The sequence below is a fragment of the Punica granatum genome, chromosome 7 (assembly GCF_007655135.1).
Source record: "Punica granatum isolate Tunisia-2019 chromosome 7, ASM765513v2, whole genome shotgun sequence".
NCBI classification, from domain to species: domain Eukaryota; kingdom Viridiplantae; phylum Streptophyta; class Magnoliopsida; order Myrtales; family Lythraceae; genus Punica; species Punica granatum.
Genome location: NC_045133.1, coordinates 4,868,783 through 5,136,863, shown reverse-complemented (window position 1 = coordinate 5,136,863; position 268,081 = coordinate 4,868,783). Strand labels below are relative to the sequence as shown.

Here is a 268,081-nt window from a genome sequence, read left to right as displayed (position 1 = left end):
ATTTTTTAATATTTTTAAATTTTTATTTAATAATACTTTCTCACTTATATTTTTTCTAATCATTTTTTAAATTAATTTTTTAATAATAAATTCTCTATTCACTTTCAAATCTATATATACATACATATATATTTTCATATGTTAATATATTTGTCAACACTTACAATTATTGCACAAAATCAAGTTGAGTTGGATAACTCGAAAACCAAACGCAAGCTAAGTTTTTTGCAGAATTCTACAGCACCAAATGATATAAAGAAGCATAGATTATCATGAATTGATTCGAGCGACTGTGTGTTTGTTTTCTTCAAAATTTGGGATTCGAGTTTTATGAATAAGAAAATTCATATTGAGAGAGTACACTAATCCCGTTCGAACTAAATTAGTCGAAATCCGTTAGTCTTCTAGATAAATTAAAAAAAAACATAAATAGAATTTGTTTCTCTTCTTAGTGGTTTTATTTTATCAATTGTATGTGGGTCCTTCGGGATGAAAACCGTCATTCCCACAACCTTAGCCATCTAGCTTTCGTATTGAGTTTTGATTGCCTGTTGAATCTTTGATTGCCTCTTCGTGTACGATGGATATCCTCGTAACGATGGCGTTACCACTTAATGAATAAAGTCTCATATTAACCATTATGAAAAAAAAAAAAACATAGATAGAATTACACTAATATAGCTACAAATTTAGATAACATAAAAACTATATTGATTCCTCTTGACGTGTCAATACAATATTATATAAGATTTTTTTTTCGGACACAATAGTATTGTAGCCACACGTCATATAAGATTATTTAAGATTTTTTTCCGGACACAATAATATCGCAGTATGCCGACAGTGAGTTGGTCCTATCCCACGACTGGAACATAATGGAAGGGAGAAGAACAATGAGGGAATCCTATTTAGTATAGCCCTAGACATTATTGTCCCTCATGAACCGATCCGTGACCTTGAACGGAGAACTTCCCATAAAATGGAGGGAAAACGTGGAAGAAATGTTCAAATACCGAAGCATGAAAGGACAGCATTCGTACGTGGATGATTGCTTGAACTTCAAGGAAGAAAATCATAGCGTGATTCAGTGGACAATTTATTAAACTTAGGCGGCATATTTGGTTTTGAAGTTTTTTTTTTAATTCTACTCAATTTAATTTCATTTATCTACAATTCAATAATGCAATTATTATTTTTTTAATTATTTTTCTTCAATTTTTAATATTAAATTTTCTCAACTATTCATTACATTTTTTCAACAATACGATTATTATTTTTTTCTCAACTATTCATTATTTTTTTTATTTTTTTCAATAATTCACCAACACAATCATTACAATCCAAAATAATATTTATAATATAACCCCAATCCATTTCCAAACAAAATCAGATATTACAAACTTTGGGTACCAAGAAAAAGAAATCCATAGCTGATACTAGTAGGTGTCATCCCAAAACAAGCCCGCCAATTCAAGGAAATGCTCTTTCTTCCAATTCTCTCAGAATAGTTTGGCAGATTGGATGAGAAGATTCCGTGTCATTCAAGGAAATGCTCTTTCTTCCAATTCGGAGGTTGCTCGTCGATGAAAACTCTCGCGAGTCACAATATCGCTACTCTGAGAGAATTTTCATCATCCAAGGAGGAGGATATAGCATTTTCCTGACTGCTAAATGACTTCTTCCGGTTTTGTCTCGAAAATCTTTGTAGTTGTACATCGAAACAGCAAAATCAAAAAGCCAATATATTACTAGAGCATACAATAAAAAGTTCCAGCATTTTCCATGAATATTGACAGCAATAGAACCTGTTTATTCTCTTAAGATAATTGTATTACCTCTACATGTCTTTGTACAACAACTGATATCTCGGTATTCTCTCCGGGGGCAAGGGGCAGTTCACGATCAGCTTGCCTTTCATCGCTCCCCTGTAGTTTGCCTGCACAAAAGAACATGATTTATCCATACATTAAGCACATGGAACAATTCAAGAAAACTATCCATACCGCCAGATAAAGGTTCTATTTGGTACAACTGAAAGGGAAAAGAATGGATTGGAATAGCCAATCAAAATCGTTGGTTTCACAGGACAATTCCAAATATATAAGATTTCCATTCCCTTCTACCAAGTGGTGAAAAGAGATAAATAAGTTAGCAATGCAAAGCTTTCTCAAAGTCGGGAACCAGTCAAAATCTTGGCCCTTCAAATTGACAACATATTATGCCTCATTCCTCCAGGAGTAACAAGTCAGTTTTTTTTTTTTTTGCTAACCCGGGGTGTCCAGGCTTCGCCCGACTAATCCCCTGGGCCCCGTGAACCCCGGCGGCGCACGGAGCGAGTAATTACGCCAAAGACGCTCCGGTGGCCCCAAGGGGATTTGAACCCGGAATCAGGTGCAAATTTAGACGCACCTTAAACACTAAGCCAAACCCCTTGGGTTGAGTAACAAGTCATTTCTAACAACAGAAGTATTGCACAAACCATGCCCTACGAAAGCTATATATAAAGAAGATCTATTTCAACGGATGGACTATTTCTACAGCTTTCATTGCAGAAGTCATCGCAATAAAAATCCTCGAGTTATTTCAATCAAAATATGTATCTAGCTCTCCGTATTTTACGCCCATCCTATCAATCTCCAGAATATGAGCACTCTTCTGCGTGTACAGGAATCAGCAAGACTGCACCTTAACTCTCACCGAGGACAAGACCAAGGGCATGCAAAACTCGAACCAGAGCCATGAGCCCTTTTCCATTTCCAAAAGGGTTCATGCCTCAGATGATCAATTAGCCAATTAGGAATGCAAGGCAAGCACAAAGAAGTCGAGAATGTGTACTAGTAAGCTGCAACGAGAGTTTGTTCAAACACCAAAGATCCTAGGTTGATTCTCCCTCAGAATGGTTAATCCAAAACACTTGGTCATAAACAGTACTAGGAGAACCACCTCCTGCGTTGAAAGGAGACCACAGCAATGCTCTAAGAGCTTCTAGCATGATCAAAGCGTGATTTATTATTTCTTATCTGAACTATCCCCTCTAGCATGAAGTAAGACTATGATGTCGGTCCAGCTCCAGGACTTAATTAATATAGAAGATTGAATGCACAAGCATGGAGATTGAACCTCAAGGTGATGTGAAATTTTGTAGGAGGCCATTGCCAAAAGATCTAAAAGCTTAAGGCGATGCATAAACTGAAATGCTTTTCACAGGTATACACATTGCAATCTCAAGCATAGTATAATTTGCTTCTGCAAAGGCAGAGCAGAGACAGAAAAAAAAGTGACCTTAGCATCTCCTCAAAGGAATCCATGTCACTTACCTCAACAACATCAATGAAGTCCTGTTTCCTGCGAAATGCCCCGATCCATTTGGTGTGATCTGCAGTTCTGTAATCACGAGCAAATAATTCTAAAATGTAAAACACTAAAACAGCAAGAACAATGTAGGAATATCGACTAAACAAGGAAGGCGTGTAGATCATCGAAAGATGACCCAGACCTTTGAATGCACAGTAAGTCCGAGTTAAACTTAACAATTCCTTATCCATTCGGGAATTCGACTATGGGAAGTAAAAACATTTTAAACACCTGATGCAACTCTTATCAAAACATCCACCAGTAGATTCCTCAATCACAATTGCAGATTCGTAATCCTCAATGAGCAAGAAATTACAGAAAATGGCAACTATTAAGGGCATAAATAACACTTTTTTTTTCTCAGGGAAAGCAAAATACGATACATTTATCGGATTTCATCTGTCTAAGTAGAATGGCATACCCGCAGTCCATCTTCATGTGATGAGCGTTAAAGAAGAAGACGGAGGAAGGAGTCAACGTGATGTCGAAATACTTGACGTAGACTTGCACGTCCTCGGAATCAATGTCCACGAGAGCTACGGTGGCAAACTTTGAAACTTCCCTCGCAGATTTCGCGAGCTGCACGGCAATCCGAGGACATTAATAAAGCTAATCCGGCGAAGTGGAAGTTAAGAATCGGAGATGAAATTGAGAAAGGAACTCACGATGTCATCCAGCTGCATGCACTCGGCGTCGGAGGCGCGGCCGAAGCGGAGAACGAGGACCTTATCGATGGTGTCTCTGATGACGGAGTCGACCTCCCTCTTCTTCGTCAGCGTCGTTAGCACGTAACTCATAGGCGATCGGTTGACCGATGCTCTCCTCCTCAAACCTCGGATAGCGGCGATGGTGGATCACCGTCCGACGGAGCTCCACCGGCGTCAGGCCCAGACTCGGAGTTCAGTCGGTCGTTGCAGCAGCTCCAAAAATTCAGAGAGAGAGAGGGAGGGGTGAATTAGAAGCTGATAATGGGCCGGACCAGCCCAAACTTGTGGGCCGAATATTTTGGGTCTTTGCTCGAGGATCCACCAAATGAGGGTCAGCCACGTGTAACAGTTGTACAAGGACTTCCTGCGGTCGTGACTCATGCCGCGGCACCTCCCCAATTTCAAGAAAATGACTTTTGGTCCCAAAACTTTGACTACTTTTTCACTTGCACATTACATTTTTATTTTTAATCATTGTTCTCAATGGTACACGATTTTTTCACTTAAGACCTACCGTCCACTTTTATAAAAACTAGACATATGCTTGCGATACGCTCGAGATTTACTTTTAAAAAAGTTTTAGAAAAATCTTGTCATTGTTATTTACCGTCGTCTGCCTTTATTTCATTTGTATAATTCTCAGTAATATTTTATGGGCCTATTTAATAATACAAAATTAATAAATTTGTAAATTATGTTAAGCGTTTGTAAAAAAAATTTCTTGGATTCAACCAGAAAAAAGAAGTCTTGGATATACATTGAATAGGAAACGGAGAGGAGAAAGAGAGAGAAGAAAAAAAAAAAGGAGGGAGAGAGAGAAATGTAGGAGGTGGAAGTAGAAGTTACTTAACAAAATCACTACTTTGACGAATAATTTAATGGTCATGATTGAGTAGAGTTAATGGACGATATGCATTTAAGGAAATAGAAGTGAGATCAAAAAGTGAATTTTTGATTATATATAATACAAGACGCATATCCGTGTTATGCACGACGTAACGTAGTTTTTTTCTTAGTCTATTATAATCTCTAAAAGCATAATTATTTTTCATAATTTTAATATGTGTATAGATATTTTATAACAATTAAAAAGGATATTTACAAATTAAAATATTGATTATTCTTTTATGAAACCTAGTTTAAGAAAAATGGAAATGATGTGATGAAATGGCGCGTGAGATTTGGAACATGAGGGGAGAGAGAGAAGAAAGAAAGAGAGATTAATGGGAGAGTGTAGAGAGCGAGGAGTTACCGACAAAAGATACGGTAGCTATTTATACATATATATATATATATACACTATTTTAGCTTTAATCCAATAGTTAATATTAATAAAGAAAAATATCGTAAGGGTATTTTAGAAAATTTAAAAGTTACACCGAAAGGTTACTTCTCCCATTAGGATGGTATAAATATAGATATTAATTTTACATTTTTCTTAAACAAAAAATAATTTTCAAAAATAAAAAAGAAAGACAAAGAATAAACTGGGCAAATAAAAAAAAAGATAAGAAATATGAGTTTGGTCGATTAGGTCGTCTTAGAAAATACTATCGATCTCGAAGGATTTAGCAATTGTTGATGACCCGTGTCGGCCCCAACCTCTCAGCTCCGATCTAGCCTTGCCTCCCACTTTGTAAAAGATCTTTCAATTTTGAGGAGATATTTTTCTTTTCTTAATTATAAGAAGCACCACTTGCGCGAGTGCTTTGGGGACGGAAAACTGGAAAAGGACTAAAGTGAACAAATATGCAACATTGAGGATAACAGTGAACGAAAAAGCGTTTAAGGATTAAAGTGAAAAAGTGGTAAAGTGGAGTACGGAAAGCGTATTTCTCCCAATTGTCTATAGCGGCGGTTGATTAAATTCTATTCTTTCCTACGCCGGGTGCATCAAAGCCCAACTACTATGATCAGGGGGCCTCATTATCATCTTCTTCTCGTCCGTTTCTCCATACGTAGTTTCGTATCAATTTCCTCCCAATCTCCAGCCGAGTCCATCACGGCAGCTACGGGAGATCGGATATTTGAAGATCGTTCCGATTCTCTCTGTAAATCCACTTTTCCCCTTTTCGATTTCAATAAGCGTTGATTTTTACGTGCGTTGTTGTGACACCCGATCTGTGGCGATGATGATGATCATCATGTTCGATGTTTCCTATGCCGAATTTCCTTTTTGGCTTCTAAGATGATGGTGGGTTGGTTTATCGGTGACAACGTTGGGAATTTTTGTTGGCGTTAGGGTTTGGTCACATGCGATTGCCACGATGATGATAGATCGGTAAATAATTCCTGGAATGGGATGATCGGGTTCATTTGGACAAAATCGCGTCGTACCCTCGCGATAATCGATGGATTAGATGAGGAAAAAAGTCTGCTTGATTACCTTCTATGTGGTTGTAATTCGATGTGATTTATCCATCGGTGCTAAAATGAATTTTCGATTTGATCAATCGATGGGAAGAGTGGTGGAAGCCTGAATGACCGTTAATGGGTACAATCTGCAGTTTACTGAAGTATAGTGGTTTATGGAAGATGGGTTTTGGCATCATATTCGCCGGAACTATATTCACTGCTGCAAAAAATACTTTTATCGATTTTTCAGGATCAAAAAGGAATTTTTGTGGTTAATAATCTCTCTCTCTCTCTCGTGAATCCATGGTGAAGAACTTTTAGGGTGCATAGTGTCTTCCTCCATCATTAGAACATGTTGATTACGGGTACATGGATTGTATCACATCCCTTCTTATTGTCTCTGCTGTGGTTTGTTGTTCTTTTGTAATCTTAATCACTGGTGAAGTATTACATTAAGTTATGCTGTATAAAATAGTCTGTGCTTCCGTATTCCAGTATTTCTGTTGTGGATGTCTCAAAGCTCAGCAGACTCTTGTAGATGTTAGTTCTTTAATTAGCAACGACAATATCCTCTATCCTAAACAGAGAGTTTATTTGTCTGTGTATGCAGGCTGGAGAAATAGTTGGTGATATTCTGGTTCGTGATAAATTGCTAGGATTATTATCAAGGGTGTACTCTGGCAATTCGCGGAGATACGCATTGCCACTTATTTATCCTGTGATTTTGAAATTCTGTGATTGCTTTGCTCTCTAAACTCAGTGAAGGATCTCTGTTCAATACCTAAAACTGAGCAGCCTTAGAGATTCAAAAGGACTCGGTAGTGCTGAATATAGAGTGCTCGCTGCTTGTTGCTTGCTCTCTTGGTAAGCAACTGTCTATGGCTATTCTATGTAATCTTACTGATCCTTTTTGTTCATGATAATTTATCTATCTTACTGGACTCGGTCTGGTGTCTTGTTTGACCCTGTTTCTTCCCATTAAGATTTACAAACGAGTAATGCTCTCAATGACGGCAAAGTTCAAGAAGATTAATATAGTAATCCTCGTATTTGTTAATCTTAAAATATCTTTTCTTAGTTTCTTACTAAGTTTTTTAGCCTTAGGTAATATTTAGGATGCCTATTCTCTCTTGTAGACACATGAAGGGCGTGGTCATGCCCTTTCAGATGGCTGTCTCCTGCTTGTTATTTTCAATCTGGGTCTTTTATATCACTTAACCTTAACTTACTTTATTCGAGAAAACCTTCCATTTATGTTGTTCTTCTCTAGAAGAACATCTATGAGTTTGCCTTGTTCTGCGGACTGTTCTTGGAAAAATCAATGGAAAGGCTACTCAGTAAGATAACAATGCGAAAGGTCTCAATGGAATTCCAACACGCATAAAATGGATGTATGAATGCAATCGATTGGTTTAAGACTAATAAATATAAAGCATATACTTGCTATTAACAAGTTAGAAAATTGTGAATGGTCCAGTTTTGTCGGTGTATTTCATTCTCTGAAAAATATCATGATTGTTTTATTTGGGCTGCTGTTAATCTTTTATGTTGATATTCTAGTGGACATTCTAATAAGTTGCATTTGTTTAGTATACGGGACAGTGCATGCAAGATGGCTGGTGTAAAACGAAGATTGCATAATGATTCAGATATTCGTGCGCTTCACAAAGAGTTGGACGAGGTGTCCTGTGCCATCTGCATGGATTACCCACATAATGCTGTTTTACTCATGTGTAGCTCTCATGACAAGGGTTGCAGATCTTATATATGCGATACAAGTTACAGACATTCTAATTGCCTAGACAGATTTAAGAAACTGAAGTTGAATTCTACAAGCAGTCCATCCAGTTCCTTCTCTAGAAACTCAGAAACTTCTAACAACGCCACTGATAATAACAACACTGCTTTATCTAATGGATCACTTGAAGCTTTAAGGGAAGACAGCAGTAGAGACAACAACAGTCGAAACAATACTGAAAATGTAGGAGCTCAGGTGGGAGGTACTCTAGAGCGAAGTGGTTCTTTGCTTGTTGAAGATTCTTCAGAGTTGAAACTGAGTATGAAATGCCCTTTGTGCCGAGGAGATGTGCTGGGATGGGAGGTTGTAGAGGAGGCCAGGAACTATCTCAACCTGAAAAGCAGAAGCTGTTCCAGGGAGTCTTGCTCTTTTTCCGGCAACTACCAGGAGCTGCGGAGGCACGCTAGGCGGGTCCACCCAATGAGCCGGCCATCTGATATTGACCCATCAAGGGAACGGGCTTGGAGGCGCCTTGAGCATCAGAGAGATTATGGAGATATTGTCAGTGCTATCCGATCGGCGATTCCTGGTGCTGTTGTAGTTGGAGACTATGTAATCGAGAATGGGGATGGTGGTAGGTTTCCGAGTGAGAGGGAAAATGGACCATGGTGGACCACCTTCTTCTTGTTTCAAATGATCGGGTCCATGGACTCTGGCAGTGGGTCGAGGCCTAGGCCTCGTCCCTGGAGGAGGCATCAGAGCAGGCGGTTTGGTGGTGGGCATTCTCAGAGGCGAATGCTCTGGGGCGAGAACTTGTTGGGCCTGCAAGATGAAGATGACGATGAGGATGCTGAAGATACCGATGGTGGCACCCGCCAATACAGTGATGGTGGCGAAGACGGGTCTCCTGTCCCGAGGCGTCGGAGGCGTTTGGTGCGATCGAGGTCGGATGAGGAACAGTAACGACGGATCCCTTCACGCATGTGGCGGTGGACGTGAGACTTACCCTAGGCACTATAATCTTCTTCTCGAGAGAGGGTCAACCTCAGATGTTTTCATTGTTGTGGGTCCGACGGCAGTAAACATCCGATCGTTCTTCAGCAACTAGCTGTTGTGATTGACCTGGCTCAATGGTGGTGCTCTCATTGACTCGGTTTCTACTCTACCTGGGATTGGCAACTTGAAATGACCTATCCTGACGTGCCCATCTCTGGTATTTCAGTCCTCAAGTTCTCTCCAATGGGGGAAATGCGGAAGCTCCGGGTCTGGGCCCCGGAGAGATTGCAACGTTACTGGTCTGGTTCGGTTTGAAATTTGTCTTTCAACCTAAAGAAGATTGATGTTGAAGGCTGATTGCTTTGCAGCCTCAACAAAGCTGTGTGGCTCAATATGTATTTGCTTGGACAAAGATGTGTTTTGGCTTTAATTAATTGTTGTTTGTCATGCTATATAGAATGCGATCTAAATTTAGTTAGCAAAGTTGGCAGTTTGTACTTTGGGTATGAAATTGCTCAGAATTATTGAATCCTTCCTTAAATTAAACACAGTACGTCCTTGTGAGTCGGTGGGAGTTCCTTATTTAAAGAAGGGTATATTGCATCATATAGTCTAATATTGGCAGATATTCTTAAATCTATCTCAACGTCGAATTTTTGTCTAAAGTATTTTAACGTTATTAATTTGATATCACCATCTAATTTCAAGCAAAAAAACGATGTTGGAATAAATCTAAAAATATTGATCAACGTTAGGCTATATGATGCAATAAATCTTTTAAAGAAAGACTTTTACGGTGCGTTTAGATTCAGAGTTAAAATAATTTTAATTTTGATTGTAAAAAATGACAAATGAATTGGGATTATAAATTTGATTTGGAAAACGTGTGTTTTTATTGTGTAGGGTGTTGAGTTAAAGTTAAAGTTAAAATTTTTAACTTGAGAAATGTGTATTTTTATTGTGTAGTGTGTTGAGTTAAAGTTAAAATTAAAATCAAAGTGATTTTAACTCCCAAAACAAACATGCCTAATTTTTTGGCAAAAGATTTTAGAAGTATAATTGGTTTTTTTTAAAAAAAATTCTCTCACATCTTGCCCGATGACCAAAAGGTCCGAAATTTGATATTCAGTGGGCTGTCATTGCCATTTTATTAGATATCCTATTTTAATGTACTATATCTATAAGTTTTCATTGTAACTGAAAAAAGAAAAAGTCATTTATTATTTCTTAGATAGATTTCGTACTTAAAGAAAGATTTTAAGATATAAAATTTTGAATAATTTTGATTGCAAAAGTGATTTTTCTTAATTCATGACGATGAAAATTACTTCTATCCCATTTGTTTCGCATAAATGATTTTTCTGGCGGAAATCTATTTGCATAAATGATTTTTCATGGGAAAATCAATTTCGAGGAAAGTGATTTCCAGGAAGTGTTCACCGAAGTGTTCTCTGTCTCCAGATATTGGAAAATGTGGAAATCACTTTCATGTAAAACCATTGCCATTCAAGTAGTTGGATTTTCTTTATATATAAAAGTTATTGTAAACTAATCATTTAACTCATGTGTTGCGCGAACTTTTTTGGATTCTTATTTTATGTTGATATTATTTTATTTACGAATTTTATAATACAAAAAATTTGAAATAAATAATTTCCTCAAAAATATTTAATATATAAATACATTGTGGAAATTCAAAAAATAAATAATTATGAAGATGTGAAAAATCTAATCTAGGTATATATTCATATATAGGGGTTGTGAATGGTCAATCATCCAAGAACTAAGGATTACAAATAAAAACTCATCATTAATCGAATGGAAAGCTCTCGTAAGTATTCATGGAATGAGTAAATTATATAATATATATGATTATAAAAGTATCAAATGTAAAGCATACAATAAAAGATAATTTCATTTTAACTTAAGTAGTTATAAATGTATGTTTTCAAATGAATATTAGGCTATTTCCGTGGGCTCATGGCAAAGACTCCATGGGTTTCTGAAAGTGGGCTAGGTTTTTGTCACGTAAGCGTCGCGTAGACGAGAGATATTCTAAAGAAAAAGAGAAATTTGGAACTCCAATGGTCGATCTCTGATTAGGTCACCCTTGTGATTTCGTAACCTTTTTTTTGTAGTTTTAAAAGCCCCGTACTTTTTTTAACAAAAAAAGTAATTATGTAAATCGCTGCATGTCACGTGAATAGAGTAGAAGGCCCTACAAGACAAAAGATACAATAGATCTTTTGTCAAATCTCTCTTTTTTTTAAAGAAAATGATAAAAGATGTTGCATGCATCAGCTTCTGATATGAGCCGTCATATGATCATTTTAGGTCTCTTTGTAGAGAGATGGGCGCAGCGATGTGCACTTCGCTCTAGCGGAGCCATGCATCTCTCTTAGCTGCGTGGCCAAGAGAGATGAAATAAAATCCCACAATGGGATAGTCTTAATTTTTCGCAAAATCAAATGATCAAGAATTTGTTTAGTCAAATCTCTTGAATCGCACAGTACCTTCATAACGACAGAGAAAATATTAAATTTCTCTTAAAAATATTATATTATCCAAAAGATATTGATGCAATCATTTTGTTTAGAAATGATTTTTCTTATTTTATTTCATTTCATCTTAGAATCAAAGACTGCCTTTTTCATTGACAAAAATGTCCGGATAAAATATACAAAATGGCTTGACTCAGCTAATTTATTTATTTATTTATTTTCGGTGAATAAGTATTTATTTATTCTTAACATGCAAATTCAATCATTACGTAGAGGAAAAGCAACAAAAAAAAAAGCTAGAAAATGCATACACATGCATAAATCTGAGCCTGTCCACTGATTAAGCCAGATATAATAAACAAATGAAGAAATAAATAATTATGGCAAAAAAATAACTAAACATATGAGAAAGAGGGTGCGGTCAATAGCGCCTCCTGATAATTAAGAAGTCTCACATTCAATTCTCACTGTGAAATTACTCTTGTCTTTTTATTAATTATTATGATTTTTATTCATTGTATTAGGCTTATAGATTTTTCTCGTAATAACAAAAATTAAAAATAATAAAATAAAATAAATAATAATAATAAGTATTAAATTAAGAAATACTCGATGAAACGCGAAAGCGCATGCACATGTTCTATACATGTGAAAAAGTGTAATAAAAACTACCGAAAAAAAAAGTGTAATAAAAATATATGGCCCGCCTCAATCCCGCCACGTCACCATTTCGAGAACGATGGACGAGAGGCTGCCACGTCACCTGCACTGCCTCCATAAAAAATAGGAGAAAAAAAAGGAGAGAGAACGAGAAGGGTTAGTGTAGAGGAAAGCTCAAGAACAAATCCGAAAAATATATAACTGAGAAAGATAATTAAATATACCACATTAGCTAATGTTCTCACTTGACAATGTGCGTTTGGTTTTACAGATAAGTAGAATTGAGTTTCGATTTTAATTGGATTGTATTGATTGTATTATTGATTATGAAAAAAAGTGTGAAAAATTAATTAATAGTTGAGAGAAAATAATGATTGTGTAGTTGAATTTTGAAAAAAAGTAATGAATAGTTCAGAGAAAGTGATGATTAGTTGAGAGAAAATAATGATTGTGTAGTTGAATTTTGAAAAAAGTAATGAATAGTTCAGAAAAAGTAATGATTAGTTGATAGAAAATAATGATTGTGTAGTTGAATTTTGAAAAAGTAATGAATAGTTCAGAGAAAGTAATTATTAGTTGAGAGAAAATAATGATTATGTTATTGAATTGTGAAAAAAGTAATAAATAATTGATAAAAAGTAATGATTATGTTGTTGAATTAAAAATAAGTGGAGTAGAGTTAAAACTAAAATTAAAATCGATTTGTGAAACCAAACAATGCAAAATATATTCAATTTTTGTTAATGGCACTTTACGTAGTTTTTCCTTTTCCTTTTTCACGTGATTTCGAAAAAATTTATTAGTGATTTGGGCTTTCAGCGGACTTGGATTCGAGAAAGATTTCGAATGGTGGCACGCGGATAGGCTGTCAACAATGGCCATATTAGAATTCCAAGGAGTTTGACTTATTGGTAAGGAGACACTTAGGGCCTGTTTGGTTTCCCAATATTATTTTAGAATCACAATTCTAACTTAACTCTACCCACTACAAAACAAAATAACTCATACAAAGTCAAAGAGTAGGCCCCATTTATACTACTTTTTTCCACAACAAAACAACATAACTCATACAAAGTCAAAGGGTGTGCCCCATTTATACCTCTCAAAATCAAAATCAAAATCTGATTTTAAAATCCTATTATGAAACCAAACGCAACCTTAAGGCTTGTTTGGTTTTAGGATAGTATTTTAGAATTACAATTCTAACTTAACTATACCAACTACAAAACAAAATAATTCATACAAAGTCAAAGAGTGGGCCCCATTTATACCACTTTTTTTCACAACAAAACAACATAACTCATACAAAGTCAAATGGTGAGTCTCATTTATTCCACTCAAAATCAAAATCAAAATCAAAATCTGATTTTAAAATCATACTATGAAACCAAACGCAACCTTAAGTATTTATTCAATACCGGATTCAAAACACCTTAGAGTCGCCGGAACGCCTTTGGTGTAATTACCCGTTCCATGCGTCGTCGGGAGTTCACGGAGTATCGGAGATTAGTCGGGCGAAACTCGAACACTCCAAGTTAACAAAAAAAAAAAAAACAATGGCCTTATTGGCAACCTCATTCTCTGGTGGTGGGGATATTTTAAATGTTAAATGAGTTTCTAAAATAATTTCTGTAAGATGCAAGTATTCTAGAGATTTGTATTATCGCCTATTAATTTATGGTCTTGGAAATTTAATAGAATAATCATGTGACTCATGTGCATTTTTTGCACTTTATGATTTTAACGATTGACTGATAAGATAAAACTTAAAAATAACTTCTCTATCTCGTGTTGAGTGTATTATCTATTATATAATGAATTAGTCTCGGCAATCATACAATGCACTAATATACGTACGATATGTGAACAGATGTTTTCGATCATGAGCTGCGGAAAGGTTTATGGAAACTCTCTCTAAATAAATAGACAATTCTCGTCCCATGAGTTTAAATTAATAATATATAATAGATTGTAAAAAATTTAGACATTCATGTATAATATAGCAAAAAAAATAATTTGAATCTCTAGTATGTAGAAGTCCTATGGGGTTTGACAAATCTAAATTTGAGTTAGATTGGTCTACTAACTTGTAAAATTTTCTCAATCGTGAATTTTCTTTAATAATAAGATTCAAACATGACATATTACTAAGCGCCAAATCACTTGAACATTATCGTGTTAGTACAATATATTTTTTTTATAATATAAAATCCGATAATCTCCTTACACTATAGATGTAGTTTAAGATATATTATTATTAAAGATAGTCAAATGGCAAGAAATATCGGATATAATTCATTAATTAGCGAATATTGAATTTGAAAGCTCATTCATCTTCTCTTGCATATTGAGATATATGATAGGGAAAACTATACATTTGGACCTTTAGGTTTAAATACTTTTCTATTTTAGTATTTTATTCGATTTTTTTATTAAATCCTATACCTTTGTATACTTTTATGTTCCAATCCTTTTTCTTTTTCTTGGTTCATTTTCATCCAATACCTTCTCTGGTTTACAACTTTTATCCAAGTTCTTTTTTAGTTCAATTTTTTTTCTTAATATTAAACGTTTGCTTCCTATACTTCTACCCTCAAATTCCCATAAAAATATCCACACTGTATTTTGGAAATTTATAAAAGATTTATTATTTAATTTCAAAAATAAAACAAAATCCATCAAAATAATAAAAGAAAAATCATGAAGCTACTCGAGAAAATAAGCAGGGGCGGGCATTTACAAAATCTATTGCCCCTGCCAAGATTTTTACATTATTTTACTCTCAAATTTGAGTATTGATTATCCCAACGCAAACTGTCAAGATTGCATGCGGCCTAAAGGCTCGCTCTTGCTCAGTCTCTTGAGTAGGTTCACGATGTTTTGATGTATTTTGGTTTTTTTAATTAAAAATAATAAATCTTTTTAATTTTTAAAAATAAATGTATAATATTAACAAAAGTCGAAAAAAAAAGAATTAGGATAAAAAATTACTTTAAGAAGTTAGGGACCAAAGTTAAAATCTTCTCTAATAAAAAATTTGATAAAAGGGTGAAAATAGAAAAGTAATCAAAGGCATTGAATGAAAACGAACCAAGAAAAAGAAAATGATTGAAACAAAAAATATTCAAAGGTATAGAATTTAAACGATTAAAAAAATTAGAAAAAAATGATTAAAATAGAAAAGTATCCAAACCTAAAGGACTAAATGTATAGTTTTTCCTATATAATAAGTATAGATGGCGAGAAATATTGGATATAAATAATCAATTATGATAAAAAAAAAATTCATTCATGCGGTTCGGCGCCTATTCTCCCTAAATAAAATATCGGGATCAAGTCTTGTGGATATATAAAATCTTTAGTTGAGAGAGCTTTACTCATTTAGTAGGCCTAACTTGCCTCTAACTGGATTGGTCGATGGGCATTGGATTTCTAAATATGAAGGTATATGTCAAAAAAGAAAAAAAAAATCAATTAGGGAATATGGGATTTGAGAGTACATTCATCTCCTCTTGCCTTCTCCCTCATCCTCACCCATGTGAGGTCCACCCCACCACACCAAAATGTGCATCTTCGTGACCACTTGGGAATCAAAGAACACAGCGATGGGTGAATGAATTAATGACCTAAACTATCTCCTCCTCACATGGCTCTACCACCACTAGCACCTCATTTGAGTGCCATTGTTACGCATTCGGCTATAGCTAGAGAAGGTCGTATGTGTTAGGACTCGACGATAATACGAGGCAGCCGTGACATCCGAGCATGAAATACTCGAAAACCAAGTCAAACGTATTATCATACCATAACGAGGACGAAATATTGGACCAGTGGCGATTCAGGCTTTTGATTTCATGTCGGTCGAATATATCCTGGTTTTGGATAAGCATTCATCATTCATGTCACCTCATGACAACTCGGTACGACTGACTTTTATCTGCTCGGAGTTATTGATATTCTTCTTTACAAGCTTCTATATGTTATAGAGCATATGGAATGTTAAGTTTGTGCAAGATCAATTGAAATTCTCAAGTTTCCATTAAGTTCTCAAGTTTTCGTGAACGAACAAGAAGGGAAATAAATGTACAATACAATAAGGGGAAGGGAAAAAAATGAAAAGAAGAAAAAAAAAACATTCTCATAGTGTGTAGTTATCGGAGCATTAAATTTGTGACTTTGATGCCTCAAATTTGTGGAAGAGAATGTGGTGAAGGCGATGAGAATGAGAGAATGAGCTCATCCTCCCACAAACAACTTCAGTACAGTCGGTAGTTTGAATAAGTGAATTAGTCGGTCTCCAAACTTGTATCGACCGTATAAGAATCAAGACGCAGCTCATGATATTATCATCGGATCGGATATATGTATGGTGAAGATCTCTAGTACTCGTGAATCAACAAAAAAATGCCTGTCTTTTCTTGATTCAGGTCCTTACTATATCTATGATTTCGAGTGATGGATATGACATATCCAAGGTTTTCTCCCAATATTTTGGACCCATTTGATCCACAAGTTGCATATTTTATGGGTGATGATAGTTATTCCTATCATCATTCATGTCCCTCCATCAAAGGAAAATATACTATTTTTCTGAAAAAAAATCTCGAACTAATAATTATTTTCTCCGAGCAAAACAGTTTCAGATTTGGTACTTATCTTGTTGACGGGCCGATATACATTAAGTTGAACTTAGGGGCTCTTTGAAGATCATCTTCCTCCGTAAAATTACACTACTTCCACGTACATGGCCCCCACACGCGATACGCGGGGGACCGACCCGGGAACCAGACGTGCCTATGTGTACTCACAAGTGTATGGCCAGCATAAGTGCCACCAAGGTATTGAAAAGTAATCTCCCCAACTTCCCACCTCAATTTAACTAAAAAAACAGATCTGAAAATCACACAAAACATTAAAAATTTCCTCAATGAACCTAAACCCACCACATGAACATGCAAGCTCATATGCTCATATAAACAAGATCCTCTCCTTCCCATGTTACTGGGAATCAAAAGCCAACACACAAACACACCTTCTCTCTCACTTCACTGCCTGGCTTGTCTCCTCCATCTTCATCTTCCTTAGATTCACTTGACAGCCTTCTTCCATTTTTGTCGTCGTCTTCTCTTCTTCTTCTAGAATAAGCCAAATTTTTTGTTCTGTTCTGCTCACACAGACAGGGAATAAGGAATCTTTCTGTCCCATTTCAACCCCCAAAAATAGCCCCCCCCCCCCCCCCAAAAAAAGGAAAAATCCGTACTAATCTTCAACAGATCGACAGCTCATACATATAAGTTGGAAGATACCAAAGAACATGCAGGTACACTCTTCTTGAGATGCATGCATATACATACACGCATTTACATACATCGCATTGACTTGAAGGGTTGAGAGGAACTTCTCGTGGAAGTCCATATATACAGACACATTTCACATATACGTATGTGTTCATGCATGTGCATTTAGCAGATTCTTCAGCGGCTCTTTAAGGCTGCCCAGGAACAAGCAGCAGCAGGAGAGAACGAGACTGCCTCCGGTAAGAGCATGTTTTGATATATGATCTGTTCGGATACGGAAAATATAAGCTGTCCTGTTTTCGGTTTTCGGTTTTCACTCATGAAAGATTTTTCGGGGATTCGCAATGGAGGTATGAATTTGGTGTTGTATGTTGAGACGAATTATGAGATGAACATGCCTGATGCCTTATTAATGATTTCTCCAACGTTCGTGGTCTTGAGACGAGATATGAAAAGATGTTACGGAAGACAGTTTTTCATGAAAACAAAAGGTTACGAAAAGAACATTTTTAGGAAACATAGCAATGTGGTGCGATTTGAATGGTGGCTTGGAATTACAATCATTTTCATAAACTGATTTCGGCCTTTTAATTTCTGTATTCGCAGGTCAAGAGCTCGAATTGAAGGATATAGTCCCCCACGAGCAGCAAGGGAAATCGAAAAATACCAGAAGGGGCGAGCAAGGTTCCCGAAAGTTCAAGCCGTTCAAAATCTTATGCAGAAAAGATGTCGCGAAAGCCTGTTTCTATAGCTTGATCGACTTGAGGAGACTCAGGAGCTTTAATACGAGACGGCATTGGAAGGTTCTCAGATCGAGGATGAAGGAAGACATCGCACGAGGACTCGGGATGATAAGCCAGAAGGCCACGGAAACTTCAGGTTCTCACGTGGGAAACAAAGTTTTGCCCATAAACGATTTGAACACGACAATTTCTTCTTCTTCTTGTGATGAGCCCGGGAAGAAGGACAAGGATCAGAAGGCTAAGGGAGACAAAATGAAAGCCATGTCGAGAATGAAGGAGCTCTTGAGGTGGGCTGCCGCAGCAAAAACCAAGAAAGGAGGGAAGTTCATTAGCCGGAAGGTAAGTCTTAGCGGTACATCGAGCTTAATTATCGTGTAAGTCAGAATCCGATCACAAAGTTGGCTCATATAATGATCATTTTTGGGCAGGTTCTTCACTTCCGGAATCGATCGGTCGCCCTAAAAGCTGTCCCGGACGACGATCAACTAAGCAACGACTCCCCAAAGATAAGTTTCCAATGGGACGTAGAGAGCTGCTCTACCGCGTCTTCTGCTTACTCCGCAATCTCGATCGCTTCCTCTTCGAGAATCGACCGAATCGGAGGCCTCCTTGAATCAGCCCCTAGGAAAGGGAATTGGATCACTACAGACTCTGAATGTAAGTCATTTTCTCCATAATACTAGAAATTTTGGGTTTTTATAAATTGATAACTTCTCACTATAATGAAGTAATACTTCCATTTGAAAAGTGTGGTACCTTATTAATAGAGAAAATTTCGACGACGCCCTATTATTTAGTAAATAGCCAATAACACCTACTCTTTTCAAAATTAGCCACGCACCACCACTCCCTCCGCAAATGTGGCACCAAGAATGTTTAATCATCGTCACGTGAATGTTGTGTCACTGTGCTCCATAGACTGACCCGATATATCCGACTCTATGGAGCACAGTGACATAGCATCCACGTGACAACAATTAAGCACTCATGGTGCCACATTAGCGGAAGGAAGGACGGTTTATGATTAATTATGAAAATAGGAAATGTTATTCGCTATTTACTAAATTATGGGGAGTGTGGTCGAAATTTACCGTTATTAATATGTACAGTACTTCTTTCTGCAATACAAGGATGAATTTTTAAAGTATGCACTGCGTATTTGAATTGAAGTATCCTACCAGTGACAAATTTTCACCGTATAAAATTCCTATATAAGCATATAAACGTACATGTATTTGCATTGATATACTTCTTGTTTTATCGACAGTTGTGGTGTTAGAGCTATGAAGGACAAGGGAGAAGAGCTCATGGACAAAAATCAATGGGACTACAGCCATTATTATTGGATGGGGATTGTTTATCGTTTGATTTTTGTGAAGTGTTTGATTAAGAGGAAAAATGATTGAATGGAATGTCCATGAAAAGATCCGAACATGCCCAGCTGGAAAGAAGATATGGCCCACTGTGAAATCTCTCCCATTTAATATATGTGAACTTGAGCGAAAGATAATTCTCGACTCATAATTTTTCTCGTCATGTTGTTAATTTTGTGGCACTTCAATGCAGGTTGAGTTCGTACACTGAAAATGGTTCAACACACCGATATCGTAATCGAGCAGTACTACGCCATGCTATTAGCCGTACAGGAAGCGCGAAATTATAGACCGGCTTTCCGACTGTGTGGATCTCGCGATGTTAATTAATTATTATTGTTATTATATAATAAAGAGATATGTATAAATACACGAAGAACAGGTAAAACAAAAAGATCTACCAAAAAAAAAACAAGAAGAAGAAGAAGAAAAAAAGATAAAGGAAATGAAAGGAAGATCCCTCCAATTTCTTTGCTTGTTATATTATTGGTTTGCACCAAAAAAAAATTATTTCTGGGCTTCTTTTGGGCCGGGACTTGTTTTGGGCCTCTAAACTTTGTGTTCTATTGGACCTCTTTGGGCCCAAAGCCTGACCAATGCGTTTCGGAATTAGTTTTTCTAATCAATAACGTTGGAGATAGAACCTTAAGAAAATTAATGATCGACGCAATATGTTATCTTCATCAAGCCATTTATCGTAAAAACTAAACAAGATTGATGTGTTTGGAAGAAATCATCCCCCGTGCCGGATCAAAATGGTTAATCATTGGTTAGCTCGACCGGCGAATAATGGCACAGTGGGAAACAAAGATCAATCCGAATCTGGTTTTTATGATGAAATGAATGGCTTGTTTAGTTTCAAAGTGTGATTTTAAAATCACACTTTAATTTAATTCTATTCACAACAAAACAAAATAATTCATACAAAGTCAAATGGCCATTTATACCACTCTTTTTTTACAACAAAATAAAATAACTCATACAAAGTCAAATGTTGGATCACATACATAACCATTTATACCATTATTTTCAAAATCAAAATTTAATTTTAAAATCCTACTTTGAAACCAAATGTATCAGAAGAGTTTGTGATATTACCTCTCTTGGTATGAGAGAGAATTACAATACTTTTATACCCGACTTTGATGTTGGACTGGACTTATCGTTGTTCAACTAGTTCAATCCATTCAAACACCAAATTTAACTTTTGTTATCTTTACTTTCAAATAAATTGCATAGTATTCGAGAATCTCGAAGAGAAAAATACTATATTAATGACATATTCACATGAATTAAATGCAAATAAAGACAAACATAATTGTAAATATATATACAACCAATTCACATATATATCCAAAAAAGAAAAAAAATATTTTTTTATACATTATTCTCAAAACTTAAATAATTGTATAAGATTTGATTCAAATAAATATACTTTGATCTCTCATGAAAATAATTGAGTCATTTTAGCTTAATTTACCTAAATTTCAGCTAACTTTATTATATAGGGTAAATAACACTACACATCCCAACCGTCGCATTTTTTTTATCAATTTTATCACACCCTACGAAAATGACACGAGACATCCCAACGTATAGGGTGACGTCTTAATCTATCACACAGTTAACATTCCATCCATTTTAGACGGAAAATCTAAAGTGACACGTAACGATGCTGACGTAGCAGTGCAAGGGCTTTCTCCTATGTTTGCTGACTAAGAGTTCATCGAACCAACTTCGAGCAGACCATTCTCATTGCTCGGGCCACCAATTTGTGAGTTCTTGAATGCTATGAAAAGCTCATATATAAGACTAAGGCTACGTTTAGTTCGCAGGATTAGAATAGATAGAGAATAGAATAGACAGGGAATAGAATAGAAACAGAGATGAAATTTTTTTGTTTGGTTGGAGGGAATAGCAAAACTGAAAATTATAATTTTGATGTTTGGATGGGTGGAATAAGGAATGGAATAGAACAGAAATAGGGTGAAAAGACAGAAATGCCCTCTATGGTAAATCTAATGGGTTTTATAATATAAATATATAACTTTAATGGCAATTTTTATAATTAATGAAAAATAAAGATTTTAAATAATTTAAAAGTAATTAATTTAATTAAATTAATTATTTTAATTAAATTACTGAAAATTTTTTATTATTAATAAAATTAATTACTTTAATAATTTAATAAGCATAATTATCTAAAGAATTAATAAAAAAATTTCCTTAATAAAAAGGTGTTCTCTTACAATTATAAATCATCGTACATTATAATTTAATTACTAATTAAATAAGTAACAAAGAATAACCATTTAATATAAATATTTCAAATATTAAATAAAATTTAAAAAATTATTTGTTAAAATATTATAAAAAAACCTGTAACGAAACTAAAACTTCTACTTTATACCATAATGATGAGGACTGTTACGCTCAAGGCAAAATGTGATAAGAACAAAGATGAGGAATGTTATATTTTGCTTGACAATTAACGGATATAGTACCACATTCATCCCGCCTTCAAAAGGACATACGCAGTACGTATTGAACAATAGAAGGAGGAAAACATAGACAGAAACATTTTAGTACATCCAAACACAATATAGCTACACATCAACCTCCCATAAGATTTGCAGCCGAATCACTATGTTCAAACAACAATCGAGGATTGATAACTCCAGCACTTACAAGAAAACAGCAATAGAAGCCGCTAATCCCCAAGCCTTTAGTCCTGAGGCTAGTTCTACTCGGTGCTTGGAGATTCTAATTGTCTAACGTTCTTAAGCTACAATTTCAAATTTACAAGGGGAATTATTACCAGGCACATTGACCACTTGTTGCCGTACAAACGAATCCTCTAGAAAGAACAAAATTCACAAACTCTGTCAACTTCAAAGTTGCCTTGCCATCCTCCTCTCACAGCCCTTCTAAGTTCTGATAGAGTTTGCCACTATTTGATGCCGAATTCTACTCTGCTCAGTTCCTCTTCATTCTCCTGCAGAAGGAAACAAGAAAAGGGAATGTAACAGCACGGAGCTTGAAAGAATACTTCATTTCCTATGCAATAATGAATCTGTTAATTTGAATTGCATGCCATAAAAGTGCAAGTCTATGCTAATTCCATTCAACATCTCAACCAAAAGAGAGATCAACTAATTCAACTAAAAGAAAAATCAATTCCATTCACCATCTCTCGGTTCAACCATCTGTCAGAGGAAGCCAAAATTCCTATCCACGAGCTAACAGATCAACCATATTCAACCAATTTCATTTGCCATCAACTAATATAGAAATCACTTCCACAAAATTGCCTCAATCATCCAACAGATAACCAATAATCAAACCTCAAAAATACCCACAAAATTGACATTCACAAATCTCAGAAATCAAAATGGAAGGAACTAGCTGTGGTGGACAAAATACCTACGATGACGCTGAGGATGAAGCTGCCAACTTGAAGAGGGATGCTCGGAGGTCCTGTCTGTAGGTCAGGAGTCAGGAACTGGGACGGGGATGGAAATGGCTTGGCTTGCAGAGGCTTCTCCTACAAAAATAAACATCGGAAATCACTCAAATGGGTGGAATTAAACAAGGAGCAATCAACACTGAAAAAGCAAGTGAAGAAATCCCTGGAGATTTGAACCCTACCTTCTTCGAATCAAGGGAGGTGCGCGAGCTTCCGTCTCTTCTCCGACTTTCCTACCGGCAGTGGAGTGGTGGAGATCAACACCGCAACCCTTTTCCTCTACGAGACGACCGAATCGACTGCCAAAACGCGTTTCCTGGATGAGAAATTGCCTGCTTCTGCTCTGCTAGGGTTTCGAATGTTTAGACGAAAGGGAGAAATGTCGACCTCTTAAGCTGTTTTATGGGATGGCATGAGATTGTAATTACTTGAAGAAGAGGAGGGTATTTTTGTCTTTTCGCGTCCATTTCCGGATCCGGCACAGCTAATCCGGACCATGCTGGGGGGCTTACCTAATCCTCATATAAACCGGGTAAGTCAACCCGGTCGGAATACTTATTCCGCAATCCTGCGAACCAAACGCCAGATTAGCTATTACGTACGGAATAGCTAATCCCTGTCCGACCTAATCCTGTGAACCTAACATGCCCTAAAGCTTAGAAGCAAGTTTCAAGTTAAAAGCGAAGATTTGAGATAAAAAAACTGTTGTTGAAATTCGATTTTCGTCGCACAAGGTACAAACTTCTCAGAACTATATCTTTCAAGCCGTACAACAAAATTACGATGCGTCAATTGTTGTAGCTTTCTTGCGAAATGAGTAATATGACCATGTAAATTTATCCGACCAAGAATGATGCTAATGGAATTCGCTATTAGAGAGAGAAAACTCGAAATGTCATCGATTGCAAATTTCATCAAAATCATTTTTAGTCCAAAATATACCTGATGAGATTCCTCACATAACAAACAAAACTATAGCAATTGACAGCTCATAATTTTGTTGTACGGTTAAGAGATATAACTCTCCATAGGTTCTGCCTTGTTTGATAAAAATTGGATTTTAATAGCAATTTTCTAGCTTGTTTCTTCATTTTTTGACTCGAAACATGCTTCTAAGCTATAGTCTTATATATGAGCTTTTTGTAGCATCCAAGAACTCGCAAATTGGTGACATGAGCGATGAGAACAGTCAGTTTGAAGTTTGCTCGATGAACTCTTCATTAATGGTGAATTACATTAGAATCATTTTTTGTCTGAAAAATTTACATTGTTTGATTTCTCGTATCACAAGAAAGCTACAACAATTAACAACTTATAATTTTAGTTTAATGTTTGACAGATATAGCTCTGCGAATTTTCTGCCTTGTGTAATCAAAATTTCAACAATAATTTCTAACTCGAATTTTCGCTTTTTGACTGGAAATTTGCTTCTAAATTGTAGTCTTGTATATGAGCTTCCCGCAGTATCCAAAAATTCGCAAATTGTTGGCCTGAGCAAAGAGAATGATTAGCTCGAAGTTGGCCCAACGAACTCTTCAAGTCGGTCAGCATAGGAGGGGCTCACACATTACCACGTCAGCACCGCTACCTGCCACATTAGATTTTCTATCCAAAATGAACGAAATGTTGAGAGTGGGATAGATTTGAGACGCCGCCCTATACGTTGGGATGTCTCATGTCATTTTCGTAAGCTAAGATAAAATTAAGCAAAAGTTTAAAGGTTGGGAAATATAATGCTATTTACCCTATTATATATCGATATATGAACTTGACTATAATTAATGAATTAGAATATATATTCCTTACGGTCAATATATCTCAATGGAGAGATTATATATATATATATAGAGAAACAACTTACGATTAATAATTTAAATTGTTAAATTTGATATTAAGAATATTAATTTTCACCTCCCAACACTAATAAATTGGCTATAAAAGATAAAGTCTATTAATTTTTTTATATTAAATGGCCTCATAATGATATTTTTACCATCGATGCCAATGCCAATTCAATGTAAATTTTGAGCCAATATTGTATAATAAATGGGGTATAATAGTAACTGTATTATAGTTCCTAAATTAATATGTTAAGTAAAAATTAATTAATAATACATATTATTATAAGTAGGAGTAGCAAATATGAAAATGAAGAATACATTAACTCGAATCATCATTATTATTTCAAAAGTAAATAAATATTCATAATCTTAGGAAAATAAAGAAAATTTACAATGATATGACTTTAAACTTTATTGAATAATGTTTTAAAACTATTGCAAATCTTAAAAACCTCAATTAAGTAAATCTCTCATGAAAATTATTGATTCATTTTAGCTAAAATTATTCAAATTCACGAAATTTAGTATATGAAATTTGAGTAAGAATAGCACAACAAATAGTGAAATTTGATTTTCTTGAAAAATAAAAAATCATCCTCAAAACTATTTTTGATAACTCATCAAAAATCTCAATTAAAAAAACATTGTAGAGTACAATGAAAAGATCAAGATCTCAAGAAGTTACCAATGACAATAAATGATAATGGGAAAATAAGTGTAATAAAAAAGTTATAGTCGCTAAATTTTTATTGGATTGAAAAAAATTATAATTTTGAAAACGTTACACCATTACATTTCTTATGCTTTTCCAATATATTTGTAATATATGAATTGATCAAAATTCCTAAAGATATTTGGATATAATTAGTAGATATTATATACTCTAGAAAAAGAAATATTTTTTCTTGAATTTTTTTAAAAATTTAACTAAAGTAGTTAAGTTTGAATGATGTAAATAAAAATATATTTGTAGTAAAAGTCCCATGCAGTGCACAAGCAAAAAACCTATCTATATTTATGGCAAAAAAACTGCAATAAATAATAAATGCGAACACTAAATAAATATAATAAAAATAAATATTATAATGAATAAAATATAAATAAATATATCTATAAAATAAAGTTCTCATGTTATATATATAGTTCCACATTAGAAATAAAGTATAAATTACTAAAAGTTATTCTTAATAAAAAAATTTAAATTAAGTAATTTAAATGAGAAAGTCACAAATACTATTATAAAAAGCGTCATTATACCATTTAGAATCAAAATAAAGTCTAAGGTATTAGAAGTTATTGTTCAAAATTAGAAATTAATTAAAAAATTTAACCATTCATAAGAAGTAAATTTATCTTTAAAATTTGTGAATAAGTAAACCACTGTAACGTACGAGATTGAAAACTAGTACATAAGTAAAAGAGAATTGCTGCATTTAATAAGGTCCATAAATATAAATATAAACTAATTTGAATATATGAATAAATATATACAAGTTTTACTGTTGTAGAATTTTATACCTATAAGTTATAATAATAATAATGATAATGGTAATAATAATATCAATGTAGAAGATTACTGAATAAAATGTTATAATTAATATTGGTGACTTAAAAAATATTTAATAATTTTCAAGATTATTTTTATAAATTATATATGAAAATTTATTCTTTCCCAAAAAATAACACGTTCTTTGGGGTTTTTGTTTATATAGCAATTTATTATAAAATATAAGGAATAAAAGGAGGTAATAAAAATTTACAAGATAGTAGATCAACTCAAAGCTTACCACTACATAATGAAGTAGAAATTGCATGAATGGACTAACATTTTCATTGGGATTAAAGTACAAGATATTCCTATAATTAATATTACGTAGTTATATGTTTTATATTATAGAAGTTAACATGATAATGAAAAATAAAAGATCAATATATTGCTTGAAAAATATCATTACATTTAGTATGAAAAAAGTAAAATTCATGCCACGCACGAGCCACTAAATTAGTATATTCTAATCCACAAATCTAACATTTACTAAACGGATTTTATTTCGGTTTTACTAGCAAAAATTTATTAAAAAAATGTACTTTTGAAAAGCTAGTCCAATCGTATAACAAAGTAAGTCTTTCGTACACCTAGCCTGAGGTAGGATGTAGCGCTAGTTGCTTCAATCGGTCGAAACCAGACTGTCTAGGTCATGATCGAAAATGAAGAAATTACATATTATATGAGAAGGAGACAAAATCAATATTAGAACGTGGTGAACAAAGGCCAAAATCACGGAAATTTATTTTGATTGACTCGGAGAATTAAACAGATAACTTTCCTATTTGTAAGCTAAGCAAACAACCGAAGTGGAAAATAAATAATTTTAAAGTATCGGTATAATATTTAAATGAGATGTTAAAAAATCCTAATACATACCAATTGATCGATAATCTTATTTTCAAAAATTCTATTTCCTAATCGACAAAATAATATCTAATATATAATAGAAAACATGAGTGCATTCTCATAATTTAATCGAAGATTTCTTTAATGACATCTAAAAGATTAAATTAAGATCTGCTTACCCTTTTGGCCCTTGCAAATAATATGATTATTATTATGGACGTGAGGGCCGGGAGGGTTAATGCTAATGACTGCATAGTTTAGGGAATTATACGCAATTAATCTCAAAATAAGGATCAGATTACAAATTAAATATTTCCCCATTTGGGCCGTTGAGAGAGGGAAGGAAGGGCTGAGGTTTTAGGAGACTTCCTCCTTCTTCCCCACTCTTCTCCGTTTCTGCTCCTATTTAGGGTTTTAGGGTTCTCTCTCTCTCTCTCTCTCTCTCTTTCTCTCTCTCTCTCTCTGCGCGAGCGGAGCTAGGGCAAGAGCAATGGACCGGTACCAGAGAGTGGAGAAGCCGAAGCCGGAGTCGCCGATAAACGAAAACGAGATCCGAATCACCACTCAGGGCCTCATCCGGAACTATGTCAGCTACGCCACCACTCTCCTCCAGGTATCGTCTCCGGAGCTCCTTTTTGCAGTTGTCCGGACGGGGAGGATTCGGCCCGTTGTGGCTGTTCAGTGTGATGGTTGAGCCGCTGCTGTTGTGTTCTGATTGTCATTGTGTCCGGGTTCCGGAATGCTGGGACGGTCGATGAGTTTGTTGACCGAGTTGTTGTGGTTAATTGGTCGCTTCTGCACGTATTGGGAGGTGCTACGGTGCTACGTTTCCGGTGGTTTAGCAGCTTCCTAGATGGCTGTTTTTTTAACTCAAATCTTGCCTGTTGCCTGGATGCATGCTTAAGGATTCGTTGATTTAAGGATTGTTGATGGCTGTGCTGTTAAGGGTGAAGTTAATGGCTTATCAGAAGAGTTTTGTGTTGTTGTTTGATTCTATGAATGCCGTACTTCTGATGGGTTCCGACTAAGTGTCAGCTCATAGTGTCATTGTCAGGGCTCCGAAGTTTTCTTCCTCGGATTTGTTATGGGAATGTGTTTTTGGAATGAAATATAATAGGTCAAGTCTTCCACTGGATGTGCTAGTGATTGTTCTGCTTGAATTGCTTGTTGATATTTGGTTGCTGAAGCAACTTTTGTGGGTTTAAGATTAAAGATTTTCGTCGATATTTTCTGCGTGGTTTGTGATTGATTTTTGGAGCATTTTGCTCTTCCTGTTGTGGAAAAATTATGGTTTAGTTTCCTTAATACCTCAACTGAAATTGGTTGAGTGTCTTGTGATTCATTGAAATTATTTGTCTCAGTTCTTATAATGAAAACGACGTGTTATATTCTTGTTATGAAGGAAAAACACGTGAGAGAGATTGTCTTGAAAGCAATGGGTCAAGCAATCAGTAAAACAGTGGCAATTGCAGAGATCATAAAGGTTGTTGTCCACTTTTCTTTCCATTCTTACGTTCTATGATTCTGAGGTCTCTATTGCATATGCATTTTTTGACAATCATTGCTTTCCCTTTTGAGCAGAAGAGAATTCCGTTGCATCAGGATACTGCCATCAGTTCAGTCAGCATAACTGATGTTTGGGAACCTATAGAAGAGGGACTTGTACCGTAAGTTAAATCAGTCATCCCCTAAATTTAGTAGCATCTCTATGTTAATTTCCACATTGTATGGGACAGCTATTTGACCATAATGCTTGATGCAGTGTGGAAATGACCAGGCATGTTTCAATGATCTCAGTCACCTTGTCCACGAGGGATATTGACAAAGACTCTCCAGGGTAAGTGGTGTATGTTGTCTCACAAAATCAGAAAGAGAAATCTTGCTCTCAGAAATTTCAGATGTGGGACAACTACAGGACGGCTTAAACAGAGCTAGCCTGTTAAGTTCTCTTTTATATGTCAGTGCCTATAATATTTGACCAATCATTTTATTCTTGCAAAGTTATGAAACCTTTGGTCTTGATTGGTTTTATGTAAAGCTATGAATATATGTATGTATACATAAATATGTGATGTGTTAATGAGATTCGCCTGTCTTTAGGTACCAAGCTCCTGTTAATGTGGAACAACCCAAGCAGCAATATTACCAGCAGCAGCAGCAGCAGCAACCTCGACAGGCACGTGCCCCCTACAACTCGTATAACGAAGGTAGGTGAACAGATAGATACCCTTCATTATGCATTTAGACCCAAACAGAAAGATAGATGGCAACTAATTTTGAGTTCTCAAATTTCTTAAGAATCGTACGGTCGAGGGAGAGGGGGGCGTGGGAGAGGGAGAGGACGGAGCTGGAGGGGAGGATATGGGAACTATCAAGGTGGTGGGAACTACGAAGATGGAAACTACCGTGGGGGGAACTACGAAGGTGTAAACTACCATGGCGGGAACTACGAAGGTGGAAACTACCGTGGCGGGAACTACGAAGGTGGAAACTACCGTGGCAGGAACTACGAAGGTGGGAGCTATCGTGGCAGGAACTATGAAGGCGGTGGTGGGAACTATGAAAGTGGAAACTACCGAGGCAGAAATTATGAAGGTGGAAACTATCGGGGTGGAAATTACCAGGGAGGAAACTACCAAGGTGGAAATTATCAAGATACAAATTGTAAGCATTTAAGAATATTGCTGAAGCAGCATCACTTGTTATGTAGATGAAACAACACTTAAATTTCTGTTGGGAACTGCTCTGCTTATTTGATTGTTCTCACCTGCTATAGATAATGGTGGGTATTCCAACCGGGGCCGAGGAGGAGGGAGAGGCAGAGGATGGGGCTATGGTGGTAAGTATGCGTTTTTCCATTACTTTATGTGTGGGCAATTTCCTATGAAATTCGAAGAGTAAGATGTCTCTGTAGCCTCGGAATACAATTTCACCTCCCATCAATTTGTGATATAGTTCTTAGATATTGAATAGCTCCACTGAGATGCCATACTTGACATGTTTGTTGGACAAACTGTTTTTCTTCTTTGCCTTATAAAAGAGCAAATTCTCAGCCAACAATCTGTCTCTTAAACAGGAGCTGGATATGAGAGGGGGAGAGGAGGTGGCAGAGGCTACGGCCGCGGTCGTGGAAGGATGGGTGGCCGCTCAAGGGGTGGCGGCCGTGGTGGTGATCAGGCTTAGTCGGGTACCACCTTCTGTCTCCGCCATTCTGTTTCGAGCTGAGCACTTGCCTTGGGTCTCAACGAATTAAGAGAACTATCATCTTTTACTGCAAAAAAAAATAGTCATCTACTACTGTTGGGAGGGGAATGAATGCACGATGGAAGTGGTTTTGTTATGGTGATGGTCTTATCTGTTGGTTTTTCCTTAGCAGTTAGGTTTTCTCTCTTGTAGGCCTAAAGTTCGATTATATTGAGGTTGTGGGCAGAACGGCTTGGTACTGTGTCGTTCTCTTTGGTTCTTATTATGGTCGTAAAGCCAAGTGCAAGTGGTCAGGTCAGGTCGGGTCAGGTCAGTTTGATGTTTATTCCATCTGGTCCCCCAAAGTTTGAAATACTCTCTTGTATCTAATTTTTTTTTTTTTCCAATAGGCTCTATTTCTTATATTTCTTTATTACTTTGTGTCTCTCTACGAATCTTTTATCTTCTGTTGAAGGTTGAAGGCATATTTAAAGTTAAGAGAGGGGAGGAAAAAGAGAGAGAGAGAGAAAAAAAGGGGGAGAAATCGTTGGTTTATGGGTAACAAATAGTTATAATCCATCGTTCTGGTACAACTGCACGAAGATTCGACCAGAGGGAACTTTTTAGGGTCTCAGTCGGGGCCAGGTCGTGGGTGTCCTGTGACTGACCGTTGAATGGGGGAACAACCCCTGCTAAATGGGCCTTTTCTCTCCATTGGTTCTAGGCTTTGTAGACAAACCGGCCCCGAGACCATGGGAGCTATCGATTTGAGATGGCCCCAGGACCATCGGGGTCCTAGGCTTCATGGACTACCCTGCCTTTTTTAATGTGCATTGGGATTTTGTTTCAGTTATGTATGTCTACTGAATGTACTGAGTTCGGTTTTTGATCTTCGACTCTCATCTTGACCTCCTCGAATAGAACTAGCTGGCGAGTCCCACCCGTGAAATGGGAAATGGAAGATCTGTTCGGGCTAGATTCACCTACTGGGCCAACCCATTTCTATGAAAATCATAAGTTATAAAGAAACGAAAACAAGGGACTTATCCCAAGCGGAAGCACTGGCTTCATTCAACGTGTATTCATGTTTACGCACGTCTGTTGAGAAAAGCAGCTGGGTTATCGTCATGGTGAAAGTTCTTCGCATTGATTCATGGGGGAAAAGAAGCAGAAGAAGAAGAAAGTTCTTCGTATCGGCTGAGAAAAGTACTTCTCGGAACCGTTGGATCGGAGAAGTTGATCTTCTACTAAATGAGGGAAATCTCGTATCGGTGACGGTGATATCGGGCACTGTATACAACATAGGATAGTAGGAATAACGAAAGGTCTATGACTCTATGGTCTATTGGTTTCTTAAAAGGGATAATTCCTTACTACTAAACTGTAAATTTGTTTGGCCAACAATTTGATCCTTGGATTTTTGAAAGTCTACAAATCAATCCTTGAATTTTAATTCTGTTACTCAATTCAGCCTCTGATGTGGCTGCTTACGTGACTATGTGGTTGCTAGAATAAGAAACAGTTTTTTTTTTTCTAATAATAGTAAAGAAAAGAGGTCCAGATCGATCGATCGTGGGAGCTCCTCCTATCGGGGTAAAAATTCAAGGATTGATTTGTCGACTTTTAAACATTGACGGCCAACTTGGGGGCCTCCGCAAATATTTAGGACGAAATTGACTAAAAAATAGAAGAAAGAAGAAGGACATTTCATCTTAGGTTAGGTTAATGGTAAGAACCATCATCTCGACTGATGTCATGTATTAAAAGATGTCTTTTTAGGGAATTGACCTAATGGTAAGAAAAAAATCTATGTGTTTGGATTGAGAGTTGAGTTGAGTTGAGTTTTGATTTTAATTGGTTTGTAATGGTTGTATTGTTGAATTATGAAAAAAAGTGTGAAAAAATAATAAATAATTGAGAGAAAATAATGATTGTATTGTTGAATTGTGAAAAAGTAATGAATAGTTGAGAGAATTTAATATTAAAAATTGAATTGAATGGTTAAAAATATTTAAAAAAATAAAAAAAGTAATAATTGTGATGTTGAATTGAAGATAAGTGGAGTTGAGTTGAGTTGAAAATTGTTGCGAATCCAAACACACTCGTCACGTGATCTCGCGTTCAATTTCCCTCGAGGCCAGCAGTCAGAGTCAGCCCATTTTATGGGGAGTTCATCCAATTCGGATGTCATTGCGGGTTCTGAAATTCCGAGGAATTAATCGGGTGAGAACTGGACATTTCAGTTAGCGAAAAAAAAAAAAAAAAATTTAGAACCTCTTTGGATCGTCTAGGAAATGGAAAAAATGGCAGACGACGTTTTTGTCGTGTCGTCGCTTGTGGCGGCTCGCGCCCGCAACCAAAACATGACCATCCTCCTCCTCCTCCACCTTCCCCCCCCCCCCCCCCCCCCCCCCCCCCCCCCCTCTTTTTCACCATTCCTCTTCTTCTTCTCCCCCTCTCTCCGCCTCCCTCCATTTCCACACCGGAGGAACAAAATTCCCCCACCAACGACCCTCCGCAGCAGAGGTGAGGAGGAGCAATGGCGGCGAACGACCCGCGGGTGATCACCGACAAGGAGGAGATGAGGCGGTGGTCGAGGGCCATGAGGTGCCAGGGGAAGCTCATTGGGTTTGTGCCCACCATGGGCTACCTCCACCGGGGCCACCTCGCCCTCGTCGAAGAGGCCCGGAAGCACTCCGACGTCGTTGTCGTCTCCATTTACGTTAACCCAGGTCGCCTCCTCCACACAATTTCCAGAATTTTTTCCATTCCTTTTCCGCATTTGTATGTCGGGCATTATGATTGATTAGTACTGAACTAAAAAGATTATTTACAGAAATAAGTCCTTGTTCGACGAGCTCGTCGCAGCTCGTGTTGTCTTCGTATGTTTCAGAGGAAAAATGGAAGAAGCTTTTATATTCTTGTCCAAAAAAAATGAAAGGAGACGGCTTTCGAATGCATGAATATGGGAAATTGAAGTCGTTTTCGACAAGCGAAGAGGTTTTCCTAATGACAATTTTGTTAGGAAAAAGCTGATGTTACTGTTCTATTGCAGCTTTGAGTGGATAATCCTTACTTTAGCATCGCGCAGAACTCGAACATGTCGTGGCTTCTAGGCTTTTAAATCGGTTTAGGTAGCAGTCTCCTTTTCATCTTATTAATGCAAGTATTATGTGAAACCACAGGTCAGTTCTCTCCCACGGAAGATCTCGCTACATACCCGTCCGATTTTCAGGGTGACATCCTTAAGCTCAAGTCTGTTCCCGGGGGAGTTGATGTTGTTTTCCACCCGCAGAATCTCTATGATTACGGGATTAAAGCTAAATGTGGGAGAGGGGTGAACGGGAATGGTTCTGGGGCCGGGAGTGCAGTGTCCTGTTTGGAGGCCAAGGGGTTCGGGCATGAAACGTGGGTGAGAGTGGAGAGGTTGGAGAAGGGAATGTGCGGGAAGAGCAGGCCGGTCTTCTTCAGAGGGGTTGCCACTATTGTATCGAAGTTGTTTAATATCGTGGAGCCTGATGTTGCTTTGTTCGGAAAGAAGGATTACCAGCAATGGAGAATCATCCAACAGATGGTGAGTCTACTTTTGAGGTCTCAGTTTAAACCTTAAGAAGCTTTAAAACGAACAGACCATAAGGGAGAGTATCATCGATCCGATGCTTCGGTTGGCAATTGCAGGTTCGAGATCTGGACTTCCCCATACGGATAATCGGTTCTGAGATCGTACGAGATAGTGATGGCCTTGCCATGAGCTCCCGCAATGTGCACCTCTCACCCGAAGATAGACAAAAGGTCTCTTCAACAGTTTTTGAAACCGTTCCAGTTTATTGCGTTTACATCAGTAAGCCATCCATATTATTTCTTATGGTTTGATTTGCTGTACAACAACAGGCCTTGTCCATAAGCCAGTCACTGTCAAAAGCTAAAATTGCTGCAGAGACGGGTCAAGTTGATAGCAAAAGCTTAAGAGATGCGGTGATTCAAGAAATAACTGAATCTGGTGGAAAGGTCGACTATGCCGAGGTACGGCATGATGTTGCTATTCTTTCCACTTAATTACATGATCGTCCTTCGCATAATACAGTATCGTGAGTGCATACAGACGTATACAAAAATATTCAAAAGAACAGCTTACATACGCCTATTTTCCTTAGCTCTTGGAGTATGATGATGAGATGTGCCTGGTAAAGGACTCTGTTCTGTTGTGCTATCCGTATTATTTTCTCCATCCTATAGGATCGTAGATTCAGTTCGAGAGAGATTCGTATGATTTACGATTTAGGAACCTTCTGCAGATACATTTCGAGAATCATTCCTATAATTTACATATGAACCTTTTGCAGATAGTGGACCAGGAGAGCTTGGAAGCAGTGGAAGAAGACATCACGAGTCCTGTCGTATTCTGTGTTGCAGCCTGGTTCGGGAAGGTCAGGCTCATCGACAATGCTGAAATCAGTCATTGAAGAGGCAATCAGTCTTTCCATTAGATTTTTGGTTTTTCCATTGTTGTCGAGATTGTAAACCCGGGACATGTCCTGAGGCAATTTATCAAGATTCTTTCATTCTATCACAGTGACAATACAGAAAACTGTATTACATTCGTTCCTGATGGAATATCAAGTCAAGATAAGTTCATAGAGTGAGTTCCAGTCGTCGTACTAAAAGGTAAGATGCAATTCTTTCAGCAATATATTCAGCTTCTGGACCAAGAGAATGGAGTATCAAAAGTTCTTTCTTGAAACAAATATCAACAAGAACGGTTCACTCTAGTACAATGACGCAGCAATTTTCGATTTCCACACATCAAAAGACACTAAAATCTATACACACTGGCGGTTCAAGAGTATTCTTTGGCTATAGGATAAATACCGAAGAGAAGATCATGTGATGTGATTTAGCACCGTATAGTAAGACCTGTGAGCAGCAGCAAAATTTAGTGACACTTGTGATTGCTGCAGATGGAGAGTACAATGATGAGGATCAGAGCGATCAATATTCCCAGCACAATCAGCTTTATCTTCATGTTCTGCAACCACATCTTCCTCCTCATCTTCGTACCCTGCTGCCTGAAATCTTGTGCCTGAAAAGTGAATCGGGAAATCAGTCTCGAAGTTCCAGAGACAAATGGAGAGGGGATTTTGGGAGAATATGGGATGAGAACTATGGGATGAAACATCAACAGTCAGGTGGATCCTTACTGCCTGAAGTTGATTGTTAAAGGATAAGGAAGGAAGGGCATTGATGACGCATCTCAGACTAATGGAAGGAAAAAAAAAATTTGTTTCTATCACAACGGAACTGCAAGACATTATTGTTTTCCTCTGCTATGTATTTTCTCAAAGAGCAGTGCCCGAGACGATCAGTAAAATACTGACCCGATGTACACATGCTTGTTTTTAGCTGGAAGAAAGAAATTAAGATATGCAGACCTGAGAGCGGAGGTTCTCTGTTTTATCCACCAGAAGTTCAATCTTCTCTCCCCGATCGAGCACCTGAGAGATTGATCATCGCAATATAAAAGACGCATTAATATACTCAACATTTTTTAGTTTTGAAACACTCAAGCAATTCCATGAGATGGTGATATTGACTCACTTTCTCGATGTTTTCCATCATAACTCCTTTAACCTCTGAAACCTGGGCTTTCACTTTAGAGATCTTGCTGATCTCCTCAGGATGGTCCACACAGTACTGCATCTGCTCCTTCAGTTTGGGCCTTGATTCATTTGCAAACTTATCAGTGGCTGAGTAATCAATGGAACTGAGAAAACAAACCTCTGATGAGATTGGATTTAGATAGCTATGGTGATTACCCAAAATCCTTGTTCAGGCTATAAGCAACTGCAGTAGTAGCTTTTCCTCCGGCATATCTCTTGGTGAATTCCTCCTTGATCCGCTCGAGAAAGGCAATTGGGACTTGCCGACCAACGGACTCAACAGCAACTACACAGTAAACTGCATTTGCAGAAGCGTGAAAATCAATTTAGCAGACAGAAATGTAAAGGAAAAGGAATAAACTTCAGGCTGCTTATAAATCACATCAAGCTCAGAGTAAATGCACAACAGGTAACATGAAGAAGAACCAATTTGTTCAAAGTATTCGATGGCACGGCGCTAACACGTACCCCAAACCGATGTAAATCGTTGTATTGTTCTACAGGCTAAACAAGTTACTAATGATCGATGGACTGGTTGTCTTCTCACCTTCAAAGCATCTAAAATCTACAGAAATATCCATCTGTAAGAATTTGACTGACGATCAATTTGAAAGTCGAAGCTATTTTAAACAAGAACTAGATCTGTCCAGCAAAGAATATCAGATTGCCCTGCTAAATATATTTGTCGTATATATCAATATGCTTAGGCCATAACTACAAGGATATGGCCTCTGAGCTCTTCATTCCATGAGTAGCTTCTTCTTGCACAATGATCGGCTGCAATTTTTGCATATTCTACCGTTACCGAATTTTCAGTTCTGAACCGTTACATGACATCGATCGAACCTAAGCTCTCGGAAATGAATAGTTGAAAGAAAGAGAAATGCCCTGTAACCGAATCGTTTCACAGGGCCGTTCATGATTAAGCCATGAATCGATATCACCGGCCACTATTTGGACACGAAACGACGGTCGAACTCAAAACTCGTGCTCGAGGTGACGCGGAGAGTAGATCGAGAGCGAGATCAACGCAGAGTCCACTGAGACAGGGAAGGAAAAAGCGGGCGGGCAACTTACTGAAGCCGTCATCGACGAGGTAGTTGAAGGTGTGGCCGTCGCAGTTGTAGGTGAACCTGTTGCTCGTGGCGGGGAGCTTCTGCAGGCACTGCGACGCCACGGCGGTGAAGTTCCCGGTGAACTCCGTGTACTCCGCCAGCACCACCGTGCCCCGCGCCACGCAGCTGTAGATCAGCGACTGCTGCCCCATCGCCGGCACCGGAAAACCTAGAGAGAGAGAGAGAGAGAGAGAGAGATTCCGTTGCAGAGCGAGAAGGTGGCGGAGGAATTTGAATTGCTTTTCAGAGAGCGAGAGAGAGAGAGAGAGAGAGAGAGAGAGAGCGAGAGGGAGGACGTTCTTAGCGAGGTGGGGTGCTGCTTTTCTTCTTGTTGGGGAAAGCGGGGGAACGAGCTCACCCCTCCGTGCTCCCGGCGCCTGCTCCTCCGCATTTAAGGGCGTGGGTCCCGCAACCAGACTAATCGTGCGCCGGGTGCACGGGGGAGGGAGCTGTTGGAGTGAGCGATGGGGGATGAGCTGTCAAGCTAACCCTCCATTTACCTTGGGATTAACGGGAATGCCACGCTGCCTCTGATTGAGCGCTGCTTCGTACTTTTGCTCCTCTTCTCCACTGAAAGGTCATTTTTGTCTTTTTTCCTTACATTTTCTTTAGTTATTTTTTATTTATTGTTTATTTATTACGGCGCGTTTGATCTGTACTAATTGGCGCCTTCTTTGTTACTTCTCCGCAAAGTAAATCCTCCGTCCGGAAAAAACGTTTTCCATTTTTCTGCTTGCCCTATTTGTTTTCGATTATAAGAAAAATCCATGAGCTCTAACACAATTAAATAAAAATTTTAATAATTAATTCACTCAAAAAATTCTACTAAAGCGACACGGATAGTCTCACAACGATATCGAATTTGAAATTTTTTAAGGTAAACATGTGCAACACTGCGCTATATCATCTTTGATTCTGATTGCACGATTATTTCGTACATCAAAAATGAAAAACAAAACTAAATCAAATGAAAACATATTGAAAAAAGTATATTTATTTGGCTAAATCAACCAACTTCCCTCATAAAAAATTTATATATATATATATATATATATATATATATATTGGATGAACAAGAATCCTAATTATTTGTTCTCTACATAGCTTTTGGGTGGGACAATTTCAGTGGACAGATAGTAATACATATAAAGGTAAAGAGAATCTTGTTTGTGGAATAATATCTGAATCGCAACAAATATTTGAATCGCAAAAGCTTGATGCATATCTGTTTCTTTCACTATTTTCCTCTTTTTTTTATATAGAGGTGATTGCTCACGTACTTTTATCTAATTTCGATTTTGATTTTTATGAAAAATTTATTAGATTTAGGGAATTATGATTTATTTTTGTGGATATTTTTCAGTATGCACCTTAGTATCAATAAGTCTAATAGACCATGACTAATCCAGTCGGGAGATTGAGCATTAAAAATTACTATTTCTCCCAACAAGTATGATTCCCGAGTTTGAACTTGCGTTATCATTCTTACAGAGTTGAGCTGTTTACTACTCAACCAAAAGTTGGTGGTGTTTTTTATGAGAAGAAAGTGGTCAAATTTATAGGAATTTTATTTCTTTTTTTTTTGTGAAAATAAGAGTGATGATTTACAATAAAATCAAATTACTGAAAAAAAATAAAAGCGGTTAGGTTACAACATGAGACTTTCCTTTAAATCAATAATTGTATAATTAAGTTATAAGATTAATATCAATCGATTTATCCCCCATAATTTGCATGACGCCGATTAAGTTGAGGATAAATAAGTCATCTCATTCATATAGGTCGTCTAGACGGGAAATAGAAAGTATTCACCTGCTATTTCGATTTTACAGTTGTGGTAAATTCTTTAACAGTTATATGATAAACCTATCGGCACATTAAGGGGAAATGAAATGCTGAATTTCGGTAATTGAATGTTTTATACTATAATTTGCAATTCCATTGGCAGGTCCACCAATAAGATAATTATGGGTTAACTAATTTGGGTGATTAGCCATTCTGAATCCGAGCTAAAGTGGTTAGTACGTCTAACCCTATATGATATTCCACCAAACACGGCTGACGCATCATTCGGTTGGAGCTTGAGATATCTCTGTGTTTTACATTTTGTTCCTTCTAAACCCAACACTAATTACTTTTCTTGTTCGATAAGACGTAATATTTTTATTTTTATTTCGGCAGATGTAATTTTTTTGCTTTAGTTCATCCTAAGAGACAGATGAGATTCACGATACGTAAGCGTATCATTTTTTGAGTAATTAGTAAGTTGATCATCGTAGTCTTGCCAACCCCATCCGCGAGTATCTGTCCAACATATCATTCGTCTTGCAGCACAGTGTGTATTACAGGAGCCTCGTCTCAGACTCTCGAGTGCAGATTGGCTGTCGAAAAACCGATTTGGATCACTAGAACCAGCTGTAAAGAACTAATGTGGAGGATAATAATCGAGCTGATCAGGTGTGAACTTATCGCTGTCGATATTTTCCTTATTTTTGTAACCGTGCTTAGTGCTTGAGAAGTATTTGACTATGGATAGTGGGATAAGGAAGTGCATAACGATGGACTTTGATGCGGAGAATTTATTGGACATTGGTTTGAACTCTCTTCTGGGGTTTGTTCATCCACATGTCTTTATCAATCATCTTAATTTTAATTAATTAATTAATTAATCAATCAATTAGCAATAAGTTAATGGCCCAGGATATTGAAAAAAATAATGCGATGGAGACATAATAGGAATTTAAAAGATTGACATTTCTCTGGTATCTCTCGGTCTTTCTGGTTTTTGTCATGCTTCCTAATCCTACGCGTATTTCTTTAGTTATTCTCGCACGCGAAGAAGCAAAACTATGGCATAGGACTTGGGTCATCTTTGACAGTCGGGATTTGGTAGAATCTATTTATAGAGCGATTACGATATCATAGCGACTTCAAGTCATTCGTCCGAATCATGCATAGTCCTAAATACGGGTGTTGAACCAAACTATCATTAGTTTCACAAATGTTCCTAAAAGGCATGTTTCCCCGATCGACCTCGCTACATTGGCCAAATATGTACCATTTTCTGGCGAGATGATGACTACCACTGCACCAAACCAATCCAGGATGGGCCCACAATTGGCTAGCTTCGGGGATTTAAACGCTTCTTAAAATGCGACGCTGAAATTATGTTTTCCTTATTAAGTTCGCTTTTTATAATATATTATAAAACAGCATTGAGAGGTCATCGGATGAATATTAAAAATTACAAATGCATATCTAGTCGGATGCCTATCCAACTGTTGGCTCGGACTCTCTAACTGAACCGATCAGCATTACGAAACGATTCGGCATCGATTCAGAACGGAATCCCGATCCCCCGAGCCTAACATGGATGTAACGAGTACGTTTGATTAAAAGATAGAGCACGTCATTACTTTCGTTCGTCCCGCGTCCACGTCAGCAGCTGCAACTCACGAGGTGTTCGTTTCTGCATGAACCAGCCGGAAATAAACTAATCGATGTTTAATTGAACTCCAAAACATTTGACCCTAAAACCCAAACCCATAAGCCCCCCTCTGAAACAACGGCTTTTCTTTATATATATATATATATATGTATGTATGTATGTATCTATAATATTAATCTTTGGATTTTTTTTATTCCGAAATTCCAGGGCTTCCATCATTTTCACCCGAACCTAGGTCCGAACCAGAGGCTGACGTGGAGCCGAACGGAATTGGCCCCAACCATGAGCGTGACAGCTGGCTAGCATGCTCTAGTGCCGGTGCTGCCTGCCCTTCCAAATTTCACCTTTCCACTTTTATTACTTTTTCCATTTTAAGGGAAATCTAGAGTGGCACGGTGCTGCCGGTTGGAAAAATTTCCATCAATTTCTTTTTTGCTTGTCGTAGTCATTTGTATAATAATTAATTTATAGTTGAAACTAATGATAAAATTACTTATGTGTAAAACTTATGAGCTCTCGCTTGATAATAACATAATCCAAATTTTTTGAAAATGAGTAATAATTAATATTTCATACGCTGTAAAAGGTAAGCTTGCCTTTGGTTTTCGAGTTGAATTAATGATTCAACTCAACTTGATCTGTGAAATGATTGCAAACATTGATAAAATATATTAAAGTGTGATAATATGTATGTATGTATATATAAATGTGAAAGTATATATGAAATTTATTATTAAAAAATTGATTATAAAATATTTAAAAAGTATGAGTAATAAATTATTATTAAATGAAAGAAAAAAATAGTAACAATTATATTGTTGAATGTGTGGAAAAATATAGTTGAATTGGTTACAATTAGATTATTACTTAAAAAACAAACGAAGTGTAATATTTCTTCCCACAAATCTTCATTTGGATTTTCAGCGTGCGTTTGGTTTGTAAGTAAAATTTTAAAATCATAACTTTAACTTAACTCTACCCACAAAAAAAAACACATTCAAAGTAAAAAAAAATGTGAGTCACATACATAAACATTTATATCACTTCATTATAATAAATTCTCAACATCATCCATTCATTTCCATGCTAAGAGGTTCCTCCTCTTTCAGCGTGCCATATTTGATTTGCAATACGGTCTCGTACTGCATCTGTCTTCCTACTGCTCATGTCAACATCATTTCAGATTCCATTTTGTTGAGGCGGATTGCGAAATTTATCGTAATATTGCCATGCATCACCATACTCCTCAAATAATCGATCGTGATAACTATTGATCCGAATAAAATTGTGCAACATAAAGCAGGCAAACGAGCGAACAACAGCTTGATTCACAAGAAAATCGTACAACGGTATCAAGCATAAAAGGAAGAATGCGGGGCAGGGAGGGGGTCAGGTTTCCAAAGTTGCAGAGGAATACTGCTTCGAAGGAAGTAGGGGAGGGGGGGGTAGATTTTTATAACAATCAAACGGTCAACCAGGGAGGAGGTGTGGGGTCCACCAGTGACTTCAAATGGTCAATTGACTGTGACATTTTCAAAATCAAAATCTGATTTTAAAATGTCACTAACAAACCAAACGAATCGTTTAATATTTCTAATTAAAAAAGAATGAGCTCAATATAATAAAATTTAAGTAGCCCTCCAACTTTAAACGATTGAACTTTACTTGCAGGAGGATTTTGATATTCACTAAAGAATTTTGTAGCCACGATCAAGTCAATACCAAAGAAAAACTTACTCTCGGTCATCAAGGTGGCGCAACTTTTCGTTTCTATCCAAAAAAATAATATTTTTATCATCATAAATAATAAAAGACTATATAAATTGATGATAAGTTGAAATAGACTCTTTTTTTCCCGAATGTGGACTGGTTTTAGGTGATTCACGTTCATTCCCCTAAAGTAAGGTCTCAAATGTATTTAGAAAAAAAATATACAATCGAGATAGTTTTATCTTTTAATGGGCTGACAAAACTCGAACTTAGATTAATTAGATCCGTTGAATTCTCGAATACCAAGTGATGCACATTGAACTTATTGGGGCCTATATCGCTCGAACCTAAATTTTTCGGGTCAGAACTTCTGACTGCTGGGTGTACATGCTGGGAAAAAAAGGACTTGTATAGTTAAATGAAATTAAAATTTGGAAAATATATATAAAAAAAGAAGAGAACGATACAAAAAATAAATAAGAGAAGGGTGGGTTTCTACGGGAGTGAAAACCCACCTTACTTGCTTGAAGGAGAAGATGGGCAAGGTTTAATATATTAAGATATTTCTATACTACGCGTCCGCTATTACAACAAGTAAGTGTATAGTCAAATCAAATCAAATAATCTTCTAAAACTCATAAAAGAAAAAGAAAAACTAATACTATTTTAGTTAAGTGATAAACTGTATCAATTTTTGTAAGGAATAGAATATAGGTTCGAGTACTACAAAACACACATATTGAGAGTGAAATCTTAAATGCTCTATCTTATGAAATTGCGATATTAATTTCTCATGTAATTTTTTCACTTAAAAATGATTTATTAAAACATTTAAGTAAAACGGTATAAAATATGTTTAATCTACTAAAAAATTTAAGTAAATTATATAGAAATATGGATAATTTACTTCATTTCTAAACAATTATTAGAAATTGAAATAGTTTATTCTCAAATGCTTATTTCAAATATAGATAATATTGAAATAAAAATAATTTACTTTTTTTTTGTGTGTACCTTGGTATCCATAAATCTAATGGGCCTTGAATCTAGTTCAAGTTAGGTCACCTTTGCTAAGCGTAATTTACTTAATATTAAGGTACATTGCACATCAACGGAAAAAAGGCATATTGCAAAAAATCTTAGCAATTGATCGATCCTATAATAAATAGGTGAAACTATGTACTTATCTTTGACATGGCGATGTTAAAGATTAAGTCCAGATCGGCGGACAATATTAATAGATACTAATCGCAAAGAATTATGAACATCATCTCCATCCATCGGTAGTCGAAATAAAGAAAAAGTGTGACCTTAATGTAAGTAAAGTTATTCTCTGCTCATATATATTAACGTTTCATCTATCTTTCAAATAGAGTCGTCGGAAAATACTCATTTATTTCTTATATATCATCTTTTTTCCATCTCCACCCAGTTTCGTTAAAATATGCTTGAGTCTTAGTATTGTTTTAACGAATGTCAGACGTGAATTCTAAGCTTTTTTTTGACTGATTTCCGAAACTCCGCCCTCAATTATGCCCGAGTCCTGGAGTTATTCCAACAAAAGTTACCCATGCATCTTGATTTTTTTTAAAAAAATTATAGTGAAGGTTTTCGAGTCCGCGACTTACATTGTTATACCAATGTTATAAGAATGACGTATTGAGCCATTTTGTGTATGTGTATATATACATGTGTATTGACACTCGAAAATCTGATAAATCTCTACTATTGAAATTGAATCAGCTCATTAATAAATAAAATTTTCTAAGGTCAATTTTTTTTAATCATAAAAGTCAAACTGAAATTTTATTTAAAACGAATAAATACCAAATTTTTTGGGTACCAAAACAGGGTCGCCATTCTCAGGTGTGGATAAATGAAATCTTTCTCCTGTACGGAAAGTTAATGAAGTGACACGGCGGAGGTGTTAACTGGAGCTCCGAGCCTGAGGTTCGGAGGCATACGAAGCAAAATATCTTCGTCCTCTTCCTTCAACCGATCCCCTCTGTACTTTTTCGTTTTTTCGCTTTCACTGTTTAAAGCTCGAGCTCTTCCTACTTCACTAACACTCCAACGAAAAGATCCTCTCTCTCTCTCTCTCTCTCTCTCTCTCTCTAGGCCCCTACAAATTCCCTAAACCCTCGGGTGCCCTGCTCGCACTCCCGGCTCTGCTGATGCATGATCCTCTGCCGAACCGACTCCAATTCCGGTGATTGCGGCCGCGAGATTCGCGGCTTGCCTGCCGCTGAATTCATTCTTTGGTTTGCTGTTCAGTGAGCTGAATTTGGTTCTGTTTGATGGACTGTGTGCAGATTTCAGCTGGAGTGTTTTGATTCTCGGTCCAGATCTCCTGCGATGTTCTGGTGAGTGAGTTTGAGCTCAATTTTCCAAAAAGGCTCTGCACTTATTGCGTTTCCATGTTTGGTCGCACGTGGAGCGAGTTGAATTTGGAAAATCTGTGCTTCAATTCAGTAGCAGCGGATTACTTCTGTTTAATTTGGTAAATTTTTCTGGCTGCTGAATCAGTCGAGTTCGTTGCATTGATGGAAGCTCTAATGCTGCAGAATTGATTGCTGAGATAAAACTTAACTAGCCTTTGTTTCCTCCTCCTCGGAGCTTCTGCTGAAACAATGGCGCAGAGTAATTGGGAAGCTGATAAAATGTACGTTGTCCGAGCGTCATCTCTTCTCGAGGATGCAATTTTTTTGTAGTTCGTTTGTGTGTTGCTTTAGTCTGTTGATTGACATTGCGAGGGTGAACTAAACTTTCGATCTTCAGGCTTGATGTGTATATTTACGATTACTTGCTGAAGAAAAAGTTGCATGTGTCGGCGAAAGCTTTTATGACGGAGGGGAAGGTTGCGACTGACCCTGTAGGTAATAATTTACAATTTCCAACATAATGCTCGTGTTGTTTACCATTCACGGTGTGCATTCTGGGCAAAATGTATGCTTTTCAAGTCATTGTCACTGATAATCAGTAACTGCAGTGAGGTTTGTTTATCTTATATGGCAGTAGTTTGTCATTTTTGCTTATTCTGCTAAAGTTGGAATATCATGTGCATTATTCTTGAATGTAGCTATTGATGCTCCTGGTGGTTTTCTCTTCGAATGGTGGTCTGTGTTCTGGGACATATTCATTGCGAGGACAAATGCAAAGCATTCTGAGCCTGCTGCCGCTTATATAGAGGTTTTATTAATATATTTCAAAATTTGGTTGATGGTACATTTTCTATATCCGCAAGAATGCTTATTCTCTGTTTCACTTAATTGCCGTGATTGTAAAAATAGGCTCAGAAATTGAAGCGGAGGGAGCAACAACAGATAAATATGCAGCAGTTACAACTTCTGCAGCAGAGAAATGCACAGTTACAGCGAAGGGATCCCAACCACCAAAATATTGGTGGTTCCATCAATAACGTGAACTCCGAAGGACTGATGGGCCAGCCATCAGCTAGTTTGTTGGCTATGAAGATGTATGAAGAAGGCATGAAGCATCCGCAGGGAATGGATATGGAGACCTCCCAAGCTCTTATTGATGCCAACAGAATGGCAGTCCTTAAATCCGCAGCTGATCACCAAGGGTGTGCTAGAATTCATCACTGCGTGCTTAATTATCTTTCACTTCCTTTGCCTGAATGAGCTGGATTTATGATATTCCTTGTCCTTGCGATGATTCAGCCAGATGGTTCAAGGCAACTCTGTGAACATCTCTGCAGCATTGCAGCAGATTCCATCTAGAACACCTTTAACCACAGTAAGCCCCCAGTCTCAGTTTCCCTTGCTTATATCTGGCATCCACATTTTCTAGCATTTCCTTTCTTTTATACATTTTTTGTTAAGTGAGTTTTGTTCCTAGGAATATCTGCCTTTTCTCAGCTATATAATGCATGACTTTGCAGGACGTGAAAAGTGAAGTTAACGTAGGTGCAACTCAGAAAGCATTGCCTGTGGATCCTTCATCAATATATGGACAAGCTATTTTGCAATCAAAGTCTGGAATAAGTGCTGCAGGTATATGCTCTGGTCAACTAAGATATTGTCATTTTTTTAAAACTTTTGGCTCCACAATCATTATCTGCATTTCTGCAATAAACTAAGTTTCCTAAAAGAATTGCCATATTGATTTAAATAATTGGTTCCATATTCATTATCTCCACTTTGCTTGTAGGATTGAACCAAGGAGTCACTAGCCTTCCACTAAAGGGTTGGCCTCTAACTGTAAGTTGTACTTTTCCTCGTTGGAGCACTATTTATCCAAGACTATATTCTATTCTAAGCGTTGTTCCACTTTTTCTTGTATTAGGGAATACAGGGCATTGACCATCTCCGGCCTGGTTTAGGACTGCAGAAGCCTAATATGCAGAACCAAAATCACCTTCTCTTATCATCACAGCAGCAACAGGCCCTGGCACAGGCTCAGGCACAAAGTAGTATTGGAAATTCAAATAATTACAATGATATGGATGCTCGAAGATTTGGTGGGCTGCCCAGAGGCACCACAAATGCAAAAGATGTTCAATCCACAAAGAATGATGGATCCATATGCTCTCCAGTGCAATCAAATTCACCAAGGGTAAGTGTAGTGCTTAGGACTTCTACTTTTGTTAAAACAATAAGTAAATAAGTATATAACTGTGAAGCCAGGTTATATTTTCCTAGCTGTGGAAATTATAGAATTCTTGGGAAGAAGGACAAGGAAAAATGATAAGCTCTGTCCTTTATATACTTATGGTGTGCAAAAAGCAGCAAATACCTTGAGGCATGACTCAGGAATATTCTTGCTATATATTAGATCACATGACGCATGGCCGAAGTGGCATATCTCTCGAGGCATGATTCATAAGTGGTCTTGATGGCCTTTTCAGAGCCTTTCTGCTATTCTTGTGTTGAAAGATGTCAGTGTTAGAAGCATGACTTGTTTCTTTTGGTATCTCACGTGCATTTGAACAGATGAAGATGGGCCAGGTGCAGCAGTCTTCCTCTCAACAGCAGGACCAGTTGCAGCAGCAAGTGCCACAGGTTATACTTTTGAACTTTGGATTGAAACTTTTATGGAGTTCTGATTTTGATATCCTGTAAGACTGTTTTGCAGTATATGCTTGGTAGCTAGTATAAATCTTTAATGTGTACTTATCACATCCTAGTTATTTTGTTGTGGCAGAATGGGAGAAAAAGGAAGCAGCACTCTTCTTCAGGACCTGCTAATAGCACTGGAACAGGAAATACAGTGGGGCCATCCCCTAACTCACCTCCATCAACTCATACCCCTGGTGATGGAATAACTACTGCTAGCAGCATGCAGCTCACTAATAGTGCTCAGAAGAGCATGATAATGTATGGTTCAGAGGGGAATGGGGGTCTTGCATCATCGTCAAATCTGTTGGTATGCCTCTAAGGATCTTTCTTGAAGATATGACTTCTTCAATGGAGTGACAGATATCTGACATTTCCAAATCATTGATCCTGCAATTTGTGGTTGATGTGCTTTAATTTGTTTGTGTTCTATGTTCTATAATTTGAGCTGCAGTGCCTTTATCGTGTTGAAGCTCCAATTAGCAATAATAGAGGTGCAATACATAGTCTAGCATGTATAATTAAATTTTAGGACCCCCCATAGACCAAAATAATGTTGTGATTCTACTCCATTTTTTGGTGCAGGAAGACCTTGAGCGCTTGGGAGATCTTGGTTCTCTTGATGATAACGTGGAATCATTTCTGTCACAAGATGGAGGAGATGCTGCTACTTTGTATGGAGCAGCCAAACAGCGTCCTGCTGAGCAGCAAAAGGAGTCTTCCAAAGGTATTGTAATGATAAGTATTTTTTCCTTTTCCTGTTCTACGTAGGAACATTTCTTTTGTTGTTTTTTCTAACCGCGACATTTGGTTTCAGGTTTTACTTTTGGTGAAGTCGGTTGTATAAGGAAAGGATATAGCAAAGTTACGTGCTGTCATTTCTCTTCAGACGGGAAGTTGCTAGCTAGTGCTGGACATGACAAAAAGGTATTGATGGTGCTACATTAAATAGTTGATCTCTGAGATTACTTATCTATGTCCATTCCTTGATCGTCTTTGTGGTATGTTACCCAATTAAGTGCTCTTGTTTCAACAAGTGGAAACAATGAGTTAGAACTGTCATTTAGTTGTTGCCTGGATATTTGATTTCTTATTTAGTATTTACTCTGTGGATTAGGTCATCCTGTGGAACATGGATACACTGCAAAGGGAAAGCACCCCTGAAGAACACAAATATGTCATAACAGATGTTCGCTTCAGACCAAATTCATCTCACTTGGCAACATCTTCAGTTGATAAATCCGTGCGACTATGGGATGCAGCCAATGTAACAACCTTCTGCCTGAAGACATAATAACATAATTTTCCTCGCACTATTTACTCACTTCACTTATTGCCGCAGCCAAGCTTTTGTTTGCATGCATATACTGGACATACGTCACCAGTCATGTCCCTAGATTTCCATCCAAGGAAGACGGAACTTTTCTGTTTCTGTGACAATGACAATGAAATCCGCTATTGGAATATTAATACATTTTCGTGCTCTCGCATCTCCAAGGTAGGGATTCAGCTGAATGTCCTTTCCCGCCTTGAAATTTTATGGCATCACCATTCATGATGCTAATTATATGGTTGGCAAAAATGGTACAGGGAGGTACTGCACAAGTGAGATTCCAACCGCGAATTGGGCAGTTGCTGGCAGCGGCATCGGACAAAGTTGTGTCCATCTTCGATGTTGAAACTGACAAGCAAATTCACTCATTAGAGGTATGATGTGATATAGTCAGAACATGTTGCCAATTGGGGAGGGACCCCAGGAGGGCCCACAGAGGTCACCCACTTAGGGTGCTCAAAAAATTCTGATGAGCATACAAGACTCGATTCTTCTCATTTTTGTGGAAGTCATCTGACTTCACCTCCTGACCCCATCAGTAATTGAAAGGTCTCACTGAATTTCACCTGCTGCATCTCTGCAGGGGCATCCGGACTTGGTGAACTACATCTGCTGGGATGCGACTGGAGATTGTTTGGCATCTGTCAGTGAGAACTTGGTAAAGATTTGGTCACTAACTTCAGGAGAATGCATCCAGGAGCTGAATTCCAATGGGAACCAATTCCATTCATGCGTCTTTCACCCAACCCATCCAACTCTCTTGGTGATTGGCGGATTCTCGGTAAATTCTTGCTTCTTTCTTGAATTATTATCTACTTTACGAAATTGATGAAAAATGATGGAGGGCCTTTAACTTGGACAAGGGACCAATAGTTCATTATAATTCTATGAAAAAAAAATTGAATCCAAGGACACAGTTGTAGCTCTGGAAGGCAGAGTCTGGGTTCCTCGAGGGATGAGGCACATTTGTTCACGTTTTAGCTGTCATCTCTCCTCTCAGCAGTAGCCATATTTCGTTTCTGGGCAAATCTAGTAAGAAGTATGTACGAGCTAAGAGCGGCTGTCTCAAAGCTGAGTCTAGGCCTCTTAGTTGCACTTACACGGGGTTTTAAACTACACCGGACCAACCGGGAACTCCAGCCTTGGTTGGTCTGGTTTCCGGAAATCTGGATGTGTCAGTGATACCCGCTGCCATAATTCCCATTAGAAAATTATTAATCAGATGAATCTTTCATCCGTTGAACGTATTGAAATCATTTAAGTGAAAAAAACCCAATCAGATGCAATGAAACTCTATAGCTGGGCAGGTTCCTCTTCCAGTCCTTTTCTGAAAACTGGCTTTCACATTGTCGACGTAACTGATTATTTTCAATGATCCTTTATCTGCTGCTCTTTGGAGTTTGAGTCCTACATTACTCTTTGAGGTTGCTGCTGACTCTTTGCCGGATTCTGAAATTGCAGTCTCTGGAGCTGTGGAACGTGGCAGAGAACAAGAGAATGACAGTCCCGGCCCATGAAAACATCATCTCGGCTCTGGCGCAGACTCCGGTGACTTGTCTGGTTGCATCCGCTAGTCATGACAGCTCGGTCAAGATATGGAAGTGAACTTCGAATAACGAGGAAATTGTCTATCGAGGAAGGTGTTAAATATCGAGCGGATTTTTATTCAGAAATTATTGGCGTCTAAATAATAATTTAGCATATATATATGTTGTTATATTAGTTGCTGTCTGTTAGTATTATATAAGGGAAGGGAAGGTCAAAGAGCCTATATAGTGCTGCTTAAGCAAAGCAGCAAGTCTTGAGATGAAATTGATTGGAGCAATTAGGGTTAGAGGAGGATTGTGTCTATATACTGTAATGTCCTTCCTACTGGAAATTAACGAAATTGTTTGGGTCTTAATGTACATTGTACAAATATATATCAGATGATTCCGACTTTATTTATGTGACTGCTTGAGCAGACGCGATCTCTCTTCTTAATGTGATGGATTTTTTCTCCGGTGAAGCCACATTGGCGAAGACTTTGTAGGGGTTTATTACGTTGCATTTGATTTTAAAATAAGATTTTAAAATTAGATTTTGATTTTGAAAAAGAGTGGTATAGATGAGGTTCACTTTTTGACTTTGTATGAGTGATTTTGTTTTGTTGTGAAAAAAGAATAATATAAATGAGATTCACTCTTTGACTTTGTATAAGTTATTTTATTTTGTTGTGGGTAAAATTAAATTAAAGTAGAATTTTAAAATCTTACTTTAAAACCAAACAAGCTATTAATATGTGAGATCTTGCTAGAATATGCTTTGGTCGAAAGTATTCAAGTCTCTCGACTCACTCGTATCCGATGATGCACCTATGGGGCATTTCCTACGCCTTGTCCAGAATGTCATTCATAATCAGAGGCGTCGGAGTTGAATGGGACTTGTTCGAGTTGAATGCTTCATACCCTCGTATGTCGAAGATTGGGTCCATTCGGGAACTCATGGCCTAGTTGAATTCAACTATACGATGAATGAGGGAGCCGATGAGATCGACTCTAGCTATACGATTAAGTAGTAGAACGAATCGATACTTATGACGGACTGAGCAACGGAGTTCGTATATATATAGCTAGCGGTTGTAGTATCGTAAATAACTTGCGGTTGTAGTACTGTAGACGTCACGTTGTGCACGCAAATGAAATGAGTGAATGGCCCCCGTGACACTCCACGAGGGGGGGAAGACATTTGAGGGATAAAATCTCCTGACTCAACTAACTCGCAAGTAAACTCCACCCCCCCACGCCCCCGTCCGTGCGCTGCACGTGATCATTTATCCCAACCCAAGTAAGTAATCGCAAAAAAAAAAAAAAAAAAAAATAAAATAAAAACTGTCAAAACCCTAATTCCCCCGCCCTTCCCATTTCTCTCCCCTCTTCCCTCCTTTTCTTCCGCAATACAAACTCCTCTCTGAGGACTTCTGCCTCTTCTGCCACTGCCTCCTCTGCTCTGCTAATGTGAAGGCTCGAAGCAGAGCAGCCCGCAAACAGAGCTTCTGGAACCTGACGCAGGGGACACTCTGTCCGAGACGCAGAGAGAATGGGGAAGTACATGAAGAAATCGCGGGTCTCCGAGGTCTCTCCGCAGCAGGCCCTTGCCTCCGGCGTCCGTACCAGGGCCAAGACCCTCGCCCTCCAGCGGCAGCTTCAGGCCGAGCCTGACGCCTCCTCCCTCTGCTACCTCCAGCTCAGGAACCGCCGCCTCCACAAGCTCCCTCCTCCCCCTCCCCCTCCTCCTACCCTCCCCAGCCGGCCTTCCGCCCGCAGGCAGCAGCCACCCCGGGTCAGGGCGAGCCCGGAGGGGGACGTGGCGTGCTTGGTCGAAAATGGGGGAGGAGGCGAGCCAGAGGATTGCAGCGATGGCCGTGTCGAGGCTTCTTTCGGGGAGAACAATCTCGAGTCTGAAGAGATGGTGGACAGGTAATAATGGGTTTCTTCAATCACCTCCAGTTGACGTTTTAGAGTGCTGGAGTGTGTGAATCTTTTCTCCTTCCGCGTCTTCCCCGTTAAGCTTTTGATTACACCTTTCACTCCTTCGGCTTCGTCTCTGTTCGTGGAGTTTCAGCATGTGGGTTGCCTGCGATCTCATATTCTCCATATTCAATAATGGAAAAGTTCAGATTTTTCTGCTAGTCCTTCCGTAGTCAGAGCCTTTAGACGATTTGTGAGTCCTTTCAGCATTTGGGTTGCATATGATTTCATATTCCTGTGCATGCTTGTGATGTTGAGTACATTAGATGAGTGTATTTTGTGCTTGGAGTCGACATCTTTCGGCATCTCGCTCTGTTTCTGTGACATGCACCTAACAAGATGACAGTAACACCGTCATGTTCTGATTCCCTGCATGGAGTTGGAATGGGTAATTTTTGTCTCCTTTTCTGCTTGCATTACGATTGCACAGGAATGCAGAGTTAAAGTCCATACTTCAGGTTTTGCATGTTCCCATTAGGCTAGATTTTCTCTCCTGCTTGGTCATTTGATGTTACCCTTGCGCTTATTTTGGTGCCCTTTTGTCTATGGATGTCGTCGGTATATTACATCTCCTTGTACTCATGTCTGTGTTCGAATTGCTTCCATGAGGAGTTTTCTAGTTGCAGTCTATATTGCAGTTAAATGGTTCATTCATGAATCTGTTATGTGACAATGTTATGGGTTTGTTTCGCTCTCTGAGCAAGTTTGGGGCCAATCATGTCTATCAGACATTTCATGTTCGTATGTTAACATTGTTTCTACCTTCCATTGATCCATTAACCAGTGTGATGTTCTCTTGCGAAAACATGTGCAAATTCATTACCGATTTGTCTGACGTCAGTCACATGGGGTAGGGTTGCTTTTGTGAACCGTGGGGAGGAGCTGCTACTGAGCTTTGTGTGTCCCCATCAGAAATTTACTTTAGCCTAACAAGCGGTTGTATGTTTCCTTGTAAAGGAAATGAGTTAAAACGATCATATATATGTAGCAAAAATTAGAGGAAGCTTGACTGGTTGATTTTTTTTTTTTTCTCATTTCATCTTGCTGGAGTTTGTAATTAGATGCCTGAAAGTACAATGCTAGTTTTATTTTGCTTGATTGTACTATGAAGAAATGTTGCACAACTTGGTTGATGAATTTGTGCATGAGACCTCTGAAAGTTTTTGCCCGTGTTGGCCTTTTCGTTATAACAAACATCAATAAATCTAGCGAGGAGCTGAAATAGGCAATAAAAATAATGTGTTGTCACATTTATTGCTTTCCTGTTTCCATGTTAACAATGATATATCGTATTCGTAGGACCTACTTTTTGGCTGGAAGATATGTGGGGTTCCATAACTTTGGCATCACATCATGATAAAAAACTGCATATATAGATAGTATCTTGCTTTTGTTGTGTTGCTTCTCTGCGACTTTGGACATTTTATCCCGTATTCCCATTATTCTCTGCTATTTCAATGCTCAACTTCATCATCAAGCTACTGAATGTTAATCCGCTACTTACTCTCGCTTGTCCTGAGAAAAGCTACTGCTTAACCCAGCACGTAATCTTTTGTATTTCTTTTACAGGAATACTAGGGAAAGCACGCCATGTAGCTCAATACGGGATCCCAGTTCCATTGGGACACCCGGGTCCACCACAAGGAGAACCCCATGTACAACTTCTCGGAGGGTTCGAAGCGAGCTGCTTAGGGACATTCCTACGATGCAGGAGTTGGAGGAGTTCTTTGCCTTAGCAGAACAGCAGCAACAGAGATTGTTTCTTAGCAAGTAAATCAAATTCGGCCTCTGTTTCTCCTTTTATTCAATATAAAGCATTCCTGATGTTTGAAGCTAACCATTTCTCTGGTTGTGCTCTCACAGGTACAACTTCGACATCGCAAATGATGCCCCTATCCCGGGACGCTTTGAGTGGGTTCGAGTAGTTTAAGGGTGGCCCTCGTCCAGACAATTCTCTAGCTGTATCCACCTCCTCGTTGATCAGTGGGCCCGACGTAAACTTTGTAATGCATTGCACTAACCATAGGAATTAGCTTCTCTACTGTAATCTGCTTTAGAGAGAGAGAGAGAGAGAGAGAGAGTAAAGGCAATGGAATCTGTAGTAGATTCTGTTCCTGTTCCTAGATTAAAAATGCCTGGAATTTCACCTATTATATTATCTATTTGCAGCTTAGCAGTAACAAGTAGAAACAAGACTTGTCTCATAAGAAAGGTAAAAGCAGCCTCATTGTTGTGTCCTTGTGATTTGTCTCTTTCACTTTGTACCCTTTCTCCTTTTCAATGTCTTCAAGCAAAGGAAACACTAATGCTGCCCTCCTGCATTCAATTCACGGCGTGGGAACAATGATGGTGATGCTTCTGAGCAATGTACATAAATTCAGGGTGTGAGTGATAAACTCATGGGCAGCGATTATTTATTGCATAGATCGGGGTCCACGAGATCCCAATAAGTTTGGTGGGACATGATTTTTCTCGTGTTGCAACTTGCACCGACACGACACGAGTATGAGATTTGTGAAGCTAACCGTGGGATGTTCAGACAAACTGGAAGGGTCCCATCTCATCGGGAGTTAACAGCCATCCGATTCGTTTCCATCCGAGTCGAAAATTTTACCACTTGAAACTCTCCAAATTTATGGTTTTCTACATTTCCCGTGCCTGGCTTCGTACTCTTGCATCATGTTAACTCTATGAAAATAAAGTTATTCGATACTTTTATATGTTTATTTGGAGTTAATTTCTCAAATTTAGGTTAGTTTTAGTAGGCTTATAACTTAAACTATATTCATTTACATTTTGGTAGGATTGTAGGGTTTTTTAAGTGCTTTTTGGTGTTTTTAACTATTTTGGGAGTTAGTTCACGAACAGAGTTTTTATGCCCTCTAATTTTTCGGTGTTTTGAAAAGGATAAACTGGAGCTAAATAGTGCAAATTGCGTATCAATGGAAAGCTCATCGAGTCAGGAGCGTAACGGTTCAAACGGTTCGTCAATCGGAATTCCGATGAAGAAGATATGATCTATCGAAGTTTTGCGCACGACCAGGAATTACTGACCTGAGTGGCCCCAGCCGTGAAAACGAATGCAGCCCTCCAAATCAGTCCGACCGACCTAATAATGCTTACTTCGGGATTTTTCTCAAGCCTTAATGATTCTAAGAGGAGGCTATTATTGGGGAGATAATTAACTGTTTGTAATTAGATAGCTATAAGATTTTTGGAGATGAGAGAATCTAATTGGGATGATTAAATTAGAAAAATACCGAGATCTTTGGAGATGGGGATTTTTTTTTTCACATTTTTAACCTAGGAAATTAGGGGCTGAACGTTCATACACATGAAACAGAGAAGGGAGAGAATGGAACTTTGGGAGCAAGAGGAGGTGGAGATCGAGATCGCGGTGACAGTGGCTCGAGTTGGAGGACCGGCTACATCATTCTTTCTTGTTTTTCTTCCAATACTTGTTATCAGATCGGATTTGATGTTTAACATTATGATCATGAGTTAAACAGATTCAGATGCATTGCAAAATGTATTGTCCTCCTGATTAAGTAAATGCACGATCACATTCAAGTGGGCATTGATTTCATTTGAGAAATGCTTCATCATTCACATGGGAATTCGGAGACTGTTCTGCAGATCTACGGTACAGTTTGCTAATGATTGGGTAAAAGCGCGAAAATAGAGTGCTTGACGAAAAATAATACGACAGTAGTTTGATTCAGAATAATTTGACTCTCAAGGGGAAGACTCCGCGAGATTGTGTATCAATGGAAGGATGGATAAGTACTGTCTTATTCAGAAGAAGTTCGAAGCTTCATCGATCTTCACTCGCTTTGATCATCTTGTTTACGCGATATACCAAAGGTCACTTGACGGTCGAGTGGCTTCCGGTTGCTGTCGGATTTCTTCAGGCAGGGCTTCTCCCACAACAGCATCAGCAATTGCCCTTATGGGACAACGCATCTGCGCTTGTTGTCTCAGACGGTATGCCCGAGTCTAAAAAATGACTCATCGTACTCGTTGTCAGCTTCCCCCCACCCTAGAAGACTGATAGTATTCACCAAAGGGCATCCTGGATTTGATCAGGCGGTAGATGGTGCGGTTCGGGGACGATGAAGAACACGTTCCCAGGAGTCAGGACCAACTCAGGTCTAACCACTGTCCAGGGGGAATCGAACGCTTTGGGCCGAGTGATGCAATGCCTAGGGTTCCTCCTTGTGATCTCCGCAGCAACGACCGGTTCTCTGAGGACCTCCACGTAATTCCCGGGATGGATCAACTCGAGGACACCCTTCTCCTCCTTTGTTAATGCACTCATTCTGCTGTGCTAAGTCGCTAATTGGTGTAATCCATGAAGAGAAGATGGGATAGGATTTGAGATAGTCGTTGGTGTTAATACAAAGGGTTTAGTTTGACCCAATTGGGGACAAAAATTGTGATGGCTTCTATGTTAAGGATCCTCGGATAACATGATTCTATATTTTATCTTACTCTGTTCATTTGGTTTTGTCAAATTATTCTGCTTAGGAGTTGGGACATGCAGAAAATGAGATTCAAACATTTTCAAGCAGTGTCAACTTGGAAAATGCTTTTATCTTATTGTCTAAAGCATTTCTGGGAATTATCGAACGTATTGTTTAAAATTTGAGAAATGAAAACCCAATAGAGTTAGTCTAGTGGTCAAACGACACGACTCTCTTGATAAAGAACAAAGTTCAAATCCTCCGTGCAGAAGAGTACTCTCTACTGGGTCATTTGTACAGTTTGCGTGACCAAACCTTCCATTCCTATAGGCTTATATGGTGTTCATGTGGATGTCAGGGATTAATCCATTCGGAAACCTAATAATATTATAAAAAGAAAAATCACTAACAAAGACAAAGCAAAAGAATTGAGACATCACCCTCAATCCTTATAGTACAGCATCGAAAAAGGAAGGTTAAAGCTGTAATCTGGTCCTAGAAAGCCACTAACTATGACACATTCTCAAAACACAAACATGAGTTTGTCTCGGACTCGGTGTTTGATCTTTCTTCAGTTCCTTCAGAGAACTTTGCTGACCACAAAAATTGAGTTGTTCACAAGATTCAGTTGTTCGCGCAGGTAGTGTTCCTTTCGGTGGTAGTGAAATTTCGAACAAGATGATCACTGGGAGAAATATCGACGGTAAACTCAGAGTCATATTGAGACTCTAAACTGGGAGATGGTCTAGACAAATTCGGAATCAGAACCCGACATATAGAAAGTCATCTTGCAGATCAATGAACAGCTTTATAATCTAGAAAAAGTTCAAATTTCGTAATGGCTACTTTTTCTCCCGATGCAGTTCCTCTTTTGCTACAAATCCATGTAGCTTGAGGCTCCGGTGATTTTGCAGTATCGCTTTTGATCAAAATTGTTGCACAAACAATCACTGAGTGCAATTAACAAGACAAATGAATCGTCATGATTTGTTTAAAGATCCCAAACATGAACTCGACCAAATAGACATACTCCATAACAAATCTTACAAGAAGAACAGCAAAATGTCAAATGGCTCGGATCATGCATTTAAAGATCTGAGCCACATAGAGAAATGAAAGAATTAAGTGTCGATGCAGTCATTCAGAAGGGTCGATGTTGCGAACCTTACACAAGGCTAGTCCTCAGCTCAGCCTTCTCATTCGGTCTTTGTGTAGAAGCGGACACCAACAGCTAAGCCAAGGATGACCAGCGGAACCAAAAACTGGAGGAGCTTCACGAAGAAGTCGGAAGTCTTGTCCTGATTGTACTGAGGCTGCTTCGGGGGAGCGTACGTCCTCTTTGCGGGAATGGTGGATTTGTCAATTTCACCAACGTAGAGATCATCTAGCATCTTCCTTGCACTGGTACTGTGGCCAACATCGTCAAAATCCTCGGTCGCATCTTTCGCTGTAATTACATCCATAGCTTATAAAGAATGCCGGAGTTAATGAAAAGGGAAAAGGAGGATATATTAAGGTACCTGTCGAGGAAAGCAACACTTCATCCCCACCGGGATGGTCATCCAAGAATTTAGTCACATTGTATACCTGTTTTGACAAAAAACGCGGGTTAGCCGAAGGAAGAAATTTAACGTGGCCTAAGAATGTCTCATTTTAATGAACAGACATAAACAGGAAACAAGCTGTCTATTCAAAACCAGTTGCGTTCACAATCTCCAGTTTCCAAATATCGTTGAGGATGCAAAGATTGTATGTTTGACAATCCCTAATGGTTACACCCGATGCAACCATAAACCCGAACAGAATGACTGTAGCAGACATAGTTATTTCGAGAGGTACCGAAAGTATATTATTTCCTCTTGCATCCACGAGCTCAAGTTTCTGATTGCTCAGTGGTACATCCATCCATAAGATTCAGAATCGCCTACAACCTCAAACCCGAAAAGAACTGTCCCTTTTCCATCCACGAGCTCAAGTTTCGGTCTGGATCCCACATGATTTTCCATCCATTGAGAACCCCATCTTGACAAACCAACGCAAACTTATGTTCCAACAATGCAAACCAAACCAGAAACCACACAAAATTAAACCAAAATTTGCGGACAATAAGCAAACGAGGAACACGATCCGATATTAATCGCATCCACGATGCTGATCTAAGCATCACAGATCCACACGAGACAGGCAATCTCACTGGGGCAGTCACAATGACACGGAATGAGAATATGAAATCTCAAACAGTGAATCCAACAAAACTGGAGACAACCCAAATTGTATTTGATCCATTGAGAGATTGTACGGGGAAGAATTGTTTGCCGAAAGAAGACACGAACCTTGCCGTCAATGACGAGCCAGCAGTCCTTGGAGGTGTTGTGCTCAGAAACCTCGGCCAAAGTGTAGACCTTGCCTCCTCCATCTCCGCCCATTTTTCCCCTTTCCGACACTCCCGAGAAGAAGGAAAGAAAAAACAATGGCAAAGGTGAGACCTCTGTGTCGGATCGCCTCTACCCGGCTGAGTCTAGAGAAGACGAAAGGGCAAAAGGAGGAGGAAGAAGAGGAAGAAGAGGAAGAGATAGAACGAGAGGGAGGAGAGAGCTCTGCCTCTGGCCTCTGCTCCTTTGGTGGCAATTGTAAGACGAGATGGCGAGTGGCAGATTTGATTCGACTGAGAGGGAAGGCCTTGAAATCTGAAATCGACCCTGAAGTTTTTCAAAATTTTCAGATCAGCCCGATATATACCGCGAAATACAGGCCGGGATCGGGGCTACGCAAATCGGTGGAGAAAGGTTCGAGGTGGCTCAACCCCGACCACCACAATCAGGTAGGTCGGTGGAGGCGGTGAAATGCTTCAACAACGTGGTTGAAGGGCAATGAGCCACCTCGATCCCCAACCGCGAATTATCAAATTCTAATCCAATATAAGTTCAGAAAGTCGAGGCGAGGTGGCTTGATCTTCAACTACTTAGAGCGTAGACCAAGTTGTGGGAGTGTTCTGCCTTCTAAGGACTTGGTATTTGAAGGAGGTGGCATCGGTCTGGTCATGACAATGCAAATCATGAAAATTTGCCGAAATATATACCTGAAAATCCAAAAAGAATTTTATGATAAATTGCATAAATTTAGAAAAAAGGAGGCAAGCTTAGATGGTTTCCAAAACTAATGGCTCGTGGTGTTGCACTCATCTATTTTTTTATTTTCAGCCCAAGACATTTTGTGCCAAGCACCCATAGACACGAAAAATGAGTCATTCTCAGACACAAGCTCGAGCGCTTATGCAAACTACTTTGTAACATGGAGTTTTTAAAATGATCATACATCATTAAAAAATATAAAGAATTGTCAGTAAGATTACAATAAACAAGTAAATAAATATTAAGTGGTCAAAACTTTTTGATGACTATGCAATTTAGTTGTTTTTCATCACATTATCATGAAATAGAATCGCTTGAATATCTTAGATTTTTAGAGTATGTTTGGTAACAGAGTAGTATCGTAAGAGATTTTTTTTTAAGTATATATGGGATATATGGGGCGAAAAATGACCATAATATTCATAGCTCATATTGATATAATAACTTTTTGATAATCTAAATTTTAGTCCGTTTGATTTTACAAATTAATTTTAACTCTACTTCAATCTATTCTATTTAACTCCACTTATCTTCAATTAAACAAGACAATTATTACTTTTATATTCTTCTTCAATTTTTTAATTATTTAATTTAATTTTTAATATTAAATTATATCAATTATTTAATACTTTTTTCACAATTCAACAATACAATCATTACTTTATTTTAACTATTCATTAATTTTTCACATTTTTCTCATAATTCAACAACACAATCATTACAAATCAACTAAAATCAAAATTCAACTTTATTCAACTATAAAACCAAATACAACATTAACTTCTCCCTTGCAGCTCGTCAAATTGGGCCGTAGCTTTTACTTGAGACGGGAGTTAGAAACTCAAAGAGTAGTTGTTAGTTCTACTGCTGGGATGCGATGCAACGACTAACTAATGAGCTCGGTCCAGTTCGATGTTTCAACTACGTTCAGTAGATGATGATATCGAATGAAACCAACCCGGAAACGCTGCATTTAGAAGAACTATTTCTTGTGTCATCTTTTCAATCCCGTTCAGCTTTGGTTCCATTTTTAGATTTGATTTGTTTATTTTATCCCCAGGTATCTTTTAAGAACCAAACCTCGAAAACTCGATGCTTCTGGTTAGGGACAATGGATGATCTCCTCCTGTTATCTCTTTTTATTTTTATTATTATTTTAAATTACAAAACTACCCCATCCGAGCCACCTGGGTTCATAAGTAGGGTGGGTCGGCAGTGTGGTCCGATGACTGAGATGGCCGAGGTTCAATTAAATAGTTTTTTACTCCATAGTTATTAATGGATATAGTCAGTTTTGGTTTTCAACTCTTGCCACTTTTATCCTAAATTATCTTTTAGCAGTTCTTACCTTAACCTTTCAATTTTTTTTTTACCACTTTAGTAGTGACTTACAGATTCTATCAATATACATTTTCTGTTTAAAAATTGATTTTTTTTAATCTCAACTATAATTTCAAAATAAAAAGAAAAAGAAAAAGGGAAGGGTAGAACAGACAGGGAGAGAGAGAGAGAGAGAATGACCGCGGCGATGGCCAGGTTCAGCGAGCTCGATTGTTTGTGGGGGTTGGCGATGCCCATAGCCCTCCCAAATCGAGATCGACCTCACCACCCCCACTCTCATCACTGATAACTTGGGCTGATATTGAGATCTCGACCTCACTGATAGCCACCACCCTTAAGAATGATGTCACTAGTGACTTGTAAGTTGTCAGATCTCAATCGATGGGGTTATGGCTACTGGCGAGGTAGCTACCCCATTGATTTAGATCTCGATCGGAATCTCAATCACAACCAAAATTATTGGGGGTGGGGGCCTTGTCGATAGGTCGCTGATGACTTTTGGATTCATCAACGACCTCATTCTCGGAGGTGGTGACCATTTGTGAGGCCTCCACCCCCAACATTTTTTAAAATATTTTGAAGTAAAATATATGAAATATATGTATGTCATATTAATTTGGGTTCCACCTACATGTCATGTAAGTTTTCCATCAATTTTGGAAGAAAAATGAAGGAGACCATAATTGGAACAAAATCAAAACATTTGATATTTTCATATAATAATTTTTTTAAAATGAGCTAAATTTGAGGTAAATTTTCAAAAATCGGTGAAATTTTTTCGGTGTTTACCTTAGTATCCGAAAGTTCAATTGGATATTGACGGATCAAGTTGAGTCGAGTCAGCTTACTAAGGATAAATCTCTCCCAACGTGAATTTTTGGTATTTATAAGGACTTAAATCTGAGATTTTATGTAAGTGGAATAAACGCTGAATCACTTGGACCAATTCACGTTGGTAAATCGGTTAATTTTTTCAATCTGAAAAGTACGATTTTTTGGTTAACAATATGCTCTCTGTTTTTTTTGCTGAAATAAAAATATGCTCTTTCTCGTTGGAAATTCGATAGGGCAGACACAATGTCGATTAATTATTGGTTAGCCGACCCAGATTTACACGGGTATGGTAGGATCGAGCACACAATATAAAAATCTTAGAAACCCTAGCACTTCCCTTATTATTTAGGGTTTTTATTGATTGAGATATCGCCACAGGGGAGAGCGGCGCAAACAGACGAGAGCGAGTCGTTGAGAGAGCGAGAGCGAGGGAGGGAGGGAGAGCAGCGGAGATGGTTTCCGGTTCCGGGATATGCGCGAGGAGGGTGGTGGTGGATGCGAGGCACCACATGCTAGGGAGGCTGGCCTCCATTGTGGCCAAGGAGCTGCTCAACGGCCAGAAGGTCGTGGTCGTCCGGTGCGAGGAGATCTGCCTCTCCGGCGGCCTCGTCCGGCAGAAGATGAAGTACATGAGGTTCCTCCGGAAGCGCATGAACACCAAGCCCTCTCACGGTCCCATTCACTTCCGTGCTCCTGCTAAGATCTTCTGGCGCACCGTCCGCGGGTACGTTTGATTCTCACTCTCTCTACCGATTTCGTAGCTCGATTCATTGGTAGTTCCAGGCAAATGCGAAATGCTCCGATGCAAGTGAGTGTAGCTGTCGTTGCTGCTGTATGCTTGTTTTGACCTTTGATTGAGCTCTTTGTTTGACTCGGCCAGTGTGTGGGATTATGAAAGTTTCTCAGTGGATTTGTTTTTAGCTGAATAGTGGATGGAATGGATTCCTATCGGAGTTCTAGTGATGGAATCTACCAAAAGGCGTTGTCTTTGTACATGTACGTTTTTGTTTGCGAGAAGTTATGTTATTGAGTTCGGTTTCGGTGTTGTCTTGGCAGAATGATTCCGCACAAGACGAAGCGGGGAGCAGCTGCTCTTGCTCGGCTGAAGGCTTATGAGGGTATCCCTCCGCCTTACGATAAGGTGAAGAGGATGGTCGTGCCTGATGCTCTCAAGTGAGTTTCTCTTGTCCCCATTAATTTCTTTTTATGTATACCACAAATCATTGGTTAAAAGTGTTTAAGTTGTTTCATTTTCCTTTGGATTTTAGGGTGTTGAGGCTTCAGAAGGGGCACAAGTACTGTCTGATGGGCCAACTGTCATCCCAGGTTGGATGGAACCACTATGATACCATCAGAGTAAGTTTCCTGTTCCTTATGGCATTACTGCCTTATCTCTCGAATTGTTGTGTTTGTCCTTGCTGTTCTATAATTCATCCCGATTTCAATCTGTGAACTTCATCACTTAAAGTAAATCGATTCTGATTGTGGTCTGGGTCATCATATATCTTGGTTTTTAATCTTCAAAAGATCTCTTTTGGTTTTACATGTTATAAATACATGAATTGCCGTCACTGCAAAGTTCTATAAGTTTCTTCTGGTATCTTTTCAACTCGTTTCCTTGGAATACAGTCATCCGTTTAGAATGCTCCCTTCTTTTGCTCCGTTTACTGAGTATGACTAAGTTATACTTCTTGTAACTCATCCACTGCAAACAGTTAATTGCAGTTTGACGTCTCAACTGAACTTCAGACCTATCTTTTCTTTTATCAGTTGCTCTATGGTAATCCGGTAACCGCTTTGTTTCTCATTGACAGGAGTTGGAGGAGAAGAGAAAGGAGAGGGCTCAGCTGGTTTACGAGAGGAAGAAGCAGCTTAACAAGCTTAGGGTGAAGGCTGAGAAGACTGCAGAGGAGAAACTCGGTTCCCAAATCGAAGTCCTTGCTTCCGTTAAATATTAAGATCCTATTAAGTTAGCTTTCTCTAGATGTTTCAAGTTTTGTTGAGGAATGCTCTATCTTTTTTTTCCAAGTTCAGACAGATCAAGAAACAGAAATGTGACTTATTTTGTGCTCGTCTCAAGCTTGTCGGTTTCGACTCATCTATAGAGGGTTTATGCTGTAGAAGGACGGAGATTGTTATATCATTGAGTTTGTGTTTGGATTGCTAGTGAACGGAATTGCTTCTCCTCCCATTACAGCACAGTGCTTCCGATAGTAGAGTTACAACTATTCAAATCTTTATCATGTTTGGGGAATGGAGATTTGCATCTTTATCATGTCTTGAGAATGGAAATGTTCGGGCATGTTGTCTCCCATGTTAGATGGAATCACCTATACGATGTTGATTCTGTTCTGTTCTGTGGTCATTCTTATATGAGATTGATCAGAGTTAAGATAACTATAATCAACCTAGAATGTTATGAATGAATGACTCTAAGGAACATGCTCATTTTAATGTTGTAGGACTCAATATTATCGATGTTCGAAATGGATGTGGAAGTTTCTCCAGATATCAGGTTACCAAATTGCAATGTCTAGATGGACTTCTTGATATAGAAGAATCTGAACCAGCTCATTGGATTTACCATGAGTCTACTCCCTTAGTACCCATTCCAAATTGCCTGTCGTGTACGTACGTGAACAATGTTGGAGCTGCTAGAGTTCGCAACGCCGAAAACATAGGATACTTCCGAGACTTTACGCCTTTTTTTTTTTTGGGGGGATACAACTAATGCGGTTTTCTTTTACTGAAAACTGGAAGGTAAAATGTTCAACGTTATATGTGAAACATGGGGGAGAAAAAGAAAATGAAAAAATGAAAAAAATATTACAAAAAGAAGGGGGAGAGCGAGCGTCGACAGCAGGGTTCGAACCTGCGCGGGCGAAGCCCAACAGATTTCAAGTCTGTCTCCTTAACCACTCGGACATATCGACTGTTTGTTGCTTTACTTCGCCCAAATTTCTTCTTTACTCAATTCATAATTTCCCCCTTTCTTAGACATATACATGCTATATATTATCACAATTTCGTCTTTGCTAAATTCCTGTTCTTAAATCAGGCTGCTAATCCCGATTTGGGAAATGGATCAAATAGCGAACCGAGCTCAAATAGTTGCGAATGGCGACTATCTACTGATTTTAGTCCAATGCAAAAAGAAATCGAACCCGCAACTCCGCTTCTATTAGCATTTGTCTTCAGGCGTCTTTTCATTCTAGAGTTAGTTCTGTCATGAGCACTCAATCAACTCCAACAACATGAAACGAATTGAGATTTAAAAAGAGAGATTCAGTTTCAGATCATCTGACGCTCAAGTAAAAGAAAGGAAATGACGGAGACTTTGAAATTGCGTGTCGATGCATTAGTTAAATGACCTTATATGGCATATACATGCGGCATGCCTTATAATTTGCTTATGCAGCAATCCATGTTACATCCTACACATGACATCTTGATTGTGTTTTCTTCTTGATGACTCCCCGACAACTCGGATCCGTCATAATTCTACTATACCCCAAATACTCCTATGTACAGCCCATGTCAGGGCGTGGCTCTTCATACTGCCTACATCAAGATTGGCCTAGTATTGCCCAAAATACGAGCCGAACCGAATCATGCCCAACCATAGTCAATAAAAAGAGCTCTTTCTCATCTTTATCATTATTATTTCACCATAATAGATGCTATGATACATGGGCAATGCTCCCTTTTACTTTGCATTATAATTCCATCTTCTTTCCCCCCCCCCCCCCCCCCCCCCCCCCCCCCCCCCCCCTTTTGGTGAATATGGAAATGCAAAAATAATTCCGAATTGTCTTCTAAGGGAAAACACCCACCCCCCCTTTCCTTCATGGAAAAGAATAATCATATGGAAACACCAAAAAATGAAAAAGATAAAAGTATAGAGAGATATGATACATTTTGAAGAGCAAGATGGATCTGAAAGCAAACCTAAAAAGAGAGAGAGAATATGTTGAAAACCTTATCATTGCATGAATATCTGGCACATGTTTGGTTATGCTGCCCCATTAAGCAATCCCATCATGCCCTCTATCTTGTAATTTCTCAATTTGGGTCTAAAACTTAATTAGGACTTCCTCAAGAATGTGAACTTAAGATGAGGTAACAGTCAGCTGTCAGATGGCAGAATGAGCAAAAAAAATTTACTGTTGAATATTTCAGAAGGCCTCTCTGTCATCGAGGGGACGTTGAACTTTTTTCGATTAAAAGGGAGGTTTACGGGTCTAGTAGAATGAAATAGAAAAAGAAAGATGTTGAATTTATTATGGTTTTCTACGCACAGGTTGTTAGCGAGAATAGAATTATCGTTCTACGATACAAAGATTACTATATCAGTTGCACCATCTTTCTCTAAGATCAACAGAAGATACATTGAGGGATAGAAGAAGTTGCCCCTTAATTGAGAAATTCCATACGTGAGCATTGTTAGTGTAATTCGACAGCCATATTCGTATTGTATTGAGCAATGCACTGCGATCACTTTCAGTTGATCGGACGGATAACAACTCACGAGTAACGGTCACTTCGATTGACTCCGGTTTCCATCTATCTATCTATCTATGTCTATCTATGTTTTAAACTTGGAAGACCAAGTCTAAGAAGTGAAAAGACAGAGAAATGCCCTTTTTGCCTTTTTTTATATCCTTTTTCTCTTCTTCTGCAAGTTAACTGCTACTCTTCTCTTTCCAACTACTGCCAACAATTGCTAGTGTTAGTTGTTATGGACGAAGAAGAAATCATCACAGCATGATATGATTCTACTTCCCACAAATCATTACACACCTCATCATTAATCTTCTCTCTGAATTCATGTTCTTTCACAGTGAAACAAGAATTTAATATGTCTTGTCACCCATTATTCTTAAATTCCAACTTGCCAACCCACTTTGTCTCAAAACAAAAAAGGAACTTCATCCTACTTCCCTTCCTTGTATACACTTTATGCCACTTTCATCGGTTTCGTGTACACAGACTGGAAGAGCTCTTGACTCTATCATGGGAACAGGACATTTCCAGTTCAGTTTGGTTGTGTTGTGTGGCTTTTGTGCAGTTGGACTCTGTGACCCGGAAGGTGTGTTCTGTTGTTAATTTTCTGTTTGCTTTGCCTCGCTCTTCGTTTTATACGGTCGGACTTCATGTCAGAATCCCTTCTCTCTGCGATTCTCAGTCTCTCGCATTTTCATGTTCAATATCATCAAAAGTTTCAATTGTTGGTCTTACTTGCGTCTGTGCTTCGATTTCCTAGCAAGGTTTCGAACTAAAATGAACATATATTCTTGCTGCAATAGGTTTCTCGCGTTTTTGTGTTCAATATCATCAAAGGTTTCAGTTGTTGGAATATGTTTTACATTTCCATGCTTTTTTCTTTTTTGGTGAACATTTTTCTTTTCCCGGTGACTGCATTTCCACGCTTTTACTTTTCGTGTGTGCTTCGATTTCCTAGTAAGTTCCAAACTAAAGTGAACGTGTATGATTAGCTTTTTTCGTTAAATATGCTTGAAATTGTGCTCTGTCTGATGTTTTGTAGCCTGACATGTCTTATCGCAATGATCCAAACAAATTCTCACTTCCTAGAACTAAAATAAGTACAATGTTTGCGAACATCCTCCTTAATTTTGACAGGTTTCTTGAGTCTGGCATGCGGTGGGACAAGGAGTTACGTTGATTCTTTGAATATTTCTTGGATCCCTGATGGTGAATACATAACCACGGGACAAACTATTTCTGTTAGCTATGTCGACAGCAGCAGCACATCTCCAACCTCGAACACTTCACTTCGATTCTTCCCTGATTCCTCGAAGCGCAATTGCTACCAGCTACCGCTAAAGAACACTTCCTCCCTCGCCCTCATCAGGACCCGGTTCATGTACAAGAACTATGATGGGAAGCAGGAGCCGCCAGTGTTTTCCGTTTCCCTTGGGACGGCCATTGCCAGCACAGTCAATTTAAGTAGTAATGATCCGTGGATGGAAGAACTCGTGTGGCCTCTGTCCAAGGACTCGATCTCATTTTGCTTGCATAGGATCCCGAATGGCGGGTCCCCTGTGATATCCACTATTGAAGTTAGACCACTTCCTGAGGGTGCTTATAGGAGTGGGCTCGGAGATTCCCCAAACAAGTCGCTCCGGAAGGCTTATCGGATTGACTGCGGACAGACAAACGACTCCCTGAGGTGAATCGTGATAACTATTTTATGACCAATTCCTTACAACCTTGAACCTGTAGGCCCCCTAGTGCACAAAAAACACAAACAACAAATAAGGGAACGAGGTTACTACGACTCAAAACTGAGCTTAAGCTTTGAAAGCTTAGGTGTTAATCTCATACTTCGTATCAGTTTTGGCCTAAACCGATAACTTGTTTGGAAATGTTTCCTAAGACAGTCAATGACTTTAGAATTTCAGAAAATCCAGTTTGGCTCGGTCCATTACCTAATTTTTCGGGCAAATCCGATAGTTCGGCAGAAACTTTGTTGGTCAAATGTGCACCAACAATGTATCTAGCAACGATAACAGTTACTTGCCATACACTTCATCTTTCCATGTCCGGCTAATGTCTACTATGGCTTGTGCTCTTTTTTTTGTTGCATTCAGGTATCCTTTGGACCCGTATGACCGTATATGGGATCCTGACAAGAGCTTCTCACCCTTCCATGTATCAACAGCCTTCAAGATCCAATCGAACTCCATCCTTTCAGGGACTGCAGAGGATCTGCCCGCTGCCGTTCTTGCAACAGCAAGAGTTCTAGCTCGAAAAGATACCTTAACTTATAGCTTCCTTCTTGACACATTAGCCGATTACTACATCGCCCTCTACTTTGCGGGCATTCTCCCCATCTCCCCTTCATTTGATATCTTAATCAACGGTGACATTGTCTGGTCAAACTATACAGTAGAGGTGTCCGGTGCCAGTGCTCTGTATTTCACTCGGAAAGGACTCGATAGCCTCAATGTTACGCTCAGGAGCACAAGCTTTTCCCCTCAAGTGAATGCAATCGAAGTGTATGAGGTTTTGGATATTCCTGCAGAAGCTTCCTCAACCACAGGTGACAACACCATGCTCTCTCGATTCCAACATCATGCCCAGTTTTGAGCAAAGAAATTTGTTGGACAATTTTCTATTCTGCTAACAACAAAATATTTAAAAAATGCAGTTTCAGCGCTTCAAGTGATACAGCAATTTATCGGTCTCGATCTTGGGTGGGAAGACGACCCATGCTCACCGTTCACGTGGGACCATATTACCTGTCATGGAAGCCGAGTAACATCTCTGTACGTAAAACTCTGGACTTTTCATTTCCCGAATCTTTTCTCAAGTATGTCAAAGTTTAATTTTAGTTGGTTGGTGTTCTTTTAGGGATCTGTCCAACATCATTCTAAGGTCTATAAATCCCGCGTTTGGGGACTTGCTCGATCTTAAGACACTGTAAGATTGATCTTTCGTGTCATTGCTTCAGAGTTATGTATTTGTCATGCATTATTCTCATGGTCTGTTACCACATTTCCCGGTTCTGTGCTTATAGCGACTTGCATAACACGTCACTTGCTGGAGAGATCCAGAACTTGGGCAGCCTGCAGAACCTTGAGAGGCTGTAAGTAACTATAAATTCTGCGTGACCGATATATGATTGGGGAACTATTTACTTTGACGCCCGTGTGCTTATGCAGGAAATTACTTGACTGTACTTTTCAGGAACTTGAGTTTTAACGGGCTCGCGTCTTTCGGAGCAGACTGGGAAACATTAGTTAGCCTGCGAGTCCTGTAAGTTTCTCATCGTACTTTGGGAAGAATGAAAACTGTTTAAAGAGTATCAAAGCTACCACTCCGAAGTAGCTTTCCTGACATTTTCATGCCCGCTGTTTTCTACATTCGAAACGACTCAGGGACCTGCAACACAACAGCTTAAAAGGAAAAGTGCCAGACAGCTTAGGAGAGCTGAAAGACCTTCGCCTGCTGTAAGACCAAAAATGATCATCACTGACTAGCCCTCTATTCTTCCATTAATTTATAACCAAACAATGCCTTAAGTTCGAGATTCGGCAAACAACATGCTAAAAGATCCTTGTCCTAACGAAATTTCTGCTGCAGGAATCTTGAAAACAACATGCTAGAAGGCACCTTACCACAGTCTCTGAACAGAGACAGTCTCAATGTCCGGTAAGCCAAATGAATCTTTTTTCATCTGTTTGCCTTTTCTCTGAGAGAACTAATGTAAACAACGTTATTCTCTTCTTGTGCAGAACATCAGGAAACTTATGCCTCTCCTTTTCTGCAATAACATGTGATGATTCCAATGAGGCAGCATCCAGTCCGGCAATGCAAGCTCCACAAGTAACTATTGTTGACAAGAGGAAACACCCAAGAAATACTCGGTTACCAATAATACTCGGAGTTGTCGGAGGAGTCCTACTAGCACTTCTAGTGATTTCGCTTGTTGCGTTCATATATAAAAGGACTGAAAGAACTGAAAGCGCACTTACAGCAAGTAAGAGAATTGTTCATCTCTGATGAGTCTTGATTTTTACTCTTAGGTTGTTACCTTCCTTTCAGTCATATAGATCAAGAGAGTTTCGAATTTGTTAGGGGCAGCAATGGACATGAAGAACTGGAATGCTGCCGCAAAGATATTCTCATACAAGGAGATCAAGTCTGCAACGAACAACTTCAAGGAAGTCATCGGCCGAGGAAGTTTTGGAGCCGTTTACCTCGGAAAGCTTCCTGATGGAAAATCAGTTGCAGTCAAAGTTCGATTTGACAAATCCCAGCTCGGAGCTGATTCTTTCATCAACGAGGTGAAACTGATCTTCGTGCCCACTTAGTCGAGAATCCTTATTTGCTACAACGAAAGATTTCAATTTTGTGACTTGAATTTACATATGTTACATATTCGTAGGTACATCTTCTCTCACAAGTCTGCCATCAGAACCTCGTTTTTTTTGAAGGGTTCTGTTACGAGTCCCAAAGGCAAATCCTAGTATACGAATACTTACCCGGTGGATCCTTGGCCGACCACTTATATGGTTAGTTACTTGCGAGAAAAGACACAGCTTATCTTAATTAACAAAATTGCTATTAATGATTGGTGTTGTTTAGGTACGAGCAGTAAGAAATCAGTTTCCCTAAGTTGGGTTCGCAGACTGAAGATTGCTGTTGATGCTGCGAAAGGTAATGAAAGATGTCTTCTTCTTTTTTTTTTTAATTTTGAGAACAATCAAATTTTTCTCATAGACCACTATTGACTCAATGTCATTTATTTTTCAAGGACTGGACTATCTACACAACGGGAGCGAGCCAAGGATTATACACCGGGACATAAAGTGCGGCAATATACTATTGGATAAGGACATGAATGCAAAAGTCTGTGACTTTGGGCTTTCCAAGCAGATAACCCGAGAAGATGCGACTCACGTGACGACTGTTGTCAAGGGCACTGCCGGTTATCTCGATCCTGAGTAAGCACATTTCCCCAAAAACATATAATAATTTCGAGTAATAGCCTCGACAAGGGACAAAAGTACAAGCTACACATATACTTATATCTCTCTGCTTACTGCTCCATATGTTGATTTGCAGATATTATTCCACTCAGCAGCTGACGGAGAAAAGCGATGTTTACAGCTTTGGAGTCGTCCTGCTGGAGCTCATCTGCGGACGAGAACCGCTTAGTCATACAGGGACCCCTGACTCCTTCAACTTGGTTTTATGGGTAGGGCAGTTTTCTTGCATTCTCATCCCGGATCTGGCATTCCCAGAGGCAGCACCATTTGGTTTTGGCAACTCGATTTTCGGTTTTCTGCTTTCTCCTGTAATAGAAGTGCTGATAATTCCTTTATCTTCAATTCCTCCTGGAAAAAGCAACCATGGTCTGTCATGCTTCAAAGAAGCAGGCTTCTTTTGAAATATAATCCAAAATTTATAAACTTCCTCTGTTTTCAAAGAGAAAGTAAAACGGAAACTGTCCCAAACTTCCTTGGCCATATTTTATATCCAATCATCAACTTCGAGACCTCGAGCAGATACCAAAATCCTTATTTTCTTCTCTTTCGGTCAAAATTTTGCAGGCGAAGCCATATCTGCAAGCCGGTGCATTTGAGATCGTGGATGAGAGACTAAACGGATGTTTCGATGTGGAAAGCATGAAAAGGACAGCAATAGTTGCCGTGAGGTCCGTGGAAAGAGATGCTTCGCAGAGGCCAACCATGGCAGAGGTCCTTTCAGAGCTCAAAGAAGCTTACAGCATTCAGCTTTCTTATCTTGCGTCTTCAGGACACATGAACTAGTACATTCGGAAACACAAGAAGTCGAACCCGAGGACTCCTTCCCCCAAAAAACATCCTTCTTATTTTTTTTCCAGTGCTGAGCATGTAAAATGGGATTGTTTATATTTATCAGACACTTCATAAATATATATAGTGAGGGAGATCTGGCAACCTAAATTATCATGGATACCTTGGTGGACACTACAGCAATAAGATCTCAAGAATTCTGATCCTTTAGTTGCAAGGCTGCTTGTGATTTGTATAAGGCAAGGTTCGAGGCCGAATTAATCACAATCCGAAGCTCCTATTGTTGCAACTCGTTTCTCCTCCCGCATCTAATTATGCTAGTGCTACAAACAATTTTTCTATTAATAGGATAAGCAACAGTAGGACAATTTGTCTCAAATCTATTACAAGGAGTTCATGAGGATGGTGATCAAACAAATTGTTGCGATTACCATCGAAATATAATGAAGCAACTATACTCCTCTGTAATCCGTAAGCCCGTGCTGGTAGTGTGGTTCCAGCAGCAAACTATGTTGAGTAGCGGTGTCGCAGGAAGAGAAACAGTGCTGTAAACGCGGCTATCGCATATGGGAAGATGGTCCAAATTCCCTGCATAATTATGAAAACAGTATTACTCTTCATAACTATTACTCATATTGCTACTGCAATTAATAGAATATGGATAGAAAGGATTATTCAGCGAGAAAATAATTTCGCACCACGGCAGTTGCAACAGTAGCCAGAGCAAATAGTGGGCGTTCCCTTAGCAAGAATCCTATAAGCAACTGTGATCAGATAAAATATCAGTTTAGTCTGATATCAAGGAAAGAACAAAACCTTTATGAAGAACGATTGTGTTGAAACTCGTTTTGGAAATTTAAAATCAGAAAAATTTCTGTATTGTATCACATAGATGGGATCCACCTGCACTGGAAGAGTGACCAATCCTCCACAGCAGACTCCGGCAAAAAAGAATTCTGGAGATATTCCCTGAGATCGATATTCATATTCATAAATTTTATATCCAACATTTACCTAGGCAGGTTAGCTAAACAGATATACGAGATAGGACAGTTATCCCCAAAAAAATAGCTCATGGAGATTTGGGTATTGAAAACTGCTTGAACAATTTTGGCCTTCTATGCATAAATCAACAAGGACTTACCAGGGCCCCTGCAAGGAAAGCCGTTGGATTTCTCACTCCCAGTGAAAATCGTTCCACTGCAAATGGAATTGTGAGAAATAGATAATAAATAATTGATGTAGATAATATGAAACAAGATGAACATGAAAAGGTAAAGCAATACATTATCAGATACACAAATTGCAGTGTAAATAGAACCACAAACTACGAAGACTTGGAAATTATTACAAACTGCAGAATATAGGAAAAAGATCGGTCCCAGAACGCACCAAAACCTATGAGATTGCCATATTTCTGTACAGCTTGAGTTATATTTACAGCCTTCTCTCTTCCTATGCCTAACTGCATATGGCATCATAGAAATGAACAAATAGGCAGAAATAAAACAAGATATGGTATAGAGACGAGGGACAAAATTCCAGTATCATCTGCAAGACATCCGGTGCTATGAAATATATACGGGTGTAAAAAACATAAATTAAGCAAAAAGCAAACCTTAGAGCAAACATCATCTGATGCTCCTGATTGTGTAAAAGCCTTTCCAAGATAAAATGGTATCATATCACTGATGCAAACTCCCCTGAGATTTCTAAATTGTGTGAGTTTTCATTCCATTTTAACAGATAATACTCAATAGACAATGCACTGAAAAATGACTGGAGAAGACCACGAACCAGTATACCCAGATAACTGTTGACAGAATATAAGGAGTATTTCTGGAGAAAGATTCAGCGAATGATTGCCATGTCCCATCAAGAGATAGCATCCGAGACAAAGTGATACCAACCTGAAACAGTTTCATCCACTCACCAGTTGAAACGATAAATATAGATTGTAAAAGACAAACCAAACCGAAGGTAGTAGATAACTGAGTTTGTCAAACAGAAGTACCACTAGAAAGGACAGACCCAAATATTTAAAGCCTCTTCACTGATAAAAAGTCCAGAGCCTGCTGCCATTAGCAGCCAAAAGTAGACCCATCTGCATGCAGTTCAGCAGAGGCTGAAAAATGAATTATTGCAGATCAACCTAATTTCGATAGATTTCAACATTAAGAACCTGAGCATAAATTTATCAGATTCAGCTATTCAAATATCATAAGGGCATAGTCTCTCTAGCTTCAAGTTGCCCAGAGATAAGGTATTCATGTTTTCACCAAAGACCATGATATGGAACTGCATAAAGTGACCTAGAACAACCAGCATTCATACCCTGGTGCATACTCCGGGATAAAAACTTTGTAACCAAAAGCTTTAAAACTAAAACTGGCAGGAGGTGACGCCACTAGCTGAGAGGCTGAGTTTTCTGCTAGAACCTTAAACCCGAGAGTGGCCCCAAGAGTATTCTGCTTGACTAAAGATATTACAGTTATTATAGCTGCTAAACCAATGGCAATTGCTAATTTCACGAGAAATGAATTCCCTCCATTGTTGAGCATCTCTCGCTTAATTTGGAAAATCTCGTTATCAACCCCATCTAGCCCATCTGGTTTGTCCTTAGAGCTGGTGGTTTCGAAGACTTCTCCATCACCCTCTCGGAAGCTCGATACTCTATACTTGAAAAAGAGGAAAAGTAATTAACTTCACAATCAACCTATCCCGTGAAGTACGAATAAAATACTAAGCATAATAATCATATAGAGATCTGCCATGGGGAATTGATGCTTAAAAAAAGAAGGCGTGGAAAGTGTGTCCACCCCACAAAGAACATTAGTTCACCATACACAATTGAAATCCTGAGCAATTGGATGCAATGCTTCTTCGCTAGATCAACAACCACGGGGAAAACTTTGGGATCAAATACATAAACAAGAGAACCAATCATCCGATGATGAGTCTGAACCTTGAACATCAATAGAAAATATAAGGACAAAACTAAAACTACACTCTCTCTTGGTCCTTTCAATGTCATCCAATCTTCCATCTCCCTCGAACAAACTCAAAAGTACAGAAAATCTGAGCTGCTCAGCCCATGTACTGACTGTCAACAGTGGCACCTAAACAACTTGACACTCGTCAAAGCCATGACTTGACACATCATAACTGAGGACATGAAAGTTTAACATTAGCAGTTGAGACAGTTAAAACAGTGTTAGCCAAGCTTCGTCCTTGTCTGAAGTCGACCCGACAATCAATCGCATTAGAAACAATCCACTGATAATCAAAAGAACCCACATTCTCTTTGCTTATGTCTTTCTTGACTTAAAACAAGAGAAAACATGAACATATTCCAACCAATCAATCTCTCGTTCATCTCTCAGCAATTCCATGCCCAGAAAGATCGAGGGAGCGGAGGCAAACAAGATGAACCTGAAAGTCGGGCACTTTGAGAGAGGAGGTACTGTCAGCCACTTCACATTCTTGTTCCTGCCCAAGAGCAACACCCTGCTACCGGCGACCGCAGAGGAGCAAGAACAGAGCTTGGCGGGTCGTGGTCTGAGAAGGGTCGGGCTTAGGGCCGACCCATTTACGGGAACGGCCATTGCAGGCGTTTCGAGACGGAGCGGACGCTGAACTGCGAGGCGAAGATCAGAGCTGAGGTTGAGGGAAGCGACTCGGAGTTCCGACAGCAGAGGATGGGGAGAAGCAGGGCAAGCAAATGGAGCAGAGACAGTCAGAGAGAGATTTGATTATGAGGAGGTTTATGTAGGCAAGTGGCTCGACGGGAATGGTGGTTATGGTGAAAGCTTGGAAGCATCGTTGGGTAGACGGGAACAATACGCCTCATCGATTTTTTTAAGTGAGATTTGGTCCTCGAGGAAATTTCATTTTGCACCCTAAGTTTTACATTCTTCCATTTTGAGTCCATGCAGTTTGATCACTGGTCCCGTCTTGACCTGCACCACAATTCTCACCTAGGAGTAGAAGCGAGGTGAGACAATTCGCCAACGGTTTAGACCCGGCCAGATGAAATCTCAAATATGGCTCGATCTTATTGAGCTTGAGCCTAACTAGCCAGTTGAGCGAGCCATGCTGAGCTCAACAGAGTTCGTTTCGAAAACTCCGCGAGCCTGTAATAGTATTTTTATGTTGTATGTTTACGAGATTATAATTATTGATTTTGTTTCGTGTCTATCTGTGATTTCACCCCATCTTCGATGATCTTGGTAAAAATTTAAGGACGTAAGCACTGATACGGACCATAATGAGGAAAAACCCTCACCTAAAGAAAAAAGAATCTCTCTATCTCCCTCTAGCCATCTCGACCACCGGAGTTCGTACTTCCCGCCACCGTTCTCCACCGTCAACAACCAGAATCAGGCTTCGTGCTCCATTAAGCACCACGGAAGAATTCAAGACAAATGGCTTTAGGGAATGGGGATGCTTTTATTCGAGTACACTTAATCTGTATCCATAACTGGATTCATTATGTGGTCAGATTTATATATCCATTGAAATGTTCATCACTCGACATGCGGTTAATCATCACATGTAATGCAAACTGCATAATATATGATTTCGGCGTTTTCAAGTTGTCTTGAGTTCATATATAGAGTGAGGTTCTCGACCATTCTGTTTTAATAGGTTATTTATGGTTCCTGCGAGTTAAATACGCAGCAGATCAATGGTCCACTTTGTAGGAGATAACATATCGTAAAAATTACAGGGAGCCCGAACTCGTGAATCCTAAGTTCGAACAACTAATTGTATGCAATTTATTTATGCTACTCGGCATTGAAGCTCCCAACAAATATATTCTGTCAAGCTCGGAAGAAAAGGCGCAGGCCCAAAAAATCCACGTTCAATAGGAGAAACTGGGATGCCTCTAATTTATACATATCGCAAAATGAGATATCTGTCGAATACAAGTATTTATTTGTAAAATAAACATATTAATTTGAAAATGGTAGACATGATAATAGAAAAAAGATCCACCAAAATTACTCATTTTCTGTTTAATTATTTTCATTAATAAAATCATATAATCTGAAACAAAATATGCACAGCCGCATCCGTTCCGGGGGCTTTAAATTTAAAAGGTATTAAAGATGTAATGTAGAACTAATTACATTTTTTTTTCTGAATTCTTTAAAATCATGGCATTAATCTAATTATTAAATGTTTAGTGAAAATGCAACGTAGGTTGATTCAAACAATTCGACCTTTGTTTCGCTTAAGCAAGGTTTCGGGTTCGAGTCCTTATGAGTGTAGAAAATCCATGCTGGGAGAGTTTTACTCCTTAGTGGGCTTACTCGGTTCGACTAGATTAGTCGAAGTCTAATTGATCTTCCGAATATCGAGGTTCATGCCAAAAAAAAAATTGGGTCATGTTTCCCTTTTTTTTTTTTTGTAAAGATAAAGTGGATCTAGGAAGGAAAGGCACCCTTCTTGGCGGTATTGAGCAGCCCCAATATTCCATCTTAATGACAAACATGCGTGGAAGAGAGGCCTTGATTTGGGCATGAATTCGGGTTCGCATTAATATAACACTTATTATACCTCGGGTCAAATTTAGCGCACAATATTTTTAAACTCGGATCCAATTTGAATATAACATGATTCTTGATATGGAAGAGGTTGAAAAGCCAAGATGGAGAATGGTCTTGGATCCCGACTCCAGTCGTAGGAGTTAAATGGAACCGAATTTGAATCAGCTCGACTGAATGAGTGAAAGTACAAGAGCAAAGATTAGCAAATGCACATTTCATGTTGAATTATGCCATGTTGTACTAGTAAAACTGAACCATGTCATCGAGGGGTAAGATTAAACCATGTCATTGAGAGGTAAGATTGAGCCATGTCATCAAAAGATAAGGCCTAGTGCGGGTCATAAAAAATAAGTGAGGAATTGGAATCGGAATGAAACATTCTGATTGTAAGTGTTTGGTTTAGGGGAATCGGAAACCAATTCTCTTATACGAGGGAATTGATTTCCCATGTCGGGGAATTGCTCATTCTCAGGGAATGGAGAAGGGGGAATCAAAATTATTTTATTTTATTTTTATAATCTAATGTTGGATTGAAAATTCGATTAAAAATGAATTTTTTCTTTTGTAAATGGTCAATGAACAATAAATTGATAGAACGATTAACAGTTCTCAAGATCAACAAACATAGTCAACACATTAATTGGTTGAGTATCTCGTCGATCAATGATTCGACAAACACACTCAACAATTTCAAGATATGTTATATAAATGATTGATTGAACCACATGAATACTTGTTAATCGTTAACTTGAAATATTACAAATAGTAATCACATATTGAAATTTGATTCCAATTCCATAGGCAATAAACCAAACAAAAACTGAAGGTAATGAATTCCGGTTCCTTATTAAACCAAACAAAAATGGGAATTTGTCATTCCGATTTCATCCTATTCGTTTCATTTCCGTTTCATGCATAAACCAAACAGGTTTCAATATCGCACATCAGATTATAGAAATTCAACTTATTTCTTTATGCTTTTCTTCCTCCCTAAATACTAGAATCATAATTTGATTCGAAGGTCGGAGACTTGAATTGGGCAAAGACCGAGAGCATGAGTTATGTTGCGAATGTGCAAGATCGTAGAATCCATGGCATATGAATCCCCCTCACCATTATTTCTGGCTTCTCAATAAGAATATTTACTGCAAAGAAAGTAAAAGGACATAATAACCTTGCCATAAAGGGAAAGATGATATGGAAGAAAAGGAAAAAGAAGAAAAGTGAAAAAGAAGAAAGAAAAAACTAAAATAAGAAGAAGTCAGACTTCAATTGTCACGTGCGGGAAATGATAGTGACATTCCATCTAGAAACTTCTGTCCCCCCGCTTTCGGGGGAATCCCCCCCCCCCCCCCCCATCTCCGCCTGAGCCTCTGCCAGGTCAATTGGCAGGTTTCTCCGCGCAAATAATAATAAATAAATAAACAAAAGTAGAAACAATAGTAATAATAATGGGAAAGCGAGTCCTCTGCATCATTGTACGCCGCTCGCTTATGTGTTTGGATTTTAAATTTTTTTTAATTCGATTAAATTTAATTTTACTTATTTTTAATTTAATAATATAATTATTATTTTTTAAAAAAAATTTAATTATTCAATTCAATTTTTAATATTAAATTCTATCAACTATTAAATACTTTTTCACACTTTTTCTCATAATACAACAACAAAATTATTACAAATCAACTAAAACTAAAACTCAAATCAACTCAACTCTAAAACCAAACACATTAGAAATTTCATATTCAATTCTCGTCTTCGAGATAACATGTACTCTTTCATTTAACTTTCATGTTAGTTTCTTATACTAAACTCATAAACCTCATTTATAATTGAAAAAAAAATTTGACAAAAAAAGTTTACTTAAATTAATATATAAGGAAATAAATTAATAAATGTTGTCTGGAAAGTCCTCTGAATTCTCCAACTCTGCCACGCTGCCCCCTTTTCTTTTTCTTTCTTTTTCAATTTATAATTTATAATTTTCTTTTTAACTTTATCTGTTCTTATCGATCGTGGAAGGATTGTGATGTAATACAACGCAACATCACTGTCTCTATAGATAGATTTTTTAGAAGTGTAATTTATTATGAATCTATATATTCTAGGAAATGTTGCATAATAAGCAAAAAGCTTCGCTCTTAATATAATATATATATATATATATATTATAAAAAATGATGGCACTCTAAAGTATTTTTGTTTAGAAAATATAAAATAAACAAGTATTTATGTAACTAGGCTTTTACTTCTTTATAAATCAGAAAAAAATTTCATCAATATTTTTTTATCAAAATAATTTATGTAATAACTAATGTAGAGTATAATTGAAATTAATATTAAAATTTCTTATATATAAAAAATTATCTTTTTTCGATTGATATGAAATGATCCAAAATTTTCAAAAGAGCGTACTAATTATTATTTCATACGGTATGAAAGTTAACACTTCTCCCAACTAATCTTAATTGAATTATCCATTATTCTAATTAGAAAAGGGTTAATAACAAAAAAAATCCCAAATTTTTCACATTTTAATGATTTCAGCACGAACATTTTCCTTTAGCCAATTAAATCACAAACTACTAATTTGATAATAATGTTAGCACACCGTCAATTTCTCCATTAATTTTAACCGGAATCGCTGACGTGTACATGACGATGCCACATGGCACACAGTGATTGGTCGAGTGAGTCATACATTTTTTAAAAAAAATTAAAAATATTCCAAAAATTAAAAAATAACAAAAAAAAAAACCCGCAAGTGAGGAGGTGGCTGGCGGTGGGGGGGCCTTGACGCCGGCCACCACCCCTTAATTGGGATCGCCGACGACAGCAAAGGTCGTCGGCGACCCTAATTAGGACAGTGGGGGCCTCGGCTACCTCTCCTCCTCTTCACAATCGACCTTACGACCTTTTCCTTTTTTCCTTTTTTCCTTTTTAAAATTTTCAGAATATTTTTTTTTAATATGGGACCCACTCGCCCAGTCACCATGTGCCACGTGCCACCATCATGTACACATAAGTGATTTTGATTAAAATTAAGGGAGAAATTGACGGTGTGCTAATATTGTTATCAAATCGATAGTTTGTGATTTAATTGGCTAAAGAATAAAGTTCGTGCTAAGATCGTTAAAATGTGAAACGTTTTGAGATTTTTTTGGTTATTATTGCATTAGAAAACTATGATTGTAATATAGTATGCTTGAGTAGCCCGCTAATATTAAATGGACAAACTTTGCTTGAATGAGGAGTGTGATATTCATTAAAAGCATCTTGCGAGAATAGCTAAGTCCATATCAAAAAAAGAATTGGTCATGCATTTCATTGAAAAATAAATGATATTTTTAATGTTACAAATAAAAAAATATCTAAATTATCGATACAATGAAAAGGTTTTTAATCAATGTGAATTGATTTTAGACGATTCAGTACCTGTGATCGCGACAGTTATCCGTCAACGAATCAATCTCGCTCAAACCCATATCAATCGGATCCATTATACTTTAGAATATTAGGTGTTGTGCTTAAATTAAATAAAAAAAGTGGGTCTTTGTAGGTGGGGAAGCCTCACCCTACTCACCGTTGGTGTATGCTAGAAACAAGAGTTTTAATTTTGAGTTTTGTGAATGAAAAAAATTCACATTATGAGAGTTTTACCTCTTAGTTGACCAATTCGGTTTGACTGGATTAGTTAGTGACTAATTAGACTTTCGGATATCATGATGCACGTCGAGAAAATTGTAACATACATGTATACATATCATGAAGATAATTTTTTACGTGGACTACATATTTAATTAATTAATTAAAGTATTTGTAACTTTTATGGAATTAATGCACTGTCAGTAGTTTTTAATTTACGAGGAAGAATATTAACATGAGAATTATTTCAAATAAAGAAGTTGTTTCAAAGATGATTTAGAAATGTAAACCAACTAGAAAAGTATAATGTGAATTAATTCAAATAGAAAAGTTGTTTCAAAGATGATTTAGAGATAGTCCTTTCAATAATAATATGCTGCACGAGCAAAACGCAAGCCAATTTTAATGTAACTTAGACGTCTAAAAGATAAACCTAACAAGGACCACTTCTACCGGGAAAAAAATAAATTCACCAGAAAAAGTAGCAAGACCACTATTAATTGAATTGAATTAAAAAAAAAAGGTAGTAAAGGACCACCCCCCTGCCTAAATATGTACGTTAATTAATTAAATGGCCCGATAAGCAATGATTTCCACAAAATGAGAACACTTAATTAGAAAAGAAGATTAGGTAGATTCACTAACATATGCAAACATTGAAAAGATAAACAAATGCGTAACCCAAAAAAAGAAAAAAAGAAAAAAGAAACAAATGATCCATCTTTCACGAAATCATATCAGAGAATTTGTTAAAAAAAAATTAATTTTGTTTTTATGGTTATGATATTTTGTGAATATAACAATCGCCTCAATAAATGCTTCTCAAACCCTTATGATATAAAGTTAAATAAATGTCTTAAAACCGAAATTGCTACATTTATCTGCCTTACATTGACAAATAAACTCTTCGAAAGAGAAATTTAATGGGGAAAAAAAGGAATTAAAAAACTGAGAAAAAGAAAAAAGAGATAAAATAGAATAGTACAAAACGGCGTCGGAAAGTGTCAGTTACAACGCAAAACGCGTAGCGTGAACTCTAAAGCACAGCACCGCCTTTACAACCTGCGCCCCCCGCCGTTAACAAACGGCCAAAGCTAACAGACAGACAGCTCTGACGGCGCGTACGGATAGAAGCGGCCGTTGCAGGCTTCGTATCGTCCCACATAACGCCTTCTGACGGGGACACCACGCGGCGCCCGCGGGTAATTCTGCCATGCACCCGGGCTCATGCGCCATCATCGCCAACAGTGAGTGGGCCCCGCGAGCCTAGCCCTCATCGGATCCGTACGCTCGGCGCATGGACCGTCTGATCCCCCGTCTGTGCCGTTATTTACCCCTACTCAACAAACCTTTTATTCCTGCTAGAGAGAGAAAGCTTAGAAGAAGGATCTGTGACTTTAGAGAGAGAAGGAGCGAACTCTGAACTGATAAAGCAATATTCCTTCACACAGAGAGAGAGAGATAGAGGACGGCAATGGTGGCTTGAGACCAGCTGCATTATACGTTACGTAACACCAGACCGAGCTGCAGATATTTGCATAGGCTGAGAGAGAGAGAGAGAGGGAGAGGGAGGGAATATATTCTCTGCTGCGAGCTTTGGCGGTGCGGTCGATCGAGGTATAAGATTCGGTTTCGGCGTCCGATCGGTGATTTGGTCCATTTTTTTCGCGGGCATTCGATCTCGATCGAACCGTCGGAGTGTTTCTGTTGATCGGTGTTTTGTTCGCATCCGAGGGATGATTTTGCTTGGCCGGAACGGAATGTAGGGGGGAAACCAAACCAAACCGATTATCGTTTTCTGTTTGTTCTTGTTATCGGCCGATTCTGATTTTTGTTTGATTTGGTGGATTCGTGCCAAATTAAGATATAACAATCCCTCCTCGAATCAGCGAACAAGATCTGTTGATTTCTTCCGTATCTTCCCTTGATTGATTGGCTCTGTTCTTCCCGATATGGAGATTACCAAATTAACTAAATTGGCAATGCGTTAATTGGTTCTATCTGGTGCTGATTCCTGGATTTCGGGGTTGTTGCATTTTAGGGGGAGCTATGGCGATTGATGAATTGGAGACGTCGGAGGACGAGAGGAGGAAGACAACGAGGGTCAAGTCTCTCAAGAAGAAGGCCATGAATGCTTCGACTAAGATCACTCACTCCTTGAGAAAGCGGAGCAGGCGGGTCGCGGATTGCAGGTATGCCGCGATTTGCAGGTATGCCGCTATCTCGGTCGAGGACGTGAGGGACTCGGAGGAGGAGGAAGCTGTGAATGCTTTTCGTCGGGCGCTGATTTCCCGAGACCTGCTTCCGCCTCGTCTTGACGACTACCATACCATGTTGAGGTAAGGATGATCTGATTTACCGAGAATTATGGCCATTTGCTCATTGTGCGAGCTATCACAGTCGATTAGTGTTCGATTAAGGCCAGTGAAATACAATGAAGAATGAAATCATTGTGCCTCTTTGTGCTTCCCCTGTTTTACCATACTATCTTCTTTTTCCTTGCTCAGCTAATGGCAATCACGGAACTGGAGCAAAGTGGATAGCTATGCCTTTCCATATTGCAAAACATTTGCTTGTTCATCGTCTATGCCCATCTTCCTTTTGTATTTGTCAGTCCCTATCTATTCTAGGCCTTGAGAACAAGGCTTAATAATGCAATTGTAAAACTTTTTCATAAGATATTTGTCATTGCATTTGGTTAATCATGTGTCCTGTGACTTCTTGCTTTTATAGTCAAGCTTAAGTGTTTTGAGGTTGTATTCCTTTTTTTTTTTGCAGAATTTTTTGCTTCCATGAGTTAACTGTGAATGTCTTTGTAAATATTATACCCCAGTTGTTGGATTCAATCATATTTTTTTCTCATAGGTTTCTGAAGGCCAGGAAGTTTGACCTTGGGAAAACCATGCACATGTGGGAAGAAATGCTCAATTGGAGGAAAGAGAATCGTATAGACACTATTGCACAGGTAAAGATCATTTGCTATTCCAGTTGGCTGTATTTATCCTCCTCTAATGTCCGTGACTTGTAAGCCATGTGATGCATCTTAATTCAGTCTCTTTTAGAACCAAAATCTGGCCTAAATCTTATACATCAGGGGTAGTTTAAATTTGACATAGTAGTTCCCTGAAAATGCAGTTGTTATTTATATTTATATCTTCTTATAGCATCTACTGATACGATTATTAATGTTTACATTAGGATTTTGTATATGATGAATATGAAGAAGTTCAATCATGTTATCCTCATGGTTACCATGGTGTAGACAAAGAGGGCCGACCCGTTTATATTGAAAGACTAGGAAAACTCGAGCCTAGCAAGCTAATGGCTATCACCACAGTGGAGCGATTTCTGAAGTACCATATTCAAGGGTTTGAAAAAGCCTTTGATGAGAAGTTTCCTGCCTGTTCCATTGCTGCTAAAAGGCATATTGATTCCACCACCACGATTTTGGATGTCCAAGGATTGGTAATGTTACCCTGAAAAATATGTTTGTTTCTATCTCATTTCTCCTCTGGGAGAGGTAACTTCTAACTATTTTTGACATCGTGCAGAATATAATGACCTTTGGAAAAGTTGCCCATGACCTTGTTATGCGCATGCAGAAAATCGATGGTGACAACTATCCCGAGGTACTTTTTCTATGAAGATGTAGAGCTTGTAATTACAGACTGACTCTTTTTTGCTTGCTCACAAGTTATTCCTGATGATGTTTGTTCTTCACAGACGTTGCATCAGATGTTCATTGTAAATGCTGGTCATGGATTTAGGCTCCTCTGGAACACAGCAAAAGGATTTCTTGACCCGAAGACCACATCAAAGATACATGTAGAGGAGCTCTATTTGTCATGTCATTTCTTGGTACCATAAGAGAGTATTCAGAATAAAACTGATTTTACCATCATTCTAATTTGACATGACAGGTCTTGGGTAACAAGTTCCAAAGCAAGCTGTTGGATGTTATAGATTCAAGGTTAGAATTCCATTTTATTAAGATAAGGTATATGGTATAATCTGATTTAACAATTTTCTGATTTTAGTTGCAAAACTCATAGAAAAGGTCCTTCTTTGATACAGCCAATTGCCTGATTTTCTTGGTGGAACTTGCACATGTGCAAATAAAGGTGGATGCCTCAGATCTGACAAAGGACCGTGGAATGATGCAGAAATAATGAAGGTAAGATCCGAATTAGTTATTGATGATCATTGTTCATTGATAGCACCAACGATTTAATGAAACTTGACTTTTGTGCATGCCTTAAAATTGAGCAGAGGGAATTAATGTGGATGTACCCTTTTCTCGGTACTAATGAACGGATAACTAATAACTTTTATCTCCCTTTCCAGCTGGTGCGGACTGGGGAAGCAATATACTTGAGGAAAATGAAAGATTATTCTGATTGCTTTGAGTTGGAAGGGGATCTCTTTCCCACTAAGGTGAATTGATGACAGATTTTCTGTTTCATATCCCTGAAGACCTTGCAGCACACAGAGAAAACCTTCTTGCAGTGAATGTTGTTTCTTACTGTGTTGCTTTTTCATGCAGATTGCCAGTAATGAAGTATCTTTTGCAGGATCACCAGAACTGACAACAAGTACTTCTTCCCACGTGCCAACATCAATTAATTTCGAGGAAGTAAGTATTGGACAACTGTGTGAAATTTGCTTTCTATCATCTGATTCGAGGGTCTTGGTTTAATCTATTGCCAGCTTAGGTTTGATTTCATGATTGACAGTGTTTCCTTTATTTGACTTTACTGGAGGAGAAATAGTACTTAGGAGAGAGTTAGAATAGGATTAAGTCATTGCAAGTTCACTTTCATCCTGTTGTTTCAGTCTTTAATGTCATTAGACACCTCCTCCCATCCGTTGAAACTTGCTGCAAAGAATTTTCAAAAAAAGAAAGTCGCTGCACATCAAATAGAACTGTGCATTAAATAATCAAGTCTACATCTCAACGTCTTGGCAGTATCTCAATTCTCAATATTTGTGCTGGATAATGCACTTGAACTATTGATTCGAAATAAGACCAGAATAACAGGGTATTTAACATATGTCTGCAAAATATTTGATGAGAGAATTTTTTGTATAGTCTACGCTCAATTGCTTTAATAGACTTCTGACGATTCCTCTTCTTTTCCAGGAAAGGATAAACACTGAGGCTTCTCCCCATGATGAAATTGAGCCTGCCACAGATGCTTCCCAGAATGAAGTTGGCAATTCTCCAGGTAGATGACAATTTAAGGAAAATATGGCATAAGCATCATATTCGCTTAAGTTGATTGCTCTGTGCAGAATAACACATTTCATGACAGTTTCTGCAAGTTCAGGCTTGACATTTCTGTAGTCCATCAATATGACAAGCTTAGTTTATGCCATGATGAATAAGTAACCCACTCAATGGTCATATGAAGCATCATCCATAATAGCCAACTGTTTTGAATCAACCATGAAGACTGTCCACTTGATTGGTTGAACACCATGGAGAAGCAAAGAAATAAAATGCAGATAAGAATCTGCATCAAATAAATGATTTTACTAAGAAAATTCTATGGGTCAGTATCGGCCAATTAAGGTGTAGTCTCTTTGGTAATTCCTCTTACTACTATTTCAATGCATGTTTTCAAGAAATTGGTTGGGAAGTGATAAGTCTTTCCAATAATTGTGTGCGCTCAGCATACTTTTGATGCTGCATATACTGATTCTTTTGAAAGAAATTCCAACATTACCGAGTTAAATTTCTGGCACCCCGAGGGCTGATTTGTTTCTCCATCTCAGATTTACCCTCCATTTGCAACTTTTGCATTATCTTGAGTTTCAGAGAGGCACAGGTACAAGCACGCTTATATGTATGCCCTACTTTATTTTCGTGACAGATGACTCTATTGATTATGATATCCAGAGGAGGACAGTACCTCAAGTTGGAAGTTCAGCTGTTTTCTTCATGATGAAGTTGTTAGCGTTTGTGTACCTTCTATTTCACCGGATTGGTAGAGTATTTTCAGTTAGACATGCACCCAGAGAGGTAGAAGACCAAACCAGATCCCTAACAGGGGGGGATTCAGGACTACCTCAGGTGTCGCATAGCAATTCTCAGGTGGTAGAACAAGAAGCCCTCGAGCCATGCTGGCAGAGGCTGCAACATCTGGAAGCGGTAGTTACAGAACTTGTAAATAGACCTAAGAAAATCCCACCAGAGAAAGAGGATATGCTTCTTGAGTCACTGAGCCGCATCAGATCTATAGAGTATGATCTGCAGAAGACAAAGAAGGTATCATGCCCTTCCTTTCACAGACATCATTATCGAATGTATATATTCCGATAAGATTTTGGTACTAAATTTTGGAACATTCAGGCGCTGTTTGCTACCACGTCAAAGCAAGTGGAGCTAGCGCGGTCACTGGAAAGCTTGAAGGAGAACAGCTTGGTGAGTGCTTATTAACCCCCATGAGAGACAGAAAACTCATTCTTCTTCCAATCTTTTCTCTGTCCAATTTTGAAACTTTGCTGCGTATCTTGCAACGCTTGACTTGAATTTCCGTAAAGTTTGGCATTTACTTTATATGGCAGCTTTAGCATCTGTATTTTACATACATATGTATGTCGAACGATAATGATTTATTTGAAAAACCAGGCAACAACCACGACGTGTTGGCCAAGACCATGTGGATCTTTTCCACCGGACGGATGATAGCCACCAAATTTGTTTTGGTCATACTGAGTTTGCAATCTCAAGCCCCCATTCATTGGCTGTACTGACAAGACTTGCTGTAGGTCTGAAGCTCTGCATGGGGGGAACCGGCGCGGTTGCCGTTCCAATAGGTTATTTCTTCAATCCCTCTCTCCATCCTTTCTTCAAAGACCCTCTCTGCTTTTATTGATGTGCCGGAATCTCTCTCTCTCTCTCTCTCTCTCTCTCTCAGAGGTTATCAAGCTTTGGAGTAGGAAGCGGTCATCCAACATAGACTTAATCGATGTGGAGCCCGACTTCTTTCGCACCTAGGCGCAGCAGTGAGCTTGTTTGCTGTGATGTTTTCTTCACCTGTACAGAGTACGATGGCTTTTGCCACCCTCCCCGCTTACTGATCGATGCTGTTACATACAAACCACAGTCGAAATTGTGCGATGGTGCAATTTTTATGTCGACTTAATCCAAATAAGAGTGAGCATTGTTAATATTTGGCTGGTACGATGTCACATTGATTACTTACTATTTATATGGAAACTTTTCTTTACAAGAAAGTTGCCTCGACAGATCATTAATTCGTAAAATGGTTGGTCAACAAAAAGGCTTACTAATAAATAAATTATCTCTAATAATAATATACTAGTTGACGTTAATTAATTCCACTGCATTATAAACTAGAAGTTTAACTTCCTAATTTCATGATGGACGGGCTTGGACAAAAGGAATGGACCTCGAACTTCACGGGCCTGGACCTTTCTGGGGCACGCCGAAGCTCGGGTCGCACACCAAGCTTGTACGGGGATTCATTATCCAGCTCAACCCACTTTGATCAGTTACCTTGGACGGGAGTAGAGACCGATCGGGCAGGCAGTGTTATCTGCTCAGACCAGTACGGCTTCACGAAGCTGTCGTGCTCAGTCTAACCCAAAGAGACCCAAAGCAACGGCCCTTCAACAGGCCAAACCTTGCATCTACATGGGCCGGCATTCCAGCGCAAGTCCCTGGATAATAAACTTGTTCCCGGCTTCCTCAGATTTGAAGGGAAGGGGAAAGGTCATTCCGGTACATGCAGCCTGAGAACAGGAAAATTGGAAGGACAGTCCTTGGGGAAATCCGAAAAGAGAAACTCAAGCCAGAGCTCAAAATGCGTAGCCACTAAGAGTGAGCAACCGACCGACTCTCACACAAGGAACTGCCAATGATAATACATCACGGTGTAATACCAACATCGACTGCTTTTCTGCTAATGGTTACGAACAAACCCACAATTCAACAGCTCGGAATGAGGATGAGGCAGATGAAAACATAGAAGCTATACAGAGAGAACAGAAAGGATCAGATTATATTCACAAAAATTTTGCATAAAACGGAAAGGGCCTTTGCCAACAATGATTGCCATGCCTATCCACTAATTTTTTTTTTCTCCCCAAGGGGGTAAATAGTACATCATCATCATCATGCACTAATCTATTTTAAAAGAGGCCATAAAAGAATTGGGCCATCAAGCACAGGAGAGAACCCTAGTTAAAAACCCTAAACTTAAAAAGATCAGAACAAAAGAAAGATTACAAAGAAGAGATGATGATTTTACCCTGTACAAAAATCTATATATCCATCTCTCTTCTCTGAGCCCTAGGCCAAGTGGTAATATACACGAGCCCTGTTAGAAAAAAAAAAACGGACAGAATTCGGTCCCCCCCCCCCCACCCACCGGAATGTATCCCCACCCTTAATATTATCGTCATCTGACCAGGCAAGAGTCCCCAATCCGCGTTCCTCTCCGACTTGAACCTGCGATGCCCCCATAGGGGAAAAACCAGCACAATCTGCAAAACAATCCCCGTCGTTTTTAAATGAGCCGTAAATGTGATGCAATGCGTATGGTATTAGCTAAATTTAACATGAGCCTCTTTCTCAAAGAATGTAATTTATGCCTGTCCGGGACAGTTGAGAACAAAGTTGGGCAGCAGTCAGCAGATGGAAAAAAGGAATTGACAGCTGTACCTGTACATTGCTGCTGAAGGGCATTCTGATTCAAACCTGCCAGGACAGACTGCTCTCCGAACAGCCCAATCTAAAAGATCAGTACCGTCCCAGCTTTAAGTATTCGTTGGCCCAATATACAAGCTTCCCTGTGCTGCTTGCAAATGCTGATTCTGGGGAGGCTGAGACTGAGGCTGTGGCTGCTGTGATTGTTGCTGAGGCAGCGGTTGTTCCCGTTGCTCCTGTGACTGAGGCAGGTAGTGCTGCTGGGATGGAGGCGGCAGGGGCCCTGAGGACTGTTTAGCCAGTGACCCGTGGGCCCCACCACCACCATGACCGTGGTGGGGCAAGTTTTCCGCTAGGTGTCTCTGCCCTATTCCTCCTTGGGTCAGAGATGGCAATTGCTCACTCCTGACCGAACTTGGAACAGTTGGGCTCCCAATGGGACCAACTTGGGAAGATGTGCTAGGAATACCAGCTTCTGATGGTTTACGCTGTGGATGAACGGGAGGAGAAGCAGCCCTAGCTGCTTTACTAGCAGAATCAACAGATCCAGCAACAGCAGTTGTTGCTGCTGAGCCAACACCAGCCTGAGAGGCCGCTGAATTAACAAGCTTCTGATCAGCCGCTTGAGCTTTATCGTGTTGAGACTTCACCTGCAGCTGCTCATAGTTCATGTGTTGACGATTCTGTGGGTGCATCCTCTGGGCAACTGTATGGCTTTGGTTAATCTGATTCGGCTGGGGCTGGGGCTGCGGCTGCAGCTGTCCAATGTGCGGGTTCAGTAACGTGGAGGGAACAGCTTGATGGGGAGCCGAAGACGTATTATGTCCAGGAGGACCAGCAGAAAACTGCCCTGACACGCTGTTCTCCGAATGAGAAGGCACCTGCTGCTGCGGATGTTGCTTTGCAGAATGTGGGGCTGCTGGACTCGAAGGCAGCTGGGAATGGTGGGGAGCCTGAGGAATTGGTGCTTTTGAAGGTTGAACCTGATTTATACCCACCCCAGGGTACAAGCCCTGACCTTGTTGCATCATCTCCTTCTCTGCGCCCATACTCCCTGGAGCCACGGACAGACCATTCAAGTGAGAAGGGTCTACCGGGGCCTTCTGATGGAACATGTTTCCTCTTCCAATTCCCTTCAGATATTTTGCCTGCTGCTGGTGAGGTTGAGCTTGTGGCCGTTGCTGAGGGTGGGCCCTCCCAGATTGTTGGAATTGCTGCTGCTGAGCCTGACGTTGTCGTTGCTTTGGACCCACTTGATTGTTTAAGCCCCCAACAGTAGTTTGTGGATTTCGAGGAAGACCATGACTATGAGGGGGCAACTGATTCTTCTGAGGGTGCTGCTGTGAGGCAATAGGAGTCATCGGGGAAGACTGAGTGAGAGGTGGCAATGATGCAGCGGTCAGCGGCTGGGACTGAATTTGGGGGCTGTTCTGTAGAGGTGATGACATGGGAAGCTGAGGTGGTGACTGTACCGGTGACATTAAATTATTGGATGCTGAAAACTGCTGCTGCTGCAGAAACCGCTGCTGCTGCTGCTGCTGCAGCTGCCTCTCCTTGGCAAGTCGGAGATACATCTGCTGCTGCTGAGGACCTGTGCTGTGATTACTGCCCTGAAGCTGAGGGTGATGATGAGGATTGTTAGGGGCATGGGGCTGCGGCGATGACATCTGATGCTGCTGCTGCTGGGAGTGTCCTGGGTATGTCTGAACAGGCGAAGTTGTCTGATTAGAGAATGCAGGGCTTATTCCATTGAATGGGGAAACTCCTTGAGCATTGCCCTGAGTGACATGCATTGGGAGATCCTGGGATGGCATCTGTCTCTGCTGCTCCATGTTGTGGCCACCCTGCAAATGGAAGAATGTGTTACGCGATTTTGAAGGCAATTTTTTTAATAAGAATGTAATTACAGCACTGAAAGGACAGCGATAATAATAATCACTAATTAGTGGTCAGGTACTTCGCAGAAGTGGAGTTGAACCAGTCAATCTTGTAATAAATAAACTGCATGACAAGCCAAGCGACAATTTTAACCTTGTTACATCTCAGCCTGAAAAACACGGATCAGAGCACTGGAATAATTGGCAAGATGCCATATAATCCCAGTGAGATTCGCTCCGAGCAGGTTTAGTCCTACTTCTTGTAGAGCCAATATATTCCCAGTAGTATAAAATTAAGGGTTGCTTTAGTCATTGAAGTCAAACGCAAACGAGAATTGGACTCCCATATCAATGTTTTCCTAATATGTCCAGTCAAGAAGGCTTATAAGATTAAAAGATAAGGATAAAGGAAGGAAAGAAGAGAGCTCCCTCCACTATCAATTATATAACAACCAGAGGGTTGACCACCTTCCCATTTCTTTCTAAATCAGACCAAGCCTGCCATTTCCTAGAAAAGTCAGTGTATTATACAACGAAAATGTATCTGAACAACCAAATCGGCTAGGGTTGGTCCAATGGTTAAAGGGCGGAGGATTGAGGTGTTGAAGATATGTGTGGGTTCGTCTATCATAGGCTCATAGCCATTTATTTAATGTGTCACCCAGATGTAGTTTGTGAAGAAAAGTGACCTGTTTGGGCCATGGACTACCTAGAGGATATTCATGGGCCAAGGCTCCATCTAAGGATTCCAACGTAAACATTTAAGAAAGAGTAATCTCTGTCAAGGAAAAAGAGAGTACTCGAGGAAAAAGAGAGAATGAACATTTAAGGCAAAAAAGAGAATACTCACCCTCGCCATATGCATCACCTCCCGTGCTCTTCCTTGAGTAGGACCTGATCCAGCATGCATGTTTACGGTGCTCTGGGAACCCACCATGGGAGAGGAAAGCATGGCACTTGAACTTAGCATTGGTGAGGAGGCCATTCCCGGAAAACCAGGTCTTGCCATTGGCACAGTGGTTCTGTTCACTCCAAGACCATTTCCACCTGGCAATACGCGAACACCTCGGTCGCTTCCCGGAACAGCCCCAGGAATGGATAAATTGGATTGTGGAATAGTCCTATTTGACAACATTTGATTATATGGTTGCATCCTGTGTTGCTCGTCTCCCGGTGAAGATGATGTCTTTGGAGCATTATACCTCCCATCCCTGGACAAGTGTAAAACAACCGACATAATTTCAGAATCCTTAAGTGTGTTCATAAAAGGAGATTCCTGGCACGACCATTCCAAGAAGATTCTTTTAGACCAGATCGTGTCTCTCAAAACTGTTGGTCACACGGGTCCTATGACGATTTTAATCAAACCCATGGCAATCAGCAATTGCCATTGGCCTAATCTAGTTAATCGTCTTTAGCCCGCATCTAAGATAGAGTATTCAGTCTGCAAAACCCCTAAAACTTTTGAAATGCATGGTTCAGAATTACCTCGTGGGTGCATTGAAGGACCCAGAGGGCGACATGTTATTGCCAAGAGCAAAACCCGATGATACAGGCAACGTTGAATTCACCCCAGAAGCAGCAAGTACTGATGATACGGCACCACCCTGATTTGGCATTGCTAAGTTAGTAGCATGAGAACCTTGATAACCAAGAGGAAGAACATCAGGGCCCGATGCAGTTGCTTCAATAAGATCAAGCGGCCTGATAATGAGAACACAACCAACACGACCATAACCTCGTGAGCGAGGACGTCATCAGGAGAAGCAAAAGTAGAGTCGCCAAATAACAGCTGGAGATCAAGCAGCAGGACAAGATGATAGTGCAAAAGCAAGCACTTACGTAAGGACAACTCCATTGAGGTTGTTTGGGCAGACTTGTGAAAGAGCCACGAAGTGAGAATTGTGAACTGGTATTTGCTTCAAGTCCTGATTCTCGGTTTTCAACTATCAAAAGAAAAAACAGGATTACAAATCATGCCAACATGAACATGGTTTGAAGTAAATAAAGCTTAAAAAAAGAAATGGTATAGGACAAAAACCAAGATTCATTTCAGTCCATAGAACAAGGCCTTAACACCAAATTCAGGATTTTCAAAGGCACAGGAACAAAGAATTTCGTATACTAGGTAGTCAATTTTTAATTAACCATACGATTGGATCAAGGGAAACAAAGGGGAAGGGAGGGGAGGGGATTCTGTATGGGAGTTTTTCAAATCCCATATAAGTTTCCCTCCCTCTCTCTCCCTTGCCCTCCATGGCCGTCACACCCAAACAAAGCATAAACTTTGGATTGTCGAGATATATCCTGACCTTTCAACTCTTATACAGATAATTAATCAGAAAACATCTGTTCTTCTTTGAGTAAATATTTGACATCTTCATTTCCAATAATAAGCACAGATACCACCAAAACACTATCTTCATCCAGATAAAAGATTTCTTTATAAGAGAACCGCCTTATATTTTGACCTCTAATATATATTTATTTTTTGGAAGATAATCAGTTGTAATTTTATGTAGTCCATAAGAAAGACAGAGGCCATAAGCACATAAAGGGACTTTTCTTTCTCCCTCGGAAAACTATTTTCTTAATAAGCAACATGCTAGGTTGCCTTTGAACTAAAGTAGGACCTGAATCCTCCGATGATGCTGCCTTGTAATGTGAATAATCTTGTCAAAATGTTCCTTTAAAGTATCCTCTTCTACAGGTCCTTGCAACCGTTGAAACAGCTGCCTGGCACTTCCCTGCAGGAGATGTAAAAGCATGGATTATCAGTGCTGTTAAGTAACAAAGAAAGTTAACCTCGATGTTATCAGAAGGTCAAAAGATAATTGCCTTCGGAATTCCTGGTAACGTAGATGGATAAGACTGGGACGACCCTGAATCTTCAGCACTATCAGCCCCATCACCAGCAGTCTTATCCATTAAGAATTTGTGACGCTCCTTGCATTCTTTAGGCTTGCGAAAGATACACTGCACACAAAGAACAGGAGTCAAATTAGCAGTAAAAAGAAAAGAACAAAGAATTGAACACCTGATTAGTGTCAATGCATCAAGGGTCTACTCAACAAATATATTAAACAGCCACAAACAACTAGAACTCTTAAAACTCTTCTTTAGAGAACTTCCCAATCCCAGAAAAGAGAAATCCGCCGCCCCAGAAAGAGAGAGAGAGATCAACATATACAAAGACCAAGTTTCCAAATAGAAACGCCCCTTGAAGAAAATGAAACTAGTTTATGCTTACCTTAAATTGGAGGGTGCTATTGATAGCATCACTCACAAGTTCCCAGTTAGGGCCCATATCATGTACAAGGACAACAAGCGCCTAGGAAGGATAGTGTGTGTCAGTTCATATAAATGAATACATTTTATAATTATAATAATCAAAAGATTAACCTAATAGTATCTAAGGAGAAAACGAATAAAGGGACAGAAGGGCCTACCTGGTCTTCAAATAGTGACCAAGGACTTCCAGGACCAGAATGCAAGGATGATGCCTACACAAAAACAATATAAGAGGAAGAGAATCATGAGAGAAAACAGATAAAAAAGATTTCCCATGATGTCATGGGTCTCATTTACAGTAATCATGGAAATTTAAATTAAACTATTAACCAGGCCGCCATACCTTGAGTGCCTTTGCTTTCCTACTTCTATCACGGCCACCAATATATCTTATCATTTTGTTTTGGTTGGACATATTACTGACTTGCGATCCCATGGGGCAAGGCATGGACCCATTCATCGACATGATATTGTCGTAAGTATTATCTTGTGACTGCTTCATCGTCTTTGGTTTCTTGGCATTATGTTGGGCATATAGACCTTATAATCATACACAGAAAAAAAATTGAATAAAATGTATAAGAGAGTATGCGCAAGATCTTATTTGATGAGTCGAAAACCAATTTAAGTCTGAAACAGGAACAAGCAGTACCACTGGTTCCATTAGACTCAAAATGCTCCGATCTTTTCTTTGATTGTTCTCTCTGCAAGGAAAGCCAAAATTACAAAATGTCTCCATTAACAGATAGATAAAATGAAAAATGACGGCAGACATCATCTGCACAAGCTAAAAATAAACATAGCACTCGAGGCAATTGTTGCTCCTATCAATATGCTGCTCAAATAATGCCTCTATATATGCATATTTCTAATAAAAGGCCTGCCAAAGCCTTCAAATGCTCCAATTAGTCTCTAACATATCCTGTCAGGAATAAATCTTGCCCGTGCCAATTAAATACATGAAGCATATAGTAGATCAACAACCACGTCATATTCTGAGATTATCGACAGTTTCAGGTATCAAATGAACCTGACTTTGATCACCTAAAGAGATCTGTCACGGCCAAAAAAAGAAAAACGCACCTGTTCGCCAAGAGCGGTAGAACCCATCTGCCAACCCGGCTCGAATGTAGAATCCTGCAACAACAAAAAACAAAGCAACTAAGCCAGGTAGAAGTGGAAACAAATCAAGCCGATTAATTTTTTGGGAGAATTGACTTCTTACCGGATGTTTCGTTTTCTTCTTTTTCTTCGGCTTTGTTGATGTTTCAGCATAGTCATAGGACATATGCTTGTCAAAATCTCCTGCTGACTCAACCTCAACACCTTTCTGGATCCGAGATCCACCATGCAAAGAGCTCTGATCATCATGAAAAGAATTTGTGTCTCCGCTTGAAACCTCAGTTTTTGCTTGAGCCTGAATGCCACTATGAGCTCCAGTACCTAAAGGACTTAGAACTCTCTGCCTTGAAGCATTAGCGGTACGCATTCGCTTTGCAGGAATAGGGCCAACAGAAAGATTGGCAGGCCTTTTTTCCACAAAAGTGGAAGGCTGAGTCACAGGTGTGTAGTGACCATAGGGCAGATCAGCTCCCTGTTCATAAAATTTCGGGTTCTTCCGTTTCTTCTGTGCAAATTTCAATGATTTGCTACCCTCAGCAGTCCCAGGCAAGTAATACGCGCTTGTTTCAGCTTCATCCTCATCATAAGCATTGTCTTGATATCCTTGATCTAAAATCAGATTGATTTATGAGTAACACAAACATAACAAATGAGAGAAGCTATGTTGCTTCGGAGCTCTTTAATTACCTGCAACAGTACCGAAAATGGATGTACCAACTTCTTCTTGGACATTACTTCCAGTTCTCTGGAATATACCAAATTTAATAAGCAAAACAATCACACCAACTGGAAGCACCGCATTTATTATTGGAAAAGATTTTACTGATAAAAAGAACATGCAATGATATAAAGAAATTAGAAGAAACATGTGAAAACTTAGATTAAAACCACCTCTCCACCAGTTACATCTTTGATAGCGCCTCTTAGTAGGACATGCAGATGGAACAGAAACAAAGGAAAAAGGAATATTTTGTTCAATACTAACCTCACACTCTGTCACATAAGCTTCAATAGATTTTCTATAGGCTTCCATTGCTCCAGAGGGGACTGTGTAGAAAAGGCTCTCCTACAGTATCAAATTCGATCCATTATAAGGAAATGCGCAAAAGCAACAGAGAATACTACAGGCACAAGGGAACAGAGATGGACAAAAAGACTTCATCATTTCATAACTTTTCATTCTTCCATTTCATAACTGCAATATTTTTTCCTGTTTCCCCACAATTAAAGTTATTTTAAGATGACAAGAAGATTGCAACAAAAAGAACTCTTACTTCAGTAAGATGATCATCCCATGATACTTCTGGCATGTCTACATCAGATACAATATCAGGAGTCTTAGGTGCCTCAACTTGGCTTGGATAAACATGAGGATTGTTGTCCCTCAAATATTGAACCGCATAGGCCTGAATAGGAGTTCTTCTTCCAGGAATTTGAAGCATTGACGTTTTGCTTGATTCCTGCCCAATCACATCCATCAAGTCATCACTAACTTAAAATACAGAAAAAGAGGTTTAGACAAGCCTGAAATTTAATACACTATATTAGAGGCAGAAGAACAATTCACTCTTCTAAGGTTTTTGATGGCTCCAGCAGTGAAAATGTCAGACACAATCTAAATCAGTTGGTACCACTTCAAATAACATATAGGCACAAAGTTACTGCCCAACCTTCAGCACTGCATGTTAAGTCATTATACTACACAAAACTATTCCATTTCTCCCACATCCAAGGCTCTGAATTCTGTCCATTTGGGTTCAAGGTTCCGATTTATATGATCTTGCCTGCTACTGTAGAACTCTTCTTCATGAATTTATTTTTATTTTTTTTCTAAACTTTTAACTGATGTCCTTCGACATACTAAAGCACCACCTATATCTATACTTAGATTTCAGAAAGCCATGTGAAGTGGTATTGTAAGAAAAATGACAACCTATACATCAATTGACTTCTAACCAAATCCCTACTGATATTAAGTAAAACAGTCATGGAGGAAAGAAATGCCTAGTGCATCTTTTATATCCACTTATTAATCAAAGCAGAGACTAATGAAACATGCTTCATATAAATTACGAGCACCATATCAGGGTCTTCAGTTTTGCCATCAGACACTTCATCACCGTTGGTCATCTGCGCTCCCTCAGATTCTGATCGCCTAGTTTCCAGACCAGGATTTGAATTCTCGCCATTTATAAGCATCTCTGCAGAATGCCAGAATTGCATCACAGCTTTTGCCAAGTTGTGGGCTACTACTTTTAGTTTTCCCCGTTGACTTTGTTCCTCACATCTGTACCGCGAGAAGGAAGCAATTCGATGACATAATTGAGCAGCAGCTGTCATCTTCCAGATACGTTCCTGAACAGCATCAGAGATAGTTATGACACTGAAAAATTGAAGTAGCTTCAGCAATGACAACTTCTAGCTCTAACAGGGCAGACAAAAATCAAACATAGAGAACAAGGTCCAACAGCGTGGCATTTTCATCGGATCAAACCTGTGCAAAATCATTCGCCAGCCATGCCATCTCCTCAAGTACAAAGTTCCAGTGACATCTCTGCGGAATCTCCGCACGAGACGCCTGACGAGATAACTCAGCAATCCTTTTATGCTTCGCCTGTTCATAGTAACATATTGTCAAGGCTACTTCTTCCGGCAAAATGGAAGTCATATAACAGCACAACAAACAAAACAAGTACCTGAATTATCCGAGCCTCTTCCAATACTGAGTCTTCATATGCCTTGTCTACTGTGCTCAAGTTATTGCCAGGAGTCTGACGGTCAGGAGGAGCATCGCATTCCATTCCAGATAAGCTGGTACTTGGAGCCTCACAAGATGATAAATCAACAGGGGGTCTCGAATTGCATAAATTATCCCTGTCGAGGTTGGAATTACAGTCCATGTTTTTCTCCTCTCTCTCATTTTCAGTCCCCATCTGCGCCCCATGTTCATCTTCACTTGCACCTGAAGCATCATTCGCCTTTATCTGTAGGTCAGGCCTACCATTTGTTTCCTCATCCCCTTCACACACTGCACCATTGACAGCTTCAATTTGTTGAGGAGAATGATTTTCATTGCTAGCTACTATGGTACTGTCAACAATCTTGTTGATGTCTTCTTGTTCTATCAACTCGTCTCCCGCCAGCTTCTCATTAGTTTCAGATTCTGATGGTTGTACCACAGAATTTCCATTGGAATTAATCTTCACTGCATCATTACAAATACTAACTTTCTTCGCATCCATACCTATGCTTGGGTGGATGGAAGACTCTGAACCCTTCCTATCACGTGCTTCACAGCTCTTCTGAACTTCATTACCAACGGTTGTGCCATCCCCCTTGAAATCGCTAGAACCATTTAGCTTGCCAATAGTATCAATTTCTTTTTCCTTGGTCAAAGGAGGCAAATCATCATTCCCGACTGAGACTGTGCCTTCGCCGCTGGGAACTAGATCAGGGCCCTGGCAAGCCAAATCTGGAGGTTTTCGATTACTAGATGGTTGCTTGTGCCGGTTATTATCCTTTGAACCTTTCGTTGAAATGTCTAGTTTATCTGTAGGCAAACCACTTTGCTTGAGGCTACTGATGGATACTAGAGCCTGCTCCCCATCTATTTGCCCATCCAAACGACTTTCAGGAGTTGCAGTCCTAGAAATCATATCACCATTAATTCCTACGAGTTTAGGCTTTTCCTTTTGGCTGTTTGTTTCAGTTGACGATCCTTTTGCATCCTTAATATTTGCACGAGAAGCAAGGGAGGACCCGTGGCCACCGCGATTGTGAACACCATCAGCTGAACCCAATCGTGCACCATCACGGTTTGTCCGTGTCCTATACCTCCGAGCATAAGGACGTAAATTGGCTGAATCTTCTAACTCTTTAGCATTCCGATTACCATCCATTTGTGAAGACTGCTCAGAAGAAGTGATGTTATTCTTCTTCCCAAGATGAAGCGAGTTCTTTTCACCATCAAGCAACTCATTCTCGCCATCAAAAAGTACAGGATTATCAGTACTTTTTCGTCCAGAAATGGAAGGAGGCCCTGGTCTACCACTGCTCTCAACAGAATCCCCATGAGGTGAAGCAGCCAATGCAAAACTAGCCTTTGCTTCACTAAAAGGACCCAAAAGAAAGTGACAGATTACAAAGGTGAAATTGATATTTCATCTGCTGTATCATCTATAGCTGTAATATGAAGATGCTAGACCCATAATAGTTCAACAGCAGGAATAAATTACCTGGAGTGGAACTGTTCTGGATGACGATTGGCAAGTGATGTAGACTGTACGCTCAGAGATGCAACATTTGCGAATTTAAAGTCCAATGGATTTCCACCCTGGAAGTTAACAAGAAAAAGTACAGAACCCATGATTCTCAGTACTTAACTAGTAAAAAAATGACACAGCTGAACCAACTACAACACAATTACAAAATTGCCATACTTTCTCAAGAAATTCCAACTCTCTCCGTCTTTCCTCACGAACATCATACTCCTGTCTGTTATCGAAAAAATAATAGGTCACTGTATCTTCAATCCATTTTAAGAGGAATTAATCTATATACACTGCAATTGGGATGCATCATACGAATATAAATTAACAAGAAGTATTACCTGAGCTCTGCTTGAGCCTTCTCAATTGCAGCCCGACGCGGAGAGGTTTTGATGCCAATGCCAACTCCGCCGTCAACAACTCCTCCCATTGAATCAACCTCAGCATTTACTAAAGAGTAAGTCTTGAGCTACATCCACACATTCCTTTCCTAGAGATTAAAATCTTGGCCCTCGCATGGATTTCAAAATCCACCAGCTATTACAAAGGGCAAAAAGAAATCATACATCATAAGTATATAATAGATCAGAACAATAACTAGCTAAAAAAATTAAAAGAATGATCTCGATCCAAAGTCCTTCCAAAGTTTTAGAAGGATGTCAGCTCCCACGTATAAAGGCAACAGGCAGCATGGTATCTTTTGTGATCATGGGATTAAGTAATCGTAGTAACTGAACTAGCATAAAAAGGAGAGCAGTTTCCATGTTGCAAGGGCAATCATTCACCCATAACTACTAAACCGAGTTACCAGGACTATGGCTTACGCATACCCCCGGGTGATCCGAGACCAATATTAGGAAAGTGGTGAGTTCATTTATACGATTGAACTAAAAGCCCCTTATTCTAGGCAGGTAATTGGGTAGCAGCAACATTACCCAACATTTATCAAGAACAAGAGCCCTGCTGCTTATAAGTGTATGTATGATCAGAAGTAAATAAGGAGAAACTAGCAGCTGAGAAGTTGCCCCCATGGGAGCATGTGCAATGCCTCGAAACTGCTGCTTACATTAAGAAAGATGCCCAAAACAACTTCAGCGGAGTGGAGGCCCCAATTTCTAACATCCAAATGCAGGACAATGCAACATGCTCGGAGGTGACACTAACAGGACATGAATCCCCCAGCGTTCAATGTGAATGCAGGAACCCTATACAGACTCGCATCAAAGTCCCCCCCAAAATCGAGACCTAAAGCAGCTCCAGGTCCCCCAATTGGACAAGAATAAGGAACTCTAGGGTTTCGGGGGACAAACCTAGAACCGAAAATTCAGCAGGAATTAAGCACTGGACCGCCAAATTGGGAGCTAGGCGACGACAAGCAGACGTAGGAGAAGCTCTCCCTCGATCTCCAGGGGGGCAGTCAGTCTCTCCCCTAGGGTTTTGCACGCCGGGACTCCCCTGCAAGGAATACGGTCGAATTTGCCCTAGAAATTCAGGAAATGCTCCTCAAATGCGTAGCCATGGCCATGACTGTTGAATCTCGAGCGAAGCCCTCTCTCTGTGAGGAAGAACGGAATCGATTTTGTGTGTCGAAAAAATTTTTGTTAAGGTTTTTGGCCTTTTTTTTTTTTTTTGGGTTCGTTCTATCGAAGGAAGAGAGGGAGACTATGCGACCTCTGCGAGTCGGATTGGGCTGGGCATGGCTGAAACAAAGAAACAATTGAAGACGACGATCATACAAAAAGCCCTTCTCCCCCGCCCCCTAAAATTGGTCCAATTGTAATTTGGGCTTCCAATATTTTTATTTTCTTAAATTTTATTTAATTTTATTTATTTTCCTTTTAGTTTTCGATCGAAATAATAATTTCTTATAGTGATTGTCTAGTGGTCAAGACTTGTTTCAGTTACCAATAAGAACTGATTCAAATGGTTCAATGTTTATCTCTTTAAAAAAAGTTTCGAGTTCGAAACTTGTGAAGTGAGAAAATCCTTAATTGGATTACCTTTTAATGAGCCGATACGGATCAAACTGAACTGGTCGAGATTCGATGAACTTCTGGATGCGATGGTACACGTAAAAAAATAAATAAATAAAAACTTGCATTAGTTACCTCGATATCCTACGTTTGGATCGTCTTTTGTGCAACCACAGTTTTCCTAAAACAGTCCGATTCTCTATGAGAAGGTCTATGCGATTTTGAAGAATTCATGTAAGATGACTCATGTCGACCACTAACGCCTTGATGATGAATAGTTCCCTGCAACAGTAGCTATGTCAATTGAAAGCCACTCCATCGCTGCTTTATGATTGCGCACAAATCCAATACCCTATTTTTTTCTTACAATAAACAAAAAAAAGAACTCTTAAAATAATATTAAAATTTTATTCGATAGACATGCCCACGTGTAGATTTAAAAAGATTTATACGGACCATAAGGGGTGTTGACCTAATTGTTCTAAGCTCACTCCTGTGTGGTTTGAGACCCCCGGGTCTCTAGTTCGAATCTCCCCGAAGACATATGCTATGGTGATTCTTTGGCTTTGATATAGAGTCATCTCCGACTTTTGAGAGCTATACTAGACCATTAATGGTGCTACGCTGACATAGCCATTACTTGTGTTGGTTGTCCAGTTCGCCTAATATGTTTACAATTGAATACGAGAACCTGAACATTGAGTAGCAGAGGGCGGCAATGTTGCACCGTTACCCACCATTTTTATTTAGCAAAAAAAAAATTATAGAAAACAAAATTTCGATATAGAAGCACCATGATTGACTTAAATGAATAGTTTCTTAGTTTAGTTCTCACCAATAAAACTCTTTTTCTGTTTTTATTTTTTATTTCCGTATCACTAGTAGGCATAAACCTCTATCACAATTGAGAGAAAGAATTTTTTTTTTTGAATTGAGAGAAAAAAAAAAGATAGCTATTTGCAGTTTTTCCACTCTATTTTGTTAGTTTAGCTTCCTTTGTATTGTCGCGGTTAGTCAAACTTAATAATGCAATCATATATCGTACTTATACCAATTAATTTTTTTAATCTAATAATTGCATATTGTGCATGAATCATGTCGTTGTCATATTAAATACCAGTGTGTTGCTGGTGGATATGCATTACAATTTCTAGAAAATCTGTATAGATGATTTGAGTGTATATTTGAGATCCATAAGTATTTTTTTCCCCCCAAAAGGTAAGGCAAATTGGAAACTTTTGCTATTTAATTGATTTATTTCACTAAGCTTTTTGATGATTTTTTTATGAATATTTATTTCGCTAAGCTATTCCAAGAGGTTTTATGTCTCCTCGGCTCAATTTGGCATTCATCAATGATTTAGTTTTTGGAATAGCTATAACTGTATGCTTTTAAGAAAAATAATTAGAGTAGTTGACACCTCCACAGACGTTGAATTTATTATTTTAAATTTAATAATTATATGTAAATTAATATTAAACCATCGAGGGGATAATATGGGAAATCAATTAATCTTGTATATTCATAAATTTTTACGTCCATATAATTAGTTCGACCTTGTAGCCTGAAATTAATTGATGCGAATCAACCACGGAATGGGTCGAATTATTAGTCAGACAAACCGTGTTCAAAACCAAAGAATGCAATTCAAATGTGGTTTACTGAATTAAGACCATCTAATAGAAGATCAAATATTGAATAAGTATAAATGATTTTCTTCAGAAGGTCCAAATTATTTAATAATAGGGTACAGGTAACCCGCCTAATTGGGATGAAAAAGATTTTCATCAATTTTTTTATTTATCATAATAGTTTATTATAACCAATTAATATAGAGTATAACTGAAACTAATTATAAAATTAATACCTTGTTTGGTTTGTGGATGCAATTTTAAAATCACAATTCTAACTTAACTCTACCCACTACAAAACAAAATAACTCATACAAAGTCAAAGAGTGGGCCCCATTTATACCACTTTTTTTCACAACAAAACAACATAACTCATACAAAGTCAAAGGGTGGGTCCCATTTATACCACTTTTTTTCAAAATCAAAATCTGATTTTAAAATTCTATTATGAAACCAAACGCAGCATAAAATCTATATATAAAAATTACGAACTCTCTATTGATAATAAATCTGATCGGACTATCATGATTGTAATATAATATATAGGTCCAAAGTGACTCGCTAATTTTACTTTCCATCAGAATTCAAAATTATTAAAAGTATCTCATGGTCACAGCCAAGTCCATGACTAAGTGAAAATTAGTTTCAGTCAACATGCTAACGTAATCTAACGTTTCACTTGAAAAACATTTGCAATGTCACGAATAAAAGTAAACTTAAGACTTTTTATAACGCAGGTTAGTTTATAAGTGATTTAGCGCTTATTTCCCTTAAGAAATGCCAGGTTTCCGTCTTGTGATCAGAGAAAATCCATGATTGTAAGTCAATATCACTCAAATCTAGCTTAATTGGATCCGTTCGACTTTTGGATACCGGGTAGTCCAAAACAAAAAAATAATATACTTAGATTATATTAAAAAAATTAAAATAACAATTAAAGAAATAGTAGGGAGGGTCCCCACGAGAGGGGAAACCCAACCTACTCGCTCTATATGTTGCATGGATGAGTTTTGATTATTGTACTAGGATGCAATCGATCCAGTGAGTTGGAAATGTTTTTCATCAAATTTTTAGTTACTCGTATTAGTTTATATAATAATCGATACAGATTATAGCCGAGACTAATAATAAAGCTATTTACATGTAAAATTATTAAATCTCGATTTCTAGTAAATGATTTTGATTATCTTGTGTTGCACTAGTCATAAATAAAAAGAATTCGCTTGAGTTGGTTGTATCAAGGCGGGTTATTTTAGGTGGTTAAACATATCTTTTCATAAGTAAAGTTTCGAATTTGAATATTGTTAATTGAGAAAATCTAAGAATTGTAGAGTTTCACCCGTTAGTGGAAGGATCGGGCTCAAACTTTAATGATCTTTAGTCGGGATCATTTGAAATTTTATGGTGTGTTTGGTTTTAGAATTAAGTAAAATTAAATTTTGATTTTAATTGGATTATAATAATTGTGTTGTTGAATTATGAGAAAAAATATGAAAAAGTAATGAATAGTTGAGAAAAAGTAATGATTGTATTGTTGAATTGTGAAAAAATTAATGGATAATTGAGAGAATTTAATATTAAAAATTAAATTGAATGGTTAAAAAATTGAAGAAAAAGAAAAAAGTGATAATTGTGTTGTTGATTTTTATTGTGTAGTGAGTAGAGTTAAAGTTAGAGTTAAAATTTTAAAAATATGATTGAACGGAACAAGGTTTTAGATATGACAAACCAGAAAAATTAAATAGTGACAAAAGGGACAAAAATTTTAAAAAATATATAATATAAAAATATTATTAAAAAGGGAGTGCGGCTAAGAAAAATTTCCTAACTCCGCTCCCCGTAGAAGATTGTAAAATATCCATCAGGCCTATAAGCGATTTGGCCCATCTCCAACCCAAAAGCTCGAGCTAATAGATTGTGGTACCTAATCTCTTATAAACCCATTAGATTCTTCTTAATTTTTTTGTGTGGGATTTTTTACTCTTAACACCCGCCCTCACGTGGCAACGTGTGGTTTTGACATTCACCTACACATGCCACGTGGACTAGAACAACCCGCCCTTAAGAACTAACTACGAGCCGATACTGGACTTCCGTGCTCGGGAGGAGGAGGAGACGACAATTGACAATGAGGCCATGCTTGGGCCTGACTAATATGAGGCGGGTTTTTTTTTTCTCCGCACTCAGATTCAAAGAGACCACGAGTTCCACACTCGGGCCAAACATGTGCGCACTTCGGCTGCCTATCAACAAAGAGACTTTTAAATGGCGTGATGTAAACCCACAAACATGCGCGCGGAAGCATAACCCGCTTTGATACCATGAAAAATATCCATCAGGCCTATAAGCGATTGGGCCCATCTCCAACCCAAAAACTCGAGCTAATAGATTGTGGTACCTAATCTCTTATAAATCCATTAGATTTTTCTTAATTTTTCTGTGTGGGATTTTTTACTCTTAACAAAGATAGAGAAGAAATAATTGTTTAGTATAATATAATTGTATTGTATGTCTGTTCCACAATTACCCACTTGATCCTATATATGATGGGTCGATAGTATCATAGCATTGGTAATATTTTCGAACATCAATCCAATCTTGCATCATTCAACCTACAAATATAGTAGGCTAAGGCTGACAAATGTTTTAATTTTATTAGACCGATAGATTTAAAAGAATATGCGAAGAGTTATGAATGGGTCAACTATGGTATCTAATTCTAATTCTTTTCTTTTCATAAAAAAATGATATATAATTCTCTTTAGTGCTACCATGGAATTTGCAAATCATCAATGAATTTTTATTTATTTTTTCTTGGAAGGTAATTCAATCATCAATGAATTTGCGGATTATTGGCATAAGATGCCACCAAAGTACACCAAAGTCCACACGCATTTGGACTTTTAGAGGAGTCAAAAGACCTCACCTACAATAATTGAGGAGATGATAAAAAGTAACTTTTTCCCCCTCTCCAATAAATGCTCTCTTTATTCCACCAAAAAAAAATCTCTTTATTAATTTTAGATACCAAAATAAAGAAAAATCTCAGTAGAATTAGGGATATATATATATATATATATATTATGATACAGAGAAATAAAATGAAAAAAAAATACAGATAGTTTTCATTTACAGTAACTATATATTCATGTAATGCAATGAGATAGATTTTCGGTGGCGATTAATTAAATAAGACTGGCAATTTTTGTCGAGAATCTTGCACAGTTAATACTCCTTTGTTGACTGTATACATAGTTTATCTTTATTTAACTTGACTTATAAAAGAATTGCAAAATTTAAATGCTGAATGCAGCTTCTCACACATAAGTAGTTTCGCCCATCTTTATCAAATTAATAATCATTTCAGATTTCCATGTTGACAATGAAATATTCCAAATGATTATTACTTGAGATAACATCCTCGATTTATTCAACCAGAGCAAGAAAAACATGTCGATTTATTCAAGGAAAGAGAAACAAAGAAAATTCTCCATTTAAAGGCTTCGCTAGAAGAGTGATGTATGTAACGAAAATTACCATTAAAAGGAAGACATAGTGACTTGTTCATCAACGACATATCTATGATCGATCTTTTTCTTTCTCTCTAAAGTTTGAGTCAATGGGGGATTATTATATATGTTAGATACACATCAAGAGCGATAAGTTTATCCGTTTATATCTAATCATTGATTTAGTAATTAATATTTCTCTGGCCTTCAATTTTTCATACTTGGCCTTCTTTTTTTTTTGTGTACAAACTTTGGTATCCAGAAGCTCAATTAAGTTCAAACTAATCCAATCGAGTCGGGTCGGTCCATTAATGGATAAAGCTCTCCCAGTGTGGATTTTTTCTATTCACAACAATATGAAATACAAGAAACTTTACATGAAACTACATACCTTAGTATTTTCAGTACGGATTTTAGGTTCATTTTAGTCATTTTTTTTCCCTAATGCAAGGTGTCCAAGTTTCAAAATGTCAACAGTCCGAACTGACTGAGAAACCATTTCTCAGCTTATGTTGTTTATTGAGTCGCTTAAACTTGAAAAAAAACCGAGTCCAAAAAAGTTAGGATTAAAAAAAGGGTTATTAAAAAAATTCAAGCCGATTAAATCCGACCATCTAATTCAGTAGCCTTTAATTCTCAACACCGAGCAAATATATAATGAATTGACTTTCAAAAAGATATTAATAATGATCATCATCATTATTATTGAAATTCTTTTTACTTATAATAATAATCAAGTATGAAAAATCTAATTAAATTCAGTTGGATTGGATGTGTTTGCTGTTATCTTGAAAAAAAGAAAATCGGTTGGATGTGGGATGGGTTTATGTTCGTGGAATGTGAACAAAAGGAGCTATGGGCCTTACATAGCCCATGAAAACTGAGTCCAATGTCAGGCCCACAATGACCCATGATGGATTCACGCTGTCACGGTTGGTTGTTCTAAAAAAAAAAAACCACTATGAGTCGATGACTTCGAACGAACACGACGTTGCCCCGATGTAAAGATCATGTAAACCTAACCAAGAGTCTTGCAATAACTTGTTATTTTAAGTCAACGTGATCTAGGCCAGATCAGGGAAAATCTTACTGTGATAAGTATCTTAAAAACTACGAGTAGAACCCGAAAATATGGCAAATTCTGAAATAAAGTTTGCCATTTCAAGGAGCCGAGAAGCAATAGTAACTAGTAAGTAGTAAGAGTGACGCACTTGTTTTCGCAGTCACAGGTACCAAAGTATCCTCTAGAACGAACTAAGACGGAACTTATTATCCATACTCGAGATATCATTATCGGAACAGTGCATAACTTGCAATGAAATGAATAACTTTGTTTTAGCTATTGTCGCGGTGAAACCATCGCACATAGTGTAAGTTGTTGCTCCATTATCTTACATTCATCGATGATATGGTACATTCTTTTCCCGCAACTGAATGTCGCATCGACTACATTCCGCAGCATGTGGACTAGATATAAAATATTCCCATGATCACCTTCGGGACTGTCCTAATCTTATTTGCAAGATCCCATCAAGAAAATCAATGGGACCCATCAAAAAGCAGAAATTGGGTTGTTAAGAACATCATGGGGTGTTGACCCTTTTCATGAGAAAGATTGATGATGATCAAAGTCCCCACTCGAATAATGAAAAGACAGAATAAAAAGATGCATCGATGGGCCCCCTCAATCTTTAGATCCTCTGAATACATACATTCCTCTTTTTTCTTTTCACAGTCCAATTAATGATTGGCTCTTCTTGAGCCCAAAATCCGCATGCACTATTGGGGGATGGCCCAAATGGAAATATTTTAATTATGTTTTTATGGATAGATCAAACTTATTGTTCACATTGTGATATGGTATAGTCTAGAAGATCATTACCAAAGATTTACAAAGTGGAGTTCACATCTCCACAATGAGATTTTGAAAAGATTTCTCCGATTCTTGTTATTACTAACTTTAAATTTATTATTTACTCGAATCACTCTAGATTAATTCAGTAGTTCAACGCTTGTTTCTCTTAATTAAAGTCGTGAGTTCGTATCTTGTTAATAGAAAAAATTCATGCCGTGAGAGTTTTATTCTCTATGTGGGTCAGAGCTACTCAAACTCGATTAATCAAGGCCCATTGACCTTCTGATACCACGTAGTACACAGAAAGAAAAAAAAAATGACTTAGTTTGCTTGGGACAGTGGAGCTTTTGGGGGCAACTGAGGTTCAAAAGACTATTATCAGGCACGGACTTGGATATGCCAGATTACATGCACGGTTAGTGACTTAAAAAATCACGTGAGAGAATGCTCATTATCAGTTTATGTGCACGGTTTGTGTACTGATTAACTTGTTATATGAGTGGCATAATCTGTCCCATAGACTACGAACTTGTAGATTGCTCACCTGAATTGTGAAAATAACGAAACCCGTATATTCCTTATAATTAAAAATTTTAAAAATAAAATTAAAGGGACTACTTCTGCCGACTTAGGATTTTTTTTGATGACATCAAAAGGGTTTGATTGGAACCACATAAGAGGACGCCATCTAGAAACCCCAATCCTAATGATTTCCTCGATCTTCTTCCTCTAAGCACTACTTTTGACCCAAAGCTAAGAGAAAGCAACTGAAATCGAAAGACCTATTGGGGAAAATCAACATTGACCCTATTTCAGATCACGCCACTGCGAAAGGAGATGAAAACTTTCAATAACCCTCTCAAAGATAACATGAATCAGAGATGTACGTAAGAAAATTTTATGATCCTGTCCCCAGAAGATTCCTTGTATTTCCGGGATTGTCAAATTTGCCCTACTCCTTGGTCAAATACAATGGTGGTGAGTGCAAATCTGACGGTTTCGAAAATATAGACGACCATTTGAAGGATAGGATCGGCTAATTTTACCGGAGATAGTAATTAAATAGAGGAATATGATTTGATGTATTTTATCTTTTTGTTTTTTGTTTTGGTATATCCTCCGCGCACGCTCGAGAATGAAGATCGTGAGATGGAACCCACCAAGGAGAGATGTTGGTGCGTGCACAGTCCATTAATAAATGATTGGGCAAACTTAAAGAAAGAAGGGGTACGTGAGAATTTTTCTGCAATCATTCCATCAGATTGGGTGGCTCAGTCGAGCTTCCAGGAAAGTATGATCGAGATTGTGACTTGGGAGGGTATGGCAAGTCGAGAGATTCTATCGAACGATGCCCTTGTTGCGATAGGGAGGTTGTTGTGATGACGACTCATTTGCATTGTGCATAACAGGTGCCCTATCCTGCAATATGGAATTTTATCGACTGGTACGAGGATGTTGAAGATATTATGAGATGTATAAGGCTTAGTTTGGAAGTGTTATCGACGATGCGTAAATAATGAATATAATTGCTGAAAAATAAGTGTTGATTAAAATGTTTGGTGAAAAACAATTTAAAATTGATAAAATTAAATTTGATGCTTTGGATAGAGAAAAGTAAGGGTAATTTTAATAAACAATTATTATTAACTATTAAAGAAAATTATGTTTTTAATTCTTAAATTTTTTTTCTATGAATTCTATCCGTTAAAATTCCCTAAATTATGATTTTTTTAATAATTTGTCAAACTATTGTTATCAGAACCGGACCGGCCGGCCGGTTCGACCGGTCGGATCGAGAACCGGCACCATGTCCAGTTCGATTCGCCTGAAAATCGAAAATGGCAGCTTTGAACCGTCGGACCCATTGAACCAACCGGTTTTAAGCAAAAACCCATTAAACTGGCCGGTTCTATGGGTTTCGTATTTAATGTAAAAATTGATTGGTTGTGGAAGGATTTGAATTCATGACCTCTTGCTTCTCATATTATCATACTACCAATCAAGTCATCATCACTTTTTTGTTTTTTTAACTCTACTTTTAAGTACTTATTAAAATAAAATATTTATTTTGAAGTAATAAATATTAAATATAAATACTTTCTTATACTATTATTATATTTCTTTAAAATCATAATACTTTTATCTTAATTATCATAATTTTTTTAATAATATGAATATTTATTTTATTTTAAATAAACGTGCGGTCCGACCCATCGAACCCCCGGTGGACCCATAAACCCATGACCCTGTACCCCTTCCGGTTCATCATCCGGTCCGGTTCTGATAACACTGTGTCAAACACTATTTTTACTTAAAAATCACTTTAAAAAAAACTTACTTAATTTCCACCATCCTCTTCAATAATTTCTATTCTTGGGCGCTTTAAGATAACCGTGTTCTAGATGTGGGGGAGGTCGTTCTAGAAACAACATATACACGCTGTCAATTAAGTTTTTGAGAATCTACATTCGAATCACATATTAAGAAGTTCAATGACAACCACACATAAATCGAAATAGTTACTTGCTTTGCTCGGACGATTAGGACGGGTGATTATGGATGGCAATGCCTCTCTGCTTCCCTCAGCAATTCCTTTCAATGGATAGATGATGAGAGGATGGATCAAATGTCACCATTATTGTAAAGTTATGGAAAATATCACATAGAAATCCACTGAATATTAATCATTGGGGAGTGCTTCATGGCATCACTTCAGTCCCATGTCACACTTCCATTAGCCAAAGCCATAATAATTAAATTAAATAAAGGAGAGGATGAACATGCCTTTTATATCCTTCCACATGGACTTTCATGAGTGATGAATTCAGCCACGCACAGTTGACAGTTATCAGACGCCCCCCAATATTTAATCACAATATCCAATTCTTTGCTTTACCAAAAGATTATGATTAGGTCATCGATTGCACGAATGACCAAATGGGATAGAGGCAAGCTCTCATATTGTACGCGTATTGTGCTGTCATCAATCTGTCGATAATATCTAACAGTTACTGTTTTAATATTTTTTATGGTGGATCTTGCATCTTACGTACCTTGTAGAATGTCTTCGGTGTCTTCCCGAGACGCCGTTAATATGAGTTAATTACTTTTCATGAATAGCTATTTCAGTACTGTATAAGGTTCATGTACAGCCGGAAGAGCGAAGGATGAATTGCCAAGGATCAAGAGAAGCGGCGACGAACTTCTACGGTCCTCTTATGAAAGTCGGAACTCATTGGTTATAACAAATGACCATTATTTACTTAGGATTCCTCCTGATGCATGTGCTTGAAATGAAGATGTAAGTCATGGAATCAATTAAATGGCAGGCGAATGAGTCTTATTTTCTATCTTGTCATTGGTCTCCTTTACAACCAATACATGACAGGTATTGCCCATATGTTGAAGATTCAAACTCTCAACTCCATAGCCATTCCGTCACACTGCCGCCCAACGGAGCTCTCCTGATCACCCCGATCTCCTATTCTCATTCTAAATCAATTATCGAAGTATTCACGTTATTCAACTTCCCCCTGTATTTTATCTTTCACATGTCCTCTGCACAAGAAAAATGAGAGAATGCATGTGGAGAGAGGGCAAATCTCTTATGGCGTAATCACTTTTGGTCTCTTCTATGAATAGTGGGCGCCTACCCTGCTTTATCCATTCATACACTTTCCTCTTTAGCCTCAGAATTCCTCCTCGTGTGAATATCCAATTTAATATGGGAAAAAATTAATTAGCCACCTGATTCTTAAATTATTATTATTTATTATAATTATTCCAATTAACAGATAATTTTAAGCCCCAATTTTGCATGGATGGCTGCGTTATATATTAACCATATGATATCCCATAATTGGCATCTCAAACCAAATCAATAGATCTCCATTCACACCCCATTCCATTCGACAAGCCCTTGGCTACTTCAAACCTCATCAAGTCAAGAATTCCGAGCTGAACTATACTTGGTAGTCGATCCGAGTTTCTCAGTCCAATTATCACCTCTATCTCACCCTTTTGCCCTGTTCGATATTTCGTTCGAGCTGAGATCATTTTGACCCTGTGTATTGAGTCCTTCTCATCGCGTATTGCAAAGGGGACGAGTTATGGTCCAAGGATTCACTTACGATCCTAGAGAGGTTGCAATGAGTGAGCTCTTCCCTTCGGAATCCAGCAAACAGGTTTTATACTCGTCATAAGCATTGCTTTCGATTTTATTGGTGTTTTTTTTCGGTTGCTGAAAGCTGTTTTTCAGTACTACTTTTTTCACCGAAAATGATGTCTCTGTTCTGTTTTTCCAGTCTGATATATCTGCAGAACTAAGCAAACTTCCTCCCCTGAACTTGACACTCCGAAAGACTCCGTCTTTCCTTAACTTGCTTAAGACAAAGCTGTCGAAGAACGAGAGCTCCGCAAATCAACGAGCCCCTGAGAAGTTGAAGGCCTCGAACTTCCCTGCCTCTCTTCTCCGAATCGGATCCTGGCAGGTAATGATCCATACGTATCTTGCACTCCAAGGAGACCGTAAATTGAGCCATCCCAGCCAAGTGCCTTTGTGATAATGGGTATGTTTTTTAAGTTCATGTGTTTTAACTTTTGCGGGTATAATTGCGTGCAGGAAGCGTCGATGAACGAATCCGATCTTGTGGCGAAGTGTTACTACTCGAAGCGGAAGCTGGTCTGGGAAGTGCTGAGGGACGGGCTGAAGAGCAAGATTGAGATCCAGTGGTCAGACATCTCAGCTATCAGAGCCACCCGCAGAGAAGACCACCCAGGAATATTGGAGATTGAGGTAATCCAATTTACCGTCAAATCTGCATCACACAGCTGATCATGGATCAGGTCTTGGGCTGCTTCGACCCAAGCCACGGCCCAGAGCCGTGCATCGAAAGATGATGCCTTCATCTGCGCCCAGCCTGGCTTCATCTGGGCCAAGCCATGATCATGAAATTACATCAGAATCGCTGGCTGACAGAGCTTTTCATTTCTTTTCTGCAGCTCGGTCAGGCTCCAACCTTCTACCGAGAAGCTAACCCGCAGCCTCGGAAGCATACCATTTGGCACATGACCACGGACTTTACGGACGGTCAGGCCTCCTTGCATAGGTCGGTCCACATATACATGTACATAACAAGTACATAAACTATTGCGAAGAAACTTTAGTTGGTTCAATGACAATGATAGTTGTATTGATCCTTTATTTCTTTCGATTTTTCAGGAGGCACTACATAAAATTTCCTCCAGGAATACTTGACAGGCAATATGAGAAGCTCCTGCAGTGTGACCAGAGGCTGATGGAGCTGAGCAGAAAAGGTTTCCCGAGCCACGACTCTCCGTACTTCGACTGGTGTCCTTATGAGCATCATTTGAACTATTCGTTCGATCCACCTGCCCACGAAGTCAAGCCCCAGATTCATTTCCGCCTGATTGATCCAAGAGAATCTCTACTAGTCGATCCAATCCATCAGCTCTTTCAGACAAATCAGAGGGCCATCGATCCCGCGTTTCACTTCGAGGATTCTACTGCGTCGCCAATTTCAGGTACTCAAAAAACATTCTTATAAAGGATCGCAGATTGCCCTCAATAGTAATTTCGATTGTCCCAGCACGCTCCTTTAGTTTAATCCACTTATCCTGGATTATAGGTCCTTCGCGGTTTCAAGACAATACGGTCACAGAATATTCCTCCTCTTCAGATGATCATGTTTCCAATTTCGGTTTCGGAGATTCGGGAACAACCCATTGGGCTCACGGGATGAACGACTTTGCAAATGACCAGACCTCATATCATGCAACAACATCGATGGAGACACCTGCAGTGGATATGGGAGTACCAAGTACCTTCCAACAGAATCTATTCGATGACCCTCTCCATTATCCCTACGACATGGGGGGGTATCTTGGAATGGAAAGCTCGCTGAATCACGTGAGACCGTTTCAAGACACTTCATACGCTAACTCTGGCTTCACCATGGGCAGCACGGGTCAGTTCCACGCAATGAGCGGAGCGCAGACCTGCCCGCAAGTCGCTAACTCTTCCTTGCCTTCCCATTTTTCCAATGCAAATCTTTCGATGCATCAATATGGCAACGTCGACTATATGTATCCACCATTTAGTCACGGATTCTAGGATTCTGTTTTGCATTTATTTTGTGAATGGGGGCAGAAGAAGGAGAAGAGCAAGTCGAAGAGTTGCTCCCAGTTCCTCTAATGTCCATGCTACGTGCCATTTTCACTTTGCTTATTAACAGTGGATAATGCCATTGAAATGCCATCAAACCATTCCCCTGCCATAGTAATTATTTCACTGATTTTGAGAAGTTAAATGTTATGTGACAAATTTATACGAACAGTTCATAAATTTTTGTCATCGACGAAGTAAATAAGGCACAGACGAAGCTGAAATTGGACAGCATGAGACAGACATTATAAATGGAGTGGTCCAATGTCCTGCAGTGGTGACAAATTCTTAAAATGGTCATTCTAACGCGGCAGTGCGTTGAGGAAAAAAATAATAATAACTGAACTAACTTATGATCCTGTCTGCGTGCTAATAAGCCGATTCATCTTTCATTTGCTACAATCAGTCAATGTTTGTTCACTCCACACAGCAAGACATAATTCCTACTATGTATAAAAACTGCTACCAAATTCTATCTTCCTTTAATCCATAAATAGTGATACAGTTCGGAAACGGCACTTCACATGGATGGACTTTCCATGGAGTTTAAGAACTCGAATCTCAATGGAAACACATCGTGGCTAGAGGCTAATTGATGCGTGAAATGATAGTGTTATCTCGTCAAAAGAATTTTATCTTTTTTCTTGGTGAATCCTAGTATCCGAAAATTCAATTGGGTCTCGACTAATCCAGTCACGCCGGAAAAAATGGCCCGTTTATTTTCAAGGTTAAAATCACAAAAATTTTAACTATAACTTTAACTCAACCCACTACACAACAAAAATACACATTTCCCAAGTCAAAAATTTGAACTTTAACTTTAACTTTAACTCAACACACTACACAATATTTTATCATTTTTCACAATCAAAATCAAAGTTACTTTAACTCTGAAACCAAACGCACCTATCTTTCCCATAACCACAAGTTGGAATTCAGAGATTCTTATGTCCATTTAATTACTTTTTACTATGGAGGTTTCCTTTGAAACGTTTAGTTTTGTAAAAGAAACAATGTTCAGTCTCTTATTTTAATTCAAAAATTCAATTGGGTCTCAACTAATCCAGTCAAGCCGGGAAAAAAATTTAATCTTTGCCATAACCACAAGTTGTAATTCAGAGGTTCTTATGTCCATTTTAATTACTTTTTACAACGGAGGTTTCCTTTGAAACATTTTTGTAAAAGAAACAATGTTCAGTCTCTTATTCTAATTCCATCTTTCTCCCCAGTTTATCTTCCCGGGAGAATTTACCGATAACTCCTTAACGAAGGAGGCTACTTCAATTTACTCCCTCAAATTTATTTTGGCATAATTAACATAAAATTTTTTCAAAGTGGCCATGTGATACTGCTGCCCAAAATATTGAAGGACCCAAAAATATTTACCGAAAATCTTCCAGAGCTCTACCTATGTATCCTTATAGTCAAAAATAAAAGAAGGTTAGAAATTAAAATATGTACTTTCAAAACTATCTTTTTATAGCCATTTTTTAACTTTCGTTAACTTTTCTGTTAAGAAAATAATTTTTTAAATTTTAAAATATAGAAAAGTAATTTTAAAAAACCCAAAATTGAGAATATTGGAAAAAAAAAAGATTAATAAAAATGAAGATGCTCAAATAAGAGTTAGGGACATCAGTGGAGCTCCCTTGCCCGTCCCAACATCGAGATTTGGTGATATTCCAAAGTTGGCTACCACCACAGAAAAAGAATTCCGAAGGTGTCGACACGAAACCAACCACCACCGCTTAAGTAAAGTTGTGACGTCCTTAGCATGGTACCTCAATTGGTCTCTGCTTGCTCCATTCATTATTATGCGTATTTCTTTTTCATGATTTTAATTTTTTGATATTATTTAATTAAGTTTTAAATTCTTAAATAATTTAAAAAACTAATGGAAAATGGATGAAAAATGAAAAACTCAATCAAAAATAGAAAAACTTAATGAGAAATAAACAATTGGCTATAAACAAAACAATTTTGAAAGTATATTTAATTTCTCACGATTTTAATTTTTTTACTATATTTAGAAAATAAAGTAAATTATAGGCTTTTCTTTGAATTTAACTATGAAAAACTTTTTTTTGGTTACAAAAGACGCCTAAGGCCTAAACAATGAAAGAGAAATCATAAATAACTAATAAATAAGCACAGATAGTTCTATTAGGTATCGAATATGTAACATTTAGGTTAAAAGGCGAGGGCGTGCGTCACTATACTATACTCTCTTTTAATAACTCTAAAAAACTTTATAAATCAAATTTTGAAGGAACACTGAGTAATCCGATAAAATCTTCTTCACATCTCCTCACTTTCAGAAGTTTCCTTTTTTATTTTCTCTTACCAAAAAGGAATAAATGATTTTCATTTTATCTCTAGAGTTCATGTTTGGGCTACGTGCAGTATTAACGTATTTTTCAAATTATTTACTATTTAAATGTTAAAATAACTATTAGTAGAAAATAATAATTTAATTAAAAATGTCATAATTTAATAAAAAGTTGCTTCATAAATGTTACTGTTTCCATTTTTGTATCGATGTTCTGTCGGCATTACATGTATGCTAATAGGTATTTCTTTCAACATCATGTAATCTCTAATAAAATTGTTAGTTTTTTGTTTTTTTTTTAAAAAGGGAATCCCTCCAATATGCATATAACAAACTTGATATGGGGAAAGAAAAAAGGATAGAATTAATCAGATAAAGAGAAGAATGAAATGGATTAAAACTACGGCGGATTTCAGAATGGTAACCGTGAGAAAAGAGCGGATAACAGGTTATTTATTATTCAATTGTCATTATATCCTCAATATAATGATTCATATAAATTGAATTTATGTAATGGGGATTTTTGTTTTTTAGGAAATTGAAAGTGAGACCAAATGAGGGGCCGGTTTTTGGCCATATAAATTATAGAGCAGACTACCAATGTCGCCATCCATTTGTTCATTAACAACCATTTTTGTCACTAATTAGCCCCAAACGTTGACATTCCATCTACCATTTATACCCTTCCGTAACAGAAAAGTAACGGAAAAAGTAATGCTGTCCATGAATTTTTCGTCACGGAGGTTAATGGAATTGTATAAATGGTAGACGGAATGCCAACGTTTGGGGTTAATTGGTGACAAAAATATGTCATGGACAAAAACGGTTGCTAATGAATAAGTGGATGACGACATTGGTATTCTACTCTAAATTATAAATAGATTACTTGGTAAACTTTTCTATGTGAATTCTTGTACTTTAGATTTTGCACTGCACGAATACTAAAATGCTCACTATATATGATAAGTTTTCAATATATAATTTCTCTCTATGTAGTATTGCATGAAATAAAGAATAATTTAATTTGAATATACAAAATTAATGTATTTCTATAATTTGATCAAAATTATCATAAAATTGTATCTTCAAAATTTAGTAATTAATGTTCATGCTTTGCTGGTTATGTTTACGAATAATATATCAAATCCAGTTCACCCTTGCCTCATTCATTATTCCGATGATCTAACTCGGGCCACAGAGTGATGAGTTTGAGAATGGCCTCACCGAAGCTCAGAATTGGAATGCCTCCTGAACCGAAGGTCGCATGACTTCGTGGCCGAATCAAAGGGTTTGTATTCTGGCCTCCCTAAGCAGGAGAAAGTCTTATATGTCCAGAGCTATACTAAAATCGATTCGAACGAGCTATCTGCGTCTTTTATGCCATGAAATGTTTAAGGAGGATAAGGCTGATGATTGTATGATCGATAATGTAATAGATGATCTAACATGCTTTGGCAAATTTCATATTTTGGTTGTCCAAATATTATTGGGAAATTATTGATAGAGTCAATTAAACATAGTCACTTCAGAAAGAATATATAACGCAATGGTGCACGTTTTTATCTGTCAACCAAGATGTTCGAATCTTACAATGGAACTATCCATAATTTTTTTATTATAGTACTTTTTTTATTAGCTATTAAGATTTTTTTTTTCATTTTAATAACAAAAAAACTTGGTCCATCTCCTAAGTCCTATGTTTTACGAGAGATATTATTATTATTATTATTATTATTATTATTATTTACATTTATATTATCTAAATAATAACTGTTATTTCAATTGGACACATGTCAAGTTATTATTTGTTTGCTTTGTTTAAAAAAAAATTGGAATGAATTTTTTTACTATTTAGACCACAAATATTATAAAGGGAAAGTGCCACAAATACAAAGGAAAATTGATGTGATTTGCACTATATATGTATACAAGTTTTCCCCCTTTTTTTTGGCAATTACTATATGTATATAAATAATTCCACCTATGAAAAAGGCTTTGCCTGAGAAGTAAATCATCGCACTTACGGTCCAACCAATTGAAAGAGAATCACTAGATTTCTTTTCGGGGTAATTTCAAAAAGATAAAATGACCAAAAGCCTCAACCTTTAGCTTTATATAATACTGGCCTCACGCACATGCGAATTACTTTCATGTTGTTGTACACAATAAATACATATCCCGTCAGCATCTTGCCTAATATTTAGAAGTTAAATTTCATATTTTATTTTAAAAATCAACCATTATATGAAATTATGAGCGACTATTTGTGAGGAGTATGGGAGATTATTCTTTAACTCTTTAATAAAATTAACCATATTTTTAGGGTTTAAATAATTTTTTTTTACAACAAGCTTAATTATAAGGAATATATGTGACCGTGGTACAATATGAGAAATTTCCTTAAATAAAAGTGTAAGATAGATATTAGCTCTCTTAAAGCATGTGAGATTACATCAAAAGGGGGTGTAGTGCAGAAGCGGGCGCTCTCGCATGTTGACATAGAGGTCGCAAGTTTGATATCTAGTGAGACTACCCGTGTCCCTTTATTTTATTTTATTTTATTTTGGATCGAATCCAGTTCAGCCTTTCTTTTGTTACTCAATCGATCCAATATAATACAATGCATAGAGCCCAAAAGGGCTAAAGCCATACCCAAAACAAACACAGGACACGTAGGTCCAAAAGTTTGTCCTCACTACTTTCCAAATCAAACGAGAAAACAGTACATCGGACAGAAAGAGCCATCAATCCCTTATGCCCCATCTCCCCGGTAGAGATCCCTACTGGAGACTCGCTTGCACTGTGTTCTTGATGGATCCCTAGACCTTCTCAACAGAATGATTTTCTCCTTCAAAGATCCTCTGGTTTCTGGCTTTCCAAATGAAATAAATGTAGGCATTCCTTGCTAGCCTGACAAGAGAAGCAATGCGTGATTTACCTTTAAGATGTTGAACTGCCCGATTAAGTTCCTCCGACAAACAATCAACTGTGATAATTTATTAGTTATTTATAATTTCTTTTTCATTATATTAGGCCGTGTGACTCCTTTGTAACTGATAAAAAATGTGCGAGGTTACTTTTCGCGTCTTTGTACAAATTCAAGGATTGATTTGCTAATTCAATTTTTCTTTGTGAGTCGAAAATTTAAGGATTGATTTGCTAAATCAAAACTAGTCCATCCCTTTTTTTCGGGAGAGTAGGGCGGTTTTCCCTACTTGCGGGGATCCACCTTTCTCTTTCTTTTTTTTTAAAATTTTTTAATTTATGTTTAATATACAAACTCTTTTCCAATCTCATATCCGAAAAACTCCTTTCTGATGTACACCATCTCATATTCAAAAGTCCAGCGGATCCGATTAAATCTAGGCAAGAGAGGAGTTAGTCCACTAAATAATAAAACTCACTCGACTGTGAATTTCTCCTAATCAAAAAACTCGAATATGATATTTTACTTAAGTTAAACAGGCGCCAAATTACCTAATATTAACCCATATTAGTGAAAAGTCTATTTCAATTTGTCACTTATTTAAGTAGTTTCTTTTTATTTGTGGCATTAGAAAATGTCCTTATCTTTTTTAATGAAAAATAAGGCTATATTAGCAAATTGACTGAGACTAATTTTCGTTTGGATATGACTATTACCGCGAGATGATTTTAATGAAATTCGGACCCTAACTTCAAGTAAATTTTGTCCTATAAATTTAGTCAGGTAAGTACGATCATGATTTTCTAATTAGATTCATTAAAAAATTTAAACTAAGATTAGCTTGAAGAAATGTTCGTTCTTATACCGTATGAAAATTAATAGTTAATATAATTTCTTGAAAAAATCTAAATCAATTATTATCAATAGAGAGTTCGTAATTTTTTGCACATAATTAATTTTTTTTATTAATTTTAGTTATACTCTATATTGGTTACTACACAAATTACTATGATAAACTAAAAAATGAAAGATAAAATTTTTCACCCGCTGCATTGTGCAGGTAGATAACCTAGTATATACGTGTCCTTCTTTTTTCTGTTTATGACACTTCATATATGGAATTTCTCTGGGAGCCAATTTAACGCATGATGGCCTCTGTTTCTTTGAATGCGACGGTCAAGTCATCTTTGGTTGTAGAGTGAAAAATATTCTATTTAATTCTACTGCACTTCAGTTTACTTTTCTTTCAACGCAATCATTACTTTTTTTTATCATATTCTTCAATATAAAAATAAATTCTCTTACATATTTTTTCTTAACTATCATTCAATTCAAATTTTTAAAACTAAATTTTTTCGACTATTTATTATTTTTTCTAACAATTTAAAAATACAATCCTTACTTTTTTATTTTCATCCTCAATTTAATAATAATAAAATTTCATATATACTTTTTCTAACTATTATTTCAATTCCATTTAAATATTAATATAAATATACGGAATGGAGTAACTCTGAACTTATTAAACTTTTCATGCCTAGTCAATTAATTCCGCCATGGACCACTTAAAGCAGGCCGTGTAAGTCGAGATCAGTGCATCTACCTACGTGAACCCGAGGTCCATGCCGATCCAAGATCGCAAAAGCATATATAAACAAATTCATGTACCATCCAAATCAAATTTTATACGTATCAGCATACTGTGACATGATTGATTAACCGACTCGACCAACCCGGAAATTTTGCATACGCTCAAATATATATATGTTTTCTTGGGTTTGCCGTATACGATATAAATTATTGATTAGGGGAAAAAAAAGAAGAGAAAATTGTTCGAATTGGAAAATGAATTAAATGAGAGTGGGGCGCCCGTTCACGAGAGTTGGCTAACCAACTATTAATGTGGTACGTCAAACATGCACATTGATCTGTCCCTAGCACTGTCCCCACAAATCTGTCGTCTATGTATGTATTTTAATGTAGTTTTTTTTTCCTGTTAATTACAATTGTCATTTGGAAGTCTAATCAAGATTACTTAATAAGCCTAAATACTTCGATCGATAGAGACGGATACAATCATACAAATTTAAAATTTCTGTCATTGTAGTTGATAGGGTGAACCGTAATGATCCAATTGAATGAGCACGTAGAGACGTGCTGGGTTTCGATAGCAAGTCGAACTAAAGATAGGGATAATAAATTATTTGATGAAGATATTTCTTTGGGATCAATACATTACTAAAGTGATTTTAATGCTTGATCAGATGAGCAATCGTAGATATCGGTTCGAGAAAATTTTAGATTCGGTGACCATTTATCCCCGTTGGGGATCATCGGATCCATGGTTGGTCTTGATCCCTATTTTTTCGATATGTATTTTGCCGAGAACAACATGAATCCACAGCGAAACAAATGGAGGTTAATGAACGATTTTGACCTAAACACGGAATCTTAATTAGAATAATAATGATAATAATAATAATGAGAACCACTAAACAATGGTCATCAACGTAATAATTGGTCAGACATGTGAGATCATTCGATGTGCATTTATATATAAATATGAACTTAAGCATAAGGCTTATCCTAAGTTAGGCCACTAACAAGCTTTTAGGCTGGCAATGGAATAATAATTGCTACTGTAATGTAATATTAGATTGAAAAAAAAAGGAGTTTTTATTCCAAATGACCCGTTTTGTCAAATCTATCGTATATATTTTTTGTCAGATATATCCCATGGTTTACTTTTTGTATCAAATCTATCCCGGCGTTATCTTTTCCATCGACATCTATCGGCAGTGTTGACGTGGCACGTGAAGCGATAATGGGCCCCACTTGTCACGTGGACGTCACGTCAGTATGGCCGTTAGATGTCGACGGAAAAGATAATAACGGGATAAATTTGAAGTAAAATGTAAACCGTGAGATATAGTCGACAAAAAAAAGCATATGATAGATTTGATAAAACTCGTAAATCATGAGTTATTTTAGGTAAAAATAAAAAAAAATCAGAAATTAGATTGGACCGCTTGCAAGTTTAGTTACTTATGACTCTCTCTCTCTCTCTCTCTCTCTTTAAATTTATGTATCATCCAAACTTTGAATTGAATTAATATTTCAATACTTTCAACATAGGTTCACATCTAATTTCGTCGATCCCCCTTTATGCCTGGTCTCCTTGGATTGCCAAAGAGCTAGACAATGCACCATCAATTTTAACACTTTACTCCGCATCCTACCCGGACGACGAGTGCACCGACATGAGTACCGCTTTAAACCAAGATAACCACTTTAAGGTGGGTGAGAACCATAAAATTTTCCATAGTACATCCCACACCGCCGACCTACCGAGTCACCGGTCTTCAACGATTGGACCCCCCCTTCTTTCTCTCTCATTCTCTCTCACCGGAGCGATCCAACAATTGTTAAGCATGAATGGCATTACAAAGATTTTTTTTACATTTCATGAGCCGTAGTTGGACTACCGCTCTCTCTCTCCTAATAGAACGACTCGACGATAGTGAAATAAGACATACGATTTCTCGATGACACTATAGAATTTTGCATCACATTCCATGATATTGGGGAAGAAGAGGCAACAAATAGGGGAAAAAAAAAGTACCCCCAACAAATCAAATCTCACCACAAAAAGGAGGAAAAGAAAAAGGCAAAAAAAAAAAAAAAAAGGGACTCCAATAAAAGAAGTGAATTGAAGGGAGAGATCTCTATCATACATAAATACACACAGGAGGAAGGCGAAGAAGAAGCAGATGGGGTCTGACCCTTCTTCACTCCATTCCCATTCTCTCGTTATCCTTTTTCTTTTTTAAATAATCTCATCCTCTTCTTAGTAACTTCTCTCTCCGCCATTGATGAAAATCAGTCCGTTGCTACGTTTCCGTTACTCCCTCCCCTCTCCTTCTCTCTCTCTCTCTCTCTCTCTCTCTCTCCCTCTCCCCCCCCGGCCACGCCGATGAATCATTGAAGCCGAAGGCACGGCCTCTGCTCTGCCAGCAACCCTCGCGATCTGCACCGGCAAATCCATCATTACTCCCGCGCACGCGCCAACAGGACATCTCAGGTATCCGATGCTCCTCCTCCTCCTGCTCGCATTTCCCTGCGGCTGCCGATGACGACGACGATTTTCCTTTCCGTCAGATCTATGGGCTCGCTTTTTGATTCTCCGTTGCCGGAGAAGAAAAATTTTCTCGGAAACGTTTTATCTTCCCGAGAAAAATCTGCTCGGAAAACTGAGTTCGAAGTTTCGGATACTTTTGCTTTTGCTTTGCTTCCTTGCGTCGTCTGTCTGCTGAGCTGAGCTTCGCATTCTTCCCGATAAATTGTAGTATTATTTTATTATTTTGATTTGATTATTTTATTGCTGAATTACTCTGCTGTAGATTTCTCGTAAACTGCGATCGCATGTGCTCGTAGACGAAGATAAACGCCATTGATTGATTGGTTGGTTGGTTGATTCATTCTGTTGAGAGGTTTTACCTGCCGGCGGGAACGCGTCAAATGTCGGTCGTCGAGGCGTCGCCGCACCTCCGCGACTTCCTCCGGATCAAGGACGACGAAGCCGGAGCGGCCTTCGCTGGCCGGCGGTCGGAGGTGGCGGGGTTCGTGCTCGACGCGGCTTTGAGCTCCGAGAAGCAGCCATCGCCGCTGCACTCCGGTGCTGTTTCTGCGTTGCCAGCGAGCCGGACTCTGCTCGACATCATCCGGGACGAGGAGTTGAACAAGCGCCCTGTAGCTGTAGTGCAGGGGCACCATGGGAGGGACCAGAGGAGCTGGAAGTCGTTCAAGGACCGGCTCAGGCTCAGGCGCTCTGGCTCGCATTGGATATCGACAGTTCCGGTCCCGTCATCGGAAATTCCCGCCAACAAGACGTGCGGGTCGCCGGTATCTAGGCAGGGTTCAGCTCGGTTCAACTCCGAGGGTCCTGTCATTGCGGAAGAGTCGAGCCACACTGAAAATCCAGTATCTGTGGAAGATGAAGCCCGTGATGATCAGGCGTGTAGCAATCTGAGTCCCAACAGCAGGCCTAGCGTCACACTGAGGGGCTCGACTCGGTTCGGGACTCTCGTCCCTATCTCACTAGAGCCACTGGCTTGGTCCAGCAGCTCGCCGGAGCAGTCTCCGAGGCCTCAGATTTTGCGCCACAATTCAACCAGATATACGTCGCCACTCACCGAGTCGCCTCAGCCCTTGACTCGTTCAGAGAGCTCCCCGATCCCCAGAGGACGCAGCATCTCGGGGGATCAGGGCATGACCCCTCCAGCTGAGGAGCCACCACGGGAGTCAACGCGCCGCCTGTCGACAGTGCTGGCAGAGGAGAGGCAGCAGTCAGCCAGGGAGGCCGCAGCAGCGCAGGAGGCGGCTGGAGACGAGCAGCCGGTGAGGATGTCTCTGATGGATCTGCTGGAGGAGACGGACAGGCAGATGGGGCTGGAGGGTACGAGGTACACGGTGGTGGGGAACAATGACGAGGGAGAGGAGGCAGCGGTGGATGACGAAGAAGAAGACGGAGGGCGAGGAGGACGAAGGGACGACGGTGGTGGAGGAGAGCGGAACTGCTGCATATGCATGGTGAGGCACAAGGGGGCGGCCTTCATCCCCTGCGGCCACACCTTCTGCAGGCTCTGCTCGAGGGAGCTCTGGGTCAGCCGGGGCAATTGCCCGCTCTGCAATAACTACATTGCCGAAATTCTCGATATCTTCTGATTCCAGGTCCCGAGCTGAACTGTCGATGCCCATATCGATCCTGCCATGCTCATAAATTCGAATGATGACAGAAAAATGAGCGCGTTCAGATTGTGTAGAATAGAAAGAAAGAAAGAAGAAGATTTAGTGAGCATCTTCCATCCTGTGTCTATGTCTTCTGTTTCTTATGTTTTGTCTTTTCCGTTAACTGAAAATTTTAGTGGCAAAAAAAGGCTAAGATTTATGTTTCTTTCATGCTGGAATTTGTCCTAATTGCTGGATTTTTGTGCCTTCTGTATATAAATTCTTGGATATCCATCATATCATAATTCATAGGTCAAGATTGTAAAACATTTTTTCACTTTTTACGATTTCATATGAACGATAAGTCGAGACTCGAGTGTGGTGGTTCTTTAATTTTAGGCCATCGGAGAATTTGCATACTGCTACTTCTTGGATCTGGACCGACTCAATTCAATCATAATGAAATTGTTTCATTTCGAATAAGACTCGAGTCAATCGCTTTTATTTTTGCCAATCAGCGGTCGTTTCTTGCTGTTCCAGGCCAACGTAATCCAGTCAACATGGTTGTCACGGACAGGGAATAGAAGCAAAACAGAGTAATACAGAGACGTCCCAGTGATTCGCCGGTATAATCTCGTTGACATGCCATCAAAATCTTTCGTGTTTGCTTATAACCTCGAGATGTGATGCACTGCATCCCTTCGACTGATTCGAAGTCCTCTATCTCCACCAACCATTCCTATATCATGACTACTAGGACCTTGAAGTATTAGCTCCAATGAAAATTGACTGCCAGAAATTCCCCGTCTTGTTATCTGCTCCAAGCCGGAAGGAGAAGCCCTTTCAAGTATAGATTCGGTTTTCTTGCTCCTGAAGAGGATATAATATAAAAGCATTGTAAGTAAGCTCCAGGAGCAGGTTTAACATATTACTCGAGTTAACTGGATTGACATATGATTTTCTTAAAATTTTCATATCCATATCCAACTAACATACTTCTGAAAGGATTCGGCAAAGTACCCAACACATTTATCTTATTCAGTCTCAGTTTCTGTGTCAATAACTAGTTACTCGTTCAGAGAGAAAACAGGACAGCAGATAGTCATTCTAGATAAATAACTGATCAAACCTGTCGAGTTACGTACTCTGTATGCAGGTCAACCATTGTCCTTTGTATTGCTTCTTGTTTTTCCATCTAGGAAGGTGGCTATGGAGGGTCATTTGGCAACCCTTTAGTCCATCTCTCTTCATTTGCAGCTCCTGAAATCACCTAACTTCGAGGTCAGACTTACACTAAACATCAAGAAAGGATGGCCCAAGAGCCAGTTCCATCTCATTGACATCAGCAGCTGCTGGAAGAACATGGGTCGCCCTGTGATGGGAACGCAATCATTGACTTCATAGTACTGCAAGATAATCATAAACCCAGACAAGCTCAATTTCCACTTTAAAACATGAAGATATGACACATTTTAGCATCTACCTTTTCCTGAGAGGGGAGAAGAAAACTGGGTTAAGAAGCCCTTTTAATTAATCACCACATACCGGAACAGTAACTCCATAGCAGCTTTCCCTTCAATTTCAGTTCAGCATTTTGTGGCCTAAAACTACGAGTGGCCTTTGCCTCGAAATAGTCACTGCGGTGCAAACTCACTATTGCTTCGGATGCACTATCTAGAGGTTGAACATTAATTGCTGCAACTGAGCAAAATTATGGCGAAAGAACACAGAGAAAGAAAGGAAGCCCTTTCTTGTCACCTTCCAGCACATTATCGCATGGCGGTATCTATCTTGAGACAGGATCAAGGCACAACCTTGATAGTGAAATCTACATCACTGTGGAACTTTTCTTTCTATTGGAGGATTTAGTCTCCCCGATGTGAAAAGGAGCAGCAAAATAGGGCTTCATTCTCAACTAAAAGGTCCATACCAGAGATTATATGACATCCAAACCACACGGCATTAATTGAAGGGGAAGTACGTGGGCATGTCATCACACTAAAAATAATATACACATTATTTTCTACTACAATTTTTGACGTTACTGTTTATCAGATGAAAGAAATATACAGGTGGTACACTGCAAATCTGAGGCCGATAGGATAGCCCATAACTGCCAATTCCAATTAGCAAACAAAGATTCATGATTTGCATTCACAAGGGACATATTAGTCAAAAATAGACAAATGCCCCAATCATATAAAGATACTAAGGACTCGCTACATCTAAACTTAAGTTTCTACACGAGCTCCTATTTACCCAAGAGTCAATGATGATGGTACCTCTATCGATCAGAGGACACGTCATTGAGCTGCAGAACGATACTTGTTTACATTTTGATGGATGGGGCACAAATCAGGTTGTCTCACTATGTAAATTTGATCACCGACATCATCGTAGGAGTCCAGATTCCGGTACCAAGTCCACAGAGCCCATGTCTCATTCTTCACCTGCAATTCGCGTGTCAGATCCTAGCTACAGTGCATTTGCAAAAATTTCATTGTAAAGGTTCATTTTGACCAGTCTGAAGGATTCATGTCATGGACTTAGATACAAGAAGAAATCCCATTAGCATTTTTTTGGACAATTGGAAGAATCTTATTTTGGAATAATATCATAAATCAAGCAAAGGAAAAGGTATTGGAATTGACTGGTCAAGAGTTTCTGGAACAAGTGATCCGACAACATAATCATAAGAAATTTTCCTCCTTAGAGAGCTATTTATCCACATGTATGAAGTTTAGCTAGGTTGATTTATTCGGTAGCATGTAAGAAACTATTAAGAAATGATGAAGGTGCCTAGGAATATTTGTATGTGTACAGAAGCAAGGCTGCAGCTGTATATCATTCACACCTAAAAAATGCATATCCATTTCTTTACTGTATCAGTCCAATTTGAAATATCTTAGTTAGATATGGAGGACTACATATGTGTGAGAGAAACAGATACGGATAGAGAGAGGGGGGAAGAAAGAGAGATTACCTCGAGGATTCCATGTCCAAAACTACTCTCTCTGAAGGCACTATATTCGGGTTGGTGGTCCCAACAGAACTTACCTTCTGCTGGACCAAAAGTGAAATTGGTTGCACAAAACCCACCCATATAAGGATCAGGAGTCGTTAATGGCTCTGGACAGTTTCCAGGCTCATCAGCATGTTCCACTGCCATCTTCTCTCGATTTCCTCCATCTCCCACCGTTATATGTACAGGCCCACATGGATCCAGTGAGTAGTTGTATACTCGGTTTGATCGCTCATAGGCATGGATCTGAGTTGATGCACAGAAGAAAATAGTTAGTGGACCTTGATCAGGTAAGAAGAGCCATACAACCACATAGTAATTGAGCTAAAGAACACCTTAGAGGAAATATACCCAAAGGATGAACAAAATCAGAGCACGTGTTTATCCGTAAAGATCTTATTATCAGACATGATAGATCTATTTATATCATGAAACAAATAAATGTGGATTCACTTATGATAGAAAAATACTGACTGGACGTGGCAGTCAATTTTTTAAGTAGAATAAATGTTCCGTACACAGAAGAATGCCACTTACAGCATTTAATGCTTTTGCTGTCATTATTTTTTCAATCTATTCAAAGTGAGAGCACGGCTATATGAACCTCATCCTTCAACAAAATGAAGTGGATAGGAGGAATATTTAGTTGATTGTCAACCGCCACATGTGGGGCTATGTGAATGTGATAAGGTGGTTGGATGTTATGCATGGTATATGGCAGTTGACAAACTAGTGATAATTTTTCAGTAGAATGATATAGGACACCTAAACAAGAGGCCCTAATTTCCTTTGTAAACAAAAAAACAAGAAAACTGATTAGGGGAAGGAGAAAAGGTTATTTTTCGTAAAAGCAGGGCCATCACTTACATGTCCATTGAACACTATATCTACACCATAGAAATAGAGAAGGTCCTCCATTGCCACCCTCATACATTCCACCTCTCTGTAATGAGCTTTGTAAGTGCTGTACCAAGGTGGATGCCAAGCAGCCACGAGCCATGGGGTTATGGTCCTGTCAAGATTCGCCAAGTCTCGCTCCAGCCACTTGTATTGCTTTGCTGCGTACAAGCACTGCCTTAGTATATTAAAAAGATAATGATCCATATACAAGAAGTTAGAGATCTTCCAAACCAAATGATAGATATGAAAAGAAGCGGGGGGGGGGGGGGGGGGGGGGGGGGGGGGGGGGGGGAATCACGCAATGACTAACTCATTAACCACTCAAAATTTCAGGTATATTAACATTTATCTGTTTCATCCAAAAACTCCAAAGTAATCTGATGCATTGACCTAGAATTATTTCTCCAGCTCTCTCTATGCTTAGATGCATCAGTTCAAATACATAACATCTGGTTTGGTGCTTCAACAGAGTCAAGAAATTAAGGCAACCTGGATTGCTGCATTTCAAAAAGAAAAGGCTGAATGACATGGAACCAACATTACCTGATTTATCATAGGCAATATATGCTCCAAGCATTACAAAATGTACACCTCCTGCATTAAAGGAGTAATAAAAAGCAGATGAAGATTTACATTCTTCAGATGGAAATGCAAATCTGGAGCTGTAAGCTACAAAAGTCTGGTTTCCACATTGTTCTTCTATCTCATGGTTTCCCTCGATCACCATTATTGGAACTTTAGAAATTAAATGCTGCATAAACCTGCGTGGAAGCATCAAAAATCATATTACAATCATTAGATAAGCTTTTCCAATACCTAAAAGGAACTTGAAGGAATAAAGCAACTTCAACCCTCACCTTCCCCAATAATCCCACCGTGGCTGAAAAGTCTCATGTATCGGACTTAGTGGAAACGTGCAAGAATAGCAGTCCGAGCCAGTTCCATTGGTGAGATACATATTGGCATAACTTACATCACCGACCAAGAGAATAAGATCAGGCCCATTCCTAGTGAGATGACGAACTGTGGCTGTCGTATTGTATGTAAGCCCAAGATCCCCCACTACTGCTATTCTGTTTGGGTAGCTTCGAGGACCAGAGAGTGGCATTGTTCTGAAGTGTTTGATTTTACTCATTGCAGGAATAGATGGATCTCCGCATCGATAATAATATAGTGTGCTAGGTTTCAAGCCTAATAAAAACAAACAGTGGTCAGGAATAGGGAAAATATGATTAGGAGACTCGAAAATAGGGCAAATATGATTAGGACGTCACATCATGCAGCAGCTAATGACCCTTACAAATTCTATTTTTCATACCAATAGCCCTTAAATGACGTCTTAAGTTCATCGATTCCAATTTTGATTCAAGAGTGACCAAATGGCAAAGATGTTCTGAAACTAACAACAGCTCAGCTTATACATAGTTAATTCAGTCAGCAAATGGAGTGTCAAGACAGCTGTCTATCAAGCAATCAATGGCCAAATATACCTTCAACTTGTTCCATAAATTCATGAAAAAGTATCAATGAAAACTGCTTCACCATAAATTACTGCTCCGTGTTGTATTAGCACCCTCTCGTCATCAATGGTAATGACACCTGCCCTTTTTGGTTAAGCAATCCGTGAACTATGCCAATAGATTTGAAATCAGCAAATTACGTTACCACCAGCAGTCAATCATAAGTTCACCACCTTATCCAAAGAAACTTCCTCAACATTTATAAAAGTAATGTTAGGTGAAAGTTAGAAGGATCATCATTCAGTTTGCACCATTTCTTGCCCATCCACAAGTAAGCAGACTTGATTATCTATTAGCAGAAGATTCTTAAAAATGTATAATATTAGCTTCAGCGCAAAAGGATATAGTTATTTGTGGTTAACTACCCTAATCATGTTACAAGATAAAGCTAACATTAACTATGTTGAATAGTGCATCCCATGACGAGAATAAATTGATAAGTCAAATGCAATAATTCTACAAGATAAAGCTAACATTAACTAATATGCAACCGCAAAGGTAAATGAGGAAACAGAAGTACAGGGGCTAGGAAAATCATCTAAAACCTTGAAGACGAACGTGATGAATGATCCCCGAAGTATAATTTTGGAGGCCTTGAAAAGGATAAAGCTGATTATAAACGAGAGCTGTCCCTTTGGCTTCATGAGTTAGGGGGTATCTCAACTTTCCATAACGAACAACACTTGCAACACTTTTGGGATTCAGCGGGGTGACATTGTACCCAATTTGGTATTCCCCTGCAAATTCCGACATCAGCCCCGAATGTTACATTGCATTTAATAAAGAATTCCTTTTGTTCTTTTGTTCTCAGCCACGGACAAACCCAGAATCGGTCTTGAGATGAGCTCAGAAACTATGCAACTCAGTAGAAATCAAGGATGGCCTAGAATTAGTAATGATATCAAATAGTTGGGACTGAAAACAGTACCCTCTAGCCCTACTCGAGCTGTCCATTTGATGCATGGGAAAGGCAGAACGTTAAATAGTTTTCCTTGGCATCTCCAAAAATAAGATAACATACAATAAAATTCTAGACAAGTGAAAGACATTGAACAGCTAGCCCCTCCAAATGAGCTAAGAGAAAGCTAAATGGACTCTATTTTTTTTTTTCATCGCAGAAAAAACATAATCGATCGGCGCATCTCTAATTCCACTAGCAGAAGGTATGCAAATGTTAACATAGTTATTGCATCAAGAAACTAACTTTCTCGAACATCAAGTGATCCTTTACTTTCCCACTATAACAGCAGAGAAGGCTAAACAAACACAATGTCGAATTCGCAACTGACCACGAAAATTAGCGGCAGAGATCATGAAGAAGAAGAACATGCAGAGAGGCACCTGTACCAAACTGAATATTTGAATACAGAGAACATTTAACGCTTGATCACTGTTTGCAAGTAATTGAAATACAAGTTCGAAGCACCGTGAGCCGTGATTTCCTCACAAATTTGTGCATATAGATATAGATCCAATTTCTGATAGATAACAGGAAGCTATCAGAGTGGTAGCTGCTCCGTTTTGTTGATATATATATATAAGACCGATTAAACTCAACATGCACGATCGTCAGTCTCGCAGCTTGAATAATGAGAAGGAATTTCCTCGTTAAAAGACGATAAACGATTCTGATGTTCAACGTTCGATTACATGCAAAATTCGAGGAGAGGACGGTAAAGAGGAGAGAGAGGACAGGAGGTTTAGTCCTTGACCTGTGATCCACGAAATCCAGATAGAATCATGGGTGGCGGAGAGGGAGACGGAAATCTGCTCGGGCAGGAAGCCTCTGACGCGGCGCTGGACTCTGTAATCGGTGTCAGGGAGGTCGACGGCGGAGCGCTGGGCGCTGGCATCGAAGGGGACGGTCACCGGCTCGAAAGGCCCGTCCAGCGTCGACGGGATCCTCGCCGACGCCGGTGGGAGAGCCGAGTGGAGGTGGATAAGAGCGAGGAGCGACGTGTAGAGTTGAATCGAGGACATCGGTGAGGTGCTGCCACAACAGTCGAAGCTTCAGAGAGAGAGAGAGAGAGAGAGAGGCGCGGCCATGCAATGCAAAGCGTAAGGGAAAGGGGAAGGGGTGACATAGAGACAGGGAGGAATGGGAGAGATTCGCAGCAGTTAGCAGCCGTTTGCTCGTGACTGGTGATCGCTGTCGCTTCGGGATTACGCGCCTTTTTTTTAATATATATATATAAACAGTAGATAGAAGTATATATTATTTTATAAGGAGAAAATTACACATCCCTTGATTTCACCGTATTTTTCAAATTTATCATATCATTTTAAAATTATAAAAAATATCACATGATTTTCTTTTTTTTTTTTTCAAATTTATCCCACCATTATATCTTCTATTAACATTTAACGGTCTTGTCACTGTGATCCTTTATTCGGAATAAATTTGAGAAAAAATTAAAATTATGGAATAGATTTGGAGCCTACTTACATTTCATTAACAAAAAATATAACGTCTGGATCGATTTGGAGAAAAATGTAAATCATTGGATACTTTTGATAATTTTAGAAGCATATGATAGATTTGAAAAAAACGGTGAAACTATGAGATATATGAGCTAAAAACCCCTTACATATATATATATATATATATATATAATCGTTCGTGCTACGTCATGTTACTCGCACTATACTCGATGTTACACAGTAATTTATTGTGTTCTTTCTAACAGTGCTGCAACCATGACCATAGGTAATGTAATATCGAGATCTCAGTCATCCACTACGCCTAAGTCCTGCATGAGTCCGTATGTGGATGGTTTTGATGATCCCGTGTCAGGGATCATGTTAGAATTTCCATTTTTCTAAATACTTAGAAACTTTTTTTTTTGCTTGAAAATACGTAGCAAAGTCGAAATCATTTTATAGTTTTAAATGTAATAGTCTAATTTATCAATAAAGAAATAGTGTAGCCCTTAGAATCACCAGGGAGTCTCTGTTTAGACTTTGGGCTTCTTGAACTTAGATCTTGTCGGATCTTCCCCATCCTAGTTGGATCTCTTCCAATGAGGTCAGTCCTTGGCGACTCTCTCTTCAACGTTGCTCCTCCGGTGGTAATAAAGTTGGCGATGGTTTCTTTGTCTTTTGTAGACCATCCGACCTTTGCGCGCCCATCCGCTTCTTTATGTAAAGGAATCGTCTCTCTTAACAAACTGCAACCACACTATCTCCTCTAATGACAGGATTGCTTTTGTTGTCGATGAGTAGGCTCGAGGCACCTTGAACCTCTCCCAACCATCTTGTCTATCTTGTTTGTAGAGTGGAGTGGCAGAGGCTGGATTGTTCGACAGTCAGGTGTCTTCCCCAGCTCTGCTAGATTGGTCAATAGCCTTTCCCCGGCCTGGCCAAATTCGTTGGCAACCTAGTATCCTCCCCGACTTTACTGGATTGGTTGACAGTCTTCCCCGACCTAGGCTTTGTCTTTATTTGTTGTCCTGGTTCTGTGAAGGGTGCTTGGCACTCGAGTATGGCTGAAGATTCCCCATGCTTTACTCTGATATCGATGTTTCTTCGAAACATTCACATCGGATGGTTGAGATCTGTATGGATTTATGGCTTGATTCTTTATTGTTCCGGGGTCCATGTGGGACGACAGAGGATTTTGATCGAAACATCTAGATGATGCTATATATATTTGTAGTTATATACTTGGTGTTTTTCACCTTAATTGTTCATGTAGTCAGGGAGGGCCTATTTTTTTTTCTTGATCTTGTACTTTCTTCTCGAGTATTTTCTCATTCAAATTATGAATGAATCCTCACGATTCCAGGAAAAAAAATATCACCTGGGAACGAAAATCAATTAGGAAAAAATAAACATCAATATTAATTTTGTTAATTAACAATCAAGGAAATCTCAGGTGATCATAACTAACTGACATAATATTGTTATATTATATGCAGATTTTCACTAGCAATGAGAAAATTGGAACAATTCAACTCAAATTTCATTGAAAACTATCGACACAGTAAATGAATTGTGTGGTCTTACTTGGGAAGGAAACTAATTAATGTTATATGGCTAGTATCTATGACTACTAAATATATTACGAGATTCCTTAATATACAATGGTACAATCCGAACTATCCATAATACGCTCCTTAAGTTGGAGCATGAAGGTCACTAATGCCCAACTTGGAAAGAATAAAATGGAAGCGATCTCAACTTAACGCCTTTGTGAAGATATTCGCCAATTGGAGTCTCATAGGCAAATGGTCGATAGTCACAACTCCTGTCTTAATATGCTCATGAACGAAATGACAATCTATCTTAATGTGCTTTGTTTGCTCATGAAAAATAGGATTAACTGTAATTTATAGTACAACTTGATTACCACAAAATAGACGTGTCGGTGTAGCCATTTGTACCCCAAGAGAAGAAATAAGATTTCGCAACCAAATGATCTAACTAACAGTTGCTGTCATTGCTCGATACTCTGCTTCAGTAGATGAGTGAGAGACTATGGTTTATTTCTTCGTCTTCCATGAAAACGGACACCCTCTAAGTATAATAAAGTATTTCGTAATAGAAAGATGGGTCGATGGGCAATTTGCCCAATCCGAATCACAAAATGCTTCAACTTCGGGACATATAGGCTGTAGAAAAATTCCTTGACCGGGAGATTGCTTCAAGTAACGGAGAACCCGCATAGCGGCATTCCAATGATCTTGGCGAGACTCCTGCATACACTGCGCCAAAATATGAAGAGAATAGCTGATTTTTGGCCTTGTGATAATCATATAGATAAGTCTTCCAATTAGACATTTGTACTTACCCGGATCTGATAGTAAGTCACTAGAACTCGTGGACAGTTAATGACGCTGCTCCATAGGAAAAGGTCATAGTCGCCATGCCAACATACCACCCTCAGTCAAGATGTCAAATACATAATTTCGTTGACTGAGGAAAAGACCAGAGTTCAGTCTAGTGACTTCAATGCCAGGAACATTAAGGAATCTTGTAATATATTTGATAGCAATAGATATTAGCTATATAACATTAATTACTTTCCTTCCCAGTCTACTTACTGCGTCGATAGTTTTCAATGAAATTTGAGTTAGATTATTCCAATCTTCACAAGGTATTAGAGCGAGTTACGCTTTCGCGTGCATGTGTGGGCTCACACCACGCCAGATTCGGTTTTGAGGTAGCCAAGAATACGCGCTTCATGTTAGCTAGGATCGAGAGTTGCGGTCAAGTTCCAAAGTAGCTAAAAGTGCACATCTAATTAGATCGGAGTGTGGACCTCGAGGCTAGTTTGGTGTTTGTCCCCTATCGTGCGAGCATTGAAGAGGATGCCCAGCTCGTGGTCAGTTGTTGAGGACGGGTGTTTAAGGGCATGTGGCACATGTTAGACCTCACGTTGCCACGTGAGAACGGGTATTGAGATATATTGTCCCACACAAAAAAATTGAGAAAGAAACTACAAGTTTATATGAAGCTTAGATCCAATATCTTATCAGTTTAAGCTTTTTGGTTGCAGATAAGATCAAGTCTATGTAGTCCCAAGTAGGTTTTTTACAAGCAAAGTGAGAGTATTGGACAATGACAATATCATCTGTAGATCATGGGAAACACCTCACGTGGCCGGAGCTGTGTTGCTTGGGCTTAAATTATGAAGGGCAAATTACGACATATTTTTTCAAATTTATCATATGCTTTTAAAATTATAAAAAATATCTCATGGTTTTCAATTTTTCCAAATCTACTATGCCATTATATCTTCCGTCAACATTTCACGGTCTTGCCACCGCGTCCCTTTACCCGAGATAGATTTGAGAAAAAATTAAAACCATATGATAGATTTGAGAAAAAATTAAAATCATGGGATAGATTTGGAGCCTACTTACGTTTCATTAACGGAAAATACAACGCCGAGATAGAATTGAAAAAAATGTAAACCATGAGATATTTTTAATAATTTTAAAAGTATATGATAGATTTAAAGAAAAAGTGAAATCATGAGATATATGAGGTAAAAATTATAATTATAAATAGCTATTACATCGTTTATAATATATAAAAGGTGAAACGCAAGATGTGGTAGCTTTATTGGCTAAATTCTTAATTTTCTATATTTTTTTGATTTTAAATTATTTTAATTTAAAAAGATTATGATGCTTATGCTGCGTTTGATTTGTAAATAATATTTTAAAATCAGATTTTGATTTTAAAAAAGAGTTATATGAATGGTTATGTATGAAACCTACCATTTGACTTTGTATGAATTATTTTGTTTTATTGTGGAAAAAAGTGTTATAAATGAGGTTCACCATTGGACTTTGTATGAACTATTTTATTTTGTTATGAGTAGAATTAAGTTAAAGTGTGATTTTAAACCAAATAAAGCATTAATTATTCTCTTGAAAATTCCGAATAGTTTTTAGTACTACAAGAATATATATATATATATATATATATAATAATTCCATCTATCTTTACATATTTAGTATAGTGAGAGGACTAAACACATTTTCCGAGAGTTAGCGAACACAAATTACAGAATGCATGACCCGACGCGTTAAAAGGATGAATGATTCAATCCATTCACGTATGGGGAAACACCTTTCGGCCAAGAAAATATAATAAAAAATTTATATGAAATAAAATACAATTTCTCGAGGATACAAGAGGCATGAGCTGTTCATGCACACAACATATGGATATTTTTAATAGAACCAGTTCATGTGACGTTTGTCCCGTTTGATTTCGGAATATTTTTTAACTCTACTCCATTTTACTTTACGTACCTTCAACACAATTATTATTAGTGTGTTTGATTTTAGAGTTGAGTTTTGATTTTAATTGGTTTGTAATGACTTTGATGTTGAATTATGAGAAAAAGTGTAAAAAAGTAATGATTGTATTGTTGAATTATGAAAAAAGTAATGAATAATTGAGAGAATTTAATATTAAAAATTGAATTGAATGGTTAAAAAAATTAAAAAAAATAAAAAATTAATAATTGTATTGTTGACTTTTGTTGTGTAATGAGTAGAGTTAAAATTAGAGTTAAAATCTTAAAATCAGATTGCAAAATCAAACGGGCCAGACATTTTCCTTTTTTTTCAATTTTTTTAACAATTCAATTCAATTTTCAATACTAAATTCTCTCAACTATTCATTACTTTTTCACATTTTTTCTCATAATTCAACAACACAATCATTACAAACTAATTAAAACCAAAACTCAAATCTACTCAATTCTAAAATCAAACACAACCTTATAATGATTGTCGTGAATATTTTCGATTTTTTAACGCAACTATGGTACTTAATTATTAGTGAAAAAATCACAAATGTTAGACTTCTCTTAATATTTAGTAAATTTCTTTGATTCATTAAATAAACATTAAATATTTTGTTATAAATCAAAGAAATTTCTTGATAAACTAATCTGATTTCACCCGTGCATTGCACCAGTAATTTTTCTACATAGATTTGTTGAACTTTTTGCGTTAGATGTTATTATCATTTTATTTTTCCGTTGAGAATTTTTTATGCTTTTCAAATTTAATTACAATTTCATTTGAATAAAGTAGTTTTCATATACCGTGAAAGATCTAAGTTACATGTAATTCACATAAATAATTAATTTGTTACATATGATATAAACTTTATTTGCTATAATAAATTTTCTAACATAAATTTAAAATGATAGGAGCATTGTATTGCAACATATTAATAAGATATTGAACTTTATAGTTATAACCTTTAGTTTGTTTATATAAGTTGTATAGTTGACCTATTACTTGGAATTTAATTTTTTACAAATAATATTTTCTAAATTGAGGGAGGAAAGTTGAAGTAGGATTCAAAGGACATATAATTGAAGTTTCATGAACATAAATTAATTAATTTGTTATATACGATATAAATTTTATTTGCAATAATTAATTTCCTAACATAAATTTAAAGTAATAGAATATTTGTATTGCAATAGTCTGATAATATATTGAACTTTGTACTTATAAGTTTCAGTTCGTTTATATATTGTACAATTAACCTAGCAATTAAAAATTAATTTTTTGTAAATAAATTTTTCTAGAGTGGGAGCCAAGATATCTATATAAATTAATTCAAGTAAAGTTTCTTTATTAACTTTGTTATTTTTAATTTAAATTTGTTTTAAATCTGACATAGAAGTAAATATTATTTAGATAATAATCTTCTAAACCCTATTTCAATAGACATTTACTTTTTTACCCAATTTATTTCATAGATATTGACCTTTCTACTCCTAAATAATTAGAAATTTACTTCTATAGTCATATTTATTGCAAGGGATGCAACTTCATATATAAATATATATGTGTGTGTCTGTCATTAGACATTTACGTTTCTACCCAATTTATTTCATAGATATTGACATTTCTACACCTAAATCATTAAAAATTTATTTCTCTAGCCCTATTTGTTGCAAGACATGCAACTTTAGATAGATGATGAAATGATATAATTAATGCACATGTACGTTTGCGCGAGTCTATACTTAATTATTGCATGGAATAAATGTATAAAGAAGTTTTCTAGAGCCTGGATGATCCCCGGCGTTGTGTCAACCTTCATTTTTTTGGTTCTTTATTGACGGGATCGGTCTCTTGGATCATGATTACAATTAACATTGATTGACTATGAATTAATATTTTCAATTACCCTACATATAGCTTGAATTTGAACCCTTAAATTACGTTTCATCGTGGGGCTCAGATCAAATTAAAGGAGAGGATGGGATAAAATTGAAAATCTCGTGGATATGAAACATAAAAAATTAAGCTGCCCATAAATTATTATATTGCTTAAATTTCTAAAAATTAAAATAATTTCTGAAATTTAAAAAATAATAATGGGGGGGGGGGGATGATAGTGACTCGGTGCCATCCACCACTGATAATTTTATGAAAATAGAGTTATTCGTACCTTTTTACGTATATAATTGGAGCTAGTTTCGAGTTAAGGTTAATTTGAGTAGGTTTTTAGTTTATTTTTCATTCATTTGCTCTTTGATAGGTTTTAGTGGTGTTGATTAGTTTTGCTTTGTTTTTATACGAATTGGAGTTAATTACTTGATCTTTTACAATATCTAAGCTCTTAGTATTTTTGGACAGATTTAACTCGAGCTTTTTGGTGTAAAATGCATATGGATAGAAAGCTTACCGAGTTAGACCATAATGGTTCAGACGGTTCGTAATTTGGAGCACAGATAAAGAAGATATGACAAGTTGAAATTTGACACGCAAAGTAGAATCACAAATCCAAGAGAACCCGGGCTACGAAATCGAAGGCCTAGGCTGCCCCAAATCAGTCCATTTCGGCCAAAAATTGACTTTTTCGAGATTTTACGTGGGTCCCAAGCATATATGGAGAAGAAAATTGAGAGGGAGATATTTTGATAAGAAAACTAAAAGGAAGATATTTTGATTTATTTGGTATATTGTTCTTGGGTTTTATAAAAGATATTCCTTGTTGAGTAAAATAGGGAATTGAATTTTGATTTCGAGAGAAATTAGATATGGTGAGATAAAGATAGGATTTTATATCCTTCTCCAATAAAAGCAAGAGTAGCCGTGAGACTAGGATGTAGACGACATTAGGAGGCAAAGATCAACTTGAGGAAGAAATCGAAGGCTCGGAGATTGACGCATCATCTTTGCTTATTTCTTTTAAACCTTTGTTGATTTCTTCTTGAATTTGATGTCTATGTTAAATTCTTTCATGGGTTTTTTAATTCTTATAGGCTAATTTCATATGTTAGGATTACACTTGAACCCACAAGCAACTAGTTTGTTTATTTTCTCATCATCTAATGACTTTTTTTTTATCTTATTCTATTTATTCTATCTGATGCTTAATGCTTGCAATTGCTTGATAAAAAATTGTTATGATCTCTTAATTTGAATGAACTTGGAAAGGGATTTTAGGTTTAGAATATGAATAGAATAGCTTAAGTTCAATCTCGAGGAATCCAGTTAATTAGTGGGTAAGATAGGAATATACTTACACACCTTAGGTAGACAATTTAAGTTGGAATTCAATGAATTTAGCTTAATTGTAATTTCCGTAGGAATAGGGGATTATTTGAGTTAGATATTTTTGCAAGACAACTCGAAAGATACTTATGAAATACTTGTGAAATTGAGATTAATAGATTGGGTCTTAATCGAATTAGGTAAAGATGGAGCATATTGAATTAATGAAATATGGGAAAAATTGTTTTTCCAAATCATCTCACCAATTGATTTTCGGATATTTTTAATTTGCTTTAATATCCTTAAAATCGATTTTTCGACTTGCTTGACTTCAATTAAGTTGTGAATTTCGATCGCTAGTAAAACTTTAAGTCAAGTTATTGTGGGAACAATACTCTACTCACTGTATTACTTGTTACGACTCATGCACCTGCGGAGTTGTAAAACCTTCAAACAAGTTTTTGAAAAAAACTTCACTTCGGTGCTTATCTCATCTCATAACTCCGGCAACAGCGCCAAAAACTTGTTTGAAAAAGTCAATTTCTGATCGAATGGATTGATTTGAGGCGGCCTAGGCCTTCAATTTCGCAGCCCATGCCCTCTCGGATATGAAATTCTGCTTTGCGCACCGAACTTCAACTTGTCGTATCTTCTTCGTCCGAGTTCCAAATCATGAACCGTTTGAATCGTTGTGCTTCTAACTCGATAAACTTTCTATCCATATGCATTTTGCACCAAAAAGTTCGAGTTAAACCTGTCCAAAAATACTGGAAACTTAGAGACCGCAAAAGATCAAGTAATTAACTTCAATTCATATCAAAACAAAGCAAAACTAATGAAAACCATGAAAACCTATCAAACAACAAATGAATGAAAAATAAACTAAAAACTTACTCAAACTAATTTAAACTCGATAAACTAGCTTCAATTATATCCATAAAAATGTACGAATAACTCTATTTTCATAAAGTTATCACACCCCAAAATCTGAAACTTGCTCGAGATAAGGGGGAAAAAAAAACAAAAAAACAAAAGCAATTAACCATAGACAACTTCCCTTAGCATGACCCAAATCAATCAAAATAAATAATCCCGTTAAAGTTCTCAGGAGTGACCGCAACTGACCTTATGGTCTCTTTCCTTTCATCACCTAACTCATGATTAAGAAATAATGCATTACAATCTTCCATATAAATTCCACGAAGAAAGTGCAGTTAATATTTTCAAAATATATCAATCAACATCATTTTAAAAACTAGACTTGAAAGATCTATCTCTAAAAACATGAATCACATATACCAAAAGTAAGAAACAAATCAAGTTGTCTAAGAAAATGAATTTTCATAAACAAATTATCCCTACCAACTTAAGAGTCTTTGCATGATATCTCATTAAAAAGCCTAACATATTAATATAGTAGATCCTCACTAGGAATGTGTATGTACTCAACTCTTATACATATCTCTGCGTTTACACTCAATTCCAATTCTATGAAAATGCACTACCATAAAATTATTTTTCCATCTCATCTCCACTACTCAGCTCAAATGCAAACATGAATTAGAGGGTTTTTTACTGGGTTGTAATGTGGCTAAGTATGTTAATCAACTATTTGGTTGAAATATAAGGAGAAAGAGAGAGGTTGAAACCCATATAAACTAAATCCCGAGGTCAAATCCCATGGTATAATAACCCTCTTCTCTTCACTCTCAAACACAAATGCTTAATCTCTTCTATTTTTTCGCATAATAAATTTCAAACACTCTTCACTCCCTAAATTTATTTCACTGTATATTTAGCCACGAGTCTTGAGTGCACTTACTTTATATATTTCCTTTTTCTAAACTTCTCATCTTTTCCTTTTCTTTTCTTTTCTTTTTCTTTCTCCTTTTGATTTTTCTTTCTTTTAATTTTTTTTATCAGAAGAAGAAGATGAAAAATTCTACAAATTGAACAACTCAAAAAATTTGCACTCGTACTTAATTTATCTACTCATGCTCACCCCAATAATGAATACCAAAACACACTTCAAGAAGTCAATGATCTAAAAGCCCCATGGGTTATGAAGAAAAAGAATATGATAATTATTAGGCTCAAAGTGACTCACTATAAGGATAAAATGTCAGGTGGGCTTTTTGGCTCAAACTCAAACCTAATTGCCTTTGTCTTGTTCATGCATGCATGTTAATGTAATTTTGACAAGTATATGAAGCAAGTTCTAGAATGACATAAACATGGACTGACCCTCATGGAGAAAAGTGATCGATAAAATATGCATTAATCTTAATCAGTAGAAAACTCAAAATCTCACCAAGGGATATGTGATCCACTATATTAACATGCTTCGACTCCCAAATAAAAATCATATCGGGGATAACTCAAGTAGTGGGTTAATATACTTAATTAATTCATAATCTTTTTAACTTAATCTACCCTTACTCAAGTATGCAAGGTTCTAAAAACAATTTTAGCTTAAGAAATCAATTTTTTTTAAAAAAAATTAATTATAAAACCCATATGGTAATCACAATTCAATGACCAATTTAACTTAATTACAAGTTAAGTTCAGAAAATCCTCCGAACATATGTAGGAAAGCATATCACTAAAATCATCGTCAAACAAGACCCGATCCACATTGATTTGATTAAGTCAAGCTAAGGAATACCAATCCTAGAAAATAAACCTAAGCCTAAAGCAAAAACCTAATAAAAAATTAAACCTAAAAAAGATCTAATAAATTGGTAGCGATCATCACAACTCCTATTTTTAATTTTTTTTTAAATAATTGGAAACAAAAGGACGTTGTTTTTAAATTTTCTATATTTTTCAGCAATGATGTTAGCTTCACAAGTAGTTGAGTAACAAAACTGAAATGCGACAATTGATTTGTTAGCTTTTAAACATTAAGGACCAAATTGTCAATTTACTGAAAAGTAAAAGCAAGGCATTGAAATGGGAAGCAATTCCGCCTTCATTCCCATCCAACAGTATCTTCAACTTTTCCCTTTATCTAAAGCCTGCCATATGTAACATCAAGACAAGCATGCCATTATTTTAATTTTATTATTGTAATTTACCAAAAGAAAAAAAAAATGGTATTTCTGCACTTACAGCACGTTCTTGTTTTATAATTTTATAATATCCTAGAAAGAATAATTAAAAAATAAAATTTTATGCAGGTAATCTTACACCTCTAAGTTCAGTATGTTGTGGTTCCCTGAGAAGATCTGATCAACATTTTGTTTGTGCCCCCAGTAACGGCAGAAATTTCCACCTTGTTCATGGTCTCTGTAGAATGGAACAACCCAACTGTTCGATCAGTTCACATAAGCGTGCACTCGCAACACAAAGGTGCAATTCGGGACTGATGGAAAACATAAAGCAACCAACCTTGCCGATCAAACCTACCTTGTGGAGATCGGTAAATTGTCGAGGAAATGAAGACTATCAACGCTAACTATACAGAAATGTTAATGAATAAACATGCACCAAATTCAATTCTGCAGAATGTGCTTAATTCAGTAGATAACATACACAAAGGCATTTCACAAGTTCCGGTAGTGAAATCGAACCATTATCACAAAAGTTACAACATTAATCTTCACAAGCTAGACTAGATTAAGAAGAACAAGGTTCATACATCTTATCGATCAGGGGCGACTGACTACATCAAGAAGCTGTTGCATCGGTTGGGGCATAATAATTACTTGGGAAACATAAGCACAAGGATGTGATTTATGAGTCCCGAAGATAGACAACAAAAGAATTTGCAGAGAGCCAAATTTTTTTTCTATACCGGCCCTATGATTGACAATAAACAACAAAACCTCACCCAGAAAAACAATGGGATGAGACAAAAAGGGGGCCGTTAAAGTTAAATTCCGAGCATATGATCTTAACTTAACCTGGCTCCACCTCAGCCTTTGGTCCTCATCACGGTGATGCTCCCTTTACCTCCTTCGGTGCGAATCTTCATCTTCCCGACAACAGGCTTCCCAGAGAAGGCCGAAGTGGGGTAAGAGGCCGAAGGGTCTTCATTGCTCTGCTTTGTCTTGTGGGGTGGCGGGGTTCGGATCCGCTGATTTATGTCCTTCAAAGTGACGTCTCCATGGGCACCGCACGGTTTAATGAAGGCAAATGGATAGGCAACTGAGGAAGCTAGCTTAGGAGGCGGCCTTATGTAGGACTTTCTACCTGGCATATTACCCAATTGAGAAACCACGAGATCAATTTCTTCTCTACTAATAAGGTGACGGATCCTCTTCCAAAGCCAGTTGCTATAACTGAGACAGCTCAGTATCATCTAACAACAAAAAGAAATATGTAAAACCAGGAAAAGAACCTCTAAAAACAATCTTCTGTGGAGTTCGGTTGACTTGTTGAACCCTAGCAACATTTGAGTCCGGCTGATCATTCCAGAATTCTGCACCAGCAAAGTGAATTAAACGATTCAAGATGGTTGCAAATAAGAAAGACACCAATGAGAAAGAAGGGGCAGATTTAAGGCAAATAAGATAGACCGTGGCGAGAAAGAAGAAGGGACACGGGCAAGAAAATAGAAGCACAAATCTTCGGTACCTGAAATATCTATTTGGACATCTGAAGGCATCCCAGAATAATTCCTGAGTTTTCAAAAAATACATAAAGTAAGAGTGACACAGATTGATTGATGATATCAAAAGCTTCTTAAATGAGGTACTAGATTCTACATACACATCGTCATGACTGAAGTTCATGTCAGTGTCATTGAAGCAATTAGCAAGCCACACATCAGTTGACTGGTCCACCTCATCGCAAGATACTAAGGCACGATAAAATTATACACTGATTACGACGAGGGAAATGAAAGAAAAGTGGTAAATGAAAGGCCAGAATATCTTAAACGTTTCATTAACTAATGAATTCAAGTAAAGTTGGACGAATGAAGAACCTGGCCGCCTCGAATTCAGCTGAGATGCATTAGGGAAAACCTCTTCGATTGAGTCATCTCTCTCCTGAACAGAAAGAAAATAAAACTACATCAACAATAAATCAACAAAAAAATTCACATTCTTACAGAAACCAAGTTCATTGATGATCATACAAAGGAAGCGATAGAGCAATTATACTAGAAATTCGCATCTACGGTTGTATCATGAGTAACTCATTGAGATGGATACATCTACTCGAGGACATGAGAGGACCAGAACGCTGAGCTTGGAGATGTTAAATAGGATTTCACAAATGAGAATAAAATACAATGCTAAGTAATTTAACATTTGCAGATTGCTTGTCTACGCTATCTATCGTGGATCACCAAGTCGTGTTTGAGATTCTATTCACACTGTTTCTTGGCATGAAGTATCTCAACATGTTATGCAGCTATAGAGGATATTAAGAAAAGGAGAGACATCGATCAGACAAACAAGCACTTATGAAGGAGTTCATGATTGTTTAAGACTCACATCAGACCGTAGAAAAGCAGATGATGTCTCGTGGCAGCAAAGCGAAGGATCCATTGAGTGAGAATCAAACTGTAGCATCCTTCGCCGCTTCACTTGAAGGTAAGACTGGCTACATTCTTCGAGCTCTTTGTTCATATTACCTGAAATACACTCCCAAACTTAGGAGGAGAAAAAAATTCCAATATAACATCAAAGGGCATCGAGTTATACCACTCCCAGCGGCATTATAAGCCAAGTCACCACAGGCCTTGACTGGTGTTGTCTCATCAAACATGTAAGAAATATCTTCTTCATTTTGAGTCACTTCTGTCCAAATGCACTGAGAGATATCTGCTGAAGAGAAGCCGCTTAACCACGACTGAAGTTAACGGGGCCAATGCATAAACTGAGATTCAGCAATGGCACTTGTCGGAATAAGAAGAACTTACCGAAGTTTGTGTCTTTTTGAAAAGAGTCCTCCTCCGGCTGCCAATTCCATGGCTTCGCTCTGCCATGTCACGAGGACGTCATACAAGGTTCTATATTTAATTGGCAAGCTACTAATCTTCATAAGACACAAGAAAAAGACCGAAGACAATATAACCAATCAAAACAGAAGCGACAATGAAGCCAGGTAGGTAGACTATCACTCAGCTGCAACCCATTCTAAAGGAACTAACTCGGCTGGAAATCATTTCCATGGACAAAGTGAATGAAAGAGCAGCAGATTGCAGCCAAATATTAGCATCACCCAGATAAGGGTGATCAGAACACCCAATTTGGAGGACACATTGCTACCATTTCGACCAGGCAAATGGGAAGGCCGTAAATCACAGAGCAATGCAGCGCGACACAGTCCTCCACATGAAGCGATGAGATTTTCACTTCCTTAGGTGGCAGATTTTTTCTGCAAAACATGGCAGAAGAATCTGGAAAAGGGAAAGATGCTGTGATCCACCAAAAAGATCACAGCCCACAAGACATCCTTATTCCCCCATCCCCAATTTCACATTTCTCCGTAATCACAAGCTCGAAATGAGACTCCTCACCACCATCACCATTAACTCAAGACACAGCACTGTCAGCAGTACAACCCAATTATAGAATAATGCCGGCATTAACTATGAAGTAAATGCAGAAACTCCGACCGCCCAACACACACACACACACACACACACACAAAAAGGGAACAAAGCCCATCTTAACGTTAATTAATCCCAAAAAAAAAAAGTTACTGAGCAATCAATCTTTGATCCCAACATTCAATCAAACCCATGAGTATCAGAAAATGGGCACCGGGTCTATTAAATCGACGTTACCCGCCATTGTCGTCGCAGTCCATCGGTCGGCGAGGAAGCAAGCAGGCGACCCGAGAAGAGAGAGAGAGAGTCAAATGGACGAAACAGGAGCGGGAGAAAGAGAGGGACGGCTCTTGGTCCGCCTCGTCTTCTTCTTCTTCCTCCTCCTCAACGATTGTATCGAAATGTAGCCGTTACGTTGACCCGATTGGGAGTACGACCAGGGAGACGACAGTAGCATATATATATATATATATATATCACTGAGCACAGTGATGGGGGACTGAGATGTGTGCTGCTGCTGGCTATGGAAGATGAGTAAAAGGGCAAAAAAATTAATTAAAAATAAAAATAAAAAAGCAAGCCGTTTCTCTCCCCCAGATCTCTCTCTCTCTCTCTCTCTCTCTCTCTCTCTATGGTTTATTACTTTTCCTTTTTATTTTTTATTTATATCTTAGTAGATGGAGAACAATAAATGCTCGCTGCTGCACTTTGTGGTTGCTTTCATGGGCGTCGAGGGAGGAAGATGACGGTTCGCGATGACTCTTATCTGCTCCCGGTGCAGCATGAACCGGGAGCGGGACCCACGCCATTGGGCCTGGGCTTACGGTGCACCGGGAGAATCATCATTTAATAGGAGCGCCCCCCTTTTTTTTGAGAACTCTACTCTTACTGTAAAAAAAATAAAAAATCTCTCTCTTCCTTCACAGCCTCAGCACGAAATCGGTAACCGTACGGATATTTTCTTTTTCTTTCTGTTTCCTCGTTTCTGTCTATCCTAACTTGGCTAGTCCATTGATAATTTAGGGTTTTGTTAAAGGCAAAAAAATAATTTAATTTCCAAAATATCTATATTGCTTATTTCATTTTGCTAACTAGGGACATCCGATTATTTGATTTAATGGTAAGGAGAAGTGTACGTATTCACGGCTACTTCTCCGGTGCATTTTTTTTTTGTTTTTTCACATAATACATAACTGATTTGGACCATTAAATTCCTCTAAATCTAATTTGGACCGTTAAAATTTCAAAAATATCCCAGAAAAACCTCGATTTGGTCCTTTTGTTATATAAAATGTTATTTTTATTCACAATTCTTTCAATCAATCTTCAATCTCATCACGAATCCCGATTGATGACATGGATTCATATTATTGCGCCACGTGTAATATTAAACCAAACTGGTTAAGCAAATCGGCTTACGAGAAGCTCAATCAAACGATTTAATAAAACAATTTTCCATTCTCTCAATCATACGATTTAATGACAACCAGAGAGAGGGAGCGAGTGACCGATAGGTCACGGTGGTGCTCCGTAAGATCAGCCTCGTACGTAATTGCTCGTGAGTCTATTCATTCTTAGTTTTTTTTCCATTGCTTTGATTTTGTTTGACCGTTGATGCGCTCCTTACCTTTCCTTCGCGAATTCCATTCGCTATCGCTCACCATCGCTTGGCGTATTAGTTATGTAGAGTGTTGTGGAATTGGTTTCATGTCACAATGGTTTGTAGTCACTGCCCGAAGTGGAATCCTTTCAGTGCGATCAAGATCGTCCTTCAGCTCTGCAAAGAGAATTCCCCTGCACCAAATGTTTCAGACGCTGCAGAGCGAGTGTCAGGTTTCGCTCAATACCGTGGACAGCATCGAGACATTTGTTGCCGACATAAACATTGGGAGGTGGGATGCAATATTGCCTCAAGTGGCCCTGCTTGAGCTTCCGATGAATAAATTGGAGGGTTTGTATGAGCAGATAGTGAATTATTGGGTCAATAGTCTTGCTTTTGAATTGAGCTAGACAGCATGGTAAATTGCATGAAAAGGATTTGATTCTTATTAGGACTTGAAAGATACTTGCATCTTGAGCATCTCCTTATTAGGACCTATTTCGATCCAAATGAGGTTAGAGAACCCGCTCAATCTGATTCTTGTTAGCTCTTGGTGGTATCATAACTCATGCCTCGTGTTTTTTTGCAGAGTCGTTTTTGGTTTTTTTTTTTCCATATCAAGTGATATTTAACGAAAGAAACTCGTAATATTTTTTAAAACTTTTATAGCAGTAAGGTTTTTAATTGCAAAATTGAAGATGAACATGATTTGCCATGGCACTGTGTTTCAAGTTAAGTTCATTTGCCCAGGGAGTTCACTTTTTTGTACAATTTAATGGAAGGATCTGAGTTATCATTATCTACTTTACCGTGGGTATGTGATTATAGAAAACATGAGTGAATGCGGGAGGACTAATTAAGTTATATGAAATAAACGGTCCATATTAAATTAAGTGATTTAAGGGTTCATATTAGTTTTGTACGGCGTGAAAAAATTAAAATTATGCACCGTAGAATTTGGGAAGTATTCACTCTATCCCAGATTCGAGGCTACCTGTTTTGGCTTTTAGCCTATGTTTACCCGTCCCGAGCGTCGTAAGCACAAAATCCATAAGATTAGTCGGGCAAACCCAAATAACCTGGTTTCAAAAAAAGGGGAATCGAGGGACATCCGGTTGTCTAGTTGATCTCACTGTTCACGTGAAATAGACTCATGACTAAAACATCACGCAATTTCTATATCATTCCTATATTTTTGATAGCGTCGGAAATTTCTTATCGTTAACGCAAATGATGGATTTTTTCGACCACTCATCGAGTATGATGTTTAAAAAATGTACATGCTTTTCGTCCAAACATGCTTATTATGTATTGCTAGCACTATGAACCTAAGAATCAAACGATAGTAAACTTCCGAAACATGCCTTCATTAGAATCACACGCTCTAAAATCATCCCAAATGGGAACCCGCCATCCATACTAATTTTCAGCAATTAAAAATTAAGTTTTATCAACCAAATACTAAGTTAATTAAACTTATGCACGTATCACGTGGGATCACGATTTCCTCGGGGTTGGTTTAATAAGGTCAGTGGTTCTCCCGGAGACCCCTTTTTATCTGCTCGAGTTTTTGGCTCCACTTCCCTTTCCACCTTTTAATTAGGCATGCAGGGACAGTGGGCCAAGGGACTCATGACTTTGCTCACCAACAGCACGTGCCAATTATTTTACGGTAGACGGTATTGGGCTGGGCCGCATACTCTTCCTGGGCCAGAAAAGGCCGATTATTTTCGAGCTAATTAAGGCACCCATGTCGACACCATCATCGATCGCTATCCCCCGTGATAATACTTATGCATAGGGTGTGAGGGCCGGGCACTTTTTTTTTTTTTTTCCTCACGATATCCGGATCATATCCTGTAAGGGACATATTTCAATATTTTGAAACCGGACCCTATCTTGTTGAGTCTTGGAATCGAAACTTGTATTATATCATAGGTTCCGGGTACCCCGTTAAAACCTGTAAATTTTTTTGTCTCGCTAAATAAAACGAAAATATCTCATTTATAATCAGTAATGACGCAAAACAGAATTTCGACATAAATTTAGATTTTTTGAAAAATAATTAGTGATTATATTTTTTAAATATAAGAATATTTGAATAAAATTATATATATATATATATATATAATAATGGAAATTTTTATTAGGGTCCGGGTATCGATTCCGGTTTCAGATATCCTATAATGCAAGAACTCACCGGTTCCGTATTTTAATACTTGGACTCTACCTAATTTTTAATACGAGTTATCCGGACCCTACTCTAACAGGTAGATTTCGAACGATTTCGAATATACCCAGTATCTATACACACCCGTAATTATGCACTCACTACGAGTAGCGATGAGTTCGGATTGTAATTGCCGGATCAATGAATCCCTACAGAGTTCATAGAGACCAATTTATGCTTCTATGCATCGTTAATGGATCCCGATTGAAGAGGAAGATAAAATGCTGCTGCATTGGCTTCTCATCGAGTCCATGTTTGAGTGTCGTGGCATGGTGTCTCCCAAATGCAGTACATGCTCTAGCTCGTTGCACTTTTTCTTTGAAATTTATCACTATTATTCATCCGTGATTCATCTTTTAGAGCTGGTTCAAGCAGACTATTTACGTCAGACTTAGCGATATTTATCAAGATTATTTCTTACTATCTTCGATAAGATTCAGACTCAAAATGTCAATAACAACGCATTCGATCGATCCTGATAGAAGAAGTGAACGGGTTAGATGATTAGGTCATCATCCATAAATCTTGGGAGGAGTTTCACCTTTCAACTCCGACTATTGCAATTGGGTTGGGTGCTCCCTCTCCTTGACCAAACGTTCTTTCCCCTCCACGCGTCAGCTCATGACATGCCAAGGAGCTCCTGTCTGCTGGCGTGGCGCTCTCCCATTGGCCAGAAATTAAAGCGCCACCTCGACAGAGTCCGAGGTGCGGCGGCAGCTCCATGAATCGAATGTGGTTAAATCCGTCTTCGTCTTCACCCCTCAGATCTGACCCCTACCTCACTGAAATCTCCATTAACGGTCTGACCGAGGTTAGCCCATCTAGGCTTTCCCCGCATTCCGAGCTCGCACGCTCTCTCCCGTCGAAGTAGCTTCCCAGTTCATTTCCAGTCGAAGTAGCTTCCCGTCGAAGTAGCAGATCTCGGATCGCTCGATTTCGGGGGTAAAGATGAACGCGTTTAGGTTAGCGGGGGACATGACCCACCTCCTCAGCGTCCTCGTCCTGCTCCTTAAGATCCACACCATCAAGAACTGCGCTGGTACTTACTTTCTCTCTCTCTCTACGCCGCAGTGTCGGGGTTGTGCTTCAGTTTCGTTAGCTTGCGTTCTTCGTCCTGGTTGGGGTAGACAGCTTGCTGTGGTCTCTTGGTCTGCTTCACATGGGTTTCAAATGAAATCGCAATTTAGGTTAGCTAGGGAGGATTCAATTGATACTGTTGAATGGAATTGAATTGCCAGTTGCAAATTGCAATGGTGACTTTATGTGGTTTTCTGGTACCACCCTGTTCCGTTTGCGGCGTAGTGGATGTGACTGAAGTGTTAGGGGCTGGAATTTCTTTATTGAACTAAACTGGGGAAAGGATCTTTCTGTATGGTGGTTCAATTTCGTTCCCCTCCGGTTGCTTCACATGCAATGTGGCTATCCTATGGTGTTGCTTCGTCCCCTTAGGTTTGCTTGATATCAGAATTCAGAGTTCTGCAAGTCTTGCCAGAAACTGGGCCGAGTTTTCTTTGCAATATGTTATATTATTAGTCTTTTTGCTGTCAGTTCAGATAGAAGTCCATTTGGGTGTTAATTTGGCAATGAATTGCTCCTCCTACTAGAGTTGGACTTGGGATGTACATGGACGATGTTAAATTTGACTTCTGTCTTAACTGAACCTGTTGTGATAGCATGGGATTATAGAAAAGAAAAAAATTATCGTATTGGATGGAGGGAAGGGGAGTGAGATAGACAGCGACGGTGGCGAGGTGGGAGGGAAAAAACACTGTGTATAGAGAGGTTATGATGATTCAGAAGTCAAGACACATCTAAAATTAGTGTTTATTCCTTTGCTTGATTGAATTATGATTGGTCTGTGGGGTATAATATGCGCTGTTTTGAAAAGGAAAACACATGTAGATATGGGGTAGCTTATATCATTCTCTCGAGACTCGAGTAGTTATCTTGGTATAGTATTTGTTATATTAAAACGTTGTCATGACTTGGCAAATCTTAAGATCGTGCTGCTTGACTATATTCGTGCAGGTGTTTCTTTAAAGACACAGGAGCTCTATGCTATTGTTTTTGCTACCCGCTACCTGGACATTTTCACGACTTATATTTCTCTGTACAACACTGTCATGAAGTTAATATTCTTGGGGAGCTCGTTTTCCATTGTTTGGTACATGAGGCAGCACAAGATTGTTAGGAGGACTTACGATAAAGACCAGGATACCTTTCGTCATATTTTCCTCATCTTACCCTGCCTTCTCTTGGCCCTACTTATCAATGAGAAATTTACATTTAAGGAGGTAAATTTGCGTATTGTATCTTATAAGTATGTAGTTGTATCACGCATTTTACTTTCAAGTAGGCTGTCTCGTGTTTACATGCTTGAGTGTGATGTATCAGGTCATGTGGTCATTTTCCTTGTACTTGGAAGCTGTGGCGATAATTCCTCAGCTTGTACTGCTGCAGAGAACTCGAAATATTGACAACTTGACTGGACAATATGTTTTTCTTCTCGGGTAATTTTATTCTTCCTTTGTCAATGACTATGAAAGGATGGACCATTTTACATTCCTAATTATCTTCTGCATAGTGGAAACTACATGGAAATGAAATGAGGATGTGAGATTGGTCAGACTTTGCGCTTGCTGCCAGTGGAAGATGCTATTTTTTTGCATTTGCTATTATTATTACAAGATATTTAATAATTAACTTTATTTTTTATGATCTCTTAACTTGCTTGACTTCATTGTTATTAACTTGCATCATTTCTTGATTCAGTGCCTACCGAGCTCTGTACATCCTGAACTGGATTTATCGCTACTTTACCCAGCCTCACTATGTTCACTGGATCCGTAAGTCTCTTTTCCATGTTCCCTCCTTTTTCGACCAAGATAGATTTCTTTCTACAAATCATTTCCTCTTTTCTTTTACATGGCCATCTATACTCCAATAATATAATATCAAAATAGATAATCGAAGTAGAAGAAGAAAATAAGTTGCTGCATGCTTGCAAAATAACTGTGAGTATTATGTCACTAATAGCCAAAATTTAAACATCCTCTTATATCTATTCATATTTATAGCTTTATATTTGTGCTTTTCATCATGAAGCCCTACTTTTCTTCAAGACTTCAACATCTCCTAGTCTCAACATCGTGACTCTACCTATTCTATCTGGTGTTAATTGTCGTACTGACATAGTTGGCAATTCCTTTCATGATATCTTAACTTTCCAAATGTGTTCTTAAATCTATCCAGGCCTTTACCGCCTTTCTTTTGAGTGCTCCGACCTAAAATGGTGACAGTAATTTGTTTCTGTTTTGATGAGCACAAATCTTTTCCTACGACTTTTTATGTTTAACTTTGAAAATGTTTTTATGATGAAACTCACAAGAAAGCTAGAGCAACTGGTTTCTGTGATTGCTTGATAATATTTAAGTTTTCTAAATCTCTTCCTTTTTTGCTCGTCCTATTTCTTTGCTCATTATCTGACTAATGATTCACTATTGTTTTATGGGGGCCATGCAGCTTGGATTGCTGGGCTAGTTCAAACACTGCTCTATGCCGACTTCTTCTACTATTATTTCCAAAGGTAATGCTAATAATACAGTGTTCGTTATAACTTGTATTATTGTATTTAAGCGTTACCCTTTTCTATGGGCGCGCAAAAGACCAAGAACCTAATCTAAACCAATAATTGTTCATTTTATATCTAGTTTAGGAGAAAGAGGTTCTGGATCAGGATTGGTATGAAAAGTCGAACCATCATGGATCTATGTATTTTTCCATTGTAGAAGCCAAAAAAATTGAACCAGATTCATGCACATTCTCAATGATGGTTAGCCGTAAAACCAAAATTCCAAAGCCAAAAAATCCTTGCAGGATAACATTGCCCTTTTGAGGTTCAGGTTTTTTGCATAATCTGGATTCCATTTTAAGTAGTCATAGAAGACAGTTATTCTGGACATGCGGTTCTATTCATTTTAAACCAAAAGATCAAACCTTGCCCACTCCTAAAACTTCTCATTTCCCTCCTCTGCCCGTGTCTAATGAGTTTTACTTTGCAGCTGGAAGAACAACAAGAAGCTCGAACTGCCTGCTTGAGCTCATAAGAATGGTCCGTAACTCTACTCTCTGTGGAAGGGCTATGCAACTTGCTCGAGTCTGTGACCAGAGATTTTTTCTCTTTTTCCCTCTACAAAGATGAGAGATTGCTTACTGCAACGGTAGCTGTAGTAGGTCCGCTGTTTTATTAGTTTATACCGAGATAGCATGAAACACGCAACTATGTAACATGCAATACTAAGGGGGAGGATGGTGGGACACGCATATTTTTTGTGTCCTTCACTTTTAGGCTATAATGTGGTGAGATTTTAAGTAAAAACGTATACAACGCTAGCCTTCTGACCTGTCGCATGGTGCAGTGTATGGGTTTATCTTACAGTTCGCAATGGTTTTCAATCAGTGTTAGATAGTATTTTTCATCTGGGACCGACTATATTCCCGGCAGAGCATCCCCTGTCCGGACCGAAATGGAAGTCTGCCAGAGATGGAGATGTTGTTTCAAACTTCTAAGATCCATTGCCATAATACATGATCAATCGTGACAACCAGATATGTTAAAGTGACATCTTATTAGGTGATCCTTGTATTCCTGGAAGAAATTGGTCTCATCTGAACAAACTGTTTGGATAAACTTCAAAACCGATGCAAATATGTCTATGAGAAGATGTAGATCTCCAAATTCCTGAAGCAACAAGCACGAATTACGCGATCACAATCACGGAAACCTTAAATAAACTGATTAACAAAAAGTGAACTCGAGGCCTCATGTTTCCTCCAAAACCAACATGGACAGATATCGCTCTATTAACAAGGCGGTGATCCCAATCAAATGGAAGAGTAGGGCAATAACACAGTACTCGACTAGAGGTCTAGACGACCAATGCACAGCGAAATTAAGTAGAGAAACAAAGTCGAGGTCTAGTTGCTCACAGGCAAAATCCAAGGTTCATTCATTAGGTCTAATCTTGAGTTCGCCAAGGATCCAAAGGATTTACAGGAACCGTAGCTTCAACTTTAAGTAGATAAAAAGCCTTTCGAATGATACTGCTCTGAGGCAATGCTTTCACCACACTAATTTGCAGATGCCAATGCCCCACCAGTTTGATGCAGCATTGCGTCGATTTCATCTCCATCCTCCATCTCGAGCTGTTATACATCCCCGGTGAAAGCAAATGATTGACAAATGAAACAGAATTAGTTCGATAAATCTATAACTAGGGAGAGCAACTATTAAAATAGTATCCAGAAAGACAAGTTTTAAAAACAACACCAAAAGCCCTCACACAAGTTATAATCCCAGTTCATTTACACTGTGGTGTTAAACGAGAAAGCCTATAAACTGTCTCAATTAATGAAACATTGAGATGCTTTCCGAGCAAATAAGTCACTCAAAGCAAAATTACAGGACTTATTCTGTCACCAGAATTACTGAAGAAGGACAATCTCCATGTGCTGCATTATCGAACAATAAATTTCTTCAAATGTGACAGTAGTTTTGTTAACCAACAATAACCAATGCGGTACTAGTCAGGATCTAAACAAGATGATGCAATCGACAAGTTTCTACAATAGAGAGCAACAGTTTAATATTAAGATTCAACTTTTACCTCATCAGGGGTCTGCTCGCCCCGAAGCCTGCGCCCATCAAACAAGAAAGCAATAGAGTTCATCTCCACCGACTGGCGATCACAGTATGCATTCATGAGTTTCCGAAGCTGAGTACTCCTCTTAATCCGAAAGAAAACCTCATTCCCGTCCTACAATTGGCATAAAACCACAAGATAAAACAGGAAACAGAGGCAGGAGAGAGTTTACTAGGGAGCCCATTGAATGCCGTACATTTTTGTTAAAAGGGATAAACCACACCCAAAAACAAAAAAAGGCATTACAAGATGATTCACCGGCAGACCTGAATTTCGAATGCCCCCTGTCAGGGCATCATAAACCGGAGAATTCTACGACAAAAAAGAGTATGAAGGCCAGAGTTCTTCTTGAGATACTTCCATTACTGACACAACTCAAGCATTTAAGCAATCGAACTGATCTCCCTGAATTGCGCAAGAGCAACTTAGAAAGTACTCCTCCATTAACCAAAGCAGCAAATAGAAGAAAAGGACCTCAGTGGAAGGCGAAACACCTCAAACATTCACTAATGACAGCTTAACAAACATTCCAATCAGCAAAGATGACCACTACACCGATAAAAGCAAAGTGCATACATCATCACAACCAGATTATCAACCCAATGTCAACTCCACCAGGCTCAAAACCCAACAGCTCCACAAGGATGCAAGATTCACTCCTGACAGCATGACGCCATGATTGCCAACCATGAAAATTTACCCAAAGACTGCCCTTTTACGCTAAAAACAACGAAGCCAGAGTTGGTATGCGGATTTCAAGATAGAAGTAGATTGAAACTGACCGCCGCCATGACCAGATCAGGCCAAAGCATCCATTGAACAGATGAGCTTTCAATACAGACACTGAACAGGAACGGAGCGCATGCTTGGGGAATGTACCTGGCCCTTGACTTTGAGATTGATGTGAGCCGACTGGTCGGAGGGCTTCTTGTCTTCATCGCCGGCGGCCGACATTTTTCCAAATTTACCGAAGCAGACGCTGGGATCGCTAGGTCTCGCGGTTCGACGAATCTCTCACGACGCAACCGGCCAGCTCTCCCTCCCCCTTTTATATGCGCCAGGCCAAGTCCCAATTGAAAAAGAAGCAGACGTCAGGACGTCAGCGTTATTTATACGCTACATGCTTCCCCGGCACCACCCACCACCACCGTTCCTGTCCAATCAGATCGAAGGAATCTATCACGAAAAGACCGGAATGCCCTTACATGACGACGTGGCGCGTGAGGAGTGGGTGGCGGCAGTGGTTCCTCTCGCAGGTGATTTCTCGCCCTAACTGGGATGGGAGGCGCGACGATGGTAAAAGCTGGATTGAATAATGATTTGAGTTCCGGGAAGGGGGGATTGGGTGCGGCAGGGACAGGGTGAGTTTGGGATTTTGACGGCTCGTGATGTGATTGATGGGAAGTGAACGGTCGAGAATGTCGGCACGTGCTGGAATGGGGTTTGGGACCGGATTCGCTCGCGCGTCACTGTCCTTGCTCTTCGTGAGTACGTCCTGTACCTCTTTTACGATTAAAGTGGCCGAGACCGGAAAAAAGAAAGCTTTTTAAGGTCAAAGAATAATTTAAAAAAAAAAGAGTATCTAATTTTACAATTTATAATATGGGAAAAAAATGGATTCCTTCTTATCCACTGTCGACAGTCTGGGCCGACGGCAAGATTCTCTGGGCCCACCTTTCATGGGCTTTCTGTAGCACAACTGGACTCGCCATGGCCAACTTGTTCGAGGTCGGGAGTTCGAACTCTCGTAGCGTGCCGAGATCTTGTTGAAGAGACGTTGATCGCTGTTGGATTAATATAGGGTCCACCTCGAAGGCTTGATTATGGTCAAAGGCTCCCGAATGGTATATGTGTTGTATCGTAGAACTTTCAGGTTCAAGATGAGGACAAATGCAGGATTTGAATTAAGAGGGGCGATGTTCTTAAAAGGACGAATAAAAAGATATCTTTTTGAGTTAAAGAGTAAAAATAAGTAATTTCATCCGAATTTAAGTAAATAAATTTCCCTAAGAATCGATGGTCCATCCTGTTTCAAAATTGCAGGATAAGTGGTAAGATCGTAATTTATATTTTTATTTATTTATTTTGTGAGAAGTGGAATGGGATTCTGAATCTTAGAATTACGAACGGTTTTACTTATTGTGAAATTGAAAATAAAATAAAAATAAAGTTACCTACCGAAAAAAGAAAATGAAGCCCCCCTTCTTGGAGGAGGATCTTAACATGGGCCGAGGCCCATAGTTTGGGTCCAGTGGGCTTCGTGAAGATAGCCCAAGCCCAATTACATCTCCTCATCGAACCAGAAGAGGCGCCGGTCGGTCAGAGCTCGAAGGTGGGCTTCCATGGCGGACTCACACTCCCAGCGCCGAATCTCAGTCTGAACTCTCCCGCTGGAGCCGCAAATGGAGCTTCTCCGGAGACCGATCTTCTCTCTGCTGCTCCTGCTGTCCCTGCCGATCTCCTTCCCTTCGATCTCTCTCGGATCGGCAGTTCAAGGGGAGGACGGACACAGGGAAGAGGAGTTCACGGAGGAGCTGCTACTGAAGCCTTTGCCCGATCGCAAAGTTTTGGCGCACTTCCACTTCGAGAACACAGCTCAACGAACTCAATCCTATGGCCGCCACCACCACCTCTTCCCCAAAGCCATCTCTCAGCTCGTACGCCTCATTTCCCTGAGTTCTTAGCTTGTTGAGTTTCATTTGAGCTCCTTATGGAGTCTCTTTCTGGTGGATTTCTACTTCTTGCCGTTCAGTTCGGTGCTTTTACTTGGAAACTGATGCTTCAATTCAGTTAGCTAGCTTGCCTTCTTCAGCTGTTCTCATGAAATTTCTCAATTTTCGGATAAGACTAAGATGTTTTGTTCCAATTAGTTAAAGAATACTCATCTCTTTCAGTCTTTGGTTATTGTCTATTCTGATCCAATCGGGAATCGGGAAATTTCTCGCTTCGAAGTGAAGTTGCCTCCATTGATCTTACTGCTGCTGTCTCTTTCCAATTTTGGAAAATTTGAGACCTTATCTTATTTCTGTGTGATTCAACATCTAGATTTTGCAAGAATGTGGTCGAAGACGAGAAACTTCTTACCGGAGTGAAGCTTATACTTAGAGCTGTTCGTAGAATTAGTTAAAACTTGTTTGCATATACCCGATAATTATATTTAGTTTCTCCCTTGGAGAAGATCAATTGGTTGAAGTTCCTCCGTAGAACCACATTCTCCTTTTAAGAGGATGCTCACTTCAAGTTCCTTGCTTTTTTCTTATTTAAATAGACATGATGACTGATATTATTGCGGTTCTTTTCATTAAACTAGATTGTGATCATTCTACAATAGTTCGAGAGAATAATGCTATAATGCAATCCATTTCAATCTTTTCTTGCATATACTAAATTGATGAGATGACATTGCGTGGGCAGGTTAAAAAATTTGCAGTCAGAGAAATGGAGTTATCTTTCACCCAAGGCCGGTGGAACTATGAGAGCTGGGGTGGATTTGACCCCATTTCAAGCAGCAACGCAAAGCCTCCAGGGGTTGAATTGTGGGCTACTTTTGATGTCCCTCCAGATCAAGTTGATGCTTCGTGGAAGAATTTAACCCATAGTCTTTCTGGACTTTTTTGTGCATCAATCAACTTCCTTGAGTCATCTGCCACATATTCTGCACCTGAATGGGCATTTCAGCCTGCTTCAGGAAACTTGAGGTATGGTACACTTCCGCGTGAGGCTGTTTGCACAGAGAACCTGACTCCGTGGTTGAAGCTGCTTCCTTGTCGGGATAAAGCCGGGATATCTTCCTTGATGGACAGACCATCCATTTACAGAGGATTTTATCATTCTCAGAGGTTAAGATTACGACCTGCCAAGATCATAGCTGATGGTGCTGATTCTGGCATTGTACTTGAACAAACTCTCACTGTCGTCCTGCAGCCGAATGGCTTTAGAACTAAGTCAAGTCATTCTAGCGAAAACAAGATATCTCCAACCTGGGCTATGAGTTCATTATTGGGAAGAAAAATTGAAGGGCGGTGTGTCCTTGCAAAATCTAGTAATGTCTATCTTCAACTTGAGAGGGGTCTTGTTGCAGAACTGAATGCGCTGAAGGAGAATCAAGAGTTTGTTGGTACTACCGTATTGAATGATGACTTGATCAAGAATCCTGCCTTTGAAATATCTGTTAAGCCAGACTGGGTTCTTAAAGAAGTTGGAAATTTGCCGACTGGGAGCTCATCGCTGATGTATGGATATTCAATTGGGAAATCTACAGACTCAGGTCCTTTTGATTTACACCTTACTTGGAAAAGTCCTATGGTTTGGTCATGCCCAAGACCACCTTTACATGCTAGCAGGTTCTTGATGGGAAGTGGGAACGAAAGGGGTGCTATTGCTATCTCATTGAGATCTACTGGACTGAACGAGGGACTGTATGGATCCAACAAGGACAAAGAGAGTTGTGTGCTTCCTGTTAATGTTTTCCAAGTTGTGCCTTGGTATATAAAGGTGTACTTCCATACCATAAAAGTGTTTATCGATGAACAACGTAAGGCAGTTCCAGATGTGATTGAGAAGATCCGTGTTTCACCTTCTGAAGACAAGGTATTGCCTGGTGTGATGGAGATGGTCCTGAAATTGCCTTGTGGTGTGAAATCAGCGGCTATGACCTTGGAGTTTGACAAGGTATGTTTCTGCAGCTTCTCTGTGTCTTCTAAGTTGTTTGATATTGTACAGAAAAAGAATCTGGGTCAATATTCTCAACCTTTATGGCTCGCTGTCTCTTTCGTTGACTAGTTTTGAATTCATTTCAGGGCTTCCTGCACATTGATGAATATCCTCCAGATGCTAATCAGGGATTTGATATTCCATCAGCAATAATAACATTTCCCAACGTTGAAGCTGCTATGCACTTTAATCAATTTAGTTCTTCAGACAAGTCACCCCTGTTATCTAGATTTCGGGTACTCCTTTGCCCTTCATTTGCTAATAGCCGGAGTTGCTGTCCTAATAACACAACTTTCTTTCACCTTGCTACATATTAATATATATTGTTTTGACATGTAGGAAAAGAATCCTGTCCAGTCTTATACAGAAGTATTGCTCGTACCGTTGACCACACCCGATTTCAGCATGCCTTACAACGTCATTACTATTACATGTACTGTGTTCGCACTTTATTTTGGGTCCTTACTCAACGTACTAAGAAAACGAGCCAGTGAGGAGGAGCGATTGCTTAGAGCTAAAGGTATTACTTGTCGGTCTTTCATTATCTTTTTGTCTCAACTTTCTTTTTGGCTCGCCTGGCCATTTGTAGATAGCATCTGTTAATTCTGCCTGATTTTGTACTCTCGAATGGCTATGCTTTTGAGAGTTTTCTGCAGTATATATAGGACTTTGCTTGGGCTACTTTCAAGATAAGTAGGGGAATTGTCCCAACTCCTATCTTTGAGGGGTCATATTGGAGAAGCTAATGCAGAGTAAAGAATTGTGAAAACTAGCAAAACGTGAATATATTGATGAGAGATGATGATCATAGTTGTTCTATCTCATGTCGAGATTAAATTATCTCATCTGTTCACATGTTTCTTGACATGCATATTTATCTTGTTTGCCATGCTGATAAGCTCTGGAATATGATCGCAGGAAGGTCTAGTCCGTTGTCTCGGCTGCTTGCAAAGCTTAGAAGAAAAAAAGAGGTGGAACCCCAGTCTTCCACAACTTCTTCATCTTTATTTAGCTCAAAACTAGTAGTGAAGATCATATTAGTAGCTGCTATCGCAATATGCTGGCAGTACTTTGGATGACACTATCAGGAAGCACACTTAGGTGAGTTCGATGTAACAAATGTTCCATATATTGCAGTCTGACTGTAGATTTACAGAACTATTAACTTTTCTATTCTGCAAAAACTCAAGCTTTGTATCCCAGTTTTGCACATTCTCAAGCTATTGAATCTGACACGAATTTTTCCCACTGTCATGATCTGCAGTTCTTGTTCCATCTGCCTTTCAAACTGCTTCTGATTGCTCTACAGCTGCAGAAAGATCTGTTTGCTTTGGTTTCAAAAGGAAGAACATCGATATCATTATCCGCAAGCAATCATTTTCATTCTCATCTCTAATCATTTACACGATCGAGGTCCAGCTATACAAACAAGCAAAAGAAAAAAGAAGAAAAAGAAAACCTCATCTGACCCTCTTAACCGGGGAAGCTGCAATTGCATCATCTTCTCTTTGCCTCTTGGTATTCTGGCTCATGTATCCACATGACTGCTGCCTGCTCGGGATTGTGTGGATTCGACCATCCAAAACTGGAGAATGACAAAGAAGTTAGAATGGTACTTTAGTTAAATTAATGGGGGGGGAAAAGAACCCGAAAGAGATGAGAATTTACAGTTACTACCTGAAGGGCTGTCATTTATCTTCACCTTCTTGGATAGTTCTGCTTTTACCTCCTCCAGTAAATGCTTTCTCTTGAACCCTAGAAGACTCCCATATCCAGATCCTGCATAAAGGGAAATCAAGTCGAAAAGTTGATGCGACTGTGAATACGTTGTGCAATGCACTGTAGAGATATACGACTGCCATCGATCATGACCAATTGTTTTGCACGACATACTCACGACAATATCAGCTTTATAGAAGCAATCCCACAAATTGCAATTTTCAAAAGGTAAAATCTACACCATATCCCCATGACAATAGCCCATGCTTCTTATATGGAGGAAGTTGCTGACTTGGGGTCTATTTTGCTATAATTAAAAATTCAGGTACTGCTAGCGAAAACATCCCAAAGTCCAGGGACTGTCGGGGCTACCTTGTCCTTGATCCTTCAGCTTCTTGGAATGAGGGAGTTTGATGATGTCTTCTTCTTCAAGGTGCCGTCTTCCAATACCGTTTGCAGACGAGCCCTCTCGATCTTGAGTTCCTGCAAGAAACACCCTCAATTTCACAATCTGTCACAAAATCCACCCCTCTGGAGGATTTTCTTTTCTAAGAAAACAGGGAAACTGTTTTCCGAATTATATCAAAACCTTTCCAGACAAAGTACTTCCCATTCCCCAGACCAGAGTCCTCAGAGCTCAAAGTTTTACGCTTACTTTTGTTTCCGACCTTCAAGAGCTTCCCGTCGACGATAAGCGGCGCTCCGCCGTCCTTCCCGGTGGAGAGCCCCTTGGAGGAGAAGAAACGGAGCAGCGACCTCCAAGTCACGGAGGACGATATCAGGTCGATGCCTCTGCTGATGAAGTGGCCGTTCAGCCTCACGCTTGACGGCTCCAGCCCAAACGCCCGGGCTATAGAGCCGAGGTCCAGCTTCTGCTCCTCCCTCGCCTCTAAGGGCACCGTCTTCGACAGCGTCGGGCAGTGCAGCCTGATCATTCTCGACGACGACAGCTCCGCCGTCATCTCTCCCTCTCCGCAGCGGAGCTTCGTAAGCCAGCAGTTATGGAACCCTTCTATGGTTCTGATCAATCAGGGTGAGTACGTAAGTACGGACTTTTTTTTTTTTTTTTCCCCCCCTTCCGAAATCCTTTTTGTGTTCTAACGGCTTCTGGAGGTGTCGTGGTGTTTTCCCTCTCCATTCCTGGCTTGCCCTTTGAGATGATGGGCTGGGCCTGACCCGGCCCATCACTATTGGATCCATCAGTTTAGGCTTCTTTGTCAGTCTATCCCGTAATCGTAATCGAGCCTGTTCGATTACGCGGCGGAACAACGCGCGCATCGCCTGCATTACCGTCTCACGCTTTCGAGGAGAAGATCAGACTAATATCGCAGAGATATGACCCGAGATTTCATAAGAATCGTTGTGTTTGACGCCATTAGCTGTATTCCCATCGTTGGGACGGCATCACGTACATTCGGGCCAGCCCACATGACACGAGGAAACCGAGTGATAATGAGGAGCTAGGAATTTATTTGTTCTGTCACCGGGAAATTCACATATGAGTGATCCCTTATCAGACTATGAACACTGATAAAGAAAAATTCACTTATTGCGCAGCACGGACACGAAAATGATCGACGGGATTGAAGAATTAATCGTTTAATAAGATCCTCCTAAGCTCCTCAACTTGGTCCGCGTCCATGTCCACCCAAACATTGATCCCTCCTCCCTCCCTTGGACCAGGCAACAGAGCCACAAGCCCTGGCTTCACCTCAACCGGAACGTTGCAAATTTGCTTCCCCCATGCAAACTCTGGCTCCTCCAGCCCCAACCTAAACATTGCCACCACCGAGAACCTGTCCTCCCCCCAGTGGCCGCCTCCCGGGTTCGCCTCCAGCCAGTCGATTGCCGACCTCACGTACCCGTCGTCCAGCCTCTCGATCCCTTCCTGCACCCTCCTCACGAGCTCTGGCTCGTCCAGGTCGATCAGTTCCTCAGCTGTGGCCCTAGCATAACCTGGAATTATTGCGTTCCCGGCGAACCCTGCCGGGACCTCCGGCACCAGCCTCTTCCGGATGTCCACCGGGAAGAGCATTGTGGAATGCCGGTCACATGGGATTCGCAATGCGGTGGTCCTTGCTTTCCAGATCTTCGCTGCAACGGCATGGAACACCGTGCAGGCTTTCAGCTTGCCACCCCTCAGGGCGGCTATCTTCAGGATGGCGATCCGCTCTGGGGGCAGGTGGATGATGCTGGCGGGGCGGGTTGGACATGGGCGGCCAGTGGCGACTCGGGCGGATATGTCATCAGTCATGACAGCCTTCGAGAATTCGAAATGCGGGTGGTTGATGACCGGGGGATCCCTGGCTCGGAAAATAGTCCGGTCTGGGTTAGGTTCAATGACCAGGCTATCACCCCGAGTGACCGCAGCAAAATTAGTTAGGAAGTCGTGCACTGTCAAGCCATCTACCGTGCAATGGTTGTATCGGATTGCGATTGCCAGGCTTCCGCATCCGAATTGAGTTAACTGCGTAATCACAAACTAAACCGTTAATATTCATCTCGTCATGACAAATATCAGACAGATGATCTAAGAGGCTCATATAACGATTTTATAACCTGGAAATATAAAAGGGGTAAGTCTGTAATGTCCATCTCTTCCTCCCCTTCTTCGAACAGGAAGGCTGTCAGCTGCCTATACTCAGGCTTCGGCTCATTCAGCTCACCAAGCCAGTTCAGCTCACTCTCTGTCGTGGCCACTGCCACCACGATCCCGGCCCCATTGCAGTCTATCTCGAGCCGCCCACGGGAGCCTCCTTCTTGGAGGGCACGCACGAGCCGCCCTGCGAGGAAGTCATAGGGCACAAGGAGGGATCCGAGCGCAGAGTACACGGCCTTCTTCACGTCCGGGAATGTCAATTGACTAGTCGGGGGGCAAAAGAAGCACACGCTCTCCTGGTACCCTCGTAGATTCAGGTCAATGTTCGACAGGAACAAGCGTCGCCGCTCGGTCGGCCTGTCAGGGGTGATCACGACCTTCTCAACTAGCTCTAAATTCTCCATTTTCTCTTTTCAGTAAGTTCGAATAAATCAGTCCTAGAAAATTTGAAAGAAACAGTGGGTTCGTCCCATTTTATATGATGAACTGAGATTTGACTAATTGACTATAATAAATTGAATTTATGAAGTGAAAACGTTTTCTTTTTTTACTGGGAGTTGGAGAATGGAGACCTGACGATGGAAAATTATATCAGTTGGAGTTTTAGTCAATAGGTTTGACCAATTAATGTAATTATCATTTATCAAAACTACTATTCTTGTTTCTTCCTTCTACACGTGCACATCCGTTGACAATTAGTTTGAGCCAATCCAAAAAAACAAAATAAAATTTAGGTATGTTTCAAAAAATTTTTTTTTTCTATCAAATGGTCGGCATCATTGCTGCATTCATCCACGACCGAGACTATAAATAAGAATAGAATATGAAGGTCGACCTTAGCAAGTCATTCAATCGATCAAAATCATTATTGATAGAAATCTTTAACAATTACTCGTTGTTATCCCTTTAGTTAAATTTGCTTAAGTGAATTATAAAATTGGCGTAAATCAATATATAAATATATGAAATTATTACTTTTTATTAGGGTTCTCTTCACTGATACTTTTGTTTCCTCTCCTAAAGAAATTTATATTCTTAAAACTGTTGTAGCACAAATGAGCTTTAGCAGACAAGACAATTAGCTAGAACTAATAATACAAAACATTTTTAGAAAGACAAATTAACTCAATTAACGAACGAAATATCCTTGGAAACAATCATTACCGGAAAAAAATTGCAAAATATCTCTCAATATCAGGGAATAACATAAGAAAATTATCGTTACCAAAAAGAAGAACTGATCGGATGCTTGGAAAAAAAATGAGAAAGATCAACATGGCTGGCCTCCAACGAAATCTCCGAGAATACTACGGGAAGCCTTGAGCTATGGGGTGATTTGACGAAGTGAAGCAAAACATGTCGATAAGAATTGGCCATCGTAATCGAAACTAGTTTCCCGTCGTCGCGGCAGAATGTTCAGTAGGGGACTCTTTTCATATTGAAAGTCTCGCGAAATGTATGAGGGGGTTAAAGTTTCAATTCCAGTGAACAAAATTTTCAACTAGGTACAAAAAAATGCGAAAAACGATTGTTTGTGGAAACAATTTGATGATCAAAAAGGCCGAAATCTTTGCATCAATTACTAGATGATGATCGAACGTGGTGATCGGAATTGAAAACGATAGAATGAACCAATGAAAAACTGAAAAAAAAAGGTTAAAAAATATAGAATGAACCAATGAAAAAACGAACAAACCGGTTGAATAAATAAGATTAAATCATATTTGTAACATCAGACTATTGATTCGGCATTAGGCAAATGAATTAGGATCGGGTTTTGTCCATTATCCAATTACAATTTGTCTCGCATATGGACAAGTGTGATAGTGTAATTGGGCCACGTGTCGAATGAGTGAGGGACGAGTAAAAATTATTGTGGGCAAAAATTGCTAAATAAATAGTTGAAGGACTACAATTTGAGGGGCAAAATATGTAAATTATGAATGACCAAGATTTCATGTTAGAATATCTAATAGATAGAATTAATGTCTCACCATATGACATTATTTTGTGTCTCATACTACAATCACTCTTGTCACGTTATGAGCTATTTTCATTAGACATTTAGAAAATTATTGTTTTATGCTATGCTTCGAAAAAAGAAGTAACTTTATTCGAATATTTTTCATTTCTATATTCACTATATATAGTTACTGGATTTGTCCCATATTTATGTGACAAAATGAGATTTGATGTAATGAAAACGTTCTCTCTTTTGTGGGGAGTTAGAGAGAGGAGACTTAACTATGGAAAATTAAAGTTTGAGTTTCATTGCTAGATTTTGATTACGTTTAATTGATGAAGCCTTCATTAATTAATTGAGGTTTTTATCGATCATAAGGACGGTTCGTGGACCCACTACCCAGTATAAATATTGCAAATAAAATAAAATAAATGGTCACATAAATTTCATTGGCGATGATCGAATTCGGAATCTCTTGGTTTCAAGTTAACGCATTATGCCACTGCACGAATATTCCTTTCTCCAATTAAATACAATCTTCGTTTATTTGAGCTAGTATTCTTGAATTGGTTCTTGCGCACACACAACCATGTATAACATTGCTAATTAAGTAGCAAGAAGGTATAGTATCACATAAATTGTTATACATGATTTTTCTATATGTGATTTTTCTGATTGATAATAAGATGGAAAATACAGTTCACCACAAACCTAGAGAAAAAGATGAACTCGGTTGCATAAGAATGTCTAAGATCCACTGTTCAAAGAATTATGCAGCCAATTAGATAAGAAACTGGCCTATTGTCGGATCCTCGTCGTGCTCATCACAAACATTCCTCCCGTAATATATTTCAGATTCACATAGACATGGATCAGCTCCAGCGAGCCATGACTTGGATCATGCAAAATTTTCACTTTTCCATATCGTATTGTCACAGCACGAGCTATTTCATAATACACTCAATTACGTTAATAAACTCGAACCTACCATCATAATGCTGGGCACCACTAAGTCCTATGCATTACCTCTCGGGAACTCAAACCAAGTCGAGACCATGTTCGAGAAAGACGCTCCTTTCCTATTCCGGCAACTTACTAATAATAGTAGGTTAAGGTTTCCAATAATTACCATGTGCTTGGTTTGGTTAGCTACCACTTTCTTCCTTGGCGCCTAAATGGGTAACCGCACAAATCAGCTGAAGCTTCAGCTTTGATGGGCTCTCTTCCATCTCCAAAGGCCCTTAAACGCCTCCTCATCGCCTGCAAACACAGAACCTCCGTTGCCCAAATCCACGCCCTCATCATCCTCAATGGTCTCTTCACTCCCAGCAGCAGCAGTAGCTTCGGTGGCTGCCTCGTTGCATCCTATGTCCGGGTCGGGGATATTGCCTTGGCCCACCGAGTGTTCGATGAAATGCCTTGCAGAGGTGTGGATTCATGGAACGCCCTGATCGCTGCACATTCCAGGAGAGCTTACCCAGAGCAAGTGTTGGGTCTCTATCGTCGGATGGTGTCGGAAGGAGTCAGGCCCGACAGCTCGACCTTCGCGGTTGCAATCAAGGCCTGCACTGCCCTGAATGATTTGGAAACAGGAGAGGAAGTTCGAAGGAGAGCGGTAGAATGTGGGTACGAGACTGATGTCTTTGTTGGGTCCTCGGTTCTGAACATGTATGTGAAGATGGGGATGATGGATCGGGCTTCAGTGCTCTTCGAGAAGATGCCGAGACGGGACGTGGTTTGTTGGACGACCATGGTCACGGGGTTTGCGCAAAGCGGGAAGTCCAAGGAAGCACTCATGATGTACCAGAGAATGCGAAGGGAAGGGATCGAAGGAGATGGTGTTGTTATGGTGGGTCTGATCCGGGCCTGCTCGGGCCTCAGGGTACTGAAGCCAGGCCTCTCGGTCCATGGTCATCTCATCCGCAGAGTGGTCCCTGCGAGCACTGTACTTCAGATTCAGACAGGACTCATTGATATGTACGCCAAGCATGGTCGATTGGATCTCGCTTCTTACGTGTTTAGGAACACGCCTAACAGAAATAACCCCATCTCTTGGGCTGCCCTCATCTCGGGCTTTGCCCAGAATGGCTTCACCCGAAATGCCCTTGAATCTTTCATAGAAATGCAGAGTGCTGGACTCGCGCCCAACTCAGCTTCCCTCGTGAGCGCTCTCTCAGCATGCTCCCAAGACGGACTGCTGAGACTGGGCAGATCGGTGCACGGGTACATTTTGAGGAGAGTTGACTTTGACCAAATTGTGGGGACAGCACTGATCGATTTCTACTCAAAGTGCGGAGCCCTCGTCTCTGCCCGTGCTCTCTTTGATCGGATGATCTTCAGGGACCCCGTCTCATGGAATGCTATGATCTCCAGCTATGGGACCCATGGGCTTGGGAAGGAGGCCTTATCAGTCTTCCTTCAAATGATTGAAACCAATCAAAAACCTGATCACATAACCTTCTCTTCGCTCCTCTCAGCCCTGAGCCACTCAGGCCTAGTGGAGGAAGGTCGATGCTGGTTTGATCTCATGACAGCTAAATACAAAATTAAACCAGCCGAGAAGCATTGTGCCTGTATAGTCGATCTCCTGGCTCGTGCAGGCAAAGTCAAAGAAGCTCTGCACATGATAAACTCAATGGATACAGAACCAGGACTTGCTGTCTGGGTTGCTCTCTTGTCAGGTTGCTATAATCACGGGGAGTTCTTGATTGGGGAGGTGGCGGTGAATAACATCCTCAAGCTCAACCCTGATGACTCAGGAATCTACTCTTTAGTTTCAAACTTCTTTGCCAAGGAGAAGAAGTGGTTCGAAGTGTCCCGGGTGAGGAAGATGATGAAAGAGTCACTGGTGAAGAAAGTCCCGGGGAATAGTGTAGTGGATGTGAATGGAAGGTTTCAGGCATTTATCAAGGAAGATAACAGCCATGATCAGCATGGAGTTATTGAGCAAGTCTTGGATCTATTGGGTCGAGAGATAAGAGAAGTGGCGGAGGATTCAATTCCCGAGCTTTCCACTGAGTAATCTTTCAACCAGAAAGGAAAATCTGAATGCAGCAGCCATGAAATGTCCACAATCCCCTGCGTATTTGGAAATGCATCGGGAGGATCTAGATCTTTTAATCAACATGGGAAAGCCAAGAATTCAGGTCGACTGAAGGAGCTAGATTCTGAATCAAAAGGACGGGTGGTTGCAGTTTTCGGATAGCAACTTACCCCAGGCTTCAAGGGGACTGACAAATCTTGGGGAAAATTGAGATGCGTGGAAACAAGACGATGATAGGGCGGAAATGGCATTCCTTTCAGTTGAACACGCGGAAAAGCCATAAACACGGGAACAGAACATAATTCTGTGCTGGGATTAGAGGAACCTTTTTATTGGCGAAAAAAGGGCGATCATCGTTGTTCTGGGAAGCGAATTCATGGCCAGAAGTCGTCATATTGAAAATGTATCGTGTCAAAGAGAGGTTTTGCCAACAACCTAACAATAATCATACAGATTTAGGCACAACAGACCATGAACATTTGATAAATTCTAGCATGGCCCAATCATTCACGGCCATTGATCAATACGAATTCCATATGGGTCCGATAGCATTCAGGGGCTGCCCCGATTCATCTGCTTTGCATAGACCGTTACATTGGACGAGGAAATGGTTGTGAGAGGTGAAAGGCAAGTAAAAGCTTCAAGAAAACCAATCCCATACAATAGTGCCCGTAGAATATATCGTGAAACAACGCGTTCTATCAGCTTTCAATGAGAAGATGTTAGTTTGAGAAACCGAATAAGAAGTTTGTATAAATCCAATGATACACTGCTTCGGTTTCAGCAGGAACTCGGTATAACATTGCAAGACCCATAACTAGATGGCACAGCCCTTCAATTGAAACAACTGTTTGATAATGGCAGCAGATCTAAACCAACCAATGTTAAAGACATCTATCCTATTGAGAAAAAGATAAAACTAAGGGACAAGGAGTGAAAAGAGCCTTAAGCCGAACGACAAATCCGACAGAACTAGAGCTCTAGATTCCAATCTTGAAGAGTACAAAAACTCGACTACTTAAGTTGCCAAGTAAACTCATAACCTATCTTTTCTCTTGCCAACCAACACCGTAGCACAGGTATTTTTTCACTGCAGAAGATGTTTGATCGATGTCAAAGGTGATGAAAAATAATTCCCGGTTCTGAACTATTTTCTTTCTCGGAATGCATCTCAGGTCCTATGTCCTAGAGATTGAAGATTCTGGTTTTCTTCTAGTAAGCGGTCATACTCGAGAAGTAGCTCAGCAGATTGTTTTTGAAGGGCGACAACATGAGCTTCAGCAGTTTCAACTTTCTTATCTTTCTCTTCATTTTCAGACTTCAGCTTCTTCAAATTCTCCAACAATTTAGAGATTTCTTCTTGGAGCTGCTTGACTTCCTTGGAGGTCTTCCCTTCCTTCTCCTTGAGCTCCGACCGTTCCTTCTGGAGCTTCTCCACTTCATCTTTGGACGCTCCAGCATTGTTCCTGAGTCTACGAAGCTTTTGAAGATAATGGTGCATTCGGTCAATTATGAACCCGAGAAACAAAGTGAAACCTGCAATGACATGATTGAATTGTTAGAAAATAAGTTACTGATTTATAATTCCGTACTTGGGATAAATGAAACACTCAACAAGAGAAGAAAGCAGATAAGGATACTGTTATATTAACAGAATCACCAGAAAATTTAGCCTATAATGCCAAGAACGACCAAAGTGTCTTTGATCTACTCTGAAGAAGACTTCGAACTATTATCGGGGTAATGCACCTCATAACTCATCAGACGTTGTTTAACGAAAAACACAGCAGTCTCTTCTATAATCGCTCAAGGACTGATATGTCATTCATTTTTGCAAGATGAGAAAGAAGTAAGAGCAATGTGAGTTAATGCAACAAATGCTCTCAATGTGTTAATGCATACTTAAAAAACAGATATACGATGAAGATAAATCAATCTTCACAGGAACAGAAATTTAAGCTGAATATCGTGAAAGCTGGGATGATCCTTTCACAAAAAATTCAATTGGGGTCCCTTATGCCTTCTTTCAGTTGTGTACCGTTTCTCTTTTCCCCTTTTGCAATGAATAAAAAGAAACATAAAAGTGCAAAATTTTTAAACAGATTCTATCTGAAATGGTCAGTGCATCGGTATAACAGATGTCAAAAAATTCTCATCAAGCTAAGCACAAGCCATGCCTTGCCTTCTTAATCACCTATTCGCAAGCAAAGTACATGGAAGACTCCAAGCACATCCACTCATTACAAAGAAATAAAAGAGCTTCCTCTCAATTTTCTACCACAAACCTTGATTGCTAGAGAGATTCACAGCTCAAAATTGCAGTTGCAGATGCCAATTAACATTTCATAACTAATATCACCTTAACTGACAATTCGCACACTAATTCATTTATAGCTATTGAAACACCTTTTCTTCTTATTAAGTTAGACTTCAGCTCCCAAATTAATATCCCAAATAAATATTAATACAATATGTCAGTCTAACTGAGAATCTAACAGCTAATTAATATTCATGGCCAACTCTAAAGCACCTAATATAACCCCTGTGCTCTACATATTCGAACAGTCCAGAGTCTCGGTTCGACCACTAAGTCCAGTCCGCCAGCAAAGTACATTCTCCCATCAATCACCAAACTACAGCACACACATAAAGGTACAAGACTGAAGAGGAATAAGAAGAAGGGCAGACCCATGAGTGAAGCTTCGAGCAGGTGGGTCCTCCACAGGACCTGGTCCATGGGAGACATGGTTCCAAGCTTAGCACCCTTGTTCTGGATCTTGACAATGCTCATGAGGCTCGAGAGCAGGATCACGGACATGGTCCCGGCTATGGTCTTAACAGTAGCAGGGCCCTTCCCCATCTTCAGCTGATCCAAGCTCTTTATCACGAGATCCCTCAGCGGACCAATCTTGACCAGCAGAAGGAAAGCAAGAGCTCCCTCAACGAAGAGAACAAAGAAGAGAAGCTGAATCATCTTCAATGACCCAACTGTCCAAACAGTCAGCACCCCTCACGAGAAAGGATCTTTACCAGGCGGGTCCCGATTCTCATGGGAGGATGTCCCAAAACAATGAGCAAGAACCGATTTTTCGCTTCATACATGAAGAAAATCTTCCTTAAACAGACCCGTCTCTCAGCGATGGGATCTCATTTCACGAAAAGGGCAAGAACCCACTCCGCAGAAACACCGTCCGATGTTGTCTCCCCAGAGAATTATTACGAGAGAGACATTAGATCTGATCAAGTAGGAAACGGAGGAGCTGGGGAAAAAGGCACTCCTTTGGAGAAAGAAACCCTCCAGATTCTTTTTCCCTGCAGAGAATAGTAATGGGGTTTTGGGGATAAGTAAAGTGCGAGGAGCAAAAGTAAAGATTTTTATGGTTTGCTTTACTTAAAAGTGAATTAGGGATGGAAAGTAATTTGGAGATAATAAAGTGTAATTAGGAATGAGTCAGAGAGTACAGAACAGGAGGCGTAAAAGCATGGAAATGGAGATAATAAAGGGGTAATCATATGTCGGAGGAGTAATTAGGCCATGCTAGTTGGTAGTGCAAGTGGAACATTTGTTTCTTGGTACGAAGTTAATCGACGATGTTACTTGTTAAGTCATATGTCGTATTAAAGGATTTTTCTTCTTGTATTATAAGAGAAAGCGATCCATAAAGGTTACAGGCCATCGCGTCAAAATTGAAGTTGTCGCGAGTCATGTGTTACAGGAGCGTATAGACCATGCTATTGCTAGTGGCTAGTGCGAGAGGGGCATTCGTACTAGGGAACCATTGGAGGTTGTTAAGTCCTATGTGGAGTCGCACGTTATATATCGCGTCAACACAATCAAGAAGTTATGTAGGATTTGCCAAAGAAAAATTAGAGAACTACTATTGTATTGATGTCTGATAAGTTATAGAAAATAAAAACATGCTAGTACAAAAATAAAGAGAATTTAGATCTGCGGCATTCGTTTTTACATAAATTATTAAAGACAATGAATTCCAACCTCAATAAAAGATCTTCATAACTTGTCTTTCACAATTTCTTGCCAGGCCATGAAGCTTTGGCTTTTGGCTGGATTTTGAAAGGGATGGAAAGGTAGGGTTAGGGCTTGGAGTGGATTCAATCAGAGAAACTGATGGTTAATTTCATGGGGTTAAAATGGTTGAAGAGTAATATAGGGGTCAAGGCAACGCTTATATTTGTATTATAAGATCAGAGGGATTTAGAAAATATAACAAATTTTAGAATTTGCGTGTATATATATTAATGTATCTTTAGATCTTTTGTACATGCCATTGTATAATTTGAAAGTGATGTATTATGGTCTTTGTCAATGGTTTAGCATATGACTGAGGTGCTCATTAAGATGCGTATAGTTTCGGGCTAAGAATGTTATCGATCGCAGTTTCAAGTTTTTGAGAATATCGTAAACGCTACCATAAACTCTAGTCGAATTGAAAACATTATAAATATGGTTTGAAAAGAAAATGTTCCAATGTATGTGATGGTCTATATGAAAATACAAGTTCCAATTATAAATGCACAAATCCACCGAGAAAAAAAAAATTATGCATGCACAATTTTGTCAAATGGTCTTAACTTCTTCACCAGATCAATCGTCGCCCTCGGCGTAAAGGGTGATATGAGATTTATTTATGAGCAATGCATTTTTCTTTTGTCTGTGGTGTTGCAAGATTAAGCAGTGTAATGGTTATCATCAGCATCTCCAATGACAGCTTCATCGGGGATGTACTTGCCCCAGAACCAGTGCGCCTTCATGACTCTGCCCATCTCTTCGATCGGGACGTTCTTCGTCTCGGGCACGAATAGGAACACGAAGATGGTCATCAGGATCACGAAACCGGCGAAGAAGAAGAAGAGCCCGAACTTCATGTGGCAGAGCATGGAGAGGAAGCCCTGCGCGATGATGAAGGTGAAGAACATGTTGACGGACACGTTGATGGCCTGCCCAGCGGATCGTACCTCGAGAGGGCAGATCTCGCTTGGCACCAGCCACCCAAGTGGGCCCCAGGACCATGCGAAAGCCGCGACGTAAGCGCAGATTAGGAACAGCAGAAAATTGGCCTCAAGCTTCGAGAAGGATCCTTCCCCGGTGACTCCAAACCGGAAGCCGATCATGGCTCCGACAGCAATCTATAGAATGACAAGACACATCGAACCATTGTTACCAAGATCATGCTTACTTTGTTACTGCAACGTAGAACATTCTTTTGATTTATAATGTCGTACCTGACAAATGATCATCTGGATTCCACCTTCGAGGAACAACGCTCTCCTTCCGTATTTGTCGACCGAGAAAACCGAAACAAACGTGGCAACAACGTTGACGACTCCACTGATGGCTGCAGACATGAGGGAGGCCTTGTCGCCGAAGCCCAGAGTCTTGAAGAGAACCGGGGCGTAGAACATTATGACGTTTATGCCGGTGAGTTGCTGGAAGAATGGGATGAAGGAGCAGATGACAAGCTGAGGCCTGTATCTGCGTTGCTTTATGTTTTTCCACGGATTATCGACACTCTTTGCAGCTTCGCTCGCCGCGACCAAATCCCGGAACTCATGGTCGACATTCTCAGTGCCACGGACCTTCTGCAACATTCTCCTCGCCTCCTCGTGGTGGCCTCTCTCGATGATCGAATTGGGAGTGTCCGGTAGGAAGAGAGATCCGACTGTCATCAATACAGCAGGGACTGCCGCGAGAGCCAACGAAACTCTCCAACCCCATCCACCTTTGATCTCAGCAGTTCCGTAGTTGACAAAATTGGCAACGAGAATGCCGACTGTTATGGCCATCTGGAACCCGATGTTTAGAGCTCCTCTGATTTTTGCCGGCGCCATTTCGGATAGGTAGACTGGAACCGACTGCAGTTCAATTTAAATTATGAACATTTGGCCACTTCTTTAATTCCATCCACAAAGCACTGTTTTGAGCGACGTTATGATATGTACCTGATTGGCGAAGCCGACGCCGACACCGAGCAATAGACGGCCAATGATGAGCATTGTGATGTTCACAGCGATGCCGTTGAGGATTGCACCAATGAGAAAGGCCAAACCTCCAATGAACATGGAAACCTTTCGACCAGATGCACGGGTGATCGCCGAGGCGAAGAAGGAAGCCACAAGTGCTGCGAGGTAGAGGGACGATGTGAACAGCGTGAGTAAGTGGTTGTCATACTTGCAGTACTCGTTCTTGTCACGTGCCGTCCCGTCCTTCGATTTATGGTAGACGGAAGGGAAGAATTTCTCCAAGAAGTCATCCATCGAGGTCACCCCGCCTGCAAAAATTGGTGTAAAAGCGACATGAATTAGGATCGAGAAGAAGACATGATATCATCTCATAATTCACGAACGGGAAACTAGACATTCTTCCCCATGTATCGGCAACACTACATAACTTCTTTTCAACAAGTCGAAAGATAGTTATTCGGCATGCGCAGGAGAGCACCAGACTGACCTGAAATGCCGAGGTCGTACCCGAACAGGAGACCTCCCATAGCAGCCACCATGCAAGTGATCACGACGAAAGCAGTGACACCCCCTTCGTAGTTCCCCGAGGGCCGGCCATGAGTAGCGAAACCTCCTCCTGCCATCTCTCTGTTAATCACACCCCACGACACAATTAATCAAAATCCCAAACGAGAACAATGAGGTTTAAGGATATGATTTTGTGTTCCTTAGTTAACTTCTCAATATCCAATTGTAACTTGCCAGAGGATTTATATAATGGTCCGAGGTTGCATGCATTTTTCTATCTGGCATCTGAACATCATCCGATAAGTATTAACGGTTTCCCATTAATTGGCTTGAAGCATGTCCTCATCTCTGTCATTGTTTGTGTGATTTTCTATTCCCGTCTGCACTTTCTGTTATTGAATTCTGCTGCAAAATTCAATCCAATTGCTTGCAAAATCGTTCTGTTGCAGCAACATCTTATTTTTAGCAAAATGCCTGTCTGTCACGTATAGTAAGAGATGCGACATATCTCACAGCACAACATATACACGACAGATTGTTACATAAGCACAGTCCATCATATTAGCGGTGGACTGAGTCAATCATTACATCGGGCCCAACAGCAGCGACTTGAGACATCTAACCCGTAAGTAGTTGCACGGGGCCGCGTGCTGGACTGACTGGACTCTCTTTGTGCTTGGCCCTACTGCTGGACTCGAACCTATGGTCAGGCCAGAACTAGATAAGTAAAGATACCAAGGAAGAGAGCAACTTACTGACTTAATCATCGGAGGAGGTTCCGGACAAATCACCCCGCCTGGTCTACACATCACGAGTCCCAAACAGTACGTCACATTCTTATGATATCCCGCTCATGCTAACGAACTCAACCAGAGAGCACCAGTGACTTGACAAGGGAAGAATAGATGGTCCATGTCCTCGTCAATCTGGCCACAAAATATGCTTTAGTAATATTCTCAAAGCTTCTTTTGTTACTTAGTTACGCGTTTTGAATCAATTGAACACCAAGCAAAGGATTGCAACTTGCGGTATCATACACTGTTGTTTTTCCTTAAAATATAACTTCACAAAAAAATGAACCCGAGAACTTGCTTAAACATAACAAGCGTCGAACTGTTTGAACCAATCTATGTTGGTTGCAAATGCTTTTATATGCTTGGAAAATAAGCATACGGGGAAAATTACATATGGGAGATGATGTTGCACAGACAATATGATACTGATGGATGCAAGAAAATGACACAAAATTTTCCTTAGGATAATTAAAATTAGTAAAAAATGATAATTAATCTAATTAATTAGCTGAGATAGATGACAAATGATAAAAAAAAAAATCCATTTAACGAAAAGAAAATGATAAAAAAAATCCGCTAGAATCTAATTGGATTACAGCTACAAATAAACTATAAGGCAATTACACTGTTCTTCATCAAATCCTTGCGCGACATATCAACTGCTCAATCAATGTGGCGACCAATCCACTTAAATATTAGAAAACCAGGATCATCTTTCCTTTTTTTTTCTTTTTTTTTTGTCCTTCTCTCTAATACCGTGACTTTGGCCTCAGCCTAATGGTTGGATTTATTCATGTTCAGTAATCAACTTAGCTCTGAGGTTGCTTTAGGTGGATTTCAAACCATTGTAATTACTACAAACTACAAAGTGAAATCTGCTTATATCGAATACAATTAATTAACTGCTTTGGCATTTCGTAATTATTATTTTTTCTTTTTTTCCTATTAATGATGCAAATCATATGATGAAATTGCTAATTTCGTATATATCTATCGTTAAAGAGGTGGTCCGAACAAGTGTGTTCTTAAGGTGATTCTAGAGGGTGACTCGGAGGTGGTGTATTCGGAGGTGGTGTATAATCTCTTGTGCTCCAATCGAACTCAGATGGGCGGACGTGAAGCTTTGGTTCGAGATATTCGGGCTCTGCTCCATAAAGACCGATCAATTGTGCCTGAATATGTGTTTTGGAAAGGGAATAGAGATTGGCTAGCGAATTATGCATCATTGCTTCCTTCGGGAGTACACAGACTAGCTCTTGTCCTCATCAGCTTGATTTTCTCTTGATTTTATCTTAATGTGATTGAACTTCCTTACAAATTTTTTTTTTTAAAAAGAGCAGCCCGAAGGTTGTCCACATCAAGCTGTATAACTTCCTAAATTTGTTTATTTATTTATTTAGTTTAGATTCCTGTCTCACCGTTTAGACCTTTGACTTTATGAGAAGGAATTCTCCATGAGTTATTGGAAAGCATGTCGATGAAAGTCAACGTTTTCCTTAAACAAGAAAAGGTCAAGTAGATTTGTTGGATGGCAAAAGTGGGTTTGGGGCACCCACCCAAGTCCCAAAACATTTTGCAATTAACTCTGCATAGCAACTGAGGCTTCCCTCTTAAAATGTTGAAATGACCAAGTCCAAGTCGATGTCTTTTCTTTGTGATTCGTCTCGACGGATTCGAAACATCGAAATCAAAACAAGCTCGAGTCTTCCGATATGTCTGTCAACATGACTGTTACTATCACACATTTTTTGTGTTATATAACTAAAGAAGAAGATTTTTGAATGTTGATTGACTTGTATTGAATGGGGACGCATGGGGCCCAACTTTTGGCATGTAAAATGTTGAGTTCTCGGTCCGTGTTCTTTGAACCACTCGACCGATCAGAAGCATTGCATGATGGATATGACAATTGACGACAATGTAAAAATTCAAAAGATGGATAAACTTTTCTAATTGTAAGGAAGATTTATGAGTTTAGCAAAGGAATACAAGAATGATAAATAAGATGGGAACGTGGGAGTTTTTTTTTTTTTTTTTTTTGGGTTAACAAGACAAGGTCAAGAAGATTTTTTGTACGGCAAAAGTGGGGCACCCGCCCAAAACATGTGCAACTCTTGGATAGCATCTCCAGCGCCGCTTGAAATGACCATATCCAAGTTGATATCTTCTTTTCGATATTCTGTCTCAATGGATTCCAACATCGAAATCAAACAAGCTTGAACCTTCTCTTGTGGCTGGTGAAAATGATTGGAACCATCGAATCGGTCGAGTCTTAGAAGGAGGAAAAAAAAATCAGATATGTTGGTCAAAATGACTCTCACTATCTTATAATTTTTTGCTTTTCTACTAAAGAAGGAGAAATTGTCGATTGACGTGTATTAAATGGGGATGCATGGAGTCCAATTTTTGGAACCGGCCGACTAATCAAAATAGATGCAAGGATTGCAGGATAGAAATGATGACGATGTAAAAATATATTTAAAAAGGGGATAAAATAAAGAAGACTTATGAATATAGTAAATGAATAATATAATGAAAAATAAGATGGAAATGACGTTATGAAGAATTGAATTTGAAACATTTTGATTTTAGACGAGATTGTCTGTCAATTTTTTTTCCCTCAAAAGAACTAGTAAATTTTGGAAGGAAATTAAAAAAAGAAAAGAAAAAGGAAAGAAAAAGGAAATGGGGGGAAGGGTATGAGGCTGGCAATGGAGAAGGGAAGGATGAGAGTTAATTAAGCAAAGACAACCTAAAGACTCTGTCAACCCACAAACAGGACATGGGATCGGACTGTCCCTTTTAACGGTCAACTCGCAGTCACGACTCCGTCATAACCTCCAACGGTCATCTCAGCCTCGCTCCCATCTCATGACCAGCCCCGTTGACGGCGTTACACCAAAACCCGACAGCTAAGAGATACGATGTGTCAACGCAGACCAAGCCATTTTTATTTTTTATTTTTAAATTAGGTTCTTAGCATTTCTTGAGGTAACAAAAATGGCCGCGTGACAGAACGGATGAGAGAAGAAGGGAAGGGAGGGGAGGGGAGGGTGAATGGTCAAACCTGATATCTGGTGGTGGGTCATGGTCAATGTTTGATAAAAGCCCTCCATCCTCCGTTTCAGTTTCTTCTGCAAGCTCTGTCTTCCTTCTTCTTCCTCCTCTCTCCCTCTCTGCTTCAGCCATTGTTGGGTTATTGAAGGGGTTGGAAGGTTCTTGTTGGGTTTCAGAGGGAGGTTTTGTATCCGAGGATTCCCTTCAATGGCTGTGAGTACATTTCCTTGTCTTGTCTTTCCTCTCATTGCCTAAAGTTTAAGCCTTTGTCTTTTGTTTTGTTCTATAAAGCCGAAAAGCTCTTTGCTTTTGCACTAAATTGATGAGAGCAACTGTTTGAAATTTGCAACTTGTTCATCAATCAGTCAAAGACGCTAACTTCCACATTCCACTAGTTATTTCGAAGTTCAGGTTTGAGTATATCAGGTAGAGCTGTAAGATTGGAATGAACATCTTGAAAGGCTTTTGTTTCGATGTTTTTCATCATTTCATGTTTGCTTTGTATTGATTTTCAGCTCACAATGCATGAAAGAATTCTGTAACTGACGAGTTTGGTCGGATTCATAATTGCGTTAGCGGTTAATTCCGAACGTTTTCACGAACAAGTACTTTGCTGTTGTCGTTCGTGTTTGCAGCAACGGGCGGCTGTGCCGAAGTTCGGAAACTGGAACACTGGAGAGGACATTGGTTACACGTTATGCTTTGAAAATGCCCGGAAGGGCCGGGGTGGGGCCAAGCCACATAACCCGAACGACCCGCAAGAGAGTCCTTATTTACTCTCTGAAGACAGCAGATCTCCTCGTACTCAAGCTTCACATTTCAGGCCTACTCCTAGAACTCCAACACATGATATGAAAAATGAAGGCCCAGCCAGTAGGATGAGAACTCCACCTCATGAACCACAAGGCCAGGGATCCGGCCATAGGTTGCCGCAAGAGCGGAAAATGAGGGCAGATCACGGTTATCATGGACGATACTCAAGTTCCCCTGCTCGGAAAGATAACAATCCCGATGTCAGAATGCATAATTCGAACACGAATCCTTCGAATCAGGGAAGTCCAGGACGCCCGAACTATGGCGAATTGCAAAAGAGAGCCGGTAAGGACAGTGCTGGGTCTCAGCATAGCTTTGAACAGTCCCCTCATCGGCACCAAGGAAAAGACTCCAGCAGAAGCTCGGCCACGTTGCCCACCCGGGAAGGAAAGGGCTCGTATGAGAGCAGCTATGCAACTCCAGGGAGACCCCGGACGAGTCCTCTTTCTCCAGGAAATGGAAATGTAAATTCTTCCACTCCGAAATTCTCTGGCCAGTTTATCTCTTTAGCATGATGGCATGCGATTGATCTGCCGCGTATCCCTTATAAGTTGAGATGAGAAAAGTGGAAACTGAGGGTCATTTTTCTAGAACCAAATATATTCATAGCTGCGCGCTTCCCTGTTGATGCAAGTTCGTTTCATATCCCTGTTATTTACTAATGTCATGCTTAGGAACTAACAAAAATTGAATAATCCTAAGCAGTTTGATAGAGGAGTTGCTCTCCCGAAGTTCGGAGAATGGAATGCGCAGAACCCATCTATGGGCGACGGTTATACTCAAATTTTCAACAAGGCGAGGGAGGAGAAGCATCAGCGAGGTGCTGGAATGTCGCCAGGCAGGTTCCCCGGGTCACCTTATAACGGACCCAAAAAGCCCACTGGAAATGAGGAACCAATGGTACGCTAACTCGCCTACAACTCATTTTTGTGCATTCACCCTTCTGCTTTTTCTGATGTGTATTGCTGCCTTGCTTCATTCAGGGCGGTTGTTGCTTCCCATGGGGAAGAAAGTGAAAACCCGACAGGCCTCAAAATTTCTATGGTGAACAGCAGATTCGGAACCCGCAACCTGTAAATACCTTCCCAAAGATCTTTTCTTTCTGAGCAACTGATTATAAGTTCGATTCCATCTTCTTCAACCGGCACGCCATTTTCTTATAACTGAGGTTCGGTTCCATTATGCAACTCCCACTGTATTATTATCTGAATCACTGTTGCAGCATACTGTTTAAAATTTTATATTCCCAATGGTTTTTTTTTTCCAAGTGGAATCCCTATGGTTCTATTTGATCGATGAAACAGTTCGTATTCAGATTACTCATCGGAAATTTTCCGAGCAGTTTTAAAAGTGTTTCCATATATCTACCATCGGGATTAGATTATTAGCTGAGCAGAGCAGCTCCACAGATTTCTGTTCTGAGTGTTTGAAACTTTCCAAACACCATTGTTGTCTTGTTGAGGTTTCTAATTTCTAAAGATTGAATAAGGATGTCATTGCTTTGATTAAACCGAGCTGGGTACATCAGTTGGTTCAGGGATAATCTGCCTTGCACCGTAGTCGAATCAGACAGGATCTGTAGTTCAATACAATATTTGGCTAAAACCGAATGGAATGCGTGTCTTTCCCTATTGTCAACGAGTAAACCAGCCTAAAACTCGAACCACATTGCATCCAGTTTGAGAAGAATGAGTTTCTCTTTTCTATCTCGTCACTTTGCTCATCATATCATTGAGATCTCCCTGTTCACTCAAATCATGATGATCCGATGATAATGATTAAAACGCAAGAAGGACCAATCGGGGTCCAAAGAAGCCATCTAGCCACAACATATACCTGCCGGAAATGTTAGCAAACCATTTGAATCGATCCAATTTATCAGTGGACCAATTTTAATGACCATCGTCTTTGAGTAGCCGTGAGCTGCCAGAGGTCATCTGCTCGGCTGGCCAACGATACCAAACAATTGAAGAACCACGCTGACAGCTTCAGCATCACCCGCATCAACCCTTAGCTGATGTGGCCTTCAAAGGCTGTCATTGCCGTAGGTTATCACCAACGAAGATTGGAGAGTTCTTTCTGTGAGGTTGGCATCGTTAGGAGCACATACGATGGTCAGTCAAGTTCGAAGGTGATGGGCGGGGGATCCGACCCACCTCTCGGCCCTAATGTGTTGCAATGATCATCAGGCTTGCGTGATCTAGCTTCTTATATGATACTCATTAGAAAACGTAGAATTCGAATCGTCCTATGCCTAGCTGACAGTTGTTGGAATCATAATCACCAAAGAAAAACTCTGCCAGAGGCCAATCCGAGCCGCAGTACGTGACATGCCATATCAAGGTCATGTGGGGTCGATTGAGCAGCTAGATCATCATGCAGTCAAGAACGACCCTGTCGGCTGGGCCTATTCGCTTGACGGTGGTTCCCGAGCTATAGATGCAATCACCCAAGTCCACGACTCTCATGGTGCCGGCGCATATTTTGATAATGCGGACGCTACCAATATGCAAGTAATGATACCAAACGAGGAAAGAGAGTCAAATGAGGAACGCGTATGAATCGGACGGTTCAGGAGAGGGTCAGTATGGACCACGGCAAGCTCGAAGCAGAGGATTCCTCCTCCTCTATGGCGCCAAACGTTTCCGGCGCCTCAAAATATTTGAATTTTCATAAAATTCAAAAAACATTCATTTTTATTGTCTCTCTGTCCTTCTTTCCCTCGCTTGCAGTCTCTCTCTCTCTCTCTCTCTCTCTCTCTCTCTCTCTCTCTCTCTACCTAAGAGATCGGATTGGAGGCTCCGAGAGAACAGCCGCCGGCATTTCCTCTTCCTCTTCCTGCCGAAGAGCTTCAGGTACTCCTCATCCTAACCCTGCCCTTCTCCCGGAACGTCTTCTCTTTGTTCCCTCTTTGCTCTGCAGAGCTTTATCCAGCTCTTCAATGTCAAAATATCTCCTGAATTGGTCCGCATTGTGTCTTTTATCCGATAGGGCCTCATAGTTCGGGACCACGTTCCCCATGCTATTCCTCCGATGTCCCAACTGCGAAGAAGCTTAATTTAGCCCAAGCTGGTTTCATTTGAGTTGTGCACTTCTTGCTGCAGCTGAAATTAGCTAGGGTTTTATGTGAGAATTTTGGGGAGGGCTTTTGTTGGTTGAGGCACTATGGTGAGAGAGCAGAGGGTCGAGTTATTTTATTCCCGACTCCGTGAATCTGCTGTGTCTGCGCCGGGTTCGCCCCTGCTCATCTTCCCTTCGACTTCGGATGCGGACTCGCTCTGTGCCCTTAAAATCATCTTCCATGTCCTCGAGTCTGATTCTATCCAGTATGCCTGCTACCCGGTATCGTCCTTTCGGGAAATCCATGAATACACTGGACCCAGTTTGAGTTCTTCTGACAGTCCGGTTTCGATTCTTCTCATTAATTGGGGATGCCACCGGGACTTGCGGCAGATCCTGAATTTGGGCTCTGCAGCTCGGGTTTTTGTAGTGGATAGCCATCGCCCCATTCACCTGCATAATTTGAGTGAACAAAATGAGCAGGTGGTGGTTCTTTACACGAGGGATGATGAGCAGCAGGCTGATTTGGCCTATGATTTTGATGTGTCAGCTTTGGCAAGTGCGAGTGATTTGAATAGTGATGATGAGGTTGATGACAATTTGGACAGTGAAGATGAGAGCTACAGTGACAGTGAGGAAGAGGAAAATGGGAGTGGTTCGAGGAAACGGAGGAGGGTCGCTGAAGAGGATGCTGAAGACCCTGTCAAGCTTTATAAGAAGCTGAAGAAGGACTACTATCACATGGGGACGTTTCACGGGAAGCCTTCTGGGTGTCTGATGTATGACTTGTCCCACTCTTTGAGGAAGAACACCAATGAACTGCTGTGGTTGGCTTGTGTATCGCTGACAGACCAATTTGTGCATGAGAGGCTAACCGATGAGAGGTACCAAGCTGGGGTTATGGAGCTGGAGCAGCACATTAACAGTTCAGGAAATTTAGATCTAGTAAGTTCTGTCACTCTCAAAGACGGCACAAAGATTCGTGCCCCAGAATCCTCTAGGATTGCATATGAAGATGAGCCTAGATTGATGTTGCTGCAGGAATGGAATTTATTTGATTCCATGTTGTGTTCTTCGTATATAGCAACCAAATTAAAGACGTGGAGTGACAATGGTATGAAGAAGCTCCAACTTCTTCTTGCCCGAATGGGTTTCGCACTCAAGGATTGCCAGCAAAAGTTCCAGTACATGAAGCTGGAAGTGAAGAGGAAGATGAAAGATGAGTTTGAACGGTTTCTACCTGAGTATGGACTAAATAATTTCTACTATCGCAGCTTCCTGCGGGTCCATGGTTACAGTTCCAAGGTGTCTGCGGCAGATGTAGTATATGGGGTCACAGCACTGCTTGAATCATTTGTGAAATCTGATGGTTCTTGCGCTTCCAAACAATTTGGAGAAGCATATGATGCCTTGTCGTTGGGCAACTTGGACAAGCTCAAGGCTGGCATGCAACATGCTATTAAGATACAGCGTGCGATCCTGAGACAAGGAAGTGCAGCAATAACCAAGAAAGGCTCGATAAGAAGCGGTCGAAAATTCAGGTGGGTGAAGATTCAAGATTCGTTTGACACGAAGTTGCTGGCGTATCCCCAAGCTTTGACTAAATTCTGTTACTTTCTGATGGACGCCTTGAAAGAGAAAGGAGCAAGAATGAAGCCACTTCTTTGTGCTTGCCTGTCTCAAGATCCAAATAAGATATTGATCGTTGGAGTTTGCGGGAAGCCTAGGCTTGGGGCAGTTCAGGGCAACGCATTTGGCATTGCATTCAGAAATGCAGCTGAGGAGATTGGAGCAGATTTCTTCCATGAACTCTTTGAATCTTCATGGATTGTTCTCGATGCAGGTTCAGTAAATTCATTCATGATCAGGCTGACTGAGAAGCTGTAGAACACCAAGTGTAACTGGGATATCTCTAACTTGATCTAAGTAGAAATCAAGCAGCAATGGATCTTCAGACATACATGCTTCCCTGAGAAATCAATAAAAGGGTACATTTATCAAGTAAAACCATAGATCACTTTTCTTTTTTTTTGTTGTTGTTGTAGAATAACATTTTCATTCTCGTCTTGATTTGTTTCGATAGTGTTCAATTTCTCCATCAACTAATGTATCACCTGTAAGCTTGTAGTTTCTCGTAGAAAAAACTTTCTACTTGTTTATAGTGTTTGCAGTATGATGGATCATTTCTGCTATGCAATTATTGAGATTTATATGGATTTGAGTTATTGGGAAGTCACTGGGCATCAATCACATTGCGGATGCAGAAAAAAATATTGGTTATTGTTTAGAATGGAGGTTTCACAGCACTGTAATCTCCGATTAGATCATCATTTCATTAACTATCTCTAGTGATTGTGTGAGGGATAGTATATGCCGGTCATCCTCCAACTCGATCTTGCCATTCCTAGTAGTTGTGCATCCTTCCAATTTGATTTCTCTCGCAAGCATTCTAGCCTGTCTCTTTAGCTCCTGCCTTGTACTTGAACCTTTGACATGCAATATAACCTTCCTCTACTTCATCCTGTGGTCTACTTTGGCTTATACTACACCATTTTCGACAGAGCAAATTGCAGATTCACTAGTCCAGAGATCCAGATAGAGGATGCTGTCCTTTGCTGCCAAAGTTGATTAACCGAGTTGTCGAGACCTTGGCTCTTCTCTGAACTGCAGGTTATCATCGAACATCTTGTTCCTGACCAAATGCTGCGAGTCTTCTACCTTGTTTTTAAAATTTCTTCCACTGCCCTTCTCATCTCTAACTAAACAACTGGATTAGGGTGTTCTCCTAACCTGTCTTAATTATCTCAAGCAGTTCATTGTACGAGGACAACTGCGGACATTTTCTGCAGGTTATTATTAGCTTAACTTTTGTTTTCTTTTTGTTTTTTTTTTTTGGATAAGTAGGTTATTAGCTATAGTTGGATTCAAAAACTCTTACCGCTTGCTCCTGTCGAAGTTAAAGCGATGTTAGGTCTCAAAACATTGATGTTTGCTCCGCTTATAGCTCAAGTGCCGGACAAAGTCTGCAGATAAAATCTTAGAATAAGAAATTTGCAGTTTTTGCAGTGAATTCCTTTGATGTTCCGGGTCAGAAATTTCAATATTCTCGGTTGTGCCATATGAAATCATACACTTTCATCTCGACTTGTATTGAGCATTGAGTTTGCAACTATTACAAACCATTGGTTTCTCAATCCATTGGAGCTCTTTGCTACGCTCCCCGGCATATTGTACATGGTATATTCGTCTGATTCTACTACCCATACAGTGGGAACTTTCACCAGCGATGCTGGCGAAGTATGAGGCATGTATTCTGCTACACCTGATATGCTCATGTTTGTTGTTTCAGTCCTGCAAAACGGATAAATTAGGAGCATGTTGAATAGTAATCCATAATTAATTAATTTATGGATATATTTTATTGGTACTTATCTTTATCTTTTTTGCTTTTTTATTTTATTTTATTTATTTATTTATTTTGGGACTGAAAGGAGATTCTGAAAATTATAAAAGGGCGGCCAATCTCTTGCCCTAGCAGGCCCCAGCAGGCAGCAGCAGCACCGTCCATTGGGCATGGGGACTGTCACAAAGACCTTGACCCATAGAAGCCATGTGATTAATTGCACATGTACCCTTAGCTCTGTTCATTTCACAGTTCAGTCCTTATATATTGAGTAATTATTTTAAGTTCCGCTCCTTCTCCTCACGTCATATTCCTTCCCAAATTATACCTTCTCCCGAGACAGCTAACCCGGACTTCGTCTCTATCTTCAAATTTTCATGCTCCGTTTGGTTTCGTAATTAAAATTACAAAAAATTTAACCTTAATTTTAAATCAACACACAATACAACAAAAATATATATTTTTCAAGTCAAACATTTTAATTTTAATTTTAACTCAATACACTAGACAATCAAAATCAAAATTACTTTAACTCTGAAATTAAACGCACCATCAATAACCATGCGCGTACTTTAATTGGGAATGAACCAAAGAGTTGACCGATGTAAATAACAAAGATTGATTTATTGCAACCACACTTGATATCGAGATTAATTTGATGGTGAATAAAGCACGAGGAATGTTAATCCTTTTCACTTTCCATTTTCGAAGTTTGTCGAATCATGGGATGACGAATATGAAGATCCAACAAAATAATTTGGACACTTGTGCTGCGTGGATAAGGTGACTTACCTAATCATAAGTAATAGTATTCATTCTTATGAGAGCAAAAATAGAAAATAAAAGATATTTTATTTATAAAATATTGACAAGTAGGAGTGTAACTCTTAAAAGCACTTCATGAAATCTATGTATTAACTGATTTAGGATTGTAAATCCGTCCAATCAAGTATTCAGATGTATATTCAGCATAAAAAAAAAAAAAGAGTACCCGGAGGTCAATTCTGGTAAATGACATAGGCGGTCCCTAGTAGCTTGGCTTGCTCATAATTTTCTACTTGGATATCTCTTTGCACGTGCGACAACACGAAAGGGACCCCTTGTTTTGTGGCCAAGTTTCAATTAAACGCTTTTGTAAGCCCTCAAAGACAATATTGAAATTTGTCGTCCCTTCTCTGCAAACGTACTATTTCTCAAAAAGGGGGAAAAAACACAAAAATGTCTGAATTTTTCCTAAAAGAAATTCCAAATATCGTACGGTTTCAGAAATTGAACAGACACGTCTTCCCTTAACTGGGAACTCAGAGTTAGACATCTCTCTCTCTCTCTCTCTCTCTCTCTCTGAATCTGCTGTCTGCAATCAGCTGGGTACAGGTTGAAACTTGGAAACCCTAGTCCATCTGCAAGTACTGTGAGAGAGACTTCCCATTTTCAATTCACTACCAAGGCTGCGTTGCAAGGGGTTGCTTCAGCTCCTCTGAGGGGTCCATTTTCCCCACTTCAAGGTGCTTATCTTCGATGAATAAGTCTGATCGTCGTTAAGAAACTCCATAATCCGGTGATTGTTTTGTTAGCCCCAATTTTTCTTGTTCTTTGTCTTAAATTGTTGATCTTGGGAGTTGGGATCCTGTTTCTGCTTAGAGTTGCCCCGTTTCCTGTGAAGATTTCGTTAAATGTGTGGTTGTTTTGGCTTGATTCGTTTATTGCGTGTTGATTTAGTGTTTTTGTTGGGAAAGGAAATTCCTGCTTGCTAGTGATGATTCGAATTTGCTTAGCATAAATAAAAGATAATGATCAGTTTAGTACTGGAGTTCATGCTTCTGTGTGTGTGTGTCTTAGTTACAGCAAGTAGAATTTACAGTGAAAAGGGTACCAAGAAGTCTTTAGGTTTTATGCGATTCTTCGCGGCACCATGGTTTCAGGGGCAAATGCCAAGGCTTTCGGACATAAATATTTGTTGTCCAGAGCCATTGTCGCAATTTGAAGCCTGGCTTTCTTATAGATCATCATTTGCTACATGTCTATGTGGTGATGTAAGTTTATATTTTTGATCTGATGAACTGAGGCCGTGTTAATTATTCTGAGGCTGAAACTTAGGGAAGACAATGTCTTGGACTAAGATGTTTAGGTTGGTGATGACAGCTTCTATGTTTTTGTTTTTGAAATGAGATAGACTGTTTCTGATGTTCTTGGTGATCGCAGCTTGCTTGCTTGCTTGCTTTCTTGTAAATTCCCAGAAGAAAAAATGTGATCTTTCAAGATGGAGATGAATTTTTCGGTTTGGGATCATTTATCAAAGTTTTAACCTTATTAGGGTACTTGCAATTGATTCTGATTCTTGCTTTTTCTTTGGAAGGCTTCAGATGTTCTGTCTGTGAGAGCTCTATCTGGAATTAGTATGAGCTCTCAGGCAGCTAGGACCCGCCCTGTAAGGGTGTGCCGGCGTCGGAGGATGGGATTGGACTTGGATCTTAATTCCCTGCCAAATGAGGTCCCTGAAGTGCAAGGTACTCAAGATCCACCTCAGGGAAGAGCTAACCAACATAGGCAGCCTCAGCCGCCGGTGCCAATTGATGTTGATGCCATTGATGACGATGTTCTGCTGTCATCTCCTAGGGCATTTGCAGAGGTAAGTGCTTTTAGCCTGCATTTCTTTCCATTTATTTCACCTCTTGATCTTGCAAATGTTTATAGTGTTCCATATTCTATAGGCTCGAAGCAAGGCCAGGAGGAATCGCGGGAGACCTGCTGTTGTTGATGTGGAGTCAGGTTTTTTAAGTCCCCACTCAGTACTTCCTCTGTCATCTTGGTCATCTGGTGCCATTCTGTAGCATGTTTGTGTCTGACTTGCCCTTTTTCCACCACATAAATTGATCACGTGGTCCTTATGAAAGACCTCAGCGGTAGCTAATGATTAGTAACATTTCACCTTTGCTGTTATGACATGAATTAACTCTTTCTTTCTCTTGTACATCTTTGCTCTGATTGAGCTTCATCCTCTGCTGACGGAGGTTGTCTGAGGGAAAGAAATGAGGATGACCTTTATGATGAAAGTCAAAACAATCATTGAATTTTGTAGTTGGTTGGATACGAGTTAATTACCTGAGAATAATATGATTCAGCATTACTCTGCACAAATAAAAAAAGGCAATTGGGATGACTGAGAATTCTAGATTTTACCAACTAGTCATAAAGGCAATTGAAACTGGTCAATTAGATGATTGAACTACGATCCGATTCCTCTTCTTTTTCTTTTTTTAATTTCAATACTATCCAATATTTCTACGAACTTTACTAGTCATTTTAGTCGCTAGAGATGCAGGCCGTCTTTTATCATGTTGCAATTTAAGTACATTTACCGTTTCATCATTCATGTCTTGTCAAACTAAGTTGGTCATTGTTTTTCTCCTCTTTCATATGACAGATGTTTTCTTCTGCTCTCCCTCACTCTCTCTCTCTTTAGTTGCTGCAGAAGAAAGAAGTACTGCAAGGTCAGGGCATAATCATCGCAGCAGGCGCAGAAGAGTTGCATCGAATCAATCTGTAACAAACTCTGATCTTTGTATAAATTTAGAAACCAGTAGCAACTCCAAGGTAGTTATAGCACTTCTTCATGCAAAATATGCTACTTGGTAGTTTTTTTCCATTTTCTTTGAGTCTTCATGTGGGTCCTCATGGTGTGAGCAATGGCATATTTTGATTAATCACTCAGTAAAAATAGTGACTAGATGAACCTAAGTTGCTATCATAATGGATTTATAAATATTTCAACCCTGTCTTTAGGATTGGCGTAAATGTTCTCTTACTATATTGCAGATGAAGGACTCGGCAAAGTCATCTTCACCAGCTCCAAAGGGACCGACTTTCAGTTGCCCTATCTGCCTGGGCACACTAGTGGATGGCACAACGACAAAATGCGGTCATATCTTCTGTAAATCATGCATCAGGGCTGCCATAGCGGCTCAGGGTAAATGTCCTACTTGCAGGAAACCAGTTGCCACAAAAGATCTCATCAGGGTTTTTCTCCCAGCAACCACTTGATCGAGGTTGGTTCTATAGCAGATTTGCCTATTGAAATTCTTACTGTGCGTTGCGTCAGAGAGGTGGCATCAGTTCAATCATTCTGGATACTATTTCTATGTATAGAAATATCGCAAAGCATGAGAACTCGTCGCTTCTAATTTTTTGAAGAACGAACTGGCTGGTCATTAATATCATTAAGAGAGCAACGATACTGAGTGCTGTTCTCCATTGGAAAGCTCTGATGGTGGGAACTTCTTATTGGAATATAGAGAGTTCCTTCTACTCAATCGTAGTTTGTTGTCATAACCATCATGTTTTTCAATTTGAGAAACAACTAAGGAGCCAGCTCCTGTCCTAGATGAAAATTTGGCCCTTGACTGGTCCCTTTGTTCATGTTGAATACCAGAGATACGGGATGTTGGAATTCTCTTCTTGAGTTGACATGCTTGATGAGCAGGATCTTCTGCATCCTTTTGGTATCTGGTTAATGGTTATATTTGTTACTTCTGCAGGGAGTGTTCGTGCTGGGACAACAAATCTATATAGGATGTCATTGTGCTGTTTCAAAGTGAACTGTCTGATAGGAGAGATTGAGTTATATTTACTCTGGGAACGTGCGTCTTGGTTGCCACTGCTTGAGTTCCTTGTATATTGCTATAGAACCTGTCGGGTCGTTTCAGATGTTGATGTCTTTTGTTCATTCGAAGATAGGGTCGGAGGCATGAAGTCTAGAAATATTACAAGAATCTTGTGACACTAGGATAGTATCGCTTTACATGTTGAATGTGGCTGCTAGCTCATGATGCTTATGATCAATCGTTTCATCGTTTGAGATAGAACCTCTTGAAACCTCAACAAACCTTTGTTGGACATGCAAACGGTACAGTAGTTTTACCATGAGGCTTAAGTATCGAAGGAAACACTACCGGAGTAGGCCAGGAGAGTACCAAGGAGAGTCCCAAAACGAAGCAGTCTAAAGCCACTCAGCCTGATTACAAGGAATAAGAAAATGTATGACAATTGAAGCTTTGATCATTAAGTCCCATGGACACGTTCTGTTACATGTTCTAGACAATACACCCCAATCATAGACTTCAAAATTGTACAGCCGATTGGTCGGAGTACAGCAAAAGAGACTTAATGGACTCTATGTAATTTAAACTTTGATGCAGAAACTCATAGCATAAGCACAGATTTATCACCTAAATGACATGCGTCTTTTTGGCGCCAAATCCAATTAAAACAAGAAACAAAGCGTGTGAGAGAGATACAATATATATATCATACCAATAAATGAGGCAGGATAAAAAAGACTTCTTTATCTCGAGGGTTTCTTCCTCCACTCAGTGCGGCCACGGTTTATCTCGAGCCCATCGCTTGAGAGCCTCAGCAAGTGCAAAAACTGATGAGAGTCTTCCTGGTCTTGTTTCAGCGATGAAGATGCGGATCCGTTTGTTCCTTTGAGCTCCTGTAACCTTTCGGAGTCCTCGGTTGGTTCAGTACTGGTGAGAGAATCAACTATGTCGTCATGTTGGCACTCTCGTCTGTAGTCCAGAGTAATGGTTTCTAGCTCGTAAGAGTCGATGATTTCTTGAGGTATGCTCTGACATGGAAAAAAGGAAAAATGTTCAGGGCGATGATAGTAGGTGACAAGATATGACTAGTGCTAATAAAGCTCGGACAGATGGCAAGCAATAGAAGCAGTTTCTCTTCCAAGATATATGAAAACTGAATTAAGGATGAAGACAATCAATGAATCTGAACATGCAGATGCTGATTTTACAAGTTTTTACCAATGTTAGTTTCATCCATACAGCTAGATGGCTCTAGGCATAAGCATAAATGGTGGCAGCAGTTTATGCAATTTTATGAGCAATGCAAGACGATTTACTTGTGGTCGGGGAATACAGAAGTAAGATTTACTCATATGAAAACATAAATCAGGCATGAAGATTCCATCAAGTATCAAGACAGGGTCCAAATGGGAAGAGCCAGGAAAAATTATGTAGAGCCGATGGCTAGTTTGATCAGAACTAAGCACATTCTTCGGTTGCAATATGCTGGTAAATGTAGTGAGGAAGTACGTAAAACAACACCTATGGGTATAATCGTACTAACCTCCAGAACCCATCCGATGTAAGTGACATTGTTGACATGCTGGTTCATGTCCAGATCAGCTCTTCTGGGCTACAAATTTCAGATAGGTAATGAGATTGGCAAAGTTAGTCCAGGAAAATCTTGGCAGGTTATTTTTTATAACATGGAAGATATTGCAGATTTGATATATTGAACTTACCACAAGACCATTTCTCGAATACTCGGCAGGATCTTCCAGTTTAGGTATTTTCCTCAAACTGCCATTGCTCTCTTCAGGGAATGCTAGCCTGTAGACAAGCATGGTCACAAAAGCATTAAGCATCGTTTCTCAATCAAATCCAATAACTGGGATTTTTTCCTTGCAGAAAACAGAAAAAAAAGTAGCAGTTGAAGTAAAAGTAATCTGTCCTGGTCTTCGGAATCGCAAATCTGGAGGCTCCTTGTAAGTAAAGAAAATGACAACCCAATAATAAACAAACCCCGAGCCTACACTGATCATGCTTCAAACCCAGATCCAAACATTTCCAGGTATAAAGGGTAATCTTGTTCTATCCTATCACCAAGTACAGATCAAAGAGCGTGCTGATCTGTTCTTATACTTGGTCAATTGAAACACACTACAGAATTCCAAGTTTTGCTTTGATAGGACAAAAACAAAGCTAAATAGCATATTACCTTGGTTCTCGTGGACAGAAAACCAGATACTCTTCGCGAACATCATCATCAACTTTCTGGAGTCGTCTAGTGTTCTGATTCATCATCACCCACTTGCTGAAACCAGATTTATCAACGAAATCAGAGCAAATCAACTCAATTATAGAGTTATGATTGAAACTTACATCACTGCATGCATGTGCACATTAATATCTTGGACTTGCATTGTGAAAACACCAATAATAATAGAAGATTAATTTTCACCCAAACTTATTCAGTGCTAAGGTTTTTTCATCTAGCAAAGCTAATTCATTTTAAGGCTCCGTTTGTTTCACATAAATGGTTTTCTATAGGATAAATGGTTTGATCTTCTTTAAAGGGGAAGCTGATTCATTGCAGGCTATCATAGAGATATTTGATAGATTCTACAAGATGTCAGGATTGAGACCTAATTCTGCCAAAACAGAGTTCTTCTGTGGAGGCATCAAGAAGGAAGAAGTTCAGCAGATGCAGCAAATCAGTAATTTCAAGAAAGGGTCTTTGCCTGTTCGTTACTTGGGTGTTCCACTTGTCCTGGGAGGCTTTCTGATAGGGATTGCAAACCCTTAATTGAAAAAATCACTCAAAGAATCGATAATTGGGCTTCTAAGAAGCTTTCCTATGCTGGGAGGCTTCATCTAATCAAGTCAGTAATCTACTCTTTGGTGAACTTCTAGTGTAGTGCTTTTATATTACCCAAGAAGGTCATTAAGGCCGTGGAACATAAATGTAGAGCCTTCCTTTGGAAAGGCAAGGGTGGAGATGGAAGAGGAACGAAAATGAAGTGGGAGGTTATTTGTAAGCTCATGGAATTTAGCTTGCAATCTGAAGCTAATATGGCTTTTGCTGAGTAGAGCAGGCTCACTTTGGATAGCTTGGATTAATGAATATGTGATTAAGGGAAGAAGCTTTCGGGATCTCATTGTTCCAAGTAACTGCTCATATACATGGAGAAAGTTTTTGAAATTACGGAGTCTTGCTTACCCTCTCATCAAACATGAACTGGGGGATGGAATACTAGTAAAGTTCTGGTTTGATAACTGGAGCTCAAACTGTCCACTTATAACGGAAATGAGAAAAAAAAGATATGGCATTCCTCTTTACTCAACAGTTGCTGAAGCTGTCAGACATGTTAGAGGGATTCAGAGGCAAAGTAGGGATATGAATAGGAAGTTGATCCATGATGCCGTTGCCAGTATCAGTTTAACCACTGGGAAAAAAGATGCACTTATGTGGCTTGGCGATAAGAAAGGGAAGTTCACTGTCTTGGAATGGTCTAAGGCATAAAGGGGATCGTGTGAGATGGTATAACCTTGTCTGGGACACACCAATCATTCCGAGGCACAGCTTTATTAGATGGTTAGTTATCAGCAACAAACTTGCCACATTGGACAGAATTGCAGGATGGAATGTTGGAATAGATCAGACCTGCCACCCTCGTAATGAAGAAGAAGAAAGCAGGAGCCACCTCTTCTTTACTTGCAAGTTTTCAAAGAAAGTGTGGGAGAGGGTGTTGCAAGAGGGAGGTATCCAGAAAATGGTGGGAAGCTGGTCTGAAGAACTTGATTGGTCTATCAAGTTCCCCAAAGGCCAGTCTAGTTGGGTAAGTCTTCTGAGACTTGCATGGAATGATACTTATACTTCATCTGAAAAGCAAGGAACATGAAGATTTTTTAGGGGATCTGGGGATCCATCAGGAGTACTGTGCAGGCAAGGATGATTGGCTGCAAAGACCATTGCAGGAAAGTGCAGGGAAGTCATAAGGAGCTACTTGAGAAATGGGGTATCACTGATTGTTAGACAGCTACGTTTGTTTTGCTTTTTCTCTGTAATAAGGCCTGTGTGTTCGTTTTGCTTTGTACTGGTAAGTTGTGTTGGATCAATCCTTGCATAGCCCATTTCTTGGGTTCTCTGTAAACTGATGTGTTTTATGAATGAAGAGCTACACTGGATTTGATCCCCAAAAATAAAAAAAAATAAAAAAAAATTGAGGAAAGTAATTTATTTTCAGGTGTTTGGTACAATATTAAGAAAATCAATTTGTTTGGCCACACTATGAAAACGAATTCCAAAATTAGACCTTTATTGGAAAAAACGAAAAATAAAAAATAAGAAATAAAAAAGGCTAAAGAAGAAATTTGTTCTGATAAGCGTAGGGAAGAGGAAAGAGAAGGGATATGGGATGAGAGACAAAGCGTGACAGTGGAGAGACAGGGTGGGAAAATGAATTCCCATAATTTTTTGGTGAAAACACTTTCCATACTTTATGTTTTAGTTTTAGGTTTGACTGGAAAGTATTTTCGGTTGACAAAAGAGCATTTGGGTTGCCAAACACAAGAAAATGGGGAAAGTACTTTCCCGTAAATGATTTTCCATGAAACAAATGGAGCCGAGTACGTTGATGGAAATGCTTCAATAGTTCAACACAGCAAAGAATGAGCTTGCAGACCAGCCAATGTAAAGTGTTCAATAATGTCAGAATTACCAACAAGAGATAACTTACACAACCTAGCTAAGGCTAAGTGGCATATCTAATAGCAAATGCATGACATAAACTATGCTGCACTAGCTGCAAAGCAATTGTTTTGCTTGTCTCTATTAACATGCAAGAAAGTGAACCTTAAAACGGCATAGCCAAGCAATTTCATTTCCATATAGTCATTATATACTGCTTTTGCTCATTATTACGTATTATCTTTCCTCTGCAGCCTCTCTTTCTCAGATGAGAGTAGCCTACCTTGTGGCTCTTCCAATAACTTCGCCAGTGGCATAGTCCTTCAGTATCCAATCCCTTCTTGTTCCAATTCTCCCTTCACTTTGGCACCATGTCTCGATTTCAACCACATCACTCCTGTGCCATGTACAACAGCAATGCAGTAGGCATATCAAGCATTGAATAATATTGTCGATTAACAAAAAGGAGACAAATAGAATAATTACAGCTAGAAAAAGAACAAAGCAGAAGCGGGAGGAAACAACGGAACTCACCATGCTGGGTACTTGTAAACTTCAATATGCATTCGAGCAGTTACCCATATCAGATTCAATTTCCTCATGGTAGGGGTCGTAGCGAACCCATCAGTTGAAAATCCAACACTCTGTGCATGGTTACATCCAACCTCCTGCATCCAAGAAAAAATGAAAAGTTCACCAAATAACTCTATCTTCTAACAAGTTTATACATCAGCTGAGGCAGACAATAATCATAAAGAAGCAAACTTCAACTCCAGACAAAACATCAAGCGAGTAACGAAATCATATCAAAGAAGCAAATTACAACCCGAACATCGCGTATTATCCCTATCCACTCCGAAAAAATGCAGCTTGACAGACAATGAGGACACCCAATATTGTAATAGAAAGCCACAAAGATTATGCATGTCAGGGATACTAATCGCTTTTGAGATTCAAAGCAAACAAACACCAATCTGCAGCCAATGCATGCGACTCGGATTGCTCGAGAGGAGCTCCAATTCGCCGATACTCGCTTCCATTTTCACGAATCAATCACGTGAATTAATGAATTAGATTGAAGCAGGGTGAGGACCTGCAAGAGATTGGCGATGGTCTCGACGGTGGCGGTCTTGTTAATCCCGACCTCGTAGCACCTGACGATGAAACTCTCCTTGTACGACAGGCCGTCCTCGGTCAGGCTCCCCAGCCTCAGCCGGTCCGCCAGGCTGCCGGAGCCGGGGTGGTCCACCAGGGCCGCCCCATCTTGGGGGATAACAGCTGTCAGGACGGAGGCCTTCCCGGCAGGAGAGGAGCAGCAGACGGCGCCCCTCCGGCGGACGCCGGCGGGGGAAGATCTGGGTCTGGGGTGTGCCCGGAATGTGCATTGGGCCAGGGCCGCCTGAATCTGGTCCGTGGCAGCATTACAAGAAAGCTTCAACATTTCTAATCCAACAACAATGGCGGTCGTCTTCCTCCTCCTCCTCTTCCTCTCTCTGGGTGTCTCGCTGGCTTGCTGTGTGATGTGACAGAGGGGGGGGGGGGGGCTGCGAGCGGGACGACGACGACAACAAGTGGAGCACGCTTTTAGGATTTTGCTTTGTTCGTGTCGATGGGACCGAGGAGGATGGGTCCGCGTTTCTTCTGGTTCCACCTCAAGCTGACTTCTTTATCTGTCGGGATGTATGCGGCGTGCACCCGAGCGCATGTGCTCCTAAGCTTCGGGCGCGCTTCGAGTTCGAGCCGACCTGCTGGTTTGCCCCTGGGTTCATGCACCCGGTGTATGTACGGACGTGTGTCTGACAACGTGCACACAGTCTGAAATACCGCAAATGCCATTGGACCTGGCCACAAATAACGGAAAGACCCGAAGGTACAGCCGGGTGAGAGTCCGACAAGGAACTTGGATGGTTGGTCGCACAGGTGTGGGCTCCAATCTGATGAATCGACCGGACGGGATCGGTAAAAGGTTCGTTTTTGGATGGTTTTTCTTGATCATGATTCGGGTCCGATTCAGACTTGATTTAGCAATCGCGATTACGATTTTGAGCAAGAATATGGCATAAATCAATCTTATTTACGTATCAGGCATTCGATGTATTCTTCAAACACCGGGCCATAAGATTCACTACTACTTGTGTCAGCACAGCAATGCGTGTGGGCCTCATTCATCACGTGCACCGCATACATACAAAATGTAAGTTGAACTACAGTAATAAATAACCCTCTGAAGTCAGGGAAAGAAAACTATTCCACAAGCATTCATTGAGCTTGCAAACATCAGATTGTGAAGCAAAGCCGATGACAACCCGAAGGCAGACATTTTATGAGCATGTTGTTCTCTTTAAGATCCGATCGAATTCGCAACTTCCACCGACAATTTAACCATGGGGACCTCTGTTGCTCTGAATCGATCACAGGGTATCACGTGAGGCCCCACACTGTTAAAAATCGGACTAATTCAAGCCTAAAAATAATTAGCAACCATACAGAACCAATACAAGAACCACCCCACTCCCTAATAAAACTACATGCAATTCCCAGTTTATTGGTTCACTAGCGACTACTGACTTATGCTCACTAATATCATGGCAGTCCGGTCTTCACTTTGCAAGATCCTGGATAGCAAGTCCTTCCCTGCGCAGTGTGAGCAAGCCCTTCATAGTCGACTTTTGCTTCTGATATAGGAAATGGCCGCTGAGACAATCTTGAAAAGCAACCTTACATCTCTTTCTGCCATCCAGTGCTCCTGGTTATACAAAATAGCAATCTTACCTCAAGAAAGGTTAACCTCATCCTTTGAAAAGCCCCTGGTAATTCACCAATTTGTGTTTGACCTCATCATGTCAAATATCAGAACGCCATCATAGTCGAATTACATATCTCCAAGCAACTAGATAGTTCAAGAGCAATTTGCAGAACAAGTGGTCATGTTGTGCGACAATATTTGGACTTTAAGAAACTCGCAAGAAGAAATCTGAGAGTTTTATAAAACACCAGTTCTCCTCTAGCAACCCGAGAAGGGCAACTGATAGACAGCCCGCATTCTTAAAATGACTGAATACTTATAATCCTTAAAAATCTACAATGTTCGAACAAACACGGCTACTGCGAAGTAAACCTATTCGTTAGTGAAACCACTCCCCTGGTCTTAACAAAAAATCCTTCTTTCCTGACTATAAAAGAAAATCCACATAAGTTGCAAGACAAACTAAACACACAAGCACAACTAATTTCACAATGCCGATGCCATCAGAAGGGATAGGTAACATGAATGTTTATTTCATTACCCCACCAGAATGGGTTTCAAAGCCCTTGCGCAATATCCCAAAATCATCATCTGGCATTTCCATTTCTGAACAAGAACAGAACGCATATCCTGAGAGCAACTCAAATCAAATATGGAACATTGGAATCTGTTCCGTATCAAAAGCTGAATCTTTAGCAGCGACCAAACAAAAGTTGTTGCAATGAAGAAACATTACGAGCTGGAAAGTTATCACATTTTTCGAAAAACATGATGAACTTCCCCGTACCCTTATAACCTTCCGTCGAAATCAACAACAAACAATTGAAATTACGTTACGAGATGGGTTTCAAATCCCCTGCCTGATATCCCAAAATCATCATCTGGCAGTCCCTTTTCTAAACAAGTAAGAATCCATACTCCGTCGACAGAAAAGAGGACTCAAAGCAAACTTAAAACAGAGACCTGGAGAAAAATTGAATCTTTAGCACTGACCAAACAGGATGAAGACAACATATGGAGCTGTAAGCTAATCAAAATTTTCCAGAAAGTAAATGAAAAATTCCTTTTACCCTTTTAAAAATCCGCCCAAATCAACAGGAAACAATCCAACATACGACAGGAAATGCTCGATTGAGGGCCGATCCCAGCTCGCTTATACAAGTTGGACTCGGAGCTGGAAGCCGATCGAGCTACTCCCTCCCAATCGACCGAGCCCATCGAGCCCGAGCTCAGCAACACTCAAGCTCGAGAGGCTCGGGACCCTCAATCGAGCTTCCGCATAATAATCTTCAGCAGGAAGAGCAACGCAATGGTCCAGAAATAGGGAGAGAGAGGAGGGAGGGAGTTATTAGGGTTTTTTAGGGCTTATCAGACCACTGTCGAAATTATTGGGCTCTATAGCAGCAAAAGTAGGCTAATGCAAGAGCGGCCCACGTCAGTATTTTTTCATTTCCGCATCTATCATATATTCTCGACACAATTATAGTATCACCTAGCAAAAAAAAAAAGACACAATTATAGTATCAAATCTTTTAATCCGGTTATAACATGGTTGATTGATCAAAAACATTACTTATTATTTCCTACCTTGGTGCAACTAGAGACGATCCACGGACCATAACAGTATCGGGTATTTTTCTTCATCATGCTTCACATTTGGCCGCAACCGCCCGGGAATGTAAAAGATTTGAATTATGAAGGTACATTCCATTATTTATTGTTGGCGTCTCCATATGAGAATGGGGAACGAAGGATTATCATCAAAGCCATCAAAGCAAGCCAATATCAACAATACGACCCAATATCTCAAGTTGTATGTATCATTGTGGCACCGCAATATTATCCAATGCAGAAAGACATGTAAGCCCTGTTTGTCAAGATACACAATTCGACTTGTTATTATAAGATACCATTTTATTTCCGATCGTATATTATATGATTTCTCATCGGAAATTACATAAATTTGAAACGATTGCCCTCAAAGCTCCTATCACAACTTGTAGGAGAATCAACAACTAAGCCCACTTCCCATCTTTGTTAGTAAGCGCGCTCCATATGCGAGCTGACCTCAAGCGATATGATTAATTAACCTCGGACGATATGATTATGTTCCTTTTTAACAATGATGTATCTGTTGGAAATTATAGATTGCAAATTCACTAGATTTTATTAATGGGTCACTTAGTGTGATTCATGAGTATTTGGACGAATTCGGGTTACGAAGTGAAGGTTCATTCATTCAATGAATACATTTGAGTGCAAGACAAGTAATGTATATGGAAGTGTCTACATTAACTAAGTGTTCATGTAAGATCATTAATTACTCATCCATGGGTAATGTTCCATCTAAGAGTTACGTCCAATACGAAGGGTTCTGACTCTTCGATAGTGTCCATTAAGTGCGTATAAATAGAGATGCTATAGTGCGAAAATTATGATTAAAAAAATTTCAGAAATCAGAGTGAGAGTTAAGGAATTCCACGATTTTGCTAGTTAAAGGAATTCATAAGGTTTCGTTGTATCCCGAGAGGACCTTTGCCTTAACCCTCTAGCAACTTTGTGTATGGGTAAATAGTTCTCTTTAGAAAGCGTCATTCGCGTTTCGAATCCTATCGTGTTAATCCCACATCGCCTCCCGATCGATCTGTCTCCACCCATTTCCCTAACAGTATGATCGTATGATCGTTAATAGTGAAAAAAAGTGGACATTGGTTACTCTCGTTATTTACCTTGAAATGTTTGTGGTCAATATGTCATCGATAATTGAACCCACCACCAATGATCAAAATCAATCAATGATGCGATAACAAGATCAACAATTATACTCATCAACATATATCAACTTTTGCACATAGCATTAGGAATTTTTTCAGGGAGATCAATAAAGCCCTAGCTAGTTCTATATATCGCAATATATCATGATTTCGCTCACGTACGAACTCCTACCTCATTACAAAAACTTTTCATCCTCAAGATCTCGACAACTCCTAAAAACCTAATTCAGAAACAAGGTTCAAGCTCTGTGTGGAGGGCCAGAAACATACTGAAGAAGACCAATTATCGCACCAATACAATTGTCTAAGCAACATTATTGGTCCAATTCACCTCGTACAACACGTACCTGCAGACAAGATCCTATAAATTCCAGAAAATATCAATGGATGGTAGAATAAAGCAGGGTAAAAGAAGTGCAATTACGAGCTAGGAAACAAATAAGTGGACTCGAACGATAAAGGTCGCAACGACAGACAAAGGGGCCCACAGGAAGGTCAAAAGAAGATGGAGGAGGACAAAAGCAAGAAATTATCACAAAGGGTAATGCATGCAACGGGCAAGCACTCGATTGATAATCGAGTAGCCTTTAAAATTCTTTTACCTTTCCAATTTGTCCCTTCCAAGTAGTTATCTCCTCATGATAGTCCATTCTCTTGCTCCACTTATAATTAAGGTTCATCGAAATGCAAATGATGAACATTAATCTAGTTAATCAAGACCGATCCGAGAGAAGGTTTGAACCGAAACAGTGTTCGCTGTAAATGTTACTGGATCCATGATTATCGGGGCATGACAACAACAAGTAGAAAAGCAAGATTAAGCAGTGAACATGTATATAAACTTGCATGTGTGAAGTCTTATTGCTTCGATTATGCCGGCTAAAATGACTATTTTAGCTTGCTCATCTGCTTATTCCTTCGATTACTAGTCCTTGTTCGTTTCTTTCTGTTCCATGTCACTCTGAATTAATCATATTCCAATTCATATGCAAGATCCACAACTAATTATGAGGGCCTACATGTGATGGAAGATGGAGCACTAAAGCATGCTTGATATGTAATATGACTTCACTTTCAAACTCATCGGATGTACAATTGTTCATCCTGCGAATATAGTGTAGTAATAATGTATATCAAGCACGCCGTAACACCCCTCCTTCCATGGGAGTTCGACTACATCAATCCTCGTAGGTTATCCGATACCACATGTACAAATCAGAATAGGTACCAAAAACATATATAGGGAGCAAAACAAACAGAAATATTGGGAGGTATAATGCCAAGATTAGGAACCGATCGAAACCCGTGGTCCGATGACAGCGCGAGAAAAATTATGAGATAATTCGGATGAGAAGTATGATGTTTTGTGCAAGCATGTTGTGATGAAACGTCCATTTATAGGTCAATGCCAGAGCTGGAAAAGGTAATTAAATCCCAGGTGATAAATGATGAAATCCAACGAAATGCCCATTTGAATTTTTTTCCCTGATATCATGTTTGCATATAGTATGTCAACAATTTCTAAAATTGTTGCTTTCAGAAGAGATCTGCCTTACACAAAGCGTGGTATTTAATGTGGAAGCACCTCGTGATTAGACTCCACCCAAATCGATGCTTAAATGCAAGAACAGATTTAGGGTGTTGTCGGCCCCTTGGACTCGGAAAAAGATTGTATAATCTCTACTATGTTTTTCCGAATTTATCATTTTCTATGAAATTATCCTCGTTTACTCCTCTTAATTTTACGACTTCTCTATTATGTTGCTTTCCCTTGAATTTCACCCCCTTGGACTAAATTCTTAGATCTATCACTATAGTTTGAACGAGAATTAGTCTCAACCAATAAACTAAGAATGACTCATGATCTCACTGAAAAAATATTTTTTTTCTTTATCTTGTTGATCATAGTGCATTAAAATAGTAGGAACAGCATGTTACCTCGAATTAATTCTTGGCCCAATAAATAGGAGGGGAAAAAAGGAAAAAGAAGGATGCCTTTTGTACCCAAAATACTCAAATTCACATGCTATGATATTGCAATTTTAGGGAAATTTGTAGAGGGTAGATGATGCTACAAACGTGTTATTTTTATTAAGTAGGCCACAAACTTGCCATGAAAGGAGACACCCTACCGATTGATTAATTGCAAAATAATGGACGATGTCGGAAGTAAAGGTCAATAAAGAGGAGATGCCCGTCTCTCATAATTAAAAATGGGACTGCTATTATTAGAGGCAAAATGTTACTGCTGCCACCACTACCGGCCTCGGTCGAGATTCGTCTTTTCCGTCTTACGTCCCTTGATGTGGTTGAATTCATTTCATTTCAGCCCAGTTCTAATATTTCAAATTGAAAATTTATAAGATATATGACTTGAAAAAGTGCTGAAACTGCATTTATTTCGAATGACTTTTAAGGTTCAAGTGAATCTCTGATTGTGTGTCGGAATGTCTGCGTTCCAAATGGTTATAGTTTTAAAGTGAATCTCATTCAAATGTACATATATTAAGGGAAATCGCAATTTATCGATATATTTCCACTTTATCAAAAACTTAAAATAGTCGGTAAGAACAGGGGGTGTAGTGCAATCATAGATGCCCTCGCTCTAATTAAGAAGTTTCAAGTACATTTTCCACCTTCTGATACCTCTTTATTTTCCTTTCTTTTTATCCCTTCTCGGATGGAATTTAGAAGTTTCAAGTTCGATTTTCGATGGTAAAAGTAAGAGGTCTTGTGCTCCTTTATCTTTTGTCTCCTAACACTTATAATAGACCTATAGATCTCCCTTATATTCGGGGAAAAAGCAAAAGGTTTCTTCTGCTCTACCGACGAAAATATTTCAGAATTACGCAATGCATGGAATTCGACACGAGGTAGTGCTGGTTGAATGGGATGTGAAGTGACATAAATCATGCTCAACAGTAGAGGAATCTGCTGTTGCCCAAAAGAGAGGATTCCGTCATATGGTTTGGTCTTGATATAAATCTGAAATGAATAAGAAGGAAAAAGGAAGGAAGAAAGAAGAAGAAAATCGGTTGTTAGGAACGTATGTGGAAAATCAGCATAAAAGCCTTCTAAAGCCAACCTTTTCCCTTTCCATCAGAATCACTCTCTCTTTCCCTCTCTATCTATCATTCCCTTCATTCACGCCCTTCTCCTCTTCAACCCCATCCACTCTCCTTCTCCTTCTTCTTCGTCTTCGTCGTCGACGGAAAATGCCGGAGTCACCGATGTTAAGTCCTGCCAAGAAGTATGCCTTCCACCGATGGTTTGGTGTCTTTGTCTCAAATTTCATCTTCTTCTGTTCTTTTCCTGTCACTCAGCCTCTCTACTTCTGCTACTTCCTCTTCTTCTCACCCTACATTGTCAAGCTCCTGTCCTTCCTCTCCCCTCTCTTCATCACCACCTCCCTTGTCCTAATCTCGACTTTGGCGTTTTTCCTCGCCGGAGCATGTCCCGGGCTCTCCGAGGAGCTTGAATTGTACAAGGTTCTGTTCGAAACATCGGAGGTGGCAGGTGTCCTAGAAACCGGAGATCAAGAGACGGTCGACAAGTTCTTGATCCATGGAACAACCACAGATACGGCAGACGAAGACCTAGCAGCGACAAGGGAAGAAGCCCTTTTCCAAGAAAAGGAAGAATTTGGTGAGATCAATGCTTTCCATGTGAAAGAAGGACAAGAAGTCAAACCACATGGTACAGTGTCCAAGAAAGTTGTTAATGTTGATGGAGGGCAAAGGGAAGAATCCAATGCAGAGGTACCGAATATAATAACTCCAAGGAGGCAGGGCTCTAGGAAGTTCAGTTTGTCAGTTGATAACATTGAACTTCGTGGAGAGATAAGCACGGGCCTTGGGAGCTTCGGGTCGATGAGGAAGGAGAAGGAATGGCGGAGGACGCTCGCGTGCAAGCTGTTCGAGGAACGGCACAATGGCGAAGGCGGGGAGGAGGGGATGGACCTGCTGTGGGAGAAGTATGAGGACGACATGAGCCGGGCCCGACGCAAGGAGAGGAAGAAGAAGGGCGATCCCATCCCCGAGGTGAAACCCGAGTTGCAGCCTGACGAGGAGGATGAGGACAAGGAAGAGGAGGATGTGAATGAAGATCGGATGTGTTGCTTGCAGGCCCTGAAGTTTTCAGCAGGGAAGATGAACTTAGGCTTGGGAAGGCCGAACATCATGAGGATCTCCACGGCACTTAGAGGGATGGGGTGGTTGCATAATGCAAGCTGGCACAAAAAGGTATAGCATTGGTTCGAATTAAGAGAGATTGTAACATTAGGATTGGGGTGTCACTCTCATTCGATTTTGCATTCGAAAATATTCGCGGCATAAAACTTTCCCGGCACATATATGCATATACTACTTCGTGTGTCTTGTTCAACTGTCGGCCCGTGTTAGAATTCCCTGACTCGTCGATTCTACATCAGTAAGTTTTATCCTCTTTCATTTGACAAATGTTCTCTTCCTTCCTATCTCCTCTTTGATCGCTGCAGAAGAAAGAATGCAAGGTCAGGGCATAATCATAGCAGCAGGCACAGAAGAGTTGCATCGAGAAAATCTATAATGAACTCTGATCTAGAGATCAGTAACAACTCCAAGGTACTTGTAGCAATTCTTCATGCAACATGTGCTGCTTGTAGATTTTTCTGTTATCTCTGTGTCTTCATGTGGATCCACATGGTATGATCAACAACATCTTTAGATTAGTCATTTTGTACATGTAGTGACTAGATTAGCCAAAGCCGTTATCACGATGGTCTATGGTTGAATATGTCATCTGTGTCTTAAAATTTGGCTATAAATGTTTTTTTACCGATTGCAGATAAACGATCCAGCAAAGTGATCTCCACCAGCTCCCAAGGGACCGCCTTTCGGTTGCCCCGTCTGCCCGGGCGCACTAGTGGATGGATGGGACAACAAAAAAATGCAGTCATATCTTCTGTAAAGCGTGCATCGGGCTGTCATAGCTGCTCAGGGTAAATGCCCCCTAAAGATCCTCACAATGTCGGGCCTTACCAACCCCAAGTTCATCTTCCCTGCTAGAAACTTCAGGGCCTGCAAGCAACACATCTGCTCCTCAATCACATTTCCCCTCATCCTCGTCCTCATCTTCTGCCGCTCGGGTTTCACCTTGGGAATGAGATCGCCCTTCTTCTTCCTCTCCTTGCGTCAGGCCCAGCTCGTGTCACCCTCGTATATGTTTATTGGAAAAGTTATCGAACATTTTCAATGCTAACTGAAATGAGACCGGCCTACAGTTTTTCTTTTTACTTTTCAGGCACAACAATAGTTTGTGATAGAACTCTTCTTATTCTGGGAAATGAATAAAATTTCTCGGATCATCAAATGATTTATTCCTATGAGATCATGTCGTGATTAGAATTTCGCCTGTGAAGAAATGAGTATTGATGTTCCAAATAAAGCTATTAGGAACAGAGTTTTTTCCGTATACAAAAATCTTATTTTTGACAGGATACAACCTGTTTCCATGACATTAAACAGTCACAGACAGCTCGTGCACCCTAACTTATCCCTCTTTTGTTGTCGACACATTTGCTGGTTGTGGCCTCCACATGAAATGGATATCTGCAATACTGTAATTTTGCTTGAAACCCAACAGGGCATTGCCCTGAGCAACCCACCAGCAGTACATCAGGCACCGGTACCTCTCTCTCCAGGCATCGAAGATATTGAGCGTGACCAAAATGTCTTTCCAAGTGAACCTGAAGAAGAACAACGTAGTCTCCCAGAAGTTGACCCGGAACCTAAATGTGTAGAATTGGTGAGCAAAGACCGTGTGGGGTCCTAGATCGTCGTTCTTGGACTTGCAGTGGATCATGATGATCAGATCCTTGGGTAGGGCGTTATAAATCTCAACAGTTATCTTTTACAGAGGGATCGTGTGACGACTGTCATCTTAGTCTGCAGTTGGACTAAGATTTCTTTCCTGTGCGATAAGATGGTAGACACGAGCAATAGCATTAGGATTACAGTAATGTGTTACCTATTGGACACCATGATTGTAGATTTTCTAACAACAGGTGTAATTGGTTTTCTTTTCTCGGTGATTTTTTTTTGGTAATAGGGGAGGAATATAGCCTAATATAAGGAAAGAAAATAAAGCTAAATAAAGGAGCATAGAAGTCCCATTGGTGAGTATCGGACCCAGAACCTCTTGATTCCGGGCGACGTCTTGTGCCACTGCACCAAGACTCCTTCCTGTTCTCGGTGATTTTTCATGTTAGGAAGCTGAATTTTGAGTAAAGTGCATTAAATTCAGGATCATGAAATTGAAGAAAGTCAACTATGTTCATTGAATGCTATTGAGATGGTTTAGTAAGATACGTATTTTGTGATGGAAAATTGGTTTGTTTGCAAGCATCGGATCCGATCATTACATACATGTTTGCCAGAGAGACTCCAAATCGTGATGTCAAGGCCTTATTTGAGATTAGCATAGGCCATGCCAACTTTGATTCACCTGAAAAGCTGAATCAAAGAATAAAATGTCTGTTCGGAACATCGTTGGCTCTAAGTTAAAAACTTTTCTTACATGATTCTTGATGCATTTCCTTGATGATGTTGCCTCAACTCGGGAAAAAAAAAAGTCGATTTCTTGCTTGTACCAGACTAGTGCGTCGCGCTGAGCTAGCCCACCTACAATACCATCTGCACCTTTTCCAATCTCTCCTCGCATTGTACAGATCAAAACAAACCGAAACAATCCTTCCAGGAGAAGTCGAAGAGGAACTGAGTGGTACCTTTGATGTTGACCTGGAACTTGAAGATGTAAAAGTCATCGTAGTAGATCATGTGGTTCCCCAGGTCGTCGTCCTTGGATCTGCAGTGAATGGTGAGATCGATATTACCCAGGCAGCGCATTGTCAACCTGCACAGTTGTTTTGAACCAGGGAGTTACGAAATCTCCTCTTCCTCCATTAGCCGTCCTGAAGAAGGCAACTGGTGAAAAGAACACAAGGAAAGTGTTGATTCGGTTGCTAAAAGAGGGCATGTATACGGCATTCTATAATGAATATTGTTTTCTTAGGCTTCTTATGGAGATCAACATTGGGTGAGCCAACCATGTTTCTTGTTCTTTTCCTAGAGTGACTACACGCTTGAGCTTTTAATTGCAATTTGTGCTTTGCAAAGATAGATAAATGGGATTGTTACCAGAAATCTCCATATGTCAAGAGATGCCGAAAAAGCTTGTTGCCAGGGTCAAGTCGGTGCTCGAGTAAAAAAGGCGTAGAACACTAAATGAACTGCTGGAAAAAATTGTGCAAGAAATGGTCACCAAACAAACCTAACACATTACGACATTATGGAATGAATCATAGATCATATGTTTTCATCAAAACAGTATCCAAATAAGCGGACCTTCCATCCAAGTTTTCTGAAGGACCGATAGGGTATCTCTTTTGGTTTTATAGGAGAAGTGCACGGGATTACTTTTCATACCCATTTCCATATGATGTCACATGATTTCACGGTAATTACTAGAGATGACGACTAACAATATCGCAAATGTTGCGCTTCTTGGTTATTCTACTAACTGGAGAAAAATGTTAGGTTTAAAGAAGTTTGTCAGGGAAAGTATATTTCTCGATAGTACATGCATGGGTGCTCTTTCCCTTACGATGTCAATAGAAAAATCATTTTGCTCCAAAGGCTCCAAAACTTTACGATTATGAGTCCTGAAACAACCAGCAGCCTTCAAACGGGCATCGACATTAGTTGTTCACCTTTGATGTAACTGCAATCGAGAAGGGGAAAAGGAAAGAAAATCAATGAGTAAGTTAAACTGGACAAATAATTAATTTGATGGGAAGAAAACCGGGTTAAGTGTGGTTTACCTCCTGATGTAGTAGTAACAGAAATCGATTAAGATGAATGACTGCACGATCTCTGCCAGGACGGCTCCTAGGGTCCAGAAGTAGCCGCTTCCAGTGAAGAAAAAGTATGCCCCACCCGTTTCATATGTCTGCACATGAGTATCATATAATACAAGCAACGATGTATAATTCGTTATTTGTCTTTGGTGTTATAATTATATATAATATTGGATTGCTCGTTGAAAACCAGTTTTAACAGTGACCTGACCTTAATGAGCCAATACGCCCATGCTAGAAATCTAGCAAGACCAAGAGCAAACACGTAATGACCTGTAAATGGTTCTATCATCTGGACACAAACTCGAGAAAACCATTGGTCAGAAATTATGATTCATATTATACCCCGATGTGTATATATATGTTAACGATTAATATGAGATAGGGTGGATCAGCTATGAGCAGTGACCTTCGCATTCTGCATGAGGCGGAGCTGAGGCAGCACGGAAACAGCTTCTATGTATGCTGAGAATGCAAAGAAGAACCGACCGATGGGGAAATAGTTGGTATGAGGGTGAACTAATGCAGAAAGGACTGCACAAGGGACCACCTGCCGTTCACAGTGAAGATAAAAACTCATGAAAATTGGTCGATATGATTACGGTATATATAAATTGGATTAGAATGGAGATGGCCAACTGCTGGAAAAGGTGAAAGAGATAAGAGTAATTACTATGTAATACATTGGAAGATTGTCCAATTCCTTGATGTAGGTTGACTTCAGCTTGAACCGAATCATGTATATCACCCACAGAGTTGATACCAGGGTAACAAGGTCCAGTATTGTGTGGATATTCTGCTCGATGTAGACACTCCATACGAATCTCGTAACCAAGAATATAGCAGTGAGCTCTTGACTCTTAAGTGACAAACCTAGAGATGTCAATTCGCATGAGGTTATTAATTAGGATAATTTGAGATAGAAGTTGCTGAAAGATGAGACTCGACAGTGAAGAAGGAATCAAATTTTGGCATGCATCAAATCATGTTGATGCAGACGGTCTAAAGAGTCAGGTCTTAGAACAGAAAATGACTCCAAGCAACAACAACATGGAATCCTCGATATCAAATCTTGAGTAGCCATACTATGGGAAAGACCCCGTTAATATCTTTTTTGTGATAAATCATGTGGAAAGATCACATGATTTACTGCAATTTCATCGCTAGGAAAAGCACGCAAGCATTTGGAATATACAATTTCATGCTCTATTAGCACTCGACGAACAATGACAAATTCAACTACGTGCATAAGCCAACAATACCACATCGTCACGAGCAATTACTCATCCACTTAGTCAGTAAATCTGGGAAGACCACATCGCCAGTAATATCTCTATCCAAAAATAAGATGTATCCGGAGTCGAGTCAAACCATGCTGACCTTGCAGAATCTTTTGCTGATCAAATATCATATGATGAAGTTTATATACGAGTACAACATCTAATCCCCTCTTCCATTCACTGGTTTAGCGAATTAGAGCCGATTCCACCCGTTACATTGCATACTAAATACTAAAAACACCCCGAAGACAAACCCGACATTCACAATAATCAAATTATCATGAAAAACTACAATGAAAGCAAAACTAAGATGGGCCAGTCATACCGGAGCAGGTCCTCTGGGTGGTGAGCTTGTAAATCAGGACGATGATCCCGATGGCGTGACAGAGCTCGGAGATGATGTACACTTTGTGTATATGGCTCCCCAGCGTCAGCCTCAGGATGATCAGGGTAACGGCCGCAAACGTCAATCCAAGAAAGACTTTCATCTTCATCGGCAGCCTCCTCAACCACCGGAGCAGCGAGCTCGCGGCCGACGGGGAGTCCCTCTTCCGACCCATCACGAAAATATCGAAAATTCTGCCCAGAACCTCAGTCTGCCTCTCCTTTGGGGTGATGCAGAGCAGAGCAGAGCAGAGAAAAGGGGAGGTTAGCTCTGTTTTTGGGGGAAGACACGGACACATAGAGAGCATGCAGCACAGCAGTAGATGTTATGTCATTTATTGTTTCTTTTTTCTTTTTTAATTTTATTTTTCTCCATGTGTCTGAGCCAATAGCGTGTTGCCACGTCAGAGGTATTCCGGATATCTGCCTAATTTTTTTGGGGGGGTATTTTTGACTTCTGGTGACTTGTTGGGAAGGTTGCCCTCTTTTGCGATTTTTCAAAGAAGGAATCTGTGTTTATTTGGGAAGAAAATCAATTACACAATAAGGTCGATTCGGGTCAAAATTAAGCTAATGGATTTAATTTCCACCGATAAACTGATGGATTTAATCTTGATTTATGAGGGTAGTGAACAAAGAAGTGTAATTCTGCCAATAGATTTCAACATCATTAATAGTTCTATTCTTCCTAGAGGTGATGCGAGGGACTATCCAATTTTGGGCAACATATTTGCCAAATAATAAATAGGGATTTCGTTGTCATAAAAGCTTGATTTTGCTATTGCGTATGACAAAGCACTGAAATAAAATTTTTAAAATAATTGTTGATTTTAGAATAAATTACAATATTTTTTTGGCCAGATATAAGTCAAAATATTTGAAAAACACTATCCTTTTATTTGAAAGACACAATCTTTTTTTTTTGTATTATTCTTTTTGAGTATAAAATAATAATAATAGTTTATAGACTTGTTAGAGAAAATCGAGCTGCCAAAATTAAATCAAATTACGATTTTGTCATTTTCCAGCAAACAATAATTTCTCTAAATCTCACTGAAAAAAAAATTATGATATCTCCTATCATACTTCTAAATGTACTCTTAACTCTAGTCTATATTCGACTAACTGATCTGAGTTATATATTTAGAGTTTGTTTTGGGAGTGCGATAAAAGATTTCATACACACTTTTTGACTGGTTTTTTATAGGAGTGACTGATAAGAAATTTCAAAAACATGCTTTGTATTGAATTTGGTAGTTACAAACATGATTTTCATAACAATTTAGTAAGTGAATTTTTTCCCACCTCATAGGTGATTATGAGATTTATTCTGCTAATTTTATATTTTAATTATTAATCAATCATCTATTTTAATTTCGATAATTCCAAATATGATTTTCTGTAACAATTTAATAAGTGATTTTATTTTCGCCACCTTATAGATGATTATAAGATTTATTCTGCTAATTTTATATATTTTAATTATTAATCAATCATCTATTTTAATTTGGACAATTCTAAATATTCTCTCGTATACATATTAAACCAATCTAAAATCAATAATTGTTTTTCGATAATTTTGTATCAGGGTTTTTTTGGGTAAATTATAAAATTGTGGGAGATATTACTCTCGTAATTCTATGAAATTGAACATCAAAGCCCAACAAATGTGCTTCCCAGGGCTCCTCAGTAGGCGTGACAATTTCTTGATTCTGGGTCTCCGGAGATATTACTCTCGTAATTCCAGGGAATTGAGCTTCAAAGGTTATTCCCCCTCCCAACAAATGTGCTTCCTGGGGCTTGAACTTGTGTTCTCATCCTTACGGGAGTTATAGCTACTTACTACTCAACTAACACTTTGTTGATTTGTATAAGATTTTTCCATCTCAGTAATCAAAACTTCTTAACAAGATTATAAATTGAATGAGAGACGGGTAGACACGTGTAGCAAATATATCGACTTAAATTAATAAGGCACTTGAAATAAAGTTACATGCCCAAATACATATCCATTTAACGGAACATAATAACAGGATATAACTATTTGTGCATAGTCTACAATATAATACGTTCCTAACTGCTTTCTGTTAATTCTTCAAAGAGCTCAGTAGGCAAGCGAGGCATGAGGAGAACTTCTACCGGGTTCACCTTGGACAAACTCGCTCCTCGACCTTCAGTCATGTCCACCGGGGAATCCCCTAGCGTCGCTATATCGAATCCTTGAAGCAGTCGAGCCAATGCTAGATGGGTCACCTGAATGGCGAGTGCAGCCCCTGGGCAGGCTCTCCTGCCAGAGCCGAAAGGGATGAACTCGAAATGCTGCCCTGAAACATCCATGTCGGCTGCATCACCATTTGCTAGAAACCGCTCTGGCAGGAAATCGTCAGGGTCGGACCAGACCCTGGGGTCTCTATGTAGCTTCCACACATTGACGAATAACCGACTGCCTTTAGGGACAAGGTACCCGTTCACAATGCAGTCCTCATCGCCTTCGTGGGGGATCAAGTGTGGTGCCGGTGGATATAGGCGTAGAGTTTCCTTGACGATGGCTTGAAGGTAAGGTAGGCTTTCAATGTCCGAGTCTCGGACCCATCTGTCCCTTCCGATCTTGAGGTCGAGCTCTTCATGGGCTTTGTCCAGCACGTGTTTGTGGTTCAGTAAGAGTGACAGGATCCACGTTAAGGTTAGAGATGTCGTGCCCGATCCTGCTACAATAAGTATCTTGTTTCCATAAAGAGAGAGAACAATATATTGGTTAGAATGATATGGAACATTCGCAATCTACCTCAACTAATCACGACCCTTACACGAACCGATCTCTTCTTGCTGCAGTATCATATATCAACCTGCAGTTATCTTGAGTTCTACATGCCATTGTTTTCCTTAACTTAAAGAGTGCATAACGAAACGTGCCAAATCAGATGCCACAAGATGAGATTTTTGCTGATGTTTTCGAGTCACAACCTTGCTCAGAAAAGCAAACAACAACGTATAATTCAATCTAAAAGGATTTGAACAACAAAGAAATTTTTGAAGAAAATATATACCACAACTGTTGCCTTGATGATGGTCTCTTTGCTAAAGCCCAACATGGAGTTATCCTCAATCACAGAGATCATCACATCAATGAAGTCCAAGTCCTTCTTTCTCTGGCTGTTTCTCTCACCATTGATGACTGATCTTCTCTGTTCATGTTCTTCAACCCAGCTCCCAACTATTGAGTCGAATTCTTTAGCTATCCTCTTCATAGACCTCACAGGCCCCACGAAATCCGTCCATCCGGTGTACGGGATCAGGTCGGAAATCGCAGGGAACCCGGACATGCGCACAAACTCTTTGATCACTCTCTTCGCGTGAGCGGCATCTCTTTCGACACTTAATCCCCCAGCTCGAGACCCGAAATACCTCTTCCTTGCTATCATCTGTGTAATAACGTTCAAGGTCATGTATTCGAGCCACTGACTGATGATCACGGGCTTCCTGTTGCTAGTAGGCCCATCATGATCATTAGGGGTTGTTATTACCGTGTCGTAGAGGCCCTTGATAAGGGTGTTGATCTCTGAGACCTGCAGATTCTTCAGGGCCTTGAGGCGGCTGTGGCTAAGGAGCTCGAGCATCATCAGCTTCCTCATCTGACGCCAATATGGTCCGTACTGGGCGAACGCTAAGGCTGCAAAGTTGTACCCCAGGTGGAGCCCCACCCTGGACCTGGGCCGGGACGCCAGGGTCCGGTCGTGGGTGGTGAAGCACTCACGGACATACTCGTTCGTACTGATAACAACAGCCTGGTGGACCCCGAGCCGAATCAGGAAGATCGGGCCGCAGTGATCAGACATGGATGCTAGGATCCGAGCCAACGGGACTGGCTTGCGCAATAGGTGCAGGTGGCCTATGATGGGCCATGCGTCCGGGATTTCAGGAGGTAGATTGAACCTAGCATTCTCAGTAGATTGAGATCTACATCGAGATCGCTTTGCAGTCCATAGCACGAGAAATAGAGCTATGAGGCTTGCAAGTGCTAGGAGCTGAGAAAGGAGAGGATCTTCCATAGAGTGGCTGAGCGTGGATTTCTCCATGTAATGGAATATAATTTTCTATGTAAATATATATACACAGAATCTTTCTAAGATCAATTTTGTGTATTTGTCATCTTATGGTCGGGCAAAAGATAAACAACCGAGGGATGAAGACAAAATTGAAATTATGCGGTCCATTTCTTGTCTGGTGCAGGCATAGACTTTTGGGACTTTGGAGACTCAGTTGGAATTTATTTTGAGAAATTATTTTTTAAAATATAATAAAATTATAAATCTAACAGAGGAGTACATATAATTCTATCATGAGATCCAACACAAAACATGTAAATTACTAGACAACGGCATATGTCATTATACTATATCCCATTTTCTGAAAAATCATCTTGCGTTAATATAAACTAATTGAAAACACCCATAATACTCCAGTAACTTACACCTGAAATCAAGAACGTGTTATGTTTGGTTTTCATCCATAAAACTTCTTACGAGTTATTATTTTCATTTTTCTATCCTATATTATTAGATTCGAGAAACTCCAGTATAATCGAATAAATATTTAAAAATAAAAAGTAATTGCAATTGGATTTATGTGTACACATCTCATAGGTCGCATAATTTAAAAGAATGTGATTAATCTTATGCGACGCGTATAAGTCACTCTTGTTACGGCACATACTTTTATTGTATCGATGATTAAGATAATATGAGTAAGGGCCTACATATATATATATACTACTTATATTGCCCACGCATTATACGATTACTATACAATAGATATTACTACTTAAAACAATTATTTTCCACCATATATAAAAGGAATATAGAATGTAGAAAAGAGCAATGAACTTGCAAAAAAGAATAAAAATCAATAATATCGTTTTTGTATTGACTATTCTGAACCTATTTAATAGATAGGATAAAACTTTATATATACATAGATAGCGCCTTGATTGGAGGAACGTTGTCAATTGATGCTTCCACTTGCCTAACAAGTGATGAGCAACACTGTTAGCCCCTACACCCATAAGAGCTCCTATCATGGAAAAATTTGAATGGGTTATGTGGAGAAGGGATCTGAGACTCTCGAAATAATCTTGAAGACGTTTATTCGATGAATATTATGGGATAGTCTGAAAATTCTGCATCAGCAATCAGATTATAAGCATGAAACAATGGATCATTTTAATATAGTACGCGTCTTAAAGGGGAAAGAACAAGGAAATTTTATGTTTATCGTAGAGATGATATAAGAGATTTTTTGCCAAGGGGATCACAGGAGATCCCGACATCAACTTTTGTTTTTCGTTTTTCTTTTTGGAGACCAGATTTATAATTTGGTTATGCTCTTAATGTATGATCATACACACCCAAATATACAAACATTTAAGGGTACATGCAAACTCAAGCTGATATAAACACGGGCTTATAGTGCAAACTTGCTTACGATGAGACGGGCCTGAGTGCTAATTCAAGTCAATTCTTCGAATAGCTTGGCCGGCAAACGAGGTGCGAGGAAAACTTCTACCGGCTTCTCCTTCAGCAAGGTTACTGCTTGACCTTCAGTCATGTCTACCGGAACATTCCCTGGTGTTGTCATATCGAACCCTTGAAGCAGTCGAGCCAGTGCCAGATGTGTCACCTGAAGGGCGAATGCAGCTCCAGGGCAGACTCTCCTGCCCGAGCCAAAAGGGATGAACTCAAAATGCTGCCCGTAAGCATCAATGCTAGCTGCGTGGCCAGCTGATAGGAACCGTTCCGGCAGGAAAGTCTCGGGGTCGGTCCAGACCCTGGGGTCTCTATGCAACTTCCACACATTGACGAATATCCGAGTGCCCTTGGGGATGAGATACCCGCTCACGGTGCAGTCCTCGTCGCCTTCATGGGGGAATGAGAGGGGGCCCGTCGGATACAGGCGCAAGGTTTCCTTGACGATGGCTTGAAGGTAAGGGAGGTTTGCAATGTCTGAATCTCGGACCCATCTGTCTCTGCCAACTTGGAGGTCAAGCTCTTCCTGAGCTTTGTCTAGTACATGTTTGTGGTTCAGCAGGAGTGACAGGATCCACGTTATGTTCAGCGATGTTGAGTCGGATCCTGCTACTATCATGTTCTTGTTATGTCATTAAGAACGAAAATAGTTAACTTTTGGATTATTTTTTTTTGATAACTGATGATTCTCATTAGCACTCAAAGTATAGATTGACCTATCCAAGTAAAACTCAAAAGAGTAAAAGAACAAAACAAGAGCTGTACATCAATCTACAAAAATATCAAGGAAAGGACAACTATGTAGCCTAAGCTGTAGGTCGGGAACAGCTAAACTTCTCCCCTTCATATCAGCTAATATCTGTGCAACAATATGATCGAGAGACTGCAAAATGTCTTGAAAATAGTTTAACTTTCAGATTAGAGTCAACATGGAACATTTTTGTGTATATAGTGTTCAAAAATATGATCAAAGCTCTAACCAGTAACCATTTAAGATGACTTGACTTAACATGATCCTCACACGGATCATTTCTGTTTTTTTTTTTTTTTTAAGAAGATCATTTATGTTCTTGCTGAGGTATCTATCATATATCGACCTGCAGTTCTCTCAACTTCTACATCCCGTCGTTTGGTTCAAAGACCACGACACGACATGCCAAATCAGATGCTGCAAGATGAGATAATGATATGATGTTGTAAAAGACAGCCTTGTGCGGAAAAAAACATACATCAAAATAAGATACAGTCGAACAGGATTCGAACAAGCAGAGGATTATCGAAGGACATACCACAGCTGTTGCCTTGATGATGGTCTCCCTGCTAAAGCCTAACATGGAATTATCCTCAATGACCGAAAGCATCACATCAATGAAGTCCAAGTCCTCTTTTCTTCTTCTATCACCACTGATGACTCTTCTCTGTTCATGCTCTTCAACCCAACTCCCAACTATTGCGTCCATTTCTCTGGCAATCCTCTTCATCGACCTCACTGTCCCCACCCAGTCTGTCCACCCGGTGTACGGGATGAGGTCAGAAATTGCAGGGAACCCGGAGAAGAGCAGGAACTCTTTGATCACCCTCCTCACATGAGATGCCTCTCCTTCGACACTTATTCCGCTGTCTTGAGACCCAAAATACCTCTTCCCCACTATCATCCTTGTGATAACATTCAGGGTCATGTGTTCGAGCCACTGACTGATGATCATGGGCTTCTTTTCGCTAATAGCAATAGGCTCGTCATGACCATCAGAAGTTGTTGCTACCACGTCGTGGAGTCCCTTGATCATGGTGTTGATCTCAGAGACCTGCACATGCCTTAAGGCCTCGAGCCGTCGTGAACTCAGGAGCTCGAGCATGGTCAGCTTCCTCATCTCGCGCCAGTACAGGCCATATCGGCTGAACCCGAAGGACGCATAGTTGTAACCCAGGTGGATACCAGCTTTGGACCTGGGCCGCGAAGCCAGGGTCCGGTCGTTGGTGGTGAAGCACTCGCGCACAGATTCATGTGTGTTGATGACCACGGCTGGATGGACTCCAAGCCGGATCAGGAAGACCGGCCCATAGCGATCAGACATTGAGGCCAGGGTCTGGGCCAGTGGGACCGGGTTGCGCAGGAGGTGCAGGTGGCCTATGATGGGCCATGCCCCCAGGACTACAGGAGGTAGATTGGACCTATCACCCTCACGAGTTTGAGATCGAGATCGAGACCGGGTCGCAGTCCATAGCATGAGAAGTAGAGCTACGAGGCTGGTAAGTGCAAGGAGCTGAGGGTGGAGTGGATCTTCCATAGAATACTGGCCGATTGTGGATTTACTGATGAACATAAGTTCTAATTTTATACTTAATTTTCACAAAAATCTTTGTGAGGACAATGATATTGAATTGTCGTCCGATGGTCCCACTAGAAAAATATCGACCGCATGAAGACAACGAAATTATGCAAGTACGTTTCTTGTGGGGTGCAAGGCATTGACTATGTCAACGTAATATTTTGTCCAAATACCTGCTCCACCGAATCAAGTTTTTCAATCAATGGAGGGGTAATCGAATTTCAGACGAGAACATGTGCAGCGTACACGTGAGTAACCTATTATAGACCCGTTATTCGTGTACGGATATCGAAACTACGACCTTCTATCACATGTTGATTCTACTAATGCCAAGAATAGGTATCAAACTCGAAAATAAATCCGAAATTGGGAGAAAAAGCACGATAACTCCACAACTTTATTGATAAATTCGAATTAACTGTTTCAATCCTAAGGCTTACAAAGCTTAAATAGGGATTAAGAATACCTAAATTGCATGAAAAGAAATAAACTTTTTTAAAATTGCAAAAACACTCAAATAACGATAAAATGCCCGTTGAGGCCCTAAACGATAGAATTTACCTTAAGTATCCAAAAATCACAGCAAAGCGGCCAGTTTTACTCCGGAGGCCGTTTCCTTTGAGATAGAGTCATTAGAACCTATTTTTCTCCGGTACTAATTTGCCGCTACCTCTACCGCATCAATTTCTATGCGAGTTTTTGACTGAATAAAAAAAAAAGTTAAAATAATGTGGATTGATTCAACATGTTCGACTCCTTAAATAATATTTTGAGTTTGAGTATTGTGAATGAAAAAAATTCATGCTAAAAGAGTTTTTCCTCCTAACAGGTCGATCCAGTTCGATTGGATTTGTCAAGAAATGTTCCGACCTGCAGATATACGCCAAAGAGAAACGTTTCACAAAGAGGCGAAGAAGAACAAGAATCTATCAGCTGCATCTTCTTCTTCCCGAAAAGCACGGAGTGAACCTGGAAATCCTCCCGATCGGACGAAATGGCAGCGAATTTCTGGACTTCCACTCACCAGTGAGTAGAAAACTCCCAGTTCTCGGAAAAATCCATTGGGTCAGAATGTCGGTCATGTTCACACAGCTATTCGGAGTTATGGAGGCATAGAACTCCGCTGGCAAGTTCAATACAACGGCGTCTAGGCTGAACAAGAAGTGATTTCTTGTCAATGATGTGGCTGTTCCTTAGATTCCATCGAGTTCATATCGCGAAAGGGAAGAAAACCTTCCGCAGGATATGGAAAAGATAAATTCTGTAAGCTTCACTGTTGTGAATGAAGGAGCAGGTGCCAGCATGGATGACGGTGGAGGTGCCAAGAGAAGGAGCTCTCGTCAGAAGATTCCTCCTCGAAGATTTGATGATTTCGTTTGAGGCCCGAGTTAGTTAGAAAAGTGTGTGCTGGCATATGTGGGCGAGGAATGAGTGGTTATAATAAGGAGGTGAACGAAGGATAGGGCAGGCAATCTGTTGAGTAATATTCCCCTTCTCTCATCCCCTGAAGTCTCCCCCTCTGTAATTCTCATCTTCTTCTGAAATCTCATCCCCCTTTTCTCCTGAATGTGTTACTGTGAGGATTGCAATTCTCCCTTAAGAGTTGCTGATTGAATACAAGCATTTCCATCGTTCCTTCCCTGATTTTTATTCCATTTGTTCCATTACTTCCTCTGTCAATTGTGGGATTCACTACATTGGTGCTTTCATTGCGTTCTCATCTCCTATGGCCGAGGGTACTCGCCTCAAGGTTCTCGATGATTCTCTAAAGGCTGTTCAGGAGGTTCAACTCCAACACCAGAAGGAGTTCGAAGGCTTGCATTCCACCGTGATGGGTCAACAAAAGCTATTTCAGGAGGTCTTACACCGCTTGTCTTCCCTGGGCACTCAACTGGACGATTTCATGGCGACTCCGGGTAAATTTCGTCCTGCTACTGCTGATTTTTCGGGCCAAGGATCGGGGACCAACAACACTCCGACCTTATGTCATCGGCCCGCTCCGGTTGACATTAGCCGTTTCAGCGGCACGAACCCCGAAGCTTGGACATTTCAGGTGGAGCGTTACTTCACCTTTTATAACATCAACCCCGAGCATCAGCTAGATCTCGCTTCCTTCTACTAAGAGGGTGCCGCTCTTGAGTGGTATCGCTGGATGTTTCGTAACAAACAGCTGGTTGATTGGCCACATCTTGCTGAAGCCCTCGTTACTCGGTTCCGTAAGAAGGATTTTGAAGCACCTGAAGGGCGGCTGGCTAAACTCCGCCAACACTCCACTGTCACTGAGTATCAGGCGAGCTTTGAAGCGATCTCCAATGAAACTATGGCCTTACCAGGTACGTTCTTGCTCTATTGTTTTATTTCGGGCTTACGATTGGATATCAAGACAGCAGTCTTGGCCCATAGGCCTACTACACTGGAGGATGCTATCACCTTGGCCCATCTACATGAGCACCGCCTTGCTCTTGAGAAGGGTTTTATTCGGCCTTCGTTAGGTCGCTCCCCTCCGTTGCTTCCGACGCCATCCACTCCCTCTAGCTCCGTGGGTTCAACGATCACCCCTCCTACAACGCTTCCGGGGAAACAACCAGTGAAACGACTGAGTTATGCGGAAGCCCAGCAACGGCGTGAGAAGAGTCTGTGTTTTTACTGTGATGAGAAGTACACCTTCAATCATAAATGTGCCTCTCGACCGAAGCTGTTTCTCTTTGAGGATGAAGGTGGGCAACACAGCGAACCTGTATCGCCGACGCCCAGTGATATTGCCTTGGCCGAGGAGTTACAGATCCAAGAGGTACAAGCCCTTTCGACTATTTCTTATCATGCACTGGCTGGGAGTATTTCGCCGACCACTCTCCGATTTACTGGCCACATCCATGGCACGCCAGTTCAGGTTTTGGTGGATGGGGGTAGCACGCACAATTTTGTGCAAGCTCGGGTGGCGAAATTTCTGGGGTTACCCATTGAACCTTCTCCTGCTTTTTCAGTGTTAGTTGGGAGCGGTGAACGATTGTTCTGTGAAGGGCTTATTCGAAGTGTTCCTCTGTCAATTCAAGGCTGTGAACTTCCACTCGATTTTTATGTCCTTCAATTACATGGGTCTGATATAGTTTTGGGCGTCTCTTGGCTAGCCACCTTGGGTCCGATTCTCACAGATTATGCAAATCGTCGCTTTGAATTCGATTTTCAAGGGCAGCGGATTTGTTGGATAGGAGACTCTTCCCCTGCAATTCAACCTGTCCAGCTACAGTGTCTGCGACGTATGCAGGATACTGATTCTATTGCTTCTTTTTTTCGTCTGGAATTATTAACTACGAGTGTGGAATCCACCCCAGAATACCCACCAGACCTCTCTTCGTTATTGACGGTCTTCTCGGATGTCTTTGCTAAACCACATGGCTTACCGCCCTCGAGAGCACAAGATCATTCCATCCACTTGCTGCCCAACTCTGGTCCTGTAAACGTGAAGCCCTATCGATACCCACACTGGCTGAGATGCTTCAAGAGGGCATCATTCGAAACAGCACCAGCCCCTTTTCTTCTCCAGTTTTGCTCGTTCGTAAGAAGGATGGTACATGGCGCTTTTGCGTCGACTACAGGGCTCTCAATGCTATTACAGTTAGGGATCGATTTCCCATTCCAACTATTGATGAGTTATTTGATGAGTTGCATGGTGCTTACTATTTCTCCAAGCTGGACTTATTGGCAGGATATCACCAGATACGCATTAAAGCTGAAGATGTGGAGAAAACGGCTTTTCGTACTTATGACGGACACTACGAGTTCTTGGTAATGCCCTTCGGCCTCTCCAATGCTCCTTCGACCTTCCAAGCCCTCATGAATGGAGTCTTTCGGTCTTATTTGCGCCGGTTTGTTCTGGTCTTCTTCGATGATATACTTGTCTATAGTCCCACTTGGGCGACCCATTTGGAACATTTACGTTTGGTTTTGCAGTTGCTGAGAGATAACCACCTTGTGGCCAAGAAATCCAAGTGTTTATTTGGTCAAACTCAAGTGGGTTATTTGGGGCATGTTATCTCCAAACAAGGCCTAGCGGTTGATCCGGACAAAGTTCTCACTATTCAGCAGTGGTCTCAACCACAAAATGTCAAGGGAGTCCGTAGTTTTCTGGGCTTAGCTGGGTACTACAGGAGATTTATTCGACATTATACCCATGTTTTTGGTCCTTTAACTGACCTGCTGCGCAAAGATGCTTTTTGTTGGAATACAGTGACGCAGGAAGCATTCGAATCCCTGAAGCAGAAGCTCAGTTCCACGCCGGTATTAGCCTTACCCGATTTCTCTAAGGACTTTCAGGTTGAAACTGATGCTTCTGGTATTGGTATTGGAGCTGTGTTGTCCCAAGACGGTCATCCCGTGGCTTATTTCAGTCAGAAGCTGTGTCCACGAATGCAACGAGCTTCTACTTATCACAGGGAAATGTATGCCATTACCCAAGCAGTAAATAAATGGCGACAATATCTTCTGGGGCGCAAATTCACCATTATCACAGACCAGCAATCTTTGAAGAATTTACAGGAGCAAGTGATACAAACTCCTGAACAGCAGAAATGGCTTAGCAAGCTGGTTGGTTATGAATGCACTATAGTGTACCGTCCTGGCAAGCAAAACTCAGCTGCAGATGCTTTATCCCGAGTACCTGCAGCTACTCTGCTGGCTCTATCTAGTCGAAAGTTTGCTTTAGCCGATGAGTTGCGCAAGCTTAACAAAGAGCACCCCGAGTTATTAGAGTTGCAGCAGCAATTGCAAACAAACCCCTGCTCCCTACCAGGATATGAATTTAAGGATGACTTGTTATTTTTTCGTGGAAGACTAGTGATTCCTTCGGGGTCACCTCTCCGTCTCACACTTCTAGAAGAATTTCATTCTTCACCAATTGGAGGGCACGCGGGAATAGCGCGAACCTTCCATCGATTATCTTCTAATTTTTCTTGGAAGCATATGCGAAAAGATGTTCAACAATTTGTTGCTGCTTGTCAAGTCTGTCAACAGATGAAAGATAATTTCCAGCGTCCAGCTGGTTTGCTTCAACCTCTTCCAATTCCAGAGATGGTATTTGAAGAAATCTCCATGGATTTCATTACAGGTTTGCCTAGTTCTAAAGGGAAAGCAACTATCTTGACGGTCGTCGACCGATTATCGAAGTACGGGCATTTCACTGCTTTACCAGCTAATGTCACAAGTAGGCAGGTTGCTGAGGTTTTTGTGGCTGATATCATTCGATTACATGGGGTACCTCGGGTGATTATAACTGATCGCGACCCAAAATTCATGCACTCGTTTTGGCAAGAGATTAATCGACTCCAGGGCACCACGTTGGCTTTCAGCACTGCCTACCACCCGCAAACGGACGGACAAACAGAGGCGCTCAACAAATGCGTGGAAATGTATCTACGATGTTTCCTTGCTGATTCTCCACATAGCTGGGTGTCAATGCTTCCGTGGGCAGAGTATTGGTACAACACTTCCTTCCAAACATCTGCTGGAACGACACCTTTTCAAGTTCTATATGGTCGAGAGCCCCCCACGATGGCACGGTATGTTAAAGGAAGTAGTTCTAATGACTTGGTGGAGCAACAGCTGCTGAATCGAGATGAGGTTCTCGCCTTACTGAGGCAAAATCTAGCTAAGGCTCAGCTCAGAATGAAGCAGCTAGCTGATCGTACGAGACGTGAGGTGCACTTCCAAGAAGGTGATTGGGTTTATGTAAAACTGAAACCTTATCGCCAAAGGTCGGTTCGCTTACAACGCTATCACAAGATTGGAAGACGCTACTTCGGACCCTTCCAGGTGCTAAAACGAGTAGGTGAAGTGGCTTATAAGTTGGCCTTACCAGAGGCAGCCCGAATCCATCCTGTGTTCCATGTGTCGATGCTCAAGAAATGCATCGGAAACTCGGATCAGCAGGTCACTCCGTTACAGTTGGTGGACTCAACCGGTTCATTCCAATTGCAGCCAGAGAAAATTCTGGCATCACGAATCATTAAAAGGGCTGGCAGTCTTGTAGATCAATGTTTGATCAAATGGGAAGGCCTAGATGATGAGGCTGCTACGTGGGAAGATAAGTCCTCCATACTACAGAACTTTCCTGATTGGAACCTTGAGGGCAAGGTTCAATTTTGGGATGGGGGTATTGTTGTGAATGAAGGAGCAGGTGCCAGCATGGATGACGGTGGAGGTGCCAAGAGAAGGAGCTCTCGTCAGAAGATTCCTCCTCGAAGATTTGATGATTTCGTTTGAGGCCCGAGTTAGTTAGAAAAGTGTGTGCTGGCATATGTGGGCGAGGAATGAGTGGTTATAATAAGGAGGTGAACGAAGGAAAGGGCAGGCAATCTGTTGAGTAATATTCCCCTTCTCTCATCCCCTGAAGTCTCCCCCTCTGTAATTCTCATCTTCTTCTGAAATCTCATCCCCCTTTTCTCCTGAATGTGTTACTGTGAGGATTGCAATTCTCCCTTAAGAGTTGCTGATTGAATACAAGCATTTCCATCGTTCCTTCCCTGATTATTGTTCCATTTGTTCCATTACTTCCTCTGTCAATTGTGGGATTCACTACATTCACAGTCAAGATTAAGCGAGTCGAGAGTAGGAAGAGAGAAAGTTCTTTCGATGTAGGAATTACCAGATTTGCCCGAAAAACACGAGCAGTTGGGCATTTCCTCAGCACATGAGAGACGGTCTCATCCGCGTCTTGGCGGATGGAGCATTCAGAGGGAATAGAAAGGCCTCTCCCGTTCAAGAGAGTTGCTGTGGGCAGCCTATTATGGCAGGCTAGTAGTGAAGATGCCACTGGAAGAGAGTTTCCATATCATCGTGGTACTCATTCTAATTTATTCGATGATTACTATGTGGTGGTCTGAAAATTCAGCATGAGCAATTAGATTATATGCGAAACAATGGATCATCGTACGTGTCTTAAAGGGGAAAAGAACGATGGAATTTCGTAGAGATGATATAAGGAATGTATTCGATTTATTTGCCTAGGTGATCACTGGAGATCTCGACATCATCAACTTTTGTTTTTCGTTCTTCTTTTTGGAGACCAGACATAGAAATAGAATTTCTTCTGCTCTTAATATAGGAACATAGAGAACCGGATATACAAACATTTAAGGGTTCATACAAACTCAAGCTGATATAAACGCTGGCTTGTAGTGCATTACTTGTTTACGACGAGACAGGCCTAATTGCTAATTCCAGTCAATTCTTCGAATAGCTTGGCTGGCAAGCGAGGCGTGAGGATAACTTCTACTGGGTTTGCCTTCGGCAAGGTTACTGCTAGACCTTCAGTCATGTCCACCGGAGCATTCCCAGGTGTCGCCATATCGAAACCTTGTAGCAGTCGAGCCAATGTTAGATGTGTCACCTGCAGGGCAAATGCAGCTCCAGGGCAGACTCTCCTACCCGAGCCGAAAGGGATGAACTCGAAATGCTGCCCAGAAGCATCAATGCCCTTTGCGTGGCCAGCAGATAGGAACCGTTCCGGTAGGAAAGTCTGGGGGTGGGACCAGACCCTGGGGTCTCTGTGCAACTTCCACACATTGACGAATATCCGAGTGCCCTTAGGGATTTGATACCCGTTTACAGTGCAGTCCTCCTCGCCTTCGTGGGGGACCGAGAGGGGGCCCGGCGGATACAGGCGCAGGGTTTCCTTAATGATGGCTTGAAGGTAAGGTAGGTTTTCGATGTCTGAGTCTCGGACCCATCTGTCTCTGCCAACTCGGAGGTCGAGCTCTTCCTGGGCTTTGTCTAGTACATGTTTGTGGTTCAGCAGGAGTGACACGATCCACGTTAAGTTCAGCGATGTTGTGTCGGATCCTGCTACTATTATGTTCTTGTTATCATCAAGAACGAAAATAATTCAACTTTCGGATCAGAGTCAACATGGGACATTGATATATGTAGACGGCATCATTCGAGAGAATCATCAAAGCTCTAGTCACTAACCATTTATGGTGGTATCGTCTGTTTCGAATTATAAACCAAACACGACCCTCACACAAATTACTTCTGTTCTTGCTGAGATATCACATATCGACCTGCAGTTATCTTGTCTTCTACGTCTCGTTGTTTTTATTTTCAAAAAGCATAACAAAACATGCCAAATCAGATGCTATACAGGAATTACGATGTTTTGAAAGACAGCCTTGTTCAGAAAAGCGAACATCAAAATAAGATATGGTCGAACAGGATTCGAAGAAGCAGAGGATTATCGCCAAACATACCACAATTGTTGCCTTGATGATGGTCTCCCTGCTGAAGCCTAACAAGGAATTATCCTCAATGACAGAAAGCATCACATCAATGAAGTCCAAGTCCTCCTTTCTTCGTCTATCACCATCGATGACTCTTCTCTGTTCATGTTCTTCAACCCAACTCCCAACTATTGCGTCCAATTCTCTGGCAATCCTCTTCATGGACCTCACTGTCCCCACGAAATCCGTCCACCCGGTGTACGGGATCAGGTCAGAAATCGCAGGGAACCCGGAGATGTGCATGAACTCTTTGATCACTCTCCTCACATGAGCCGCCTCTCCCTCGACAGTTAACCCCCTGTCTTGAGACCCGAAGTACCTCTTGCCCGCGATCATCTCTGTAATAACGTTCAAGGTCATGTGTTCGAGCCACTGGCTGATGATCACGGGCTTCTTTTCGCCAATAGCAATAGGCCGGTCACGACCATCAGAAGTTGTTATTACCGTGTCGTAGAGTCCCTTGATCAGGGTGTTGATCTCGGAGACCTGCACATGCCTCAAGGCCTCCAGGCGGCGAGGACCGAGGAGCTCGAGCATGGTCAGCTTCCTCATCTCGCGCCAGTATGGTCCATAGCGGGCGAACCCGAAGGCCGCATAGTTGTAACCCAGGTGGATACCAGCTTTGGACCTGGGCCGCGAAGCCAGGGCCCGGTCGTGGGTGGTGAAGCACTCCCGGACGGATTCGTGTGTGCTGATGACCACGGCAGGGTGGACTCCAAGCCGGATCAGGAAGACTGGCCCGTATCGATCAGACATGGAGGCCAGGGTCCGGGCCAGTGGGACCTGGTCGCGCAGCTGGTGCAGGTGGCCTATGATGGGCCACGCACCCGGGACTTCAGGAGGCAGATTGAACTCATCATTCGAGCGAGTTCGGGATCGAGATCTCCATAGCACGAGAAGTAGAGCCACAAGGCTGGCAAGTGCGAGGAGCCGAGGAAGGATTGGATCTTCCATAGTGTGTGGCCTTCGTGTGGATTTACTAGTAATTAGTGGACACAAGTTCTAATTTTATACTCATATTTTTTTACAAAATCTTTCTGAGGACAATAATGTTGTTGACTTGTCATCCGATGGTCACACAAGAAAATATCGACTGCATGAAGACAAAATGAACTTATGCAAGTCCGTTTCTTGTTGTGTGTAGATATTGACTATGTCAACGTAATTAATTTTGTCTGAAAACATGCTCCTTCGAACCTCTGAAATTTCCCACCGACTGCGAATAATGTTTCTCGAGTTACAAGTGAGACCAAGAGGTTCAGCAAAGGAAAGGGAAAAATTACTTAAAAAGTATATAACATTTTTGCTCACTTTTTTTAATTTTGGATGAGGACGTTGCATCGAAGGGACAATCGAATTTCAAGCGACAACATGTTGCTAGCATTTCTATGCGTGCTTTCAATTCAACTGAAGAAATAATAGGGAATAAAAACAGAGAAACCAATTTTTTTTTAAAAAAATCTTTCTTCATCAATTTTCTTTTTAATCAGCAAATTATTATTTATTATTTCCCTCGTTATTTATTTTTTTCGTTTCTTTTTTCTTTCGTAGCTGTCGAAGAAACGTCCCGGCCAGAAACACGCGGAATAGAAACGTTTCGCGAAGGAGGGAACCGGAGCTTGAAGACGAAGAAGAGCAAGAATCCATCCGCCTTCTTCTCCCCCCCCCCCCCCCCCCCCCCCCACCAGCACAGAGGGCACCTGGAAATTCTTCCGATCGAACTCAATGGCAGCGAATTTCTGGACTTCCACCCACTAGTGAGTAGAAAACCTCCCAGTTCTTCCCCTGAAAAATCCATCTTTATATTAATTTTTTTTTTTACGAAGAAAAAAAAAAACTGCCCTTTAGCCTTCTGATGCCGATCTTCGTCTGCTCACTCCCTGTTTCCTTGGGCAGTAAACAGCTGCTGGACCCAGAAGAGGTGGACGTGGTGCAACCGGCGGATAAAGAGAAGGGTATCACCGTCGAGGACTTCAAGCTCATCAAAATGCATATGGCCACTTGTATGTGTCTCACCCCCCTTTATGAATATGGTCCAATTTCTCCTTATTTTTCGGTTAGTTAATTAATTTATTTTTTAATTGAGGATGAGGATTCTGCAAGTTGGGTCTCTGGGCAGATGATTCGTGGAGAAAAATTTGCAATCTAGGTGTTTATTATGTGGGATGATTAGTAGAAATTGGTCTTAAATGGTATTGTTGATCGAAGACGTTCACTACATTCTGTTTTGATCCCTTACATAAATTCTTCTGTTGTATTAATTGGAAGGATTGATGATGTCTCATATAATGTTTTTGTTTTTACAAAATATATTTGTATATGTTGGTGTGATTGTTTAGGTTGTGTTGATATTTTCATATCCTGCATTCTGCTTTTGTCGCTTGCTTATGTTCAGAAAAGCGTGAATGTAATGACTAGGCAAAAGTTCCTTCGAGTAGGGCTAAGACAAGGGATCAGGATGTGATTTGATTACTAGTTTGTTTTCACTTTTCTCCTATGTTTGCGAGATCTAATGTGATGCTGCCCTTGGACTTCCTTTGTGATGTCAATGTTAGTATATTGTTTCTAATCAAAACTTAATGCTTCAACGTTGATATGTGTATGGAGACTTGCATTAGGATTGGGTTTTCACCGGTTAATTTTCTACGTCTTTCAGATATATGGAGATTGGCTCCACAAGTGAAAGTCAGGCAAAGGTATGAATGCAACATTTTGTGTCATTTAGCTGAACAATAGTTGTTTGATTCTTTTACTTGCTTTCTCCGTTAATGTATCGTGTCAGTTAGATTCTCTTCTTTATGTAAAAATGTATCTTTGGCTCTAATTAATTCTTCAAAATTTTCAGGGTCGTTGCCACAGCAATTACATATATGAGACGTGTCTACACCAGGTAAGATTCAATATGAAATAGCCTATGGTCAATGAGTATCTTTATCAGTGATTCGTATCGAAATGCTTGATGAAACTTAGAACTACTGTGCTATAGATATTATCCAGAATTATCTTTGAATTGGCTGCACTGCTATTGCCTATCACGCTTTCTTCATATGAAATTTTGAGATTCCTTGTTGTACTTCTCTGTATAAGTTTCTTTTTCCTGTTCTATTTTAGGAAGAGTATGTCAGAATATGATCCACGCCTTGTGGCTCCAACATGCCTGTACCTGGCATCAAAAGCAGAGGAAAGCACAGTTCAGGCCAAACTTCTTGTGTTTTACAGTAAAAAGATACGTAAGTAAATGGGATTAATTGTGGCAAAAAAAAAAAAACGGATGAATTTCATCTTCCAATAAGTTCGAGAGTTTTCTAAGGCAAAAAAGGGCTTTCATTTTGGTAACTGGTTTACTTCTTTTCCTTTTTGATGCACATGAGTGTGTGGAATGCTAAAAATCTTCAATTAATGCCCTACAGCTTCTGATGAGAAGTACCGATTTGATATCAAGGACATACTTGAAATGGAAATGAAGATTTTGGAAGCTCTTAACTATTATTTAGTTGTATTCCATCCTTACCGATCTTTAGCTCAGTAAGTATACCCTAACCTCTCTAGTTTATTAACTATTTCCGGTTCTGAATATTATTATTTCCCCAAAGTTATGGCACAGACTCGACTTAAGTTATAGCTTAGGCTCAGCTAGTACATAGCGCCTGATACAGCTCAATCATGAGTATACAATCTCTTTAGTTCATAAGGTTCTTAAGACTACAATCTGTTTGCTCATTTGTTATATGAAACATTTTCTTGTTCTGGAAAAAAAAAAGGCTCGTTGCCTTTCATGCATTAGACATTCTTAATTTGTGCTGTGAATTAGGAAGACATGCCGATTCTTATACAGATTCTGTTTCTCTTTTTCTCTCTCGTTTTGGCAGATTCCTTCAGGATGCGGGACAGAGTGATCTGACTCAGTTTACTTGGTAAAAGATCTCTCGAATCCCAGATTGCCAACCTGATAGAATTATTCTTTTCTTGTTTGTTGTTTATTCATTTGCAAAAAAATGATTTTCAGTGTTTTCTGATGAGAGTATTTGACTGAGCTCTGACTCAGGGGACTCGTTAATGACACCTACAAGATGGATCTGATTCTCATACATCCTCCTCATCTGATTGCATTGGCTTGCATTTACATCGCAAGCGTATTTAAAGACAGGGACACCACCGCATGGTTTGAAGAGCTTCGGGTTGATATGAATGTGGTGAGATTATGAGCTAAAACATATCTTATTTATGTCAGTGTGCCTATATGTTCACCAATAAAAAAGAATGTGCCTATACACTCTCAGAAAGAGTTGAATTCGATCTGATAGAGTCACATAAACCTTGAAGTGAACAATCGTGGATCATCTTTAAAATTCCGTTGCACAATTGACAGGTCAAGAATATATCGATGGAGATACTTGATTTCTACGAGAACCACAGAATGATTACAGAAGAGAGAATAAGCGCAGCTTTCAACAAGTTAGCTCTGAAGCCATAAGTCATCAGGTAGAGTCAGTTATTGGCATTATTTGTGGTCACCAAGTCGTGTTTCTTGCTGTGGCATTTTCTTTGTGCAAAAGGATTTGATACTAACCATGGGGCTTCATCATGACTTATAGTTGCTGAAGCGAGTAGGGTCAGTTTATCAAATTCAAATGTCAATTTGATGAAGCTGCCATGGGGAATTCTAGCGCACTTTGAGGAATGCTTGCAAGCAAAGATCGGTGACCATGGAGAAGGAAGAAAAAGAAATCGAAACCTGAAAGCTTAAAATTTGATCTTGAGAACAGTTTGGATTCTAAATCTGTCCTATTGTAAAGGCACATTGATCAAGCACTGGAAGCTGTATCATTGATTGCTATGATGAGATTGCAGAAATTAAATTGATAATTGCCTATTGTTCAGTGTAATGCAAGTTTTCTATGTTCACATCCTATTTCCATGTACAAAGGACACAAACTTCATCAAGAAATCTCCCTCTCACACAAACTTGGAACCTCAAAGGGAAAATCTTCATTTTAGTGAGCTAAGAGAAGGAAATGCTCTTCGCGTTTTAGTACCTTTACCATCCTATCATAGATTTCCCTTCTTCTTGGCCCGCTTTTTGTCTGCATAAATTAAATAGAAGAAGGTATTGAAAATGGAACTTGCAGTGCAACATGATTATCGGTTCAAATGACACTTACTATAGGGGGCATAAGAATACCTTGTTTTCTTTTAGCCTCGGACTTTGCAAAGAACTCCTTCCACTCATCAGTTAGAACAAACACGGGTTCTTCATCATAATCATCATAATCCTCCCCAATCTGCTCATTATGTTCCTGCTCTTGCGACATCCTATTTCACCAACCAAATGATGGAAACTCAAACTCAGTATTGAGCAAGCTACAAGCATAATCCCAAAAAGACTAGGCAAGACCCAGCAGATGCACAGATAAATCACGTAAAAGAAACAGTACTAGACAACATCAAACAGATTAGGCAGACTCCAGACTGTAAGGTTACTAGACTGAGCAAGTCAAGAGATGGAAGCGAGAGTTATGCTAATACACAGGATAGACAGGTTTCCCGGAACTAAGATGTCGTATCCATTAAAGGGAAGAATTGCGGGGAAAAACACAGGCAGTTCTTTCTTGTACACTATTTACTGTGAAGGACAAGGCTTCATTTCATGCATCCTCTGGTTTTCCCACTTTGAATAACTCAAACATTTCATTGAATAACTCGTGTTAACAATATGGAGAAATAGAGATCGAATGGGTTAATCTGAACAGTTCTACTAAAGTTTTTCTTCAGTAGTTTTTGTCCTCATGAACACTCGATGCTATCATAACATGGACAGAAGATGCTTATCCCGCAAACCAAATTCGCAAACCACAACATAAGACCCTGTCAACGATGATAACATTTATTCGTTGATCACGTTCCATGTATATTTTCTCGTCTTCTAGCCCTTCCGAGGACAGAAAACTGAGAGTCCTCGTATTCTCTTCGGATGAATCGACATCTAGATTATAATCTAAAGTCATCTTGTTCACGTAGCATCACAATTAACAAATCAATGCCCGCACAATTTTATTAGGGGTTAATCTGCTCACCCTAATTGCATACAACCTCACAAAAATCTCCAAATAATCAGACAAAAAGACCATAGATTTCATGTTCAATTCTAACCTACAAGAGATTACGAAATGAACAGGCACGGACATCTCACTGATTCTTGTTCTGATTTATCCCATTGTAATTGATTGAGCATTCCGGGAAACGACAGCCTCGTAATCCGAAACGAAGGAAAGATGACAGAACATGAAAGAGAACACAAACGGAACCGACTTACTGAGTCGCAAGAGATTCATCGCGCTGTGGTTCTCCAGACTGGAAAGTCTCCGAATTGAGGCCGCGGGGCTGGATAACTGCGGCGACAGCATCTGGATGTTGAAGAGCAGGGGGCAGAGGAGCGGCAGCAAGAGCAGGGGAGTGAGCCCGGTGGTGACAGATGAAGTGGCGGTGGCCACGTTGACAGACAAAGTGGCAGTGGTGGTGGCAGTGGCTGTGCCGAGGGTGATGGTGGTTGTGGTGGGGGTGATGGTGATGGTGGCTCTGTTTCAGGGAAGCGTCCATGGCGGCGATGGAACTAACAGACTTCCCGTACTCAACTCGAGGGCAGAAGAGCAAGGGAGAGGGACATATCCAGTAAGGATTACTCATTCCTTTTATCAATTATTCCCCGTTTGCTTTAGATTTTTTTTTTATATGTATTTTGGTATTCATAAGCTGAATGGATTCTGATTAATTCAGTCAGAAAATCGAGTATTAAAGGTTATTCTCTCTTCCAATAAGTGCGATTTTCGGGGTTCGAACTTGTATTCTCCTCCTTACGAATGTGAGCTGCTTACCACTCAACCAACACTTTTATTTGTCCAAAATTTTTTTAACCAAACTCAACTTAATTTCACTTACCTTTAATTCAACAACACAATTATTACTTTTTCCTTTTTCTTTAATTTTTTTTAATCATTCAATTCAATTTTTAATACTAAATTCTCTTAACTATTTATTACTTTTTTCACAATCCAACAATACAATCATTACTTAATCATTACTTTGTTTAAACTATTTATTATTTTTTTACATTTTTTTTATAATTTAACAATACAATTATTACAATCAATTAAAACAAAAACTCAATTCAAATACCAAACACAATATTAAACTCATAATTTTTTTATAACTGAAAAAGTTCAATCTCGTAATGAAGAATAAATAGTGTTAAACGGAATTAATTTTTAGTAATATTGAAAAAATATAAATACACGTTTATTTTAAGTACATAACAATAACTACTATAAAACCTTTACAATTGCCCGACAAAAAACAAGTTATGTTACGAATTAAAAGAATGAGAGGAGAGGAATCCCGAAAGCAAATTGTCGGACAAAGCGCATATTGTGCACAAGATTGGAGTCACGAAGGAGGAGGCGTGACTGCACGAGTCACTAGAGGAAGTAAAACGTGGGAGGTATAAAATTTCGTTACAAAGGAGGGCTAATTGCCCTGGATGGGGTAGAAAAATACGAAATAAAAGAGTACAAAAATTCTAGAATTAAGTACGTGAATTTTTGGTTTCGATCCTAACCCGAGTGTCATTATACTATATCTTCTTTTCTTAAATAGAATTTGGTTCTTATAAGTTTGCATGGGAGGGAATTACATATTTTTCTTTGGACGGAATAAAGGAAAAGTCAAAAGAATAACCTAAATAAATGAGACAAATATAAAACTTCTTGATTTTTAAATGAGGGCGTGCATTCCTTCACTAAATCCCATTTCTTGAATAACTGACATCTAGATTAAGTTTATTTGTTCGATAACTTTTTTGTTTTCACTTTGTGTTGTACGTTATACTTAAATTTCATTTTTCCTTATATTTACAAGTGAAAAATCGTAAAAAAGAAAGTGGGTTCACAATGTATTTTATATCATTTCTTTTAACTTTTGAAATTTTATCAAGATTAAACTGAAAGTTATTTGCACTATTTCCGTCCATAGTCTCTGAATTAAATCTTTGAAGTGGGTACTTCACTGTCACATAATCGCAACTTCATTCAAAGATACACTCAATAACATTATCGCACGTTTCTCTCTCACGTCACGTGGGCAAGAGAGACGCGACAGAGACGGCGGCTGAAGGTAGTCTAAGTATTGACACCTTTAGAACAAACTTTTAAATTTAAGAGCCACTTTTTGACAAAGTTGATCCGGCTGCGTCTGCATGGGTACCACGTTCTTTAATCTTTAGCAGCAGGGACCAAATAGAGATGGATGCAAACAAATATTACAATCAGATGGACAATCATAAGACAGATCAGTTCACGAGTTGAATAAGAGAGTGTTCGTTTCAAGCATACCACCGGAGAACCATACGAGTTTTCATGAAGAGCTCCTTCGTGTTGATAGCGAAGAAATGCAGTTACCTTATCCTCGTTTAGTAAATTTATACAGATTTTAAATTTGATCACAGACGTACCCGACTTCGTGAATCCGGCTTTAGCTCAGCTGGTAGAGCGGAGGACTGTAGTTTGTCTCACGTTATTCATCAAACGGACGTACCCGACTTCTAAGCAATATTATTCTAAGCTTTCATGTCACTTTTTTTTTTTTAATTGTAGTTTCAGCTCCATCAACACCAATATATTCTAGAAGGGATGCCCTTAAGTTGTTGTTAGCTGCTTTTTTTTCCCCATTTATAATTCCCTACTGGCAATGATTTGTGTTATTGTTTGTAAAAGAAAAAATAAATGAGATTAACCAAGTTTGTTTGGTTGAAGGGATCGGTACATATACCTGCTTAATATTTCAAATTTGAGTATTTTGAATAGAAGAAATTCACATTTTTAGAGAATTTATTTTTTAGTGGGTCGACATATCTCAAATTTGGGTTAAGTGGGATTTATTTGGCTTTTGTATACCAAATGATATACATTGGAAAAGAAGTACAATAAATAATGTCATATTGTTCTACCTTCTTGATTTCCTATAAATAGGAAGACAAAGTGAAAATGAGCCATTAACCGTATTTTCGTGAAGAAAGGAAAAATGTTTCACTGTTTTTGTGTAATTATAAATTAATAAAAAGAAATGTAAAAAAGAGAATGCCTCCTTTCGTGGGAAAACTCCACTATATATACTCAGAATGCATTTTTAAATATATGCATTGCTCAACCACTAGGTGAATAACACATACTCGCATTTTTTTAAAGAATTCTGAATAATTTATTTATAATTTACGTGAAGGTCTTATCAGAAATTGGCCTTTTCAATTCAATGTATCATTTATGGCCAAAAAAGAAAAATCCGGTACTGTAAACTAACAAAAGCAAAAGCATTTATTTTTTTATCCTTTATTGGGTCAAGTCCAGAAATATATCCCCATAGTTTCGTGAAACAACAATTATCAATTTCTTCATAAATATGTATTAATCTATAATAAATTTACTTGCCAAACTAATTCCTAATAAATCTCATGTTCCTTATTGTATTAATTAGTCTACTCTAACATAATTAATTTCATAATAGTTGCACAAAATTAAAATATTTATTTTCATAAATTTTAATTTTCTTACTATAAACCATCAATTTATTGCTCACTTTTTTCCAAAATTCCTAATGCTTCTATCCATCAACTACCCATAAATTCAACAAAAATGCTAATCATCTTAAAGATTGTGCCTATTAATTCTCCTAGCACTCACAGGTATTTAATAGCTCTTTGACATTGGGTAAAAACAATTCATATCATTGTAAATGTGATTTTTAAATCGAGAGAATTTTAAGATTATTTATTAGTGGGATTTCTCATTTTCTTTGTTCCAGACGAATTTATTTATTCCTTTGTGATGTTCAATTAAACTAATTGTGTTATTCTAGTCATCCATTTTTTTATCGAGTTACTTGTCAAATTTTCTCTTCACTTCTCCACTTGACTTTCTTTTTTGATAGTTTTTACTCTAATCTTGATGCAAGAAAGGAAAAAAAATTGTTGAAAATGATTCAAACAAAATATTAGGAGAAATTTATTATAAAAATTTTAATTATTAATTTACAAGTCAATTAAAATAAAAAATGCAAGTTGATTTTATTAACCTTTTATCCTAAAATGAATATATTTTTAGAGGCCTCATATAAATTTTTTGTTTTGGGCCACTATTTCTCATGGACCACCTATAGAATACGAAATCTCTTAATTATCATACGAGAATATACATCACTGCATTACACCTACTTTCATTCCACCCTCATTTTTAACGCCCTTATTTTTACAGGCCACCCTAATTTTTAACTGACATGACAACTAACCTGATTCCACTTTTTTTTCCTAGGTATTTCACATGCCACTTTTTGCGTAACAACTAACCTGCTTCCACTTGTACAATTAGCTGGTAGACACTTCTGAATATTATCGTAAATTTCAAAATTTAAAAAAATCTAATTTTTCTTCTTAATAAAAGAAAAATAAACAGAGAATGCAAGGAATGATAGGAAGTCAACTAATATTTATTGATTCAAGCGATTTGACATTTATTTTTTTAAAATAAGTTCGTAGATTCTAACATTGTGAATGAAGAAAATTCATGTTATGAGAGTTTTATTCCCATAGTGGGCCAATTCGGCTTAAACTAGATTAATAGGGATTTCGATAGGTTTTTGAATACCATGACACATAAAAAAAAAAAAAAAGACTCATGGGAAGTGTAGCTCCACCATCAACCACCCATGCAAGATTGCCAAAGGCATTAGAAATTTAGAGGCCTTCTTCAAAGCAATACCTACCGCCGCTCTGCCCCATCTCTCTGTTTTCTCTTTTTCGTAAAAGAGAGATAAGGGAGGCTGAGTCTAATGGGATCACGAGAGGCAAGGTCGACATTAGAGGCCACCAACGATCTTACGTTGGGAGCAGTTGTTAGCTGCGAAGGTTCGACGCCAATTTGCTCCCATCTTTCTCTCTTCGTTGGCCTTCGCGGACCTTACGCTAGGGGTGGTGGCTGGTGGAAAAAGTGGAAGCCCAGGTCTTCTCATCAGCCCATTTAAGCGATAGGCGTTCTTCTTAGATATTAATTATTATCTTAAAATTAAAAATAACACTAAACGCCGTTCAATCTGCAGTTCTTGAGGCCTGCCGATGGAGCTACGATGGTTCTTTGGGTTTCTGATCGTTTCTGGCGTAGTATGGGGAAGTCGCAAGAATAGACGAGGAATCAAGAACGGAAAGGGATTCATTTGGTGCCTCCAAACAGTGGCCGGATCAAGTTGAATGCGGATGGTTCGTTGATGGTTAAGCTGGGGTTTGGTTGGTGCTGGTGGGCTTACTTAGGGACGAATGGGGTTGGTTAGTGTGGTTAAATTATCTCTCAAATCTAAACCCTTCCCGAGTCCATTATGGAATTTAAAGAAAATTCTCAAGTCCTTTCCATTTAATTTAATGGGTTCCCTTTTATTCATTAATGCACCCTTTGCCATTATAAAAAAATCTAACTAATAATGACCACAAAATAAATATTTAATCACGCCAGTTTCATGAATAAAAACATTGATCAAATTAACATCTCTCGAAAGAATTTCATCTCATCAAGATTCTACAACATAATTCATAATAAGTTAAAACAATCACATAATTAAACACACAAAACTCCTTAATCCTCCTCCACAAACTCTACATCTCCATTGACATCTTCTTCCGGGGCATCGAAGACACCATATATCCCACTACAATCAACACCTATGCGAAAGGAGATAAAGACATTCAAAGAATGAACTAATAAAATAAATTAATAACTACAAAAATTTTATATTATAGCAAAGGTTATAATTTAGCTCCTAAATGAAGGTTAATTTGCGAAATTAAAAAACGAATGGAGGTACTTAATTAATTTTCGCCTTAGAGGGTCTGCGATGGGTTTTAGAGCAAAATACCGAACCCTTTCCAAACCTCCAGGGTCTTAGCGAAAATTCCTTAAACCCTTCCGGTGACCGGTCAAAACCTTTTTATTGCCAATTAGAGGCTGGGAGGTTTTGCCTTTTACAGAAATCCATTGGGAGGCTTTGTTCATAATGTTGGGTATTCTTCCTCGCTGACAGCTGAGACTGCTGAGTTATGGGTGGTCCATGCGAGGTTGGAGTTGGGATGGAACACAGGTCATTGCAGGGTTATTCTTGAAGTGGATCCTGAAGTGGTGTGGTTCACTTTTCTGATGTGAAGTGATTCACTTTCCTAACTTTGGGAGTTTGTGCAAGTGGCTAGAATGAAACGATCCTCTGAGATATTCATCGGCTTCTTTTTCGGAATTGGATGGTTGCAGTCCAATATACATATCAGGAAACGACCTCGTGTGCATATTGGTTTGTCGAATTATGATTTTTCTTTTCGCATTGGAGTTCATAATCTACCCAATTGTCTTTTTGAGCTCGACTTGTTGATCTATATCGATAGTTCTGGGATCTTCATGACTTGCTTTTTTTGATCTTTAAGTTTATTAATTTTATCTAGGGCCTTTGGCCCCTTACTTCACCAAAAAAAAACATTAATAACTGTTATGTCTGCGGAGTTTATCTACACGTGCATGGAGTTAACTGCCGTATCATTAAAAACAGAAATGGGTAATAATTCTATTCTGAAATAAGGTTCATGATTCTCATAACTTCATATAAGCTTCACTGGATATTGTTATTGTATATTCCTTCGGCATCGGAATTTCCAATCCTATAGAACATAACAAGTTTGGATTGACAGAGAAAAAGATAATGTACCACAATGACGTACGCTCTCGCCTTTCAAACAAGATGTTATATATCGATTCTCATGATAAAATCACTCATATTTTTTATTAATTATTATAATTTATAGTTCGATCCAGTAAATCCTAAACTTTCTTCCCCATGTACTTTGCTTCAAGTGGTCAACAATGACTATACCTACCCCCCTACCTCCTCCCTCCCCTTTATAATCAAACCATATCGCAGACATGCAGCCCTCACACAGAGACAGGCGGGGGGAGATAGGGGAGATTGGGATTGGGGGGAGAGTACCGACCCATGATTATATAGAAAGCTCCAAGCCTTTTCCCTTCATCTCCTCAGCCGTACATTTCCAGAGGAGCCCCTCTCCTCTCCTCTCCGTTCCTCGTCTCTCAGCGGCTGCGTTGGGGCCCAGATTTACCCGTCACACAAAACAGAGGATCTCAGGGAAAACGAAAAACAGAGCATTCAAATCCACACAGACCCCCCCGCCTCATCTCCTCTTCACATCTCTCTCCATTCCATCTTCTTTCTTCTGCCTCTCCCTATGTGGGTAGCTCTCAATTTGCTTCATTTGCCTAATTCCAAATCCGGGCAATCCCCAAGTTCATTCATTTCTTGATTCTGGGTCTCCGGCGATCTACTTCCTTACTGGACTCTCAGATCTCTGCCTGTTTTGGTTCGGGTAGTAGGGGGCGATTAGGGATCTGGGTTCCCCAGTGGTCATCGTCTCCGCGTCCTCCTCCCAGATGGGCGCTCTGGATGAGGGGCATTTCTGCGAGGAGCTCGAGAACGGTGTGAAGCTCGAAGACCCCGAGACCTTCGCCATCGAGGATGCGGTCAGAGTCCTGCTGCAGGGCTTGGGTGAAGATGTCAACCGGGAGGGAATCAGGAAGACTCCTCTTCGCGTCGCCAAAGCCTTCCGCGAAGGAACCAGAGGTACCACTTGGAGCAATTCCACATGATTCAATCTCAATTTGTTCCTCTGGTTTTGCCATTTTCATGTTATCATACACAAAATTCTTGTTTTTAGTAATGCCCTTTTTAATTTATATTGGAATAGCGGATCGTTGGATATGTTGCTTGTCTTATTAGTTAAGACAAGGTTAAGGGTTGTTGGATTTCTTATGTAAAGGTGATTGCTTTTGTCGGAGTCAGTGAGTTAGTTGGTTTAAGCAAACTGGAGAGGAGACAGGAATGTATGTTAAGGTGATGTGGTTTTATGGTCGAATTCGATGTCCCTCTCGTGATGTTATTGCTAGAAAATAATGGTGGTTTAAGTTGTGTGAAACTCTTGCTTTCTGTTATGAGCATACGAGATTGATACAGAGAAGACGGGTGGGGACCTTGAATGTACCTCTTATGGTTTGACTTATATTAGCCAATTGTAGGTGTCCCGGCAAGTTGTTGCAGTTTTACTTTTCTTAAGAAAACACTCTCATGGGGTTCTGATGGATTTGTTCGGTTTGCGCGTCCATAATTGCTTGTAAATCATGATGAATGCATGTAAGAGGTCATTGCTTAGTATAGGATCACAGCTTCGTATGGGATCACGTAGAGTATACCTGGTGGGTACAGATCGTATCCGTATTCACTATCTTGATAATGAATAAGGTGGTCCTGTTCCTCTTACTGTACGATACTTATTAAATCTTCGCATATTGGTAGGTGAGGTTGATTGATCGTGAATGAAACACCATTCTTTCTATTGTTATGAAATGTCGAAACTTAAGTCACACGCTGTTCTTCTGTTGCTCATAGGTTATCGACAGAAAGTGAAGGACATAGTCCAAGGAGCACTATTTCCTGAAGCAGGTCTTGATAAGTCCATCGGAAACGCGGGAGGAGCAGGAGGGCTTGTGCTGGTTCGTGACCTCGACCTGTTCTCCTACTGTGAATCCTGCCTGCTGCCGTTCCAGGTCAAGTGCCATGTTGGGTATGTACCATCTGGTCAGAGAGTGTTGGGCCTGAGCAAGCTCTCTCGAGTGTCTGATGTGTTTGCCAAGAGGCTCCAAGAGCCCCAGCGATTAGCTGACGAGATCTGCTTGGCACTTCAAAGTGGGATCAAGCCTTCTGGAGTTGCGGTCATTCTCCAATGCTCACACCTTCGTTTCCCAACTCTTGAATCAGTATTACTAAACTCAAACCAGGAAGTTTGGTCCGATGTTACAGTCAGTTCGGGCTCGGGCGTCTTCAAGGATGAGAATTCCGATGCCTGCAGCGATTTCCTCAGCCTCCTAAAATTCAGGGGTGTAAATATTAAGAAAACTCAGACAAGTGAGTGCTGGTGCCCTTCTCGTATTTCTGATTCTCCAAGCTCTATAGCTTGTTCAGCTGTTGCGCCTGCAAACCATCTAATGGTCTCTGCTGTGACTTCAATTATCGAGTCTTTGGGTGAGGACCCATTAAGAAAAGAGCTAGTGGGAACTCCAGCGCGGTTTGTGAAGTGGCTCATGAACTTCAAAGACACTAAGCTTGATATGAAGCTGAATGGGTTAGGATTATGCAAGATAGATACTCACAAACCGAACGGAGTAGTACATGGCAATGGAGGTCGGATGCATTCGGAGCTGAACCTTTCTTTCTGGTCTCAGTGCGAACACCATTTGCTTCCCTTCCATGGGGTCGTCCACATAGGATATTTCTGCTCTGAAGGGTTTAGTCCTTTACCCAAGTCTCTCTTACAGGCGATAGTGCATTTCTTTGGCTTCAAGCTTCAGGTGCAGGAGAGGCTCACAAGGCAGATTGCAGAGACCGTCTCTTCGCTCCTAGGTGGGGACGTTATGGTTGTTGTGGAGGCTTATCACACGTGTATGATCTCGAGAGGAATCGAGAAGTTTGGGAGCAACACTGCTACAATCGCTGTTTTGGGTCGATTCTCGACCGATTCGGCTGCTAGGGCAAAATTTTTGGCTGGAATAACAAAGGCCATAGGGGGATCATAAGAATCAATTTATACCTTACAAGTCATATATTTGTTTGTGTTTTATATCGGGATCACCCTTTGCTTCGCTCAATTGTGTATTTGGAAATCATGGTGAGTGAGAGGTACAAGACGATCTCAGCTATTCTTCCTTTCCGCTGACAGAAGATAATGCGGATTGTGTATTTGGAAATCATGGTGAGTGAGAGGTACAAGAAGCGGAAGCCGGATGGTGAAGAAAGTCGAGTTTACGGAAAATTTTCTGTTTTTTATTTTTTTATTTTTTTATTTTTGTGGGGGCAGGATTTTGGTGGTTGTTTGTAGTATTCGATCAGTTCATCATGGTTATCTGTAGCGATTCATTTTTGGTCCAACTAGAATGTAGCGATATCAAAAATTCATTTATTTTCCCAGAAGAATTGGAAGCTGATATGTCGCTTAAACCTTTTGGAATAGGTATGTTCTGATTGGGAACAGATGTTCGGGTTTTGATCGAGTGTATTACGGTGAGGAACAGGTCACTACGCATGCCCCTACTCCTACTTGCAGTTGTATAAGCAAAGACAGATGAAAACCTTTGTAAACATCAGTTGATTCTCATACAAGTCGAACAACCGGTACATAACACGAAACAGGCACTAAGATTCATTCGACTCAACCATATAAGCTACCGCAGACAGAGATGAGTTTTGTGTTATGTGCACATGAGCACGAGCTATACATGAACCCAGTACGACGGCAGTCTCTAGCTGTACAAAAAGTACCCTTATTTTTTTAGATTCACAGGAACTTCTGGTGGGAGATCGAACGAGATGGGAATTGATGAGATTTATATTATGCCAGCCACATATGTCGCATCGAAGGCCAATCGATATTAAGATTTGATCGGGGCCGATGGTGGTGTGCTCGATGCCTAAAGGCTGAGATGATGGCGAACCCAACTACGATGGAGAAGTACAAAATCCTCAAAATAGTAGATGCTCTGCATACCTGGGTAATTGTTATTCATGATCAGTGTGTTTATTTCCAATGTGAAAGAGAGTCAAGGAGCTTAAAGAGACGGCACAGAAGATTTAACTACAATACGACATTACAAGATCAGGTGAGCATAGAAAGAATGTTTTGATGAGGGTCGTACCTTCTTTGGAAAAAATATCTTCTTGTGAGGAAGATTTCTATCTGCATGCTCGAGGGAATAATGTATCATGTCGATTATTGTGAACTCTGTTAGTGGATCAGAGCTTTCTGCAAGAACAACACAGAAGGTGGCTCATGTTAAGTTCTCATATTACAATGAATAGATTTAAGTCTCAAAAGACGGATTGAATTACCTGGTATATCAAATATTTGTTTAGCAGGAGGAATGCCTAGACGTTCTCCCAGGTGGACACGGATACGAGCACGATCCGTGACTGAAAGTAAGTCACCATGTGTTACCACCACCACAGGCCTATCATCTGCAACGAAGGCAAAAAATAAGTAAAGGCATGCATTCTTTCTCAAACATCAAAAGTCGAGCAAAACCCTGAATTTGATTCTATCCAGTAAAATTGCTTAATATCATGAGCATTTGAAGCAACATCAAGCATCTAGCAGTACCCTTAAATGACTGGTATGGAAGGTTGAACATAGTTGCGACCATATCCATGTATGGACATGCTCCATCATCTTTCCCCTCCATTGATTTGAGAACTGATAGGCCATCAACAACAAAGATAACAAAATTAACGGCTCTGATTGCAGAGGATGGGTGGCCCTTCTGACGAGCTTTGTACTTCATTCTCTTCCTTAAATCTGGATCATCTGATCCCCTGAAGGAGAGAACCAAAACGAGTTTATATTACTGAGAAGATAAGAGACAATCCATTTATGAAAGCAAAAGCTGAAAAAGGTGCTAGAGCTTCACCAGATGACAAGCTCACCATCATGAACTCCTTTCAGCATCCACCGTCTTATCATTTCAGCATTCTCTAGGGCATCCAAGGACCAGCTACGGGTGTCATAAAGACAAAAGGATGTTGACCTTCTAGGAATCATGTATTCCCGGAGGAAAAGGGTTCCATCTCCCGCAGATGAATTAACTAATATCGAGGAGAATATTGAACGAAATCATCAAGATGAAAATTTGCTAGATATCACTGCAACATAATCCAACACAAGAAAAGAGGAAAAAACGAAAAAAAAAAAAAAAGTTTGACAGAACAAGTACATGTTACTTGGGCTCTTTCTGATGTAAACTTGTCATCTTCAAACACCTTTGATATTCTATTGATGAGGCTGCTCTTTCCAGACCCTTTTGGACCGATTAATATGAGACAAGTTGTCCGAGGCACATCATATTCAGATGATTTTGTGCCACCAACTTCCTCGATCCATGCTCCAGGGTAATAGCTGTGAAGTAGAAGAATCTTTCTCATATGTAAGTTATCTATAAATAGAACCATGCTTAACGGAACAGTATCAATGACCTAGACAATATCACTCTAGTTTGCATTCCTGAAGAGAACAAAGAAACAATACAGCAAAAACAGAGCTGTTAATCAGCTTTCAGACCATCAAATCACAACACATTCAATCAAACTTCATCAAGTTGACTTAATCTTACAGAAGACACTACAAGTTCCAGAGAGAGAATTGAATCAGATAGACGCGGCAACCCAAGAACATAACTGCATCAAAGAAAGCCGTTAAACGGGATACGTAAGACCATGGGACTAACTCTCAAACAGGTGATGCGCTATCAAACTGAAGGAAAGGGATTCACACAAGTACCTAAGAATTCTGCTTTTCGCCTGAGCCAAACTCTCTCTACAAACCCGTGTATCGTCATAACTCTTCAAGATTTCTCTGTAAGCACCCTGGCTCCTCCTCCAGTTGACATCAAAATCCAAACCACCGGGAGGAGAAGCCCGATTCGACTCGTCAGAATTCCCAGACGCCAAGCCACCATCCTTAATCTCTGCTCCACCCTCACCGCTCCTGTCAACATCATCAATCCGAACTAAAAGATGACAACTTCCTTAGACATAAAATCAGCGAATTATCCACCACAGGCTCAGAACCCACGAGAATCGGGACCGAGCTCATCGGAATTTTATAGAATCGAACTCATTGTACATAGAAACGGCGAATTTACGGAAATTTGAGAAAGCAAATAGCAGGCCCTGAAAAGCGACAATTCCGATTTTCGGACTGAATTACGAACCTCAAAGAGGACGGAAGTCGAGGAGGCAGCTGGGGCATTTCATTATCAACGAAACATTCTCCTTCTGCTCGATCATTCCGCAAAAAATCAAACGACGATCAATCTCCGTTACCCATAAGATCGATCAAAAGGAAAAAGGAAAGAGAAAACGCAGAGGCAGAGATGGGTACAGGAGAGAGTGATCACCGGAAAGGGAACCGTCGGAGCTTGCTCGTTCACCTCCCTCACCGCCCATGGCTGATCGCTTGTCGCTAGGAAGGTGAGCTGCTGATCAACAAGCTCTCAGCTTCTGCTCGTATCACTCTCTACAGCCAACACAGAGGGATAGAGTGCGTGTTTTCTTCTGCATGAAGATAACCAGATGGAACCTTCCTCATTCTTCTTCTCCTCTGCTCAGTGCCATTTCAGCTTCCACTTTTTTTTCTTTTTTTTTTAAATAAAACTATAATTTCAGTGTAGCCTTGTAATTTGAGGATGATTTCAAAAAGTACCTTATGATTTTTTTTTCTAACCGAGATATCCAGGCTTCGCCCGATTAATTTTCGAGGATTCGTGAACTCCCGGCGACGCACGGAGCCAGTAATCAAGTCAAAGACGCTCCGGTGGCTCTAAGGGATTTCGAATTCGGGATCAGGTGAATACTGAATCTCCTCCTTAACTACTAGGCTCAATCCCTTAGAGTTAAAATGTACCTTATGATTTAGTTTATTTCAAAATGCTCCCTAAGGGTCGTCAAACCGTCTCAATACGCTCCAAAGTCCAAACCTACAATTAACTTTTAAATGGGAAGAGGTTCATATGCGATTTACATGTTTCGTAAGGACTTCCGTCTGTTTCAATAGTTTTTATATTTATTTATCTCTCTTCGCATCTCATTATTATTACTTCAGAGATGATCGAAACTATTTCGATCTCTTCGGTTTCAGTTTTTTGCTGCTATATGCCATCCATGCGGCTAGTGTTAGAGCCATTGCCTCCTGCCTTACTTGTCAAACTCTCCGCTTCAGTGTAAAAGAGTCTTTCGGTACGTTTGGTTTCAGAGTTAAAATAACTTTGATTGTGGAAAAGGACAAAATATTGTGTAGTGTATTGAGTTAAAGTTAAAATTTTTTACTTGGAAAATGTGTATTTTTGTTATGTAGTGAGTTGAGTTAAAGTTAAAGTTAAATTTTTTATAATTTTAATCACGGGCCATTTTTATCTCCCCCAATCCCAACAAGTTGAAACTTTATGAAGAACATTTTACATATGGAAGGCAATGAACTCGTGTATTTTTTTTACTTTTTCAGTGTATTGCACATGGAGAAATTTATGTTTGGTTTTTCTAGTCATGTTCATTGCATATGAACTTTTTTGCATCCAAATATTAATATTTAATAGTGTTAGTAGTTTCGAGCGAATTCAGACGGTTTGATCAATCTGGAAGGAGAATATGAGGCAAATTAAACTATAGGGTCCATTTTAAAATCGTGCACAAATTACCGGGTGTATATTGAAATAAGCCATCTCTATTCCTAAACGAATTCTCTGTTGACATCATTTGCCTCGTCGGACAGATTTTTAATGTAATAGGATTATTTCTGACGTGATTAGACAACAATTACGGCATAAATTTTAAATAGTTTAGGGAAATTATGCAGCTGCCCCTTAGTTTCTTATATATTGACAACAGCACCGTCTTCTTGATCCACCTGTCGCAAATTGGTCCCATTGTTGCCACGTTCAGTAAGGCAGCTTAATGGGGGTAAGATTGACCCTGGTAATGCTGGCTACCGCAGATTCGACCTCGTCAAGGTCTTCCCATCCTTGCAAGATCGACTGCGAAGAAGTGCCCCGGTTCATACTCAGGCCAAGCAAGGGCGAGCGGGGTCTCCATTAGAAGCAACTGGACAATACGGAGTCCGAACTCAATGAGGCATTATGCATGACACCGGAGGTCAAGGAAAATTCGATAGCCCCGTCCAGCAACCACTTATTGGTTGAACTATGAGTCGACAACACTCTATATGGTTGGTAGTAGTTATTTTGAGTCAAAATAATATATGCTCACGGACAAGTAATGGTCACTTAAAGTAATTATAGAAACTTTCGTAAAATTAGAAAGAAAATAAATATCAATGGCCAAAGTACGCAATTCTTTTCCAACTTTGTAAAGTATGATTTCGTCAGACTAATTCATGGGAAAAAAAAAAAAAGGTCTTGACCTTGACGTACAAGACCGTTTTGTCTGCAATTGGAACGAGACAATACTTAGTCGAGAAGGGTTTTTGTCTGTTTGGTCAGATGGGCTGGGAAAATATTCACAAAAAGGAAAAGAACATGATGTACAACTGATTCTTATCATACAATCAGTCTACTGAAGCTGTCGTATAAGTTTTCTGACTTGGTTCGACATTAACTTTTCGCGCAAGCAAGTATTAGAGATTCCCGAAAGAAACAGCGTTTCATATATCATATGAAAGTCAAGATCCAATGGACTCGAAGCGCATATTTGGTTACATACTTTCCAAATATTCCCACAGAAGAATTCACCTAGATAGTACTTGACACGCATATACATAAACAAGAACACCTTGCAAATTTACGGAATCGAAACACAGGGTCAGATCGAACCATCTAAAGTTCGCTTTAAGACTCAACAATGATCTTCCCCGTTGCATGACCATCTATGCTCTTAGCCCAGGCTTCCTCGGCTTTACAGAGAGGGTGCTTCGAGTCGATCACAGTCTTCAGCTTCCCTTCCTTCACCAACCCAACTACAAGCTCCAGATTTTCCCGCTTCGCCATCAACAGCAGTGGCACTATGGTCTTCTTTGAGAACGTGATCTTCTTCAGCGCAGAGGTCATCACTGAAGCAGGTCCTGGAGTTATATCGATGACCTTCCCGTGGGGCCCCAGGTTGGGCTCGAAGGTGGACCAAGGAATGCCAGTCGTGCAGTTGACAACAATGTCGTACTTCCGTCCAGATGGGCTCTTCAGGTTCGACCCTTCTGGAGTCTTGTAATCAAGGACATCATCAGCCCCCAGGCTCTTCACGAGCTCAATGTTGCGGGCCCCACAGGTGGCAGTCACATGGGCATTCGCGAGCTTCGCCAGCTGGACAGCGTAATGACCCACACCACCGGAGGCGGCCGTGACGAGGACATTTACCTGCTTCTGGTGATCAGTGGCTCCGCCTTCTAGTTTGAGGCCTGCTGATTGTGTCAGGGCTTGGTGGGCTGTGAGGCACGCAACGGGAAGGCTTGCAGCCTCTGCGGCTGAGACTTCATGGGGCCTCGGGACTGTCGAGCTCTCCTTTGCGATGGCAAACTCAGCTAGCCCGCCTCCACTCTGTAATTTCGTGCTGAGATCTAATCAGGGCAAATTATAACCAAAAGTTCTACACAAATACACAAGACAAGAATTGCACGGCGAAGACCTCATGAGCTTGTTTAGGCATTAATAAAACCTCTACCGTTTAAAGGTAAAAGATCAAGAAGACTTCATTTTGCCATTTGAGAAGTTCGACAATCATATGATCACTAATGACATGTTCGAGCCAGTCGAAACGATCATTGTTTTTGCTGAATTTCTAACTTGGAACTGCAAATTCCACTAGGAGGTTCCAATTTTGGCGCCTCCTGCATAAAAAGGTAGATCAAACTAAACCAAGAAAACCATAAGATATAAGGGATGAGTATTATTACGAAGTGGCTAAGCTGTGTTACGACTTTGTCCCCAGCCTTGAGATTCTTGACTCCTTTCCCGACCTCCGTGACCTCCCCTGTTATGTCCGTGGCTGTTCCATCAAAGACCCTAACCTCAATACAACTAAACCGAAACAATGCCAGAAATCAAAGAGAGAACTCAGAAAGATCACTCCTCCGTATGATTCCTTTGTGGTGGCTACTTTACCGGGTATGTAAGGGAACTTTCGAGGGAAGAGCGGTCTCAACTGGCCCTTTTGAATCTTCCAGTCGACGGGGTTTAAGCTCGCTGCTTCCACTTTGATCAAGACCTCATCTTTCTTCGTACGAGGAATTGGAAGTTCCACGTGCTGTAAGAAAGTGAAAAACCATAGCATATGCAAGCATCAGCTGATAAATGCAGCATACATAAACAACTGAATTGCAGCCGAATACACACCTCTTCCCTTTTCTTGCATAGTAAAAACCATTTCTTTTAACCATGGAAACTTTAAGGACTTGAGTCACCACATGTACATTGGTAAAACATTCAACCTGAAATCAAGAACTGACCTTGATCGCTCCAACAAACCATATGGCTATTTACACCAAAAACAATCTCATACAAACATACTAAATATTATTTTTTTCTTTTCCCAGTAAAAAACATAAAATATTGACATCTAAATAGATCTCAAAGCAATTCATATAATTAGTAATTATAATGATACAGACATTCAAAGGGGTCTCTGCAAATTCAATAGTTTATTCACCAAACTCCAATAGTAAAATGTAAAACCATAATCAATACTTCCATTCATCAACTTCCATTAAATTTCTGCTCTGCCCCGATGGAACTAATCAATCAATGGCCATTGGAGAAAAACAAAAGGAGAAGGAATTGAAGGAACCTTGAGGGCAGCAGCTCCCCCACCATAGCCCTCATACTGGACAGCCTTCATAACCCACGCAGACATGTCTGTTCACTAAATCCGCTTAAAGGATATCTCCCAAGAAAAAAAAGAAAAAAAAAGAGAGAGCTTTTTCTCTTTGGGGCTGTCGGTAGAGAGACAGAGGGAGGCCTTGGGGAAGAAGCAAGAATCAAGGACAGAATTCAAAACAGGTTCGGAGAGAATAAGGAAGAAGCAAAAGAAGAAAGAGCATATTCGATTCTGCCATCGTTCAACAAGGAAAGGAATTCGGGAGAGTGTGGGGCCCAATCTTGGCGCCGGCTTCTGAAGCAAATGACAAACAGAGGAAGTACAGAGAAACCATTTGCGATCAGGATGGAGCTCCCTTTAGAGCTGAAATTCTTCTTGCAATTTAAAAAGAAAAAGAAATTGCAAGTATAGGGATACAGAATATGGCGCTATCTGTAAAATTGTTCGTTATAATATAATCAATTTTTTTTACTAAAAGTTCATGTAAAAACATCCCTTAAAATCCGTATATTTTACTGAAAATCTCAGTGAAATTCTTTGAATTATATATAATTTACTTCAATTGTAAGAAATTTATAAGGAATACAACAATTTACTTTAAGTATATATTTTGAAATACGTGTAATATATTCAAAACATGTGTAATTTACTTTATATTTAAACACTTTTCTACCACTTTAAGTAATTTATTTGTATGGGTAGTTCTTTTTCTTTTGTCTTTTGCTTTGAAGGTAATTCATATGTTGTATGAGTGGTTGCACCATAGAAATTTCCAAATAGAAATGGATACTAAAACTCCAAGACATGCTTAATTTAATTTTATAAAATGGATAGTTTTGTGACAAATTTTAAAAACTATAAAAGAATTTCTGTATATAAATTTTACATATTTATTATTCTCATTATAATTTATACCAAAGTAAAAAACGTTGAATCATATTCTCTTTGAAAAAATCTTCAATTTATCCTTATATTTCTTACATTTATTTGTTTTGATTTTTCTCGTTTATCTATTATACATAATTAAAGTAGACTCCTATGAGTAAGAACCCTCCATTCATTCGTCGAGAGCTTATATTTGGCTATTTAAGCTCGTAGTGCAGCGTCCCATTATGTTCCCTATACATATATCGAATTAAATTTTTAAAAACTTTTGTGTGAGTAGTGATATTGCAATAAATAGAAGACTTTAAAAGCTCTCTCTATACCCAAAAGAAGAATTAATAACATTAAAACAATTAACAAATGCAATATAACTTTATGAGAAAAAAAATATGAATGAATCTGAATAATGTTGGAGGACAGCGTAGCGAGATCAAGACAATGTTGACCGCTACTCACTAGCCTTCATGAGTTCGATAGATACATACACATACTAACATAAGGTTCACCATAATTTATTATTAACAACTTGCATTATTATTATTATATATATATATATATAATTCTCCACTCTATTAGGAAATGATTTTACATATCTATTTCTCATCAGAAGAAAAGATTTTGTGTCGTCTATCTACAATGAGTAGATTATTATTAAGTATAAATTATTCTCAATCTTTTCGTCTGTTTCTCATTACCATAAAATTAATAAATTAAGTTTTTGAAATATTAACATAAAAAGTATTAACTAAATAAAACGTATGCGGACGCCCGTGCGCTAAAGAACTAGTTTTCCAGTATTGCTTCTTTCTTGAATTGGTAATTGCTTTATATTTCAACGTATAAATTTTCTTTTAAGTTGTCCCATTTTAGAGAAGCTTTCTACTTTAAAAAATTTAGACTGTTGCTTATTAATGATTAAAATGGTTATAAAAATTATATGAGAAATCATTGCTCGGACATAGAATTAGGAGTTCTATATGAAGCTTAACCTGAATTTTATTATCAAACCTGAAAATCAACTTGCTCATAATACTGACATGTTACATTAAAAAACTAATCAATTTTGGACGAACACAGTTCTTTGACATTTGCAAAGAAAAAGAAAAGTTTATTATGTCAAGTTTAATCAATTCAATTAAGAATGATAGAGCGACGTAACTAAGCATTATAGCTGATAACATATAGCATGTTCTCATAACCTGCAAGCTTGACGGTGGGCTCGGTGGTAGCGTTCATGTGAACAAGCTCGAATTGGCTCGAGTGGAGCAGTAGGGTGTAGGGGGAGTATTGTGGGATTTCATATATGGGTAGTTGTTCTCCATTAGGTGGATTAGAATCCTTTCTTTATTTTCTGGACACTAATGCCATTTTGGTGCGGGACCAGATATTTCCCTTATATGTATGGTTCATCAGATGATCATATATTAGGAGAAGATTGGGTGATATTACATTGAGAAAGTATCAATTAGATTGCATGAAATGATAAAATCTTAAAAAATCCTATCTCGCATTGACGTGGCGAGGAATAATCAATAAAATTCTTTAATGAAGAATAATTATGGCAATTATCGGAGTGAATAACACCAATTTACTTGTTTCGTACAATTTACTTGGTGCTTCCTCACATTACGTGGTAAGATAATATCACCCAAGAACTTCTTGCATGAAATAGAATTGGTATTAATCACTCGAATAATTGTCATAATTATTTTTCGTTAAAGAAATCTAATTGGTTTTTCCTCGACACGTCAATATGAGACAGAATCATTTAAGATTTTCTGATGAATTAGAGCTTTGCAATTCACATAACATATTATAGGGACTAGGGAGCAATTAAGGGGTTGCACGGGGTTCATCGAGGAAACGCAGCGGGTCATTGAGGAGCAGTAGGGAGCCCGGGAGCTGTCGTCTGTCGTGGAGGTAGATGGCTTGGGTGGCAGCACATATTGATCAAGGAGCCGTCGTGTGCCTTCGTAACTCAAAGGAGTTCAATTTTCATAGCTTGATGGTGCGATAGTTAGAGGAAGGATTTAAATAACTGAAATTGGGCCACATGAATAGTGAGACAAGTTGTCCTGGAGGGTTATATAATTACATGGGCTTGCACTCTCGATGAATGATGATTATATATATATATATATATATATACACACACTCGGGCAAACGCCCGCGCGATGCCACGGCCCACGGGGCTGGAATTTTTTTGTCCAATAGTAATAAAATCATAATTTATGTAATGCCCGATATAAACGCATAACCACACTACATAATAATAGAATTAAAATAATGAATTATCAATTTTTTAATAAAATTATAGACTTCTTACAAGGTATATTAACTAATATATCTAACATGAGGCAAAAGCTAATATATTTTTATGCTTATTCCTAAATATTATGTTTAATAGTTAGAAAAGTTATTCCATGAAAAAAAAAAAGAAAAATATACATGCTATCATCTTTTAAATATAAAGCTTGTAGTTTTTTCTCTTAAAAAGGGTACGAATAAGATTTGAAAGTAATATTAAGTAAAAGAAGACATGATGAAATTTAAGAAAACAAAAATGTTTGTATTTTATAAATTTATGAAAATAAATTAACAATAAAATTAATCTTCATTGTTGGACCTTTCCATATGGATAAAGAGAGAAAAATTATTACATGTAATTCAAAAGGTATGTGTTTAATAAGTATAATTTCTTCAGAAAGATAAAATTCAGACGAAAACATCTTTGTCTGTGAATGAATATCTACAAAGAAAATTAAAGTATAATATATATATATATATAACTCTTTGGGAAAAAGATAAAATAGATAAAGATAATAGAGCAAGATGATGGTGTCAAATCTTATAGTGATGGGAAAAAATGAGAAAAAATTGTAAATCGTATGGCGCATAATATGACATTATATTTTTAAGGAATAATTGGTCAACCATGATGATGGGTCATCTGGTCCGGTGGATCAATTAGGTTATACCACTACCAACACTGGACAAAAGAAAGAAAAAAAAAGAGAGGAAAAAAGCTTCGTACTTACAAACTAAAATTTGAAAAGAATATAACATATATCGTAATTTTTATATTTAGTACTTCTACTATGAAATTTCTTCTAGCTTTCTAAATATAAGTTGGAGTAAAAGTATTTTTTGGAAATAGTTCAACTAATAACAGTCGAATCATTTGTCATAAGACGTTGATTAGATCAAGCGGTACATTATTTGGGTTAGATTTGAAAACACTAAAAACATGTAAATTTTCGACCTAGTGATCGGATCGTTTGGCGTAACATGTCAACCGAATTACATGGAATTTTATCAAGGTCGAATCTAATAATGCTAAAAAGACGTAATTCGATGACCTTATGATAAAATATTTTGGCATAACGCATGACCGGATTATGTGGTATCTTATTCGGATCAGATTCGAAAACTCTAAAAAAGGCGAGAAATTCAAAGAAATGAGAATTACAAAAAATGAAATAAAATGGATTACAATTGGATCATTTGACGTAACACGTACGTCGACCGAATTATGCGGTACATTATTCGGGTTAGATTTGAAAACACTAAAAGGATGTGATGCTTTGACCTAACTATCGAATTATTTGACTTAACACGTCGACTGGATTACGTGAAACTTTATTAGGTTGGATCTGAAATCACTAAAAAGGCGTAATGTATCGATCGAATTAGGTGGTATCTTTTTCAGATCGAATTTGAAAATGCAAAAGAAAAGTGGAAAATTTAAAAATTTAAAAATTTTAAAAAAGGGACCCGAGAGTAGAGAATATGTCCCCACTCTCCCTCAGCTTAGGACGGATTATGTTTAATTTATTAGAATATATATATATATATATATATATATATATGTAAATAATATGAAACTCGAGTAAGCTTCAACCTCTCGATTCCAGTGCTGGCAAGCTCTAGCTCTGCTTGCTTATAATGCAAGCTCAGCTGAAGCTTGATCAATAAGATCGAGCCAAATTCGAACTTTCTTTCAGTCGAGCTCCAACTCTTTGGAGATGTTTACGTACGCTGCTAGTCAAAACAATGTAACTAACTTTTTTATTTTATTCTTTTCTAAGAAGTTCCACCTTCCAAGTTATTTCCCAGCAAGGCCCCCAACAGTAATGTTCTACCGGAATTGACATACTTATTGTTAGCAAATTTTAATTATTCCAACAATGATGTTTTAATTAAAATAATTATAAGGATCATGAGTAGAGAAAGTGATCATTTTGTTGGGCAATATTTGAAGAAATTCACATATAAATCGCCAAGGGAAGACTTGATTTCAAGAAGTCAACCTTCCCAAATTAATCCAATGCATAAAAAAATTAATTGTATTAATTCATTTAATTAATAAATGTCTAATCACTTGGCTTCAGTTGTTTTATCCCGACATTCATTTGCCCCTTCCGTTGACAAAACAAAAACAAACATTCCTAGTCCAAACTCAAAAACCACGCAAATGCTTTGGTATGTCAACAACATTTGATCAGACGAGAGACGAACCCAACAGGTTATACCTTTATATATATTGTGCTTGAGCGAAGGTAACTTCGATTGTCATCTCGACATGCATCTTAATGTAAACTGTACGGAGTTTAACAGAATAGGGCATCTATCATACGTGCTGGAAGATAATGTGAGCATTGAGAATTATCGGATATATTCCGGACCTTAACAAAACTTGACGGAGATGACCTTTTCTTTTGCCGGCGGAAAAAAGGGGCCTAAATCCGAATACAAAAGATATAATTAAGAAATATAAGGCGAGATATGAAAGTTCCAACAATTACACGTATGAAAGTACATTTTAACGGAACAAAGTATTATCGGTACGTATGTAGATTTTATCAGGATCAAGCGATATGAACTAGATTTATTTCCCTTTCTCGATGACATACTTCACAGCTTCCAGGTAGTTGCTCCACAAGCATTCAGCCACCTTCATGATCACGTTCCCTAGGAACTTCGCGATCTCGAGCACGACCTTCTGTAGGCACTCGATCCCTGCCTTCGCATATTCCATTGTGGCAGTGAACGCCTCATAGACCATGCTAGCGATTTTCGGGGCGAGTTCCTTCAAGAAGTCGGCGACCAATGAAGCGGTCCAGGCCGCAGCCTCGAGGGCCTTGTCAAGGAGGGAGTTGGCCAGGCTCCTGAGGCCATCAGCGACCCAGCAGAGACCGTCATGGAGGTCCTGGGCAGGGGCTCAGCATGCTTGGATTAGGGAAACGAGGAGGTAGGCCGAGCCCTTGAAGACGAGGCAGGAGAGGAAGGAGAGGGCCGAGATGAGGTTGAAAAAGGAAAAAATGGAGGAAGGAGAACAGCAGATGAGGAAGGTGATGGAGATTGTTATGCCGAAGCAGAAGAGGAATTTCACCGGCGGGCACATTTTGCAGATCAAGAAGAAGAAGAAGTCACAGTTTAATCCACAAACTTTTTCTTGGTTAGAGGACCCTAAATTTGAAATTGGGATAATTTATATCCTAATTAAGTTTCCATCGCAGCATTATGTCCTTGCCTAAGCATTAGGGTGCTTGTTTTCTCGAGCGACCGAGTTTAGGGGTTGTTGCTTTCTTGCCCAAGAAGAAGTCGAGGCACTGAGTTTATTCTCATTTGCAGAGTGACATTTTTTCGAAAAGGTTGTCAGCAGTTTTTTTATCGTAGTTTCAAAGTTACTATTAGAAGAAAAGCCGATGTAAGCTACCAAATGTAATATATCCATCAAATAAGAAACGGCATATTACAAAAGCACGTGAGATCTTCATTTGTATTTATCAATTTTACCGTTGTACATATTTAACCACCTAAGCTCACCCTTTATTCGAGGTAGACTTTTATGCCGCCTCAAGCAAGATGGACTTTAGTCTTGTAGACCGATTAAGCCCCGATATCTCTTGAGCCATGCGAACATCGTCATCCAGTGGTGAAACTTATTTTGCGTGCCCTTATACCCGACTTTATATTGTTAGAAATTTAGACGAACAATTCGATACATAAAGGATCTGCCGGCCTGGTCCCGAGTTGGATTGCCATTATTTTTTATTTGATATGTTTGGCAAAATGATATGAAACAAAAGCCTTAACGTTTTACTCGTAATCAGGGTCTATTTATAAGATGACATATGACTTGCAAGTCAAGTCTTCTCCGTTAAAATAGATGATTAGTTCATTTGTCTGTATACATGCACCACTCCTCGAAGATTTTATAAAATCTTGTCTGCATCTCTGACTCTGATCACCATGGAAAAGATATATATATATATGCGTGTGTGTATATACATACACGGTAATACCACCATTGTTGATTTAAGTGATCCGATATTTGTTGTTTTCAAGTAAGATTTAAACTTTGAGTGGTGTTTATAAAAAAAAAACAACGGTTATGATATTATTATTTTTAGTGGATTGATACTATTTGAATTTGAATTAGTTGAGATTTATTGAGCTTTCAGAAATTATGTGACATGCATTAAACCATCAAAGGTAGAAGTTTAGTGGTTAACAAGTTTATACCCATGTGGTTTGGTAACTCTAAGGTTTCAAGTTCAAATCCCCTCTAATGCATTTGTCAAAAAATATTTTCTAGTTATGTGCTCTTTGGCTATGGCTTGGGGGACACTGACTTCTGTAAATTATACTAAGTCTTTGGTGATGTTACGTTAACGGATCTAGTGCTTGCGCTGATTGTTCAGTTCGTCTAATATGTTCGCAGTTCAACACGAGAGTTCGAGCATTGCGTAGCAGGGCTGACAAGGTCGCTATTATTGCTATCCATTATTTACTATAAAAAAAATGTGACATGCATTAAAAAGTCAAGATTTATCATAGTATAATAATGTGTAAACTATATTTCTTTTTTTCTTTTTTCTTTTTTCTTTTTTCAAGGAGGGGAACCATATATCACTCTTCCAGTCTTCAGTTAGAAAGAATGGTCTATTTTCAAAATTAAAATCTTTGATGGAGCAATGGCCACGGTATAAGGTGGTACTTGAACCCGAACTGCATGCATATAGTACGCACTGGGAAACATCGAAAGGTGACATAGATCTATTCTTCTACATATCGAAAATTCGCTTCGTTCTCCCAAATCATATTAATCCACTAATTCTCATGTGCGTTCAATTTCATTCAATTTCATGTTCTGGAAAAATATGTTCCTCTTTAGACGAAGTTTCCACAGTTTTTACTTTTCATCCTTTCTTTGATTAATTTTTGTGTAAACTGCGCTTCACGCATTGTTAATACTAGTAGTTGGAAACAACTTATCATTCTTTCATGCCATGATCCTGAACCGATCTTACCTGGGATCGTAAATCCCAAAGTTATCTATGAAGAGCAGATCTAATTGTATTAGCGTCTAGAATTGATTCCTTCCGTGTAATACTAATGACTCATTGGTAAGTGCTACAAGATCCCGTAGATGGAAACCCATGGTTAAGGACACGAATCCATTAATATGGAACATTTTCTTTTCCAAGTGAAATCCCCCGCCCAATTCATACGAGAAGACACAGTAGCACTACACGCACGCACTCGATATATGGACGGCAATAGCGTCAATTATATCTATCTCGATGTAACAAGAAACTACGACAACTGCGATTTTCAAAGAGACCTAAAAAATGCAGATCGTATTATCTATCAATCTTGACTTGAAAATAGAGGATGTGCTCTGATATAGTACCAGATGGACAAATTCTAAAAGGCTTATACCAATGGGAGCTTTATAGAAAGACGAAGAATATACAGAAAACCAAAGCATGCAACAGAATGCCAATCAAAGAAAGGCCAAAGTGATCCACGCCTTCATATAAAATCCTAACCGTGGGACACCACGGTAGTAATCTATTTACCTGTACATTATTCGCGTAAGCACCTATAGACAGAAAGCAAAACCGCCGATCACAAGGAACGAACCGGTAATCAAACTTCTATTTACGTAAAAAAGAAAAGGGCGACAAATGTTACTTGTCACCCACTCCTTCTCGCTAAACCGTTATATACAACAAGCTCACTTACTTCCTGAGCGTCCTTCACCTGCCGCGGATACTATACACAGAATCAACATGCTCCTCGATGTCCCAGAGGAAAGACCCAAAAGCCACAGCCTCAAGAACCAGCCTCTTTAGACTCGAGAATGAGGTCCGTATCACCTGACCACCCATTTCCTTTCCCGTCGACACCAAAGAACGCCTGTCCCCAAACAGCGCAATAGTCTGCTTCTCGATCAATTCCGTGGCCACAGTTGACCTCACCTTTGCGCATCTACGCAGTGTCTCCGAGTCGAAACCCATCATGTAACAGCTTAGCTTCGTAGATGTCTGGTCCAGGGGAGAGGGTTCCGTCTCGTTTCCTCTTTTACCTAAGACGAGGTTGTTCCACCCATAAGGCCAAGTTTTGGAAGGCTGAAGGGAGTTCCTGAGGATTCCTTGGTCGCTATCAGACAGAGACAAAGTCTGTTCCAAGCGGTACCTCGTGGAAGCAGACTTTAGGAAGTATCCGTACAATATTGAGGCCGCATAGATGTTGCTGAGATGCCACAGGCAGACCTGGGTTGTGGCCCAGTGGTCTGTGACACTAGATTTTGGCCTCAGTCCTGTGACAGCATAAACGTGCTCCTTGATCATTTCAAGGACATCGTAGCTGTAGATAGACTCTAGTTCCCAGTCCTTTGCAGGCCATATCTCTAGTCTTCCATTGTAGATGCACCTAGAAAGCTTCGGGACCAACTGGACTTTGATATCAGAAAACTTGAAGAGGATAAGCATGTACATGACATCTTCAATAGTGTTTCTGCAATCCCGCTCCTTAAGCTCCACGATCCTCCTGCAATCAAGAAATACAGTTCAATTGACCGTACTAAGTAAAGAGTTATTCCTAAAAGGTTGATCAGAGGAAAAAAAAAAATGAATACAGCTTCAGTTTGCCGGAACTCCACGTAGCGTGGTTCAGTGGGACAAGGCAGTCAGAATTGGTAACTGCAAAAATCATAAAAGAGTAAAAAGCGGGCAAACAAAGATCCTTTGCAAACCAAGTGCGCTACCTTTACTACATTCAGTTAAACGTGGGGGGACAAATAAGTAAACTCAAGAAATTTCAATGCACCGAGTAGGGACTTGAGCTCCTCCACAGCACTATTTCCATGAAATCAATAGACCTTTTCTCCGATCTCACTCTCCTTCAAAAAAGAACAAAGTTAATGTGAACCTCAGCCAGTCAATATGGCCTCCACATCTATTCTACTCTCTTGCACCTCTACTCTCCTCCATTGTTGACTTGTGCAATTGCCATACCTCCAAAGTTCACACAATGTGGACAGACTACACCCACCAAAGTTGAGCCAGTAGTAGCATGCTCGCAGCTATAAAGGCTTTAGCATAGGAAGCAGCTGTTTACCAGTTATTCTCAAATAGAGGATGAAAGTGCAGTTCACAACTACTTATTGAATCACTGATGTCAACCCCCTTTCGATTATCAAATATAACATGGACTCCCCCCCCCCCCCCCCCCCCCCCCCCCCCCTTCTTTTAGATTTGGATGGTATAGAATCTTACACGAAATAACCGAAAAAGCTTACATTCAGGACAAATTTAAATTTTATTGCTTTCCGCAAGCCTCAATATCAATAACTGAGCTCTTCTTTCCCTCCCAAAGATTGTGCTGAAAGTTAGGTACAAAGACCTCTCAAAGTTTAATCAAAATATGATCTTTACACATTAAAGTGCTTCTCCTGATTCTAAACAGGTCTCCGAAATCAACATCGATTCTCATAGCAAGCGGTTCACCGGCAATTCCAAGCACTAATCATGGAATCCATCACACAGGGGAAGTAACTTCAGAGGCAAAACAGGGCAGAGAACGGGACACTGGTTATTTTTACCTGTGGAGGCAAGCTTCGTCGGAGCCGTCGCTGAGGACCATGCGGGCGACGGCGGAGTCGCGATCATCGGCCAGCAGCTTGAGCTCCTCAGAGACCGCCACGTGGAACAGCTGCCGCTGGTTCTGCAACACTCTGCTCAGGTACTTCCCCACGGCGGACCGGGGCACCAGCGGCGTGTTGAGGCTGCTGGACTCGCAGTGGCTGGGCCCGGCGGTCACGGCCAGGGGCCGGCGCCGGGGAAGACGAGGACGAGCGCAGGCGATCCTCCGGCCGAGGTCGGAGACCCTGAGGGAGTCCGGCTTCAACGCGGAAGGCAGAGGCTGAGGGGCGCAGATAGTGTGGTTGGAGAGGCAATAGTCCATTAACAGTGATCGCAAGCCCTAAACAGAGAGAGGGAGAAGGACGGATGAGTACTCTTTGCCGTGGACAGAAAGGTATGATGATTTTTTCGTTAATGGCGGAATGGATAGGGTTTTAGAGATAGAGAGAGAGAGAGAAGAGGTGGGTATCAGAGAAGAAGAACTGTTGGCGTCTAATCAGCCCAATGGGCTAGTTTTATATTGAGGGACAGAAGTGGAACCCACAGATAATATCCTATAAGGAAATATATTTTGAGGAAAAATAGGATTTATTTTCGGTTATATTTAGAATATTTGTTTGTTAAAATATCTTGCCATAAATGAAGCATGCTGACTATTATTGTATTTATTTATTAAAAAATGGGGATTTTTCTGTTACTAGTGGACGCATGCCATAGGATAGATTCCATAATATGGGATAATAAGATATCCAATCATGGACTAACAATGATTGCTTCAAACAGTAGAACACTTATTTTTTATAAATAAAATTTCAAACGGTGCACGGAGTGAATAATCATGTCAAAAACGCTACGGTAACTCTAAGATGGCGTTTGGTAGATTGTTGATAATCAAATTACCGGAAAATTCACATTACGTCGAGATAGATTACCAGCATTTAAATTACTGGTAATCTATATTGCTGTGTTTGGCATTCAATTAATATTACCGACCATCTTATTTTATAATTATTTATTTTATAATAAATTTCTAAAAATTAAAGACAAACTTCCTAAAATGCCCATCCACTTTTCTCCATCTCCGTCCTCTTGTCTATAACAACATCATAGCAGCATCTAAAAAACCAAAAAGCCATAACCGCCTCCCGCTAGCACCTCCTGCATCTCTCCGCCATGCCTCCATGCCGGAACCAATTCTACTCCGGTGCTCTTCCTCGTGCCCCTAATCAGCACCTTCGATCTTTTCTTTTTTGTTTGAAGAGGAGAGGCTTTGTCCCCTGTTGCGGCTAAATCGAAGCACATAGCTCCGATTAGGGAAAGAGGCTTAAATTTCAAAGTCCTAAAACTCGAGTTCCATAATAAAGAAAAAAACTAAAACTCGAAATTAGGGTTTGTATAGTGGAGAAAGAAGAAGATGGGGAATGGGATGACCGCGATGGTGGTTGGAGGTGGTGGTGGTGTCTGGCGCGGCCTCGGTGTTAGGATGGTGACGGTATTGGGATGGCAACTGTGGCAGCTGGGATGGCCATGGTGAATCGGTGATGGTAATCGTCTTGCTCGATTGAGAATGAAGTAAATAGAGGGTAATTTTGGTATATAAGATTACAACTTGGTGGTAATCCACTTAGACACCCTCTATGGGGGCTATCCGCATTACCATTTTGGTTGTGAAGTGGATTGCTATATTACCGGTAATGTGTATTAGCCAAACAAGGCAATATGTGGGCCCATGCAATTTAAAAGATACATCCCGGTAATCTAAATAGATTACCTCATACAAAACGCCTCCCAAGGGATTGCAAACCCAATATTGGATAGATATATGAGCTCCTCCTATACCATTTCCTTAATTGAAAAAATTTTACTTCTTATTGGGTTGATCTAACTCGAATTGAATTAGTAAAGGCTCGTTGGGCTCTGAATGCCATTGTACACGTTAAAAAAATGATATCCAGTCATGGTCTTTTTTGCACTGCATTAAGGAGTCAAATGACCAAAGTTTATTTTTTTGATGAGATCAAAAGGTATTCTTAACCTATACTTAATCCAGAGTTAGTTTTGGTGTAGCTCAATCATTTTTATTTTTTGGGTAATAAATAGTTTTTATTTTTCGATAGATATAAATAATTTTTATTTTATTCATAAAATATTGGATCCCAAATTGACCCAGAAAATAAGATTAAATAAGTTACTTTTTCTTTGAAGATGTAAAAGTTTTTTTTTCAGGGGAAAAAAAGATTCCGTTATGAAGTTTGTATATTGGGATTTAAAAAGTTTTCCTACCAAAGTGTTAGTTGAATAATAATCAGTTTCAACCTCTGTAAGGAGAATGAGACAAGTTCGAATCTCGAAAAGCATACTAATTGGAAAAAAGAATGATTATTAATGCTCGATTTTTCGACTGAATTAATTAGGGTCTAGATACTATGATTTACGCTGAAAAAAAAAAGCTTTCCTGAAATTAAGGAACTTGATACTTCATAATGCTTATTGATAAATAGATTGTACTATTCGAAATAAATTACTATCTCTAAGTACAAATTCAAACGTAGATAGAAGTAGAAAATGAGGACGGGCGATCAAGAATATTAATCCTAAACTAGATCTTCAAGGTTTCAACTAAAATTTGATGATAACTAATGAAAGAAAAATAAATTTGATATTGATTACATATGTTATACACTGCATTGTTCTCAACATCGTTATTATCGTTTTCAATATTGTGTTATAATCATCATCATACATCATGGCCAACCAACCTTGTTTCTAAATGAAAAAGAAGTTTAATATTTAATATAGAGATAATTGTGTCATATATCCTAACGTTTGAATGAATTATTAGTTCTAATTCAAACTTGATTTTTACCTGAAATATCCCAACGTTGACATATCTAGCCTGACGCTAACTTTTCTCCAAAATTGACGGAATTGCACACGTGGCACGTTAATTTTATAACGTTGTTTACATGTGTTACAAAATTAACGTGTTACGTGCGCAATTCCGTCAATTTTGGATGAAAAGTTAGCGTCGAGCTAGATATGAAACCAACACGTCAACGTTGAGATATTTTAGATAAAAAA

General features: G+C 39.4%; 41 protein-coding genes, 2 long non-coding RNA genes and 1 other non-coding gene across 65 annotated transcripts; 21 read left to right on the top strand and 23 right to left on the bottom strand.

Annotated features, from left to right (window-relative positions):
• Positions 1-1,333: 1,333 nt before the first annotated feature.
• Positions 1,334-4,303, bottom strand: LOC116212774 (thioredoxin-like protein 4B). Its single transcript, XM_031547461.1, has 5 exons — positions 4,020-4,303; positions 3,776-3,933; positions 3,318-3,384; positions 1,836-1,936; positions 1,334-1,700 (listed from the first exon to the last, which is right to left on the bottom strand). The coding sequence occupies exons 1-4, from the start codon at positions 4,149-4,151 to the stop codon at positions 1,838-1,840; spliced, it is 456 nt and encodes a 151-aa protein (XP_031403321.1). The 5' UTR covers positions 4,152-4,303; the 3' UTR covers positions 1,334-1,700; positions 1,836-1,837.
• Positions 4,304-5,962: 1,659 nt separating this feature from the next.
• On the top strand, positions 5,963-9,714 carry LOC116213783. Its single transcript, XM_031548840.1, has 3 exons — positions 5,963-6,112; positions 7,027-7,280; positions 8,007-9,714. Exon 3 carries the CDS (start codon positions 8,029-8,031, stop codon positions 9,115-9,117), a length of 1,089 nt encoding a protein of 362 aa, XP_031404700.1. The 5' UTR covers positions 5,963-6,112; positions 7,027-7,280; positions 8,007-8,028; the 3' UTR covers positions 9,118-9,714.
• Positions 9,715-17,297: 7,583 nt separating this feature from the next.
• LOC116213232 lies at positions 17,298-19,763 on the top strand. Its single transcript, XM_031548099.1, has 5 exons — positions 17,298-17,631; positions 17,781-17,847; positions 18,215-18,690; positions 18,780-19,008; positions 19,619-19,763. The coding sequence occupies exons 1-5, from the start codon at positions 17,626-17,628 to the stop codon at positions 19,636-19,638; spliced, it is 798 nt and encodes a 265-aa protein (XP_031403959.1). The 5' UTR covers positions 17,298-17,625; the 3' UTR covers positions 19,639-19,763.
• Positions 19,764-27,788: 8,025 nt separating this feature from the next.
• On the top strand, positions 27,789-31,042 carry LOC116215017 (glycine-rich cell wall structural protein 1.8). Its single transcript, XM_031550572.1, has 8 exons — positions 27,789-28,039; positions 28,829-28,909; positions 29,008-29,093; positions 29,189-29,263; positions 29,527-29,633; positions 29,725-30,090; positions 30,203-30,265; positions 30,503-31,042. The coding sequence occupies exons 1-8, from the start codon at positions 27,917-27,919 to the stop codon at positions 30,607-30,609; spliced, it is 1,008 nt and encodes a 335-aa protein (XP_031406432.1). The 5' UTR covers positions 27,789-27,916; the 3' UTR covers positions 30,610-31,042.
• A 1,971-nt stretch (positions 31,043-33,013) lies between these two features.
• LOC116214755 (pantoate--beta-alanine ligase) lies at positions 33,014-35,475 on the top strand. Of its 2 annotated transcripts, XM_031550205.1 has the most exons (6): positions 33,014-33,341; positions 33,795-34,183; positions 34,288-34,401; positions 34,501-34,632; positions 34,953-35,076; positions 35,183-35,475. In XM_031550205.1, exons 1-5 carry the CDS (start codon positions 33,149-33,151, stop codon positions 35,070-35,072), a joined length of 948 nt encoding a protein of 315 aa, XP_031406065.1. In that variant the 5' UTR covers positions 33,014-33,148; the 3' UTR covers positions 35,073-35,076; positions 35,183-35,475. The 2 variants fall into 2 exon arrangements, with proteins under 2 accessions (XP_031406065.1, XP_031406064.1); XM_031550204.1 differs by having other exon boundaries at positions 34,953-35,252.
• Positions 35,269-37,685, bottom strand: LOC116214756 (putative vesicle-associated membrane protein 726). The gene is made up of 5 exons (XM_031550206.1): positions 37,344-37,685; positions 36,423-36,564; positions 36,205-36,325; positions 36,039-36,101; positions 35,269-35,689 (listed from the first exon to the last, which is right to left on the bottom strand). Exons 1-5 carry the CDS (start codon positions 37,531-37,533, stop codon positions 35,543-35,545), a joined length of 663 nt encoding a protein of 220 aa, XP_031406066.1. The 5' UTR covers positions 37,534-37,685; the 3' UTR covers positions 35,269-35,542.
• Positions 37,686-44,574: 6,889 nt separating this feature from the next.
• Positions 44,575-50,899, top strand: LOC116214904 (transcriptional corepressor LEUNIG_HOMOLOG-like). 3 transcript variants are annotated; one of them, XM_031550399.1, is made up of 20 exons: positions 44,575-44,748; positions 44,852-44,902; positions 45,104-45,201; positions 45,318-45,415; positions 45,619-45,728; positions 45,830-46,122; positions 46,220-46,295; positions 46,441-46,552; positions 46,710-46,759; positions 46,845-47,114; positions 47,492-47,560; positions 47,703-47,924; positions 48,069-48,108; positions 48,204-48,341; positions 48,432-48,541; positions 48,732-48,881; positions 48,957-49,112; positions 49,205-49,321; positions 49,531-49,728; positions 50,409-50,899. In XM_031550399.1, exons 3-20 carry the CDS (start codon positions 45,170-45,172, stop codon positions 50,550-50,552), a joined length of 2,385 nt encoding a protein of 794 aa, XP_031406259.1. In that variant the 5' UTR covers positions 44,575-44,748; positions 44,852-44,902; positions 45,104-45,169; the 3' UTR covers positions 50,553-50,899. The 3 variants fall into 3 exon arrangements, with proteins under 3 accessions (XP_031406259.1, XP_031406261.1, XP_031406262.1); XM_031550401.1 differs by having other exon boundaries at positions 45,066-45,201; XM_031550402.1 differs by lacking the exon at positions 48,069-48,108 and having other exon boundaries at positions 44,577-44,902; positions 48,200-48,341.
• Positions 50,900-51,823: 924 nt separating this feature from the next.
• Positions 51,824-54,695, top strand: LOC116212687 (cyclin-dependent kinase inhibitor 4-like). Its single transcript, XM_031547331.1, has 3 exons — positions 51,824-52,405; positions 54,026-54,226; positions 54,320-54,695. Exons 1-3 carry the CDS (start codon positions 52,026-52,028, stop codon positions 54,384-54,386), a joined length of 648 nt encoding a protein of 215 aa, XP_031403191.1. The 5' UTR covers positions 51,824-52,025; the 3' UTR covers positions 54,387-54,695.
• Positions 54,696-57,851: 3,156 nt separating this feature from the next.
• On the bottom strand, positions 57,852-59,730 carry LOC116212861 (cytochrome b5-like). The gene is made up of 3 exons (XM_031547584.1): positions 59,253-59,730; positions 58,440-58,506; positions 57,852-58,366 (listed from the first exon to the last, which is right to left on the bottom strand). The coding sequence occupies exons 1-3, from the start codon at positions 59,343-59,345 to the stop codon at positions 58,116-58,118; spliced, it is 411 nt and encodes a 136-aa protein (XP_031403444.1). The 5' UTR covers positions 59,346-59,730; the 3' UTR covers positions 57,852-58,115.
• A 2,858-nt stretch (positions 59,731-62,588) lies between these two features.
• On the top strand, positions 62,589-64,396 carry LOC116215410 (60S ribosomal protein L13a-4). The gene is made up of 4 exons (XM_031551112.1): positions 62,589-62,949; positions 63,282-63,398; positions 63,494-63,581; positions 64,040-64,396. Exons 1-4 carry the CDS (start codon positions 62,678-62,680, stop codon positions 64,181-64,183), a joined length of 621 nt encoding a protein of 206 aa, XP_031406972.1. The 5' UTR covers positions 62,589-62,677; the 3' UTR covers positions 64,184-64,396.
• A 680-nt stretch (positions 64,397-65,076) lies between these two features.
• On the bottom strand, positions 65,077-65,158 carry TRNAS-UGA. The gene has a single exon. It is a non-coding gene; the product is annotated as a tRNA-Ser (tRNA).
• Positions 65,159-67,115: 1,957 nt separating this feature from the next.
• Positions 67,116-72,734, top strand: LOC116214666 (probable LRR receptor-like serine/threonine-protein kinase At5g48740). Of its 2 annotated transcripts, none has more exons than XM_031550077.1 (16): positions 67,116-67,314; positions 67,866-68,415; positions 68,837-69,288; positions 69,397-69,514; positions 69,600-69,668; positions 69,766-69,834; positions 69,936-70,004; positions 70,127-70,198; positions 70,332-70,400; positions 70,484-70,728; positions 70,833-71,035; positions 71,137-71,263; positions 71,337-71,408; positions 71,506-71,695; positions 71,817-71,949; positions 72,305-72,734. In XM_031550077.1, the coding sequence occupies exons 1-16, from the start codon at positions 67,185-67,187 to the stop codon at positions 72,521-72,523; spliced, it is 2,787 nt and encodes a 928-aa protein (XP_031405937.1). In that variant the 5' UTR covers positions 67,116-67,184; the 3' UTR covers positions 72,524-72,734. The 2 variants fall into 2 exon arrangements, with proteins under 2 accessions (XP_031405937.1, XP_031405936.1); XM_031550076.1 differs by having other exon boundaries at positions 67,117-67,314; positions 70,827-71,035.
• LOC116214667 (inner membrane protein BB_0250) lies at positions 72,725-76,339 on the bottom strand. 2 transcript variants are annotated; one of them, XM_031550078.1, is made up of 10 exons: positions 75,962-76,336; positions 74,864-75,202; positions 74,561-74,633; positions 74,327-74,439; positions 74,148-74,232; positions 73,922-73,994; positions 73,674-73,729; positions 73,433-73,498; positions 73,228-73,293; positions 72,725-73,117 (listed from the first exon to the last, which is right to left on the bottom strand). In XM_031550078.1, exons 1-10 carry the CDS (start codon positions 76,132-76,134, stop codon positions 73,037-73,039), a joined length of 1,125 nt encoding a protein of 374 aa, XP_031405938.1. In that variant the 5' UTR covers positions 76,135-76,336; the 3' UTR covers positions 72,725-73,036. The 2 variants fall into 2 exon arrangements, with proteins under 2 accessions (XP_031405938.1, XP_031405939.1); XM_031550079.1 differs by lacking the exon at positions 74,864-75,202 and having other exon boundaries at positions 75,962-76,339.
• Positions 76,340-83,086: 6,747 nt separating this feature from the next.
• LOC116214108 (phosphatidylinositol/phosphatidylcholine transfer protein SFH9) lies at positions 83,087-88,961 on the top strand. 4 transcript variants are annotated; one of them, XM_031549402.1, is made up of 15 exons: positions 83,089-83,343; positions 83,768-84,065; positions 84,592-84,691; positions 84,925-85,191; positions 85,278-85,355; positions 85,450-85,551; positions 85,647-85,696; positions 85,801-85,900; positions 86,071-86,160; positions 86,270-86,359; positions 86,867-86,951; positions 87,600-87,994; positions 88,079-88,150; positions 88,498-88,545; positions 88,649-88,961. In XM_031549402.1, exons 2-14 carry the CDS (start codon positions 83,776-83,778, stop codon positions 88,501-88,503), a joined length of 1,725 nt encoding a protein of 574 aa, XP_031405262.1. In that variant the 5' UTR covers positions 83,089-83,343; positions 83,768-83,775; the 3' UTR covers positions 88,504-88,545; positions 88,649-88,961. The 4 variants fall into 4 exon arrangements, 2 of the variants coding, with proteins under 2 accessions (XP_031405263.1, XP_031405262.1); XR_004158235.1 differs by having other exon boundaries at positions 83,090-83,343; positions 88,358-88,545; XR_004158236.1 differs by lacking the exon at positions 83,089-83,343 and adding an exon at positions 83,350-83,488 and having other exon boundaries at positions 88,358-88,545.
• A 773-nt stretch (positions 88,962-89,734) lies between these two features.
• Positions 89,735-102,653, bottom strand: LOC116214107 (chromatin modification-related protein EAF1 B-like). Its single transcript, XM_031549400.1, has 23 exons — positions 102,269-102,653; positions 101,300-101,495; positions 101,130-101,184; positions 100,926-101,023; positions 99,387-100,800; positions 99,185-99,304; positions 98,770-99,045; positions 97,965-98,150; positions 97,676-97,756; positions 97,378-97,435; positions 96,794-97,299; positions 96,652-96,705; positions 96,221-96,272; positions 95,912-96,108; positions 95,727-95,780; positions 95,528-95,608; positions 95,116-95,253; positions 94,911-95,024; positions 94,120-94,223; positions 93,766-93,981; positions 93,128-93,488; positions 90,416-92,244; positions 89,735-90,237 (listed from the first exon to the last, which is right to left on the bottom strand). The coding sequence occupies exons 2-22, from the start codon at positions 101,386-101,388 to the stop codon at positions 90,511-90,513; spliced, it is 5,988 nt and encodes a 1,995-aa protein (XP_031405260.1). The 5' UTR covers positions 101,389-101,495; positions 102,269-102,653; the 3' UTR covers positions 89,735-90,237; positions 90,416-90,510.
• Positions 102,654-113,796: 11,143 nt separating this feature from the next.
• Positions 113,797-116,236, top strand: LOC116213162. 2 transcript variants are annotated; one of them, XM_031548005.1, is made up of 6 exons: positions 113,797-114,110; positions 114,231-114,416; positions 114,548-114,721; positions 114,928-115,034; positions 115,148-115,470; positions 115,626-116,236. In XM_031548005.1, the coding sequence occupies exons 1-6, from the start codon at positions 114,036-114,038 to the stop codon at positions 116,057-116,059; spliced, it is 1,299 nt and encodes a 432-aa protein (XP_031403865.1). In that variant the 5' UTR covers positions 113,797-114,035; the 3' UTR covers positions 116,060-116,236. The 2 variants fall into 2 exon arrangements, with proteins under 2 accessions (XP_031403865.1, XP_031403864.1); XM_031548004.1 differs by having other exon boundaries at positions 115,575-116,236.
• Positions 116,237-125,101: 8,865 nt separating this feature from the next.
• On the top strand, positions 125,102-127,419 carry LOC116213588. Of its 2 annotated transcripts, none has more exons than XM_031548603.1 (2): positions 125,102-125,446; positions 125,856-127,419. In XM_031548603.1, the coding sequence occupies exon 2, from the start codon at positions 125,884-125,886 to the stop codon at positions 127,087-127,089; it is 1,206 nt and encodes a 401-aa protein (XP_031404463.1). In that variant the 5' UTR covers positions 125,102-125,446; positions 125,856-125,883; the 3' UTR covers positions 127,090-127,419. The 2 variants fall into 2 exon arrangements, with proteins under 2 accessions (XP_031404463.1, XP_031404462.1); XM_031548602.1 differs by having other exon boundaries at positions 125,105-125,446; positions 125,766-127,419.
• Positions 127,420-127,596: 177 nt separating this feature from the next.
• Positions 127,597-134,673, bottom strand: LOC116213587 (purple acid phosphatase 15). 2 transcript variants are annotated; one of them, XM_031548600.1, is made up of 8 exons: positions 134,247-134,672; positions 133,080-133,271; positions 131,872-132,205; positions 131,558-131,775; positions 130,982-131,172; positions 130,076-130,360; positions 128,238-129,542; positions 127,597-127,962 (listed from the first exon to the last, which is right to left on the bottom strand). In XM_031548600.1, the coding sequence occupies exons 1-7, from the start codon at positions 134,512-134,514 to the stop codon at positions 129,396-129,398; spliced, it is 1,635 nt and encodes a 544-aa protein (XP_031404460.1). In that variant the 5' UTR covers positions 134,515-134,672; the 3' UTR covers positions 127,597-127,962; positions 128,238-129,395. The 2 variants fall into 2 exon arrangements, with proteins under 2 accessions (XP_031404460.1, XP_031404461.1); XM_031548601.1 differs by lacking the exon at positions 133,080-133,271 and having other exon boundaries at positions 134,247-134,673.
• An 11,338-nt stretch (positions 134,674-146,011) lies between these two features.
• LOC116215635 (protein XRI1) lies at positions 146,012-149,663 on the bottom strand. Of its 2 annotated transcripts, none has more exons than XM_031551420.1 (9): positions 149,261-149,663; positions 148,391-148,449; positions 148,173-148,295; positions 147,963-148,102; positions 147,449-147,512; positions 147,232-147,319; positions 147,097-147,140; positions 146,861-146,941; positions 146,012-146,712 (listed from the first exon to the last, which is right to left on the bottom strand). In XM_031551420.1, the coding sequence occupies exons 1-9, from the start codon at positions 149,281-149,283 to the stop codon at positions 146,435-146,437; spliced, it is 900 nt and encodes a 299-aa protein (XP_031407280.1). In that variant the 5' UTR covers positions 149,284-149,663; the 3' UTR covers positions 146,012-146,434. The 2 variants fall into 2 exon arrangements, with proteins under 2 accessions (XP_031407280.1, XP_031407281.1); XM_031551421.1 differs by having other exon boundaries at positions 148,173-148,292; positions 149,261-149,661.
• A 3,787-nt stretch (positions 149,664-153,450) lies between these two features.
• LOC116215259 (ER lumen protein-retaining receptor) lies at positions 153,451-157,324 on the top strand. The gene is made up of 6 exons (XM_031550896.1): positions 153,451-153,892; positions 154,882-155,147; positions 155,248-155,363; positions 155,626-155,699; positions 156,376-156,439; positions 156,915-157,324. Exons 1-6 carry the CDS (start codon positions 153,802-153,804, stop codon positions 156,949-156,951), a joined length of 648 nt encoding a protein of 215 aa, XP_031406756.1. The 5' UTR covers positions 153,451-153,801; the 3' UTR covers positions 156,952-157,324.
• A 289-nt stretch (positions 157,325-157,613) lies between these two features.
• LOC116215261 (small ubiquitin-related modifier 1) lies at positions 157,614-159,635 on the bottom strand. Its single transcript, XM_031550899.1, has 3 exons — positions 159,435-159,635; positions 158,520-158,669; positions 157,614-158,058 (listed from the first exon to the last, which is right to left on the bottom strand). The coding sequence occupies exons 1-3, from the start codon at positions 159,507-159,509 to the stop codon at positions 157,984-157,986; spliced, it is 300 nt and encodes a 99-aa protein (XP_031406759.1). The 5' UTR covers positions 159,510-159,635; the 3' UTR covers positions 157,614-157,983.
• Positions 159,636-160,873: 1,238 nt separating this feature from the next.
• LOC116215257 (GPI transamidase component PIG-T) lies at positions 160,874-165,026 on the top strand. Its single transcript, XM_031550894.1, has 6 exons — positions 160,874-161,212; positions 161,970-163,226; positions 163,355-163,504; positions 163,608-163,788; positions 164,187-164,369; positions 164,533-165,026. The coding sequence occupies exons 1-5, from the start codon at positions 160,958-160,960 to the stop codon at positions 164,345-164,347; spliced, it is 2,004 nt and encodes a 667-aa protein (XP_031406754.1). The 5' UTR covers positions 160,874-160,957; the 3' UTR covers positions 164,348-164,369; positions 164,533-165,026.
• Positions 164,375-166,275, bottom strand: LOC116215260. The gene is made up of 4 exons (XM_031550897.1): positions 165,643-166,275; positions 165,360-165,470; positions 164,946-165,047; positions 164,375-164,853 (listed from the first exon to the last, which is right to left on the bottom strand). The coding sequence occupies exons 1-4, from the start codon at positions 165,947-165,949 to the stop codon at positions 164,729-164,731; spliced, it is 645 nt and encodes a 214-aa protein (XP_031406757.1). The 5' UTR covers positions 165,950-166,275; the 3' UTR covers positions 164,375-164,728.
• Positions 166,276-166,437: 162 nt separating this feature from the next.
• On the bottom strand, positions 166,438-168,066 carry LOC116215258 (omega-hydroxypalmitate O-feruloyl transferase-like). Its single transcript, XM_031550895.1, has 2 exons — positions 167,547-168,066; positions 166,438-167,454 (listed from the first exon to the last, which is right to left on the bottom strand). Exons 1-2 carry the CDS (start codon positions 167,988-167,990, stop codon positions 166,579-166,581), a joined length of 1,320 nt encoding a protein of 439 aa, XP_031406755.1. The 5' UTR covers positions 167,991-168,066; the 3' UTR covers positions 166,438-166,578.
• A 2,166-nt stretch (positions 168,067-170,232) lies between these two features.
• LOC116214286 (putative pentatricopeptide repeat-containing protein At3g25060, mitochondrial) lies at positions 170,233-172,985 on the top strand. Its single transcript, XM_031549685.1, has one exon. It carries the CDS (start codon positions 170,763-170,765, stop codon positions 172,569-172,571), a length of 1,809 nt encoding a protein of 602 aa, XP_031405545.1. The 5' UTR covers positions 170,233-170,762; the 3' UTR covers positions 172,572-172,985.
• Positions 172,986-173,318: 333 nt separating this feature from the next.
• On the bottom strand, positions 173,319-175,941 carry LOC116214287 (B-cell receptor-associated protein 31-like). Its single transcript, XM_031549686.1, has 2 exons — positions 175,281-175,941; positions 173,319-174,128 (listed from the first exon to the last, which is right to left on the bottom strand). The coding sequence occupies exons 1-2, from the start codon at positions 175,564-175,566 to the stop codon at positions 173,764-173,766; spliced, it is 651 nt and encodes a 216-aa protein (XP_031405546.1). The 5' UTR covers positions 175,567-175,941; the 3' UTR covers positions 173,319-173,763.
• Positions 175,942-177,152: 1,211 nt separating this feature from the next.
• LOC116215037 (sugar transport protein 10-like) lies at positions 177,153-179,197 on the bottom strand. Its single transcript, XM_031550595.1, has 4 exons — positions 179,062-179,197; positions 178,554-178,882; positions 177,837-178,466; positions 177,153-177,740 (listed from the first exon to the last, which is right to left on the bottom strand). Exons 1-4 carry the CDS (start codon positions 179,195-179,197, stop codon positions 177,282-177,284), a joined length of 1,554 nt encoding a protein of 517 aa, XP_031406455.1. The 3' UTR covers positions 177,153-177,281.
• Positions 179,198-182,906: 3,709 nt separating this feature from the next.
• Positions 182,907-185,012, top strand: LOC116213189 (RPM1-interacting protein 4-like). The gene is made up of 4 exons (XM_031548037.1): positions 182,907-183,145; positions 183,568-184,209; positions 184,451-184,645; positions 184,729-185,012. The coding sequence occupies exons 1-4, from the start codon at positions 183,140-183,142 to the stop codon at positions 184,759-184,761; spliced, it is 876 nt and encodes a 291-aa protein (XP_031403897.1). The 5' UTR covers positions 182,907-183,139; the 3' UTR covers positions 184,762-185,012.
• A 1,436-nt stretch (positions 185,013-186,448) lies between these two features.
• On the top strand, positions 186,449-189,875 carry LOC116212925 (cell division control protein 45 homolog). Of its 2 annotated transcripts, XR_004157969.1 has the most exons (3): positions 186,449-186,600; positions 186,737-188,793; positions 189,367-189,875. XR_004157969.1 is itself a non-coding variant. In XM_031547680.1 (2 exons), the coding sequence occupies exon 2, from the start codon at positions 186,911-186,913 to the stop codon at positions 188,690-188,692; it is 1,782 nt and encodes a 593-aa protein (XP_031403540.1). In that variant the 5' UTR covers positions 186,449-186,600; positions 186,737-186,910; the 3' UTR covers positions 188,693-189,014. The 2 variants fall into 2 exon arrangements, 1 of the variants encoding a protein (XP_031403540.1); XM_031547680.1 differs by lacking the exon at positions 189,367-189,875 and having other exon boundaries at positions 186,737-189,014.
• A 1,868-nt stretch (positions 189,876-191,743) lies between these two features.
• Positions 191,744-195,070, top strand: LOC116212668 (uncharacterized ATP-dependent helicase IRC20-like). Its single transcript, XM_031547309.1, has 6 exons — positions 191,744-191,766; positions 192,565-192,837; positions 192,920-192,977; positions 193,633-193,802; positions 194,025-194,254; positions 194,744-195,070. Exons 2-5 carry the CDS (start codon positions 192,607-192,609, stop codon positions 194,247-194,249), a joined length of 684 nt encoding a protein of 227 aa, XP_031403169.1. The 5' UTR covers positions 191,744-191,766; positions 192,565-192,606; the 3' UTR covers positions 194,250-194,254; positions 194,744-195,070.
• Positions 195,071-195,233: 163 nt separating this feature from the next.
• On the bottom strand, positions 195,234-201,028 carry LOC116212667 (oleoyl-acyl carrier protein thioesterase 1, chloroplastic). Its single transcript, XM_031547307.1, has 7 exons — positions 200,569-201,028; positions 200,010-200,143; positions 199,759-199,872; positions 197,004-197,099; positions 196,528-196,615; positions 196,350-196,418; positions 195,234-195,834 (listed from the first exon to the last, which is right to left on the bottom strand). Exons 1-7 carry the CDS (start codon positions 200,914-200,916, stop codon positions 195,550-195,552), a joined length of 1,134 nt encoding a protein of 377 aa, XP_031403167.1. The 5' UTR covers positions 200,917-201,028; the 3' UTR covers positions 195,234-195,549.
• A 677-nt stretch (positions 201,029-201,705) lies between these two features.
• LOC116212669 lies at positions 201,706-203,606 on the bottom strand. The gene is made up of 2 exons (XR_004157894.1): positions 203,292-203,606; positions 201,706-202,221 (listed from the first exon to the last, which is right to left on the bottom strand). It is a non-coding gene; the product is annotated as an uncharacterized LOC116212669 (long non-coding RNA).
• Positions 203,607-208,056: 4,450 nt separating this feature from the next.
• On the top strand, positions 208,057-210,357 carry LOC116214827. The gene is made up of 3 exons (XM_031550304.1): positions 208,057-209,236; positions 209,491-209,596; positions 209,820-210,357. The coding sequence occupies exons 1-2, from the start codon at positions 208,211-208,213 to the stop codon at positions 209,515-209,517; spliced, it is 1,053 nt and encodes a 350-aa protein (XP_031406164.1). The 5' UTR covers positions 208,057-208,210; the 3' UTR covers positions 209,518-209,596; positions 209,820-210,357.
• Positions 210,358-211,287: 930 nt separating this feature from the next.
• Positions 211,288-214,867, bottom strand: LOC116214828 (ER lumen protein-retaining receptor erd-2.2-like). Of its 5 annotated transcripts, none has more exons than XR_004158345.1 (8): positions 214,495-214,867; positions 213,563-213,762; positions 213,299-213,439; positions 213,101-213,181; positions 212,854-212,981; positions 212,171-212,753; positions 211,551-211,957; positions 211,288-211,486 (listed from the first exon to the last, which is right to left on the bottom strand). XR_004158345.1 is itself a non-coding variant. In XM_031550306.1 (6 exons), exons 1-6 carry the CDS (start codon positions 214,859-214,861, stop codon positions 212,714-212,716), a joined length of 957 nt encoding a protein of 318 aa, XP_031406166.1. In that variant the 5' UTR covers positions 214,862-214,867; the 3' UTR covers positions 211,399-212,713. The 5 variants fall into 5 exon arrangements, 1 of the variants encoding a protein (XP_031406166.1); XR_004158344.1 differs by having other exon boundaries at positions 211,399-211,654; positions 211,759-211,957; XR_004158343.1 differs by having other exon boundaries at positions 211,399-211,957.
• A 1,629-nt stretch (positions 214,868-216,496) lies between these two features.
• Positions 216,497-218,714, bottom strand: LOC116215667 (xanthotoxin 5-hydroxylase CYP82C4-like). 2 transcript variants are annotated; one of them, XM_031551469.1, is made up of 3 exons: positions 218,078-218,714; positions 217,601-217,975; positions 216,497-217,274 (listed from the first exon to the last, which is right to left on the bottom strand). In XM_031551469.1, the coding sequence occupies exons 1-3, from the start codon at positions 218,627-218,629 to the stop codon at positions 216,627-216,629; spliced, it is 1,575 nt and encodes a 524-aa protein (XP_031407329.1). In that variant the 5' UTR covers positions 218,630-218,714; the 3' UTR covers positions 216,497-216,626. The 2 variants fall into 2 exon arrangements, with proteins under 2 accessions (XP_031407329.1, XP_031407328.1); XM_031551468.1 differs by having other exon boundaries at positions 217,601-218,714.
• Positions 218,715-219,795: 1,081 nt separating this feature from the next.
• LOC116215020 (cytochrome P450 CYP82D47-like) lies at positions 219,796-222,399 on the bottom strand. The gene is made up of 2 exons (XM_031550577.1): positions 221,365-222,399; positions 219,796-220,697 (listed from the first exon to the last, which is right to left on the bottom strand). The coding sequence occupies exons 1-2, from the start codon at positions 222,397-222,399 to the stop codon at positions 220,059-220,061; spliced, it is 1,674 nt and encodes a 557-aa protein (XP_031406437.1). The 3' UTR covers positions 219,796-220,058.
• A 7,073-nt stretch (positions 222,400-229,472) lies between these two features.
• Positions 229,473-231,680, bottom strand: LOC116213894 (xanthotoxin 5-hydroxylase CYP82C4-like). Its single transcript, XM_031549023.1, has 2 exons — positions 230,649-231,680; positions 229,473-230,257 (listed from the first exon to the last, which is right to left on the bottom strand). The coding sequence occupies exons 1-2, from the start codon at positions 231,630-231,632 to the stop codon at positions 229,607-229,609; spliced, it is 1,635 nt and encodes a 544-aa protein (XP_031404883.1). The 5' UTR covers positions 231,633-231,680; the 3' UTR covers positions 229,473-229,606.
• Positions 231,681-232,261: 581 nt separating this feature from the next.
• Positions 232,262-235,569, top strand: LOC116213895 (cyclin-C1-2-like). Its single transcript, XM_031549024.1, has 10 exons — positions 232,262-232,435; positions 232,575-232,681; positions 233,335-233,374; positions 233,524-233,568; positions 233,790-233,908; positions 234,089-234,203; positions 234,548-234,592; positions 234,724-234,871; positions 235,048-235,160; positions 235,274-235,569. Exons 1-9 carry the CDS (start codon positions 232,404-232,406, stop codon positions 235,150-235,152), a joined length of 756 nt encoding a protein of 251 aa, XP_031404884.1. The 5' UTR covers positions 232,262-232,403; the 3' UTR covers positions 235,153-235,160; positions 235,274-235,569.
• Positions 233,563-237,366, bottom strand: LOC116213896 (homeobox-leucine zipper protein HOX21-like). 2 transcript variants are annotated; one of them, XM_031549026.1, is made up of 4 exons: positions 236,992-237,366; positions 235,861-235,991; positions 235,715-235,762; positions 233,563-233,841 (listed from the first exon to the last, which is right to left on the bottom strand). In XM_031549026.1, the coding sequence occupies exons 1-3, from the start codon at positions 237,360-237,362 to the stop codon at positions 235,728-235,730; spliced, it is 537 nt and encodes a 178-aa protein (XP_031404886.1). In that variant the 5' UTR covers positions 237,363-237,366; the 3' UTR covers positions 233,563-233,841; positions 235,715-235,727. The 2 variants fall into 2 exon arrangements, with proteins under 2 accessions (XP_031404886.1, XP_031404885.1); XM_031549025.1 differs by lacking the exon at positions 233,563-233,841 and having other exon boundaries at positions 235,524-235,762.
• Positions 237,367-241,417: 4,051 nt separating this feature from the next.
• Positions 241,418-242,114, top strand: LOC116215451. Its single transcript, XR_004158466.1, has 2 exons — positions 241,418-241,720; positions 241,818-242,114. It is a non-coding gene; the product is annotated as an uncharacterized LOC116215451 (long non-coding RNA).
• A 1,555-nt stretch (positions 242,115-243,669) lies between these two features.
• On the top strand, positions 243,670-246,782 carry LOC116213418 (GTP cyclohydrolase 1). The gene is made up of 2 exons (XM_031548338.1): positions 243,670-244,385; positions 245,208-246,782. The coding sequence occupies exons 1-2, from the start codon at positions 244,196-244,198 to the stop codon at positions 246,389-246,391; spliced, it is 1,374 nt and encodes a 457-aa protein (XP_031404198.1). The 5' UTR covers positions 243,670-244,195; the 3' UTR covers positions 246,392-246,782.
• Positions 246,783-246,945: 163 nt separating this feature from the next.
• Positions 246,946-250,029, bottom strand: LOC116213419. 2 transcript variants are annotated; one of them, XM_031548339.1, is made up of 9 exons: positions 249,761-250,029; positions 249,575-249,638; positions 249,142-249,348; positions 248,579-248,760; positions 248,276-248,450; positions 247,969-248,180; positions 247,701-247,826; positions 247,508-247,614; positions 246,946-247,359 (listed from the first exon to the last, which is right to left on the bottom strand). In XM_031548339.1, exons 1-9 carry the CDS (start codon positions 249,807-249,809, stop codon positions 247,204-247,206), a joined length of 1,278 nt encoding a protein of 425 aa, XP_031404199.1. In that variant the 5' UTR covers positions 249,810-250,029; the 3' UTR covers positions 246,946-247,203. The 2 variants fall into 2 exon arrangements, with proteins under 2 accessions (XP_031404199.1, XP_031404200.1); XM_031548340.1 differs by having other exon boundaries at positions 249,745-249,995.
• Positions 250,030-251,998: 1,969 nt separating this feature from the next.
• LOC116213417 (chloroplast envelope quinone oxidoreductase homolog) lies at positions 251,999-254,542 on the bottom strand. The gene is made up of 4 exons (XM_031548337.1): positions 254,151-254,542; positions 253,469-253,610; positions 253,261-253,352; positions 251,999-252,904 (listed from the first exon to the last, which is right to left on the bottom strand). The coding sequence occupies exons 1-4, from the start codon at positions 254,214-254,216 to the stop codon at positions 252,203-252,205; spliced, it is 1,002 nt and encodes a 333-aa protein (XP_031404197.1). The 5' UTR covers positions 254,217-254,542; the 3' UTR covers positions 251,999-252,202.
• Positions 254,543-262,787: 8,245 nt separating this feature from the next.
• LOC116214757 (UV-B-induced protein At3g17800, chloroplastic-like) lies at positions 262,788-265,495 on the bottom strand. 2 transcript variants are annotated; one of them, XM_031550208.1, is made up of 3 exons: positions 264,961-265,495; positions 263,995-264,058; positions 262,788-263,906 (listed from the first exon to the last, which is right to left on the bottom strand). In XM_031550208.1, exons 1-3 carry the CDS (start codon positions 265,025-265,027, stop codon positions 263,114-263,116), a joined length of 924 nt encoding a protein of 307 aa, XP_031406068.1. In that variant the 5' UTR covers positions 265,028-265,495; the 3' UTR covers positions 262,788-263,113. The 2 variants fall into 2 exon arrangements, with proteins under 2 accessions (XP_031406068.1, XP_031406067.1); XM_031550207.1 differs by lacking the exon at positions 263,995-264,058 and having other exon boundaries at positions 264,961-265,491.
• Between the last annotated feature and the right edge of the window lie 2,586 nt (positions 265,496-268,081).

Coding starts and splice junctions, on each gene's coding strand:
- LOC116212774 (XM_031547461.1), bottom strand. CDS start 4,151: ATGAGTTACGTGCTAACGACGCTGACGAAGAAGAGGGAGGTCGACTCC. Junction 3,934..4,019: donor GCATGCAGCTGGATGACATC/GTGAGTTCCTTT, acceptor ATTGCCGTGCAG/CTCGCGAAATCTGCGAGGGA. Junction 3,385..3,775: donor CACATGAAGATGGACTGCGG/GTATGCCATTCT, acceptor TCGTGATTACAG/AACTGCAGATCACACCAAAT.
- LOC116213783 (XM_031548840.1), top strand. CDS start 8,029: ATGGCTGGTGTAAAACGAAGATTGCATAATGATTCAGATATTCGTGCG.
- LOC116213232 (XM_031548099.1), top strand. Junction 17,848..18,214: donor AGAGAACGAGACTGCCTCCG/GTAAGAGCATGT, acceptor CTGTATTCGCAG/GTCAAGAGCTCGAATTGAAG. Junction 18,691..18,779: donor GGAAGTTCATTAGCCGGAAG/GTAAGTCTTAGC, acceptor ATTTTTGGGCAG/GTTCTTCACTTCCGGAATCG.
- LOC116215017 (XM_031550572.1), top strand. CDS start 27,917: ATGGACCGGTACCAGAGAGTGGAGAAGCCGAAGCCGGAGTCGCCGATA. Junction 29,264..29,526: donor ATTGACAAAGACTCTCCAGG/GTAAGTGGTGTA, acceptor GCCTGTCTTTAG/GTACCAAGCTCCTGTTAATG. Junction 29,634..29,724: donor CTACAACTCGTATAACGAAG/GTAGGTGAACAG, acceptor AAATTTCTTAAG/AATCGTACGGTCGAGGGAGA.
- LOC116214755 (XM_031550205.1), top strand. CDS start 33,149: ATGGCGGCGAACGACCCGCGGGTGATCACCGACAAGGAGGAGATGAGG. Junction 34,184..34,287: donor GGAGAATCATCCAACAGATG/GTGAGTCTACTT, acceptor TGGCAATTGCAG/GTTCGAGATCTGGACTTCCC. Junction 34,402..34,500: donor CACCCGAAGATAGACAAAAG/GTCTCTTCAACA, acceptor GTACAACAACAG/GCCTTGTCCATAAGCCAGTC.
- LOC116214756 (XM_031550206.1), bottom strand. CDS start 37,533: ATGGGGCAGCAGTCGCTGATCTACAGCTGCGTGGCGCGGGGCACGGTG. Junction 36,326..36,422: donor AGCCTGAACAAGGATTTTGG/GTAATCACCATA, acceptor AAATGAATCAAG/GCCCAAACTGAAGGAGCAGA. Junction 35,690..36,038: donor CAGAGAACCTCCGCTCTCAG/GTCTGCATATCT, acceptor TTCACTTTTCAG/GCACAAGATTTCAGGCAGCA.
- LOC116214904 (XM_031550399.1), top strand. CDS start 45,170: ATGGCGCAGAGTAATTGGGAAGCTGATAAAAT. Junction 45,416..45,618: donor GGTTGCGACTGACCCTGTAG/GTAATAATTTAC, acceptor TCTTGAATGTAG/CTATTGATGCTCCTGGTGGT. Junction 47,115..47,491: donor TGCAATCAAATTCACCAAGG/GTAAGTGTAGTG, acceptor GCATTTGAACAG/ATGAAGATGGGCCAGGTGCA.
- LOC116212687 (XM_031547331.1), top strand. CDS start 52,026: ATGGGGAAGTACATGAAGAAATCGCGGGTCTCCGAGGTCTCTCCGCAG. Junction 52,406..54,025: donor TCTGAAGAGATGGTGGACAG/GTAATAATGGGT, acceptor TTTCTTTTACAG/GAATACTAGGGAAAGCACGC. Junction 54,227..54,319: donor CAGAGATTGTTTCTTAGCAA/GTAAATCAAATT, acceptor GTGCTCTCACAG/GTACAACTTCGACATCGCAA.
- LOC116212861 (XM_031547584.1), bottom strand. CDS start 59,345: ATGGGCGGAGATGGAGGAGGCAAGGTCTACACTTTGGCCGAGGTTTCT. Junction 58,507..59,252: donor GGCTCGTCATTGACGGCAAG/GTTCGTGTCTTC, acceptor TTGTCAAAACAG/GTATACAATGTGACTAAATT. Junction 58,367..58,439: donor AGTGTTGCTTTCCTCGACAG/GTACCTTAATAT, acceptor ATGTAATTACAG/CGAAAGATGCGACCGAGGAT.
- LOC116215410 (XM_031551112.1), top strand. CDS start 62,678: ATGGTTTCCGGTTCCGGGATATGCGCGAGGAGGGTGGTGGTGGATGCG. Junction 62,950..63,281: donor TTCTGGCGCACCGTCCGCGG/GTACGTTTGATT, acceptor TTGTCTTGGCAG/AATGATTCCGCACAAGACGA. Junction 63,399..63,493: donor GTCGTGCCTGATGCTCTCAA/GTGAGTTTCTCT, acceptor TTTGGATTTTAG/GGTGTTGAGGCTTCAGAAGG.
- LOC116214666 (XM_031550076.1), top strand. CDS start 67,185: ATGCCACTTTCATCGGTTTCGTGTACACAGACTGGAAGAGCTCTTGAC. Junction 68,416..68,836: donor CAGACAAACGACTCCCTGAG/GTGAATCGTGAT, acceptor TGTTGCATTCAG/GTATCCTTTGGACCCGTATG. Junction 69,669..69,765: donor TTGCTCGATCTTAAGACACT/GTAAGATTGATC, acceptor CTGTGCTTATAG/CGACTTGCATAACACGTCAC.
- LOC116214667 (XM_031550078.1), bottom strand. CDS start 76,134: ATGGCCGTTCCCGTAAATGGGTCGGCCCTAAGCCCGACCCTTCTCAGA. Junction 75,203..75,961: donor TCAAAGTGCCCGACTTTCAG/GTTCATCTTGTT, acceptor TTTCAAGTATAG/AGTATCGAGCTTCCGAGAGG. Junction 74,233..74,326: donor ACAGTTATCTGGGTATACTG/GTTCGTGGTCTT, acceptor TAGAAATCTCAG/GGGAGTTTGCATCAGTGATA.
- LOC116214108 (XM_031549402.1), top strand. CDS start 83,776: ATGGCGATTGATGAATTGGAGACGTCGGAGGACGAGAGGAGGAAGACA. Junction 85,697..85,800: donor TTGGATGTTATAGATTCAAG/GTTAGAATTCCA, acceptor TCTTTGATACAG/CCAATTGCCTGATTTTCTTG. Junction 85,901..86,070: donor ATGATGCAGAAATAATGAAG/GTAAGATCCGAA, acceptor CTCCCTTTCCAG/CTGGTGCGGACTGGGGAAGC.
- LOC116214107 (XM_031549400.1), bottom strand. CDS start 101,388: ATGGGAGGAGTTGTTGACGGCGGAGTTGGCATTGGCATCAAAACCTCT. Junction 97,757..97,964: donor GGGATGATCATCTTACTGAA/GTAAGAGTTCTT, acceptor TTGATACTGTAG/GAGAGCCTTTTCTACACAGT. Junction 95,609..95,726: donor GGTCACTATTTGAAGACCAG/GTAGGCCCTTCT, acceptor TATCCTTCCTAG/GCGCTTGTTGTCCTTGTACA.
- LOC116213162 (XM_031548004.1), top strand. CDS start 114,036: ATGGTCCAAGGATTCACTTACGATCCTAGAGAGGTTGCAATGAGTGAG. Junction 114,111..114,230: donor CTTCGGAATCCAGCAAACAG/GTTTTATACTCG, acceptor CTGTTTTTCCAG/TCTGATATATCTGCAGAACT. Junction 115,035..115,147: donor GGTCAGGCCTCCTTGCATAG/GTCGGTCCACAT, acceptor TCGATTTTTCAG/GAGGCACTACATAAAATTTC.
- LOC116213588 (XM_031548603.1), top strand. CDS start 125,884: ATGTCGGTCGTCGAGGCGTCGCCGCACCTCCGCGACTTCCTCCGGATC.
- LOC116213587 (XM_031548600.1), bottom strand. CDS start 134,514: ATGTCCTCGATTCAACTCTACACGTCGCTCCTCGCTCTTATCCACCTC. Junction 133,272..134,246: donor CTGGATTTCGTGGATCACAG/GTCAAGGACTAA, acceptor CGGAATTTGCAG/GGGAATACCAAATTGGGTAC. Junction 131,776..131,871: donor CGGTGGGATTATTGGGGAAG/GTGAGGGTTGAA, acceptor GCTTCCACGCAG/GTTTATGCAGCATTTAATTT.
- LOC116215635 (XM_031551420.1), bottom strand. CDS start 149,283: ATGGACTGCGACGACAATGGCGG. Junction 147,320..147,448: donor GCTGAATTCGAGGCGGCCAG/GTTCTTCATTCG, acceptor ATCGTGCCTTAG/TATCTTGCGATGAGGTGGAC. Junction 147,141..147,231: donor AACTTCAGTCATGACGATGT/GTATGTAGAATC, acceptor TTGAAAACTCAG/GAATTATTCTGGGATGCCTT.
- LOC116215259 (XM_031550896.1), top strand. CDS start 153,802: ATGAACGCGTTTAGGTTAGCGGGGGACATGACCCACCTCCTCAGCGTC. Junction 155,364..155,625: donor CAATATGTTTTTCTTCTCGG/GTAATTTTATTC, acceptor TTCTTGATTCAG/TGCCTACCGAGCTCTGTACA. Junction 155,700..156,375: donor TCACTATGTTCACTGGATCC/GTAAGTCTCTTT, acceptor GGGGCCATGCAG/CTTGGATTGCTGGGCTAGTT.
- LOC116215261 (XM_031550899.1), bottom strand. CDS start 159,509: ATGTCGGCCGCCGGCGATGAAGACAAGAAGCCCTCCGACCAGTCGGCT. Junction 158,670..159,434: donor ATCTCAAAGTCAAGGGCCAG/GTACATTCCCCA, acceptor TGCCAATTGTAG/GACGGGAATGAGGTTTTCTT. Junction 158,059..158,519: donor GCGAGCAGACCCCTGATGAG/GTAAAAGTTGAA, acceptor GATGTATAACAG/CTCGAGATGGAGGATGGAGA.
- LOC116215257 (XM_031550894.1), top strand. CDS start 160,958: ATGGAGCTTCTCCGGAGACCGATCTTCTCTCTGCTGCTCCTGCTGTCC. Junction 161,213..161,969: donor CCAAAGCCATCTCTCAGCTC/GTACGCCTCATT, acceptor TTGCGTGGGCAG/GTTAAAAAATTTGCAGTCAG. Junction 163,227..163,354: donor TGACCTTGGAGTTTGACAAG/GTATGTTTCTGC, acceptor AATTCATTTCAG/GGCTTCCTGCACATTGATGA.
- LOC116215260 (XM_031550897.1), bottom strand. CDS start 165,949: ATGACGGCGGAGCTGTCGTCGTCGAGAATGATCAGGCTGCACTGCCCG. Junction 165,471..165,642: donor CTTGAAGGTCGGAAACAAAA/GTAAGCGTAAAA, acceptor TGTTTCTTGCAG/GAACTCAAGATCGAGAGGGC. Junction 165,048..165,359: donor GCTGAAGGATCAAGGACAAG/GTAGCCCCGACA, acceptor CCCTTTATGCAG/GATCTGGATATGGGAGTCTT.
- LOC116215258 (XM_031550895.1), bottom strand. CDS start 167,990: ATGGAGAATTTAGAGCTAGTTGAGAAGGTCGTGATCACCCCTGACAGG. Junction 167,455..167,546: donor TACCCCTTTTATATTTCCAG/GTTATAAAATCG, acceptor GTGATTACGCAG/TTAACTCAATTCGGATGCGG.
- LOC116214286 (XM_031549685.1), top strand. CDS start 170,763: ATGGGCTCTCTTCCATCTCCAAAGGCCCTTAAACGCCTCCTCATCGCC.
- LOC116214287 (XM_031549686.1), bottom strand. CDS start 175,566: ATGATTCAGCTTCTCTTCTTTGTTCTCTTCGTTGAGGGAGCTCTTGCT. Junction 174,129..175,280: donor GCTCGAAGCTTCACTCATGG/GTCTGCCCTTCT, acceptor ATGTCATTGCAG/GTTTCACTTTGTTTCTCGGG.
- LOC116215037 (XM_031550595.1), bottom strand. CDS start 179,197: ATGGCAGGAGGAGGTTTCGCTACTCATGGCCGGCCCTCGGGGAACTAC. Junction 178,467..178,553: donor GCGTCGGCTTCGCCAATCAG/GTACATATCATA, acceptor ATTGAACTGCAG/TCGGTTCCAGTCTACCTATC. Junction 177,741..177,836: donor TCCAGATGATCATTTGTCAG/GTACGACATTAT, acceptor GTCATTCTATAG/ATTGCTGTCGGAGCCATGAT.
- LOC116213189 (XM_031548037.1), top strand. Junction 184,210..184,450: donor TTTCTCCAGGAAATGGAAAT/GTAAATTCTTCC, acceptor AATCCTAAGCAG/TTTGATAGAGGAGTTGCTCT. Junction 184,646..184,728: donor CTGGAAATGAGGAACCAATG/GTACGCTAACTC, acceptor TGCTTCATTCAG/GGCGGTTGTTGCTTCCCATG.
- LOC116212925 (XM_031547680.1), top strand. CDS start 186,911: ATGGTGAGAGAGCAGAGGGTCGAGTTATTTTATTCCCGACTCCGTGAA.
- LOC116212668 (XM_031547309.1), top strand. CDS start 192,607: ATGAGCTCTCAGGCAGCTAGGACCCGCCCTGTAAGGGTGTGCCGGCGT. Junction 192,978..193,632: donor TGTTGTTGATGTGGAGTCAG/GTTTTTTAAGTC, acceptor TTCATATGACAG/ATGTTTTCTTCTGCTCTCCC. Junction 193,803..194,024: donor AAACCAGTAGCAACTCCAAG/GTAGTTATAGCA, acceptor ACTATATTGCAG/ATGAAGGACTCGGCAAAGTC.
- LOC116212667 (XM_031547307.1), bottom strand. CDS start 200,916: ATGTTGAAGCTTTCTTGTAATGCTGCCACGGACCAGATTCAGGCGGCC. Junction 200,144..200,568: donor CCATCGCCAATCTCTTGCAG/GTCCTCACCCTG, acceptor TCTTGGATGCAG/GAGGTTGGATGTAACCATGC. Junction 197,100..199,758: donor GTTATTGGAAGAGCCACAAG/GTAGGCTACTCT, acceptor ATCTGGTTTCAG/CAAGTGGGTGATGATGAATC.
- LOC116214827 (XM_031550304.1), top strand. CDS start 208,211: ATGCCGGAGTCACCGATGTTAAGTCCTGCCAAGAAGTATGCCTTCCAC. Junction 209,237..209,490: donor ATGCAAGCTGGCACAAAAAG/GTATAGCATTGG, acceptor TGATCGCTGCAG/AAGAAAGAATGCAAGGTCAG.
- LOC116214828 (XM_031550306.1), bottom strand. CDS start 214,861: ATGCTCTCTATGTGTCCGTGTCTTCCCCCAAAAACAGAGCTAACCTCC. Junction 213,763..214,494: donor CACCCAGAGGACCTGCTCCG/GTATGACTGGCC, acceptor TGACATCTCTAG/GTTTGTCACTTAAGAGTCAA. Junction 213,440..213,562: donor ATCTTCCAATGTATTACATA/GTAATTACTCTT, acceptor TGTGAACGGCAG/GTGGTCCCTTGTGCAGTCCT.
- LOC116215667 (XM_031551468.1), bottom strand. CDS start 218,629: ATGGAGAAATCCACGCTCAGCCACTCTATGGAAGATCCTCTCCTTTCT. Junction 217,275..217,600: donor TCATCAAGGCAACAGTTGTG/GTATATATTTTC, acceptor TATGGAAACAAG/ATACTTATTGTAGCAGGATC.
- LOC116215020 (XM_031550577.1), bottom strand. CDS start 222,399: ATGTTCATCAGTAAATCCACAATCGGCCAGTATTCTATGGAAGATCCA. Junction 220,698..221,364: donor TCATCAAGGCAACAGCTGTG/GTATGTCCTTCG, acceptor TGACATAACAAG/AACATGATAGTAGCAGGATC.
- LOC116213894 (XM_031549023.1), bottom strand. CDS start 231,632: ATGGAAGATCCAATCCTTCCTCGGCTCCTCGCACTTGCCAGCCTTGTG. Junction 230,258..230,648: donor TCATCAAGGCAACAATTGTG/GTATGTTTGGCG, acceptor GATGATAACAAG/AACATAATAGTAGCAGGATC.
- LOC116213895 (XM_031549024.1), top strand. CDS start 232,404: ATGGCAGCGAATTTCTGGACTTCCACCCACTA. Junction 233,375..233,523: donor CAAGTGAAAGTCAGGCAAAG/GTATGAATGCAA, acceptor CAAAATTTTCAG/GGTCGTTGCCACAGCAATTA. Junction 234,593..234,723: donor GATCTGACTCAGTTTACTTG/GTAAAAGATCTC, acceptor GCTCTGACTCAG/GGGACTCGTTAATGACACCT.
- LOC116213896 (XM_031549026.1), bottom strand. CDS start 237,362: ATGAGTAATCCTTACTGGATATGTCCCTCTCCCTTGCTCTTCTGCCCT. Junction 235,992..236,991: donor GATGAATCTCTTGCGACTCA/GTAAGTCGGTTC, acceptor TTGGTGAAATAG/GATGTCGCAAGAGCAGGAAC. Junction 235,763..235,860: donor CGAGGCTAAAAGAAAACAAG/GTATTCTTATGC, acceptor TAATTTATGCAG/ACAAAAAGCGGGCCAAGAAG.
- LOC116213418 (XM_031548338.1), top strand. CDS start 244,196: ATGGGCGCTCTGGATGAGGGGCATTTCTGCGAGGAGCTCGAGAACGGT. Junction 244,386..245,207: donor CTTCCGCGAAGGAACCAGAG/GTACCACTTGGA, acceptor TGTTGCTCATAG/GTTATCGACAGAAAGTGAAG.
- LOC116213419 (XM_031548339.1), bottom strand. CDS start 249,809: ATGGGCGGTGAGGGAGGTGAACGAGCAAGCTCCGACGGTTCCCTTTCC. Junction 248,451..248,578: donor AGAAAGAGCCCAAGTAACAT/GTACTTGTTCTG, acceptor CCTCGATATTAG/TTAATTCATCTGCGGGAGAT. Junction 247,827..247,968: donor TCCATACCAGTCATTTAAGG/GTACTGCTAGAT, acceptor CCTTCGTTGCAG/ATGATAGGCCTGTGGTGGTG.
- LOC116213417 (XM_031548337.1), bottom strand. CDS start 254,216: ATGTCTGCGTGGGTTATGAAGGCTGTCCAGTATGAGGGCTATGGTGGG. Junction 253,611..254,150: donor GGGGAGCTGCTGCCCTCAAG/GTTCCTTCAATT, acceptor ACTTTCTTACAG/CACGTGGAACTTCCAATTCC. Junction 253,353..253,468: donor AAAGTTCCCTTACATACCCG/GTAAAGTAGCCA, acceptor TTGATGGAACAG/CCACGGACATAACAGGGGAG.
- LOC116214757 (XM_031550207.1), bottom strand. CDS start 265,322: ATGGACTATTGCCTCTCCAACCACACTATCTGCGCCCCTCAGCCTCTG. Junction 263,907..264,960: donor GACGAAGCTTGCCTCCACAG/GTAAAAATAACC, acceptor TCTTGATTGCAG/GAGGATCGTGGAGCTTAAGG.